The sequence below is a fragment of the Hemicordylus capensis genome, chromosome 4 (genome assembly GCF_027244095.1).
Source record: "Hemicordylus capensis ecotype Gifberg chromosome 4, rHemCap1.1.pri, whole genome shotgun sequence".
Taxonomy (NCBI): domain Eukaryota; kingdom Metazoa; phylum Chordata; class Lepidosauria; order Squamata; family Cordylidae; genus Hemicordylus; species Hemicordylus capensis.
In genome coordinates, this window is record NC_069660.1 from 299,598,455 (window position 1) to 299,812,849 (window position 214,395).

Below are 214,395 nucleotides of genomic sequence, written 5' to 3' on the forward strand. Positions count from 1 at the left end.
CCACCCACTCGACTGCTGGCTCCATCATGGAGCCAGCGGGGGCTGTGGGGATCAGGGGCCACATGGCCCCCGGAAGTTCCAGGATGCCCCACATGAGCACGTGGGGCATTCTGGAGAGACCCCCAGGGCCAGGAGGCTTGTTTCAGCCTCCTGGTGGGGATCTCCTCATGTGTTGCCATGCCACGGAGCTGCGCTGCGGCAACACACGATCAGAAAGGCGGTGTTAGAGCACTCGCTCTGCTAACCTCGTCTAAGGGGAGGGCTAGTTAGGAAGGTTACCCATTTTGAGGACACCAGGCTCACCTGCGAGCCCAGTGGTTCTCACGTTCTCTAAAAAGTGGGCTAGGCTCCCTTCGCCGGCTTTTTGGTGATCGTGAGAATTGCCTCACTTTATATAGTACTGCAAGATACTGTTAGTTATGTTTTGTACTGTGATTAATATATATTTTCTTTTCTCGTTCGACTTGTAAGGTGTTCTTTGCTGGTCTGTGACTGTATCAATCTTCTTAGGGTTCTCTTCTCCGTGCTTAAGGGCCAAACTGCATGTTACAGTCAGCAATGTTTGGCCCCTGTGTGCTTGAATCGTTCCCTCTAAATAGCAGCCATGGGAGGGGAGAATACAGACTGGGAGTGCAGCATGGAAGGAGGATGACCAATTCTGGCTACCCATGTTGACCCACAAGAATTGCTCCCTCCACATGAACCGTGCCAGTCCTCCGACTGGCATGGTTGCCATACAATCTATTATCAGGAGCATGCAGAGCTCCTGAATCTTAGCTGCAAGCTCCCCCATGGACTTCCAGTTGTGAGAACCAACCCATTCTCATGTTTATATCTGTTTTGTGTTAGTGAATTTCAGATTGAAAAGTCATCCAAACCTGTATGCTCAGTTGTATACCAAGGAGTAAATAAAGCATTTTCTGGGAAGGGAGATATGCCTGGGCATGCTATATTTAGGGGGCATTTAAAGAAGCAAGAAAACAAACAGCAACATAATTCTGCATATGTCCAATAAACACAGCTTGATTTTGATACTTAGAAAGGTACATTAACCCTGGAAAGACACAGAAAGCAGCATGAATTGCAACTTGCCTAAGTCTTCTCTCCCTGAAAAGTAGGTAAGTCTTAAAAATAGTGCATCTATCTAGCTATATATATATGTCAGCCTGCCTATATTTAGGAAGCCTTAGCTCATGAGGACTAGACACTGCTGTGATAATAGTAGAAGTGGGTGTGGAACAGGAAATCCATTTTCCCCCCATGGACGGAAGACTGGTCCCCACAGATGCTAAAAATGCAGAACAACTAAGGAAAGTGCCCTTCTGAACTCCACCTGAACTTTGGTTTGTCTGTTTCATAAAAACTAGGGCTTAAAAATAATCGGATGAATTATCTGCACATCATTCTGAGACAAGTAGACAGAGACTGTCAGGTGGCCTAATCCTTTTCTCAAACAAGTTGCACTGAAATAAGTCCGTATTGCTGGATGGCAACCCAGAGGACAGGCATGAGAATCCCCTGATGTAGGGGGGCAAAAGGCAACCATGGCATCTCCTAGAGATGCTTGTTTTCCAGTCCCATGGCCTGCTGCTCTCCCCGCCTGTTGCGTCAAGCAAGACTGATGACAAGACTGGGGGAAGAACAAGCAAGTGGAGCTGTGACTGCTTCATCAAACATTGCATTGGGGAGCTTAAGGATTGGGGAAGGAGTTCTCAACCTTGGGTCCCCAGATGTTGTTGGACTACAACTCCCAAGATCACCTTTGGCCCTTCTGGTTGGGGATAATGATGGGAGTTGTAGTTCAACAACAGCTGGGGACCCGAAGTTGGGAATCCCTGAATTAGAGGCACCTTCAGGGGCAGCCCTTCCATGAGGCAAGGCGAGGGAGTCACCTTGGGCAGCAGGCAATGGGGACACCAACAGGTTGGCAAGGTGCCCCCATCACTGCCATTTGGGCAGCTCTTTGGGACCAAGCTGAGCCGCGTAAACTTTGCAAGGAGTGCCTCTCCCCACACTCCTTGCAAAGCTTGCGAGAAGCACAAAGAGAGGAGACTACTGGCAGCCGCTCTTCCTCCCCACCCCCCACTCTTTCAAAGCTTGCAAGGGTTGGTTCTGAAAGGGGGCTGGCCCCCCACCAGGCGCATGGGGCAAGGCAGCATTTTGCACCTTGCCTCAGGCACCACAATACCTTGGTTCACCCCAGGCACATCTCCCCGGCTGCCACCTAGCAATCCTAATGGAAAGTTGCCTTCTATTATTTATTTATTTATTTATTTATTTATTTATTTATTTATTTATTTAGCTAGCACATTTTTATACCGCTCTAGCCCAAGGTCTCAGGGCGGTTCACAACAAACAAATACTAAAAACAATTTAAAACAAATAATAAACAATCAAAAGTTTAAAAAATTAAAAGTTAAAAAGCTAAAAAGTTAAAAGTTAAAAAGCTAAAAAGCTTGGGTAAAAAGATAAGTCTTTAGACCCCTTTTAAAAGCCACTAGAGATGGGGAGACTCTTATTCCCACGGGAAGTGCGTTCCAAAGTCTATTGAGTCATTGCAGGACCTGGGGTATTAAGGCAGATTCATTTCAAGAAATTGAATGTTTGTATATACTACAGTGGCTGCCAAGCTAGCCAAGACAAGACTCCTGCAAGGTATTCTTGCAAGATTCTAAGAAGCGTGGGTTGGGAAATCTAGAGCCCTTTATCATGATCAGAAGAAAGGGCTCAAAAGGGGTGAGGTGAGGAAGCCTCGAAATGCTTACCTCCCCCGTAGACGATCTCCCTGCTGTTGCTTGGCAGCGGATCACCCGCCCACACGACTGCCGGCTGCTTCCAGCAATATGGAGGTTTGGGGGCTGCAAGGCCCCCATAATTCCCATAATGCACCATGTGAGTGTGCGGTGCATTGTGGGGAGCCTCACGACCCAGGCCAGGAGGCTACTTGTGTGTAGGTGCTGCACAGCTCTGACATGTGATCATTTAGCCAAGGGTTAGAGTGCACTCACGCCCGTAACCATGGCTAACAGCCGGGCCTGCATGGCAGCAACCCCTGTAGAGAGCCCCAGCTGTTAGCCATGGTTACAGGTGCAGCAAAGACTGGGCTTAGGCAGCCAAGCCCGATCTTCGCTGTGCATGTGGACAGACTCACAAACCATTTCAGAATATTTGGGATCTGTTGAAAAAACGACCCAGCACAATCCTTCTTCCTATTCATAGACATTGAGAGGGAATTCCTATAGGACACTAATGTGCCCTCACATTCTGCCCCATAGCTGTGAGTGTGGAGTGCTACCTGCAGTACGATGCTCTTTCCATCATGAGATCGAGTGGCCTGCTTCTGCTCAGGGCTATATGTCCAAGCTGTTCCCATCAGGGAGATGATGCATTGTGGCCCAAGTACCCCAAGGCACATGGGACAGTCTAATTCCACTGAATATATAGTGCCTCCTAAGTCTCAGTACCATGTTCTCTACACAAAGATGCCCGTAACTCAGTGTGAGACATACTTTGTGTGCAAAATGCCCAGTCTTTGGCCTCTTGTCTTAAATAAATAAATAAATAAATCTCAGATAGCTGTGCTAAAAAAGACCTCTTTCTGATGCATTGGAGAAGTACCACCAGTCAGAATAGAAAGCATTAAGTAAAATAGAGCAAAGGAATGATAGTATAAGGAATGATAGTATAAGGTTCATGGATCTCTGTAAGTACTGATGGCTGACATGTTGAACAGTCCTATGCTGGCATCTCCAATTGGCAGGTGCAGCTGCAGTCATCTAAGGAAATGCCGGTGGTCTTGCACAAGAGTACAGGTGCATAATGTTAATTATGTGCACACTTGCACTCTTGTACAGGACTGCTGGCACTTCCTTTGGCACTTCCTTAGACATCAGCAGCATGGGCCCATCGGAAATGCCAGCATTAGACTGTGAACCATGTTGGCAATCATTTTGTGATACTGATAGTTCATGACTACTAGACTGGTGCATTGTCCTTTATGATCTGTCATTTAAATTTGATGTACACCAAGTAGAAATATATATATTAGGCAGTTTACAAATATGATAGATAGATAGATAGATAGATAGATAGATAGATAGATAGATAGATAGATAGATAGATAGATATTCTTCATGTAAAGTCTTCAGGTTAAGATACCTTTGTTATAATTCCTTATGGTAGGAGAGCTACTTGAGAAGGTTCAGCTCTAATGTGAGACAGAATGTGTGCCATGAAATAATGATGATGATGATGATGATGATGATGATGATGATGATGCAACTTTACTGGGAACAGCCTATATTCTGCGACAATATCTATAATAACAGCAACAACATTGATAATAAAATTCAGCTATCCCAAGTCCTTGGGAAGGACTCGATGTCTGGATAAAGCAAACCAGTCAATAACACCTGTCTGACTGTTGTTGTTATTGTTGTTGTTATTATTATTATTCAATTTCTATACCGCCTTTCCAAAAATGACTCAGGGCAGTTTATACAGAGAAATAATAAATAAATATGAAGATTAATGAAATGACAGGACATTGCCAGTTACTGAATTTATTCTTATCATTGGGCATTCCATTTGGATGTTCCAATAACCAAAATATCTTGGGATGGTCATAAAGCCATGTGAAACTGCCTTGCATTGAGCCAGGCCACAAGTCCATCTTGCCCAGTATTGCCTATTCTGACTGGCATCAACTCTTGAAGGTCTCAGGTGGGGGGTCTTTCCTACTACCTGAGATTCTGGGGATTGAACCTAAGACCCCTTGCATGCAAGGCCCATGCTCTACCATGGAGCTCTGATCTCTCCTCTGTTGTGAGCAAAACATCTTGTTCATCTCCTCTTCCTACTATGTGGGAGGAGCCATAACTCAATGGCAGAGCATATGCTTTGCATGCAGAATGTCCCAGGCTGATACTCTACTTAAAAGGAGTAGGTGACGAGAAAGACCCACTTAGGAACATGGGAAACTGCCCCATGCTGAGTCAGACCGTTGGTCCATCTAGCTCAATATTGTCTACCCCAACTTGGGGCAGCTTTGCCAAGTTTCAAGCAGAAGTCCTTCTCGGCCACAACTGGAGACATCAGGGACTGACCATCTGCATGCAAAACAGATGTTCTACCGCTGCTCTACAGTCCCATTCCCAAAGGTGGTCCCCCATCCAGGCATTGACCACACCAAGCTCTGCTTAGCATCAGCAAGGTGGATGATTCATGTGCCCTTAGACCATGCTCTGAGACCCACTTGAGACCCTAGAGAAGCAGTGCCTGTCAGAGCAGACAATACTAGTCTAGATGGCCCAAAAATCTGACTGGGTAGAAGGCAGTTTCACTGGTGATATCTGCAGTCTGTGTGCTACCTTCCCCACCCCATCCCCATGAAACTCTATATGCCGTTCCAGGCATTTCAAAGAGAAGACAATGAAACATACCTGTCCTTTTTTTCAACTCCTTTCCCCCTCCTAAGACTCGGCCCCCACAACATTGCTTTTCACACATCTTCAATAAATGTCACTTCTGACTAAAGACATCCATCCTTTTGCTAGAAAGTGTTTAAAAACTCCCCGAAGATTATACAGTGCAGTTTAGGGAGAAAGCAAGTTTAATGTCTTGTGACAATGAATCAATATAGGTTTTATTAAAGCTTCCAGAAAGACATCTTGAGACATCTATAATGTGTGATGCATTCAGGGTTAAGCCGGACACAGATGGCTTTTTATATCTTTTGCTCCTGCAGCCTCACTTGGTCTAAATATTTGTTTGAGATGACAGCCATGGATCCAGGACTGCCTTGGAAACCCTGAAATCAGCACTTTAAGAAAGAAATGCACCATGTGGAACAATAATTCAGAAAACCCAAAATAATGCCTGGATATTGATGTATCCCAGATTCCTTGAAATGGCATAGGGTGGCAATTCCTTTGGCTTTACACTTATGTTTTCTGAGGAGCTGGAGATATACAGAATTTGTCATTGGGTTTTTTTACACCTTTTTGTGGAACTTTACTTTTACTACTGACATGCATTCCTGCCTTGTAATTCTTGATGCTTCAATGCATGTGTAAGTTTACCATTAGCTTAATGTAAGAACATAAGAAGAGACTTGCTGGATCAGACCCAAGGCCTAGCAAGTCCAGCATCCTGCTTCACACAGTGGCCCACCAGATGCCTCTAGGAAACCCACAAGCAGGAGATGAAGGCATGCCCCCCTTTCCTGATGTTGCTCCCCTGCAACTGGTATTCAGAGGTATCCTACTAGAATACCTCTAGAAGCCACTGATAGCTCTGTCCTCCATGAATTTGTCTAAGTCCCCTTTAAAGCCATCCACACTGGTGGCTATCACCACATTCTTGGGCAGAGAATTTCATACATTTGTACTTGTAAAAAAAAGTACTACCTTTTGTTGGCCCTAAATTTCTTGGCAATCAGTTTCACAGGATGACCCTTGGTTCTAGAATTGTGAAAGTGGGGAAAAAACACCAGTCTTCTTTTAGGTGCTTTCTTTGATATGATTTCTTGCTAAGCTAGTCCCCTTGGGGCAGGCGGGGGTAGTTTTCTGTATAGATCAAGCACAAATCTACTCTGCTGATTATGTATTTACCCAGCACTACAGGACCAGGGACATGATGGCAGTTAAGTTTCTCATTCCAGCTCATACCGAGTAAGATTTTCTTTACCCACCAAGATATCTTCTGACGCAAAAGCCTTAAAGTGATCCAGGCTCCAGGGTCCTGGTGAGGCTGAGCTCATGGAAGGGTTTGTAGGAAGCAGGCCTGGCAGCAGCATGGAACAGTCAGGAGCAGAAAGCAAGTGCAGGAAACTAATAGGCAGGAGCTGCTGCATATCCATGCCAAGGTGGACAACTTGGAACCAGAAAACAAGAGTGGTCAACGTCTGGTCCTTCAGAACCCCAATGCGGTCCCAGAATCCAGATGTTTCCCACCAGCAAGTATATACAGGAGGCCCTCTTTATTCATGGGGGTTCCATTCCTGCCTATTTCCACAGATAACAAAACAAAATAAAGAGACCTTAACCCTATGGAGATTGAGGGGTTAGGTTCCTGTGTGTGCTGAAGTCTGCAAGAAAGGGGGGGAGGGTTGAGCAGAAATAAGCACAGTAACTTGCTCTCCAGCCCCAGCCCCCCCAAAACCTCCCAAATCCTCCGGTTTTTGTTCTTGTTTTTCAGGAAAGAGACACAAAATGGCTCTGCACTATAAAATGGCGGAATGAATGATGCCAGAAGTTATTTCCAGCCACTCAGGAACTGCAGATAGGTGAAAATAGCCTTATTTTCACCAGCAAATAAAGAAACTGGGTCCCTATGAACTGACCTCAGATGTGGGAATCCGTGAATGGAGAACTCGTGAGTTACGAGGGTCTCTTGTATTTGGTATTAACGGAACTCTTATATACTCCCTTGGCCCAAGTTCCCCCTCTGCCCCCTTGCTGAGGAGTGGTAAAGGTAAAGTTGTGCTGTCGAGTCGGTGGCGACCACACAGCCATGAGGTAGAATACAGGAGTGCTTTACCATTGCCATCTCTCATGCAGTATGAGATGATGCCTTTCAGTATCTTCATATATTGCTGCTGGTGTTTCCCATAGTCTGGGAAACATACCAGCGGGGATACCAGCTGGTGTTTCCCATAGTCTGGGAAACATACCAGTGGGGATTCAAACCAGCAACCTCTGGCTTGCTAGTCATTTTCCCACTGCGCCATTAGGAGTGGAGCAGCCCTCTGTCTAGGAGCCCAGCCTAACCTCTGTGCTATCTTTTGCTAGTAATGTTGCCTAACTGGTACCTGAGATCTGTGATGTGTGAGGCCCGTTAGGGTGAGGATGCTGGCCCCTTGGGGGCAGCTGACTTGGGTCTTGACATCTCTAGGGTTATCACCTTGCAGCCTGGTGGATTCAGGCTCATTGTCCGACTCCCAGGGCCATGGCTGTCTGCACCACTGGCCTTCTGACTTAATTAGCCCCTCTCCCTCTGCATTATTTCCCAGTCTGTTGCCTGTCATGGAGGTCATGATAATCAGCTTTAACTAGCAGTAATGAACTATGGTTTCCTTCATCAGGTGCATTATGTTAGCTTTGTGCATTCCAAATGGCAGTGACTAAAGAAACAAACCACAGAGTTAAATGAAAAAAATGTAATGGCTTTATAAAACATAGTCAAAATCCAGTCTGAAAACCAATCTTTTAAATATGGTACATTCACGTTCTAACACAATACATAATCTACAGCTCATTAATACATACGTCCATGAAGTAACTTTTTTTAAAAAAAGGCTGAATTAGGAAATTACTTCCAGAAAATACCACAACCTATACAGACGGACCTCAGAAATAATCTTTAAACATCCACAGAAGAATGAAGGAAGGCCTTATTGGAAATGTCACGTGTGCGTGGCTTATAAATACACCTCCTCACTCCTTTTAGCTTGAAAATAGACAGTGTAACACCACTCCTTGTTCTGCATATGAGGATAGCAACAGACAACCACTTGGCTGTTCCCCACATGGTTTTTCTAACTACATAAAGAGCTGGTAGGCTTTAGACCACCATTCAACATGCAGTATTACATGCTGCCAGGGTACCATTTCAGATTTGGGTAGAAGAGACAAAGGTTTCAGTAGTGAGAGGGCAATGTTCACAGCACAACTGAAATACCTACTCTTGGAGATAATCAAGATTAAAAATGCAATTCTATGCATGTTTACTCAGAAGGAAGTCCAACAGCTGACACCCAGATGGACATTACGTTTTGTCCAAACAGTGGGGGAGAGGCAATTTTCACCAATCCCCCTTCCTTCTGCAGCCCTCAATGTCTCCTGAAAACATGGCCCTGAGGTTCCCATAACCCTTGGGGACATATTTGGGGGAGGCACAGTGGGCTGCAGAGGGAAGGAGAGATTGGGAAACATCACCCATCTCTTGTTGCACACACAATGTTTTTCAGTGTGTGCAGCATTTGCCTGGATGTCAGCCACAGTATCCTACTGGACTTACTCCTACATATGTGTGCATAAGACTGTGATTTAGGCTGCATTCTTATATATGCTTACTGAAGAGCAAGCATCACTGAGCTCACTAGAACTTACTCCTAAGTAAACATACGGAGGATTGCACTGTAAATGCCATACAAAAGGGAGTGTATTTCAAGAACACGAGCTTATTTTCAAAATATCTCATAATAAGAAATACAAGTACTCTTATGGTCTGGAACATGTGGGGGTGTGGGCAGGAATGCAGCTGCTCTCATCTCTCTCTAAATAGCGCTTCGTCTCCTCACATGGTTAGATTTGCCATATGGGATTTTTTTTTTAAAATTGCCAGCATTTGGTAAGTGGCTATCCATTTCTACCCTGAATCTCAAACTGTTTCCATTTAAGTTAATAAATATATACAATACTCTAGTTTCAGTGAATATAAATAGCAAATATGAGCGTAAACCTGTTCCAGTATTTCTTTGCGCACCCACTGGGAGTCTTGGATGTATAAAGATTCCAGATCAGGACTTTAGTGTTATAAAAACAATTTTTAAAAAAATCTAAGATAGTTCTGAACTATCCCAGTTAGACATATAAATATAAATAAGCATAATATAGGAAAACATTTCCCCCCAGATTGAATCATTACTGCTAGCAGCAAGTGGAGAATGAAGGATAAGACAGTTGAAACTACACACGTCTCACTTTTACCAAGTGGATTTGGTTTCCTAGCATTTCTAAGAAAAGCTTCTGGTATAATTTGTACATTGTGAGGCTGTGGATAAACTTGACCACCTTCCTGAGGCCTTGAATTGTCGTCTTGGGAAAATGGTACGTTTTCAAATGCTTCAGACCATAAGTCAGGCCTTTGATGGTATCTTGGTCTCTGTTTTTTATTCTCCACATATTGAGAAGCTTCAGAACCTGTTGCGGGGATTTGCACATCTTCAAAATACGTTCAATTTCTTCTTTCCCCACCTTTTTCCCTGGGAAATTTTCCATCAAAATGTTGAGCTGCTCGAAGGTGAGGTTGAGATGGCCAATGTGCTTTAAGACACTGTTTTCACAAAGATCAATACCTACAAACCAAAGAAGTCCAGTTATTTTATTTCCAATTATCAGAGCTAAAAACCTCAAAAATTAAGAACACAAGAAAAGCCCTGCTGGATCAGGCCCAAGCCTATCTAGTCCAGCATCATATTTCACATAGTGGCCTCTGAGGCTGGTGGTGGCCTATAGCCACCAGACTAGTAGCCATTGATAGACATCCTCCATGAATTTGTCCAAGCCCCTTTTAAAGCCATCCAAGCTAGTGGCCATCAACACATCCCATGGCAGAGCATTCCATAGGTTAAGTATGTGTTGTGTGGAAAAGTACTTCCTTTTGTTGGTCCTAAATTTCCTGGCCTTCTGTTTCATGGGATGACCTCTGGTTCTAGTGCTGTGAGAGAGGGAGAACAATTTCTCTCTGTCCACTCTCTCCACACCATGCATAATTTTATACACCTCTATCATGTCTCCCCATAGTCACCTCTTTTACAAACTAAAGAGCCCAGATGCTGTAGTCTTGCCTCATAAGGAAGGTGCTGTAGGCCCCAGATCATCTTGGTTGCCCTCTTCTGCACCTTTTCCAGTTCTACAATGTCTTTTTTAAGATATAGTGACCAGAACTGTATGCACTACTCCAAATTTGGTCGCACCATAGTTTTGTATAAGGGCATTATAATATTGGCATTTTTATTTTCAATTCCCTCCCTAATGATCCCTAGCATGGAATTAGCCTTTTTCACAGCTGCCGCACACTGAGTCGACACTTTCAATTTGCTATCCACCATGGCCCCAAGATCTCTCTCCTGGTGAGTCACCGACAGCTCAGACCACATCAGTGTATATGTGAAGTTGGGGTTTTTTTGTCCCAATATGCATCACTTTACACTCGCTTACATTGAACCACATTTGCCATTGGGTTATCCCCTTCCCTAGTTTGGAGAGATCCTTTTGGAGCTCCTCACAATCTGTTTGGATTTCACTACCCTAAATAGTTTAATGTAATCTGCAGATTTGGCCACTTTGCTGCTTACTCCAACTTCTAGATCATTTATGGGTAAGTTAAAGAGCACTGGTCCCAGTACAGATCCCTAGGGGGCCCCACTTATTATTTTGCTCCACTGTGAAAACTGTCCATTTATTCTTACTTCCTGTCCTTCAACCAGTTACCATCCACACTTAAATCTGTCCCCTTATCCCATGACTGCTAAGTTTACTCAAGAGCCTTTGGAGCGGAACTCTGTCAAAAGCTTTTTGGAAGTCCAACTATACTATGTCAACTGGATCACTGTTATCCACATGCCTATTTACATGTGATTCCATCCCCCAGATTCTTTTAGACTCTTCCTTAAGCTTGTCACTTCTTGTAATGAAGAACAAATCTATACACAAACATAAATCAGTGAAAAGAACCCTGGGAACTATCAAAGAGTTATAGCACTAACAATTCCATGATAACAATCTTTTGCTCCCACACAGCACTACATCCCAGGATTCCTCGGAAGAAGCCACAACAGTCAAGTTAGATTTGCAGTGCAGGCACGTTCATAGCAGCACTGATACTAATGTGTGTCTGCAGTCCTGACCTCTATCCTGTCCAGCCTTCAAGGGCAGGCCTTCCATGAGGTGAGGTGGTCTCGTCAAACGCCAAACTACAAGGGTGCTTGCAGGGTGGCAAGATGCCCTCCACTGCCACCTCACCTGCCTCCCTCTGCCACTTGAGTAGCTCTTCCCTATCCTTAGCAAAGAGCTGCCTCTTTCCTCCTGACCTCCTCCTCTTCCTGCTTGCTGTGTCTGGCTTCTCCTGTGACTCAGGGCTGTTAATGAGAAGAGGAAAGAAGGGGAAGAGGAAGTGTAGACTATAGAGTAGAGTCCACAGTACACCAATGCTCTATTCAAAGGATATTGCACATGCTCTGTAGAATGTCTACAGTACTATATGCCCTTTCCTCATCTCCTCTTCTAGTTCCTGCTCTTCTCATCAGCCCTATAATAAGGGAGGAGGTGGAGGAGGGTGTGTGTAATGTGCAGCCTCTATTGTCACAACAAAGGAAGAGAAAGCAGGAGAGGTGAATGAGTGTGTCTGCATTATGCACATGAAATCAAGCAGCACTGGCTTTTCACCCCTGCTGCTGCTTGAAAGGAGGGAGGGAGGTTGCATTTGGTGTCTTGTCTCAGTCTTCGGCCACCTCCACTGCTGGCCTTAGCTACGCCGATCTCTTACCTTAATCCCTCACCACTCACACACATCCTTCCAATAAACACATGCAGGATTTTGCATCCTTTAATATAATTTCAGAAGGCTCTGCTCAATGCCTAGGCCACCTGAGACTTGGTTGGCAGCCATAGCTGCATCTGGGCTGTGGGATCTCATCCCCACCTGGCATCCCCTCACCCCTGAAGCTCAATCTGGCATTTTGACAGGTAGCAAAAATATTTCCCTTTTGGTTTTTTCTTTGGCTTGGCCTGACTGGGTGGTTACTATTGGCTTTATTCTCTGCTGTTGATTGCTTTTTTGTACTACTGTATATTTAACTGGTGCTTTTAGTTAGAGGGGGTTCTCCAGCTCAGGAGTTTTGAGCATGAGTTCAGAGAAGTTTGCTCCTGCCCCACCAACCCTCCCTGCCAACCCTTCATATCCCCCAGATGTGCTCTTTACCTACCTCCGCAGCAGAGCGGGGTGTGGAAGGGGGCTCCTTCCTTTCCCCACATTGCCCAAAATTCTAAGACTAAAGTGTGGGAGGTATAGCGAGGTTTCCCCTTCTTCTCTTTCCTCCAGATATCCCTCTGTTCCTGGACAGCACAGCAGAGCAAGGATGCAAGGAGGGAGGAGAACAGGGGAAAAAGTGCCCACACTTGACTGTCATATGCCAGAGGGAAAGAGGGAACTGCCACTGGGGCAAGAAAACCCTTTGGGGGACAAAGGGTTGGAGGACTGGCAGGCAGCAGGAGAACATTTGTTCATCCTCTTATTGGTTTTTAAAAAATGATTCAACTTCTTGCCTCCCCTGCCCCCCGCTGCCCAAGAAGTTGTTGAATGGTCAGTATGAGGTGAGTTGCAATGGATTTGCCCATCACTAGTTTTATTGTATGCTCTTGTTTTAAATTGTTAACTTTGCAAGTTGTTTGGGGGGCTATTATCCTGAAAGGTGATTGGGGGAAATGAATGAATGAATGAATGAATGCCCCTCTGCATGCTGGTTCACATTCCTGAAGCTCTTAGATGTGCTGGATACAGATAATCAAACTCATGTTTGCACATTCTCACAATGAGTGGGGTGATAGGAGACATGGGGTGGAATACAATGGTGCACAATGTTTCATATATATTCGGGTCAAAATCTTAGAGCTACAATGACCAACTCTACTATTCTGGGCATCACAAAAATCTCATGAGTAATTCCACAGCTAGGGGCAAACATCTCATGTGAAGAATACGTGTATAGCTACACCTGTACATGTTTCCTGTGATGTGTAATGGTACCTTGTATAATGTTCTTGACCATATTGTGGTTTTTGTTCTGCTGCTTCCATAATTTCAGGAGATGGAAGGTCTGTTCCTGACGGCCATGCCTTTGTTTAATCCTCTCTATGATATCCTCATCGACTCTTTCACCAGGCAAGCTCTCCATGAGCATGTTCAGCCAGTTGGGTGTGAGTTTTGTAGGGACGGCAAATCTGAAGAATGCTTCTTCGCATAAGGTTACATCTAAAAAAGACAATATTGAGTTTCAAGAATTGATTAGTCTTGACCACTCATTAAAAAGTGTGACATTCCCAGCATTATTTCACTGACATAGTTGGCTTATGTAGGACAGTGAGCCACATATGAAGCTGCCTTCTACTGATGCAAACCATTGGTCCATCTAGCTCAATACTGTCTACCCTGAATGGCAGTAGCACTCCAAAATTTCCGACAGGGATCTTTCCCCATTCTACCTAGAGATGCCAGGCCTTCTGCATGCAATGCAGGTACTCTACTACTGAACCACACAGTCTCCCCACATAATGTGGTGTGATGATATTGCAACGTAAGCAAAATGTCATGTTTAAAATGGATGAGAGACAGATCTAAGGCTTGTTCCCATGATGAAAAGTTGGGTAGCAGGAGTGACTAGCCAGGGTAGGAAAGCCATGTGTGCTCCCAATCAGCAGCCTTGTGTTTGCAAAGATCAAATTAGGAGGAGGGGAGAGAAATCTTGTGGGAGGCAGGAGTTGGGTATGATGGCCATGGCCAACCCACATTCTGTCCCCACCATCTGACCAAGCATGGTCGAAAGCTGTCCTACCCAGCTCCCATATGATCACTCTTCCCTCCCCCTCCTTGTTCTTTGCAAACACACTGCTATTTGCTGCTAAGTGAGCAAAGAGGCACCTTTTTAAAGTGGTTATTCTCTTATATTTAGCAACTGGCCCTATCCATCTCAAGCACAGCATCCTTCCATTGGCTGTTGCTGGTGTCTCTATCTTATGTTTCTTTTTTAGCTTGTGGGCCCTTTAGGGACAGGAAGCCATCTAATCTATCTATCTATCTATCTATCTATCTATCTATCTATCTATCTATCTATCTATCCTGCTTTGGGAGCTTTTGTTGAAAAACGGTATATAAATATTTGTCGTATTTACATGACTGCAAATTGAGAGAACACATGGCTCTCCTACCCTAGCTGGGTGCTTCTCCTATGCAGCTTTTTCTCATCAGAAAAGCCTTTTGCATAGCAGGACCTCCACATTAGGCTGTGGACATCTTGCTGTGGTACATAGTCACAGACACACAAAATATACACACAGCCCAGATTGCTTTCTGAGCACTACTCATCAAAGCTCTTGATAAATGATATGTATTAATGTTTTATTAATAGTATGTTGTCTTTCCATATCATTAACATCGTAGGACCTCCAACTAAGTGTTGGACAAAAAGAATGCGGAAACAAAAACAAAACAAACCGCAGGCCCTGCAAACAGGCTCATATTCTAACTATAAAACAGAGAAATAAGGAAGAAGAAGAAACAAGAGGGAAGGGTGGAGCTGGAGGGAAGGTGAACTAGACCTTCAGAAACAAGGTTCATTTTAAAGCACTTCGTAAATACAGGACATGGTTGTATTATTCATGAGAAAGAGAGCACAAAAGAATTCCAAAGAAAAGGAACTGAAAAAGAAAAGGAGGGAATAATGGAAACAGATGAAGAAACAATGAATTATATGTCCAATGAAGGGATAAGTATGTAAGAAATTCATTGCTGGGTCAGATGAAGGCCCATCTAATTGAATACTTTGTTTCCAGTGATCTCAGCAAGATGCCTCTGAAGCCCCACAAGCAGAGTGATGGCCTTTCCTGGTTTTGTCTAGCACAGGGCTGCACAATCTCAGCCCTCCAGGTGTTTTTGGACTACAAGTCCCAACATCCTCAGCCAGAGCAGTCAATACCAAGGGATGAGGGGAGTTGTAGGCCAACATTTTCAGGAAGTCCGAAGATGTGCAACCCTGATCTAGCATCTGATAATCAGAAATGTCTTGTGCATGGAGGTTCCATTTATCTATAATTGTTAATAGCTATTGTTCAATTTCTTATCCATAAATAGGGCTAAAACCTTCTTAGAATTAGTGCTAATCACTTAATCATTTCCAATTCTGGGTCCCTTGGATTACAACTCCCATCATCCTCAGCCACAGTGAGGGATAAATAGAGATGTAGTCCAACAATATCAGGGGATCCAAGCCTGGGAATCCTGGCTTAATTTAAGCTCATCATCACCATCATCTCTTATGGTACTGAATTTCGTAGGTTGCTTCTGTATTGTATGAAGAGGTTTTGCCAATCAACTTCAAGCCATACCAACTCTGAAGTACAAACTCACCAGCAGAAGCTAATATTCCCTCTTCTAAATGTGTACATACCGATTTCACATTGTTGATCCGATTTGTCGGTTTTTTCTCCTTGGCACACATTGTCACATGTGGCATCTCCTTTCCTCACCATTTTGAAACCTAGTGCACTGCAGTTGGTATGTTTTTGGCAGGCTGCTGTGTTTGAGGTTTCATTTGAGAAATAGCCTTCTGGGCACCTCTCACAAACAGTATCACTTTCAGGGGTACCTTGGGGGAAATGAAGGAAATGTTAAAAACACGAAGCAATAACTTCATTTAGGCCACAAAGCATTTCCTGTATTGTGGAAGACAACATTAAAGACTGAACTGAAAAGCATTCCAATATTCATGCTTACATTTATATATTTCCAAAACTTTTAATGGGTAATACTTGTGTTTTACTAATGTTTTAAAATCGTTACCTTGTTTGTTTTGTAATGGAACTATACATTCAGATTTGAATTCTCTTCCGGGCTTAAAAAAAAATCTTGCACACAAAAAACTAGCAGCAAAGGCTAGCTGCAAAGGATTTCACTAAACTTTATGTGCAGTAGAGAGTACAAACATGCAGTCTGCCCAAGCTCATATAGTATGGATGATTAAGCTGCAAAATGAGAGTCAAAGAGGAAGATCTAAGGAGATTTAAGGTGAGGAGAGCTGGTTTTGTGGTAGCAAGAACGATTTGTCCCCTTAGCTAAGCAGGGTCTACCCTGGTTGCATCTGAATGGGAGACTTGATGCATGAGCACTGTAAGATATTCCCCTCAGGGGATGGAGCCGCTGTGGGAAGAGCAGAAGGTTTCAAGTTCCCTCCTTGGCTTCTCCAAGATAGGGCTGAGAGAGTTCTGCCTGCAACCTTGGAGAAGCCGCTGCCAGTTTGTGTAGACAATACTGAGCTAGATAGACCAATGGTCTGACTCGGTATATGGCAGCTTCCTATGTTCCTAAGATCTAGAGCTGATTTTAAATAAAATTGCATAGATTGCCTTAAACCATGTCAGACCACTGATCCACTTAGCACAATATTGTATACACTGATTGGCAGCAGCTTTTCGAGGTTTCTGGCAGGTATTTCACAGCTATACCTGGAGATGTTGCCATGGATTGAACCTAGGACCTTCTGCATCCAAAGCAGATGCTCTTTTGCTGAGCTACAATCTTCCCCAGTTATCTAAAAATCCAAGTGATTCTAAGGTCCACTCTCTGCTCAGACCATTACAATAAGCTGTCTGACTACTAGCTTTTATCCCTACAGTTGTTTGTACAGAAACAAGTTTCTCACACTCTTAAAAAGTTCTTCCCAACTAGCCGACCCCGCACAGAGCATCTGTGAGCTCTTTGGGGCCGGCAGTTACCTCTCCCCCCCCCCACCTTCTGCCCCAGTCTCCGCTTCCGGGCCCAGCCACCTCTCCTCCCCTCCGCCACTTCTGCCCCCGCTTTCTTTCCCCCATCCTGGGCCTTGCCTCCGCGGCTGGGCCGGGCCTGTGGCCGCCTCTGACCTCCACTGCTGGGCCCGCTGCTGCCGCGGCAACCAATCCTCCTGGGTGTGCTTCAGCCAATCAGACGTGTCCGCCGCCCAGCCAATCAGCTGGGCGGTGTGACGCACATTCCAAGGCACACCCCGGAGAATTAATAATATAGATTCTTTCCCCATTCCATAGTCAAATCCATCAAATCAGTTGTTTGGATTAATCAACAAAACGATATCTTTTCCTTCAATCAGGTTTGTGAAGTTTACATCCCATGTGCTCTATGTGGCAGGCAACCTTGAGTTATAGCTTGTTCGGTGCTTAATAAACTGTTTTTTGTAACCCATCTGGAGTCACAAAAAGAGTGGTTTCCCAAGGACCTGGTGGTCTGTAATTCATTGGCTGGTCTGCCATGGAGGGCTTGGAGGCTGCACGTTGGACAGGCCTGCTTTATGTCCCTTCTGAGCAGTTTCCTCCTTCTATAAGGAAAGAATAATCAAATGCAAACCTACTTTGTATAATTCCCCTTTTCAGTTAATTTAGTATTTTGTACATTTTTGTCTTTCATTTGTAAATAACACCCTTGCTTGCATGCAACTGATATAGATTTAAGTAAAGTATGAAATCAGGGGCCTATATAGAAATGATGCGGCTGGATGCACTAAATGAGTTTCCAAAGATTTCAAAGGCAAGCAGTTGCTCAGTAATGTAGCAGTGTGAATATTAAATATTGATCCTAGGGTGTTGTTTTTTTTTACTAGTTAGATTATTGCATAATTCCTCAAAATACAATGCTCAGGTAAAACCAAACTAATTATGTAGGGTATGTATTTGCTGACACTGAAATTCACATGGCAGATGCTGCATACAGATGATACATTTTCAGGCACTTGGGCAGAAAGGCAATTGTTGGTCTTCTTGTTTGTTTTGTTTTAGTAAATGATTGACAATGAAGAATTAAACTTTGAATGCAGAGTCATGAACAAATGACTATTATGGCCATTAATGTACAAAGCTTATCATGTACAGATCCCCAAACACAAGCAAGCATTGTTACTAGATTTTCTGCATTGTACTGGGTGCTGGTTACCTTCCTAATGGCTATAGTTATACTGAGAGATCATTCCAACAAATACAATTTAAATTAAAAATAAATTATCTTGCACGAAAAAAACCTAAAAAAAACCTATTGGCTGCATTCAAACAATTCACCAAAACATGAAATCCTGGTTTGGAAAAGCTGATTCAAACCATAGTTTGCCTGTTTGGACACAAGGACAAACTAGGGTTTGATCAAACCAAGAGGTAATGTATGAAGACACGTGATGCAGAGAGGTAGAACGAGGCAGGAGGAGGTGGAATGGTGCTAGCACAGGGCTCTCCAGACCCATATCTAGCAAGGCTTAAAAAAGGCAGTCAATGCACATTTGTTCACTCAGGCTTTTAATTAGATACTGAGTCGGGTCTCACAATCAGTGAGACCCGGTCTGTGCAACAAAGTGGGGAGAGCAGGCTAAGCCCGCTCTCCCTGCACACGAGCAGGGCGGGAGCCGGCAGGGGTTGGGGGGAGCGGGGGCCGATTGGCCCCTGGAAGCTCCAACATGCCCTGCGCGAGTGTGCAGGGCATGCTGGCGAGACCCCAGGAGCCAGAAGGCAGCTTTTTGCCTCCCCTCCAGGGGTCTCCTCGTGAGTAGCTGCGGCCCAGAGCCGCGCCTACTCACGATTAAAAAACCGGGTTTGCAGAGCGCTCGCTCTACAAACCCAGTTTTAGGGGAGGGGTACTTAGGCGGCTTAACCGCCTGGGAGCCACCGGGCTCACCTGCGAGCCCAGTGGCTCACATGGTCAGCCAAAATCAGGCTAGGCACCCCTAGCCCGATTTCGGCTGATCATCAGAATAGCCTCACTGTTTTATAGTTGGTTTTTAACAGTTTTAACGTTGTTTTAGTTTTACATTGTTATAATGTTTTAACCTTTTTACTTGTATTTATTGTTTTGTTGTAAACCGCCCAGAGACTTGCGTTTTGGGCGGTATACAAATATGTTAAATAAATAAATAAATAGATAGATAATAAGGCAGCAACCAGAGGCAAGAGTTCTTGAATGAGCAAAAGCTGCCCACAAATGGAGGGGTTACGTAGGGGTCTGGCCAGGAGCTCCATTCCTTCCTGGAGCTTAGGCTAGCCCTGATCCAAAACAGGCCCATTGAGCTGCCAGGTGAGCACTTTGCCTCTAGTGTTGGAGTTTGGCCCTGGCATGATCTTGCCTCGGCTCCTGGGGCCAATAGAGGGGGCTTGGGGGACTGGACAGGAGCCTCTCTGGAAGACACCAGGTCCTCAAGCTCCAGGGATTCTCTGAGGGGCTGGACTCAACAAGCTCTGGCTGCTCAGGATCTGTTGGAGCCAGGGGGCTTTCATCAGGCTGGGGATCTCAGCTGGGGAATGCTCCTCCTCCTCCTGGTCTCCTCTGGGTCAGAGTCCAGGCTAGGTCCTGACAAGGGCTTATTCCCAGTCCTCCAAACCATGGTTGGAAGAATGTCCGAATGAAGCCAAAACAAATAAATGGATTTAGTAGTCATTTTGGAAATGCATTATGGAGGGATGTAAATATATCTTTAGTTCTTGTTTGGAATGTTGTTCAGGGGAAGTATTTTATTTCATATCTGCAATGTAGCTTACTGCGCATTTTTTTAAAAAAATTCGAATTAGAAAAATTCTCACACCTCTGGCAAGATTGGATGTCACTTTGTATGCAAGCTAATATTTTTGCAATATTAGGATAGATGAAAAATTAATGCCTTGCAACAGTACATCAAGAGGCTGTGTAACTACGTAGACCCCTGGTTTGCAATTCTCCTCTCAATCTGGCTAAATGAGAAAGCCAGTATGGGCTTGATTATTTGCAAGATGATATGTATGTTATCCCTTTCTAGATGATTTTTTAATTTTTTAAAATATGTATTTTTCAGTGATAGAATGGGGTTTGTGTGGGTTTTTTGTTTGTTTAAAAAGATTGCTACAGTCTTTATCCCGAACAGAAACATAACACATTACCAGTTTGTCTGCCAAGGTAATAGATAACTGCTTTTGTTGTTGTTGTGTCTTTAATATATTAATAATGGCTTTTTCTACAAGCATCCATTTATGACACAGGTAATTAATTACTGCCACACATTTTGCAACAACTCTGCTGCTACACTAATATTGTTATAATTACTCTCAGGGTGCTGTATCAGTTAACACTTCTGCTGTTTGTCAAGACACACAGAGGTTTGAAACAGCATTCTTCCCAATGAAAAATGTTATTAGTTATAAACCATAAATACTGCATCCCAAATAATGTCCCTGTAAAAGAGGCCAATCCATCATGTTTCTCATTAGAATGCAATTTGCTGCTGCCATTAAATTGCCCGTTACAGTAAGAGCAGAACATTTCACCACTGTGAGCAACATTACTTTTGGCAAGAGTCCAGGGAGATGATAGGAAGATGACGGTTGTTTTTCACAAGCTTGGTAATAAATTTACTATCCATCAATTTCAGCTGGGCACGTCTTGTTTTGCAAACTTTAAGCTTCATGCTTGTTTTTTGTTCTGGGTTTTAGTTTAGTTTTGTTGGTTTGCAGTCACAGGTCGGCAGCTTTATCTGCTACCCTGAGATACGGCCTTTTTGCCAATGTTCAATGATATACAGGCCTTTCTGCAGAGGCGTAACTATAGGGGGGCAGGGGGGGCACGTGCCCCGGGTGCCATCTTTTCTGGTCACATGGGGGGCGCCGCCATGACCAATTTTTTTAAAAAAAATTTAAATTTTTGTTAATACAAATGTTTCCTGCTCAGTGCAGCAGTGCTGCAGCAGTCAAGGGAGCGTGTCGGTGCCCCCTTCCCCACAAGTGGTCCCTTCCGCGCCGCCTGCGCGCCCCCCCCCATTGCTTTGCTGGCGCCTGGCGGCCAGTCAGTGGCCTGGCTTGGCGGCGGCGGCGGGCGCTTGTGAGGAAAAACCTAAGTATAATGTAGTATGTTGGGGGGCGATGGGGGGCGGCACCATTTCAGTGCTTGCCCCGGGTGCCGTTTTCCCTAGTTACACCTCTGCCTTTCTGCCAGTTTGGGAATGAATGAAATCAAATGGTGATAGACAATGGAGAGGGCCTCCTTGCCTTACCTCTCTTTCTGAAGCAACCCGCCGGAATAGTTCCCGACTGAGGCAGATTTGTAAACTGTTAAATCTAGGGCTGAGCCTGAGCCAAAATAGCCCCTGCTTTCGCCACCATCATCTCAGGCAGCATAAATGGGGGCCATTTTGGCAATTGTGGGAGGAGGGCAAACGCTTTATGGCAGTGGTGCTCTTTCTGGCAGCCGCCATTTATTCTTCCCATCGGCCCACTGGTAACAATGCTACACCGTCACAGAATGTTAATGTTTTAATGGTTTTTATATTGTGACCCACCCAGGGACTTATTTGTATATAGGGCAGTATATAAATGTACTAAATAAATAAGTAAATGAATGAATTTCCTAGGGGACTTCAGTTACCCCTGCTAACTTGGCAAAGAGGCACCTTTTAATGTGGTGATTCTCTTTATTTATCAGGGAGAGAGTAACTGGCCCTATCGACCCCCAGCACAGTACCTCCCGTGACTGTTGCTGGTGTCTATCTTATGTTTCTTTTTAGATTATGAGCCCTTTGGGGACAGGGATCCATCTTCTTTGTTTATTATTTCTCTGTGTAAACCGCCCTGAGCCAGTTTTGGAAGGGCGGTATAGAAATCGAATGAATGAATGAATGAATGAATGGGAAATAAAATTAAAATGGCAATCTCCTACCGCCCAGAAGAATGCTGCTGTTGTGAAAGTCGCAGCGACATTTTTAAAAGGTGAGCTGGAGGGGGAAGTTTCACCTCCCTTTTCATCCCCTTGATATTACCCCCTCCCCCGCCCCTGCAATTCAAGATGAAAGTTCTCAAGTGATAAATTTTGGCTCAGCCCTAGTTATACCAGCTTTGCAGGGAAGTCTGCAAACTAGGTTTTACTATTCTATTATTTATTACATTTTGGATCCCAACCTTCCCTTCCTCTTAGGGCAACATTCAGGGATTCCCTCTAATTTTATCCTCACAGCAACCCTGTGAGGTAGGCTAGTCTGACGGATAGTGACTGGCCCAATGTCTCCCAGGGAGCATGGTAGATTTCAGGTCCAGGTTTACCTGCTCGAAAGCCTTGCTGGCTCCAAGGCCAGCCTGTTCATGAGGCGGAATCAGGCAGTCACCTCAGGTGGATTAGTGGGAGGGGCAGACATCTGCCACCATCTGTTTCTGCCCACCTCTGCCACCCACCCCTGCTGCTCTTTCTCCTCCTCCTGCTCTCCTTGGATTTTAAAAAGGAAGAGGAAGTGTAAAGGAGAGGAGTGATGGGCTAGAGCACCTTCCAGGATACACTCTAGCCCAACAATCTTCTCTGTCATACTTCCTTCCATTCCATTCTTCAGTTCTTTTTTAAATCCAAGGAGTGTGAGGGGAGGAAGAGGAGGAGGAGGTGGAGCAACAGTGGCCACTGTTGCCACCACCAGGTACGAGGTTGGCATGAGCTGCAGCAAGACAGCACTCACTTGCCAGGCAGGGGCTATGGCATGGTGCCCTGCCTGAGGCATGGGCAGGGGTATAGCATCCATGGGCCAAGGGGGTGTGAATGTTCCTGGGCCTGGACAGGTCAGGGGGCCCACAAGGGCCCCCGTCGGTGCCCGCTGCTACCCGTTGCCCATCACTGCCCTCCGCGCCCACCGCTGTCCCACTGCAGACCCACCGCTCATACTGCCCATAATCTTCACTGCTGTGGGGAGCAGGCCACCCCACATGGCAGCTAAGGCTGTGGGCAGGCTTCTCCCCCCACTCCTGGCCGCTGCACGGCTTGTCTCAGGCCTGTGTGCCTGCACACTCCGATGATGGATAGTGTCACGTGTCATCATGTCACAAAGTTCCGTTGTCCCAGGGCCATCGGACAGCTTGCTACGTGCCTGGTCATGGGCCTATCTTGGCCTGGCTGAATCAGACCAAAGTTCCATCTAGTTCAGCAGTCTGCTTCCTGTAGTGGCCAAACACCTCTAGTAAGCCCACAGCAGATCAGGAAAGCAGGTTACTTTCCCAGGCTACTGTTTGCCAGCATCTGGTATTCAGTAGAATACTGCCTTTGAATTTGGAGGTCCAAAGTGTTACCGCCTTTCACCACAGAGGGGGTCCAGTTACAGTTGCCACTGGCGGCTCGTTTGGTGACGGCCCAGGACCAGGCCTCCTCTGTGGCTGCCCTGGGGCTTTGGAATATGCTCCCTGACAAAATAAGAGCTTCTCCATCTCTGGTTACTCTTAAAAAGGCCCTCAAGATACACCTGTTTCCTCAGGCTTTTAATTAAAATTAATTTTAAAGTGTAACTGTTTTTATTCTGTGAAACTGTTTTAACTATTTTTATTCTGTTTTTATATTTGTTGCATTTTACATTATGTACACTGTCTAGGGATACATATCTCAGGTGGCATATAAATATGATAAATAAATATTATATATTTATTTATCATATTCATGTGCCGCCTGATATGTGTATCCCCCCTGTTCTCTATATTCATTATAGTCAAATTAGTCTATACATTCGTCATTTGTGGCACATTAATGGCCTGAGGGTGGGGGACACACAGACATTTCCCCAATGTCCTTTCTCCTCAACCCCACCATTGCTTGGTCACCGGGAAATGACTTTTCCTCACTATAGGCGAACAGGCAAGTAGCCTTTTATGGCCACAGTGAACCAAACCTTGTCTTATAAGTGGACACACACCTCGTTGAGCAACTCCAAATCCTGGAGGGCATTCCGTGTGCTTCAAGCAGAATTCTAGTTCAAGGTGGCGTCCTTCAATGCACTCACAGACACGGTTGTGGGTGCTGCTGCACTCTTCTTTCTCAAACTGCAGCTCCTTGCACACCACATTGCAATACTGACACTCTTCATTGCTGTTCCAGTCATCTGCATAGTATTCATCTGAACAGGGGGCACATTCAGTCTGTGAAGAAGCTGTACAGTGTTGCTTGACATAGGTTCCAGGAGGGCACTGAGCACACATCAGCTGACGAGAGGTTGTAGGGTCGTAATGGAGGTACTTTGGGGGGGAAGTCTCTTGGAAAGTCCATTTCACAGATAGGTCCAACAACTAATGGAAGAGATACAAAATGTGTTGTAAGTTTCATTTTTGAGGCATATACAGTAGGTATCTTTTTGAGGGCAGATTTAGGGCCACTTCACACACCAGACAGACATTTGATTGTGGGGCAGTTTTTGCGCAAGTCACCTTGAGATCCCATATGGTGGCTAAAGGTTGGGGTGTACATATTAAAATAAATCAAATAAAAAAGTTTTCTGCATGGAAAATATTGGAATTCATGTTGGAATTAATATGCAGCCTGCATGTAGTCACAATGCATAAAGATCGCATGTGCACACACACACACACACACACGCACGCACACACAAACACACACACACACACAGGCATAGACACACACGCACACATTGTTTCTTCTCAGATCATGTACCCTTGTCATATACAAGTATGTCATCACATGGCAATCTAGACATAGGTTGCACATGCAACCTATGCAGTTGTCTGTCTGGAATGGCAATTGGTCCATGAGCAAGAAAGATCCAACCTTTGGAATAATATACCGGCCCACAACATTTTAATTAAGAAGTGCTCTTTTAAAAATTGCTCATAGTTTCACTTATAAGGAAAAGAAGTGTTACCCCACCAGCATTTCAAATATATTTTAATCAATCAATATTTATTCCAGTTCACTGATCATAAGATAAAACCAACACAAAATCAGAAGTGAATTTCAAATATACTATGCACATTCTGGAAAGGCAAAGGTGGCCCTTTGGGTCAAAAGGTAGTCTATCCATTTTAATATTAACAACAAATTAATAAAGCATGCTAGTTTTTGTATGCCGTATTTACCTGAAGCCAAGACTACTCCCCCGACCCTGACCCCACCCCAAGTTATTTGCTTTAGAAATCAGGGGGTTGTCTAAAATTCAGAGTCATTTTCCTTTTGAGTAAATTCAGGCATGACCTCATATCTGCCAACATGTCTCTATTTTCCCATTCAGGTGAATGGGAAAATAGGGACATTTTGGCAGCTATATTACCTGTATTTGACCTCTATTTTTCAAGAGGGTCGTCTTAAATTCAGAGTTGTCTTCTTTTTGGGTGAAAACGGTATATACCATGTCTCATCTTTCTCCTACCATGTGAAGCCCTAGGAAAATATTTTGAAGGTTCTGGGGTATACTGTCAAGAAGCACTCCTGGGAAGGCCAAGAAAGCCTGGCATCTTGGGTGTTCCTGTACACTGTACCCCTCCAATTTACAAAGTACAGGAGTTCCTCGTCAGACAAATCGGTATACAAAGACTTCAAAAAGTTTGAAAAACATTACTGCACAACAAACCAAGCACTTCTAACTTTGACAGATTTGAAATGACCTTCTTGCAACCTTTAGCAATGCTATTGTTATTTACTGCCACTTTAAGAGGCAAACCAGAAGTCCATGTGAAAAAAATGAGGAAGAGATTTCGTTTTGCAGAAGAAGCCTGTATGAGAGTGGTTGGATCTGTAGGATCTCTTTAGGGGCTTGAAGAGTTTTAGACCTAGATGAATTAGGAAACAGAAACAGTCCACAGGTAAGTTGTGTTTTCTTTTTGCCCCACCAATTTTTCCCCTCCTTTTTAATTCCCCCATAAATATCACCAAGTGCATGTACAGCTCTTTTCTGGTGAGTTGTTGGCAATACATAGTTGAGTTATCGGGAGAGGTTTGCTGTGTGCAGCTGTTCTCACAAATGCAGAAATTACTTGGCCTGTAAAACACTGATGTGCTAATATGAAATAGTGTTGTAGAGTTTCTGTTAAAAAACTACAGATGGAAATGTTTACACATAGTCTTAAGTTCTCATGCTTTTCAAAAATATCTCTGAATCAAAAGGACGTTTGTTTGGTCTCTCTCTTTTCTTTCCAAGAGAGGATTTTGAAAAGGAAGTAAAATTATATTAATTTCCCTCAGAACTTGGACACATTCTCCCAGCTGATCTTCAAATGGAAGGCAAAGAGCCCATTGTGTTCCCCCATGAAATAAAAGTGAGTTGGATGACAATGCAAATACAGCTCTGATTCCGTCAAGCATCCTTTCCTTCAATCACAGCCTTGTAAAAGTAAAGAAACTAGTTTTTCAGCATATAAAAATATTATTATATGTCTGGGCTTTGGGGTTTCACATAGACCACAGAAGAATGTTTGAATTTACTGCAGCAGATAAAGTAGCCTCTGTTTTGAATTCCAAACACATGCAGCTGTATAGTTTTTCCTTTGAAGACCACTGCCAAGGTCTGGATGGGATCCAAAGTTGAATCTCTAAATTCTAGCGTTTGCTTTTCTGCATAACGTAAGAACATAATAATTGCTTCCAAACCAAGGTCCATCTGGCCCAGCATTCTATTTGCAGCAATGCCCAGAGAGTGGGAGCTCAAAAGCAGGTCTTGAAAGTAATAACCTTGATGTTTTAAAAACCTTGAAAGTAATAACGCTTGATGTTTGTCCCCAGCATCTGCTATTCAGAGATATACTGCTTCTGAATCTGGAGGTTCCATTTAGCTGATATAGCTAATACTCAGTACTAGACTCCATGCATTTGTTTACTCCTTTTAAAAAAAAATTTACACCAATGGCCAGGGTTCCTGAATGCAAAAAGAACTGTCCATACATACAGCTGTACACGCAGGCAGCGTTCCCTCTAACAAGGCTTCCTAGATGTTGTTGACTACAATTCCCAGAATCCCCAAGCAAAAGCCATGAGAGCTGGGAATTCTGGGAGTAGTAGTTAACAACATCTGGGAAGCCCTGTTAGAAGGAACACTGCGCACAGGGGGTCTTTTCAGACGGTGCAATGAACAGTACATCAGGGATGCCACTCATGCATTTGTTGCATGCATGTTAAAGATACCTGGAAAAAACTTCTGACATCCTACAGTATCCGTAGTCGCCAGTTAGCTTCTGCAAACAATTCAAGGCACTATAATAGTTATTACTTTCAATGCCATATACAATCAGGACCCAAAGTTTTATCACGCAAACTTGATGTGGAAGGAAATGTCGAAATTTTGCTCTCCGCGACTGTTTACCCTCTTCTCAGGGCAGCGCCAGCGTGGGCTCTGGTGCCAGGGAGCGTAGCCGGTGGCGCCAGAGCTCAAGCTGGCCCCATCTTCTCTGGCGCCAGCCAAACCTCTCATACTGATGCCAGTGTCAAAGGCTGGGCCAGTCCACTTCCTTCCCCCAGATGCTTTTGTATCCTTCACCCGCCTTCCTCGGCTCCTCTTGGCTTGCAGCCAGTTCACTGACTCTTTCCTGAGAGAGAAAGCAAGTTATCCAGCTGGATGAGGGGGCCCAGAGAGTGGTGGTGGTGGTGGTGAGCAGGGGAGTGGCGGCAGCAGGCAAGTGAGGCGATACCTAAGGTGGGCGGCTTCCCCACATCTTCCGCCTTAGGACGCAGGCGCCGCCTGAGGTCATCACCTTACCTTGCCTCAGACAGGGTGTCGCAGCTCAGTGGCTGAACATAAGCCAGTGTGGTGTAGTGGTTAGAGTGCTGGACTAGGACCAGGGAGACCCGGGTTCAAATCCCCATTCAGCCATGAGACTTGCTGGGTGACTGGGCCAGTCACTTCTCTCGCAGCCTAACCTACTTCACAGGGTTGTTGTGAAAGAGAAACTTAAGTATGTAGTACACTGCTCTGGGCTCCTTGGAGGAAGAGCGGGATATAAAATGTAAAAAACCCCACACAAAAATATGGTTGCCTTGTTACATATGTATAAGGTCTTGGGTTCAGACTAGGAATTGGCAGCGCCATATTGTGGAACAAACATGCGACACAATTTACCAAACTCAGTGATAGACTGTGGTGATGGACTGTGGACTGGCAGAGTAAAGTTGACTGTACAGTGGGGATTTGCTGGTCAATGACCAAATAAACTTATCTATCTATCTATACAGTGGGGAGAGTGACAGTTAGTGGCAGTTGGTGTGACAGGTAGAAAGTCAAAGCGGATGATAAGACTGGGAAGGCCTGACTACCTGAGAGAAGACCTATAAAGATGAGGAAATAGTCAGATAAGATAGGGAAAACAATATGAGTTAGAACAGCGGTTCCCAACCTGTGGAATTTCTAGATGTTGCTGAAATACAATTCCCATCCTCCGCAGCTACAATTTATTGTGGCTGGGAATGATGGGAGTTGTAGTTCAGCAACATCTGGAGTACCACAGGGTTGGGAACCCCCTGAGTTAGAACATTAGATCTGGATGCTTTTCTCTCTTGCCTTTTCTTTTTGTTAAGAAGCCTGACTGCCATTGCTTATTAGATTTCGGCATAGTAAACAGGATTAGAATACATTTGTATACAGTTATGAGAAATGAACCATTTATGGTATTAGCAACACAGTAAAATCTGGTTATTTGTTTTAAATTAGGGTGGAGTTCCGGATTGTAAACCCCTGCGCCTAAAGCCACACCACACTGCCAAAAAGATCACCTGCCGTAAGCAGGGGCAGAAAGATACAAGGAGAGGACGGAGTAATAATTAGAGGCATAGTAGCCAAAGTGAAGCTGCATGTGAACTTAAACACACACACACACACGATGTTGGGCTGGCACAGATGATACAGAGCCTGGCACTTATGATTATGAAGGGGATGCGCTGAGAGCATGCTCATTAGGATGTCCTCCACAGATATCCCAATGCTCTTCCTATGTGTGTTTTTATCACGTGGGGGGGGGGGCTATTAATCTCCAATACTTGTTTAAACACCTGCAGTATATGTATTTTTTCCTTTGAAGATCACTCACTGCCAAAGGCTGGATGGGATGCAAGTTAAATCTCTACATTCTGGTATTGTAGAATGAAGAGAGCAGCAGTGCATTCTCCACAGGTGTACATTACCTTTGTGCCGCTCTTCTGTCTTTCCAAACAGGTGTGGTTTTGATGTGATCTTTTGGGTAACTGAGCCCTAGCACTGCACCTCTTTGCTTCTGTATCTAAGCATGCACGCTCATCCTTTCACCAGTCCCCTTCCAGTAACCATCGCAAAGCAAGAAAATAGGTGGAAAACAAGTGAGCAGCCTGTAGGAGTAAACGGAGGCTGAGATACCCTGGTATACAAATATGACAAATATTTATATACCGCTTTTCAACCAAAGTTCCCAAAGCGGTTCACATTGATATTAAATAAATAAAATAAAATAAAATAAAATAAAATAAATAGCTTCCTGCCCCCAAAGGGCTTACACTCTAAAAAGAACGAAACATAAGAGAGACTCCAGCAACGGCCACTGGAGGGATGCGCAGTGCTGGGGATGGGTAGGGCCAGTTGCTCTCCCCCTGCTCAATAAAGAGAATCACCACTTTTAAAAGGTGCCTCTTTGCTCAGTTAGCAGGGGTGGTATGAAGGTAAGCAGCTTGGTGAGGGCCAAACTGCTATTTGACTGAGAGCTATACCTGAGCACTAAGACAGAAAAAGCAGTGTGGTGTAGAGAACAGCATATTGAACTCGTTCAGGGGAGGTCTTGGTTCTAACTTCTGTTTAGCTATCAAGTGTCCTTGGCAGTGTTCCCTCTAACAGGGATCCCCAGACGTTGTTGACTACAAACTCCCAGAATCTCCCACTGCAATAGCTTTAGCTTGGGGATTCTGGGAGTTGTAGTCAACAACATCTGGTCCTTGGGCCAGATAGCTTCTCTTGACTTTACTTATCTCAAAGGGGAATGTATGGATGATTCATTCCCTGACAATGCAATTAAAAAGGGGACTGTGGTGTTTTTGGTTAATCCATTCCTTGATCCAGGCCAACTTTTGAATCGGGCTTTAATTGCTTGTAATAGTGAATGGGGCTTAGTCCTGGAGTAGAGGCGGGGCTTACTAACAGCCAGCAGCAAGAGCACTGAAAATCAGTCTGCATTTGCCTCTCTGTACATAATATCTATTTCATTATACTACTAATATTCCTGAGTCTACTTCACTGCCTGGTCTTTGTGTGCCACTACTCCATCTTCTGGATTCTACAGGGACATTCTGAGAGCAAACCTATCATGACATCTTCCACGGACATTGGTGCCATCCCTGTGTATGCCTTTATCATGGGGGTGGAGGTGGGGGCTGTTCATCTGAATAAATGAACACCCTGCACGTGATAAAACTATGCACTGGGTGAGCGACAGGATTGTCCACCAAAAATGTTACAGTGGCTGTGCACTCAGTGTGTCCCTTTTCTAATCACACGGGCAGGGAATGTATTGTGCATACCAGGCGAAAGTGTTGTTACAATGATATAATGGGATAACCTCAAATACACCACCCCCAGCTTCTTGGCTGAAATGAGGCCAAGAGACACTGACAGACCAATGCAGCAAGTAAGTAAAATACAATTTATTATTATATTTTAAAGAGCAAGAGTGCTGTGTGAAGAACTGTAGTGCATCATTGGTTCCAGCTGGGTCAACTGACAGATTGCTGACTCAGCACCACTCAGTTTGGATGTGGCAAGCTGACTTACTTGTGTCTGCAGTACTGCTCTTGGCCAGCCTACATGGTGGCACTCAAGAGCAGCCGTCAGTTTCCTTGCTGACTTGATTGCTTTTCTAGTTAGCTGTATTCTAGTTATTTGTTAGTTAGTGGTGAAGAAGATAATTTCCTGAGGGGTCACAGAGGTATGTTGGCTAAAGCCCTCAGGGTATGCTAGCTATACATCTTTGCTAATGCCTGCAGCTTCCTGTGCCCTGGTTGTGTTGATAAAGCATCTCAAATAGACAACAGTATCTAAAAAGGGTTTGCATAGATTTTCTCTCCCTCCTGCCAATTTTTCTGCCCTTCCGGGACCAGTGCTTCTGAATTCCTGGAGTGGTGAGTGTGATAACTGGAAATAAGTCCCACTAATAAGTCCCCATAGTAGGACTTATTGCTATAGAAACATCCCTAAGATCAAGCTGCAAATCTCAATATTCTGTTGTACCTCCTTTGTAGATGAAGAAGTTAAATATTTATACTGCCCTGCAGATTGTAACTGATTCCTCATTCACCTAATAATCCCTTTAAGCTTTTCATCCACTAGATGTTGCTGTGGGTCCTAGGGATTCATCATACATTTTGCAAAATACCTTCCACTTCAGCTTTTTCCTTGTTGCCTCTTTAGTTATAGTGTATGGAGGCCCAAAGTTGGTTAGTCCTTGTTCTAGTCTGTCCCCCCCACCCCAGTGTGACAGTTCACTTGCACACCAGAGAAAATGTTGAAATGTAGGGCATTTCCAGGGCAAAAGCCAAAGCAGTTGGTTAGCAGGCTTTCTAAGAACAGAAACCATGATGGATCAGACTAAAGACCCATTAAATATGGCACCTCTGCTTCCCACAATGGCCAATCAGATGCTTCTGAGAATTCCACAAGCAGGACATAAAGGCAATAGTTCTTGGGGCTGTTGGTCCCCAGCCATTGATCCACAGAGGCACCTTGCCTCTGAATCGAAGGATTCCATATAGCCATCATGGCCAATAGCCATTGATAGATGGATCCTCCATGAATGTGTCTATTCCCTCTTTGAAGCCACGTAAACTGGTGACTAATGAAATCCAAAGTTTTTGCTCTGTGAATGGAAGAAGCTTCTGTTCTTCTAAGACAGAAGCTTCAGCTCAAAGAAGAGATCTTTCTGCCAGCACACCTCTCCTTCAGTTTCCATTCATGAAGCAAACACTTTGAATATGCCATATCTACAAAAACGTAAGAAGAACCCTGCTTATGTTGATTAGATGTGCAGTAGATTTCCTTCGATAACTAATGTTATTAAAGGCAGAAGCTCTGTTCTGAATCTTGGAGGTTTGTTGGCTAACTGTGACGATGAGGGGCAAACACAACTGCACATGCTCAGAAGTGTTCTCATCATCCAAGGTGGAGACTTGACCCATATAAGTAACTCATATTAGTAACTCAGTCAGTTTTATTTATTGATTTGATTTGATTTGATTTTTATACCATCCCTTCCAAAATGGCTCAGGGCGGTAACCCAAGTACAGTAACTCACATTTTAAAAAGTTTGTCATCTGTGCCAGATACTGTTAATTTAATATACTTGGGGGGAATTTTTCTAAGGCTGCCTTGTGGCTCCAGAAAGCCTCCTTCACAGTGTGCTGAAGGGATGGTGCAGCTGAGTTGAGGAAATCCCATGCACAACAATCCACCCACTCTTCAAACAAGGAAAATGACACCACAGGGAGACCTGATTCACTTTCAGGAGCTGGCTAGGTTTCCGGTACTGTTTGTACATTTTGAAGGGAATCGTATCTATTTTTACAGTTATGCACCTTGCCCTACAATTGATGTATCACACATGACTTTGTGTGCCTGGGCAACTGTGCCTGAGAATGAAATGCTAGAGTGAGAAGCTGTTCTTGGACCCAGTTATCTCTGGCAAGTATCTTTCTAGTTACTTGAGTATTTTCTTTCCTTTGCAAACACCACAAAATAAACTCAACAATTTTCTAAGTCCAAGGACAGTAAATTAGGGACAATTCTTATGTTAACGCCCATCATGTTGAAGAAGCTAGAAACATAGAAAAAAAAAGATTCACAAGGTGACGACCCCATGCAGTGACCCTAAGGTGTCAGAGCTCCTGGTTGAGCTCCCATTCATGTCATGGTTTGCACAGAAGGTCCTAGATGACTGAACCCCTCACTGTTCCAAATAGTCATGAAAAATCACAGACACAATCCAGCCAGAATTGAGCACTGTAATTACGGAAGCAAATGCTTAATTCTTCCATTGAAGCCAATGGCACTTCACATGCTTGTAACTTTGGCTGGACCTCTCTCTCTCTCTCTCTCTCTCTCTCTCTCTCTCTCTCTCTCTCTCTCTCTCTCTCTCACACACACACACACACACACACACACACACACACACACACACACATGTTTAAATGTGTTTATTCCATTAACATGAACCATCAGTCTTTAGGGATTCTAAAACAGGGATAGGCAACCTTGGCTCTCCAGCTGTTGTTGAACTCCAACTGCCATCCACAATAAATTGTGGCTGGGAGTGATGGGTGTTGTAGTTCAACAACCGCTGGAGAGTCGAGGTTGCCTCCCCTGCCCTGTTCTAGAATCATGCTAATAATGGGTTCAACTTTCAGTGTATGCAGTTCACCAGGAAACTGGGCTGTTGAGATAAAGGATATCTTGTGTTCAAATAGGCTATGTTGTTGAAGGTGGTTATAAAATGGGCCAAAATTCACTGAGAAGTTCTCCTGCAGAGCCCCATTGCCATGGATGCTTCAAGGGGGCTTGTTCAGGAAAGCTTCCCAGTTGATTAAAACAAAAAGACCAACAGTATAGCATAAATGAAAACAGAACAGAAAATTGGTCCCAATATTTTCTATAGGAATAACATCACTAATTAACCAAATGAGTGCCCCATCAAATATTCCAAAGGAGCAAAGGTGACAGACAAAAGGAAGTATTCAGAACAATTGGACCAGCCCTTTCTCCCTCTTTCTTCAAGATGGAAGATACTGGATGAGTAGCATCTACAGTTTCCTTACTCCAGAGCACGGACTCCTTACTCTGGAGTAAGACTCCTTGTTCCAGGGTAAGGGGACATACGAATCTGCCTTATATGGAGTCAAACCATTGGTCCATCTCTCTTCAAGGTTTCAAGCAGGGGTCTTTCCCAGCCCTACCTGGAGATGTCAGGGATTGAACCTGGGACCTTCTGTGTGCACAGCAGATGCTCTACTACTGTCACCCATCCCAAATGTGGATGCTACCCATTACTAGTAATGAAAAGTAACAATGTGGTGTCATCAAACCTTACACCAAGATGAAGATATATGAATCACACCCCCTGTTATGGATTGCCAATTTCAAAATGTATTTGTAAAATTTATTTTTAACCTGCCCGATCTCCAGGATAGCACATGAATGAAAGAAGTAGCTCCTTATTCCCCAAAGATTCCCAATAGAAATCAGACAGACACAGACTAAAGAAACAGAGAAAAGAGCAAGGAATTATTTAAAAACCAAGCTTGTAGCAATCCAGTGACTCTGGTGCATATAAGGGAATGTTGAATGCTTAGTGAAGATCCATGTGGCTAAGAGTTATCTTATTCTCTTCAATACCTTCTTCAGTGGCAATGAGCATGTGGACATGGAGCACAGAAATGTCTGCACTTGAGCATAGGAGATACACGAAGATTTGGTATCTTGCCATTTGTATAGGGAAGAGCAGAAGGTTCTAGGTTCATCTCCCATTAAAAAGACTGCAGGTAGCAGGGCTGGAGAAAACCTCTGCCTGAGATCCTGAGGATCCACTGGCACAATTATTTGCATCTGTTTGAGAAAGAATTATATCATGCACATAGATAGAAAACTAAACCCATTCCAGTCCCACAGATTTAACTCAATCCAGTCCCGCAGATTTGTTCCATCCTGTACCTTATTAGCCCTCCTCTCCACACAGCCCTGACAACATCAAGCAGATGATAACATTGCCGTAGCATTAGTACATCATATGGAGGTCAGAATTATGCAACTTAGGCGGCACTGCTGCTCAGCAGTAGGTCACTTGCTTTGCCAGTAGAAGATCCCAGATTCAATCTCCAGTTAAAAGGAGGTTTTCAGATGCTGGGAAAAGAGCCTCTTCCTTGGAGAGCTGCAGCCAGTCAGAGGAGACAGCACTAAGCTAGACAGACCAATCGCCTGATTAGACAGGAGACAGCCCCATATGTTCCATATATGCCTTGAAAATGTGGCATGCTAATCCCTGTCCTTCCCGAAACTGGGAATGCTTCATTTCTTGTCATAAGGTTGCTACAGAAAGCCTATCAAGATTTCCAGAAATAATACACACACACAAAAACCCAACAAAAAACCCTAGCAAGCTTAATAAAGGCTGGGAGAGGAAAACACAGCAAGTGGAGAATAGAGAGAATGGTCCTATCAACAATCTGATCGTCTCTGTTCCAAAGAAATCATCTGTCTCTGGGCAAGGACTCACCACAAGCGTGCAGCACAGGAACTTGTTCATTGTGGTTGCTCTCAAAACCTCAGGGATCTGGGAAGGCAGTCAGGCAGTTAAGGAGACAGCTCCAGTCTCTTTGCAGCTAGCAGACACTGCCCCAGCCCATTAAAAAGCTGCTTTTTATATATCTGGAGCCCTGTGCAACAGGAAACCTTGGCTCAGCTTTGAATATTCACTCAGTCCCTGCCCACGATCAATTTCTCTCTGATTTTTTTTTTTTTTAAAAGGAACCTGTAGAAGTTGATGATTTCATACAACTGCTTTCAGTGCTTTTTAACCACAGCCTGGGGGTAGGAGAAGCAAAGAGGGTGTGTCAGGGTGGACACATGGAACTAATTACTGTCTGCCAGCTACTGCCTCTGCTATGTTGCTGCCCACCCCTTTTCTGAGCAAAGAGGGGGAGTCCAAAGCCGACGCACCTCCAGGACAATCAGAGGTGGGTTATTTGCAGCCGTCATAGAAGTGAAGGCATAAAAATAACTTGCCAAGTCTTCAAGGTGCCTGTCCTTTGCTTCTAAACTGGACCTGAAATGAAGAGTGCTGTTCACCTTTGTAATGCATAATTTCCTGATCCAATATAAATTGCACATAAGCTTTATCATTTAGGATGATGATGATGATGATACTTGGCATCCGTATAGTGCTTTTGGAGTGCACAAAACACTTCACATGTATTAACATTCACATGTATTCACATGTATGATAAGGAATTAAGCTTTTGAATTGTTAACTATTAACTATTTAAACTTTTAAACAGAGATATATTTCTGTTTAATATCTGTACTTTTTGTGCATTGTGTATTGTTTTAATTATATTGTAAACCGCATTGGGATTATTTTAATGAAAAGTGGTATAGAAATTGAACAATGAAAAAATAAACAAACGATAAATAATTATTATCCACCTATGATAGCTGTGGACTGAGATAAAATGGCTTGCCTAACTGTACCTAGTGAGTTCATGAGAACAGATGCAAACCAAGGAAGTCTTGATTTGCAGCTCAGTCTCCTAGCCACTACTACATCACAAAAGCCCTTAACTTGCAGAGTTGTCAGACTTTTTATTGATATGTTCAGCACACTTCTCTGTTGTGTTCATCCCCACCAGAGCTCTCTAAGGTAGGCCACTATAGTTTTCAGCTTGCAGATGGAGAACTGTGTCTAAGACACCATAAGGATAAAGATAGAGGGAATATTTTGAGAGTGATGGAGACACTTTGATAGTGCTGTTGCAGTTCTCCAGACAAACCTACAATTATCTGTCCTACAGTGTGCTCCGAGGAAATGGTGTCACAGTTCTTCAGTATTGTTTTGCCTGAACCAGAGAAAAGCTGGCTGTGTTAGGTACCTATTGGATGGATGGATTAAGTGCCGTCAAGTCGGTGTTGACTCTTAGTGACCACATAGATAGATTCTCTCCAGGATGATCTGTCTTCAACTTGGCCTTTAAGGCCTCTCAGTGGTGCATTCATTGCTGTCATAATCGAGTCCATCCACCTTGCTGCTGGTTGACCTCTTCTCTTTACTTCAACCTTTCCCAGCATTATGGACTTCTCAAGGTTGCTGGGTCTTCACATAATATGTTTGAAGTATGATAGTTTGAGCCTGGTCATTTGTGCCTCAAGTGAAAATTCTGGTTTGATTTGTTCTGTGATCCATTTGTTTGTTTTCCTGGCTGGAAAGATATCCTCAAAAGTCTTCTCCAGCACCAAAGTTCAAAATCGTCAATGCTTTTTCTATTTGATTCTTCAAAGTCCAGCTTTTGCATCCATAGAGTGTCATGGGAAAAACCATTGTCCGAACAATTCTGATCTTTGTACGTATAGACATGTCACGGCATCTAAATATCCTTTCCAAGGCCTTCACTGCAACCCTGCCAAGTGTTAGTCTGAGGCATATTTCTTGACTGCTGGATCCTTTGCTGTTTACGGTCGATCCTAAGAGGCAGAAGCTATCCACCACTTCAATGTCTTCATTATCAATTCTGACGCTGGTTGCTATACCCGTTGTCATCAGCATAGTCTTCTTTACATTTAGTTGTAGTCCCATTTTTTTCACTGTGCCCCTTGACTTTCATTACTAGAGCTTGCAGATCATCTGCAGTCTCAGCTATCAGAGTGGTGTCATCAGCGTAGCACAGGTTATTGATGTTTATTCTTCCAGCTTTAAAACCACGTTCATCTTCCAATCCAGGTTCTCTCAGTAGTCATGTGCACGGACCGGTTCGGAGGCCATTCTAAAGGCCTCCAGACCGGTCCGGTCATGGGGTGGTTTTGGTTCGGGTGGGGGGTTACACTCAAAACAGGGGGGGCTTTACTCACCCCTTCCAGTTAAAAAGCGTATTTCTTGTAGTAATTGGGCGGCAGGGTGCCGCCCGCTTCAATCTCCGAGTCTGGCCGCGGGCTCCTCCTTGGTAGGCATAATCGGGCGGCAGGATCGCTCCAAGTCCCTGCCGCCCGCCCTCTTCATACTAAGCAAGCCCCCCCCGTCGGCTGGCGGCCGCCCCCTGTGCATAATAGGGGGTTCCCCCCTCCCCTCCGCCCCCTTCTTGCCAAATATCCCCCCCCCTCCATTACAGGAGGACGGCAGGAGAACTCCCTGCCGTCCCCCTTCTCCTTTGCCGGCTGGGCTGCAAATGGTTCCTAGGAAGCCTTTCGCGCGCGTGCGCGAAAGGCTTCCTAGGAGCCATTTGCAGCCCAGCCGGCAGGGCAAGCGGACGGCAGGGAGTTCTCCCGCCGCCCGCTCGCTAACGTTAACTTTAGCGAGCGGGCGGCGGGAGAACTCCCTGCCGTCCGCTTGCCCTGCCGGCTGGGCTGCAAATGGCTCCTAGGAAGCCTTTCGCGCACGCGCGCGAAAGGCTTCCTAGGAACCATTTGCAGCCCAGCCGGCAAAGGAGAAGGGGGACGGCAGGGAGTTCTCCTGCCGTCCTCCTGTAATGGAGGGGGGGGATATTTGGCAAGAAGGGGGCGGAGGGGAGGGGGGAACCCCCTAATATGCACAGGGGGCGGCCGCCAGCCGACGGGGGGGGGGGCTTGCTTAGTATGAAGAGGGCGGGCGGCAGGGACTTGGAGCGATCCTGCCGCCCGATTATGCCTACCAAGGAGGAGCCCGCGGCCAGACTCGGAGATTGAAGCGGGCGGCACCCTGCCGCCCAATTACTACAAGAAATACGCTTTTTAACTGGAAGGGGTGAGTAAAGCCCCCCCTTTTTAAATTGGAACCCCCCACCCCAGTGCCGGACCAGTTCCGTGCACACCCCTATCTCTCAGTATATGTTCAGCATATTAGTTGAATAAATAAGAAGAATGTATACAGCCTTCTTACTCTTTTGCCAATTTGGAACCAGTCTGTTTCACCATGTTCCGTCTGGACTGTGGCTTCCTGTTTTGTGTATAGGTTTCTCATGAGAACAATGAAGTGTTCTGGGACACCCATTTTCCTAAGGGTATTCCACAACTTGACATGGTTGACACAATCAAAGTTTTTTCTGTAGTCAATAAAGCACATCTTGACTTCTTTCTGTTTGGCTTTCTCAATTATCCAGCGTGCATCAACAATGATGTCTCTTGTTCCTCGGCCTTTTCTGAAACCAGCTTGAACAGCCGGCATTTCCCTTTCCACGTAGGGCTCTAATCTGCATTGGATGATCCTGATCATTATTTTGCTAGCATGTTAAATTAAGGATATTGTGCGATGGTTTGCGCAATCTGTTAAGTCTCCTTTCTTTGATATGGGTATGTAGACCGACCTCTTCCAATCTGTTTGGCATGGGAAGCAACTTACTTATCCAGTTTCCATCTTGGTTGTATGGTTGTAACACATTACAAAACCCAGTTGATGCTGTCAGTGAAGATAACTGCCAGTGTTTGCTTTTAGGGTACTACCTGTCTTCATCCTTATTTGCTCAATACGAATATGACTAATATTTATATACAATGAATATTTATATACAGCTTTTCAACAAAAGTTCCCAAATTGGTTTGCATAGATATAAATAAATAAAATGGCTCCCTGTCCTCAAAGTGCTCACAATCTAAAAAAGAAACATAAGATAGACACCAGCAACAACAGCTATTGGAGGGATGCTATGCTGGGGCTGGATAGGGTCAGTTGCTCTCCCCCTGCTAAATAAAGAGAATCGCCACTTTTAAAAGGTGCCTCTTTGCTCAGTTAGTAGGGGACAAGGCCACAGAGCGAATCTGGTAGTAACCATAGCATATGGAGGCAGGCTTTCCCCAGAAAAATCTCCACTCTGAAGATTTACTACCACTCAGAAATTTGATTTAGCTGACTCAGGTGGCCATCCACAAAAGAGAGGGTTGATTCATGCGGCCATAATTTGTATTCAGCCTTGCAAATATGGGTCAAGCAGCATATTATGTGTAGCTCTGTGATTCTTTTGAGCTCATCTAATTCTGAGGCTGCAATTTGAAGGGGGAGACTGGCATACTGGAGGGGGGTGTGGAGAGTAGCTTCTTAAACCTTTCCCTTGTGTTGTTTTCTTGCCAAAATTTCCCCGCTTTGTTGCTTTGTTATCCCTGCAAAGGAAAATATGCAGGTACATTTTCTCCCAGTGGGAGATTGCTTGAGGAAAGATTTTCAGTAGGAAAATGACCCAAGGGAAAGTGTTCAGAAGCCTTGCCTTTCAAGCTGCAATTTCAGGGGCTGCATTTTCTTAAAATAAAAATTTAAAAAATCCTTGAAAGAATACTAGAACTACATGTTGCATGTAATTCCTCCCTTTGTCCACAAGTTACCAAGCCCTCAAACATCTTTAATAGCTCACCTGACCACACAGACCTATACTAGTTATTTGTAGTGAATGGATAAAAGAAAAAAGAAAGATACTCTCTTTCCATTTACAGAAGAGTCTTTCCTGGTTGCCCAGAGGCAGATATTATTTGTCATGAGCAACCTCCTGAGTTTATAAGCCTGGAGGCTTTACACACAGGGCTTCTACCCCGAATCTACTTCAGAGGAGAGTGTGTACGTTCACACCAGCCAAACTTACCCCGAAGTCTCTTCGAGATTCTTTGACCCACTCCACACACAAATCAGGCTTTGTGATGTGATTTCTAGCTTATCTTGACGTATTTCCAGATTTTTAAAATTCTGGTTTTAAGCTACTTTTTCTGAAAACACCGGAGCAAATAGGGAGAGGCACTGACATAGAATCATTAGCATTTTAAGAGGGATATTCTCTTTAGAAATTCAGATATCGCTCTTAAGGAAGCTCTCACTCTCTCCCCTGCCATTGGCTAGAAGGAAAACACGGAGCATGCCATGTGAACTTGTTTCAAAACAAAATCCGAGAGCAGAGGGGAGGGGCTGCTTCCCTCAATGCCTCGAGTGTAATTCGAAGTGGCTTCACTCAACATTTACCCCAAAGCATGAAGCCATGTGCGAATAACTTCCTGGTGATGCATTTCTTTATTAAATTGTAAACCGTCCTGAGATTTTCCATAGGGTGGTATATAAATTTGTTAAATAAATAAATAGGTCATAGATCTGGAGGAGTCTTGAAGGCCATCTAGTCCAGTCCCCTGCTTGATGTAGGAAATCCAGAGACAGAGCATCCCCAAGCGATTATTATCCATCCTCTGCCAGAAGACCTTCAGAAGACCTCAAATCACACCTGAATATTCATTTCCTTGGAAGATTACTGTTGCTCACATCTAGCAGAAATGCCCCCCCGCCCTTTGCTCCAGGTAATGCTGACTTGATTTGAATTTGCTTTAACTTTGATTCATTCACTTCCATGAACATCAAAGCAGACATTTTCCACTGCTGTGGTACACATGGTAAACAGCTGGCCAGCCACAGGTTCCGTAAACAAGTTGCATAAAATTCTGGATTCACAAACACCAATTCCTAAATAATGAAGTTACAGACATTTCTGCAAATTGGAGGTATGGCAAGGAACTATGCACACCAAGCTCACCGCACAGTAGCGAGTGGGAGTGTGAGCCTGAGGAGAAAAAGAGGTAAGGCTGATTCAGGGAAGGCACCAGATGTGTTTGCGGCTATCCCGGATGACTCATAGGTAGCCACTGTGGATCAGGGTATGAATGTATAGGGTGTTCTATTTTTAATTGCTTTGCCCAGCTCAAGGAGGGTCAAAAGGCTAAGATGACATACTTGGCATTGTTTCCAGATTCAGTGTATGCAGGGTGCCTGTGTTGCAGGAATGTCTGAGTTTTTTGTTTTCTTAGAGATGCTGTGGGAGAAGAGGTCACCTGTTGTGATTCTGCCTTCCGTTGCACAACTGGGGAAAAGATGAAGACAGCCCTTCCAAGTGTGGTGAATGTGACATGAACAAGATGCTAGAAGATGTGCTGACAGCCACTGTCTTAGATGGCTTTAATACATAGATTGGACAAACTCATAGAAGATAGGGCTATCAATGTTAGTCACTCATGTGGTCTGTAAGGAACTTCCCTTGTCCAGAGGCAGCCTGCCCCTGAATACCAGTTGCTGGTCAGCAACAGCAGCAGAGGACTGTGGGCTTCATGCCCCACTTGTGGGCTTCCAAGGGGCATTTGGTTCCTATAGGGGCATCTTCCCCTGTAGGAAGCAGGATGCTGGACTGGATGCACTTTTGGTCTAATCCAGTAGGTTCTTCATACATTCCAAGGAACGGAATTTCACTGCTACAGGATGTGGTGATGGCCACTAGCTTAGACAGCTTTAGGGGATTAGAAGAATTCAGAGAAGGGTCTATTAGTGGCTATTAGTCATGATGTGGCTCTTAGCCACAGTGGCATTCGGGTGTAATGGGAGGTATAGTCCAACCACCACTGGGGACCCAAGGTTATATGGAACAAGGCTATATGTTTAGATTGTAAACCACACTGAGATTTTATATAGGGTGATATATAAATATGTTCAATTGAATAAATAGGCAAACAAGCAAACATCCATATTCAGGGGATGTATTTCCCTGAATACCAAATTCTGGAGAGTAACAATAAGAGAGGGTTGTTAGCTTCAAGCCCAGTTTATGGGCTTCCTGAAAGCATCTGGTTGGCCACTATGTGGGAACAGGATGCTGGACCTTTGATCTGATTCAGGAGGGTCTTCATATATATTTGCAAGTTCTCTGCACTAAAAAAAAGACTGTTAAAAAAACCACTTCAGTCATACTTAGAATGTATGTCACAGGAGTTGTCTTCTACATGGAATCTGGTATCCTAACCTGAAGTTGAGTGGGGGAGGAAACCTAGATTTCTTAGGGATAGAGGTGAATGTGGGGTTCTAACCTAGTTAACATGAGCATTTGACTATCTTGTGTGTACACGCACTCTCTCTCTCTCTCTCTCTCTCTCTCTCTCTCTCTCTCTCTCTCTCTCTCTTTTCACCCTATGTTGGTATTTTACTCCTCCCCACTTATTCAGTCCACCCCACAGATGATGTCAACTACAGTGCTAGCACAAATAATGCAGCCTGCAGAGATAAGGTATCTGTTTTATCCTCTTCTTGCTCTTCCAGTTGGTGCTTATGATGTGCCTTTAGCATTAGGACATGAAACAGCTGCAAAAAGCTCTCCAATGCTCACTCCATAACAGGACCTTATGACTTTAGAACCAGGAAAGGAGATCCAGGTGTGCACACAGTGGAGATACTGAACTGACTAGGATGAGATTCCCTGGCAGATGTTCGCAATGTGGTGCTGATGTGCTCAGGGAAAGCACTCTTTCCCTGAGTTATCTTTCATCTGGGAACACAGATGTGATGCAAAATGTGAACAGATCTACATCAGCCAATTACAAAAAGCAACTTTACTGGGAACAGCCTATATTCTGCGACAATATCTATAACAACAGCAACAACATTGACAATAAAATTCAACCATCCCAGGTCCTTGGGAAGGACTCGATGTCTGGGTAAAACAAATGAGTCAATAACACCTGTCTGACTGTGTAAATAAATAATAATAATAATCGAAACACCAAATAAAGAAAAAACAGTGCAATTCTGGGGGAAATTATAGGACAATCCAATAGATTATAATTAAAAAAGCAGGCTGGGTGAAAGAAGTCAAAAAATGTAACCAACAAATGCAAGATCTAATAATAACACCAGAATTAATAAGTGAAAGAGCAAAGAAAATGAAAAATTGGACTGCACCAGGCGACGATGAACTGCATGGCTTTTGGCTTAAACACCTAACAAGCCTTCATAAAAAACTATCAAAACAGTTCAATCACATTTTGCAAGGAGGTGATATTGAACAATGAACAATGGCTAACAACTGGGAAAACTCATCTCATCATGAAAGACCCAGCAAAAGGTGCAGTTCCAAGTAATTATAGACCGATAACCTGCCTGCCAAACATGTTCAAATTATTAACTGGAATAATAGCAGATGAAGTGATGCAACACTTATTAACTAACAAACAGCTTCCAGTTGAACAGAAAGGAAATTGCCCGAACACCAGAGGCACAAAAGACCAGCTGCTGATTGACAAAATGAATTTAGAAAATTGTAAGAGAAGAAAAATAAATCTAAGTGTTGCATGGATTGACTACAAGAAAGCCTTTGACTCATTGCCTCACACATGGATACTAAAATGTTTAGAAACAACTGGTGTCAGCAAAAACATTCAGATATTTATTTTAAAAAAGCAATGAGCATGTGGAGTGCACAGTTAACAATCAATGTGGTGAGACACTTGGACAGGTTAGCATTAGCAGAGGTATTTTCCAAGGGGACTCACTATCCTCTCTGTTGTTTGTAATTGCCATGACCCCATTTTCACAAATACTAAACAAACCAGGCCTCGGATACCAAACATCTAAAACATCAAGTAAAATAAACCATCTGCTGTACATGGACGATCTGAAGTTGTATGGAACGTCCCAGTCAGAAATCGAATCACTGCTAAACACTCTCTGTATATTCAGTAGCGATATAGCAATGGGGTTTGGACTAGACAAATGTGCTGCATTAATAATGAACAGAGGAAAAATAACAAAAACAAAAGGAATAGAACTGCTCAATGGAAGCAACATCAAGAACCTGGAAGAGAAAGAACATTACTCATAATGTTGGGGACAATATGCTAAATCATTGTAAACCGCTTAGAGAGCTCCGGCTATAGAGCGGTATATAAATGTAAGTGCTATTGCTATTGCTATTGCTATTGCTATTACTATTACAAATACTTGGGCATTCTCCAGACTGATAACATTGCACACACTGAAGTTAAAAGAAAAATTGGAAGTGAATACATCAGGAGAGTTAGAAAAATCCTAAAGTCCAAACTCAATGGCGGGAACACCATACAAGCCATAAACACCTGGGCTATACCTGTTATCAGATACACTGCAGGAATAATAGACTGGACCCAGGCAGAGCTAGAGACGCTAGATCATAAGACCAGGAAAATCATGACCATTAATCATGCTCTGCACCCCCGCAGTGATGTAGATAGGCTATACCTCCCTTGCAGCTCAGGTGGAAGAGGAATGCTGCAAGTCCATCAAACAGTAGAGGAGGAGAAAAGAGGCCTTGAAGAATATATCAAGGACAGTGAAGAAGATGCACTTAAAATGATCAAGAACGAGAAACTATTCAACACCAATGAAACAAAGCAGGCCTACAAGAAAGAACAAGTCAAGAACCGAGCCGAAAAATGGAAAAAGAAGCCACTGCATGGTCAATATTTGAAAATATAAGTGGGAAATCAGACATCACCAAGACCTGGCAATGGCTTAAGAAGGGCAACTTGAAGAAAGATACAGAGGGTTTAATACTGGCTGCACAAGAACAGGCACTAAGAACAAATGCAATAAGAGCAGAAGTCAAAAAATCAACAACAAACAGCAAGTGCCGCCTTTGTAAAGAAGCAGATGAAACAGTGGACCACCTAATCAGCTGTCGTAAAAAGATCGCACAGACTGACTACAAACAAAGGCATGACAAGGTAGCAGGGATGATACACTGGAACATCTGCAAAAAATACAAGCTACCTGTAGCCAAAAATTGGTGGGACCATAAAACTGAAAGTTGTAGAAAATGAAGATGCAAAAATATTATGGGACCTCCAACTACAAACAGACAAACATCTGCCACACAATACACCAGATATAACTGTAGTCGAGAAGAAAGAAAAACAAGTCAAAATAATCGACATAGCAATATCAGGGGATAGCAGAATAGAAGGAAAAGAAATAGAAAAATCACCAAATACAAAGATCTAGAAATTGAAATTGAAAGGCTGTGGCAGAAAAAGACCAAAATAATCCCAGTGGTAATTGGCACCCTAGGTGCAATTCCAAAACAACTTGAAGACCACCTCAACACCATAGGGGCCACAGAAATCACCATCAGCCAATTACAAAAAGCAGCTTTACTGGGAACAGCCTATATTCTGCAACAATATCTATAATAATAACAGCAACAACACTGATAATAAAATTCAGCCATCCCAGGTCCTTGGGAAGGATAAAACAAACCAGTCAACAACACCTGTCTGACTGTGAAAATAAATAAATAATAATATTGAGAATATTCATAGAATACATAGAGTATTCTATTTGCAGCTGTAAGGGGTTTGGGGCACCTCTATCTGACTGAGACCCACAGACGTAAAAGTGACATTCATGATGGAGTGGAGGGCCAAGCAGAGAGAGAAAGCACAGGGAGGCAGCAGTGGATGACTTTCTGCTACAGCCATTCAAAAACATTCCCGTAGGGATGGGTGATTGTCCTTGGTTCACTACCAAAGTGCTTGGAAGTTTCAAAGGATTCCAGTTGTAGTCAAATGATTCCACATGTGAATAGGCGTGTCTGCTGCTGCTTCCTCCAAGCCTTTCCTCCTTCCCCAAGTTAAATTTCACTTTTGTCTTGGGGAGGGGGACTGGTAGGGACTGTGTGAGTGGAACTGAGACGTGGGGCCTGCTTAAGGTGGGACGGGCCAGCCTCAATTTTGCTCTCAGTCACTTGAGAAGGAGTGCTTAAGCATCCCTGTTTTGAGTGCTTGCCCTGTGCCTAGATTCCTTTCAGACAGAGCAGTGGTTCTCAACCTGGATTCCTCCAGATGTTGCTGAACTACAACTCCCAGCTTCCCCAACTACAATTTATTGTGGCTGGGGATGCTGGGAGTTGTAGTTCAGCAACATCTGAAGGAACCCAGGTTGGGAACCGCTGGGCTAGAGTAAGGCTTACTTGTGAGTGAGACAAGGGAGCTAGGAAATGAATATGATTGGAGAGCCACATGTAAAAGGTGGAAGGAAGTGGTGGTTTTCGAGGAAGAAGCTTTGCACTTCTTTATAGTCAAAAAGGGAGCCAGAAAGAAAAGGAATGGGGTGAAACTAATCCTTTCCCCTCCAGCTGAGGTGAAAGAGACTTGAGATTCTTCCCGTCCCTCATTCTGTACAATGGCAAGTACTTTAGCTCAGTGTTTAGCTGCCAAACTATAGATATCAGGAAATGAGCAAGCAAAGCAGCAGTTCAAAAATGGATTCCAGATGTGGCCTTGTGTGGAATCTTACTAATAATTTTGCTTTTTGTTGCTCTTCTGAATTGGAGTTTAAGTTTATTTCCTCCACCGCTGAGCTACTTGCTGCAAAGACCATCTGCTGGGATGTCTGGGCTCTAATAATGCAATAGAGTTAGTGCTTGCTACTGGCAGGTAGAGAAGTCTTCTCAGGGAGGAAGGAACCAAGGCTCCTGAAAACTCAATTTTTTTTCTTGGAAGTGTAAGTGTGCCAAGTTATTTTCCATTTTGGTAGATCAGATGGGTTGCTATGGGAGTCACCGGATGGCACCAGCATATATCAAGACACGTTTTGCTTTTTGGCAATGTGGATGGTGCCCATTCTCCAAAGAAGAGTTGCTGATATTAATCTGCCATGAGCGCTGTCAGAACCACTAAGGATTATGGATGGTTCCTGTCACTGCAAAAAGCAATTGCCTCCTATTTGACGGTGTACTGCATTTATCTTTAGTGCCCCAGCAATTTGGCATTCATGTTGGATGCTCCAGCAAGTATTTAGGCTATGGATTGCACTAATAACATTTGTCATTCTGCTTATCAGAATTGGGGGGCACTTTTTTCTTTCTTTAAAGAGGCACATATCTTCAGAAGTGAATTGCGTAATTGAAGAAGAAGGCAGAGTTCAATCCTGGTATCTATCTATACAGTGTAGATTTAACATTTAGGTAGTTCTTTTTTCATTGTTCAGTCATCTTTGCAATGATCCTGTAGGATTGGTCAGTTGTCCCCATGTTATCATAGAGGACAGATTGATTTATATCCTCAAGGAAATATGTATATCTGAGAATAATTTATGATGGTAATTATTGGGAATATGTGTGTAGTGTTTTTCTATGTTGGGAAATGATAGATAAATCTGATCTGTGGTTCTAATACTTCCAAATTTGGCACAGGGTCAACGACACATTATTTATTTGATTTAAATACTGCCCTTCCAAAAATGGCTCCTTTACCTTGGGGAGGAGGGGCTCGGAGGAAGCAGCAGCAGACACTCCTATTGACATGCGGAATCATTTGACTACAACTGGAATCTTTTGAAAGCTCCAAGCACTTTGGTAGTGAGCCAAGGACAATCACCCATCCCTAAGGGAATGTTTTTGAACGGCTGTAGCCAGAAGTCATCAACTGCTGCTTCCCTGTGCGTTCTCTCTCTGCTTGTCCCTTCACTCCATCATGAATGTCCCTTTTGTGTCTGTAGGCCTCAGCAAGATGGTGATATTTAAAATGTGATTAAATTCAGGGGTTCCCAACCTGCAGTACTCCAGATACTACAACTCCCATCATCCCCAGCTACAGTTTATGCTGACTGGGGATGATGGAGTTGCAACATCTGGAGTACTACAGGTTGGTGACCCCTGGCTTAGTTCTTTAATTAATAGCAGTCAGATTGACTCCCATGGAATGAGACCACAGTGGGCGAGGGGGCTTTGACTTCCCCTGCCATAGTCCCAGTCCAAAAGAGGTGGTCCTCAGGAGCCTGATCCAGCTGCTGTTTCTCCAGGGTGGGGGGGGGACTCCAGTTGACACTGGCAGACCATGGACAACCTGGCTACCGAAGGGTGCACATAAATGGAACTTCCGAGCATGCAGCAGGCTTTCCCTTGCGGCTCTGTCAGTGCCCTCATGCACACAGTTTTGTGCAATGGAGCCCATGGGCGCTTCTCCTGGAGCACTCTCATGTGCCCCCACAGCTCTCTGTCACAGCAGAAACATGTCGCTGCCCTCAGTTTTGGGAGCTCAGGAGAAGTGCCTGCTGGGCTCCATTGTGCAAAAATGCATGCATAAAGCAATGGATGGGAGCAGTCCCATTGTGTGCTCAGAGGTGCTCTTTATGCACATGCTTTGGTGGTCAGGATGTCAGCCACCAATAGGAGCTTTTTTTCCTGGAGTATGTAGCAGCTGGATTGGGGACGCCGCAGAACAGTACTAAAAGGGGTCTGTAGGGCCTTCTTCCCAATCTATGGGGCCCGATCTATGGTCCTGATCAATGTTCCCTCTAAGGCATGCATGTGTGCATGCACTCACATGGTTTTTGATGTCCGCTCAGATAATTTTAGATCCTGCTCAGGTTGAATCAGGAAGGCCCCACTTTGAATGCACATGCACACATACTGCCTTGATGCTGCTGCCCAGAACAAAACTCATTCCTCACTGGTCCCAATCTATGGGGACTTTGATCCATCTGCTATTGACTATTGAGAAAAACAAAGCCCTTCAGGGCGAATGCTTTAAATGTCACGTGTTGTTTGGCAAACCGTTTACAGATTACCAGGAAGTATGGTGGAATTCGATCAAGAACTATGCTTATGTGTCTGATTTGTTTCTTTGATTCTTTCTGTCCTGCATTTCACTTTTCCTGAATTTTGGCTTAGCTAGGTGGATTTTTCTAAAATTAACATAAACAATGGAGCCTGTGTAGTTTGACATTCAGTTCCTTCAGTTCCTTGGTAATTCCCCACACCAATGCACATTATGTGTGTTGACAATGTTGGAATCTATATATATAATTCTCTCGTGCGTGGCAGCTCTTGCGAGAGTCCATGAGCGAGCTGCCAGGAGTGGGAGAGGGAAATGACAGCAGCGGTGGGGAATAAAAGATGAACAGGCAGGCGAGCAGGTGGGTGGAGCGGGAGAGAAAGTTGCGGCCGGGGGGGAGAGAAAGTAGTTATTGGTAGGGGCGGAGAAAGTGGTGGACGACCAGAAAAAAAGGTGAGTGGGTGGGCGGGTGGCAGGGGAGAGAGGAAGTGGCGGGCTGTGGCTGGCCAGGTGGCCGGCTGAAGAGAAAAGAAACGGCAAACGGGAGGAGAATAAGTGGCGGCCAGGCGGGAGGGAGGTCCGGTGGAAGCGCACACCACCTCCAACCTGCGGCCTCCACTGCGAGCCAGCGGGAGAGTGTACATGGCCTCCCACCAGCCTAATTGCGAGGACAGCCAAGCAGGCATGGGAGAGGGTAGTGAAACCTCCTTCTTTGGGCCCACCTGCCGCCCAAATGACTGGTTAGGCTGTACTTGGCCCATTTTGGGCCTCTCTGCGCCTGTGCATAGAGCCCCAAAATGGGCCGAGAACAAGGGGGGAAGAGCTGAGGAGGAGAGGGGAGGGGAGATGAGGGGGGAGTGCTGAGAATGGGGGGGGAGTCAAGAGGGAAGGGGAGGGCCAAGAATGAGGGGTGGAAGGAGGGGGGAGAAAAAAGAGAGAACTGGAGGCGCAGATGATCTGCGCCCAAGCCAGCTAGTCTGTAATTAATTTTTCAAAGCACCAACAAAGGAAGCTGCCCACTCCATTTACAGAGTAGTTGTTGCTGCAGTTATCCAAAGAACATGCATGGAGATTGTTGTACAATCTAAACTAAATAGGTTTATAGGTGAAGTACATTTTGCATAGGAAAGACCTAGCCCCGTCTAAAGGCTACATAATGGATAGGTGGAGAGAGAGAGAGAGAGAGAGAGAGAGAGAGAGAGAGAGAGAGATGTCTCCAACTACTCTCCAAGAAGAAAGGAGGTGGACTGACTCCCCACAGGAAATACATAAGTTGTCAAGGCAGGGGTCATAGAGCAGAGGTAAAGCAGGGACAGGTAAGGAGGCCCTCACTAATTACCTCTACTCCCAATGCCCCAGTGGTCATTAGGATAGTTGGTGCAAAAGGTTGATGCACTGGAAGTCCATCTCCAACAGACAAAACACAGCCAAAAAAGTAATCTTGTTGTGATTAATCAAGATTCTATTTGTGTGCTCCTTTACCAATGCTTTACATGTACTTCTCCTGCACACTGATAAACATCACACAAAACTCTCAATATGCTGCACAAAAAGAATCTTGATATGCTATCTGTATCATCACATCTCAATTGCTTTTTTGCAGTGTTTTATCCATGCACATTGATGAGGTAGAGTTAGAAGATGACACAAATGAATAGTGGTGCATTGTCCATGCACAGTGCTTTATGCAAAATTCATAAATACAACAATAGAACAATGGAGTGCAGCCATACCACTTTATTTATTTACCAAATTTTTATACCTCCCAAAACTTATATCTCTGGGCGGAACTCTTTGGAACTCTAGAATCTGAGAAAACTTCAGAATGGGGAGAATTTCAGGGGCACAGCTCCCTAGCTTGAACCCTGGCAGAGTGGAACCTGCAGCTCAGTGGACAGCTTTACTGGTTTTATGGGCAAGCCTGTAACTGTTTCCTGGGAGATGTGTGCTATTGTTTTAGCAGAGATTTCTACAAATGAAATGGCTTATTTGGGATTGTACAACCATCTTATTGCAATTGCAGCATCTCAGACTTTTCTGTTGCTCACTGAAAACTGTCTTCTGAAAACTGCAAGCATTTGCTTTTGCCAATATTTCATTAAATGTGAATCAGGCATTGTTGGTTACACCCTGGAACACCCCATGCACAGTTTCGGGGTGTGGGGAACTAGAATTAACAATGCAGCTGGTTTGTATACAACTATTGGGAAGTTTGAAAATGGGAACATATGTCTCCAACCTAATCTAGCAATGATTATTTACAAATGTGGGGAAGGTGCTGGAACTGAAAGGATTCTTAACTTGTTCACTACCAGAGACTGAAATGCTGCGTTTAAAACATCATGTTGTAACCTTCGACGATAGCTCTTTACTCACTGTGGTTGGAACCACATGCGTGGCAGAAAGACTGCCACTTGAATTGCTCTAAATCTGCAAAGGCGGCAGTATGAAATGGCAAAACAGCTGAGAGTGTATGTGTATGTAGGGGGCAGTAATCCTTGCCCACTGTTCCTCCTTGAAATCCTCTCCCTCCAAACTATTCTGCTGCATTATATAGCAAATACATATCTAGAATCCCAGATAGTGGGAAAGTAGCTGCATTGAGAGAGCTGCAGGACCAAAGCAGTAGGCAGGGGAAGAGTTAAACACCCTCACCTGCCATTCCTTATCTCTATCATGGCCAAGAGGCACCTGTTAAAGGGATGCTTTTTCTTATATTAGGCAGGGGGGAGAGCATCAAGTCCTGATTAACCTAGGATAGCATCTGACTTGCTGGTCTACATGTTCTGCAGCCTAACCTGGGTGGTACAAATCTGCCCATGCTGCTGCAGGCTCTCAGAGGACCCGCCCACTCTGCTCCGAGCTCCTATCAAAGTGCCGGTATATTAACTTTTGCGCAAGAGCACCAATACTTCAAGTAGCACACCCATGCTCTGTAAGTGCTACATAGATTGGAAACTAGTTGCTTGACCCTCAGCAGTGTGTTTGCTATCTTTGTTGTGCTTCCGGAGTGAAATATTGCTGCTTTCACACAAAAGTGCAACAAATAGTCTCCATCCCTATTCAGACATTACGTTGTACCTGCGTTCAGATGTCTGTACACATGTATATTAGGGATGTGCACGGAGCCAGTTCCACGCACTCCCGAGAGGGCAGGGGGGTTGCTTTAAGGGGCAGGGAAGGCACTGCCTACATTCCAGCCCCCACCCGCTGGCATTCTTCCAAAAAGCAGGCACGAAGGGCTACAGAGTGCCTCCTTGCAGCCGGGATCAGCGTCATCACGCAAATGGCCGACGCGCATGAGCATTGCTCACATGCGCACATGCACCATTTGCATGTTGATCCCAGCTGTAAGGAGACACTCTGCAGCTCCATTCGCCCGCTTTTTGGTAGAGTGCTAGTGGGCGGGGGGAGGCTGGCAGATAGGCAGAGCATTCCCTGTCCCTTAAAGTGATCCCCTCCCCCTCCCAACCGGTTCGAATGCCGGTTGATGGAACCAGTTCAGCGCTCCTAGAATGGAGCGCCAAACACTTCCATGCACATCCCATTCATGTTTTTGCATGAATGACTGTATTGATATTAAACGGGAACCTGGGTACAGGTCCCTAAAATGCAGGATACAGACAAGAGGAGTATTGTTGTACCTGCATTCAATATAGCAGGAACCCAATTCAAGGCTGGGCACTGTCCAATCTACTCTGCTGTTGGGTCACATATTTTAGAAGCCATGAGAGGGAATGTTGAAGTTGGAGGTGGTGCACTGCAACAAAAATTTCTGCCCCCTTTCACACACCTCTGCAAAGATTTCTCCCAGGAGAAAAAGTTCAATCTTTTAAGTTGTGTGAACACCCTCACACTTTCTCATTGGAGAGGGCCTAGACTTTCCCCTGAAGAGGTCTGTTGTTAATTTATTTGGTGTGCCATCTGTAACATGAAAAGGTACCTTTGGAACAAGGATATCTCCCTCATGTCAGTCAGCACATGCAACTAAGAAACATAGGAAACTGCCTCCTTCTGAGTCAGATCATTGGTCCACCTAGACCCCTGCTGAGCAGAGAAACACAAGTGGTGATTCTCTTATATTTAGCAGGGGGAGAACAACTGGCCTTATCCAACCCCAGCACAGCATCTCTCCAGTGGCTGTTGCTGGTATGCCTAGTGTTTCTTTTTAGAAACATTTTTTGTGCTCTTTGCGGACAGGGGACCATCTTATTGATGTATTTCTTTTTCTGTGTAAACTGCTTTGAGAACCTTGGTTGAAGAGCGGTATATAAATATCCATAGTAGTAGTAATAATAGTAGCATCAGCTTAGTATTGTCTACAGACTGGCAGCAGCTTCTCCAACGTTGCAGGCAGGAGTCTCTCTAAGGCCTATCTGGAGATGCCAGGGAGGGAACTTGGAACCTTCTGCATGCAAGCATACAGATGCTCTTCCCAGAGTGGCTCCATCCCCTAAGGGGAATATCTTACAGTGTTCACATGTAGTCTCCCATTCACATGCAAACCAGGGTGGACCCTGCTTAGCAAAGGGGACAATTCATGCTTACTACCAGCTCTCCTCCCATAGACCAGCTCTCCTCCTTGTTCTGTATGTGCGTATGGCATAGGAACAGATGCCTCTAAGCATGACTTCTGTATAAAACATTTTTTTATCTTGAGTTTTACAGAAACAATGGAATTGTGGAAGTTGACATTTTCTCATATATGTTTCTCTGAAGTATTTCATGCAGAAGAAGCTGTTTATTGATTTAGTACCATCTATGTTCCCAGTAGCCTCTATTTGTTTTCCCATCTTATTTTCAGTATTTGCTTTCCTGTCTGGCCTGTTATGATTGTTATAAATCTATTTTCCATCTAGCTCATCATTATAATAACTGAATCTATAAATGGATCTACGCTTTAATCCTGCTTTCGATCTGAATAAAGCACATGGAAGTCAAGAATAGTGACTCAGTGCGCAGCAGGTGACTCTTATATAAGAGAGGCAACTCAACATTTCAGAAGAATGTTTGTGCAGTTTTATCAGCAAACAGCAGTAAGACATAAGCTTTCCTGACTCCAACCGTATCCTTAAAAATAATCTAGTGAGCCAGGAACAGATGCTTTGAAGCTCAACATGGCATTTAGTTGTGGCAGGACTATTCCTGTCTTGTGTTAGGCTGATATAAGATCCCAGCTATGTTAGGCTGACATCAGGTCACTGAGACTGGGAACTGGCCCAACTAGAGTACAGGATTGCCCAGCTAATGTGATACTTATATTAGAGCCCCTACTTCTCTTACAAGAAAAGCAGGCCCCTGCATTTCCCCTGCGAGTCAATCACACATTTTGAAGTCATTCACACAATCGAAAACTGTGTTCTACCCAGGTTTGGGTTTTTGGTTGTGTGGAAGCAAGGTAAGAGGAAAACCAGGGTAGAAATGATTGTGTGAAAGCAAGATAGGACGAAAAGCTGTCCAGGTTTTCCTCCTACCTTGCTTCCACAAAATCAGTTCTACCCAGGTTTCTCTCTTACCTTGCTTCCACACAACCAAAAATTGGGAGTACACACAGCTCCCAAACCTGGGTAGAACCCAGTTTTTAATTGTGTGAATGACCTCTTTCTGTGTCATTTGAAAGGCACTTGTTGGTCTGACAACAGGCAGTGAGGCTCTACACACGATTGGTGTATAGAGCCTTCAGGGCTACTGCGGGGAAAGTAGGCTTGACCCGCTCTCCTCACAGACAAGCATCCAGCCGCCCCTGGGTGGCCAGATTGGCTGTCCACATGACTATCAGCTCCATCACAGTGGGGAGTGAGTACACAGGGCATTCTGGGGAGATCCCTGAGGCCAGGAGGCTTGTTGAAGCCTCTCAACTGGGGGTCTCTTCATGAGTTACTGTTACGTGGAGCTGCACTACGGCATCTCACGATCAGAAGAAAGGGGTTAGCGGAGAGCTCGCTCCACTAACCTCATTTAGGGGGAGCCGGAGGGGTACTTAGTGTGGTTCACTTCAGGGAGCTGCATGGCTCCTGCTGCAGCACTCGACTGCAGGAAAGCAGGCTAGGCTCCATTAGCCCACTTTCCTGCAGTCATGAGAATAGCCTCAGTAAATTAAGGTGAAAACATGGGGAACCATCTGTTGCTAGAATACATGGTGGTCCTTTCAGGTTTTGTGAGGAGTACAAGATTATACTCACAATGCACAGTAGCATTTATTAAACCTAAACATACATTCACTTACCACTTTTGTGCTAATTTTATTATTTAATTTCTTAAATGTGTACATCTGTTTTCCCCCACTGGTGGTGTGTATATATAACCGTTACTAATTTGGGTAAGATATATTATTATTGTTAGGGCAGCAGAGGCGACTCTAGAACAACTAGTCTGAAGGAGCAAAGGGGCTAGAAAAGGACATTGTGAGGGGAGTGAGGATTTTGCTATACATTACAGACTTACAGAGGCAAGGTAATTAATGTTGTTAGTTGATTTACTTTTCTTGATAAAGCTTGCTTGACATTATTCAGAAATGCTCCAGTTTTCTCAGAAAAAGCTGTCTTTTTAGATGAGTAAACCTTCCAGTCTACTCTCCAGGTTGTTTTTCTCTTCTTGTCTATACGCACCCGGACCGCCACTGCAAATACACAATCTCACCTGGCCCAGTTCCTGGCCAGGAAGGTATCTAAGGCGTTGGCCAATCAGTGCACTTTCTAGATAACAGACTACAACAGTGTCACTACGTGTCCATTAAGTATGCTTCCGTACTGCCTGTGTTTCGACAGTGCAGTCCCTGCGCCGTCAGCAAGGTGCCGTTCACATTTCCGATGCCTTCTTTCGGATTTTATCCTTGCGTTTTAGTCCTACAACGTTGCACGTGTGAGGGGCGTAGCTGGGGGAAAGGGGGCCTGTGTTCATCCCTCTCTCTGGTGGCCCCCCAGAGTGAGGGAGATAATGAAGAAAATAGGGAGGGGTGGAGCCTGGGGGCCCCTCAGGAGCTGGGGGCCCGTGTTCTTTGAACCCTTTTGCTCAATTATAGCTACGCCCCTGCGTGTCACACACAAACACACACACACCTGTATTTTCCCATTGTAGGCGTGCAATCTATTTATGTTTTCAAAATGATACTGCTAAGCTAAAGCATTTTACTGCTGAACAGTGTGTAATCTGGAAAGCGCCCAGATGGCCTGAGGATGCTTAATACCCCAGCAGGTGTATTGTCCTTCCATGCTATTGTCCCTCCAGCAACTGGTATTCCATGGAATTCTAGGCATATTCAGATGTTCTCAGTGCCAGTGGCGCTCATGCTTACAACTCAGAAAGCAGGGAAGAAGTCCTGTCTCGCCACTGTCACTCTCTGCCTTGAGCCAGCCGCTCACAATTACGGCTCCATTTGTCTGAAAGAGGAAGTGCCGTAACCATGATGGCTGGCACTTCCGTGAGCAGCAACTTTGGGCGATCCAAGTTGCCGCTCACAGATGCACTGGCCATCACAGTTATGCCATTTCCTCTTCCAGACAAACAGAGCCATAAGCATGAGCAGCCAGCTCAAGGCCGTGAGTGACAGTGGCTGGGGTGGGACTTCCTCTCTGCTTTCTGATTTGTAAGCCTGAGCACTGCTGGCACTCATAACATCTTAAGAGGGCTTCTGTCTTTGAACTTGGAGGTTCCTCTTAGCCATCATGGCTGCTAACCATGGATAGACGACTCCTCCATTAATTTGTCAATTTCCTGATCTTCACCAGATCTTTTGGCAATGAATTCTATTAGTTAACTGGATTGTATGAAAGAAGTGCTTCCTTTCCCCGGTTTTCAATCTATTGCTGATCAGTTTCATTGGTGATCCTGATTCTCCCTATCTATTTCTTATATACCACACATGAGTTTATAAACTGCAATCTATTCTCCTATTTGTTGTCCTTTTTTCTGAACTAAAAAAAGTCACCTTTTTAGATTTGCCAGTAACCTTTCCACATAGGGATGCCCCCATGGGTCTACATTCCAGTTCAGCATGCCATTGCAAACAGCCCTCATAGTGAAACACGTAGCTATTTCACTGATTCTGCCTTCCATTAGGGCTCTCCAAAAAGAGTCACTTTGGATGGAAAACAAGCCCTTCAAATGGCCAATGGAACAGAATTATGTATGGCATTGTTCTTTTCAGCCCTTGGAATCCAAAGTGGGTCTATGTAGGCTCAAGCTGGAAGAAAGAGAAATGGTGTCGGCGTAATCTTAAACCCTTGCCTGGGAGTGGACATTTCATTCCAAACTCCATTTCACCATTGAATACAAGACCCGGAGGCTATATGCATGGCAGCCATGAACTCTCATCCTTCAGAAGCAAATAGTTGCTCAGATGTTCCTCACTCAAGGACTCAACTGATGTGGTTGACCTTGCTTTACCGCTGGAGGCGGAATTGACCTTTGCAGAGTGCCCCTAGAGAAAAGAGCCTTCTTCTAGAACATTCTTTTCCAATCTACACATCTGAGAAGTGAAAGAGTACATTGGCCTTGGTGACATGGCACAAGTATCCGAGAAACCAATTCCCAGAGAGAAGATAATTATGTTTGCTCTGTGCCCTCTTGATCTTCTCAGCCTGGGTTTTGCATCCTAATGAGCGCTATTGAAGTGGGCAAGAGTCTCCCAGAAGTATGATTCAAAGAGTCTCCATCCATCCAGACAACTTTAATTGCTTGTGCAAATATTCCATTTAAAACCTCAGCATAAATGAACGTATCTGATAAGCAAGAATTGGCTGGTTCCAGTATCAACATCTCCTCCAGTTACAGGCCATTGTTCCAAAAGAAGCAGCAAAGTGCTATCTTTCCCCCACTAAAGCTGTCACAAGTTACGGACACTGGAAATGGTACAAGATAAGCTTTAACAAGTACGTTTTTATAACTGGCGGGGTGGTGGTGGTTCTTTTTTCTCCTTTCATCTTTGGCTAATTTTTGGTTATGATGTTGCAATTTAACCGGTGGCGGGAAAGTTCTGTTATTTCAAGAACAAATCTGTCCATAATCTCCCTCTTTACGGGCATTGGATCAGCGCTGCCAAGATGGCATGAGGAGCTCATTAAAAGTTATATTATAGGGACCAAACCTGCCCCAGAGCACTCTCTCAACACAAAATGAAGTAATCCGGGATCGGTTTTGTGATCTGAAGTATTCATTAACCACATCACAACTGTGGCTACTATGGTATTTATGTATTGTGTCAGCAGTGGGGTATCATGAAAGTCTGAAGGTGGCAGATATAAAAACCTATGTGGGAACAAATGTCGTTTGTTCATTCAACACATGCAATTTCAGCTCTGGTGGCGTAGCAGTGCCATCACTCACTATAACGAGTCAGACCATTGGTCTGTTTAGCTCACTGTTGTCTACACTGACATGCGGCAGCTATCTTTCCCAGCCCTACCTGGGAGATGCCAGTGAGGGAAACTGGGACCTTCAGCATGGAAGTACGCACATGCTCTTCTGTTGAGCAATGGCCCCATTCCTTAAGGCGAATATTTTACAACGCTCACATGTAATCTCCCATCCAAATGCAAACCAAGGTAGATCCTGTTTAGCAAAGTGGACAATTCATGCCTGCTACCACAAGACTAGCTCCCTCCCTCAATAAGTGTTCTTATATGTGCAAAACAAGACATTATTCTGTACAAGTGTACAGAAGTCTGTACAATCGTACACGTGTTTGTATGAGCAACTGTACCTGTGTTCAGATTAAACGTGAACCTGGATACAGGCCATTCAAATGCATGGTACAGATAGGAAGTGTATTTCTGTACCTGCGTTCAGCATAATTTGTGAATGACTGTACCTTTGAACAAATCTATATACCTGTGTTGAACAAAACGTGTGAATGGGCCTAAGATGTATTACAAAAGACCAATATGGTATGTTGTAAAAGCAAGTTTACAATATTATGATGCTGAGAATAGTACAACAATTGTATAAAATTAATAATGCAGTCTATCACATATTAAATCCACAAACCTTATTTCCAGAAATTGGCACAGTATGAATCCTGGAACATAAGAGCAGAATCAGAAACAGACCAATAGAGGCATCCTTGATTCAGCATTTTATAGAAAAACAGCATTCAGTAAATTATTTAAATTAGGAGTTTTCAAACTTGGGTCCCCAGATGATGTTGGACTACAGTTCCCATCATCTCCGGCCACAATGACCTATGGAGTTGTAGACCATTAACATCTAGGGCCCATGTCTGAGAACCCCTGATTAAAAATTTCTGCTTTAAAGATAGTCTAGAATCATATAATGGTGCAGTGGGGAAATGACTTGACTAGCAAGCCAGAGGTTGCTGGTTCAAATCCCCGCTGGTATGTTTCCCAGAATATGGGAAACACCTATATTGGGCAGCAGCGATATAGGAAGATGCTGAAAGACATCATGGTAAACCCCTCCTGTATTCTACCAAAGCCAACCACAGGGCTCTGTAGTTGCCAGGAGTTGACGGCACCAACTTGACGGCACAGCTTTACCTAGAATCATAAGTACAATTGTATTGACTGGATCAGACTTTTTGCAGTGGGAAGAAAACCCTTTAGATTTTGGGACATGATTGGTGAGAGTAAAGGGCCAAGTTGTTTTTAGAAAGGGCTCTTAAATGTTGCAGTAGTACTTGTAGTCTATGAGTAGAAGTTAGAACAAAAAATAACAGGGATTCCAAATTAATAACCAAACCAGGACTGCAGTCTCTATTCATATTTTCATGGGAAGATGCCCCATTGAACTCAATGAAACTTACCTTTAAGTATAAATACCTAGGACTGAGCAGTATGAAAGAAAATTGTTATGGCACTCATTGTTTTTATGAATAAGTTGACAACTAAGGGGGGAAAGGGTGTGTGGAGAGAGGAGTCAGAGTTGACTTGAGAGTATCTCTGGAAAAGATAAAAGATATTCTTCATGGAGCTGACACCAACGTTTCAAAATTCCAGAATTTAAGGTTAAACTGGAGGTTTCTTCATAGACAAAGCCTCTGTAAGAACATTGAGGAAGCTTATTAAGATTTACTAGGATTCTGTTTAGAATCCATAATCGTAAATTTTGGGTGATATACAAATGTATTGAGTAAAATAAATAAATAGACTCTTCAATCTAAATGGAAGGAGAGCTCTCTGCCTCCTGCTTAGGCAAGAGTAAGGGAAACCACATACAGGCTGCTTTAAAGATATGTTTCATGTCCTTTGCTTTTGCAGGGAGGGGGCAGTGATAGTTCATTTTTTGCTTTTCCTGCAGGGGTCACATAAGAAATGGCCTTATACCGAATCAGACCATTGATCCATCTAGCTCAGTATTGTCTACACAGACTGGCAGTGGCTTCTCCAAGGTTACAGGCAGGAGTCTCTCTCAGCCCTATCTTGGAGATTAGAGATGTGCAAATTGATTCAAGTCAAATTGATTCAAGCTCAGATTGGGCCAGCAGAGTGATTCAAACCCGAATCAAATTGCCCTTAGAATAAAGGGCCTGATTCAAGTTGGAATCGAACTGATCCTGATTCAAACGTGAATTGATTCGAGCTCCATTCTGGCAGGCTTTCCCCCCTTGCTGATTGGTTTTCTAGTACTGGCTTCCGATTGAGATATCCTTGCTGCTTTGTTGGCTTGTTATCAAGTGTTGTCATGGGCAACTGTGCCCCCATTGGCTGGGTGGAGAAAGGAGGAACTAAAAAGGAGGGAATTTCCAAATGTATTCAAAGAGCCTGGGGAGGGGAGGGAGAGAGAGCCCTTGAAGAGGATACATCAGGAGAGGAGGAAGGAATTAAGGAAGCTATGGTTTTGTGGTTTTCTTTTCACAGCACTGAGTATAATATGCTGTGCTATTGCTACTATATCATTAACTATCTGGTTTTACTGGCCCTCAGATTGACAACGGCAGAACTTGGGTACCTTCCTTCCTTCTTTGAGTTGTAATTTGGTCTGTTTGTGAGATGGTGTTGTGGTGGGAAATGGACAGTGACAGTTCGGCTGTGAGTGTGTGTGTGTAATATTTCATGGTGATGGCTAGCTTGTGCTTCAATCACTGCTCTGCAATCTGCATTGCAAGGTGTACTTAGTCAAAATGTGGCTGAAGATGTTCTAGTTGAGCTTATGGCTATGCTTACTGGCTGCTAAGGGTACTGCTGTGGCAGCTGTTGCAATGCTGAAGTAAGGAGTCATAATTGTGTATGAGACAGAGAGCAATTTGTGCCAGTTTGTACTGCAGTGCAGGCATTGTGGCTGGCAGTGGATTCTGGGTCAGTGATTCTTTTTTGGACATTTCTAGACTGTGTTCAGCAACATGTGGTGTTCTGTGTTGGGAGGGACTGTGTGCTTCATGTTCTTCAAGGCAGGGTTGCAAAATAGGTGTACTCCACTTGTTTCGGCCATAGGGAACAATGGGGAACTCGAAGCACCCCATTGTTCTCCATGAGTAGGTCCTAGGGACACCAAAGTGAGTTGGGTGGTATGGTGTGATGCATGCTACCTACCACCCAATCCACAAAACAAATGGCAAGCAGGCAATTTTATTTTTTTCATTGTTAAACTTTCCCCCAAACCCCCATAAGATCCTATGGGTTTTTGGGGTTTTTTTGAAAGCGTAAAAAAGAACCCACCCACTTGCCCATTTTTTTTGGTGCATTGATTGGTAGGTAGCACCCATCATGCCCTACCATTTAGCACATGTTGGTGTCCCTAGGACCTACCCATGGAGAAATAATTGGGTGAACATAGGAAGCTGCCTCATATCAAGTCAGACCATTGGTCCATCTGTGTACTACACAGACTGGCAGCGGCTTCTCCAAGGTTACAGGCAGGAGTCTCTCTCAGCCCTATCTTGGAGATGCCAAGGAGGGAACTTGGAACATTCTGTATGCAAGCATGCAGATGCTCTTCCTAGAGCATCCCCATCCCCTGAGGGGGATATCTTACAGTGCTCACAAAGGAAGTCTCCCATTCAAATGCAAATTAGGGCAGACTCTGCTTAGCAAAGTAGACAATTCATGTTTGCTACAAGACAATTTGAGTTGATTCATTGACACAGCCTGCAATGGCCACTGTTTCAACAAATTGTTTTGTATATGTTGTGGTTCAATCAGAGATTGAATTGCAAAATCCAGTTCATGAGAATCTTTTGGAGATGCCAGGGAAGAAACTTGGAAACTTCTGCATGCAAGCATGCAGATGCTTTGCCCAGAGCGGTCCCATTCCCTAAGGGGAATATCTAGCAGCAAGAACATGGGAAACTTTTATTTGGAATGCTTACAACATAATACACCACCTAGAGGTATACATATCAGGCAGTATATAGATATGATAAATAACAGGGAAGTGTCATGGTCCCCTCATTGAATATGCAGTCACTTAGAATTTCTTGCAGTCTTCCAGAATTCCTTGTAATTTTCCTTGAACATTTCTAGGCTACATACTACAACTTTAAAAGTACGTTACTGCTTATTCCCTCAAAGCAATATCTTTTTTAGTTATGAAAGTGCACAATTATTCTTACCATTGTTCACTGCACATCCACTTAAGAACTGACTTTTAAAAAATGTATTTGTGAAAGTTTAGAACTCCACATATGGGAGGGCCATTCCAGTCACTTTATTGCTAGAAACCATAGAACCATGTTTGTTTTAAAGCTGATTAGGTTGGCTTTCACTTGTCTCTTAGTGGGCATGTATGTCGGTCCCTCTTACTGCATGTTTTTGTGTCCTGTGGTATCCTACATATTCTTTGTGTGGTTCTGTGGTTTTGCAGCAGAACAGCAGGAATTCTTTTCATTTGTAAGAATTATGGGGTGTTTCCCTCATGAATCTGCATGTGTGTTTGAGTATAATCTTTTTTAGACTATTTTAATAGTTTCTGGAGAAACTGGGTGGAATTCTGCTGCTGGATTCCTTGGAATATGGGAGGAAAGTTGCAGTTTGGTTAATAGGTAAGAGGAATTCCCTACAAAATTTCTCAGAAGTGTTTTGTACTACGATGATTTCTCTCTCTCTCACACACACACACACTCCTCCACTCTTCATTTCTTTCCTCCTCTCCTATAAAAAGGCAATGGAAGTACAGGACCAGGAATTAAATCGGTATCAACCACAATACTGGACGGTTTTGCTTTGCATGCTGACATTGAGGGAAGTTCGATTGTTGTGCATGTGCGACAGGACCTTCTTTGTTGTTGCCCCCTGGCTTTGGCATATTCTCCTTGTGGGTATTTAACATAAGAACAACCCTGCTGGATCAGGTGACATCTGTTTCAAAGTAGATCTTTCTGAAGTGGAAGTGGACAATGACCGGGTCACCTTCATGTGGACTTATTAGTTTATGCATCACATCATTATGAACTTTATCATTCCTCTCATGCCATACAATTGTTTCATTGATAGCTGTTCCTGTCTTTGTCTTGTCTTAGATTGAATATAATTTCTACTATAGATCTATTGGACAAAGTTGTGCTTGGTTTTTCCCCCCACATGGTTAGTGGACAGTTTGGTGGGGGATCTCTTTGTTCCTTGTTGGTTTGATATCATAGATCCCAGTGCGCTTTATTTATTTTCTTGATTCAGGGCTCACAGGAGTCTTTCCCAGCCCTCCCTGGAGATGCCAGGGACTGAAGCAGGGACCTTCTGCATGCAAAATCTGTGTTCCACTACAGCACCTTGCCTTTCAACCACTGGACAGCTCATAAAGAAAAGCTGCTGTCAGTAGAAAGCAATGAATGTCTCTGGGTGCCTCTAGTGCAGATTATCTGGAGAGCAGTGGCGTAACGGGGGGAAATGGCGCCCAGGGCAAGCTCTGCCCCTGAAATTGTGGTCCCCCCGCCCCCCACATACCTGCGCTGGCGCCCCCTGGAGTGAGCGCGGCGGTGGCGGCGGATCGCCGGCCGAGTGTGGCGGTGGCGGATCGCCGGCCGAGTGCAGCGGCGGTGGCAGCGGATTGCCCACTGAGTGCGGTGGTGGCTGGTGGCGGCAATGGCGGGTGGCGGTGGATCAATTCACCCGCCGAATGCAGAGCGACGCCGAGGCCTGCCATCTGGCCTGGCGTCGCTTCCCAACTGCGAGGCACGCCTGCGCAGTTCATTCTATGAACTGCGCAGGCGCGCCTGTGCAGTTGGGAAGCGACGCCAGGCCAGACGGCAGGCCTCGGCGTCGCTCTGCTGCACACGGCGGGCAAATCGATCCGCCGCCGCCCGCCACCACCAAATCGCCGCCAGCCACCACCGCACTCGGTGGGCGATCTGCCGCCACCGCCACCGCATTCAGCGATCCAGGGGGGGTCGGGGGCATGCCACTTTTTGGTGCCCCCCCCACGTGACCCACCGGGGTGGCGCCCAGGGCATGTGCCCTGCCTGCCCCCCTATCGTTATGCCCCTGCTGGAGAGGACCCTCTGTAGATGCCACCAGCTCTTCCAGACCTTCTCCGTTACCACCCCGAGACTCTGGAATGTGCTCCCTACTGAAATAAGAGCCTCCCCCTCTCTGAGAACTTTTAAAAAGTCTTCAGAGACATTTATTTTCCCAAGCTTTTTAATCTGGCTTGTGGTTTTAAATTGTTTTAAGGTCTTAATATATTTTTAAAATTGTTTTATGTTGCTGTAAACTGCCCAGAGACAATGGTTGGTGGTGGTGTATAAATATAATAAATAAATAAATAATGGTGTCAAGGAAAAAGCCCTCAGACAAGGCTTGATCATTATGCATTGTTGGCCTTGGCCAGAAACAAAGAGTGATTTCGAGAACTGAGGAAGTCTGGTTTGTAGATCTGGCGGGTTTCACCTAATGTGCAAGTTGTTGCAGAAACCCGGCGGTGCCCAGCCTGGAAGATCCATATACACACGCTTCACAAGATTTCTGCTGCCAGACATTTCTGGCCAAACTACACATTTCATGCAAATACTGTAACTGTAGCCTGAAGGTCCTGTTTTGTTTCTTTGAAAAAGCCATGTCAGGAAGGGGCAGCTGAGTGTTGGGAAACGAAAGAGGGGAGAGGATGTTTAACCCTTTCCCTGACTGTCTACTTCAAATTGCCCCCCTCCAGTGTTTTTTCCCACTGCAGATTTGAAACCCCGCAGAAGCAAAAGCCACTTGGGAGGGTCATTTTTGAACAGAGATGGCAGTCAGTGGAAAGGACTACACACCCTCTCACTTCTTTAGCCTTAGCTTCTCCGTGCTCAGTAGCCCAGTGATCTTCATTATTTTCCAAGCAGCAGTAGTGACCACTTTGGCAAAAAAACTTCCATATGAGAGCTGTTGGAGAAATCTCCAGTTCTTTGTAATGAGCAGAGGCCACACCATCCGTCAGGTTCAAGGTTCATTATCATGACATGCCAGGTGCCTGCACACCCAGTAGACTTTGCAAGAGTGCTTTATACAGTTACAGACCTTAATACAAACATAGACCCACCAATTAGGGGCTTACAGCACACTGTCTGAACCAATCACAATAGAACAAAGTTTCAGTCTTATGGAGAGTTAGGATTGTAAAGTTCCCCCCAATCAGGAGCGTATAACATAACCAGTTACCCAATTACAGTAAAGGTCAAACATCAGACCATATAGCTAGTAACATTGAGAGTATGCACCAATCACCATTTGTCAGCAGTTCTTAACATTTCAGTTTATATGTTGTCCCAATTCCTTCCATTCCCTCCAAATGGCATATTGATACATTATGTTACCATAACAACCCTTGCAGCAGTACTGAAGTTCATAACTCACCGGCCTAGCGTAGATATTTGACTAGACCAAACCAGACCCAAATAAAGTTTTTCTTCATCAGAGCCATTCCCCACTGTGCTGATTTCCGCACAGTAATCCGTTTTTCTCAGTGCAGGGGGCGGGGGCTTTTAAGAGAGACAGATCCCTCTCTTAAGAGCTCTAGGAGGAAAGGACTGGGAAGGGCTACACTTCTTAGGACTCTGTGGGCACCTTCCAAGATGGTGCAGGGGCTCAAACGGGCTCTTTCCCTTAAAGGAGCTGCACACTGGGCAAGGCACAGCACTACACGGTGAGAATGGTCACCTCCACATGGTGCCAGTGGGACAGTGCAGAGTATTCAGCTTTGACTGAAATGTCACACTGGCCCAAAAAAATAATTAGTCAGGGCGCCATACTTAGGACTGGTGAGGGCCATCACTGGTCCTGGGCCTTGCAATGAAGCACACTGCAAAAGCCCCTTCCTGGAATGACATTTTGGAGGGATGGAAGTCCATTGGGCTACAGTTACACACATTTGCATGAAATGTACAGTTTGGCCCTCAGATTTCTGCTTTATGTGGCTGTCCAAATATTTGTGCAGACTTATTTTTGGAGACTTATGATTCAATCCTATTTTGACACAACCAATGAGTTTTTGCTAGTAACCTCTTCTTGAAAGGGGTCAAAATGTTTTACTACTAGCAAAGTGTTTTGGCAAAATATGTAAATATTTTGATGCTCCCTGTCAAGAAATAGACCAGCCCCTTGACTTACACCCTCTGCCAGTAACTATTGTTTCTTTTCTTTCTGATATGCCAGATACACTCATACCGTAGTCAGGAGCAGGACTTGTGTAGAGAGGAGTGGATTCCTCCAATTTTGTTCTTTTATTGTTCTCTGAGTTTGCTCTGCTCTGTGCCCTGCTCCTCCTGAATTCCAGTGTTATTAAGATAATTTCTAAAACTCTAGAACTGGAATATGCACAATTTGCAACGGCCTTCAGTCCATTTGTATCCTTTCCCCTCCATGTCACCAATGCACAGGTGTGCACATGGATGAAACACCGCAAAAAAGCCACCTTAATGTGATCCTATGTCTGACTATATCAAGATCCTTTTTGTGTGATGTTTTACCAGTGTTCACATGCACTCCTGCGCACTAGTAGAACGCCACATTTTTAAAAACCTTAATGCATGGTTTGTACAGTTGCATCCAGATTTTACTTTTTGGAGTGTTTTATCCTGAACCCATGTGCATCAGCAATATGAGAAGCGGGGAGGAGACATGAATCAGCCAAAGTGGATGGATAAAACGTGGCCAAATACTGCTTCAAGGATGCTCATGGGCACTAGTCACTTCATGGTTATTTACACTCATCTTTCAGCAGCTTCACAGGCTCTCAGTATGCTTCTGGGCTAGATTCTAAGTGCTAGTCTTGATCTTGAAAAATCCCTACATGGCTTTGGACCAGACTGCCTGTTGGACCACATTCACCCATACGGACTTGTCAGGGCCTCTGTTCAGCATCTAGCGATTTTGCAGTTGTAGCTCGTCGGCTTTGGAACACACCCCGTCCCCAGAAGTAGGGATGTGCAAGCCGGCTTGAGGTCAAGCTGGCTCACGCTCAAACTGGCCCGGCTCGAAGGCTCACCTTCGAGCCAGACTGGGCTCAGTTCAGCTTGAGGTTGAGCTGAACCCCCCAGACCATTTCAGGGTTTTGTTTTGATTTTTAAATAATAAATGGTGGATTTAGAGATAGAGCAGTGGAAGATTTCTAATGCATCAGTTCTATTTCAGAAACATGGCCAGGTAATTTGGAACTCAGCATTTCAAATGAGAAGAATTTTGGAAGCTTCCCTATTAAGATGCACACGGTAGAGTAGTATTGAGGTATTGATTTTAAAAAAATTATATTTCACCTACCACCACCCACCCACCCACCCACCCATTGCAGTGTTTCCCAAGCATCTGATAGCTTTGGCACCATTTCCCCCCCTAAATTAATACTGGAAATTAAGCCATTCATGCAACCCTAATGTGTGAAAGAACCCTGCCCAGAAAGCTCACACAGTTCTCGCTTTTTAAAATTGTATGTGTTATATGCAGATGGTGTTAACCTGCATAGTAATGCACTAAAGAATTTGATGGTGCCTCTGGCAGTGATTGGCTGAGAACCCTGACTGTCTCAAAGGGCAGAATAGTCTCTGGCTGCTACTGGTTGAACTGCTCTGATCTAAGAGTGGTACAGGGCAGTCAGAAGGACCAGGGGAGAAGCGGAAAAGAGGCACAGGAAAAAGAGAAGGCAGGAAAGCATGGTGGTGGGACCAGGCTCAGAAAAGGGGTTGAAAAGAAAATGCTTCCGATCAATAGGCAGAAGGGAAACACAGGAGGAAGAGCTTAAGAAGAGAAGTCAAACAGGAGAGGTGGTGCCCATGACCAGATACTGCAGAGGTAAGGAACCAAATATTAATTTGAAATCACTAGCTAAATCTCTGGTGGCAAATCTGCTGTTGATTTAAATGCCCATCATTTGTTGCCAGCACTGAGTCTTCAAAGACACAAATAGGCAGCACAAATCCAGATATTCCTGAGGCAGGATACAAATTTAGATAGATGGGGAAACAACAATTTACAAACCAAAAAAGGACAAGAAGCAAGAAATTGCTGATGCCTGCATAGAGTTACATTAGTCATGTGCTAATCATCTCCAGTGTATCCCAGCATGTGTGGTCTTTGTAATGCAATGTTTGTAATGAAGCTAATATGGCTCAGGTCAATTTACTTTCCTCGGATGCTGCCAGAGCCTATTACCACAGCTTCTTTGGTACTGTGGCAGTCTGTAGCACTCGGTGGCCCCAATAGGTTTTGCCACTGCCAGGAACAAACAAACAAACAGTATTAATTGTGCTCTGCGTCAGTAGCTTCTCAGAATGGTTGTGTGACTGCAGTGGGTGAATCTGTAATAAGCAAAGGCCATGCCACAGAGGAGAGAGACACAGCAAGGAAATGATCTGCTTCTAAAAGCTGGAAAAGCACATGGTGCAGCCTCTCGCTCTGGCTAGGTACACTGGTGCTGCATCAAGGGTAACAGAGAGGAGGCCAGCAGTTCTCTACTCTGCTATGGTAGTACACAGAGTAAGTTGCCTGGGTCTAGGAGCCAGAATTCCTGGGCCAAGCATTAGCCAGTCTTTCCCCCAAACATTTTTATCCAAAGAACTGAGGCAGACTCAGATTTATGGTCAAGAAATGGTTAAAGAAAGTCTGCATAAACCAAGCGGCTCTAATTGCAACTTGCTAACAGCATAATAACTCTTGTCCACTTGTTGGTATGTAGACAGGAGGCCCCCTTGCTATCTGTAGATAACAAACTGCTGGCCAGCACTCGCTCAAGGCCACATCTGTAGGGAGTGAAAATAGTTTTAGCAATATGCAGAGAGAAGGAGGGGGAAGACGCATAGTTATAGTTAGTAGGGGAAATTGTCTGATTGGTAATAATTGTAAGATGACGATGCTTACTAATGAGAATTGTATCCACTGTATGTAAATTGTTATGTGTATAAAAGGCGAGCCCGCAGTGTAATCAGGGTCTCAGCCTTTGGAAATTATTCCGCTGGGATCATTTGCTGGCAAATAAACAAATCTGTTTTCTCTCACCCTTGGTGTCAATCTCTGTCACAGAACCCGGGGAATTTCTGCTACAGAACTATGAGGCCAAAGAAGGCATGGAAGGCAACTCCCCCACCTCTCCCTCCCTGCAGCAGCCCCCGAAAAGCCGCTCCAGAAGGTCAAGGGACTCGCCGGATGGGGGTGGGACTGAGGCGTTGGCAGCTGCAAGGGGTGAATGGAATTTCTGAATATAAGGTGAAGATTCACAAAAGATGACTGATCAATATTTTAAGTAAATAAAGTCCAAAGTGGTATGAATCAGTCCAGGGAGGACTGTACCACATGCTAGCCATGCTACAATCATGGGATACCCCGCAGGACGAAGCTGGCCCTCTTTGCCGACCTTCCGATAGAAACTTCTCTTTTAATCAGGACTTTGGCTTATCATGTTTGACCCTGCTAGTGGTGTGCTTACCTAATTGTATCTGCATTGCCTGCCTTGTCAGGGGAGAAGCAGGCTCTGTCTAGGTCACACTTAAAATGTTGTCAGGCGGCAGTTCAGCTGCCTCATCCTTATCATATAAGTGAATCAGCAATGGAGTGGACAGCAAACTTTTGCAGAGTGCCCCCTTCTCTTGCAGCTGTAGGAAGTGACCTTCCATGCAGTACAGTGAACAAAACTGGCTTTGTGGGCAGCCTCTCCACATTGGTAGCATTGGTATCTTCTTCTTTTTTGTGCTGCCACTTTCTGGAGCAGTGGCGTATGAGAAGATGGGGTTTGGAAGGATTTAGAATGAACAGCCTGGATTTCAGGAGGTGGGTTTTTGGGTACCAAATAGAGTGATCTGGCACAGTGAAGAGCATTTTGCACCCTCCTAGCAGTTTTTTGTGCCGTTTGGAGCAGTTTTCATAACAATCTGATCCCTGATGGTTTCATCAGTAAAGCTGGCAAACTCAGAGGTTACGCTTAAGGCATGCAATGCTGTGATATATACTGATCGATAGATTCACTAAGCAGCTGGCTTCTAGAATAGAACTTGTAACGTTCAGTAATCACATCCAAGGTAGGGCTGAAATGATCATCTAGGGGAAGAGCAGCTTCATAAGAATTGGCATCCCCTGCCAATTGGACGAAAAGGGCAAATGATTATATATTCTCTGGCCTTTATGGCTCAGGCAGTGAGGCAATAGAGCCTTCTACTTTCCTGGAGTAGAATCATTGGTCTGAACGATGAGGAGGTAATTGCAGAAATAAGACCTCCATTGTTTCCAGGGAAGAGCAGGTTCTCATCACAGGGTGGACAAGAAAAAACGGTGGCGGCGGGATCTGAGCCAGGCTACAGTGGGCATCCAGTGAACAACAGAGTGCAGGACTGATAAGGAAAAGGTACATTCAGGGGTTGTGCAAGCCAGGAAGCTGGAGAAACAATCGGCAGCAGTGATAGTAGAAAGCAGTGCAGGAATGTAGCCCCAATGATGAAATGAAATGAAGTTGCAGGGACATTCACAAGCTTTGAAGGCTCACACACTTAGCTGGTTCAAAATCTCTTCTCCCAATGTTTTATAGCTGCTTCCCTTATAAACACAAAGAAGTCTTATGTAGATTTAACTAAAGGTTTATGCAGAAACAACTCCATTTTATCCTTCGTTCCCTCCCATTTTCTTTCTGACTCCTCTCCCACACTCTACAGGATTCCCCACGGGACAAATGGCTACACAAACAAACTGCAAAAGATTACTGAATAACATACAACACATGCCTAATTATACACATGTCCTGAGTTGTTGGCCGAGTATTTCTCCTTTGGCAAACTCCTTCTGCTGTGTGAGGAGATGGCTCTAATGAAAATCAAGAAAGCAGCTTGGAGACCTCTGATCTGTTGTCAATTCATCAATGAGGTAATTGCACAAATTAATTCATGCTTTCCATTTGACTATAATGATGCTTTAGGATCTTTAATGAACTTCATTGTCTTGTTCGGAAAATTTTGTCTGTGGTCCTATTCACATATTATATTCACCTCATGACCAATCTGTGTACTGTGTATGCACGTACAGTTATTAACACATATTGTTTAATGCCCATACAGCAGACCACTTCTTATCTATACCCTGCATTTGTGGGGGCCTGTATCCAGGTTCACGTTTAAAATGAACTCATATACAATCATTCTCACACAAAAATGTATACATGAACACACACATACAAAATAGTGTTTTGTGTGTGTGTGAGAGAGAGAGAGAGAGCGAAAGAGCACGCATAATAGTTCCTTTGAAGAGATCCCCTGGGGCCCAGTTTCTCATCCCCCCCCCACTGTTTTTGTAGTCATTTCCCCTTTCCTCATATTTCTTGGGAAAATCTTATTGGCTTGAATTGCATATACTTTTGCTTTCCGTATATGAAAAAGTAGATGTTTCTCTGTTCCTTTAGAATTTATTCCAGGTGCCATAAGAACAGCCCTGCTGGATCAGGCCCAAGGCCCATCTAGTCCAGCATCCTGTTTCACACAGTGGCCCACCAGAGGCCTCTGGGGAGCCCACAGGCAAGAGGTATGTGCATGCCTTCTCTCCGGCTGTTGCTCCCCTGCAACTGGTATTGAGAGGCATCGTGCCTCTGAGGCTGGAGATGGCCCACAGCCAACAGACTAGTAGCCACTGATAGACCTGTCCACCATGAATCTGTCTAAGCCCCTTTTAAAGCCCCCTTTTAAACCACATCCCATGGCAAGGAATTCCATAGCTTAATTATGCTCGGTGTGGAAAAGTACTTCTGCTTGTCGGTCCTAAATTTCCCAACTTTCAGTTTCATGGGGTTCTAGTGTTGTGAGAGAGGGAGGAAAGTGTCAGGACTTAACGCAAGTTAATCACACATACAGTTTCTTCCTTTTGCGAATATTGAGGGTGGCATTTGTAGAACAAGTAAAATCCAAACTCTTGACATTTTGAACAGTTCAGGTTCTGTTTTGGGGTGGGTGGAGTAGTTATGTACCCGTGTTTTCCAACTTCAGAGAGTCAGCCCACAGTGAGTTACATCTGTGCTAAATATGAGCCTCTTTCAGATGTTATGACAGGAAGCTGTACTCGAGTACAGCATGTCCATCACAGGTTCAGCTTTTGTCTGGCGCTGGAGCCTCCCCATCACAGAAGTGCCTATAGTTTATCATGTAAGTGCCTGTAAGTTTATCATGCTTATCAGGCAGAAGTGCCTGTACGTTTATCATGCTTACAGCTTGCACCTCTTCAGATGAAGGCTGTAAGCATGCCAGACCCACCCAGCAAGGGAGAGTGATTGACATGTCAGGAGGGACTTCAACCTCATTTTCAGAAGCTCCTGTCATAACCTCTGAAGGAGGCTATAGTGATCAGAGATGCTTCTCTGCTCACTGAAAGCATAGAGCTCCAGATAAATATGGACTGCCTGTTCATCTGGGCACATATTTTGGAACAGCGTATTCAAATTGTGTCCTGATTAACGCTCCTAATTCAAGAGGTGTTTTTCATGTTTTATATGGACATGGCATACCTGTGGCTGCAGTTAGATGTGCTAGGATGCAGTCCAAACTGGCAGGTATGCCTGGGAAAGGGCAGGGGTTTTTTTGCCCCAGAGATTGTTGTGCCAATACTGGAAAGCCAGCCGTACTGACTGGAAGGCCTGCAATCATCTTCTCTTGACATGTATTTGTTGTCTAGTTAACCTTACCTTTATTATTAGTGCAGCTTCTACACAGGTATGGTAATGTAACCAGTTTATTAAGCAGGGATATATTCAGCTCTGGCCTGCAGCAGGGTGTCTCCTAGGCCAAGGGGAGGAAGGGGTGTGTGTCTAGGTTATGCTTATTAAAGAGATAGTGGACACTTCTCTCTGGTGCTTGAATTCAGCACAATGTAGACAGGGCAGGAACTAGTGTGAATTCCATGCCCATTTTGGACTATGAAGATGAAATGTGCTCCATGAACAATCCCCTAAGCAAGCCAGACATTCTATACTTCTCATTTCCTTTGACCAACAGAGTAACAAAAAGTCCCTTTCCTGGCAAACATAATGTGCATGCTAGACTACAATTAAAGCCAAAATACAGGTGCATTCTGAGAAAGAAAAAAAACGGGACTTGAGAAAAACTTCAGTCTTCACTCTGCCTTTTTTTACATTTCCCACCTGGCCACATGTATCTTGGCAACAAGAGGTTCCGCCTTAGCACAGTACAATTTGCATTCATGTGTTGGTTCCGTAGCTGGCATCCAGGGACGCCGGAGAGACATCATTATGGGATTTTCCAAGATGGTCTTGGCTATATTTAGTGATTGTGTGTAGTGAGTCAAAGAGTCCACCTGTATCCTCCACAGACACTTTATAAATAGCAGTGACTGAAGTGACTAAATCCCAGCTTCTGTTCTCCAGTTTTAGCATGAATTCAAATAGTGTCTTGGTTCCAAGAACTGTAGGCTGTAAACTCTGGGTAAGGGGGTGTGGAATACTGGAAACCTCACTGTGACTCTTGCTACCGGCTCTGCTAGTGGAGAAAAGGCTGGAAAAAGCAGACTTGGCTACATAATATTGTGAAAACCCTCCCTTGCCTTTATTGTATTTGCTTTCGCTGCTCACGCAACTTTGTTTATTGCTCACTCGTTGCCACAAAAGGCCACCATATTTATAACATAATAGAATGAGCCTTCAACTCAGCCTCATCCTTCTTGTCAGGCATGGTTATGTGGTTGCCTCAAACGGTGGATTTAGGGGGTGGCAAAGATACTGCTGTGCCATCATGTGCAGCACCCCAGCTGCTTGAATCCCACTGCCTGCCAGCTGCCATTACTTCAGTGGGTCTTCCATCTCCACACTCTCTCTCCCTCTGTCTAGGAGGAGGATTGTGGAGTCGGCCACTGCAGCAGTGGTGACGGCAGAGGGAAGACTGTCATCAGCCCCTTCTCTCCCCCCGCTGCACCCTTTTCAGTGGTGGCTTACAGGGATCTGGTTTGACATTTCCATAGATGGATAGATATTTGTATCTGAATCAGATATTTTTGACTTGCTTTGGGATGTTTACAACGTAATGCTCCGAGCTCACAGATATACCTTTTAAAGCAATCACCTGTGTGCCTCCACACAGAAATGTGACCTAGTTATTAGTTGTCCAATTTTTGCAACTTTTCTGGAGTTGCATCTGGAAACTGACAGAAATCAAGGGACTGGTAAAAGATGCAGCTGCTAGGTAACATTTCCATGTGGAAGAGTCCATGTGATGGCTTATTGTCACTGAACTGCAACGCCTATTTGAAACTCCCAGCAAGGCCTTTTCCCAGCACAAACTGAGATGGTTCTTGCTTCGGAAAGCCCACTTGTTTGAAAAATCAGGGCGCCCATAAATCGCTTCACCAACTACTAAACTTCAGCCAGCAACCTTTGGGCTCAAACAGAGCCAGGCTGCTTTAGAAACACAGCAGCTATTATAATGGTGCCAGCAATACCACACAAATGGATGGGAAGAAAATAAAAAAGAGTGAGCTTTGGCCAATTCAAGCAACAAAAGAAAATGGAGGTGATTTTTCCATAGAGTAATGCAGCCAAGAGACAAGGGTGGAGACATCTATTCTTCCGCCTTGTGTTGTCTGATCTCCTGTGACTTGAAGTGGTTTTGGGGTCAGGAAGGATGTCACTTCTTAAAATTCACCTGAAAGATGCCACACACATGAAATGAAGGAAGATGTCATTTCACTACTGACTCATAGGGCTAAGTTCTGAATCACCAGCCTTGCCTCCTCTAACACTATTTTTGAATCCTTAGAGCGATTCTCAGTCTTGGGACTACAACTCCTTTTATCCTGAGCCAAAGGCCATTGTCACTGGGGATGATGGGATTTGTAGTCCTGCCACACCTAGGGGCCCTTGGAGAGTATATCAACATGAATGAGTGTGGCTCAATGCATCAGGGAAGGAGCTGGGAGGCCTTGGTTCATACCATAACATGAGTTTATCTAAGGCCTCAGATGCACCATTGTAGCTAGTCTTGACTAACCGTATGCAATAAGGAGAAGAGATGACAATGTGGGCCTCCTTTGCTCTTAAACACACCTGCTAGGGAATAAATATCATTTTGCTAGTTGGGGACTTGTTTCTGCTTTGGATTGTACTGCTGGAGAATGGGTTGTATCCAAAGATGCCTTATGCAAGTGAAAGACCCCTTCCTAATTACCACTGTACCCCCACACTCCATCTAGATTGTTCTGAATCCCTGCCCCCCAACACCCAAGAACAGATTTTCAGGTGGCACAGGGGGCAGGAGAGTGGAGGAGAGGACAGAAAACCTTCCAGTTCCTTTGGATATGACCTATATTGTGTTGGAGTTTGTAATTATTTTTCAATGTTCTTGTTAACCGCCCAGAGATGAAAGTTTGGGGTGGTGTACAAATTTGACAAATAAATAAATAAATAAATAAATGTGCCAACAAAGGAAGCTACCAACTCCAGTTATAGAGTGCAGAGTTTTTGTTGCTGCACTCATCTAAAGAACACGTATGGAGATTGTAGTACAATCCAAACTACATAGGTTTATTGGTGAAATACATTCTGGATAAGAAAGACCTATCCCTGTCTAAAAGCTACATAATAGATAGGTGGGGAGAGAGAGATGCTTCTATCTACTCTCCAAGAAGAAAGGAAGTAGACTGACTCCCCACAGGAAGTACCTAAGGAATCAAGGCAGGGATCATAGAGTAGAGGTAAAGCAGGGACAGGTAAGGAAGCCCTCACTAATTACCTCTACTCCCAATGCCCCTAGTGGTCAGTAGGATAGTTGGTGCAAAAGGCTATGTAAACCACTTTGGGAACTTTTGTCGAAAAGCAGTATATAAATGTATGTTTGTTTGTTAACAGAAGTGCTGTTTAAGTGTTGATTGGTGATATTGTTAAATAGCTCATGTCAGTGAGTGAATGAATGAATAGCTTTATTGCGACCATTGATTAGACATACATACAAACAAAAAATACTACATTCAGCATGTCATGGCCTGCAGAACCTTGTCACACAGGTATCCTAATATCCCATCAGATTCCACTACTGCTTTTCCCAAGCTCCACACGCCATTGAAGATGTAGCGTAAAGTAATTTTGTTTGACATAAAATGTGGTCAGTTCATTCAGACTGGAGATCCAAGAGGAGAGCTGCATATAAATCTGTTACATAATTAATAATAATAATAATAATAATAATAATAATAATAATAATAATATACGCCAGATATAACTGTAGTCGAGAAGAAAGAAAAACAAGTTAAAATAATCAACATAGCAATATCAAGGGATAGCAGAATAGAAGAAAAAGAAATAGAAAAAATCACCAAATACAAAGATCTACAAATTGAAATTGAAAGGCTGTGGCAGAAAAAGACCAAAATAATCCCAGTGGTAATTGGCGCCCTGGGTGCAGTTCCAAAAGACCTTGAAGAGAACCTCAACACCATAGGGGCCACAGAAATCACCATCAGCCAATTACAAAAAGCAACTTTACTGGGAACGGCCTATATTCTGCGAAGATATCTATAACAACAGCAACAACATTGACAATAAAATTCAGCCATCCCAGGTCCTTGGGAAGGACTTGATGTCTGGATAAAACAAACCAGTCAATAACACCTGTCTGACTGTGCAAATAAATAAATAAATAATAATAAAAAATATGGGTTTGCATTACTGCAGAACCAGCCTTTTACATCCCCACAAAAGTGAGGATATTCTCTTAAACATTTTTAATAATAGCACTTCAATTGTTCAATAGTGTCTTCCTCTCCTGAATCATATCCACCACAGTTTTGAGGAATGCTGACATTGGAAATTAATAGATTCAGAATCAATCTTTTGGTACTTGACACTGTAGACTCAAGGGGGCATGATGGTTGTTGCAAACAGTGTACTCCGAGCAACAGCTGGAATTATTCCTCCATTATTAGTTTAAGTCATTTTTGCAGTAGCAGTTTTTTGTTCTGTCCCATCTGGTTTCTCAAAGGCTGTAGACATTTTTCTACAGAGGACAAAATAAAGAGCTTTCTTTTATAGAAGGTTTCAGGGTGAAAGGGACTAAGGAGTTGTCTGGCTGAAATTTGTTTGATGCAGTTCATTTTTTGTACTTTGTACTTTGGGGAAATAGTGCTTTATGTTCATACATTTGGGAAAGCTATACATCATGATGCTAACCATGTTTACTCAGAAGCAAGCCTATTGCATTTAATTACAAATATGCTTAACTCTCTTTCTAATGGTACTTTTGCAGTAATGTCATGCCAATCTCCATCATATTTATTCAAACACTGGGCAGGATCTAGATGCAATTAAGCAGCACTGAAGTCAATGAGACGAGCAAGTCATGACTAACCTAAGCCCCATTAATTTCAATGGCTAACTTAGTCTGGATCCTGCCCATTCATTCTTCCAGAGAGATACAGGGACACCCACATGGGCTTTCCTTCTTCTTGGAGGGGAGGGTCAACCCATCTTGTGGCCCTGAGGGAAGCATGCAAGGTGACTGTTCCAGACACTTCCTGCTTTCTAGATTCAAGATATTGGAACTGCAACAAACCTTTTGTGTAGCCTGATATGTGCCCCCCCCATCTGTCTAGGGCCTTTTGTGTTGCCCTATAAGGCAGGGATTCCCAACCTTGGGTCCCTTGATGATGTTAGACCACAACAACTCCCATCATCCCCAGCCACAATGGCCAAAGGCTAAGTGCTCAGTAACCAAGTCAGCAGATCCCTCCTAAAGGGCAATCCTTGTCCATCAGGCCGTATCAAGTTGAGGAGCAATCAATGGTTGCTCCTCAATCTGAGCAACTTGTCTCAGAGAAAATTTCCCCTGCGCTGCTGCCTTAGGGTTTGGACAACATAACCAGCATGGTGCAGTGGTCAGAGTGTTGGACTAGGATCGGGGAGATCCAAGTTCAAATCTTCATTCAGCCATGGAGAGATACAGCCATACTCATGCCATGGCCCAGCCTGACCCCTTCCAGTAGCGACTCCCCTTCCAGTAGCGACTCAGAATTGGAGACTGAGGGGGTGGAACTTGTGCCTGCCCCCACCCTGGATCCAGCCAGCATAGCAGGGAGTAGGGAGGCTGCTGTTCTGGACCACACCACTGAGCCGAAAATTGCGGAAGCCCTGGGGAAGGAAAACCCTGAGGAAGCCCCTTCAGGATCAGAGGCCCCTGAGGCAGCACCTGTGGAACCCAAACCTGCCACAGAGCTAGCCTCTCCCCACATCCCCTAACATCAGCACACCAGTGCTGCCAACAATCTAGGGGAGAACAGCTGGAATGGAGGAGTGCACACTGCGGTCAATGGCTCCTTTAAGCTCTGGACACTCCGAGTATGGAGGCAGAGCCTGGGAGGAGAGCTCTAAGCCCAAGAGTACTTAAGAGCTCAATTTGCCTGCAGGCACTGGGAGTCAACATGTTCCCTGGGGCCTCTCCAGGGTACTCCACCTAGCCTCTGTGTAATTCCACACTCGCATTGCTTTGCCTCAACCTTGCCTCTGTGTGACCTTGCCCAGCTTTCCCTCAGCCTTTGCTACAGCCAGATCCCAACCTCGCCTTACCTCACCTCAAGCCTCGTGGTCACTCAGGTCAGGACAGGAATAGGTGACTCGGCCAGTCACTTATCTCTCTGCCTAACCTACTTCGTAAGGTTGTTGCAAGGATAAACACAGCTCTGGGCTTCTTGGAAGAAGAATAGGGTATAAATACAAAAATAAATAAATAACCTGCCTTTGATCTATTTGACACTGCTTCTGGATCTTGACCTCTTGCTCCTTTCCCTGGCCCTTTGAATATTTGGCTGCTGTATTTGCATATTCATCTTCTGACCATCTTTGACTATATTACCTTCTTCTGGCCCCTTTGATGGCTGTCATCATCTGGGGTTGGAACTGAAATTTCTCCAAAGTGAAATTTGAAAGAGAATTTCTGGGTTCTTCCAAGGAGAATCTGAAATCCACAGAGAACTTTCTCAGATTATTTCTCCATGTCATGCTCTGGATCTTGTTACTTACCTCTGCTAGCTTTTTAAAAGGAAAATTCAAAACTTCACAATGGCATTTGAGTATAATTTGTGCACATAGAGTGCACCATTACAACACAAACCTGTGCATTTCCCTTGTCTATGCACACATACTTTGTTGCCTAGAGTCACATTATATGACATTTAGAAGCCTACTTCGAGTGGGAGAAAATCCTCAGAACTAGGAATTTCACTGGGAACTATTGCACTTTATTATTCACTATATATTCATGGCAAAAATGAGTACACTTGGTCTGGGTCTGGATTCTAGAAATGGCTGGATTATACTTTTACTTTTCTCATTTTTATCAGTTACTTTTGACATCTTTATAATGGAACTTGCAAGATGTGAATCTGCACAAATGTTCCTTTGGAACTGCTCTTTGTGGGGATGGGAGAGCAAACTGCCGTTTTGTGTCTAGTTGCACCTTTTAAAAAAGCCCTATACCTCTAATTCCCTGGATGGACTAACAGTATACCTGCGGACCCAGAAATCTGCGTACCCAGAAACAGTATACCTGTGGATTCTGAGCCCTGCCTGCCATTGAGTTTAATAAACTTGTTCATGCTAATTGGGACTGCCAAACTTAAACAGTACTGCAGACTAGAAATCAAACAGAAATATTCTAGATGAGCCAAACTTTATTACCTTGTGAAAAGCAAAGGGAGAGAAAACATGAATAGCAGGCATCTCAAGGGATAATTAATGGTACTTTCACAGTTTTCTGTATGGTGACACTTCCCTTTCTGAATGCTGTCAATTTTATCGTTGTCATTGTCATGTAAATCCCCACTTATTTGCTATCCGTCTCAAAGATCTTATCACATACTGGAATTACCCTTCCAAGCCAGTTCAGTATTTTGCTTTTTCAAGTGGATTGAATGGAAAACAGTCAATGTGCCCATTAGATGTTCTCTCAGACTCATGGGAGCCACTCAACCGTGAGTAGCTCCCATGTAGCTGGGAGAATGTTGAAATGACCCCACGCTATATCGGTCTGATCACATATTTTCAAGGGGATTGGTGCCATCCCAGCGGGAACCCTGCAGATTGTGAGGAGCTGAAAAAGATCTCTCCAAACTCTCCAAAGTGGCAAATGTGGTTCATTGTAAGCAAGTGTGAAGTGATACATACTGGGGCAACCCCTCCCCCAAACTTCAATATACACTGATGGGATCTGAGCTGTCGCTGACTGACCAGGAGAGAGATCTTGGGGCCATGGTGGACAGCTCATTGAAAGTGTCATCTCAGTGTGTGGCAGCTATGGTAAAGGTTAATTCCATGCTAGGAGTCATTAGGAAGGGGATTGAAAATAAAAATGCCAATATACTAATGCCCGTATACAAATCTATGGTGCGGCCACTTCTGGAGTACTGCGTACCGCTTTGGTCACCGTATCTTAAGAAGGATATTGTAGATCTGGAAAAGCTGCAGACGAGGGCAACCAAGATGATCAGAGGCCTGGAGCACCTTCCTTATGAGGCTAGGCTACAGTGTCTGGGGCTCTTTACCTTGGAAAAGTGGCAACTAAGGGGAGACATGATCGAGGTGTATAAAATTATGCATGGAGTGGAGAGAGTAGACAGAGAGAAATTTTTCACCCTCTCTCACAACACTAGAACCAGGGGTCACCCCATGAAACTGAAGGCCAGGGAATTTAGGACCAACAAGAGGAAGTACTTTTTCACACAGCGTATAATTAATCTATGGAATTATTTGCTATGGGATGTGGTGGCCACCAGCTTGGGTGGCTTTAAAAGGGGCTTAGACAAATTCACGGAGGACAGGTCTATCAGTGGCTACTAGTCTGGTGGCTGTGGGCCACCTCCAACCTCAGAGGCAAGACGTCTCTCAATACCAGTTGCAGGGGAACAACAGCAGGAAAGAGGACATGCACATACCTCTTGCCTGTGGGCTCCCCAGAGGCATCTGGTGGGCTAATCTGTGAACAGGATGCTGGACTAGATAGGCCTTGGGCCTGATCCAGCAGGGCTGTTCTTATGTACTGATGCCTTTTAAATGTTCTCCAAATTGTGAAACCCACATGAGCATCTCTCATATGGCTAAGAAACTGTCTAAATGTCTTCTAAGGAAAGCTCTGAATGCTCAAGCTTGCTTAGAATTGAACATGTATAATTTCTGTGCTGTGTTTTGATCTTGTGGGCTGGTGGCTTTTAAATGAAAACAGGTTTTAGTTATTACTGTAGAAACGTTACATAACTTGGCACCAGAGCCTGGAGAGGAATAAGGAAAATGTAACAAGTAGCTGTTCCTTGAATATAACACCCCCCCACCCCACCCCAGTGACTTAAATTAATTGGATCAAACTGGTTTCTCTGAGTTTAGATTGTATTTACTAGGACAGCAAGTTCCAGTTCTGTGATTTGTGCAATTAAGTAAGGCAGCAGTCCAATACAGAGTTAAGCATGCTCGACTACATTAGTTTCAACTGGCTTAAGTGCACTTAATTCTGTGCTGGATTGTGGCCTAGTGTCAATTGCAGATTGAGTTTTTTAATTGGTGTCCTGCTAATTAGCAAACAACTCAAGGAGTTTTTTTTTAATCTTGAATTTCTGAAGGATCTTTTACTATGCAAATGGTATGGATGCTGGTTGGATCTTTATTGAAGCTGAGTTCTGTATTTATATTTTATGCCTTTCTAGATTTTTTATTTTTATGTAAACCACATGGGGCAAGGAAAGCAATATATAAGTGACAACTAAGTAAAGTTAATAAACTCACAGATCACTTACCCTTCAGTATGAAAGTACCATGACTTTCCTTCTAATTAAAGCTGATTACACTCAGTTGAAGAGTGTCAATTTGGACCTTCCACAGATGGATCTTGACCTTTTGTTGTTTTTGAAGCTGTTTGACTCTGGTGTGATACTGTAGTAGGAAATATTCTGTACTCTATTCACAAATACCTTATTATACTGATACTAAAATGTTACACTGGCTGCCAATAAATACATTTCCTGGCAAAATACTGGTAATTTACCTTTCAAGCCCTACGTGGCTTAGGCCTGGGTTATGTAAGAGGGCACATCCTTATGTATTAGGACCCACTGCTTATTAAGAATATCCGAAGAGGTCCGTCTACAGATGCTGCCAACTCGGTTGGGGGTTACTCCATCAGGCCGTTACAATATCTGCTCAGAGATTCAGGGGTTTACTTCTTTATCTGCATTTAGGAGAGCCCTGAAGACACATTTGTTTATCCAAGCATATGGCTGTATGTAATTGTTAAGTTTTAATTATGTTTTAAAATTGTTAATTTTGTTTTTTAAAAATATTTTTTAAATTTTACTGTAACTTTTGTTTTGTATACTGCCTAGAGCCAAACATTTAGACAGTATAGGAATGTAATAATAAATGTGATGTACAAGAAAATATTACAGCCAGGATTGTAAAGATCTTTTATCCTTATAATCGTTTCTTGAGATTCTTGAGTCATCTGAAATATGAAGTGATATAATATAAATGACATCTCAGAAACTTAAAACAACCACCAGCCCACAACCAGCAGCTTGAAGCAGACTTTCTCCAAAATAGACTCTCTCAAAAACTTGGTGGAACCAAAAGGTTTTACCTACTCCTCAAAATTACGCAGTCACGCCATTGAAAATGAACAGACCTTACTAAGAAATCTATTTGCGGTGCTTCAACAAAAGGTCCCTTGGATGAAGATAAAAGTCTGCTGATGCATAACCCTGAACAGGGCTGTTTCAGAAGACCATAATAAGTCATCCCGTAAGTTCTTATGGGACCAGACATTTCCCAGACTATGCTGAGCCCCACCTATTTGGGGCTAGAACATTACCAATTTAACATTTGATCAAAATTCACCATGGCGAAAGTAAATTTTGTACTATATAATTTCTAGAAAAAACAAAAAAGAAAGTGAACGTTACATCAGATTCCATGAAAAGGAGCTTTGATGTCTGGCGAGACAGTTCTTACTTGGCAAATGTTTAGGGATTGCCCAGATCTTCATCAGAGGAACACCAAATTTAGACAAAAGAGGAAGGGATCTTCTGCATGACTTCCACAAATTATTTGGATTTTCCAAAATGTAACTGCCAAGGACATTTTCTTTTTCCAGTTAGTTGGTAATGCAGAAATAATAGCAGGGAAGAAAGAGTATGTCAACCATCCCCAGAACATGCAGCTCTTGTTGAGAAAGCTACCTTTTGGTAAGAAGATTGATTGACAGTGCTCTCCTTGTCCATAGTTTATGGAATCTTTCGTTGGCTCAAAAACTTGAAATCCCATCAGTGATGACACTCATGACATTTTTAGCCCTTAGAAATATATCTAGTTGCAGTTGACAGCCCAGAGCTGGCATTATCTGAATACTTCATGCAGTGGCGACGCCAGGGGGAAAAGTATGGAAGAGCACAGAAGGCAAGTACATTTGCAGGGGTGAGGTGCTCGCTTGGATCTACATCTCAGATTTCTGCAGGGCACTTTCCAGATTAACTCTTTCCACAGTGTCAATACGGATCTGCAAAGTGTGTTTCCGTATTGCATGTGTATTGACATTGTGCTGTCAGCAAGGTGCCATTCACATTTCCAATGCCTTCTTTCGAATTTTATTCTTGCATTTTAGTCCAACAATGTTGTTTAAAAAAATAGCTGTATTTTTCCATTTTAGGGAGTTTTGGGCAAACTAGAAAAGACTGCTCCCCATGCTGGTGGATTTGCGCAACACCCTTTAATTACATTGTCAATTTGATCCCGCCAAGCTGGAGCATTTTACTGCAGTTGTAGCTGTAATCTGGAAAGCACCCAGGAGAAAGAACAGGATATTTCACGTTAACACTCCCATCTGAAATTTTCTTTGTGTGAAGCAACTCCAATTGGAGTTAAACACTTTCTTCCCCATCCTTGTTCCATGTCCGGCGAGCTCTAAGATAGGCCCATTCTAACAATGTGGGAGCAAGTTACTTATCTGTGAAGCACCTGCCCCTTCAGCACCACCTATGACTTCATGGCGTACAGAATTTTGCACTAAATAGATGGATCTTTCAATAGTCGGGTTATGTTGATATTGAAGAATGCAAATCACATTGTTACATGCTGTGCTGGTTTTCTGTTTGTGAGGAATGTAGGAGAGCAGAGATACAACAGGCCCATCTTAGATCCAAATGCAGAGCAATATTGCTCTTAAGAACATAGGAAGCTGCCATATACTGAGTCAGACCCTTAGTCTATCTAGCTTAGTATTGTCTACACAGACCAGCAGCGGCTTCTCCAAGCTTGCAGGCAGGAATCTCCCTCAGCCCTATCTTGGAGATGCTGCCAGGGAGGGGACTTGGAACCTAGATGCTCTTCCCAGAGCAGCTCCATCCCCTAAGGGGGATATCTTACAGTGCTCACACTTCTAGTCTCCCATTCCTATGCAACCAGGGTGGACCCTGCTTAGCTAAGGGGACAAGTCATGCTTGCTACCACAAGACCAGCTTTCCTCTCTTCTTGCAGACATGTTCTATCTAAAGCAGTTCTGAGGGCCAAACTAGATGTACTAGGATTAGCCAAACTAGACGTAGTAGGATTAGTCAAGGAGCACAGTGAAAAAATGAGACTACAATGAAATGTAAAGAAGGCAAAACTAATGACAACAGGTACAGCAACCAGCGTCAGAATTGACAATGAAGACACTGAAGTGATGGATAGCTTCTGCCCTTTTGGATCGACTGACAACAGTAAAGGATCCAGAAGTTAGGAAATATGCCACAGACTGGCACTTGGTGGGGTTGCAATGAAGGCCTTGGAAAGGATATTTAGATGCCGTGATGTGTCTATACCTACAAAGATTAGAATTGTTTGGACAATGGTTGTTCCCATGACACTCTATGGATGTGAAAGCTGGACTTTGAAGAAGCAAGACAGAAAAGGCATTGAAGCTTTTGAACGTTGATGCTGGAGAAGACTTTTGAGGATACCATGGACAGCCAGGAAAACTAACAAATGGATCATAGAACAAATCAATCCAGAATTTTCACTCGAGGCACAAATGACCAGGCTCAAACTATCAAACTTGGGACACATTATGCAAAGACGCAGCTCCCTTGAGAAGTCCATAATGCTGGGAAAAGTTGAAGGAAAGAGAAGAAGAGGATGACCAGCAGATGGACCAGATGGGCTCGATTATGACAGCAATGAATGCACCACTGAGAGACCTTAAAGGCCATGTTGAAGATGGATTATCCTGGAGAGAATCTATCTATGTGGTCTCTAAGAGTCGACACTGACTTAACAGCACTTAATCAATCAATCAATCAATCAATCAATCAATCAATCAATCAAGATTAGCCACATTTGCTGCTAGAGTGGGAGGAATCTACTTCCCACCCCGAAGCAGCACATGGATGAATAAAGCTGAACCTCACTCTGCTTTATTGCCCTGTGTTGTCTTGAGTCAAGCACTTTCCTTCTCAGCCTCACTGACCTTTGATATCAAAACTGGGAGAAACGAATCTGAAGCACCAGAGTGCAGGGAGTGATGTGGACTGAATAGCTTCACCCCAGTGGGTGGCTGTGCCAGGCCATGCCCACATGACGCTCAGGGCTTCCTCGGTGTGCTATCCATATGAGAGAGATGGAGGTGGCTAAGCTACTGGAAAGAGTGGGACTCCTTGTGCCTCAGTTGCCAAGACGATGGTTCCACCCTTAGGCAGTCTTGCTGGAAGAGAGTTCCTCTTCTCAGGAAACATGTGTCCGCTCTAAATAGAGCTGTTGGGCTCTATTTAGGAAGGGGGGTGATGATCAGAGCAGGACTAACAGCATAAACGTCTGGCAAGGCGCTGCTTCTGTTAACCCACTGGAGATCCTAGAGGTGATATGACCTCACAGGGGTGACAAGGGATAAGGTGTCTGAACTTCCCCTTTTTTGCTATGCTGAGGGTGAAAAGGGTGAGAAATGTACAGAAAGGGCAAGAGGGAAGTTCCACAAGTGGAAAGGTGGAGGAAGGTTCAGTTCCTCTCAGCCTTGTGCCTCAACTATAGTTGGCACTGAAATGCCCAAAGAGTGAAATTTGATGTGAATTCCTCAGGCTTCCTTTCAAGGACAGACTTCTGAACATTTTCAAAGGAAGCCAGATGAGTTTCTATTTCTCAGGGGGTTTCAGTGCATCACTAGTAAAATGTTAGGCATCCACCATCCCTGCTTCATACATAAACAGGGAAAACGTGCAAATAAATAAACATGGCCATGCTCATCGCATCTGGTTTGACTCGACACTATATTTTACCAGGCCAGTCATTTCTTCCTTCATCCAGAGGCTCTCTACTTTCTTGTATATTATGCAGCAAAGTGCTCAGTTACTTCAGGTTTACAGTCATGTCACACATTCTGCCCCCATCTCCTTCACCTTTACCTCAGAAAATCCTTCATTCCTATGGGAACAATGGTAGCCTTATTTCAGTACTGATGTGCAAAACTGGGGTGGGAAGGAAGAGCTTCCAGATGTAATCTTTAGTCATCCTTTGGTTAAGACTTCCTAAATCAGGTGGCCAACTTTTGCTGGTCTCCTGTGACTTCTGATGCACAGATGAACAATTCTCCCCACTCCCATTACTACAGAACACTGCTTGTTTGCTCTCTCCTTTGGGATAACAACATTTTTCATAGCAACTGACCTTTGCAACATCTTGCCTGAAAATTGGCTATGTTTCTGCATTTTCCATTGGCCCCCAGAGTTTCTGACCTAACTTAATCAAAGAGGCAGGAGCTGTGTCAATAAGGAGGCCATAAACACACAGAGGAATTTTGTTGTTTGGTGCTTTCTGCTAGCTGCGTTTCATCCCAATGATTCTCAAAGGCTTCAGTGTCCTGTTTGCTCTGTTTGGAACCAACTTTCTGTTACTGGAAAGCAAAAAACAAAAAGTTATGGCAGGGCCAGACCTAGATGTTATGCAACAAACTCAAGATTCCCAGCCTTGTATTCGCTGCCTTGTGTGAAAGGGGGCAGTTGGGGGAGGAGGCATTTGTATGGAAGAAATTGTGGGCAGGAGAGGGTGCGTAATCTTCCCGTCAACTGCTTTTCTTCCACAGTCCCTACTCTGGACTGTCTTTCTCCTCACTTGGCTTCTTTCTAGTATTGGAGTCCATCTGGGTGGGAAATGAGGGGGAAAGCAGTACTGATGGCATCTTACTCCCCAAATGCAGCCTCCTCTAGTAATTTCATGGCGATGTTAGCAGCATGGTATGAAGATTTAGCTTGTCAGACACCATAACCCAAAGATCAAAGTGTTTATGTTTCTTTTTAGAACATTTATTTATTTATTTCCAGCACCACTTCTGGAATCTACCTCCAGGAAGGCTGGAACCATTGGGAAACAGTACCTTTTAGTCCCATCTCAGTCAAGTGATCCAGAAGGATACCATGGTTGATAGTATCAAAAACCATATGTCCAGTAAAGCCAACTGGATTGAAAGTAAAGTAAAGCCTCAGTTAAGCCTCTTGGTAAACCAGTGGTAAAGCCTGCTGCCTGAAAAGCCTTCTGTCGTCAGCAATCAGCCAGTTCCATAGAGAATTCATTTCATCCAGAAAAAAATCTGTTAATAATAATAATAATAATAATGTATGGTCTAAAAGTCTCTGTTTTTTTCTGCATTAAATATAAGGGAATCTACTTATAAGGTCATGTCTAGATGGCACAGAACACTGGCATAGCTCGCTCATAGCATTCAAATAAATGTTGGAGACTTTGAGGTCGAGTGGGATCACATCTTCATATGTGGTCATTTTGCCCACCTCTTAAATTATTGTGGCATAGAGTAATTTAATACGTTAGGGGAAATTCCATCTTTGTTGTTGCCATGGAAACCTGAAATAATTTTTCTAAACACTTTTTGAGGAACCACTAGTGACTACTTTGTGCAGGGAATTGATTATGCTTTTATTATTGGCAGCAAAACTTTTCCATGGAAAAGGAGGAACCCTAAAAAAATTAAATGTTGGTTTGATAAAGTTTTGCAGTTACTGGTGCAGGACAAGCTCTCTTCTCAGTTAGAATCCTCTGCTCATCCCAATTATGTTTCTTTTTAGAACATTTATTTATTTATTTATCATATTTTTATACTGTGTACATCTCTAGTCAATGTACAAAACTTAAGATATTAAAAATCAGATTAAAATACATGAAACAATAAAAACAATAGTATAAAACAAATTAAAATTGTAAAAATTAATTCTAATTAAAAGCTTGCGAGAACAGGAGAGTCTTGAGTGTCTTCCTGAAAACAGAGGAGATGCTCTTATTTCAGCAGGGAGCATATTCCAAAGCTCTCCTAACATTTATACAACATTTAAATGTTATTGATGCAAAAAGACAACAACAAAAATAAACATTGGTATACTTACCGTGAAGGGTTCTTTTTCAGGTATGGGGAGGGCATCTTCAACATGACGGGTATTACGTTTACGTTCTGCATGCTCCGAGACAGGACCAATAGAAAACAAGCACGTCCATCAGGTACTTGGTAACACCCTCTATAGCCCCAGTTCTGTACTGTAGAGCGAAGGCGGGACCCCTATAACAATTTCTACTGAGTCAATACTGTAATTAATCTTCAATGCTTTTATATATAATAACCAACTCTTGCCAAGGAGGGAAAGGAAAATTTAAGAATCAAGACCCATCAAACAGAATCCGTCAAATTTTTTGCAGGTAAGATAGAAAGACTTTAAGAAGTCAAGGAAAAGGTAAGCTAAGACACCCTGGGAGTCGCCCCTCCAACCAGAAAAAACCTCCCTGTATTATCCGCGGGAGGGCTGGATGCCCTCTCCATACCTGAAAAAGAACCCTTCACGGTAAGTCTACCGATGTTTCTTTTTCCAGGGTATGGGGAGGGCATACTCAACGTGATGGGACGTATCCAAGCTACCATATGGGCGGGAAGCAGATGAGTTAGACCACTTTCTGTAAAATTGTCCTACCCACAGCTGCTTGAGTGTCAGAAAAGGATGGAATTTTGTAATGTTTAATAAATGGCAAAGTGGATGACCATGTGGCTGCCTTACAAATCGCCTCTAACGGCGCCCTGGCCAAAAAGGTAGATGCACTGCAGTGGTAGATGCACTGTGGGTAGAATGAGCCATGATACCCTGAGGTACTGGTAATTTGGCAACCTCATATGTCAAAGAAACCACCTCCCTGATCCAATGAGCCAAAATGACCCCAGAAGCCTTAACCCCTAAGGAAGATGGTTGGAAAGACACAAAAAGGGAATCAGACTTCCGAAAAACTTTGGTACACTTAATATAGATCTTCAGGGTCCTCCGAACATCCAGAGTATGCCAAGCTTGTTCCTTTGGATGCTTTGGATTTGGACAAAACGAAGGAAGCACAACATCCTGACTCCTATGAAAAACAGAGTTGACTTTAGGAATAAAAGTAGGGTTCAACTTAAGCACCACGGCTTCCTTCTGAAAAACACAAAGCTCATCCCTAATAGATAATGCCGCTAACTCCGACGTCCGTCTAGTGGATGTGATAGCTACTAAAAACAGAACCTTAAAAGATAATAATTTTAATGAAACTAGACGCAATGGTTCGAAAGGAGCTTTAGTGAGTGCATTTAAAACCTTATTAAGATCCCAATTGGGAAACCTATGAATTAGAGAAGGGGCTAAGTTGGAGGGGCCCCTCAGAAAGCATCAAATGTGGGGATGAAGACTGGCTGTACCTGGAGATGAAATATCCCAAACTGAAGCCAGCACAGAGGTTTGTCTTTGTAATGTAGAAGAACGCAGGCCTTTTTCCAGCCCCGTCTGAAAAAAACCCAGGATGTCAGCGACCCCTGCAGATACGGGGGAAATCTTGTGTACCTTCCCCCAGTCACAAAAAGCCCTCCAAGTAAACTGGTAAATGCGTTTGGTAGATTCCCTTCTTGCTGCCAGAATGGTATTTTGTACGGTATCAGGGAATAACCCCTGATTGCTAGCGCCCTCCGCTCAACCTCCAAGTGTGAAGATGGAACCACGCCGGATCTAGGTGAAAGATCGGACCTTGCGATAGTAGATCGTTTTGTGCTGGTAGAGACCAAGGAGGTTGGATCGACAGAGACACCAGGTCCGAAAACCAAGGTCTCTGTGGCCAATATGGAGCCACTAGTATTACCTCGGCCTCCTCGGCTATCAATCTGCGAATCACTGTGCCCAGGATCACTGTAGGAGAAAATGCGTAGAGAAGTCCTAGTGGCCATCTCGAAGTTAGGGTATCCACTTGTTCCGCATTTTGGCATTAGTGTCTGGGGAAAAATCGAGGAACCTTGTTGTTCTTTTGTGTGGCAAAAAGGTCCACCAGAGGACACCCCGATTCCTTGACAATCAGTTTGAACACATCTGTGTTCAATGACCACTCTGTTGGGTCCACCCACTGACAGCTCAACCAGTCTGCCTGAACATTTGCCATCCCAGATAGGTGCTCCACTGAAATTGACTTTAGATGTACTTCTGCCGACTGAAATAGGAGATTTGTCTCCTTCATGAGGGACCTTGATCTCGTGCCGCATTGATGATTGATGTGAGCCTTGGTACTTACATTGTCCGTCTGGACAAGTACGTGTTTTCCTTTCACCGTGTCCTGAAAACTGAGAAGGGCTAGAGGCACCACTTTGAGTTCAAGCCAATTGATGTTGAATCTCAGATCTCTCTGCTCCCATAACCCTTGCGCATATTGAGCAAAACAGTGAGCTCTCCAGCCTGAGAGGCTGGCATCTGTGGTAATGATGACCTTCTGGGACACTTCCAGTGGCAATCCCCGTTCCATTACTGGTGACAGCCACCAACAAAGGGAATTCCTGACCTTCTGAGGTAACTTGACTGTTCTGTGTAGCTTGTTCATGATGCTCTGTTGGAGTGGTAACAGAAACCACGGTAGAGGTCTAGAGTGCCACCTGGCCCAAGGGGTGCACTCCGGACATGCTATCATTAGTCTTAGAATTTGTGCCAACGATAGGACTGACCCTTTTCTCTTGTGGAGCCAGGGTCTGATGGCGGACGCAATCTTCTCTTGCCAGTTCTTTGGTAGTGAAACTAACCCCACCTCTGTGTTGAACAAGACCCCTAGATGTTGAAGGAGTCGCGAAGGCTGGAGGTGACTCTTGGCTTGATTGATAACAAACCCGTGGCTTTCCATGATATGTGCCGTCCGTAGTACATCTCTAGTCGCTGCTCTGAAATTGACCGATCAAATGAGTACGTCGTCCAGATACAGATACGTATGAATGCCTTCCTGACGAATGCAAGCAATAACTGCTACCATGAGTTTCATAAGAACCCGAGGAGCCGATGAAAGGCCGAAAGGCAAGGCCTTGTATTGAAACAGATTTTGATTGTAAGAGAACCGAAGATAACGGCGAGAAGCAAGGTGTATCGGTACATGAAGATAGGCTTCGGATAAGTTGATGGATGCTAGCCAGTTCATTCGATGTACTGCCGATTTGATGGTCCACAGTGATTCCATCCGGAACGTGCATTTTCTCACAAAACTGTTCAACCTTTTTAGATCTAACACTGTGCACCATGCCTCGTCCTTCTTTGGGACCAAAAAGAGTAGAACGTATACGCCCGCATATCTCTCTTCCTGTGGCACCACTTCTGTCACCTGAATTTCCAGCAGGTGGGCAATAGCTTGATCCATCAAGTCCTTTTTTGCTTGAATTTTGGATACCGGGGTCTTGTAAAAGAAATCTGGAGGTTGTGAAATGAGATCTATTTGGTACCCCTGAGTCACCATTTTGATGACCCATCTGTCTGAGGTACTTTCCCCCAAAACTTGGGCAAACTCCTGCAGCCTGCCCCCCACCGGAATCGAGTCACTGCTTACGGTTTTGCTGCTCCGCAGATCCTGCGAAGGATCCAGGTCTATTCCTGGAATTTCCTTGAGATTTGTTGTTCCATGACCGACACCAGGGTTGCTTGAATGCGCTTCCCTGCTGGTTTCTATCTCAGAAGTTATTTCTGAATCCTGTGTTAGAGGAACGATGGAAACCCCTAAAGGAACGAAAGGAATTCTGGTTATAGGTATTCCCTTGAAAGGGTCTGCGTGATTCTCCTTGCCCTACAGGCATGGGCTTCTTTTTATCGCTTGTTTCCACTAAGACCTGATCAAGTGAATCTCCCAACATCTTTCCACCCCTAAAAGGTGTTGCAGCCAGAGCCAACTTGGAGTCCATCCTCCAGTGCTTTAGCCAAAGATCCCTACGGAGAGCCACTCCCGCCGCCATGGACCTAGATGCGTGCTGAATACAGTCGACGCTTGAGTTGGCCATCAAAGCACAAGCCCTGGCTATTTTGTTTGAAACTTGTCGTAACTTGATGTTTTCTGGGGACACCAACTTGGCTAGTTCCTTAGACCATAATATGGATGCTCTAGCAAAAATGGAATTGGTCGTTGCCACCCTGATGACTGTAGCCGATGCTTCATGGTTTTTTCTTAACAAATGATCAGCCTTCTTCTCCTCAGGCGCCTTGAGGAACTCGTCCCCCTCTTTATTCACCAGAGTGCCGGTCACCAGTTGTGCCACGACGGCATCCGCCACGGGTACAACTAGGATAGACATAACATCGGAGGGTAATGTGTAGAGTTTCTTAGGAAATGATAAAGCAGATTTATTAGCAATTGGAACCCCCCACTCAGCTAGCATAACATCTCTTAATAGAGAGGGAAAGGGAACCGTGGCCGAAGAGGTAGGAGTGGCAGGAAAAACCTCTTGATCCAACCCTCTGCCCACTGGGGTGGGCATTAGGAGACACGTCTTTAATAGCTCTCGTTGCTTTGGTAAGGAGTATCTCAAATTCTGCAGCCGAGAATAACCTAACAGTGCTGGGCTTCTTGGTTGGAGCCTGTTCGTCTGAAAGCTCCCCTTCCTCTCTCTCATCCTCTGAAGAGGAAGAATCAGGGTTTGGAGGTACATGTCTAGAGATTAGATGCTGAGAACCAGCAGGCAACACCATCATGGGAATATTTAGGCCGGCCTGATTATCTCCTAGAATAGGATTAGCAGAGGTATGGACAGCCGGTAGCTTAGGTACTTGTATTCCCTCATCAGCGGAATACTGGGGATAGTGATCCCTGCCGCGGTGCCTTTTTCTGTAGGGTCTATGAAACCTTGTTCTCTCTCCCAATGGAATAGCCCACCTAACAGGACTGGAGTCCAGAGAAGATGAAAAGGAGGGACGTCTGGGTCTGCGCGATCGTGCCTGAATAGGAATAGCTGGCATAGCTGACCCAGAGACCAGTTCCCCCTGCCTGTCTGAAGGATTGGAGATTATATTAGAGCCAGTGGGTAAAGCCTGTCTGATGAGAGGAGGTACCAAGGCTAGGCATTGTTTTTGCACAAATTCCCCCAGCCAATGTAGTTCTTTAGAACTTAGCTGTTCATTGTTAGGACCCAGTGTCACATCCCCTTCGTTAACATTAGTTCTGGAATTAGGTAACAGATTAAGAGCCATTTCACCACAAGGCTGAGCCCGTTGTCCCACTGGAGCCACGCTGCTTTGCTCTCTTTCGTTTGCCGCCTCCAAGATATTTTGTGCGGTCGCGGTAGGACCCGGAATGGCGGCCACCATTTCGGTGGGAACAACAGTTGATTCCTTTGCTTTTTGCTGTTCCCTCACGCTCTCTGAGAGGGGTACCCTGCTTCTTTTTCTTTCGCCTCGCACCATCCTTAATCTTAAGGTGCTTGGTCTTTTTCTCTGCCTTTTTAGGCTGAGGCTCTGACAAACGGGGCGGTAGGACAGGCACGGACAGGTCTGTTGTGCTGCTCCCCTCAGGCACTGCCAAATGACCGCTACCCGTAGCCACGGGATTGTGCGGTGTTTCAGACAGTGGGCCCTCTGAAAGGGAGCCTCTAAGCATATCGCCCGTATGGGCTAACTCCATAATCGGAGATTGAAAAAGAGGATGGTGGGGGGGGATTTCTCTTTGAAAAGAAGGGTAGGGACGGAAGATCAGGAGCGGTAAAACTACGGGAATACACACAAAGGGCAAAGGCGAAGGATGAGTGGAGACAACAAAGGCAAACTGGAGCAGTTCGATGACTCCCTTCGCCCCCTCGCACACAGAAGAACGATAAAGAACTGGCAAGTTCTGGCGACTAAGTAAGGACAAAAAGATCTGTCTACGGAGCAAGACAGGACAGAACTGGGGCTATAGAGGGTGTTACCGAGGACCCGATGGACGTGCTTGTTTTCTATTGACACTGTCTCGGAGCATGCAGGACGTAAACATAATACCCGTCACACTGAGGATGCCCTCCCCATACCCTGGGGGGGAAAACCCTGCATATGCAAGACTTGAAAAGTTTAAAATGTTTTTTATTTTATAATTGTATTCAAAAATATTCCAAATGAATTAAATGAATAAATGATTTTTTAATAAAGCTCTATATTTGTTTTTTTCCTGAGATTTTTCTGTTGTTGTTTTTTTGTTATTTGTGCATTTCTGTAACAATTAAAAATAAGAAGTATAGAACAAAATAATAAAAAGCAGAAAGAAAAGAGCGCTGAGTTTACTGAGGACAGGCAACCTCTTGGCAGTCTTACCACATTAAAGACTCGGTGGAAAACTGAAAGCCACCAATGCAAATAGCTTTGGAACAACTCAAAAGGAGAAGTTGCTCTCATAAGCAAAAATGGCTGGACCTCAGACCTCCTAACCAAAAGATAAAGCCAAAGTAAAACAGGACTGCAGAGTGTAACGAGCATGTCTTTCTCCATCATAATGTGTTTTAGCGGTTTCCATGAGGCAATTTAAAGAAATGCTTCTATGAGAGAGTTGGGCTTGAATGATGATGTTATTGCTGGACCCTGAAGCCTACCGAGCCCTCTGTCAGTTGGCATGTGATGCAGACAAATCACAAGCAGACAGCAGCGAGCTTCAAAAGGCTCTCTTCAGAGTGAGCAACAGAATAGCCGATGAGATTTGCATGTGTTCCAACTGTCCCCATTTATAAGGTTCGTTCCTCCTATTTTATCTTTAGGGAGATGTTGAGGATGCTTTTCTAAAACACTACCAGTGTCTCTTGATTTCAGTGTACATGCAGAGATATGCGTGTGTGCACGCTCACACAACCACTGGACTTTTCCCATTCCACTGCCCACCATCACAGCCCATCCAGAGAGTAAATATTGCTGAAATGTATTTTGAATTTCAGCTATTCTGTAGCAATGTGTGTGCTTTCATAACAGCTGTTTACTCTGGGTGAATTGCCATGCTTTGCTCACTCACTTTTTACAGGGCATCTACATGATGTCATGAAATCATTTTTTCTCCTCCAGTTCCCCCAGAAAATCCAGCTTTTAAAAAAGAGAAAGGTACTGCAATCTCCACACATATATCATTCTAGCTCTATCTAGCACTACATTTTAGCACTCCCATGCTAAAATTACCTTTCTTTAATACTGTTGACATTCCTAAATAAAGGAATGTCTCTAAATAATAAAACAGATCACTGCCATGACTATGGAGCATGTGTGCCTCTAAATACCAGTTGCAGAGAAATAATGGCAAGAGGAGGGGTCTGTCAATCTCTTGAGCCTTTGAGTTTGTCATAGGCATCTAGTCAGCAATTGTGGGGAACAGAACTCTGGAACAGATAGGCCTTGGCCTAACCTAGCAGGGCCCTTCTTATGTAAAAAACATTAAATATATCTTCAATATTTAAAAAAAACATTAAAACAGGAACATAATTAAAACAATTTAAAATATGATAAAAAACGAAACTTTAAAACTATAAACTAAAAGCCTGACTAAACAGGTATGTTTTTAGTTCCTTATTTAAAACATTCAGAGAAGAGGAAACTCTGACTTCATTAGGAAGCGAGTTCCAGAGTCCTGGGGCAACTCTAGAAAAGTCTCAGTTTCAAGTTGCCACCAACCAAGCTGCTGGCAGCCTCAACCAGACCTCCCCAGATGAACTTGAGAGGCGGTGGGGTTGACAGAGAAGAAGGCATTCTCTTAAATGCCTCAGACCCAAGCCGTTAAGGGCTTTATAGGTAATGACCAGCACTTTGTATTTCTCCCAGAAACTTATTGGCAGCCAGTGTAGTTCTTTCAAAATGGGTGTAACATGAGCTCTTCAGGAAGCCCCAGAGTTCAACCTGGCTGCTGTATTCTGTACTAACTGCAGTTTCAGAACTACGTATAAAGGCAGCCCAACGTAGAGCACATTGCAGTAGTCAAGCCTGGATATTAACAGCATATGCACCACTATTTTAAAGTCGTTTATCTCCAGAAATGGACACAGCTGGCGGATCAGCCGAACCTAATATAAAGCATTCCTGACCACTGCCTCAACCTGAGAAATCAGGGAGAAGTTTGGGATCCAGGAGTACTCCCAGACTACGTACCTGCTCTTTCTGGGGGAGTGTGACCCTGTCCAGAACAGGCAGATCTAAACCACTTCCTAAGTCTTGACCATCCACAATGAGTACCTCCATCTTGGATTCAGCTTCAGTTTGTTTTCCCTTATCCAGCCCATTATCGCCTCTAGGCAGGCATTTGGGGAGTCTCCTAATAAAACTAACTGTATGACATATTTTCTGGAATGTGATTATTCAAAGGCATTTGAGGGAGGGAAAGAGCTGTGAAAATAATCCACGAGTTTATATGAGATCTGTTTGTATATATACTGCAAGGAATATTACTTAGTAATCTGATGAAATCCATAAAGAAGGAAAATCAGGTTATCATGGGACATTTGTTGGAAGCAAAAATGACGGTGCAAAAAAACAGGAAACATTCTAAGAAACTAATTATTTATTATTGGTGTATGAAATAACAATATGATCATGTCCAAATTAACTGTTATGATTAAAGTCATGAAGGATCTTTGATTTTATTTAAGGAACAATAGGATAAATGTGTACAGTACTGAAATAAAATAATCCTAAATTGAACACACAGTCAGTGTCTGAATACTAGTTAACTTGAGATTTCATTTCATCACCACAATTGTTTTGTATATAATGGCTGACATCCTGACTAATGAAGTGGTTGCATAATGAGCAAAGTTGCGCTAGTGCAAAAGATTACCGAGTTGTGCTAAAAATTGGTGATTTGCAGAATTTTGTTATAGCACTCTTGCACAAAAAATATTTGGTCTGTATTCATATAAATGATGATTGATGATCTTTTCTGTATATTAACAAAAACTAGTTGCAATAAACTTTCTTAGCTGCATGGCTCATTTCTTGCTACAGGCTTCCAGATTGGGTTATATGCAAACCAGTAGCAATAACAAGTAGTCATGAGTAAAAGTTTGTTGAAGCGAGGGAACTTCTATTTGGATCAATGTTTGTTTCTCCAAAACCTGATGCAGAGGACTCTTCCATTTGGAAACACAGAAGTTGTTCTCCATGACACACAGTATTTGCTAAACCGTTACGGTACATTGACTCACATTGCTTTATGATGTGCTCCAATTAACACACTATAATTTGGTTGAGCAGTAGCCATTTCAGTGGTTACCTTTCAGTTTGATGGTTTGTTTTGATGCGGCAGTGAAAGTTTACCCAGATTACATGCAGCTGCCCGTGATGCCTAAAGGGATGGCGTCATCTCATCATCTTCTTCTTTGAGTAATGATTCATGCAGCTGACTCACACTAGTGACTGTCTAGGTCAAGGTTTCCTTGTTGTTATTTCTGTTAATAGAATATTTGATAGAAACACAGTAAGCTGCCTTATACTGAATCAGAATATTGGTCCATCTAGCTCGGTATTGTCCACACAGATTGGCAGCGGCTCTCCAAAGTTTCAGGCAGGAGTCTCACCCAGCCCTACCCAGAGATGCTGCCAGGGATTTAACCTGGGACCTTCTGCATGCAAGCAGATGCTCTAACACTGAGCTGCAGCCCTATTCCAAACAATATCTTAGATGCTCATATGTAGTCTCCCATCCAAATGCAAACCAAGGTGGACCCTGCTTAGCAATGAAGCAATGTGCGATGTCTAGCCTTGAATCTTCTTGTACAGGTGGACCTCGGTATCTGCAGGTGTTCGGTTCCCTGGTTCTAGTGCAGATAACGAAACCGTGGATAACAAGGCATTGGGGCAATAGGGAAAGGGAGGTTAAGTTCCCGAAGGTCACAGAAAAGGGGGGAGAAGCTAAAATGGATGTAAAAATGCAGGGGAAAGTTGCCTACCATGCTCCATGGGTCCCCCACATCCCAGCAATGCCCCCCAAGAGTCTTTATTCCACTGTCTTTTGGTGGAAAATCGCAGGGATTTTTCCATATTTTTTTCCTTTTAAAACCATGAAAATGGCCCTAGAAACACAGGGGAAAGTTGCCTACTATGTTCCATGGGCCCCCAGCAATGTTCCAGCAATATCCCCAAGAGTCTCCATTCTGCCATTTTTTGGAAGAAAACCACATGTGTTATGCTGTTTTTTCTTTTAAAATGAGCCCCAAAATGGCTCCTGTGCTCAAAATCACGGCCAGAAATAACCTTGGAGATCATTTCCAGCCACCATGGATACTCAGGTTTAACCCTTCCCCCATCCCCAGCGTATCCTGAGGTTGGGTGCCAATCACCCAACCACGGATACGCGAAACTGCAGATGCTGGATCTGCAAGTAACGGGGTTCTCCGTTATAGGAGGTTAGCATCATGATGGTCCACTGTAGCCACACCCACAAAGCAGGAGTGGTTTTCTGATTTGGAGGATCTGTACCATTTCAGCACAAGTGGGGAAGTAGTCATGTGACTGATCTGCCATTCTCTGCCCTGGGCTGTATGTTTGTATTTTAAACATGTACACCCTGCCTTCCCAATGATTTTATTTACTTACTTACTTATTTTATTTAACACATTTTAATACCGCCCCATACTCAAGTCTCTGGGCGGTTCATAATCTAAAAACACAACAATTAAAACTTAACACAATTAAGACAGTTTAAAATACAGATTAAAAAATCTAAAACCTAATTTTTTAAAACTATAAACTAGCCTCTGAGATTACTTACAAAAATTAATTTAAAACAATCCAGTAAAACGAAGCAAAAAGCAAAAATGGAGCAAAATAAAAAACACCAGGGCCCATGAACAACAAATCAAGTATACATAAAAACTGTCAAAAATTAGAGCAAACACCTTCTCTGTTATGAGCCCTGCCACCTTTTGAAATCATCTGAGGAGGTCTGTCTGCAGCTGCCACCAGGTTTTCTGGTTGGTACTCAGGTATGGGCCTTTTCATTGCCACCCTGAGGCTTTGGAATGAGCTCCCTGTCAAAACAAGAGCCTCCCCAAGTCTGACAGCTTTTAAAAGGGCTGTTAAGATACATTTATTCACCCAGGCTTTTTATTACACTTATAGAATAGGTCATTATTTTAAATTGTGAAAGCTGGACTTCGAAGAAGCAGGACAGAAAAAGTATTGACGCTTTTGTACTTTGGTGCTGGAGAAGATTTTTGAGAATATTATGGACAGCCAGGAAAACAAATTGATCAATCCAGAATTTTCACTTGAGACACAATTGACCAGACACAAACTATCAAACTTTGGACACATTATGAGAAAACCCAGCTCCATTGAGAAGTCCATAATGCAGGGGGAAAGTTGACGGAAAGAGAAGAAGAGGACGACCAGCAGCAAGGTGGATGGACTTGATTACGACAGCAATGAATGCACCACTGAGGGACCTTAAAGGCCAAATTGAAGACAGATCATCCTGAAGAGAATCTATCTATGTGGTCACTAAGAATAGACACTTGATGGCACTTAATCAGTCCAACTTGCACGGGGTCCGGACCAAGTTTGAGAAGCCCTGCTTAACAGGCGTTCCCAGTTTTACCATTGAGCCTGGCCACCCGCAAGGGAGTCAGTTTGTGTGTCAAAATGTCCTTCTGGTCTCTGGATCATCACATGGACCCTTGAGAATAGAGTAGTAGGCCAAGCTTTTAGAGCCTAGGAATGATGGGGTTAGGAATATCTGTAAATTTCAGAAATAGTTTCCAAGTTATTAAATAGTATGTTGTACTAGGTAAAGTGTGCCGTTGAGTTGGTGTCGACTCCTGGCAACCAGAGTCCTGTGGTTGCTTTTGATAGAATACGGGAGGGGTTTACCATGGCCTCCTCCCGCGCAGTATGAGATGATGATGCCTTTCAGCATCTTCCTATATCACTGCTGCCTGATATAGGTGTTTCCCATAGTCTATGGAACATAGTATGTTCCATAGGGAAACATACCAGTGGGGATTTGAACCGGCAACCTCTGGCTTGCTAGTCAGGTCATTTCCCTGCTGTGCCATTAGGTGGCTAGAGGCTGCCTACTGAGTGAATAAAAAATGTTTCAGGTCAGAAAATGGTATGAGAACAGAGCAAGGACTGGAACATGTAATTGATGGATTGGTTAGATTAATCAACTAAATTAATTGGTTAGATTAATCAACTACTGTAAAAAGGCATCCCCAATTAATACACTATGCTGATTTTTAAAAGCTAATTATTTTAAATATAGATCTTTATATAAACTGCAGATAAAAGGCACCATCTTAGACAAGGGGGGGGAGCAGTGTGGAGTGCCAGGAGGAGGTTTGCGGGAAGAGCGGCTTTGACCCGTTCTCCCCGCAGAAGATCGCATAGCCGTCATGGGCGGATGGATTGCCCACCCAGACAAGCAGCGGCTGGACTCTGGAACTCCCGCGCCTCGCCTGGGAGCTCCGGGGGTTGGGTGAAGCCAAGTGCTGATGTGAGGCGCCCCGCCCCCAGAGTCGCAGTAATGCACCACACAAGTGCACTGTGCATTCCTGGGATACCCCTCCCTGCCTCCCCTCCAAGTGTTATACTCTTATTTACCTAAAAGGAAGAGGACTTTGAATTTAAGATAACCCACTGATTTATAACTTCAAAGAACTTGGGGAAAAACCTAGTCTTGGATCCTGGTAAACAGAGTACCAAGAAGAAAAGCACGGGGAACCACACTAAGAAGGAAAAGGTTGTGTGATAGTCTTAGTGCCATCTTCTGGCAATCTGCCAATCTATGCAACAACAGTGAAAGAGTTGCCTTTTTCTCAAGTTAGGATAAAAGGAGCATGAAAAATATATAGCTCTTTCACTGTTGTTTCATGGATTGGTGCAGATTGCCAGCAGATAGTGCTAAGAATATAACGCAACCTAGAATCACAGGGTAGGTTCACACATAATGCGGAGCCTACTTACAGAGTTGGCAACTGATTTGTCTGTGACTGTCTTCTGAACCCACACCAAGATGGGAGCCTCATCTTCATCTGGGCCCACAAACTGACTTCTGAAACCAAGATTTGAAGATGGCTTGACAAAGTAGGTATGGCTCCACTTTAGGTACATGTTATATCTGAACTTATGCTCGTAATGAACTTCTGGTGTACTGCCCCATCCCCTTTGCCATTGGGACCAATAGCTGTGAGGCAGCACAAGGCAGGCTGAGATAGCATCCAGGATCTCACTAGGAGACTTGGCCAAGGGGAGTGGATCTGGTTCAACTCTGCTACTTCTAACAAACTGAGATATGTGAACACCTGCAGGGCCAGACTCAGGTTCCCTCCATATCTTAGGCTGGGGGAACCTCATCTGCATTATATGTGAACCTAGCCAAAGGGAAGGGACCCTCCAAAAAGTTGGAAGTGACCTTGTAGACCTTCTGATCCAAAACCTTGCACAGTGCAAGAAACTGTTACAGCAGCTTTCTTTAATGTGGTTATCCATATTTTTCTCTTTGGTAATTTGCACTGATGTTGGGATAGATAAGTGTCTGGACAGACCCTTAATTCTTTCTAGACACTGATATATTCCTATTTATGCAGATTTAATCCACTGCACTTAAGTCATTTGACTTGGATGCCAGCCCTACACAAAACATATCATGAGGGTCCTTTCCGTAAAACATGTGTGCACCACTAGCTAAAGACTCTACGAAATAAAAAGCTTGCTTTCTCAATCCAGACGGTATAAATCTCCAATCCCATGTATTGCTACATCACCTTGGAAGGCTACCACAAAGGAGGATAAAGAAACACTTTGTCAGAATGCCCACTCCATATGAACGAAGTCCACATTCATGATGCTAGACGCAGAGGGAGCCAAGTGCTGTGCTGTGGTGGGTATCCCATCGCCCACACATGATGGGGAAAGACTCTGTGGGTTACTGACTCATGCTTGTGCAGTTGATACTCCTTAGAGGAGAACACACACAGATACACATACTGGGGGAAATTCTTTCTGGTGCTGACAAACATTCCGAGGCTATGCTCACTTATGAAGAATGCAGGAGGTTAGAGGATGCCTGGTTGCTGAGCCACAATTGGCCGCAGCTGCAGGTTGCCAATCAAAATCCATCTCTGGTTGATATCTACACCCTGCAGGAACTGGTTTACCACGCTCGCGAGAAGGCTTCATACCATCTTACCCGCAAGCCTTGGAGTGAGCCGTTCTCTTGCCATAAGCGGACATTGCCTACAGACAACTGGGCAAGAGTTCCAAACCCAGAAATGTGGATGACTTGCATGACTTGTGCCACTGCACATATGGTGATTAATTGGATACGCTCAGAAGCACCACTATAGCTAGATAGATACATAACAAAGCTCAGAGAAATGGGCTTTTAAAAGGCCGTATCTACACCATACTACTTCTACTACAAACGTGTGTATATACCACTTTTCAACAAAAGTGCTCAAAGTAGGTTGCATAGAAAAATAAATAATAAATACTGTATTTACCTGAATCCAAGACTAGGGTTTTTTCCCCCAAGTCCTTCGATGTTAGAAATCAGGGAAAGTCTTAAATTCAGGCTCCTATTCCTCTTCGGCAAATACGGGTAAAACCTGTGTAATATTTTGGGTAAATGTACAAGTATAACCTGTATTTTACCTCTATTTTTAAAGGGGGGTCGTTTGTCAAGCATGTGGGACAGAGCCTTCCTGGTTATTGTTCCCAGGTTGTGGGACTCGTTCTCAGTGAGATTCACATGGCTCCCTCACTCCCAGTCTTTCAGAAACAACTGAAGATTCCCCTTTCCACTCAGGCCTTTTCCCTGTGAATAGTTGCGCTCTGACTTCTTTTCACTGATTTTGTAGCTGTAGCTGTTGGGCTTTTAAAAGTTATACTTTTGATGACATTTTAAATTATTGTTTTAATTAGTTTGAGGTGTATTAATTTGTTGTTCACCGCTCTGATCCCAGAGTGAAGAACGTAAATAATAATAAATAAAATATGTAATAAATAATACTACAATTCCCAGAATTATTTGAGAGAAGCCATGACTGTTTTGCAGCGTAGCTATGCTCCTAGCGCGTGAGGGACAGCACTGTATCCATCAGCATATCCAATCAGGGATAGTCTTAAATTCAGACTCCTGTCCCTCTTCGGTAAATACAGGTACAACCTGTATGCTTAGAAGTGGAGTGCTGTAGAAGAGGCAATTTTCCCAGAAGAGGCATGCAATTTCCCCCACAAGAAAACTCTGGTCAGGAAGCCACTTAACACAGACAGTCTGCAGTCATCCGACTGTTCATTTAATCATGTGACCAGGCGTAGGCCAGAAACCAGCAGGGATTTTCTATGCTGGAAAAAGGCTCATCACCACCTGAAGTGTGAGGCAAAAATTCACATTGCTTGCACATCCCATTGTTCACCCCCCGCCTGACCATTCCCATCATTCACCCCCACTCCATCTTCTTTTGCTACTGCACCTATACCCATAATCCTCCAGACCCCTGCAGCAAACTCTCTGCCTCCTCACTTCTCCCTAGGGATATTCCCAAATTCCTCTCTTACCAAAAGGCATGATGGAATGCATGGTTATGGTCCCTCCAGATTTTAGAAGATGCAGAGACGTCTGTGAAGATGTCTGTGAAGATGCAGAGACGTCTGTGAATTCTCTGCATTCCATCTGTTTGCATTAAAATGCATATTTAAATGAAACCTATTTATTGAAAAAACACTTATTTAAATCTGTATTTAAATGCAGATTTAAGTGTTGCAGTGGTGTGTGTGTGTGCTCTCCAGAGGTTTTTAGCAGAAGAAAGTGGAATGGAAATCAAAGGGAACATTGCAAAATTTTAACAAAACAGAAACAGAGAGCCCTTTCAGACATAGTGTGAAACTGCTGGTTGACAAACCTGAGATTAATGGGGGGAATCACCCCATAGACGATCACTGAGCTGCATTCCAGCAACCTCTGGTTTCTGGGCAGAAGAGCCCCTCCCTCCTCCTGGTCCACCGAGCTTGCATCCCAGCATGCTTCATAGCACTCATGTCACCAGACTATGGACAAGGCATCAGCACGTCAGTAGTGATTGGCCACGATTTTCAAGGGGGTGTACTGAGCGTGATTGTGCCTCTTCAGCATCAGCCGGCCACCCTCTGGAGGGAAAGGGCATTTACCTTCATCAAACCACTTGCACCACAGCCCTTGCAAGGGCCTGGCAGCCCTATGCAGTCTCTCACACAAGCAAAACTACTGGTATACAGAGGGGGCACTAGTTTTCTGTTACTCTGGGAAGGGATAGTGATGACGATCCAGGAGGGAATATGTTTATGAGGACAGGCAAAGAATCCTGGGGTTTGGTCCTTTGATGAAAAAGGATACTCATAGACCCAGGCCAAGCAATCCAGGAAGCCCCAACACACTCCTGCCCCCATGTTGGCTTGCCAGCCAGAGATTAGCCCTCATGAGAGGGCCAGTCCACTGAGGAGGACCAGAGGCTCCATGAGCTTTGGGTCTCTGTTGGACTGCACTCTCATGAGGCAGAGCATCCAACTCTAGGGGCTCCCACTGATGTGCCCACTCAGTATCTCTTTTTAACAACAGAACTCATACTCCACACCTTCCCCTCTCTACTCAACCCTTACAGGCTCCTAAGGATGTGTGATCTTTGTTAGGGAATAACCGAGCTGCCCAGTTCCTGGTGTCACCGGGACTCCATGTGCTTGTGCAAAAACTTCAGAAGGCCTTGCTTTGTGGAGACCTCTCCCACTGTGCTTGTCTTGTCATCCCATCCCTTTTTTGTGCAGATGGGAATGGGGGAACATAAGCCATAGTGGAAAGCCGGCCTCCCCCTATGTGTGTCTGTCCCTTTATATGCATTGAAGCGTGGGACGTGGCAATGCGGTGTCTCTGTTGTCAAGCAACAGCGGGAGGAGTGTGGAGACTCCAGATTTTGAGGCAACTCATCTGAGAGGTGACCAATGAGAAGCGTGGCAGGCATAGAGCTGACACATTTCTGGGCTTGTGTGAGCTGCCATCTCTATTGTTGTGGGAACAACACAAAACCCAAGTCATGGCAGTGGCAGAATTCAGATAGCCACCTTCAAACTTGAGGTTCAAGGAGCAAAACTCAGTACAAACAGAAGGTTCAGATTATGGGTTGGGGTTGGGGTTGGATTGAGGTTGGATTGGGGTTGCAAACCTTGGGTCGGTTTTGTGACAAAACCACTGTTTTATGCATTCGGACGACCACCAAATTGAACCTCTGGCTCGTTTGCCTCCGGTTTGGCATTATGTGTGAAGGTGGCTCAAGAGACCCATCCATCCCTACATCACCCCTTCCTTTGCTAGTTGGGAAGAGTAGCTAAGATGATGCCAACATCTAGGAAGGATAACATCTAGGAAGGGTTCTCAAGGGTGATGCCATCTTGGAGACTTTCTAGACTTGAGGAGAATATGACCCCCATATTATCTGAAAATTCTCAGGGGGTAGAATATGAGGGAGGAAATTCTGATGAATTTCTACTGAACTCTAGCATTTCCCCCCCAAATTCTCATGAGGGTATTTTTTTTCAGCCCAGCAGCTGCCTTTGTGGGAATGATTCCCCCCACGCCCGAATGATCTGCATCTAGGAGAAGAAAATGAAGGGGGGGGGGAGAACAGCCGTCAGCCAACATTGAAGGGGACATAAATAATTGAAATTTCTTGCTTGCTGCCTATAAAAGGGCAAGAGAATCACTCCACAAACACCTGATAGAATCTATTTAATTTTATAAATAAGTTTATGAACAAAGTCACATTTTTCGAAGATCAGAGAAACAAAGCCTCTCATTGTCCAGACAAATGTTCCTTTCTGTAATCTAGAGACACAAAACATTGTTTCCTTAATTGTTTGTTTGTTATATTTGTACACCATCCCAAACATACATCTCTGGGTGGTTTACAGCAACATGAACTAATTAAAACAGAAATTACAACCTTAAAACAATTTAAAATCTCAAGTCTAGCGAAAAAGCTTAGGTGAATAAATGTGTCTTTAGAGACTTTTAAAAAGTTGCCAGAGATGGAGAGGCTGTTATTTCGGCAGGAAGCACATTCCAGAGTCGCGGGGCGGCAACAGAGAAGGCCCATCCCTGAGTAGCCACCAAACGAACTGGTGGCAACTGTAGATGAACCTCTCCAGATGTTCTCAATGGGCAATGGGGCTCGTAGTGGAGACATTCTTTGGATTTCCAGAATGTTGCTCCAAGCATCTAAACACGGGTTTTAAAAAACGGCGATTCTGTTCATGAACTTGATGATAAAATAAACTAGGTCTTATCAGCCACATGTGCAGCCTTTACATAAAAATAAAACAGGAGTCTCCATTCATTCATTCATCCCCCCCCCGCCCCCACAACGCCTCCCTGGGTATGCTACATAAGGGATCCCGGAGGTCTGTTTCCTCTATTGACATGCCCCCAAGGAGTCATCTATGGATATATGATTATTCCTGTGTGTGAAAATTCAAGAGGTGAGATAAATTCTGAATGGGAGATAAATTACCCTGAGTATTCTCCCCGCCTCCAACAAATAATATCTAGCAGGGAAAGGGACTGGAGAATATTCTCGTCCGTGTCTACTTCCCTATTGTAAAGAATGGAAGCAAAGAGGCAGTGAACAGCCAAGGGTGACAGGGACAGGAATCTGCAACTCTTCAGATTCTTGCCTGAAGCAGGGGATTTCACACTGGTTGGTAGCTTGTCCAGCACTGGGGGCCTGCCTGTGTCTATTGTGGTGACTGGATGCACACAAACAGCACATCCGGTGTAGTGGTGAGCAAACTCCTCTTGACTTGCTTCTGAATTGGCTCAGTAATTGTGAGCTTTTTCTGGGAGTGTTCAGAAAAAAAAACTGTTTTCTGAGCGTTCTCTTCCATCCTGTAATGCTGGTGCATGTGCGTAGATGGTGCCGTGACCCCAGGACTTGCCATTCTGCTTTGCATTGCCCCCTGGGAACTGTAGTTCTCAGCACCAGCCATGGCAGACAGTTGTCTGGAAACTTGGCCACCACTCCCAGCCTTCCCAAAGCAAGCATACCCAGCAATGAGAGAGTATCAGGAAGAACTTTAATATCAGGGGCAATCCTTCCACGAGGCTAGGTGAGGAGGTTGCATCAAGTAGCCATTTGGGGGAGCACCAGTACTGATTGATTGGCTGGAAATATTTATAACCTGCCCCTCCTCCAGTACACTACTGCTTGGGGTGACTCGCAACATTAATAAAATAGATACAATATAAGTTAAAAATTAATAAAATTAAAAGACCAAGCTAAACTACATCTAATGTTACAAATTTTAAAAGTTTCAAATTAAAAGTTTTCAGTAAAAAGCTAAGAACTAAAAGTAAGGTAGCATGAAACCACCACCACCCCGCCGTCTGCCTCCCAATGCCAAAAGCCACCCAGGAACGGTCCTCTGCTACCTCCTCTTCCTGCCAAGGGTGCATCCTTCTACTTTCGTGCAGGAAGGGATGCAAGGGTGGGAGGTGGCCTTGCTTCCGGCACAACAAGGTCTGGGGCCACCACTGTTTAATATTAAAAGGCCTGAGCATACCCCGAGACAGCAGCCGCCTGGCCATGCATGCACAGAATCTCACAAAATCTCAATTCTAAGGAAAAGAACATTTGGGGGGCAAGACCCTCAATTTGTAAAAGAGTTGAGCATTACAGGCCAGATCAATTAATATTTCAAACCAGGTAGTTGTGTGTGCTGGTTACCATGACGCACATTATGATGTGTGCTGGGGCGGCTTGCTGCGGGAGTGGGGAAGAGAAGTGTTTCACACTAAACCAGGGCTGCTCAACTTTGGCCCTCCTGCAGATGTTGGCCTACAACTCCCATAATTCCTGGCTATTGTCCACTGTGACTGGGGATTATGGGAGTTGTAGTCCAAAAACAGCTGGGGGGGGCCTAAGTTGAGCAGGCCTGCACTAAGCAGATTCTGTGCTCAAATCAGACGAAGGGGATTTTCAGAAGGAAAACAGCCTGGAAGTAAAGAGTTTAGCACCCTTCCCTCCACTGTCCTGATCAGACTGGAACCCCGCATGACTGTGAGTTTAGAGTAAAAACAATCCCCTCATTGGATGCTGTTGCCTTTAATATCATGTCTCCCTTTTTATTTGGGACACAGGCCTGTCATTATTTTCCATTGGAAGATAAAATTTTGTCCCCATGGGAGCTCTTGGCTTGTGAAAATATGATGCTTCACTGGGAAAGTGTTTTGGCTCTAGGCTCCTCCTGTGCTTCATCTCATATTTATTTGATCCCTGCTGAAACAGTTTGGGACTACATCTGCTTTAGCAGTGTTTCTCAAATGCGGTGCTATGATGGAATTCATCAGTGGAATCTACTCTTTCCTCAAGGCTCACCTCCTTTCTCTTTGATCTGGCCCATGAGAATAGAAGCATTGCCTTGCAGGACCAGACTAGTTAGTCCACTATTCTGGTCTTGGCAGCAGCCAGCCAGAGGCCTCTCAAGCTCAGTAGCAAGGTATGAAAAGGATAATCACCCTTTATAGCAGGGGTGGGCATCAGGTAGCTCAGGAGCAGAGGCGTATCTAGGGAAAATAGCGCCTAGGGCAAACACTGAAATTGCGCCCCCTGTCCAAGCATCTGACACCCATCTTTGAGATAACTTTACCATAATATCAGCTGAAAAATACAAGTCAGGCTCGTTAATCTTTTAATATTTCAAAAACTATTTAGCAGTGGACTTAGCCAGACCAAAAAATGCTGGAAAACTACAAATTTCAGTATGCTGGGGCTCATGAAATACCCAAATACTATGTGGAGGTGTACTTGGAAAACTAAACAGAAGTGCCTGTCTAATTCTCTACTATGCATTGTAGCATCACCATTACATAAGTTTTAAAAATAAATGGAGAATTTGACTTTCCCCAGATACTCTGTAAATAATTAAAGGATTTGCAGAGTAAACTGTGTCACTGCTTGGAATATATTCTAGTCTTTCAGAAAGACAGTTAAAATGAGAGAGAGAGCAAGAAACTCCCAGTGGGCCTTAATATTAAGGATTTCACACTGATTCAAAGACAAACTCACCATTAATAGCCATATTAGCAAGACATCACATTTAACTCACTTATTACAAGAAGCAAAGTAAGAGCAAATGAATACAATCCTAGCTCATAAGCGTCAGCTCATTATTCACAAGCCCTGATTCTCTGTACATAGTGCCAATCTGAATATGTGTACAGTGACATATATATATCTAGATATAGATATAGATATAGACACACACACACACACACCTGTAGCCCCTTTGGGGGGCTTCCTAAAGCCTGGGGTGTTTTTTTTTTCAAAGGTTCCTCCTCCCCCCACTGGCCTCTAGGGCCTCGCAGTGACCATTTGAGCATGTGCGGTGGCCATTTTTAAAAATAATCTTTTTTTTTAAAGGCCACTGAAAACAAAATGGCCACCGCGCATGCTCAAATGGCCTCTGCAAGGCTTGTCATGACCTAGGGCCTCACAGAGGCCCTTTGAGCATGCACAGTGGCCATTTTGTTTTTGGCAGCCATTTTTTTTAAAATTAATTTTACAAAATGGCGCCCCCCTTCAAGTGCTGCCCGGGACACGTGCCCTGCCTGCCCTACCCTAGATACGCCCCTGCTCAGGAGCCGCTGGTTAATCCCAGGCTTTTCTGAAACAGCTGTCCAGGCATTTGGGCCGGCTTTTCCCTCCCTTCCCTTCCAGCCAGTAATGGAGATCTAATTGGCTGGCTGAGCAGAGGCATGGCCACACCCCTTTTACTCTCTCTCTCTCTCTCTCTCTCTCTCTCTCTCCAGGTGATCAAGGTTGCTTTGGCTTTCCAAGTAGGGCAGTTCACACGATCAACAGTAGGGTAGGAGAAGCTTCCTGACCTAATTCAGGAGCTGTGCTGGTTCCTGTTTTCTGATCACGTGTCTGTTAAAAACAAGGTTGGAGGCTGGGAGTGGGCCCGTGCCTCCCGATTGTGGAAGCGCCCACAGTCACAGATGCAGCGTTCGCTTATTCTGACCAACATCGCTCTCACAATGAGCAGGGCACTGACAGGGATGGGTGGCGGGACTTCTGTTCCCATTTTAGACACTCTACTCATCTAGAGCACCTTTTGTATAACATCTGAAGAAGGCTTTTGCAGCCATGGAATGCTTGAACAAAGGCTACAGAAGGAAGTTCTTCTCCTATCAATCAATAGGACACAGCCAATAAGTGGACATTTGGGGAGGAGGAGGGTGAAAGAGAAAACTGGGAGAAATGGGGAGGAAGGGAGCAAGGAAAACCATTGACAGTGGATCCATTGACAGAACAATTACTCAAGACACAGATCAAACATACACACAAACACCTACAAACAAAAAGAAACAAACCCTAGCAAAAGGAAGCGGTGGGGGTGGGGGGGGACACATGAAAATATACTATACCAAACCAAAAGAGAACAAAGCAAAAATACTCTACCAAACAAGAAAACACAGAACCCCGTTAGGACAAGACTGTCCCAACCCTACCTTCCACCTTCCCGTTGTCCAGCAATGCTCCATCCTGTCCTTTCCTCAGCAATATCACACATGGAGTTTTCAGATCTGATACCATATTCTTGTTGCAGGTTCCATTTGTGTTATTATTATTATTTTACATTTATATCCCGCTCTTCCTCCAAGGAGCCCAGAGCAGTGTACTACATACTTGTGTTTCTCCTCACAACAACCCTGTGAAGTAGGTTAGGTTGAGAGAGAAGTGACTGGCCCAGAGTCACCCAGCTAGTATCATGGCTGAATTGGGATTCGAACTCGGGTCTCCCCGGTCCTCGTCCAGCACTCTAACCACTACACCACGCTGGCAGTGTAGTTGTGTAGTTGAAACATCCTAGACTTACTCTGGATTTAGGTTTTTGCTGTTTCATGTTGACTTTACAGTGCTGGGTCCCCTCCCCCATTTTATAAATAATTTGATATTGTCTGTTGGTTTTCAAGGTGGTGTTTTAATATGTGTTTTATCTTTGTTTCTATTTCTTGTATTGTTAGCTACCTCCCTTGTTCTCTCAAGGGAACAAAAACTAAACACGAATAAATAAATATACCTCTGGTTGTCATTTTCGGCCTCCCCACCAAATAATGAGACACAGGCTTGCTCAAGGTGGTATTAGCACTTGCCCCTAAGACTTTCCAATCTCAGCAAACCATTTCAAATCTAAATAGTTAACTTTGTGACAGGAAGGCGTGTGTTCCACTTTCTCAAGGCAACATGCTCTCCAGAAGGAACTGCATAAATATTTATTAAAATGAAGCAGGAAATATTTTCCCAGGGCAGCCTTCTCTTCAGCACCCTGTCAGGTCATGAAAGTCAGCATTTGTTGTAAACCAGAAGTGAGTGGCTTTCCTCTCATTGGCAAGGTTCCTTTGATATGGGAAGGCGCTGCCCTTGAACACACTTGACCGGGATGTGTTTATATGATTTATGCTACCGTTGGAAGATGGGAGGCTGGATAAAGAGCAGAGATAAGCCTGATTCTTCAGACATGAGTCTGTACGAGTGTACAGAAGACTGTACGCTCGTACATGTGTTTGTGTGAATGGCTGTACCTGTGTCCATTTTAAAAGTGAAGCTGGGTACAGGCCCTTCAAATGTACGGTACAGATAGGAAGTGTACTTTTCTTGATGCTTTATTTTTGGAGAGGAGAGCTGGTCTTGTGGGAGCAAGCATGACTTGTCCCCTTAGCTAAGCAGGGTCTGCCCTGGTTGCATATGAATGGGAGACTTGATGTGTGAGCACTGCAAGATATTCCCCTCAGGGGATGGAGCTGCTCTGGGAAGAGCAGAAGGTTGCAAGTTCCCTCTCTGGCTTCTCCAAGATAGGGCTGAGAGAGATTCCTGCCTGCAACCTTGGAGAAGCCGCTGCCAGTCTGTGTAGACAATACTGAGCTAGATGGACCAATGGTCTGACTCAGTATATGGCAGCTTCCTATGTTCCTATGTTACCTGCGTTCAACATAATATGGGAATGACTGTGCCTGTGTACAGATCTGTGTACATTGCACACTTGTTGTATGAGTATTGAACATATCATGTGAATGGGCTTGTTGGCTATCCTTACTTCCTCTCAAGCCCTCTTCACTAATTTTCTGCCTGCGTTCATTGAACACAGAGAGTGGGTGAGCAGGAGTGGTCTGGCTAGCCGCTCCCAATAAAATGAAAAAGACCTATGTCTAGGTTAATTCACAATCTACTACTACTACGAATATTTATGAAGTGCTTAAAGTTCTCAAAGTGGTTTACATCGAAAAATAAATAATACATAAATAAGATGGTCCCCTGTCCCCAAAGGGCTCACAATCTAAAAGGAAACATACAGATACCAGCAACAGCCACTGGAGGGTTGCTGTGCTGGGGTTGGATAAAGCTAGTAGCTCTCCCCCTGCTAAATATAAGAGAATCACCACTTTAAAAGGTGGGGTTTTTTTGCTGTTAGCAGGGTCAAAATAAAGTCCAAAATAACCCAGATTTATATAATTACAAATTTATATTAATATGAATTTTTAAAATTTAAATAATTAAATTTAAAGCAGTCAATAACTCATTCATGTACAGTCATAAAAATTAATATTCCAACTCACTGCAACAAACTCTATTTACAGCAATGGATTCATATCCAAACAATTACAATAATTCAGAAGTCTTAATATAAACCACACAAGGAATAAAATTCATTGTTGATTCCCAAACAGAACACTAATCAAGAAATCTTATATCCAGGGAGGGACTCTCAAATTACCAGCTCTGTTGTGTAGTTCTCTCAACCTAATCACAGCACCAACCCCGCTCTGGAGTGCATAGATACATGTGTTACAGCTACAATACATTTTCATTAATTCAGTCCACCAACTCTAGTCAGTAGGGACTAGTTCTGAATTCAAGCAGTTTTATCTGATGTGGGTGCTCACATAAGTAGTCCCTACAGACTAGAGTTGGTGGACTGAATTAATGAAAATGTACTGGTGTTTGTAATACATTTTGGGTTTGTTTTTATTGAAGATGTCGTATTGGTTATGAAGTTCTCTTTGAACTTCTGCTCTGCTAGCACCCTGGTGGATATTGTGAATGAATCTCCAATATGGTTTTTATTCTGGACTGATGCCACTGAAGAAGGCTGGAATAGGCTGAAACGCATCTGGCAATCAAGTACCGTGGTGATACAGAAAATGTAGAAGAACTATGATGATCAAGCCCTGTGGCAATTAATACAGGATTTACTTGAAGGGCTTTTATTTGTGTTAGTCCCTGCAGAATGTGTCAGGAGGTACTATGTGGGAATCAACCAAAAAACTCTGTTCTACCCAGGTTTAGGAGCTGTGTGTGCTGCCAATTTTCAGTTGTGTGAAACCTGGGCGATTGTGTTGAAGCAAGTTAGGAGGATTACTTGGGTAGCTTTTCCTCCGGCCTTGCTTCCACACAATCACTTCTACCCAGGTTTTCCTCCTACCTTGCTTCCACACAACCAAAAATTTGGTGCACACACAGCTACCAAACACAGGTAGAACACAGCTTTTGACTGTGTGTGTTTTATATTAAGACTTCTGAATTACGGGGTGTTTTATATGAACTCATTGCTGAGAATAGAGTTTGTTGCAGTTAGTGGGCATATTAATTTTATGACTGTACATGAATGGGTTATTGACTGCTTTTATTGGGTTTTTTAAAAAATTCATATTAATATAAATTTGTAATTATATAAATCTGGGTTCTTTTGGACTTTGTTTTAGCTGATCCAACCGCCAGCATGAACCTTGGCCATACCTCCAAGGAGCTATCCCCCCAGCCCTATTCAGACAGTAAGGAAGTTCACAGGATCGGTACTTAGATAGGAGACACATCCTACCCAAGTTCATGAGCTGTGTGTGCTCCCGTTTACTGATTGTGTGTGAGTAATAGGAGAGGGGTTTTCTCTGTGCAGTTTAGAACCTTGGCAGCCCAGGGGGGAACTCCCCCTGCGTTCATTTGTGGCCTCTGTGGACAAGTCTGGGGACGTGGCCAGAGGCCACTCCGCACCCAGGTAGTGGCTCGTTGATGTGCTTGGGCTCTGCCTCGCTTTCTCCCTGCATTCAGTAAACACAAAGAGAACAAGTGAAGAGGGCTTCCGTTTATGTCCATTTTGCTATGATGACCTAGAACTATAATATATGTTCATATTACCCTCATCATGAAAATAATACCCAACACACTTTGCATCAATTACTCAACAATCTTTGAATATATGAGGCTACTTTATACCAAGTCAGATCATTGGTGGACCAAGCTCAGTGTCTGCTCTGACTGGCAGCAGATCTCTAAGGTTTCAGATCGGGTCCTTCCCAGCTGTCCTTGGAGACAGCAGTGACTGAAGCCAGGACTTGGAGCCTGAGACCTTCTACAGGCCCAGCATCTTCTCTGCCACTGAATTGTGGCCCCACTTGTCGGTTTCATCCTCATGGGAACCCTGCAAGGGAGGCAATTTTTCTGTTCCCAGGAAGGAGTACCATATCAGAGCACTGAAGTGGAGGGACATTCTAAGCAGTTAGAGGCTCCCTCTTTGATGTGTTCAGGATTAAAGTTGCAAAAGGAAAGGGCAGGGGCAGGGAAGACCGGCATGTTAAGAGCACTTGTTGTTTGGGGACCACAACACAGAAGGGAGAGGGGTTTGGTCTCTGGTCCCCACCTCACTCAACCACTATTAGCCACAGAAGAGAAAACTTAGGGAAAAGGCAGAAACACAGTGTTCCCTTTAAGGCATGCGCATGTGTGCATGTGCTCACATGTATTTTGATGTCCGCTCAGTTAATCTTAGATCCCACTCAGGTTGAATCAGGAAGGTTCCACTCTGACTGCACGTGCGCACACACTGCCTTGATACTGCTGCCCAGAACAAAACTCATTCCGCACAGATGGAAAAAAATTAGAGAGAACCCTAATCAGAGTCACTATCCAAATTGGCAGTAGTCTTGGGGAACTTGTTCTCTCTCTCATGTAACATATTTAAGAGAATTTAAGAGTATTCTATTTATTTAAGGGTATTTAAGAGAACGTCTTCTTTGACATGAGCCCCACCGCCTGTTAAGACCATCTGGAGAGATTCGTCTATGGTTGCCGCTGACTAGGGATGGGCCTTCTCCATTGCTGCCCCTGGACTTTGGAATGCGCTCCCTGTTGAATTAAGAGCCTCCCCATCTCTGGCAACTTTTTAGAAGGCACTGAAGACACATTCACTGAAGACACATTCACCAAGGCTTTTAATTAGATTTATAGTTTTAATACTTTTAATGTTGAGTTTGAAACAATTTTAATGTTTAAATGTTTTTAATTGTTTTAATTGATTAATTGATTTTAATGTTTAAATTATTTTAATTGTAAACCACCTAGAGACACACATTTTGGGTGGTATAGAAATATGTTAAATAAAACAAATAATAAAATAAATAAAATATTTATATACCACCTCTAACCAGAGGTCTCAAGGCAGTTCACAGCCAATTAACATACCCATATTTAAAATGGTTTTTGAAGTACCTGGACACCATGGCCATCGTGGACATCAACCCCTGGACACCATGGCCAAAGACCAGGGGTGATGGGAACTGTAGTTTAAAAAATAATAAATTACCAGTTGGGGTACCCCACAGCTGGTTTTTGAGAAAGGAAAAAAATGTGGGGAGTTCAGATCACAGCATCGTCATGTCTTGTGTAGTTGGGCTTCACAGGCTGATGACTCACAATGTTTCATTTGATTGTGAGTTACTATTGTTATAAACAATTAAATTGGCCTGTTCACTAGGTGTAGATATCAGATACTAATCTCTTTCCTGAGAAAAGGGGGCGATTATTTTAGCGATTATGTGATGTTCCAGTGTGGGAATTCCCACATCAAGTCTCATTTGATCTTGACTAGCTGGATTGTGTCTAACGCAGGAGTTCTTAAACTTGAGTCCCAAGATGTTGTTGGACTACATCTCCCATCGTCCTCAGCCACAGTGGCCTTTGACTGGGGATGATGGGCTTGGTAGTAACCCACTTCTGAGAATCCCTGGTCTGAGGAGTCTCCCATTTTATGTTTTGACCTGTGATAGCAAGTAATGTTGCAGGAAAAGTGAGCTTGGCACTCTTTTTATTATTGGGTTTATAAAGGCATTTTCTTATGTTTCACGTATGGAACAAGGAACTCTTAATGCTTTTTCTATTCGATTTTCCCAGTGAAAGCAAATTGCAAAACACACAAGCAACTGGGCCCCTGCCTTTGCCTAACACAAAACAGAGACAGACTGATGTGATTGAGAGATCTCCTCTGGCCAGAGAACTTAATTACTTCACAGCCAACCGATAAACTTTAATAAACAACTGTCACTGCTGTATAAATATACTGCGGAATGTATGATCTGTACTAACTTTAAAAACATGTACTCCACTAGGCCCTCTTCAGGGTTTTTCTTTATTTAGCTCTAATCAAGCAAGATCTTCCGTTTAGCTGGTTCTCTGGAGTTATATGGGAAATCTTATTTTAGCGATTATTAAGGCTGAAACAACGAAGGGCATTTCCTGTGCAGCTGAAGAGCGGGCAGCATGAAGAAGCTACGCTGGAGACATGAAAGCTTTTTACTGCTTTTTCTTTTCCAAGGTCAGATTTTTAGTTTAGAAGATGACAACCGGCCAGCGACAGAGATCTGCTCGACACACACCATTTTGCCTGGACCCAAAGGTGAGTGTTCTGTGTTATTGTGGAAGTAAATGTCTTTGCAGCAGTCAGAGACATGTAATGTAATTCAAGGGAAATCCTTGTGTCCATGATTTGTTATTTTTCCAACTGGGCTTGCATCATGGAAGAGACAAAGTAGGGTTGCCAGCTATGAAACCACCCCTGCTCCTTTGGCAGCATGTTTACCTTCACACTCTGAAAAGCTTCACCTGCCATTTTTGTGCATCGAGGTGCTGTCAAGGCATAAGAGCAGGCCAGACCAGGTTTTTCTAATCAGTTGGCAACCATACGGGGAAAACTGATTTGCATTCAATGCCAAGAAATAATGGCATTCAAAGATAAATAATACAAATGTCTATTGCGTGAACTGCTACTATTTTAGCACATTTTATGATTTGTGCATTTAAGCTATCTGCCTGCAGTGATCACAGATAAACGGAAAGTACAAGTAAGTGTGCCGTTGAATCGGTGTCAACTCCTGGCACCCACAGAGCCCGGTGATTGTCTTTGGTAGAATACAGGAGGGGTTTACCATTGCCTCCTCCAGCGCAGTATGAGATGATGGCTTTCAGCATCTTCCTATATCGCTGTTGCCCGATATATGTGTTTCCCCTAGTCTGGGAAACATACCAGAGGGGATTCGAACCGGCAGCCTCTGGCTTGCTAGTCACGTCATTTCCCCACTGCGCCATTAGGTGGCCTTCAGTGGGGTTTAAAGGTAAAATTGCGCCGTCGAATTGGTGTCGACTCCTGGCGCCCAGAGAGCCCTGTATTTTTTCTTTGGTAGATTACAGGAAGGGTTTACCATTGCCATCTCCCACGCAGTATGAGATAGTGCCTTTCAGCACCTTCCTACATCGCTGCTGCCCGATATAGGTGTTTCCCTTAGTCTGGGAAACATATCAGCGGGGTTTGGAACCGGCAGCCTCTCCAAACGATAGTCCAACATCTGCGGGAGAGATGAAGTTGCGCAGACAATACTGAGCTAGGTGGACCAATGGTCTGACTCGGTATAAGGCAGCTTCCTCTGTTCCTAGACTGTGTACTGCAGTCCTGAATGCAAGAGCAGAGAACTATAAGTCCCTCGCTCAAATCCCAACCCGGCCATGGTCTCAGTGGGTGACCTTTGATAAGCCACCATCTCTCAGCCATAGCCACCCCCACCTTGTGGAATATGAGAACACTAACATTAATCTACCTTACAGGGCTGTTGTACAGATGTCTGAAATACCACCAGGGAAGTGTTTTAAAGTGTTTATGGGAAGTGCAATGTGAATACTAAGTGAGGCTATTTTATGTGATGATTACTGAGCTAGGTAGTGGACCATGGCAGCCTCCTGTCTAAGCTATTTAACTGCCCAGCTCCCCGCAAACAGTAAGATGTTCCGGAGTTAGTGCTACCATGTCCTGGGTTTCCTTTGAAGCAGAGAACAATGGAAGTTTATGGCATTTAAGTAATATCTGCTTTATTTACAGATATGGAGGTAGAGCAAGAATTGAGCAAAGCCAATGCCCTACTGTGGAGCCATGATCACTCTCACATGGAGTCAGTACATCTTGCATATGAAGTAACACCCCACCCACAGAGAGCAGTTTCGCCCCACCTTCCTGCGGCAAGGTAGTAAGCTGGGTAGGTTTGGGTAAAATGTCAGGAGCCGAGAGCACAACCCTCTTGCAGGCGTGATCTCTGAATCTGCCCCAGTCTGGTTCCCCTGCTGGATTCCTGAGATTCAGCCGACATTCTGCAACCACTTGTGCCATCTCCATTTATAGCTGGGTGGAGAATCTCAGGAGAATGTCAGCTGAATCTTGGGAATCCAGCATGGGAAACTGGACTGGGACAGATTCAGTCCTCACACCTGCCCATAGGGCATGCTCTCCATTTCTGACATTCTACCAACATGTTCCCAGCTTACTGTCTGGCAGCAGGTTGGATGAACCTGCCCATACTTTCCTGTGAGTCTGATGTAGAGCAGTACGAGTGGTCCCTACATGGGACTTTTGGACTATATGCACATCCGTACACAGATACAGTAATATCTCAATCTTAGATTGTCAGCTGCTTGGATCAGAGACCTACCTTTTGCTTATGTCAGGGGTTTCCAACCATGGGTCCCCCAAAGTTGTTGGACTACAACTCCCCTCATCCATAGCCCAGCTGGGGATGATGGGAGTTGTAGTCCAACAACATCAAGGAACCCAAGCTTGGAGACTCCTGGCTTCTGTTATCCTGAAAAGCACCAGACACTTTGATGGTGCTAGGCAGCTGAATAAATCCATGCAAAACCCAGCATTTACATTGCACACTGGTTATACACTTCATCACTTCTGGGTCTGAAGTGTCCCAAGTCTTATGTGTTCAGCCAGGAGTTATGGCTGCGATAAAGAAGTCACTGACTGAAGTTATGTGGCATGGATTACCTAGGCCAGATCTGATGATCTCAATGGCCCAAGGCAGCCTTAAAAGTCAATACTTGATGAGAGTTGTATGAGTTAGAACACAATAAAAAGGACTGACAGCAGTGCTTGCTAATAGGTATTCAAGTCTGCCCCCTGGTGGCCATAAGTGATACCATTTATACTGCAGAGCTTAATGCAAGCAGTACACAGTGAGTACATGCATGTATCAACGTGGTGTGTTCACTTTGAGACACAAGACTTTCAATTTCTTGTGGTGATTATCAGGTTCAAACTGAGTATGGTTCAGAAAGAAATGGAATGACTGGAAACCTTTCTAATAAGGCAAGTTCCTGTGGTTTGATATTTCTTTCGCCCAGTACTCATAAAGTATTGGAGATGAAATTCCAGCAGCCTCGACTCTTAGCAGCCTTTATCCTAGTGACCACTAGGGGCATTAGGAGTAGTGTCAGTAAGGAAGGATTGTCTTCTTTATTTTCCCTCTTGTTGTCTCTCTCTCTGATCTGGCTTTCTCTGATTGGTAGACTGATATTCTCAGGGCCTATTGCTCCGCCTTTCTTGCTCCCAGACTGCCTCTGCTCTCCTGCAGACTCGGTTAGCCATGTGACTTCTTTCTCTCTCGCTCTACACTATATTATGAAGACAAGGAGCTCAGGCATACAGGCTTTCTATCCAAGAAGGTCACGTCCCCAATAAAACTTACTTGCTTTGGAAGCTGCCTTCTACCAAGTCAGCCCATTGGTCCATCTAGCTCAGTATTGTCTACACCAGGCCTGCACAACATAAGGTCCGGGGGCCGGATTCGGCCCATAGGGACTATTTTACTGGCCCCCAGGTATCCTTCAGTAACACAGGAGCTGGGGACTGCCTTATAGCGCCATACTGTGCATGCTTTCTCAGAAATATGCTCCATGGTGTGCCCAGTGAGGCTTACTCCCATGTAAGCATGCCTAGCATTGCAGCCTGAAAGCAACAACAATTTAGGGAGAGGAGAGGACTTGGCATTTGTTTGGGGCTGGCATGCACTCTAGGGGCCCCACTGATTGAGCAGGGACAGAACCGATTCTCTGGCCACTGTCCTTGGTTGAAACGATGGGTCCATTGACAGGGGGAATAGATCCACAAGTAACAAATAATCTTTTTAGTGTTAATGTAATAATGTGCTAAAAGTTGACACAGCCCCTGCACACCAATTTGTGGATGGTTCCAGCCCACCGGGGCATTAGAATTGTGTGGCCCTGGTCTACACAGAGTGGCAGCGGCTTCTCCCGTTGCAAGCAGGAGTCTCTCAGTCCTATCTGGAGGTGCTAGGGAGGGAACTTGGAACCTTCTGCATGCAAGCATTCGGGTGAAAGCATTCAGGTGGACCCTGCTTAGCAAAGGGAAGGATTCGTGCTTGCTACCACAAGACCAGTTCTCCTCTCCTAAACTAGCTCTCCCCTTCAACATAAAGGAGGTTCAGATTAATTTCAAACCCACCCCCACCCCGCTTACATTCTGCCATCATGGGACATCAGACAGCATATATGGGGTACCGAGATGGTCTCCCATCCAAGCGAGCCTTTTGGCCAAGTACTTTTAAGGTCAAGCTGTGGAAAAAGCAACGTGGCTTTCTGCTAATGGTGCTTGTCCCCTGCAGTGAATAGTGAGACATTTCCTCCTACTGAAAACGTAAGCAGTATTGAGACCTAATGCTTCAGTGTAGCTAAGATACAAGGCTGTCAGCTGATTAAAGAAAACTTAAATCAATTCAACATAAAACACTCTCTCCCAGTCTTTAAGAAGCCCTTAAAGACCTATTTATTTCACTGGCCTTTGGAGTGTGATTGATAGGGCTTCTGCTACATTTGATTTGTTGCTGTGGATTGCTGCTGTTGTTGTCGGCGTTTAGCAGTGCGCTCTGTATCTAATGCTATTGCAATTTATTAATGTGTTTTTGGTTTGTTTTTAGTTGCCTTGAGGCCAGTGGTGGAAGGCGGGATTTCAACCAATAAATAAATAAATAAAATATGAACTTTAATCAATAAACCTCTCCAGCTGTTGTTGGACTACAACTCCCATCATCCCTGGCTGCAACTGCAGCTGGGGATGGTGGGAGTTGTAGTCCAGCAACAGCTGGAGAGCCTCAGGTTGGGCAACACCACAATAAATGAATGAGTTAAATCTGCGCATAAATATATATATATATATATATATATATATATATATATATATATATATAGCATATGAACAAAAGAAAGTCTGAAGAGGGCTTAGGTTCAATGTGGGTTACCGACATTAGTTTGATTGTGGGAACCTGCACCATCTTGGGCCATAAACCATCTTGGCATGGGTTCACACAACCATACCAATGTTGGTAACCACATTAAACCTAGGTTGTTATTAATTTTTATTATTATTATTTAATACATTTCTATACTTCCCAAAACGCAAGATCTCTGGGCAGTTTACAAAACAATAAAAACAGCCAATAAAAGATTAAAACATTTTCAACAATTAAAATTAAAAAGTTAAAACTATTAAAACACAATTAAAACAGTATCTAATTAAAAGCCTGGGTGAACAAATGTGTCTTGACTGCCCTTTTAAAAGTTGTAAGAGATGGGGAGGCTCTTATTTCAGCAGGAACTGTGTTCCAAAGCCTAGGGGAAGCAATGGAGAAGGCCTGTCCCCGAGTAGCCACCAGATGAGCCAGTGGCAACTGCAGGCGAACCTCTCCAGATGATCTCAATGGGCGGTGTGGTTCAAAGCAAAGAAGACGTTCTCTTAAATACTCAGGGCCCAAGCTGTTTAGGGCTTTATAGGTTATAACCAAAACCTTGTACTCTGCCCAGAAACGTACCGGCAGCCAGTGTAGATGTTTTAAGATAGGAGTGATATGGTCTTTTCGAGATGACCCAGAGATCAATCTGGCCGCCGTATTCTGGACTAACTGCAGTTTCCGGACTGCGTACAAAGGCAGCCCCACACAGAGCGCATTGCAGTAGTCAAGTCTGGAGGTGACCCGCAGATGTACTGCTGTTCTGAGGTCATTTATCTCAAGAAATGGACGCAGCTGGTGTATCAGCCGAAGCTGATAAAAGACACTTCTGGCCACTGCCTCAACCTGGGTCATCAGGGAGAGTTTTGTGTCCAGAAGCACCCCCAGACTGCGTACCTGTTCCTTCTGGGGAAGTGTGACCCCATCCAGAACAGGCAGATTAAAATGATTGTGTGAAGAACCAGGCATCTGTGTAATTGATCAGAAGTTTTAAAACTGCTTAATCAAACTGCTTAATTGATTAGATGTTGAGATCCTGCTCTGAACGAGTGAATGGAGTAAGTCTGCTGCAAGGAGCAATCCTGGGCAGTGACCAGGTATACTTGTGGCAGTGACCAGGTGTAGTGTTCCTATCTGATACACCGGCTGCACCCTCTCCTGGCAGATAAGGATACTACTATACTACTACTACTATTTATATGCCACTCTTCAACCAAAGTTCTCAAAGTGGTTTACATAGAAAAGTAAACAATGCATAAATAAGATGGTCTCCTGTCCCCAAAGGGTTCACGATCTAAAAAGGAACATAGGCAGATACAAGCAACAGCTACTGGGGGGATGCTGTGCTGGGGTTGGATAGGTCCAGTTGCTCTCCCCCTGTTAAACGTAAGAGAATCGCCACTTTAAAAGGTGCCTCTTGGCTCAGTTAGCAGGGGTATTATTTATATACTGCTTTTCAACCACAAAAATGTTCTCGAAGCTGCTTACATAGGAAGAGGAGAAGGTGATTCCCTGTCCCTCAAAGGGCTCACAGTCAAAAAAGAAACACAAAGTAGACACCAGCAACAGCCACTGGAGGGGTGCTGTGCTGCAACTGAATATGGCCAGTTGATCTTACAACCAGGATCTTAAAACCATTGTTTATATCTTAATAGTATCAAGTCTTGATTACTGTAATTGCCTGTATATGAGGCTACCCTAGAAGACTGTTTGAAGTATCAGACCACACAAACTACAGCCTCATACCTCCTTTCTAGGTTCCATTCCAATGAACATCGGTTGTCAGTGGACTTTGCCATAGGGCAATTTTTATAAATGATTTAGATGACAGGGGAGAGGAGATGCTTACCGAATCTGCAGATGGCACAAAGTCTGAGGGAATAGCTACCCCCTTAGAAGACAGAATTGAGATTCAGAATGGTCTGGACAGGCTCAAACAAGGGACCAAACCCAACAAATATTAAATCCAACAGACACAAACATCAAGTCCTGCATTTGGGTAAGAAAAGCTAAATGCACAAGTATAGGATGGGGTTGGATGTGGTACTTGTGAAAAGGACCTTGTTGGCTTTCACCAACTTTAAACATGAGCCAGAGCTGTGAAGCAGCTACTTAAAAAGCAAATGCAGTCTTGGGCTGCTTTCACAGAAGCATAGTGTCCCAGATCATGAGATGTAACTATAATTCCACTATATTTCTGTAGCAGTCAGACCTCATTGGGGATAGTGTGTCCAGTTCTGGGCCATTGCCAGGGGTGTCCCTAGGGCAGGGCAAGCAGGGCAACTGCCCCAGGCCCTGCTCTCTTAACCCCCATGAAAATTAACTGGTAGGGGGGCCCACATTGGCTGATTTACCCCAGGCCCTGCTCCTTGCCAGGGCTCTCTAAGGACATCTCTGGCCACTGCATTGTAAGGAGGACAATGATCAACAGTTTTTATGAAAACCACCTGGAGATTTACATAATAGGCAGTGCAGAAATGAGAGGAACAAACAAACAAACTGAAACAGGTTTAGGGAGGTTTGTTGAATTCTACCCCAGTGTCTTTTATGTTTTGTTGTTTAGAAGTTTGTCCCAGTGGGGATACTGTAGAGCAGGCCTGCTTAACTTAGGCCCCCTCCCAGCTGTTTATGGACTACAACTCCCATAATCCCCAGCCACAGTGGCCAATAGCCAGGGATTATGGGAATTGTAGGCCAACATCTGCAGGAAGACCCAAGTTGAGTAGCCCTGCTGTAGAGAGTGTGGGGGGTAGAGTCAGAAAGGAAAAGGAAGGGAAAGAAGGAGGAGAAAATGGAGTTGATGCTGAACGGACTCTTCATTAAATCTGCATAAGATTTGTGAGGGAAGCAGCTATAAAAGAGGGCAGCAAAGATAGTGAAGGATCTGGAAACCAAGTCCAATGAAGACTGGCTAGGGCAGCTGGATACATTTAGTCTGGAGAAGAGAAAACTTAAGGGAAGATGTTATTTATTTATTTATATCTCTGTAAACCACTTTGGAAACTTTTGTTGAAAATCAGTATATAAATTTTTGTCGTGTTCGTATAGTCGTATTCGTATGTTATCGCTGTTTTTAAATATTTGAAGGGCTGTGGCACAGGAGAAGGAACAGACTTGGTCTCTATAGGTCCCGAGGGCAGGACTAGATCCAATGGACTGAAATTAAAAGGGAGCAGATTCAGGCTAGAATTTCCTGTAAGAAGAGCTGTAAGAGCTGTTTGACCATGGAACAGTCTGCCTCACACAGTGAGGCAGGGAAGCTCCCCTTCCCTGGAGGTTTCCAAACAGAGGCTGGGCAGCTATCTGTGAGGGATGCTATACCAGTTTCCTGCACTGAGCAACGGGTTGGACTAGATGACCTCTCAGATCCCTTTCAATACACACACACACACACACACATATATGAGAGACTCTATTAACATCAATTAAGGTGGCTTTAAAAGAAGATTAGATAAATCAGTGAAAGTTGGTGATGGCTATTAGCCATGACTACACAGAAGCTCTGTCCACAGTCCAACAGAGTTAACTACCTGCACACTCATTTATCCCAACAGAGTGAAGTGTACAGAACTGTGTGTTGGATGGTAGCCTCCACCTTCAGAGGAAGCATACCTCAAAAGCACCAGATGATGCTGGGGAGGGGAGGGCTGTTGCCTGCAAGTCTGGTTGTGCGCTCCCAGGGGGTCATCGAGCTGGCCATAAATGGGAATAAGATGTTGGCTCAAACGTCTGGTCTAACAGAGCTCCTATGTTCTTTGGTTATTCTGACCAGATGCAATTTAGAACAGGGTTTCTGTACCTTTAATAGTCCAGGACTGATGCTTACTCTGTTGTGTGTCCTAATGTGGTTATGATTACTGATTTATTATGGACTTTAAAAAGTGTTGTGTAAAGTCACATCTGTAACTTTACTGTTCTACTCTATGGATTCATTCTTAGCCGTTTTTTCTATATGAATATAGAAAAGGAAGGAAGGAAGAATTCCCTGCGTCTTATCTGATTTGGGCCTAAGATGCAGTAAAGTCAACATAAGCTGAAGAAAAAAGACAAAGAAGCTCATGGCCTCATTTTAATATACTTTCAGTTTATTGCAACATCTGCTTCCATAACCACAGGACACTTTGTCAGGTGCATGACACCCAGGAAAATCTTATGCCACAACCAATCGGCCAGTCTTTAACTTACCCCAAGACAGGTTGTTTCTGCTGCCACAAACTAACATGCCTTCCTGCCTGTTGAACAAGATGGAACTCCCCCCACAGCACATACACACACATACTCAAACAATATCCGGAATTGCAACTTACTGTGTCCTTACTGAAAGCCCCTGCGGATGTAGGGAGGTGCAGCATCCAAGACATATTGAAGCAATTGCATGATCGGGTCATTACGTCAGAAACTGGCAAAAGAAATAAAAAAGTAGAAGTCCAAGGTCAATGGAATTCTTGCTGAGAACTTCAAAGGGCTTTGAATTGAGCCCTATGTGTTGAGTATGGGATGGGAAGTAATTTGAAAGCAAATAAGGGGAGTTTCGCCCTAGCAATGTGGTCTGTCCTGAATGCTTCCTTTTCATTATTGCGACAACTGTCAATTATAGAGTCCTTGACATCAGTCAGGGCCTCCAAGCTCTGTTTCTTGCGGTCACCAGTGCTGTTGTCCATCTTCCAGACCTAATAATGGTACTTGCACAATATTCTCCTTCTGGAAACTATCAAATTCAGTCAGAAGACACGACTGCCAGATTCTGAGCTCCCTGCTGGAACTGCATAAGGGCCTCACCACATCCCAGAGGCTAACCTAACCATTGTTCCTGAGAACTTGGTAATCATTTCCTTCCCGTTGGGGCTGCGTGTTCTCTGTGCTAAAAAGGTAGGTGTAGGGCAGGGTCCAACATTCCATGCTAAGTTAGTCAAAAATCTGCAGTTCTGCAACCTGTATGTATGCAAATTTGCATATTGGCTCCTGTTTTGCAAAGTTGGTTTTGGTTTTGCAAGTTGTGCGGTGAGGAAGGAGCTATACAGAGGGCTGCTCCTGACAACTGGAAATCTTATTCATCGGCAACTCTGGTTCCTGAGATTTCATCATGCAGTGCCCAAGCCCACACCCTTTCAAACGTATCTTCACAACAATGAGAACTAGAAACATTTTTTTAAAGAAGGCTGTTTCCCCCACACCCGCCCCCCGCCCCCCTGAATACCTTGGTGAATGTTTATGCTGGGCTCTGCCCACTGGTACAATTGAAAATGCTGGGCTCTGCCCTTACGCCAGCAAATAAATTTTAAAAATGGATTCTTGTCCTGGACCAACGAAACTCCACAGGACTCTGCCACAGTCCCCACCCCCAGAACTCCTCTGGGCTCAGAGGGCTCCACCCTTCACACCAGAATGCTTAATTTCAAGAGTTAGAAAACTTTAGCAGAACTCACACCAATATAGAGAAGGCGAAGCAGAAAGAATAAGGAGCCGCTTTAGAGCGCAGGATACATAACTGAGCATGCTTCATAGGCTCCAACTGTCCCAATTCATCAGAGGCATTTCCTTGAATTCAACAATTCAGGTTGTCCCTGTTTTTGCCTTTTGGGGTGTCTTAAAAATTGTGTCTATGTGTGTTGGATGCCTCTTGTCTCACGATCTTTGGATTCCTGAACTGGGGCACCAAATGTGGAACCCATCCCAGCACACCCCTGCCTGCCACGGCCAGACCTCTCCCCTTCGTCTGCATCACCCCACTTGCTTTAATTCTTCCCTGGGTGGCAGTGCGCGAGGAGTTCCTCTTACTCCTTCTCCTGCATATAAAAAACAATCCACCTTGGGATTGTTTTTAATGAAAGGCGGTATATAAATTTAACAGTTATATATATATATATACATACACACACACACACACACACACACACACACAATGCAGTGCAGAGCAAACAGCAATTTGAGGAAGGGCTGTAACTTGCAGCTAGAGCATCTGCTTTGCATGCAGAAGGTCCCAAGTTCAATCCTTGGTATCGCCAGAGAGGGCTGGGAAAGTCTCCTGCCTGAAATCTTGGAAAGCCTCTGCCAGTCAGTGTAGATCATACTAACCTGGATGGCCTGACTCCATGTAAGGCAGCTGGAGTGATCAGGCTCTTCCTCCAAATGTAAGTTTTGGGCGGTATAAAAATATGTTAAATAAATAAATAGATAAGTGTGGCACCAGATGGGAGATGTGAGACAAAAATGTGAGACGTGAGTTTTGGGCGATATAAAAATATGTTAAATAAATAAATAAATAAGAATGTGTGACACCAGACATGAGAAAAGGGCCATTGATATTGAATTAAATGCCGGTATAAAACTGGAGAAAGAAGAATATTTGTCCTGGTTGATCATAACTAATAGGGGAGCACACCTAGCCTGTGTTTGGACTGTGAGCAACCTTCCTGAAAGCTATTGTGATGCCAAGTCAGAGGTTCAGTACTCGAGATGGTTCAGTAGGCCCATTCACACATGTTCAACACTCATACGAGTATACAGTGCACAGAGATACAGATCTGTACACAGGTACAGTCATTCACATGTTATGCTGAATTCTATGCAGGCACAGAAGTATACTGTCTGTCTGTTCCGTGCATTTGAAAGGCCTCTATCCATGTCCACTTTTAAAATGAACAAAGGTACAGTCATTCACACAAACACCTGTACAAAAGTACAGACATCTGTATGCTTGTACAGCATAATGACCTGAATCAGCTCCTGTTGCAGTAGAACAACAGGGATGTACCGCTCAAATGCCCTGGTGGGCCAGAACTGACCATGTTGCAAAATACTTTCTCAAACCACAATCTTCAACTCCCGATCAGAATTAACCACACCCCAATCTTACTAAATGTGTCTTTAGAACTTGCATTTTGGCCCATTTCACATGGGCACATAGTCAACACCATTAATGGCTGGAGATTTAAATTTTAAGAAACAGCTGATGTACCTGTTTAATCAGGCCTTTAGTTAATTTTTTTAAAAGGTTTTACGTGGTTAGTTACTTTTTTAAACTGTTTACATTATTTTAATGTTTGAATTGTTGTTTGGCTGTGCTTTTAAATTTTGGTATATATTATGTAAACTCCCAGAGATGCATATGTTGGGTGGTATAGAAATATGCAAAACAACACAACAATGTACCAAACAACCCCAAGGAGCTTTCCCAGACAGCAGGCTTTACCATAGGTTTTCTGCAAAGCTTTACCGCGAGTTTGAAGTTACCCCCCAAAAAACGAGGCAAAAAGTGGATTTTTAAACCCTAGATATAAATCAGGCTACACTCTAACACGCAATAAAAAAAAATTTCAAATTGTGTGTGAAAAGCTCCCTGATAGCTCACAGGGACTTCGGGGTAAATGTGGACGATATGTGAACGGACACTTCCATTCCAGAGGAGATGCGAACTAAAGGCTGGGTATGAAGAACTTCAAGCTTATCAGAAATGATATACTTTTAATCTGTTGGAACGCAGGCCACGACAAGAGGGCAGCAAGACTCCGTACATCCTCAGACTATGTGCTTCTGCCACAGGGGTGACCCTTCAGGGGGGGAGAGGGTGAGGCAGTTGCCTCAGATGTGGGCATTAGAAAGGGGCAGGGGGGGCAAGTGCAGGCCTCCCAGCACCATGGGCACCACCCCACAGGCCTCCCTGCCACTTGCTTCCACTGCCCTTCCTCACCCCACTGGGGCAAACTGTTCACTTCCCCTTCCCCATCCCACTGGGGTGCGCCAGGAAGACCTGCCACCGCCACCTGACTTGCACGATCTGATTCCGTTTGCTGGTCGCTACTGCCCCAGCAGCATGGCCTGAGAATGCTGAGCACTCACCCACCAAGGAGGGGGGCGCCCTCTGCCCCTGACGGGCCAAAATTGAGAAACAAAGAAACTGGCCATATAAACCCAGCTTGTCTCCATGCCAGGAAAGGCTCCAGCGGCTTAAGGAGCCATCATTCAGCATCATGAGCTTAGCATGCAGAGAGTCCCAGATTCAATCTCTGGCATCTGTAGCTGAAAGAATACCAGGTAGCAAGTCTGGGAAAGGGGTCTTCGTACCTGAGGCCCTGAAGAACTCTTCTCTAGGCCCATTCACACGCTATGTTCAATGCTCATACGAGTGTACAGTGTACACAGGCACAGATCTGTACCCAGGTACAATCATTCACATGCAGTGGCAGAGCCAGGGAATGGAGACCCGGGTTCTGCCCTATCCCCGACGGCCCTGCCCTGCACACACTACACACGCCAGTGACACCCCTTGCGTGTGATGTCATGCGCACATGGGCATGGCTCAATTGCTGGAGCGCCCACACAAGCCCCCTGCAGCTCATTCCCAGCCATTGTTTGCTGGCTGGGGTGCATTTATTTCCCTTCCTCTCCCTCCAGTGAGGGAGAGAAGGGGAAATAAATGAGTGTCTTCCCACCAGGAATGAACTCCGGAGGGCTCGCGCGGCCCTCCCGTGGCTGCCTTCTTTGAACCTGTCCACACAATGGTGACTCTGCCCCAGTGCACATGTTATGCTGACCATGGGCACAGAAGTACACTTCCTATCTGTCCCATGCATTTGAGGGCCTCTATCCAGGTCCACTTTTTAAATGAACACAGTTACAGTCATTCACACAAATCCGTGTACAGGAGTACAGATATCTGTACACCCGTACAGCATAATGTCCGAATCAGGCTACTGTTGGAATAGAACAGGAATGTATAACTCAAATGCCCCAGTGGCCAGAACCAACCATGATCTCTCCATGAGAGGAGAGCTGGTCTTGTGGTAGCAAGCATGACTTGTCCCCATAGCTAAGCAGGGTCTGCCCTGGTTGCATCTGAATGGGAGACTTGATGTGTGAGCACTGCAAGATATTCCCCTTAGGGGATGGAGCTGCTCTGGGAAGAGCAGAAGGTTGCAAGTTCCCTCCCTGGCTTCTCCAAGATAGGGCTGAGAGAGATTCCTGCCTGCAGCCTTGGAGAAGCCGCTGCCAGTCTGTGAAGACAATACTGAGCTAGATAGACCAATGGTCTGACTCAGTATATGGCAGTTTCCTATGTTCCTATGACTTGGTGTGCAGAGCAATTTCCAGCAAATCATTACATTAAAACTAATTATTTAAAAGGAGTCAGGGGGAAGGTGAGGGGAAAGAGGGATGCTGCCAGTAAACTACAATCCAGGGGCACGACATCTGGTTTCAAGTGGCCAATTGCATCGAGCTGCTGTTGCTTGGCAACAGGACAGGCCAAGAACTCTTCATGGCTCCTTTTGTCATTGCAGGATATTCCTACCTGGAGGCCAGCAAAAAAAGTCCAGATCTGGCTCCTGGGCCTTATACTCTGCAGGCCTAGAGTAGAAGCATGCCATGAGATTGAGACAAGCCTCTAGCTCAAAAATGGACATCTATATATGTTCAGTTTTGGTGGCTTAAAGTGTGCTGCCGAGTCGGTGTTGACTCCTGGCGCCCACAGAGCCCTGTGGTTGTCTTTGGTAGAACACAGGAGGGGTTTACCATTGCCTCCTCCCACGCAGTATGAGATGATGCCTTTCAGCACCGTTCCTATATTGCTGTTGCCCAATATAGGTGTTTCCCATAGTCTGGGAAACATACCAGCAGGGATTTGAACCGGCAACCCTTGGCTTGCTAGTCAAGTCATTTCCCCACTGTTCCATTAGGGTGCTGTTAAAGAAAGAGGGCTGGAAACAAATGCTGGCAGTCATCATGGCAAGATACCAGGGTATTGTTTTTCTCCTTTCATCCCCACCTGAAACAGGCTTTTGGGACAGACAGTTAGCTTCCTTGCTTTAGAAGCTGCTTGAGGCTTGGCTCATGCAGAGTAAATGAACAGCAGGTGGAGAGAAACCTTCAGGGATACCTAATTATTAGAGCGGGGGATTTGGTCCAGCAATGCTTGGCAAGAAAAAAAGGGGTGGTAATAAATACACAAAAGGGTTCCCTTTGTTCTCTGTGAAATGTTGACAGCTGTGCTATTGCAGGAAGATCTGGTCCTTTCCACCTTCCAAAAATCAGGCCAAACTATATTGCTAACTTGTGTTGCTCTTGATGACTTGTGTGTGTTTTGCTTTTGAAGGAGATGATGGCGAGAAGGGAGACCAAGGAGAAATGGGGAAACAAGGAAAAGTTGGCCCTGCAGGACCCCAAGGTAGGGCTACACATTGTTCTTTCTTGAGCTGTAAATGCAGAGTGGGCAACCCCTCCTCCACAGTTTATAGCTTCAGGAATTGTTTTATATATATATATATATATATATATATATATATATATATATATATATATATATATATAGGTTTACCATTGTCTCCTCCTGCACAGTATGAGATGATGCCTTTCAGCATCTTCCTATATCGCTGCTGCCCGATAAAGGTACCAGCCCGATAAAGGTACCAGTGAGGATTCGAACCAGCAACTTCATGCTTGCTAGGCAAGTCATTTCTGGCTTTTCTCTATCCCTACCCCCAAATAGTTAGGATAAAATTGCATTTTTGCCATGTTAGTCAGAGGGTGGGGTGAGGGTTAGGGTAATAATGAACAAACTGTTGTACTCTCTTCATGAAGTAATCTTTGGAGAACAGTCTTGCCCATTTTCATTTTCATTCCTCTGACAACTCTGATTAAAAAATCCATAGTAATTTTTGTGTTTTTAAAATTTTTAAAAGCTTTTAAACACCATTGAAAATTTGGCTGATGCAGACCTGATGGTCAGGATAATGAAGGCATGATAACACATTCAGGGGTGCACCAAGGTAAGTTGGGTGCCCAGCTGCAAACCCACCCACCCCCACCGTGTAAGCCCTCCCAAACCTCCTTTGGGGGGCCTGCCACACCAAAGCTCTGCTAAAAAAAAAACCCTCTTACCTTGGCCAAGGGGTGGCTGCAGCGGGGGGGGGGGAGCGGAGCAGTCCTTCACTCCCTCCCCCGGCAGCAGTGGGGGGAGCAGGAGTGACGCTGTGCCCATCTGTTTGGCTATTTGGAGGCTTCCCTGGACCTTGGAGGACCGGACCGGGTCCCCAAGGTCTGGGGGTTAGTGCACCTCTGAACACATTGAAAGCTACAATTATTGCAATGCTATCACCTGCTTTTCATCTCTAGGACTGTAGCCCTTGTCAAAAACCACAATGAGCAAATGTACTAATACAATAAAGAAACATCCATAAAGTATCTTACACTCTAAAGGTGGAAAGGAAAGGACATACTTGTCTTAAAAGAGAGAGTGAGAGAGAAGATATGTGGTATTAGTTAAAATGGGGCAAAGAGTCCCAAGGGTAGAAGGGGGTTAAAAAGGCCTTTACAAAGGTATTTTATGTATGATCCCAAAGCCGCCTCTGCAGACGGGCTGTGGATGCCAGAGCAAAATTTCACAGCAAAATGCTCCATCCTTCAGATAGCTAGTTGTGTGCAAATAATGGCTGTATAAATTCAGTCCACACGTTTCCAATGGCCTAAATGCTTTGAGATTTGGATCAATACGGTTTTACGACTGAAAAATGCATTCAATACACAGCTATAATAAAAACACTCTGATACAACATTCCTTCATATTACAAAAAACATGGTTTGAAACTGATGAGAAAAAAATGGATTATCTGCCACATACATTTATTGGCTCTTTAAAGGACACAAAGGGAAAGCTACAAAATTAGGACTGCTGATCAGTTTAGCCCGCTGGTTTGCGGCATTAAAGGATGCCGAAACACCATCCATGCATTAAGAAATTACTTGGAGCAGGGCTAAATGCAACAAAAGGCACAGCAGAGGGCTGGATAATTAATTGGGCACAAGAGGTACAGTCTTAGGACCTATGAAGGTCCTAAGGGCCTACAAAACAGTTTTAAGGTAAAGGTAAAGTGTCCCCTCATGTCAGTGTCGACTCCTGGCTACCACAGAGCCCTGTGGTTTTTCTTTGGTAGACTACAGGAGGCTTTTACCGTTTCCATCTCCCACGCAGTATGAGATGATGCCTTTCAGCAGCTTCCTACATCGCTGCTGCCCGATATAGGTGCTTCCCATAGTCTGGGAAACATACCAGCAGGAATTCGAACTGGCAACCTCGTGCTTGCTAGGCAAATCATTTTAGGCCCCCCAATAATGAATAATACAGCCCTGCAGATGCCAATTCGGACACATTAGACATACTATTGGACATATTAGGGGACCTATATCTTGTAAAGAGTGCAAATGTTCATAAGGGGGGCCTACGATTGTGAGAGTGCTTTTGGCCTACAAATACTTTAATCCGGCCTGGAGCTGCCCCTGAAATGGAATCCTTGTGTCCAGGGCCAGCTCCAGATTTGAGGGGCCCTTGGCAAAATGGCGACTGGTGGGCTCCCTTCCCTTTACCATACTGAGAGATGTGGGTTGCATTCATTCTAGGCAGGCCACAACAACACCCTAGCCCAGGGGTTTCGACTACAGTACAACTCTCTTCAGCCGTTGTGGCTGGAAATGGCTGGAGCTGTTGGTCAACAGCTTATCCATGCATCTTATTTATTTATTCTTTCTCTGTGTAAACCGCCCTGAGCCATTTTTGGAAGGGCGGTATAGAAATTGAATGAATGAATGAATGAACATCATCTGGGGACTGAAGGTTTTGGGAACCCCTGTTCTACTACTAGAAATATTTACAGGGCCGTAACTATAATAAGGCAAGGGGAGACAGTTGTCTGGGGGCCCACTGCCTTGGGGGGCCCCCCAGAGGCAAGTCACATGACTGACTCCCCCAGCCATGCACCCACCCGGGCTTCCTTCAGTTGTATTCATCCTTCGAAACTGATGTGAGTGTTAAGACCTGGAGCTACCAGAACAGCATGTCTTTCTTTAGTACCATTAAATGACTTACATCATCCACAATTTACAAAACCTTAAAAAAAATTATTTAGGATGATGTTCTATTGTGGCACAGAGAGAGAGAGAGAGAGAGAGAGAGAGAGAGAGAGAGAGAGAGAGAGAGAGAGTGTATGTTTTTTGTTACCAATATTGAGCCTCATTTAAGATTTCTTTACTTCATGAGCTGAGCTTCAGTGGGGGGGGCATTTTAAAGTCTTGTCTCTGGGCCCACTCCAACATTGCTATACCCCTGAATATTTATGTACTGTTTTTTAACCAAGCTTACATAGAGAAATTAAAAATAATAATAAGATAGCTCTCTGACCCCAAAGGGCTCATCATCTAAAAAGAAATATAACATAGACACCGGCAACAGCCACTGGAGGGATACTGTGGAGGGATGGGTAGGGCCAGTTGCTCTCCCCCTGCTAAATAAAAAGCACCACCACTTTTTAAAGGTGCCTCTTTGCCCAGTTAGCAATTGTTCTAGACAACAATTGCTGCCTCCCAGGTCCCCCACCCCACTCACCATGAAATAATTGCTATGTAGAATACAGTATTACTGCTGCTAGCCTACAAAGAATGAAAGAAACTTTCATCACCACCAAAGTAAGGTGAAGTCCAAAGTACATTCACTCAACTTTGCATATACCAGTGCTTCCGACAGAAGCACTCTGGCATAAGGACGGGCATTTTTCTGGTCATCAACGAGGGTGCTGTAGAGGGTGTTGTAGATTAAGTCTATCACATACTTATTTCTGAATCATCCTCCCCAAAACTGCTGTTGGAAAGAAAAATATGATTCCTCGGGGCACCTCAATTGGGGCTTTTTAGCTAGACAGACAAGCTTTGAAATTTCACACTGTTTCTTCAGCAACAGTGGTGGGCCCAGGCCATCTGCTCCCAGTCAGCACAGAAGCTCCAGTGGCAGCAAATCAAAGCCAGTCACTCTTCAAAGTGAATCCAATCTGTTTGACTGGGCTGTCAAAGCATATGTGAAGCCCGACTGCCACTAGGCTGAAAAAGGGGAAAAGGGAAAGGGAAAGCACGCACCTTTACAGCTTGAGCTACACAGATGGCCACAGCCTCAGGACTAGGAGATATGACTGCTGGGAACGAAACCCTTGTGGGACCCTTTGTGTGTTTTTAATAAGTTGTTTTTCAAAAACAGATATACAAATGCAAACCCTTGCTAACTGAGCAAAGAGGCACCTTTTGAAAGTGGTGATTTTCTTTATTGAGCAGGGGGAGATCAAGCGGCTCTATCCCTCCCCAGCACAGCATCCCTCCAGTGGCTGTTGCTGGTGTCTGTCTTATGTTTCTTTTTAGATTGTGAGCCCTTGGGGGACAGGGAGCCATCTATATTTATTTATTTTTATTTCTCTATGTAAACTGCTTGGGGGACTTTTGGTGAAAGGCAGAATATAAAAATTTGTAACTGTAATTAAAATAAAAAAAGGATCTGTTATAGATAATTTCACAAATCAACAAATTTACACATGCTACAAAAGCAATAAGATAATTTTAGACTACACACGCATATACAACTTTATGTAATTTCTCTTTATCCCAAGAACCAATTTGATTCATAGACAAAACCAGATTTTTAATAGTATTGCAAAACAGAAATAGCCTACAGTATTCTGATCCCTTATAGTTAATCCTACTTCAGGGAATAAAATTTAAAACTGGTAACCATGTTACTAGAAAATAGGAATATGAATAGGATTTAAGGTTACCTTGATACGTTCTGACTATAGGAGATCCTCTTTATTTGCAGGGATTCCATTTTCACCTATAGGCGCAAATATGGAAACTGTGAATAAAGAAATCTTACCCCTAGGGAAATCCAGGGTTAGGTTCCTCACACCAAAAAAAGGACCAGATATTTGCAGAGATTCCTCCTCCTCCTCCCTCCTCCTCCTCCTCTTCTTCTTCGTCTTCCTTTTACAAAAGAGAGTAGGGATGTGCATTTTGGAATTTTCTTGTTTTGATTTGTATCTGAATCGAAATACCCCTGTTTTGTTTTGTACCCAAATTTTCTGAATCCGAATCACCCATTTTGTTTTGTAGACGAATTTTCAGAATCCGAATCCGAATCGATTTGGATTTTAAAAAAGGGTTCCAGGGCAAAAAGAGTGGGTGGTGGTCGTAGTGTCCAATGGGTTGAAGCTACCACCCAAATTTCAAAGGAATTGGGCAAAGGGCTGATTTTTTGTGAATGTTTTAAGATTACACGTCTTTAAGAATTTTCCCATAGGGAATAATGGGGATTCCAGCAAATGTATTGCTTCACATTGAGGGGAAAGGGGTGGCCCAGAGCAGTGTGTGGTGGGTGGTAGTGCCCAATGGGGGCAAGGAAGCTACTAGAATTATTTCAAAGGAATTGGGCAAAGGGCTGATTTTTTGTGATTTGTTGAATTTTATGTGTCTTTACGATTTCTCCCATAGGGAATAATGGAGGTTTCAGCAGCCCCATAATTCCACTTGGGTGGGTACTGGGGTTGCCCGAGGGGTTGTGTAGTGCACATAGGGTACCAACCACGCCCATACCCACAAGCCCATGGGGTACTGGGTTTTGTTGTTTCTGAGGTGTTCAGTGTAGACTCTCTGGTAGCATATGGGATTTTCAGTGAAAAACAAGAATCCACTCTCATATGCTACCAGAGAGAATAGAAACAACAGAACCCAGCACCCCATGGGTTAGCAACCCTTCCCCTGGCCAATGTAGGGTCAGTAAAGAGTGGCAAGAAGCAAAAGAGTCATGGGGAACAAGGAGGGAATTGTCAGCAGGTCAGCCCATGCTTTAGGTCACCAATCGGAAGGCTGGAAGGGCAGGAAATTCAAAGAGATGTCAAACACAAAATGGAGACTCACTCAGAGATCACCACAAAATGGAGGTCCGAAACAACAAAACGTTTTGTAGCCGAAACAGGGACGTTTTGTTTTGTATACAAAACTTTTGAATTTGGAAAATGGGTGTTTTGTTCTGTCTACAAAACACCCAAAATGGGCTGTTTTGGGTACAAAACGTTTTGTATCCAAAACATTTCGCACATCCATAAAAGAGAACCACAAAATGGCTCTGCATTCAAAAAAGGGTGGCCAAAAATGACACTGGAAGTCATTTCCAGCCTCTCAGGAATTGTGGATAGGTGAAAATAGCCTATTTTTTTGTACTGCGGGTAAAGAAATTGTATCTCTAAGACACATCTGTGGATACAGGAAACTGCGCTCCATGAAACTGGATAACAAGGGCCTCCTATATTTGTATTTCACTAAAAGATTCCATTTCATTTGGGGCCTGTTCAAATTAAGACATCCCCCTATGTGCGATCATGTTGGGGCTACACTAAGAACACACCCACCCCAACGTCCTCAAAGGACATTATGGTGTTTTCTCAGAGGGGTGATAATCGAAATCACTCCTTTACACGCACTGCAAAACCATCATGTACTCTACTTTTTCAATGTACCCTACATTTTCAAAATGTCTAGTCCCCATGTTGACTTTTGAAATGAATGAACATACAGTCATTCATATGAAAATACGTAATGCACAAGGAACCTGTTCGTGCATCCAGCTTATAAATAACTCTCTTGTTCAAAGCACAGCAAGAGATGTCTCCCTGCTTTGGTTGATCATGTATAGTTCCTTCCCTGTTATGAATCATGTTTTCTGATTCATATAAATTGCAGAGAACTGTTGCTCTCTGTACCCCAGCCCCAAATTACCATGTGCTAAATTTGGGTTCTTGATGATCAGCTTTATTCTATTTTTGTTTAACTCAAGAAAGCATTGACATCATCAAATAGTGTTCGGAGAATGAATGAAAGTGGTATTTTTCACTGTGTTTCCTTTCAGGAGACAAAGGAGCAGCAGGAGATATTGGTGACCAAGGAATGATGGGTAAAATTGGACCAATTGGTAGAAAAGGTGAGTTTTCTTTTAATCCTTGGTCAACCCTTTGAATGTGCTTACAAGGTGTGGGATAAAACTGAAAATGTCTGCTGCTTGTGCTTCCCAAAGAAAACAGAAGGCTTTCATTTCCAAATGAAAAGTGCTTTCTTGTATCTTCACTTTCAGTGGTGACGAAGCAAGCAGCATCTTCTGCAGCTTGAATTTTAAAATGCTCTCCCCCACTTTAATACCTGTAAAGTCCTGGGAATGGTGCAGGAGCTCAGGAGGTGTAGTCCTTTCTGAACCTGCAGCAATGGCTGCAGCCTGAGACAAGACAATTCCCAGGATTCCACAGTGGGACCAAAACACTATGAAATGCAAGTGGTACTGTCTATGACAGAGGTTCCCAACAGGGGGTGCTAGTACCCCTAGGGGTACTTGTTGAAGGACTCCCAGGGGGTACCCAAAGCCCTCCTGCCACCAAATAGCCACACTATTTGTTCCCCACTGAGGATCACTGGCTTGAAGCCGACACATCCTCGGCTATGCGTCTGCAGCAGTAAGGGAGGGAGGAGCTGTTCCGCCTCCTCTGTTCCTGATTGGCTGGCTGCGTGCTGAAGCCCAGCATACCCCTCCCCTCAGACTGACTGACAGGCTTCAGAAAATTAGCACTGCATACTCCCACTGAAATTCATGGGACAAGTAAACTTGTCCCATAAATTTCAGCAAGACTGCTTGTGAATAACTTGGTGTGGATGTGAGTCAGTGAATGCAGTCGCCTATCTCCCTACCTGTAACACTCAAATTTGTGTTTTAATGTATATATGTGTGTATATACACACACATTTAAATGTTACCATTTTGAGACGGACTGCTCCAGTCACTGGCTTACATCCAGATTAAATTACTCATAAGTAGTCTTGCTGAAATTAGTGTGGCAATTTTACTTGTCGTATTAATTTCAAAGGGATTACGCATGAGTAACTTAATTTGGATGTAAGCCAATGACTGGAATAGCTTGTCTCATAACTGTAACATTTAAGTGTGTGTGTATACACACACACAGGTGCACGCACACAGACACACACGCGCACACACTGGTCTATGACATATGAGTTTTACGTTAATATTTTAAATGGTTTGTTTTATTATTTAAAATGGTTTTATTTTAGATTGTGAACCATTCTGAGCTATTTTTGGATGGGCAGTACATAAATTAAATAAATAAATAAACTGACGCTCAAGAGAAGTACATCAGCAGTAACTGGCAATAACACAACGGCTTGCATCCATAGTTTTCACACCACTCATGGAAAGCTCACTCGCTCTCCCCCCCGCAGCTCCCTCACTCGCTCTCCCCCCCACAGCTCCCTCGCTCGCTCTCCCCCCGCAGCTCCCTCGCTCGCTCTCCCCCCCGCAGCTCGCTCGCTCGCTCTCCCCCCGCAGCTTGCTCGCTCGCTCTCCCCCCGCAGCTTGCTCGCTCGCTCTCCCCCCCGCAGCTTGCTCGCTCGCTCTCCCCCCCGCAGCTCGCTCGCTCGCTCTCCCCCCCGCAGCTCGCTCGCTCGCTCTCCCCCCCCGCAGCTCGCTCGCTCGCTCTCCCCCCCCCCCACAGCTCTCCCCATTGGGCAGGCCAGGGCCAGGCCATCCCACCACCGCCTCCCACCTTCTCCTCCCGGCTGGTAGGACTTTGCCCACCGTCTGCCCACCTCCTCACCACCACCATCATTTCTCCCCGCCACCGCCTCCTCTTCCTGGCTGGCAGGGCTTTGCCCGCCGTCCACCCAGCTCTTCTGGCCGGAGGGACTTTGCCTGCCAGCCCTCCAACCCTGCATCCTGACTGCTGCCATTATTTCTCTCCGCTTCAATGCTGGAACTCTTGCATGCTCTCTAGAGCATCTGCGCGTTAGTACTTGATTGCTCCCCTCACCTCAGAGATCTCCCCACCCTCACCTGGTCTGCACTCCTGCTCCTCCTCCATCCCGTTGCTTCCATCCTCCTCACCCTTCTTGGTCGTGGCTGCAGCTTTGCTGCTGCCTATTGGCCAAACTGCAGCCCCCTATCCCCAGAGACCTCCCCACCCTCACCCGAGCCCCGCTCCTGCTCCTCCCTTCAGGAGCAGCAGCAGTGGTTGACTGGACCATTCCTCGCTGCTGCCACCACCATGGCCACTCGTTCCCCTCAGGCCGCTGACAGGCCCAGGCCCATCCCTTGCCTGCCTGCCTCCCTCTTACAATGGCCTCAGTTGCCCCAAATAGTAGCAGTGGTTGCCTGGGCCCTTCCTTGCTGCCAGTGCCGCCATGGCCACTCATTCTCCTCAGGCTGCTGACAGGCTCAGGCCCGTCCCTTGCCCTTCCTTCTGTCTCTCTTCCTCCTCCCTTCTTTTTCTCTCTCCCTCCCCTCCAATCGCTCTTCTCCACTCTTTCTTCCCCCTCCCTTCATGTTTTTTCTTCCTCCCTCCCTGAGTTAACAGATTTTGTTCATTTACACAACGGCATCCTCCTTCTCCTGAAGGGGCTCTTTCCTCCCTCATGACCTGTCTTTTTGCAGACCCCTGCCTGCTATCCTTTTATATCCAGAACATCTTCGACCAGTAATGGCTGCATTCCAACTGACCTTAACCATCACAGGCCCCTCCTCCTTATCTGGCCCTCTCCATTCCCAGCACAGTACTTCAAGTGACTGTTGCTGGTGTGTATCTTATGTTTCTTTTAAATTGTGAGCCCTTCGGGGACAGGGATCCATGTTATTTATTTATTATTTCTCTGTGTAAACTGCCCTGAGCCATTTTTGGAAGGGCGGTATAGAAATTGAATTATTATTATTATTATTATTATTATTATTATTGAATCCCCACTGCCCAATCACCATGGTGCTTCTGCTCTCACTGGCTCCTTCTCCCTATCTGCATATGGAATCCCCACTGCCCAATCAGGTGCTTCTGCTTGCAAACTCTGCATATGGAATCCCCACTGCCCAATCAAGTGCTTCTGCTTGCAAACTCAGACAATCGCCTCCTTCCTACCCAGGGGCGTATCTAGGGTAAGGCAGGCAGGGCACATGCCCTGGGTGCCACTTGAAGGGGGCGCAAATTCTTAAAAAAAACCTTTTTTAAAAAATGGCCACCAAAAACAAAATGGCCACTTCACATGCTCAAATGGCCTCTGTGAGGCCCTAGGATATGCCAGGCCTCACAGAGGCCATTTAAGCATGTGTGGTGGCCATTTTGTTTTCAGTGGCCATTAAAAAAACCACAATTATTTTTTTAAAATGGCCACTGAACATGCTCAAATGGTCTCTGCAAGGCCCTAGAGGCCAGAAGTGGGAGGGGTAACCTTTGCAGACCCCCTCCCACAGCCTATAGGAAGCACCCCGAAGGGGCTACAGGTAAAAATAATAATAATTTAATATAATATAAGTCACTTTACACATATTCAGCTTGGCACTATGTACAGAGAATCAGGGCTTGTGAATACTGAGCTGAAGCTTATGAGCTACGACTGTATTCATTTGCTCTTACTTTGCTTCTTATGATAAGTGAGTTAAATGTGGTGTCTTAATTATTAATGGTGAGTTTGTCTTTGAATCAGTGTGAAATCCTTAGTATTAAGGCCCACTGGGAGTTTCTTGCTCTCTTTCTCTCATTTTAACTGTCTTTCTGAAACACTAGAATATATTCCAAGCAGTGACACAGTTTACTCTGCATATCCTTTAATTATTTCCAGAGTATCTGGGAAAAGCCAAATTCTCCATTTATTTTTAAAACTTATGTAATAGTGATGCTAGTAGATGCATAGTTGAGAATTAGAAAGGCACTTCTGTTTAGTTTTCCAAGTACACCTCCACATAGTATTTGGGTATTTCATGAGCCCCAGCATACGGAAATTTGTAGTTTTCCAGCATTTTTTGGTCTGGCTACATCTACTGCTAAATAGTTTTTGAAATTTTAAAAGATTAATGAGCTTGACTTATATTTTTCAGCTGATATTATAGTAAAGTTATCTGAAAGATGGGTGTCAGATGTTTGGACAAGGGGCGCAATTTCAGTGCTTGCCCTAGGCACTATTTTCCCTAGATATGCCTCTGTTCCTACCACGTCGCCACGCATGGTCCGTCTACTAGAAATAAGTATATAGATGGTTTTCTGAAGTGCAGTGCTCCCATCTTACCACAAGGTGGGGAGAGTGTTCATCATTCAATTCACACAAAAGCCCTTTGGTAGGTTGGAGATAAATGATTCCTCCCACCCCGGGGAATAGAAAGTAGAATGGTAGAGGTTTGCTCCCACAGAAAGGCCTTTTAGCAGTCCCAAGAGATTGCTTTTCCTCAATCAGACAGAAGTAGAATTAAAAGTATGGCTCCAAAATTCATTCATTAATTAATATAGTGCTATCTTCTCCCCAGCAATGCCTTGCCTCACTAATCTTTTGGAGTTCTTTGAGAGTGGCAACAGGCATGTGGATAAAGGTGATCCAATTGATATAGTATACTTGGACTTCCAAAAAGCTTTTGACAAAGTTCCCCACCAAAGGCTCTTGAGTAAACTTAGGAGTCATGTGCTAAGGGGACAGGTTCATGTGTGGATGGTAACTGGCTGAAGGACAGGAAACAGACAGTAGGAATAAACAGACAGTTTTCACAATGGAGGGACATAAAAAGTGGGGTCCCCCAGGGATCTGTATTGGGACCAGTGCTCTTTAACTTATTCATAAATGATCTAGAAGTAGGGGTAACCAGCATCGAGTATAGTGGCAAATTTGCAGATGACACTAAACTATTTAGGATAGTGAAATCCTAAACAGATTGTGAGGAACTCCAAAAAGATCTTTCCAAACTGGGTGAGTAGGAGACAGTGCTGGACTCGGGGCACTGAGAGGGCCGTGGAATGTATGTGGGGAGGGCGCCGGGTTTTGAGCAGAATGGGTCATTAAGGGTAGGAGTCGTGGCGCACCAGGAATATGCCCTGTTGCCCTGTGGGCCAGTCCAAGCCTGGCAGGAGACAAAATGGCAAATGTGGTTTAGTGTAAGCAAGTGTAAAGTGATGCATATTGGGACAAAAAATCCCCACTTCACATAAACACTGATGGAGTCTGAGCTGTCAGTGACTGACTAGGAGAGAGATCTTGGGGTCATGGTGGACAGCTCGTTGAAAGTGTCAACTCAGTGCATGGCAGTTGTGAAAAAGGCAAATCCCATGCTAGGGATAATTAGGAAGGGGGTTGAAAATAAAAATGCTAATCTTTTAATGCCTTTATACAAACCTATGGTAAGGCCACATTTGGAGTACTGTGTACGGTTCTGGTCAATGTCTCTTACAAGGATATTTTAAAAGTGGAAAATATACAGAGGACAACCAAGATAATCAGGGGCCTGGAGCACCTTCCTTATGAGGCAAGGCTACAGCATCTGGGGCTCTTTAGTTTGGAAAAGAGGTGACTACTTGGGGACATGATAGAAATGTATAAATTTATGCATGCAGAGTGGACAAAGAGAAAGTCTTCTCACATACACACAACACTAGAACCAGGGGTCATCCCATGAAACTGAAGGTCGGGAAATTTAGGACCAACAAAAGGAAGTACTCTTTCACACAATGCATAAGTAATCTATGGAATTTTCTGCCACAGGATGTGGTGATGGCCAGGCCACCAGCTTGGATGGCTTTAAAAGAGGCTTAGACAAATTAATGGAGGACAGATCTATCAATGGCTACTAGTCTGGTGGCTATAGGCCACCTCTAGTTTCATAAGAACATAAGAACAGACCTGCTGGACCAGGCCCAAAGTCCATCTAGTCCAGCATCCTGTTTCACACAGTGGCCCGCAAGATACCACACCCCATGAGGGCCCCCAAATTCTCTTTAGTCTGTCCTGGGTGGTGTGGTTCCATGCCGCTGGCCTGCGCTGCACCGAGAAATGTTTCTGCTAATGCATATTTGCATAAATATACCATTTTATATCCTTACATTCTTGTGAGTCCAGTTGCTGTTTGTGCCCTCAAGAATCCACATGTTAAAAATACTGTGTGTGTCACCGTGTGTGTGTGTGTGTGTGTGTGTGTGTGTGTGTGTGTGTGTGTGTGTAGGGGGGTGATGCTTAACTTGAAGGTGGGGCACTCCAAAGGCCTTTACGTCCAGCCTCCAAAATGCACCTGGAAAATGCACCGCTGATTACATAGCTGTGTTTTAGACTGCAGCAGAGCTGTTGGCACTACTGCCAATAAGCTTTGCCCCCTATCTTGTGCCACCACTCCTGAAAATTGCAAAATACTGGCCCATTTTGCCACCTGCAAACGAGGCAGCAAAATGGCGGAGGGCATTTCAGCTCCTCAGTCGTCCCAACTCAGTCCGGTTCAGCCCATGTCCCCGCTAACAAAGGGTAACAGGGCAATTCTCGGACAGGAGGGTATCTGAAGTATCTCCGAAGAGAAACCTGGAAGATAAAAGGGCCGTTCACAGGACCATAAACTGGGCACAGATCAGGCCTACCCAGTTTCCAGAGCTCAGCTCACTCCCGTCTTGCCATCGTGTGTGAGATAAAAACAAGGCCGGAGGCGGGGAGCTTCATGGTCTGTCCAGCTCCAGCTGGGTAGGATGGTTTTTCTGCCTACCTCGTTCAGAAGCTGGGCATGGAATCTGGGTAGGGTGCACCTGACCTACCTGGCTGGGGCTTGACGGATGATCAAGCTACCCGCCTCACCGCCAATCTTGTTTTTAGATAACACACAATCTCAGAACAGGAACGCACCCAGTTCCTGAAACTGGGTAGCACTTGCCATGTGAACTGGCCTAAGCTGAAACACTGAACATGTTCTCCAACAGCTTCTCCGCATACTTGCAGAAGCAACCCTAGACATCACTGCCCGTGGCCTACATGCACACCTTTGCACACCTTTTTTTAATGAGCCCCTATCCCGAGTGCTTAAAAAACCTCCAAAAACTCCTTGACCAGAGAAGTTGGGGAGCAAAAAAGAAATGGGTGCATCTTTCACAAGCAACAATATTTGCATATGGCTTCACCTCCAGTTTTCATAAAAAACAAAACTCTATCTCCAGTGTTTACTACTCATCTGTGCAAGAAACCAGTACCAGGTGCCCTCCAGCCACAAACTAGAACATTTTAATGGGTCAGCTATTCATGTTTGTCCCACTGTTCACCAAAAGGAAAGCTGAAGTGTTTGATTTGGCACATCTGCTCGTACAACCCTGTCCATCTCGCAGAATCCATTCTAGGAATGTTGCTCAATACAGCAAATATGTTTGCCTGTGTGTATCTACTGGCTGATGGAGGAAAATGTATTTTTTTTGACATATAGGTGACAAAGGATGGAAGGGTTCGTCTGGTGTATCAGGAGGAAAGGGCAAAGCAGGTACCCCTTGGGCTTTCCTTTACTCTTGCTTAGTAATTGCTGTCTTTTACAGGTAGATCAGGGATGGTCAATGTCTGTTTTCCTGGGGACCACTTTATTCTCTGGACTTTATTCTCTGGACTTGGGACCACTTTTTTCTCTGGACGGTGATGCCTAGGCAAGGGGAGGGGAAGAATATGTTTTACTATGCAAATCAGCCCCTTTCACAAGCCCTATTCACATCTTATCTTCAATGCACGTATGGCCTGTGTTTGAATGCAGGAACAGATCTGTGTGCACTTACAGGTATCTACATATTAAGTTCAATGCATGTACCATCTGTGCAGTGTGTACACACATACAGATCTGCATGCACATACATTTATTCATGTATTGTGTCCAACTTGCATAGAGTAGGGCACTTCATTATCTGCATCATGCATTTGAGAGGCCTGTACTCAGGTTCACTTTTGAAGTAAATTCATGTACAGCCGTCCATAGAGAAACATGTACATGTGTACACACATACAGAATAAGGTCTGAATAGGGCTGCATGCACTGAACACTATGCATATAAAATAGTACATTTCTTATCTGTATGCTGCATTTGAGGGTGCCTGTACCCTTTTAAATGAATTCATGGATTCATTTAACCTAAAATAAAAGTAAATGTATATAGATACATAATGTATATAGTTACATTAAAACATGCACATAGAGAGAGATACCTGTATGGGTGTACAATAAACTGTTTGCAAAGGGCAGAGGTTCAGGCTCCCTAATAATGTTGGCACCATCTAGCAGCAAGGGCTCCCCACTTCCACATAGGTTGCATAGGAAACTGCCTCCTATCAAGTAAGACCATTGGTCCATCTACACTAGGGCTGGGTGAACCTGGCCCTCCAGCTGTTCAACTACAATTCTCATCATCCCCGGTCACAATTTATTATGGCTAGGCATGATGGGCATTATAGTTCAACAACAGTTGGATGGCCAAGTTTGCCCACTGACTACCCTGATTGGCAGTGACCTTCCGGGATTTCAGATGGATATTTCCCAGCCCTACCAGGAAATTTAGGACCAACAAAAGGAAGTACTTTTTCGTGTATGGAATTCTTTGTCAGGGGAGGTGTTGATGGCTACTAGCTTAGATGGCTTTAATCGGAACTTAGACAAATTCATGGAGGACAGGTCTACTAGTCTTGAAGGCTATAGGCTACCTCCAGGTTCAGAGGCAGGATGCCTCCAAATACCAGTTGAAGGAGAGCAACAGCGAGAGTGGGGGTTCAGAGATTCCAGGGACGTTCAATCTTTTTAAAAGGCGGACTTACCACCACCGAGGGCTTCTGTGGCCTCGGGGTGTGCTGCTGTGGCCGCAGGGGGGTCTCCATCCTCCTGCCTGCCTCCCTCTGATCATCCAAAAGTAGTTCTGGGGCTGTTTCAGTCCTCTCTGAGTCGCACTGAGCATGTTGGAGGCTGCCACACATGTGCACAGGCTATTACATGTGCGGGGGCCTCCAAAATGGCCACTGAGAGCTCAGAGAGGACCAAAACGACCCCAGATGGTCCAAAACAGCATTTGAGAGACCAGGGAGAGGCTGGTGGGGGGGAGGGGAATTGCTCGAGACACACACCCCACTACTGCAGCAGCACCCCTGAGGCCACGGAAGCCCTCAGCAGTGGTAAGTCCGCCTTCCCCCCCAAAAAAAGAAAACAAACCTGGAACTGGCCCCTAACTGATCCCAGTCCTGGGGGGGTTCAGCTCGAGCTCAAGCCAAACTGGGCCTGGTCCTGCTTGAGGGTAAGCCCCTGAACCAGACCAGTTCGAATGCGAGCTGGCTGAACCTCAAAACAGCTCACATATCCCTACTGGCAGGCCACTGTGTGAAATAGGGTACTGGTCCTAGATAACCCTTGGGCCTGATCCAGCAAGGCTTTTCTTATGTTCTTAGGAGATGCCAGGCATTGAACCTGGAATCTTCTGTTTGCAAAGATGTCCTTCCATTGAGCCATGGGCACTTCTGTTGAGCTACTTTTACTGTAAAAAAGCAGCCATATGGGGGTCTAGTTCAGATCAAGTGCATGGCACAGAGGTCAAGGGTGTTTAACCTTGACCTCCATGCTGTTTTCTTGCTGAAACGACACCTCCCGAAGCTGCTATAGACATAGGCAGAGCTAGAGGGAGACAAGCGGGCAAGTGGCCCCCAGACACATTACACACACCCCTGCCAGCTCCTCATTGCTGGATCCCTGGTTAACTTGAAGGAAAAGCACTTTTCACATATTCAGAATGTGTTTGTTTATTACCATCAATCAGTATATATTGTTGCACATGTTCCCCTCTTCCCCGAGCAGTGGGAAGTTCCAGAATCCACTTCTCAGATCCTGGCATGCTCTGGAGGAGAGATCCGTGCAGGCTTACTGTGTCTTTGTAATATTTGGCTTGCTTACAAGTACACAAGGCGAGCTTTAGATGGAGTTGATGTAAGAGAGCACTCCTTCAAGCAGCAGCAGCAGCAAGTTACACCAGATCCCCAGAGAGGAAACTCTGCTCCCTAAGGTGCTCAGCTCCCTGCCCAGGTTCTTCATTCCATCGTCTCCAAAACTCAGCCTCTTTCTGTCTCACACCCAGCCTGTCACAAGCGGCTTCCTTTGTTCTTCCTTTACACTGGGGATGTGGGGGGGATGAGTCACCTGATACTCTCACATCAGCCCCTCCCATCAGATGGGTACTTGCCATGTTCCAAGAGTTTATGACTTCCTCATCAGAATACTCCACAGTAGGGTTGCCATTTTCTGACTCCTCAAATCTGAGCACGCTAATTTGCATATTGTGCCAACTGGCTTGCAAATAATTTGCATATTATGGAGATTAGAATGTGCATTTCCAGTTGACTTTTATTTGCTCTGGACATCTACTAACAATAGTTGGGGGAAATATATTTGCCTGACCATTTTCCTTGACATATTAACAGCAGCAATAGAACAACAACAACAAAATGCACAGCCTTTCTGCTAAGGCTGCAATTCTGTACACACTTACTTGAGAGAAGATCTGATTGAATCCAGTAGTGCTTGCTTCTAAGTAGGCATTCACAGAATGTCAAGCTGAAGTCCTTAAACATTACAATGCATAGCCTGGTAGGCAGTGATTTACATAAAAAAAACAAGCTATCCTCTCAACTGCCCGATAGAGATCCCCTGGTGATTAAAAAAACAAAGGCAACATTCCTCAGGAGATTATTGTACTTGCGAACCTTGCTTTACCTGCCTTAATCCAAGCCCAGAGGTTCAGCAGACTAGTGATGGCACATTTTGCTCCATAACTCAACTTCTACAAGGGCTGGAGCTTAGCTAAAAAAAAAAAAAAAAAAAAGCTGACATCTGGGGGAATCTGGATGGGCCAAGCAATCTGGGTGACATGCCTAAAATCTGGTTACTACCAGGAAAATCAGGAGAGATGGCAACTCTACTCCATGGCCATTCGTTCTCCCACTCAAAGACATCCACTCGCCTTGTGGACTAGCCGTCAGCATTCTGCCAAACAAAGAGGTGGCCAAGGAGCCATTACTTAATCTGTAACACAATATACTTTAAAGCATCGATATATATCAAGACCAATTCCTGCCAAGGCCCACCCAGACTCTGACACGGAGCAGACTCTCTTGCAAGAGGATGAGCAGGCCCTACCCAAGACCTCTGTCCTCTATGAAAGCCTCCTAGATCCACCAGTTTCTGAGCAGCCCAAGATTCTTGTCCCTCCTGCAGTGTCCCCCTTGGAGGAGCCCTGAAGCTCTAGAGACCCATTGCCGCCCAGCAAGGCCCCTATCGTATCCCCAGAACCCCCTCCATCATCCCCAGGTCCCCAGGAGAAGAATGCTAGGCTAGGGTCAAACTCCAACACCAGAGGTGAAGTGCTCACCTGAGTCCGCTGAGCCTCCTTCCCAATTGGTCTGTTTGGGAGGAAAGGAAGGCCAGCTCAGGTGCTGCTTTGGATTGGGGCCAGCCTGAGCTCCAGAAGGGGGTGGAGCTCCTGGCTCCAACATGACCCCAGGGCAGAGCTATAATAGGGGAGACGGATTCAAAGAACCCAAGATGCCCTGCGTCCAGGAGCCGCCGAGCATCCAGGAGGAGCTGCCAATCTCCCCCCTCCCCCTGGCTGGGGCTCCTGCCACTGCCACCGGTGGCCACCTGCTGCTGCTGCCAGCCACCTCCTATGGCCATTCGGCTGGGTCCCAGGCCCATCCTCCTTCCATCAGCCGGGCTCCTGGCCAATGAAGGGAGGGCACTCATGTGCTCCTGATGGGCTTATGGGAGGACAGTGGGCTTGGGAGCAGGTGGCAAGAAGCGGAGGCAGCTGGTGGCAGCAATGATGGTGGGGGCACCAGACAGACAGGCAGGCAGCCAGCGGCAGAGGGGAGGCAAACATGGGGAGGAGTGAGAGGGGGTGCATGTATGCTGCTGCCATGAGTGGGCACCACCCTGAGTGGGGAGGCTGGCCTTGTTCACGATGTGAATGCAGGTCCAATCTCCCCTTGCTATGCCTCTACAATGACCCCTCAATTTGCAGCCGGCCTTTGCTGGTCCAACAGCTCTTTCATCAAGCTCCTGTCTTCAGTTGCTGCATTGCATAAAAATATGTTCATGTGCGTATATTCCCTACATGTGGCTTTCAAAATAAAGAGCTGTGGTATAACACGTCTCCATTTTTTTACAGCTTGAAAACATGTTTCTTTTTCTTATGAATGAAACTGTGGACTTATTTATTTTTTATCAACAAAAAACAAAACAAAAAACTACGCCTTGATTGAAATTTGTTGGAACTACCATGGCTCTGTGGTCGCCAGAAGTCGAAACCGACTTGACAGCACACTTTACCTTTACCATGGCTAACAAACATTTTGGGCAGATCCCTAAGATTCGGCATCAACTGAGGGCTTCAACCCTCAGTTAAAGATTTGGCATCAACTAAGGGCATCAGCTTTAGGGAGGTAGAGAAGAGAGTGCTTCTGAGCATACACAAAGGCTCCGTTAATGTAGATGAAGCCAATTATATGTTCAGTGTGAGTCTTGATATTGAAAGTAAGTTACCAAGTTAAAACGTGGCATAAATGCAATCTAGTTTCTGTTTTCTTAATATGCTGAATATGTGAAAAACAATACGCCTTTTTTGACACGTAATCAACCCATCTAATGCCAGTGTTTTCTTAAGGGCATTCACGTTTATTCTTTAAATACCTGTTAACATTTTCACTAAAGAGGAGTAAGTATTGCGCAAACAAAGACTCTTGCATAACTCTAGCCCCTTCCTTCCAATAGGGGAGTAGAAAGTGAGCAGTAATAATAAGCATAGATTTTGCCAGAGCACAACAGAACTCAGGTCCAGCTCAAAAGGCTGCAAACTGCAGTCACTTCTTATTGGTCCTGCTTGATTGTGCACACAGGAAAGTGGACCTGAGAGTTGGTCCCCAGCAGTCTCCAATAAGCATAAATTGCCATCATGTGGCCATGATGTACTGTGGAGGCCCAAACGACAGCAGAAAAAAAGTCAGGGCCAATCAGAGGGGGACCCAGGAGGGCCATTTGGCCTGGGACTCAAACTCAAAGGGGGCCTCAGATTTAGACACTAGTCAATTTTGGGGCATTTGATAAGTTCCGCAACTTGCTTTTATGTGCTTCACTATCAGGAGTCTTGTTCTGTTCAACAATGGGACAGGAGCATTTGAAGGGCTTGCCACGCTTAATATCAACTGTGACACTGCACAAAAAACTAGATTTCCCCTCAATGATTAGTGCATTTACACACAAAAAAGGCTTGAAAAGCATTTGTTAAATAAAAAACAATTATTCAAATTATGTCTCACTATTTTTTTGGTGCCTCATTTGTTTCCATGTGCCATTTTAAACTTTCATTATAGCTAGGGGCCTCAAAAGTTGGAAGTTGCCCAGACTTCTCTTATCTGGAATACTGAGAGGGCCAGTGGCAAAGTAGAAACCACCACCACGACCAAAACAGTAACAAGAGAGGGGTTTTTTTAATTTAAAAAACTATCTATTTTCCATTTTGTCATTTAAAACACTCCAAACAATAACATAAACAATGCATCATAAAACTACCAAACAAAACCCAAAATCCAGCACTACTGATATCAAAAAGGGCACAGAATATACCCATATAATTTTAAACTTAAAATGTTTCCCAAAATAAATATATTTAATTGCTTTGGCCTAGTATAAGGGGACTTAGAATTGTCAATAAAGTTAATAATATAAATCCACCTTTTCTTTTAAAAAAATTCTGTAACTCACACTCAAAGATGCTTTAATCTGTAAGGATAATTTATCCTGTATTAAGATTCCCCATATTTTTCCAAACCATTCTCTTTTTCCTGGTGGTCTTCTCTCCCCTCCCCCCCCACCAATTAGAGGCAATTTAAAATGTGCTGATATTAATAACAAATATTCTGCAAACCTAGGTCCTTCTGCAAATCTGAGGCTTTGATTCCTCTTAAGTCATTCAGTAAAAGAGAGTTTTATTTTGAAAATCTTCCAACCCTTCAAAATCCCAGTGGGGGTTAGGACCATAGTTCAATGAAAGAACGCCTGCTTTGCATGCAGAAGGACAAGGTTCAGCCCACCACCCCCCCCGGCATTTCCAGCACAGCTAAGAAAGACCGCTGTCTGGAGAGTTGTGACCAGTCACAGTGGCTCAGTGGACTGACTCAGTAGAAGGCAGCTTCATATGTTCATATTTGTTGTGTCGGGGAGTAAATATTGCATGTGGTAGGCTAGGCAGACAAAGTATTGTCTGAACTCGCCAGAAACCCGTACTTGTGTACAGATGCCTGTATGCATGTACAACGTAATGTCTGACTAGGGCTACCATTGTGCAGTAATTGTTGACTCACAATTTGGTTCCGTGAATCAATGCTGCTCTTACCCTCTAGAGGTTTGCAAGTTTAAAACTCCAAACAATCTGAAATAAAAAATTGTTATAAAAGATATACGGCACTATACATCTAAATAACTGATGCAAACTGCATGGTATAAGAGGATCCAGTAGATTTGGGAAGATGTTCCCAAAGGCCATTGTGACTGGGATGATGGGAGTTGTAATCCAATGATATCTGGGGACCCGAGACAAGGAACTCTTTCTCCAGAGAAAAAAGCTTCTTCCAAAAGAAGTCTCTTTAGCATACAACCCTATCTCTTCTGTAATTGTTTTTATACATATTGTTTGAGTTTTCCAAAACACACCTCTGAGGCCTGGTTTAAACATGATGCCACCCAGCTGTTAACCAAAACATCTTACCCACGTGAGGTTCCACGCAACCTGGTTTAGAAGCAATGCCAGCTGCATGGATTCTCACAGGATTTTTTACATGCCCAGAGTCACCTTTAAACCAGCCTCAAATGAAGAGCTGGCCCTTGTACTTGAGGTGGGAAAGTTTACACAACCAGGCAGCCAGAAGAATCTGCAGCCTAGTTCTCACTGAAGTGGCAAACATATGCAGGTATGCCCACACCACTGGGCAGCAGAGGGAACTCACATGAAGGAATTATTTCCCATAACAGAAGATTCCTATGTATAGGTTCTAGCCCAACTTAGTCTAGCCTAGTTTTCTTTCTCCCTGATAACTGGTTTTCTGTGTGGAGTGATTTTGGTTGGTTGATTGATTTTATGGAAGAATTTTCAGTCATATGAGTCTCCAGTGCAGTCTGAAGCAGTATATAGTCACAATCGATATACTGCTTATAATTCATATAATATAGTCTGTTTATAGTCACAAATTGTGGTTATGTGATTTAATCCTCGACCTTCAACCATTTTAGTTTATTAATGCTTCTAACAACCTGATGAATCAGAGGTGTGAAAGAGCCAGAGGTTTTTAAAAGCCATTAAAATGTTAACCTGCCATTCCAGAGTATAGAACACTGGAAAACATTTGATGCAAGCTAGGGTTGCCATATTCAAGCTTTCCAAATCCAGGTGGCCTAATTTGCATATTATGCAGCAACTAATTTGCCATTTATTTATTTATTTATTTATTTGACAGATTTGTATATTTTCCCCTCCTTCACTGTCCTCCCATGTGATCGGATCCAGAGTAAAATCCGGGCAATCCGGGCAGCATGTTTGAAATCCGTGTAAATCCGGGTGGAATTTAACAGCCGGGTGGAGGAGCCAAATTCTGGGGGCTACCCAAAATTCCAGGGGACATGGCAACCCTCATGCAAGCAGAGTTAAGATTAGGGAGAATGGAGGAACAATATTCTGCTCATTTCCTTGGTCTCAATGAGTCAACAATTTTGGCCCTTTCAGCAGTAGTTAATTTCGGAAACTGATTTCTAAGCTTTGTATGCTGGAAACTGTCGCTGTGATTCTGAGTCATGCTAGGCATTTGACCATCCTAATTTATCTTGACTTAAAAATGCATGAATTTAAATGGGCTATATATGCTTACCCACCATGGTGCTTTGACAGTCAATATGTTTTTACCTGTATTGAGTTAGGTGCTGTCTGTGACTGTGGGAAGTATCGTAAAGTTGTTGGACAACTGGATATTAATGTTGCTCGACTCAAGTCTTCCATTACGTTTGTAAAAAATGGTATGTTTCGCCTCTTTCTACATTGTCTTCCATTTCTAGTGTGCTTGATATATGTCCCAACATGTAATATAATATAATGGTAAGTTGTAGGCCTCATTTTTGAGTATCAGCATCCCTATGGTCTGGGCAGTAAGGGCATTTGCCTCAGATGATTGTCAGGATCTTACCAGGAGCAATGGTACTTTCCTCAGAGTATTGGCAGGATCTCACCACAGTAATATGTCCTGTTCTGAGCACCATAGTTCAAAAAAGTTTAGGAAGAAAGATTCATAAAAAGCCTTGAGGTGACAGGAATGGGTAATTGCTAGAGGAAAAGCTGGATGTATTTAGCTAGGAGAAAACAGAAGTAAAAGAGAATGGGTATGTTAACAGTGTCCAGATATCTGAGAAATATATTACAATACATGTTGTACATGGGAGCAAACATCTGAAAACAAAACACAGATGGACCAATCTTATATTTGCTGTTCTTGTGTATTTAAAAGGAAAAAGTGGAAGCTTATACACATATTCATGACTGACAGAAAACATGCACATTTTGTACTCCACTATCTGAAACCGAGTACAAAATTAATTATAAAACTTTAAAAGGAAGTTGGAAAGAAAAGGACAAATGATTTCTCCATCTTGCCACTGAAGGAAGGATAAGAGGCAAAGGGCCTAAACTACAGGAAGGTAGATGTGGGTTAAACATTAGGTAGAATTCCTATGGGTAAGAGTAGTACATCAATGGAAAAAGATAAATTAGAGAGTGAAAGCTTGCCTTCTTTCTTTGCTGGAAAAAAATAGCCAAGAGATTTGAGGGGATTTTTGCCAAGGTGTGGTAGAATTCAGGGGTCAAGATCACCAGCACAGATTGCCAGTTGGTCTTGGCTCATTCCTAGTTATTTATAACTAGTATTTATGAGGTGACCCTTCTAAGCTCTAGCTATGCTGTTTGCTAGACCATTACAAGTTGGTTTCTTGAATTAAAGATAATACTATGGACATCCCAAAAGGACTAGTAATTTTTTAAAAAACAACTTTCCCCCCACTCTTTCCCAAGTGTTAGCAGGAATCAGGGAAACAGAAGAAAAATATTATTATATTGTGCAGGAAGAAAAGAGCTACCGGGAAGCTCTCACTCACTGCAGGATTCGAGACGGAATTCTCGCGATGCCAAAGGATGACGCTGCCAACGCAGTGATCTCTGACTATGTCTCCAAGAGTGGCCTCTTCCGAGTCTTTATTGGGATAAGCGACATGGAGAAGGAAGGCCAATTCGTATATGCTGACCGTACACCTTTGCAGAACTACAGCAACTGGAAGGAAGGGGAGCCACAGGACACCAATGGGCAGGAAGACTGTGTGGAAATGCTCAGCACTGGGAAATGGAATGATGCAGAATGTCATGTTGCTATGTTCTTTGTCTGCGAATTCCCAAAGAAGAGAAAGTAGGTGCCAGCTGGCACCCTTGGGGCATTCTCTTTTGATCAGCTATAGAGAAAAGTCCAGAAGAAGAACTTGGTTCCAGTGTAAGGACATTGCTCTAACATTACTGTATTTACCTGAATCCAAGACTAGGTTTTTTCCCCAAGTTTTTTCAATAACTTTTTATTCGATTTTTCCACAACTTAAGACACACACACGCACACACAAAAAGAGAAAAAGAAAGAAAGAAAAAGAAAGAAAGAAAAAGAAAGAAAGAGGACTTCCATTTCATCATTAGAACAAGTATCAGTTACAATACCCAAGTCTTGCCTGCCAAGTTTTTTGATATTATCAGGAGGTCATCTTACATTCAGAGTCCTGTTCCTTTTGTGTAAATGAAAGTATAAGTGTATTTGACCTCTGCTTTTTAAGGGGATTGTCTTAAATTCAGTCATCTTTGTTTCAGGTGAATACAGGTATAATTCAATGCTACCATCTTAAACTACAGAACCCCCAACTGGTTTAAGAGTACAGTTTAAGGCAGAGATTTGCTCCTTCTGCTACTGTAAGTCCCTATGTTGGGTGGGTCTGTCTGCACCATCTTCTTCAAGCTTCAAGTCCTCACTGTTATCTCTTCCTTTTGCATCTCTCCTCCCATCTCTTGGCTTCCTCCACTTTGCACAAGCTCATCTAGCTGTGTGCAGGCCTGGTGATAGGCAGCCCATTGGCAAATGTGAAGGGAGCCATGAGAGTCAGAATCACACGTGAATCGAGAGAGGGCTCCTGCAGTGTGGACGTGACTTTATATGTCAGCAACCTTTACAATATTAATTTTTTGACAGCCCAGTCCTCCTAACCAGGTTTACTTGGAGGTTTGCCCTCTGAGTCCGATGGAGCCTGGACCTCGTATACCAGGCATGCACAACATAAGGCCCATGGGCTGGATTCGGCCCACAAGGACTATTTTACTGGTCCCCAGGTATCCTGCAGCAACACAGGAGCTGGAAATTGCTTCATAGAGCCATCCTGTGCATGCTGTCTCAGAATTATGCTCCATGGTGTGCCCAGTGGTGGCGCAGTGGTAAAACTGCCGCCCTGTAACCAGAAGGTTACAAGTTCGATCCTGACCAGGGGCTCAAGGTTGACTCAGCCTTCCATCCTTCCGAGGTCGGTAAAATGAGTACCCAGAATGTTGGGGGCAATATGCTAAATCATTGTAAACCGCTTAGAGAGCTTCGGCTATAGAGCGGTATATAAATGTAAGTGCTATTGCTATTGCAGTGAGGCTTACTCCCATGTAAGCATGCCTAGCATTGCAGCCTGAAAGCAACAACAAATTTACAACTCATGCAAAAGAATCTGGGAGTCAAATGTTGAAGCAGAAGAATAGACTGGTCCATGTGGAGGTAACATTTTTGAACATCTGCCTATATGAAAAAGAAATGCAAAAAGAAACCAGCAAAGCATGTAAAGGTCTATGCTAGAACACTTTTTATCTCATGTGCTAGTATTCTACATGCATGGAAGTTTAAAAACCAAACCAAACATGGGACAGCATTCAGAAGTTATATCCTTCACCTGCAGCCTGAAGTAGTACAGTCCCTTCTACCAGCTCGTGGGGGTGGGGGTGGGGGCTTCTGCAAAGCCAGCCTTGCTTCCTAGGAGGCATGTTTGGGGACACAGCCTTACTCTGGTGGTCTGATGTCAGTGTGATCATTTCTATGGCTTCAGCCTGCGTACCATATGCTATCTAATGTCCTGCATCACAGGATTATTGTGTGGGCAAAACAGAGGCTATGAAGCACATTGCAAAATAAAAGGTTGCATCAGGGCATATCAAGGTTGTAGTGAGCTCTGGAGGTTAAAAGTGAAGATGCTTACCCCCCTACTCACCCCACACCACACCACTGCCTTCAGAGAGCCACGAGTGGTGGTGGGGGAGCAAAAGCAAGCTGCCACCCAGTTGGTGGGTCCCCCCCCCGGGGCTCATAGACATCCCCCACCCCCGGTTCAATTGTGGCTACACCCCTGACTTGCCTTATATACGACAAGCAACACTAGTAACAATATTGGATAAGATGGCTCTTCTCTACAACCAGCTGGAGATAGCAAAAAACTCCACCCCTTTCTGTTTTAACTGGGGGTGGGTGGGTTGTGGCCCTGCTTTCCTCCTTAGCACCCTGCACCAGGAGGTATTTAATTTACCACAATGGGGTGTAGTAAATGAATAGAGGAAGTTGAATCACAAGTTGGACTGGGAGTCACTGATTGAGTCACCAGCTTCCTGGGATGGGTGCTGAGTACTTGGCATCATTTGGACAAATTGGCACTGTTGGCAGAGGTGTTGAAAGAGAGGAGAGGAGTGCCCCCCACTCCCCGCGGCTTACAATTAGCAGCAACAACAGCATAATAAAAGCCAATTGTTTTCCAAGTCTAACTGGGCTTTTCTCAGAAAGATCCCACTGCAGGCAACACAAAAACAAAAAAGAGAGAAGAAAAATGAAGGCGTCACCTGTTGGGTGCTGGGTTAGTTGTACACATTGCTTGTAATTGGATCGGGTATGTGCTTACTCAGCCGTAAGTCCCACTGAGTTCAATAGGGCTTAGAGTACTCTCCTAGGTAACACAACTAAAAGTAATTCAGCCAAAGATGAGGCAACGAAGAGCCTCTGAGCACACCTAACCCAGCTGCTTTCTTGTCCAAATTTACCAGTCATGAAATCTGAGTTGTATGGCCTGGCCTGATCCTTACCTCTGTACTCATAGCTTTTGGGTAATGGTGGCAGAATGGCAGTCTCTGGAGGACAGTGTGCCAAGGACTTCTGAAACCTGGAGCCAGATTGGGGTCTTGCACTTTGGGTACTCCTTCTCCATCAGCTTCACTGTGGAAATCTAGCCTTGAACTGCAGAACAACTGGACTGTTTCAGAGGGGCAGTTGTGTGCGTCTGGGCCCCTGGGGTACATATACAAGGTCTTGTGGCCCCTTAAAGGCCAACATGTTGATTGCAATGAAGCCATAGACCATCTGAATTAATCTTCCTTTCTACTAACACCTGAAATCAGGCCTGGATCAGTGATATGTTCCCTTGGTGTGGTTTAAGAACAAGAAGGGAAGAATGTCAACAGGGAAGGAGAAAAACTCATAAAAGGCTAGGGAAAATTCTTACTATTCCCAAACAGTGGCTGACATGAAGCACAGTGTTATAGTGATGCTGTGTACTGTGTTGGGGCAAAGCTACTTCAGTCTTATCTCTTAAGGGCTGACCCACCATTCAAACCAGTTATTACTGAATTTGAAAGAAACTTGAAATACCTTTAACAGAACACCAGGTAGCCAAAATACTTATTTTCTCCTGTAGTACTCACAGACTTAAGCCCTGTTCACATGTTCTGTTCAATGCACATACAGTCTGTGTGCAATATACACATATTCAGCTCCATACACATTTATTAACACATTCTGTTCAATGCACGTAAAGCTATACACTTCCTATCTGTATTCTGCATTTGAAGGAGCCTGTAGCTAGGTTTGTTTTTTAAACACAGTGCAGCCATTCCCACAAAAGTATGGGTTACAATAATAAATAAAGCCCTATTCAGACATTACATTGCACATGGATACAGGTATATCCACATGTATACCTGGATATCTGTATCCATGTGCAATGTAATGTCTGAATAGGGCTTTATTATTGTAACCCAACTTCATATGATAGACAACATTTTCACAAGTGAATCTTGTGAATTACCTTTGCTATGTTAAATTACCTCCCTAGTGCCATTTGTATTGATATCTGCTCATTCTTGATGGGCATGAAGCAGGCATATGTAATACAATTAAATATTTTAGCCAATGTAGGTTTCTCCTTTTGCATTAGAAACTAATTGGAAGTAAGAGTGATTTACAAAACCAAAACCACACATATAGAGAACTCCCATGTTGAAATACCCATGCTACAAATTTATTATTAGTTTTAACCACTTTAATGGGCACACTTTCCCAAAAGAATCCCAGAAATTGCAGTCTGAAGTGCTGAAAATCCTATTACAGATCACTGGCTTCCTCCCCACCCTGGACTACAACTCCCAGGGTTTCTTGGAAAGAAGGTACCTCCATTAAACCAGTTGATGTCTGCAGTAAAGACCTGCTCCTTACTATCCAAATGTCTTAGCTATCTCCCAGCCAATTCAGCAAGGCAAGGTCATACAGTGCATTGTGTTCATAAATGTGTTTGGGCTTCCTCTTTCCTCAAACATTTCAGCTGCTAATCTTGTCCAAAGAGCAATGTCCCCCAGTTCCTTGCACTTCTTTGGTTCCAGTTAGCCATCTGCCTCCTGTACACATTCCTGTTCCTGCAGCCAAAAGTGGTGAAATACCTTCACAAACTGTTTTTACAATAATTCTGTACAGGCAATTGTATGGTTTCCCAGTAGCAAAACAAGATAATAGATGTACAGTGCATGTATACTCATACCTGTCTATGCCTTTGCAATATAATATAGAAAGAAAGAAAATGATTTTTGCATTACAGTTTATTCAGTATGTTGTTGTTGTTGTTGTTGTTGTTGTATTTAGGATATACTTCTTTAAAAATAAAAGTTCTCAAGTCATTTACATAGCAAAAGGAATGAGAGGATGGTTCCCTGTTCCAAAGGGGCTCACAATCTAAAAATAAAAAAAGGAAGATATCAGCAAAACGCCACTGGGGAAAACACTAGCCCTGTTCAGATATTAAGCTGCATGAGTGTCCTATACTTGCACTCAGTTTATGGGTGCAGGACCCCAAATGCATGGTACAAATAGGAAACGCACTACTGTACCTGAGATCAACATAACATGCGAATAACTGTAACTGTGTACAGATCTGTACCTATGTACACTATATACTTGTACACGTGCTGAACATAATGTGTGAATAGGGTTACTGTGCTGGGATGAGTAGGGACAGTTGTTCTCCCCTGCTCAATACAGCTCCCAAGTTAAAAATTGTTCCTTTGTCCAGTTAGCAAGTGTTAATTATACAGTCAGATTCAAAACTGCATTAGTAATTTCTTTGGCTTTTTTCCTTGGTATCAAGCAGAGTCACCCTTGTTGACAGAGAAATAAGAACAGCCAGGCCCAAGGCCCATCCAGTCCAGCATCCTGTTTCGCACAGTGGCCCACCAGATGCCCCTGGGAAGCCCCCAGGCAAGAGGTGAGGGCATGCCCTCTCTCCTGCTGGTGCTCCCTGCAACAGCAAGAGAGAGGGCATGCCTCTGAGGCTGCGGTGCCTTTGAGGCTGGGATGGTCAAAGGCAGGAGACAATTGATCTGTATTGATAAGAGGTTTGTGTGGAATGTGAGAAAACTACAGGCTGTAGTGCAAGCATATTTTTCAGATCTCATTGCCTGCCTACTTCTCTGCTCATCTGCCCCACCCTATATATTCCCCAAAACATATCTCCATGTTCAAGTTTTGTCATGCAGTTCTGGAGCCAACATTTCACTCTCTGATTTTCATTTAAAAGGGTGGAGTACTTAAGAACTTGCACAGTCTTGTTTTGCAGAGAATAATATACCAGGAAGTTTTTCACTCCTGGCTTTTACTTCGCATCTCCTTTGGAATGGAGGGGGTGCGTTCACATATCAACCAAATTTACCCTGAAGTCCCTGCGAGTTATCGGGGAGAATTTCACACCCAATTCTTGGTTTTTGTTGCATGTTAGATTGCATGTTTATTGCATTTTATATCCAGGGTAAAAATTGCATGTTTATTGCGTGTTTATTACGATTTATATCCGAGGGAAAAAATCCACTATTTGTATCGGTTTTGGGGTGCAACTTCAAACTTGCAGTAAAGCATCTTGGTAAAATGTCTGGGAAAGCTCCAGGAAGGAATAGTAAAGTGAACTAGAGAGAAATTATTGACAAATATTACAGTGGGAATACAGGTGTGTGGAAAGGCATATATCCATTCTTAAGACATGAGTCAGTAGTGGATTTAAGCCTCTGTTTCATTTTCAGTATGTCCTTGGCATCTTGAAGCCAAAAACTACAGAGAGTCTGCAGACAAGTTGTGCTTGGTTTGTTCCCCACTTTTATAGCTGCTTCCCTCAAAAACACAAAGTAATCTTACAGTCTTATCTGAGCGGTTATTCAGAAACAACTCCCATTTTCTCCTCGTTTCCCTCCCTTTTCCTTTCTGATTCCACAAAGTTTTTCACACCCAGCTTTTAGTTTGCATCTCCTCCAGAATGGAGGGTGTGTGTTCACATATCAGCCAAATTTACCCCCAAAGTCCCTTCAAGCTATTGGGGCAGGAGCGTATCTAGGGTAGGGCAGGCAGGGCACGTGCCCCGGGCGCCGCTTGAAGGGGGGGTGCAATTTTTTTAAATGAAAAAGATCAAAATGGCCACCAAAAACAAAATGGCTACCACGCATGCTCAAATGGCCTCTGAAAGGCCCTAGTATCTGGGGAAAGTCAAATTCTCAATTTATTTTTAAAACTTATCTAATAGTGATGCTACAGTGCATAGTAAAGAATTAGACAGGCATTTCTGTTCAGTTTTCCAAGTACACTTCCACATAGTATTTGGTTATTTCATGAGCCCCAGCATACTGAAATTTGTAGTTTTCAAGCATTTTTGGGTCTGGCTACATCCACTGCTAAATAGTTTTTGAAATATTAAAAGATTAATGAGCTTGACTAGTATTTTTGAGCTGATATTATGGCAAAGTTATCTGAAAGACGGGTGTCAAGATGTTTGGACAGGGGCGCAATTTCAGTGCTTGCCCTAGGCGCTATTTGCCCTAGATACACCTCTGTATTGGGGACCACTTCACACACAATTCGGGTTTTTCAGTGTGCATTAGAGTGTAGAGTGTATATCCGGGGTAAAAAAAAATCTACTTTTTTCATCAATGTTTTGGGGCAACTTTGAACTTGCAGCAAGTAAACCCGCAGTAAAGCCTGCTGTCTGGGAAAGCTGCACCAACCCCCACCCACCCGCTCTACAGGATCCCCAATGGGACAAACTTATAAATAACAAAACATAAAAGAGACTCGATAGAATACAACACCCACCAATCTAAGTTCTAAGCACTGAGTTTTTCTAATGATTCGGTAACAAGCAAGAAAGAAAGAAAGAAAGAAAGAAGCTGTTATTAGTTGTCTGCTGTGTGCTGATCACACATAATACAGTCATATGTGTTTCACTCTTATCTTAAAATTATGCATAAAAGTTAACAAGTTACAGCTCCTTGCACATGATGCATAACTTCTACTCCCCCGTGAGAGGGAGACAAGCTAACTAGAAGAATGCAGACTAACTGGCTTCTCCTTTGACAAAAGAACATGAGAAATCAAACCGGTTTGCTTCCTTTGGGATTAAAACATGCTTGATCAAATGCTTACCAGCTCCATTGATACCAGAGTCTACATTTCATAAGCTGGCTGGGACTGGACCCATGTTCTGCAGCCTTGTAGCAGTACTATTGATGATATGAATGTGGAAGCAATTTTATAAAGTTTCAGGTTTCCTTGTTTAGATAGCTGAGTAAATAAAATACTGAGGCTTAGATCCAAAGATCCCTTTGCTCTTTGCAGGGGAAACTCCTTCTGTCAGAGAAAGAGAGCCTTGGGATCCAATCCTGAAAATATAAAATACTCACATATACCATATATACCTGAACAGAAGAAGACAACCCTGCATTTAAGACAACTCTCAAAAATTCAGGTTGAATACAGGAAGAGGACTGAATTTAAGACAACCCTGATTTCTCACATCAAAGAACTTGGGGAAAACCTAGTCTTGGGTTCAGATAAATAGCTCATCAGCAGCATTACCTTTCCAGAGCAGAAGTAATTCCTTCCTTTCCTCCCTCCCTCCTTCCTTCCGGTGGGACACCATGCTCCTACAGACAGTCTGCTGACAAGAAATCATCGCCAGAAACTGACATCAAGAGCAACCTAAATGCAAAAAAAAAAAAAGAACCTACACTGATTGATGATTAAGTGCCATCAAGTCGGTGTCGTCTCTTAGGGACCACATAGATTCTCTCCAGGATGATCTGTCTTCAACATGGCCTTTAAGGTCTCTCAGTGGTGCATTCATTGCTGTCGTAATCAAGTCTGTCCACCTTGCAACTGGTCTTCCTCTTCTTCTCTTTCCTTCAACTTTCCCCAGCATTATGGACTTCTCAAGGGAGCTGGGTCTTCGCATAATGTGTCCGAAGCATGATAATTTGAGCCTGGTCATTTGTGCCTCAAGTGAAAATTCTGGATTGATTTGTTCTATGATCCATTTGTTTGTTTTCCTAGCTGTCCATGGTATCCTCAAAAGTCTTCTCTAGCACCAGAGTTCAAAAGCGTCAATGCTTGTTCTGTCTTGCTTCTTCAAAGTCCAGCTTTCACATCCACAGAGATCCATTTTTGCTCTTTAAAGTGTTATTAAGTATTTATATACCACTTTTCTACAAAAAAGAAGTTCTCAAAGTAGATCGGATAGCAGGAACCATTCATAGTTGAAAAGCAGAATAATGGTAGAACAAATAAATGATATGTCTTTATCTACTGCTATTTAATTAATTGCATTTAATTTTTTTTTACTGGTAGTTTTAATGTATATTATACCCTGTATTGTATTTTTAACTGTAATCCACTTCAAGAGCTTAGGCATTTGAGCTGAAGCATTAAAAAATAAAATATAATAAAATTCACATTTGTATTCCACCTTTGCTACGATGAACTCAGCATTCATGGGGCTATCCCATGTTATCCTCACAACAACCCTATGAGGTAGGTAGGTATGAATGCACAGAGGATGGCACAATGTGGTTAGCTTGCCAACAAACTCACATTTACTACACTCACTCTAAGGGTCTATCACATGCCCATTTGGGTGCATGGCAGTGAGCAAACTTTGACCATGCTCTTTTCCAGCCATATCAACCTGTGGTGAGGCTCTTGTGATAGGAACATAGGAAGCTGCCTTATTTATTTTTATTTATTTTATTTAGCGAATTTGTATACCACCCACTACTGAAGTCCCTAGGTGGTTTACAGAAACCAAACCAAGAAATTCTAACAATTAAAACATAAAAATATCCAATTTAAAAACCCCAGAAAACTACCAAATAGCTAAAAAGCTTGGCTGAAGAGATGTGTCTTTAGCTGTTTCCTAAAAGCCAACAGGGATGGAGCAGCTCTAATCTCAGCAGGAAGTGTGTTCCACAGCTCTGGGGCAACTACAGAGAAGGCTTTCCTTTGAGTCATCACCAGAGGAACTGGCAGCACCCAGACGAACCGCCCCCTAAGATCTTAATAAGCTGTGGGGTTCATAACAAAGAAGGAGTTCTGTCAAATAACGTGAGCCCAAGCCATTAAGGGCTTTATAGGTAATAACCAGCACTTTGTATTTTGCCCGGAAACCTATTGGTAGCCTTATACCAAATCAGACCATTGATCCATCTAGCTCAGTATTGTCGACACTGATGGGCAGCAGATGGCAGGCAGCACACAGTAAGCAGATGGTCATGTGTATTGTCTACACTGACGGGCAGCAGACACAGACAGTCATGCCCAACCACAGGTTTTTCAAGCAGGAGTCTCTCCCAGCCCTACCTGGAGATACCAGGGAGTGAGCTTGGGACCTTCTGCAGGCAAGCATGCAGATACTCTTCCACTGAGCAACTGGCCCCATCCCCTAAGAGGATTATCTTGCAGCAGTCACATACTGTATAGTCACCCATCCAAATGCAAACCAAGGTGGACCCTGCTTAGCAAAAGGGACCAGCCATGCTCGATACCACAAGACCAGCTCTCCACCCCAGTATACGCAAGGCCACCATTTAGGGGTGTTGGGGGAGTGACCCCACTTCCTGTTGAGGACAACATGTGATTATTCCTCAGGATCACCTACATCCTGATATAGCCTGATCAGAGTTGCAAATAAATAAATAGACCTATGTATGTACTTGGAATGCATGCCAAAGGTACACATTCTTTGACTTAAACAGGAGGAGAGTGTCTGCTGACCGGCAACATTAAACCTTTGAGATGCTGCTATTAATACTCGTCAGAGGTTAGTTAATAAGGAATCTACTTTGTCTTAACTTTCCCAGTTTTAGATATAATTGTATTTTAAATTTTTATCTAATGTACTGTTTATATTGTGCTGGTCGGTGACCTCAACAATAAAGACTATGGACTATACTTTATGCCTTTTTAAAAAAAGCTTAGCTAGCATGCTGCACTCAGCTTGGTGCATCACAAATTGCACACACGCACCTATCCTGTACCTAGGACAGGGGACCCAGAAGAGCAAGTTTGGTCATGGCAGACCAGAAGGATGAGGGAAACGGTTGTCAAATCTGACTGAAGGTGTTCCTGGAGCTTTCCCAGGCAGCAAGCTTTACTGCCGAGTTTCTGTGAGGCTTCGGAGTAAGTTTGGCTGATATGTGAACACACACTTCCATCCCGGAGGAGATGCGAGCTAAAAGCCAGATGTGAAAAATTTCCTGGAGATTTCACCCACCCACCTATTTTCATTATGTATATTTATCATATTTCTATACTGCCTGATATAGACATCTCTAGACATGCAAAAATTAAGCTATAAGAATCTCCAGGATTTCTTTTAATAGTCTCCTGGAAGTTCATGCTGATTCCTGTCGAGACCAGGCCAGGGCCAGCTCTCCCTTGAGGCCAGGTGAGATGGTTGCCTCAGGCAGCAGTGTGGGGAAGACCACAAGGGTGGCAAAGGCTGAGCCTCCCACCACAGGCAGCATCCTACCATTACCCTGCTGGGTGCCTGCCATTCATGTCCCCCTCCTTGCCCTGGTGAGGACACTTCTTTCTCCTCTGACCTGACTGCCCCTGGCACCACGGTCTCGCTTCATGACAGCATCTGAGAGTCTGCGTATCACCATGCTGCCTTGGCATCATGCACTGAGAATGCTCAGGACCCACCCTCAGGTAGCGTGGGAGGAAGCTGTCTTATACCAAGTCCGATCCTTGGTCCATCCAGCTCAGCACGATCTACGCTGACTGGCAGCAGCTCTCCGAGGCTTCAGGCAGCCCTGAAACCAGCTCTTCCAGCCCTAGGAACATAGGAAGCTGCCACATACTGAGTCAGACCATAGGTCTATCTAGCTCAGTATTGTCTTCACAGACTGGCAGTGGCTTCTCCAAAGTTGCAGGCAGGAACCTCTCTCAGCTCTATCTCGGAGAAGCCAGGGAGGGAACTTGAAACCTTCTGCTCTTCCCAGAGCGGCTCCATCCCCTGAGGGGAATATCTCACAGTGCTCACACTTTGAGTCTCCCATTAATATGCAACCAGGGAGGACCCCTGCTTAGCTAAGGGGAAAAGTCATGCTTACTACCACAAGACCAGCTTTCCTCCAGTTCTCCCCTACCTGGAGATGCTGCCAGGGATCGAACCTGGGACCTTTTGCATGCAAAGCAGATGCTTTCCTGCTGAGTTATGGCCCCATCCTCTAAATGGCAGCAAAATGTATTGGGCCGCCCCTGCTCCAGGCCATTTCTAGAGGGATGGCAACCTTAATGAGGGAGTGCTGCTGAGGTGCATCCCACAAGGGCTCAGACCTGGTCCAGGGGTGAGCCCAAGCAAGAGAAGAAAGAAATAGGTCACTTATTTCTGTCTCTTCCTAACTGGGCTCTCCTCTGTGCCCGGGCTGAGCTTCTTTGGGTTCCACCTCAGCTGCACGCCCCCGTTCACCAATATAACGCCTCACCAGTCACTGAGGCTGATTCCCCAATCCAAAGGCTCCACAATTGCTGTTCTTAGCACGGCAAGCCAAGTACCAAGTGGGGATCAGGGTGTAGCTCAGTGGTACAGCATCTGCTTTGCATGCAGAAAGGCCCAGCTTCAGTTCTTGGCACCTCCTGATAAACAGAACAGCCCAGCTAGATCAGGCCCAAGGCCCATCTAGGAACATAGGAAGTTGCCTTCTACTGAGTCAGACCGCTGGTCCCTCTAGCTCAGTATGGTCTACACCAGGGCTGCTCTCAACTTTGGCCCGCCAGCCGTTTTTGGACTACAACTCCCATAATCCCCAGGCACAGTGGCCTGTAGCCAGGGATTATGGGAGTTGTAGGCCAACATCTGCAGGAAGACCAATGTTGAGCAGCCCTGGTCTACACAGACTGGCAGCAGCTTCTCCAAGGCTACAGGCAGGAGTCTCTCTCAGCCTATCTTGGAGATGCCAGGGAGGGAATTTGGAACCTTCTGCATGCAAGCAGGCAGGAGCTCTTCCCAGAGCAGCACCCATCCCCTGAGGGGAATATCTTACAATGCTTACACATGAAGTCTCCCATTGAAATGCAAACAAGGGCAGATCCTGCTTAGCAAAGGGGGCAATTCATGCTTTCTACTACAAGACCAGCTCTGTTCCCATCTAGCTGGGCATCCTGTTTCACACAGTAGCCCACCAGATGCCTCTGGGAAGCCCACAGGCAACTGCTGAGGGCATGCCATCTCTCCTGCTGTTGATCCCTTGCAGCAACTGGAATTTAGAGGCATCTTGCCTCTTAGACTGAAGATGGTCTATAGCCTTCAGCCAAATATCCATTGATAGACTTGTCCTCAAAATTCTTGGCAATCAATTTCATGGGATGACTGACCCCTGGTTCTAGTATTATGAGAGAGGAAGAAACAATTATCTATGCCCACTCTCTACTCCATGCATTATTTTATAGACCTCTATCATGTCTCCCCTCAGTCATCTCTTTTTCCAAAGTAAAAAAACCCCAGGTGTTGTAGCCTTGCCTCACAGGGAAAGTGCTTTAGGCCCCTGATCATCTTGGTTGCCCTCTTCTACACCTTATCCTGTTCTATAATGTCCTTTTTGACGTATGGTGACCAGAACTGTAGACAGTATTTCAAATGTGGCCACATCATAGAATTATATAAGGGAATTATGATCAGAGGCGTAACTAGGGAAAATGGCGCCCGGGGCAAGCACTGAAATGGCGCCCCCCGCGCCACAACATACTACATTATACTTAGGTTTTTCCTCACAAGTGCCCGCCGCCGCCACTAAGCCAGGCCACTGACTGGCCGCCAGGCGCCAGCAAAGCAATGGGGGGGGCGCGGGAGGGACCGCTCGTGGGGGATGGGCTGCCTACGCACTCCCTTGACTGCTGCAGCGCTGCTGCACTGAGCAGGAAACATTTGTATTAACAAAAAATTTAAAAAAAATTAAAAAGAATTTTTGTCATGTCGGCGCCCCCCATGTGACCAGAAAAGATGGCGCCCGGGGCACGTGCCCCCCCTGCCCCCCCTATAGTTACGCCTCTGATTATGATATTAGCAGTTTTCTTTCCAGGCCCTTCCTAATGATTCCAAGCACAGAATTGGCCTTTTTCACAGCTGCCACACACTGAATTGACACTTTCAATGAGCTGTCCACCACAACCCCAAGATCCCTCTCCTGGTCATTCACCAAAAGCTCACACCCCATCAGAGTATATGTGAAGTTGGGCTACACTTGCTAACATGGAATCACATTTGCCATTTTGTCGTACAAGCCCCCGCCCCCCCCCCCCCCCGGTTTGGAGATATACTTTTAGAGCGCCTCACAATCTGCTTTGGATTTCACTACCCTAAATAGTTTAGTGTCATCTGCAAATTTGACCACTTCGCTGTTTACCCCAACTTCTAGATCATTTATGAACAAGTTAAAGAGCACTGTTTCCAGTACAGATCCCTGGGCGACCCGACTTCTTCCCTCCATTGTGAAAACTGCCCATTTATTCCTACCATCTGTTTCCTGTCCTTCAACCAGTTACCAATTCATACATGACTCTGTCCCCTTAGCCCATGACTGCTATGTTTTCTCAAGAGTCTTTGACGAGGGACTTTGTTGAAAGCTTTTTGAAAGTCCAAGTATACTACATTGACTGGATCACCCTTTTCCACACGCCTGTTGATAGGGCTGGGAGAGACTCCAGCTTGAAAGCACACACAGCTCCCAAACCTGGATAGAACACAGTTTTTGATTGTGTGAATGACCTCCTTGCTGATCTATGTGTTTTTAACCACTGTATCATAACCTTGTTGGCTTATTTTGCTGGGCTTCTGTTTGTAAACTGTACCGGTCTGTGACTGTAATAAAGTATTGAATGAATGAAACCCTCACAGTTATCTGCCTGCAGTATTTAAGGCATCATGCCCTCCCAAGAAACTAATCTGTCTACAACTTTTGTCCAATTATTTAAAAAAAACATTATTAGGAGAAATCTCAAAGTGTAAGAATTGCTTTTACAAAAGCCACTCCATTTATCTGCCTGACATTTGGATGTCCTCAGAAGATGCTGCCATATTTGCAAGTTTCATCCTATCCTGTGGAAAAGTAAAAAAGTGATAGGCATTTTAGTAATTTCTTATTGTACTATAGAAAATTGTTTAAAGGTAGTCTGGAGAATCATTTGAGCAGAAAATTGTTTTACTGCTGTTATGATCTTGTGCTATATTGTTCATTCCCCAGTAATCGAAAGAGCACAAGAGCAGCAATTTAACTATACCACAGTGGCTCTCAAGATGTAATTTTTACAAGATCAAGTGCAGAACTGCTATATTGATTAGCAGGAGCAAAAAGGTAGACCCACATTAATCCAGGGACTTTTACATACAGCAGGCTTTACCGCAAGTTTACTGGGAGGCTTTATTGCAAATTCAAAGTTGTCCCAAAATACCATCGCAAATAGTGGATTTTTTTACCCCGGATATAAATCGGGCTGCACTCTAATGCACAGTAAAAAACCCGAATGCTGTGTGAGCTGCTCTCCGGTAACTCACAGGGACTTTGGGGGTAAATCTGGCTTATACGTGAACGCACTCCCTCAATTCCAGAGGAGATGTGAGTTAAAGGGCTTAAAGCCCTGTGTGAAAAACTTCCAGGTGACAGGAAAAGTGGTTTGTGGGAGTAAAAATATTTAATTAGGCCTGTCATCCAACTGAAAAGAAATCTTAACCGATTAACATGAGAGTTAGTCAATTATCAGTTAAATCTGTGTACAAAAGAATAAAAAACAAGAGTACTGAAGAAAAAAGTAGACATCCTTTGTTTGAAACACCTCCCATAGCTGGTCTCATCTTAAAGAACATGCCACCCAGCATGAGAGACGTGGAAATCTCTTCTAGAATGGCACTTACACACCCATGGCTTTTGCAAGTCCTTGTATTAAAAAATATCTCTTTTAAAAGTATTTAATATCAATCTGATACCCGGTTAATTGACAGCACCTTTTTAATCTATCAGCATGTTTTGAATCAGTTAATCTAACCAATCCATGATTCAGACCTTATTTTCATAACAGATACCAAGTTCTCATGCATAAAACATACCCATCCCTTACCCATCAGGAGATAATTCAAAACTAATTTTGACATCGAGTAAAATGCAGGCTTTTTCTGCTCAATGCTATAGGGTGACATCCCACCTGAGCAAAAATCAAGATAGTGGCATGGGACCTGTTTGTCCCAGCAGTTAGAAATTACCTTCTGGCTAAAGATGAGCAACCCTGCTCCATCATGCATGTATGTGCATATATCTTGAGGTGTGATTAAATAATACAGTATGTTCCATATGGTGGCAGAGAGAAGTTACAGTCACAAGGGTCTTCTTTGGTGTTTACAAAATCTCAGCAATGATGTTTGGTTAACACGAAGGTTTGCTATGTAATGAGTTGGAAGTCCTGGCCAAAATAAAAAGCCAGTAAAGACTGATTCATGACTGTGTGACTCAAGTGTTATGTTACCCCAGCTCAGTTGAATTTCAGGGCATATTAAAACTGAAACCAAGCAGCAGTGAATCAAAACACATGCATACCAGATTCTCTGGGGCGTACCTGAGACATGGGACTACTGTCCTAATGCCCCAAATAGGTGCATTATTGGCTAAACTGCTCAGTTAAAATAGATTTACAGCCACTGTGTGCAACCAGAATGCCACAGAACAGCTGCCACCTACAAAGGAAACCTGTCCAACAACATTCCTCCTTCGCCTTTCTTCATCAGAAGCTTTGGACCTGATCCAGCAGGTATTATTGCTGATCATGTGTGGAGATGAATTTCAATTCCATTGGATCATTGTTGTTGTTGTTTTGTTTTCAATAAACTGGAACGGGCTGAACCAACAGACCCAACCAACCAAAAGTATGATCAAAACAGCTGTTGTGCAGGAGAACACTCCAGTGAGTTGTGCCCAGTGAAAAAGATCTGTCTGCCTCCCAAGACCTCTTCCGACGTGATCACAATGGGTGTGATGTATGTGGGTAGAGAATAACGGAAGCATGACACCTCAGTGTCAGTGTTCTCGATGCAGGAGTTCCTAACCTTGCGTCCTGAGATGTTATTGGACTACAACTCCCAGCACCCGCACAATAGGCAAAGGGGATGATAGAAGTTGTAGTCCAGCAACATCCAGCACCCCACAGTTGGGAACCCCTGATGTAGGCCAGGCCTAACCTTTCTTTCACAACTGACCCCCAGTACCCCTCATTTTACCACCTTAAGTGGCGCAGCAGGGAAATGCTTGACTAACAAGCAGAAGGTTGCCGGTTCAAATCCCCACTGGCACTATATCAGGCAGCAGCGATATAGGAAGATGCTGAAAGGCATAATCTCATACTGCACAGGAGGAGGCAATGGAAAACCCTTCCTGTATTATACCAAAGAAAACCACAGGGCTCTGTGGGCACCTGAAGTCAAAATTGACTTGACAGCGAACTTTACCTTTACCTTACCCCTTATTTTAGAAATTGAGTGCAAACTGCAGTTACCAGCAAAGGTGACCATGAAGTACAAGTTCCTTGCCATTAAAAGCCCAAACAACATATTTTCTCCTAGAGAGCGATACCCTCCAGGCCCTCTGAACTGGAGTAAGCTCCTTTAGGCAAAACACTTACATTAATTTCATGGGTAAGCATGCAAACCTCCCTCCTACACTAGAAACCAGAGTTTCTATTTCAGGACAATTCAAAGGCCAGTTTGGGATCAGAGCCATGTTATACCATTCTATTACCAAATGCTTCTTTCAAGTCCGTATATTGCAAAATTAGGCTGGCCTGCCTTACTTTGCGGACACAAATATGCAGTTGAACCAGAATGTGCTGTGACGCTTTGGCACAATAAGAGTAGGATGAACACATTATTATTTTTATTTTTTAGGGATCTTGAAACCTGATATGCAGTTGCTAGATGCTCACTATAGCCACACTTACTAGGGTGTGCCTGCCAGGTAAAAAAACAGAATCACTGTGGAAGATCCCTGAAACCTAGTACAGAGCTCCACAGAGAATATGAGATTGTGCATCTGGTCTGCTAGTAACATGTATATTTCCATTTAAGAATATGAGAGAGAGAGAGAGAGAGAGAGAGAGAGAGAGAGAGAGAGAGATGGGGTGGAGTCTTGCAAATTAATCATACATTCTGCTTCATCTTGTTAAGAGTGCTTCGACTGAAACTGAAAGGCTCTGTATTTCAAGGTAAAGGAAATTAAAAAGCTCCGGCAACAGAGCCCCCATTTCAGCTCCAGTCCTGAATGCGTTGAATGCAGCAACTGGTGGCCCCCGGATAAGGGATGCATATTTCCATCTGCATCAAAAGAGGGACCCAATAATGCATCTTTTTTTAGTGATCCTGTTTAATAAGATTAAAATCTGTTGTTTTTCTTTTTGTGATTTTCATGCTTGTGATTTCAGCCAAGGTTTTTTTTGGCACAATAGCAGTAACAAAATTAATAAAACAAAAAGAATCAGTCATGGAATAGGAACATAACTACAGTCAGCACAGATCACAGGTAACAACAGAGATGCAATTTGTAGGCAAGATAGACTACATCAAGGGTCCCCGTCCTTGGGTCCCCAGCTGTTGTTGGACTATAACTCCCATCATTTGGCTTTTGGACATTGTAGCTGAGGATGTTGAGGCGAGTTGAGGGCCACAACAGCTGGGACCCAAGGCTGGAAACTGTTTTACTAGATATCAGAGTTGAGCCAAACAGTTCCATTCATCTAGCACTACAGGTTCATCAGCTACTAAAACATTGAATTAAACATCCAGATGCACACCTTTATCTGCAGCGTGCCATTAGGCATGGACCTGGGGCCCCAAGTCCGTATGCCCACTCTCCTAGACGGCACCATGATCTTCCCCAAGAAAAAGAGAGCTCCTTTTAGATTTTTGGAATGGCCCGGCTTAGAGTTCTGAAACTGGGCACAGATGTAGAACAGATTTGCAGGACTCTGTTTATTGATTGTGAAGCAGATTGGTCAAGCCATTGATTTTTAATGATTTTTAGAATTTTAAAAAGTAAACAAGTCATATAAGTAGCTTGTTTAAAGGCAGAAAATTACAAAAACTTCTGAAACTGAAGCCCCCACACCACACCATCATTCCCAGCCCCCACTGTGGAGGAATCTGCCCATTGTCTGCATAAAAAAGGGTAAACATCGCTCCCTTTTATATTTCCAGAATGCCTTGGCCTAGAGTTCTGAAATTAGGCACAGCTTATCTATCTATCTATCTATCTATCTATCTATCTATCTATCTATCTATCTACAGTATCTATCCATCTATCTAATTTGTATACCGCCCCAAACTTTCATCTCTGGGAGGTTTACAATAACATAAAACCAGTTAAAAACATATATAAAAACTTAAAAATAATTTAACAATTTAAAAATAACCAGAAATTAAAACCCAAAAATATTAGGAAGCTGAGAAAGCTTGGGCTTTGGAAAAGATGGGTTTTCAGGTGTTTTTTGAAAATTGCCAGAGATGGGGAGGATCGTATCTCAGCAGGGAGCGCATTCCACAATCTCAGGGCAGCGACCGAGAAGGACTCTATTTATTGATTCTGAAGTAGACCTGCCAATCTGTTGATTTTTAATGATATTATTATTATTATTATTATTATTATTATTATTATTATTATTATTACTTCCAAAAAAAGTCTTATAAATGGCTTGTTTCATGGCAGAAAATCACAAAAACATCTGGAACTGAAGCCCCCACCTTGGACCATTGTTCCACCCCCATGTGAAGGATTCTGCTCTTTGCCTTCATAAAGAGTGCAACACACACACACCCCTTTTGCCAAACCTTTAACTTTTCCCGAACGGCTGGGCTTAGAGTTCTGAAACTGGGCACCCAAGATAGCACGACTCTGTGGGACTATTCACATGACCATGCACGCATGTGGTCAGGCAGGTGGGGGGTGGGGGTGGGGAGTCAGGATTCAACCTACCTTCGCCCAGACGACCACTCTGAGCCTCTGCGGTGCGCAAGCCATGCACCCAAATGACCAGCACCGCTAGGAGCAGTGCAGATAAAGACTATCTGTGTTGTTCCCTGCAGCACAGATAAACAGAGGCTGGGACTCACTGTCCCAGCCTTTTTGAAACCCACAGTGCATCACACTCAGTGCACTGGGATATGCTCAAAGGAGCAGCTTTCCCAGACAACAGGCTTTACCGTGGGTTTTCTGGGAGGTTTTACTGTGAGTTAGAAGTTGCCCCAAAAAACTGATGCAAAAAGTGGATGTTTTAAACCTCAGATATAAACCGGGCTACACTCTTAACGTGCGGTGAAAACCCCCAATCGTGTGTGAAATGCTCCCCGATTGCTCGCAGGGACTTGGGGGTAAATTTGGCTGATATGTGAACTCACACCCTCCCTTCCAGAGGAGATGCAAACTAAAAGTTGGGTGTGGAAAATTGCCAGGGGTTGGAGGCTCTAGGCACCTGTTTCTGTGTCAGATATATGATCCTGGGAACTGGGTTAAGGACACATTTGTGCCCTTAACCTCTGCTAAGAGCTGGGCTTTGGCACTGCCACTTTAGTGCCAAAGCGCTGGCAGGATCTGTGCAGTTCCCAGCAGTTCACACAGGCAGCCAAGCCCAGGCTTGGCTGCTTAAACCTGGGCTTGCTTGCTTGTGAAAAATGCCTCTGTGAATTTTTATTTCAAGGAAATTGGTCAATTTGATGATTTTTAATTATTTCCCCCCGTACTGCAGTCAAGCTGCCAGAAAGAGTTGTCACTATCCATAGAGTACTCCACAGCTAGTGAAAGTGGAACTAACGGATACATCTGAATAAACAAATAACTTTTTTAAACAAATGCACTATGCTCAAGTTGGTTTGTGATCCAAAAGGTTTGCATGAGAACTCTGAAGCAAGGGGCATGTGTTGTGCTTTTAATCCCACCACCACCACAAATGCACTATATGTCGAAGTTAGTTTTGTGTGAACTGTGGAGCAAGGGACATGTGTTATGTCCCAGTTAGTTTGTGAATGATCAAGAAGCTATGTGAATCTCCTCCTCCTCCTCCTCCAGCCCAGTTGTAATTAAATGTATATATATGGAGAGGATGCTTATTTTACAGGAGGGGCCCCATAAACTCATTAGAACCAGAGACCAAAACTACATAGCCACACCCCTATCTGCACAGGCTGTACACATTGTTTCTGCACAGGAACATTACTTTCTAGATCAAGGTGAGTGAGCTCTAAACATTGTCAACGCATATTGCAGAATCTGCGACCTGAAATGGAATTTGAGTGCCAATCTAGATGTTAAAGACACATTGTAGAAGCCTTTTCCATTCTTCTAAGACATATTTACAGGTGGAGTTCAGGGACTCTATTCTGCTGAACCCAGAATATAGTACTTCTATATATTTAATTCACATACCCATGCCAAGACATACCCATGGCTAATCTCATGCGTGGCAGCTCTCGTGAGATTTCGCGAGCGAAGGGAAGGGGAGAGGGAGGCAAGCAGCCACTGGCCAGTGAAAAGAAGCGGTGGCCAGGCTGGCCACTGGGAAAGCACCGCCTGGAGAGAGGAAGTGGCTGCTAGGGCCAGCCGGCCAGCAGCCAAGAGGAAGTGGCAGCTGGGGCTGAAGGGAGGGGAAGGGAATGAACATAGGAACATAGTAAGCTGCCATATATGGAGTCAGGCCATTGTGCATCTAGCTCAGTATTGTCTACACTGACTGGCAACAGTTCCAAGGCTTTAGGCAGCAGTCTCTCTCAGCCCTACCCAAAGGGTCTTTGAGTGAATCTACGACCCTTTTGTATGCAAAACAGATGCTATTCCATTGAGCTATGTCCTTAACCCCTAAGGGGACTATCTTACAGTGCTCACATGTAGCCTCCCATCCAAATGTAAATCAAGGTAGACCCTGCTTAGCAAAAGGGACAATTCATGCCCGCTACCACAAGACCAGCTCTCCTTCGTGAGGCAACAAAGTTTGTTTATAAACACATATTAGGGTACTTAAAGGATATTAAAGAACTAACTGATCTGATTTATGTTCTCATGATTATGCACACTTAAAATGGCTTATTTATTTATTTATTGTTAAATTTCTATATCGCCTTTCATTAAAGCAATCTAAAGGTGGTTCACACAAGTTAAAACAAGACTACAAAGATTACAGAGTTAAAATATCAGATAGAATATAAAAATTCAGATCTGATTAAAAGATTAAAAAACAAGCACAATATAACATAACAGATATCAGAACAGTTATCATTTACACCTATTAACCAGCTTTATATACTCAGCTGGAATAGTTAATAATGACTTTTCCCCACCACTGATCTGGCCCAATTGTTACATATCCAAGGCAGTGTATGTTAGCTGCCAAAAATTCAGAACTGCCACAACATTTCAGTTGTGCCACAACATCTAGTTGTGTTAATATTTAACCCATGGTTTAGACTGTACATGCAACAGAATGAGGTGACCGAATCCTCAGGTGGTAGATTGTAGTGTAGCACTTCAGGATTCAGGCAGTTTTTTAAAATGTGCCTCCCCATATTGACAGAACAATCTTTTGCATTTTAATAGCTGCTTGCTTTTTACATAGGGTAACATTTAAAAATGTGACTCCCATCCCTGCCCCTGAAGTGGTACAGTCTGTTCTACCATGACCGGGCTCACAATGAGTAGGTTTTTCCTCCGACAGTAGCATCATTCCCTAGTCTGATGCTTACATGAGAGATTCCACATGATTCAAATGATTCAGAGCTTGATGTTACCAAGACAACGTAAGTCCGAATGGAAGTGAGAACTACCAGGTGTGAGAACTGAAGTTTCTAGGAGCAATGGGAATTCTGTCAATATAGAAATAATGGTGCTAGTTATTCTGGATTTGTGTGGAATAAATGCGTACCATCTTGTATATGCACAAATCCTCAAAAGCTCTGTGTGCCCTCTCTGGGACATGCAATGGAGATGCCCATTTGATGCTAAAATGACAGTAAGCATCAGAACTAGTAGGATTGACATTTAATTTCATTTATTTATTTATTTATTTATTTATTTATTTATTTATTTGATTTTTATACTGCCCTTCCAAAATGGCTCAGGGCAGTTTACAATTAAAACAAACCATTAAAACAGTAAAGAGCTAAAACAAAAATTAAAAAACAATATAACAATTAACAATTTAAAAACATTTTAAAACAACAATAAACAATCACAGTAACTAAAAACCCTGAATTAATTAATTTATTATACATTTATATTCCACTCTTCCTCCGAGGAGCTCAGAGCTCAGTGCACACACACTGAGCTCAGTGCGCGCACACACACACACCCCAGCAGCAACTGAGAATAACACTTCATTCATCTGAAGTGGCTCCAGTCCACAATAAATTAGCTAGTGTAAGATGCCCGAGATCCCTTGATCGTATTGTTCTCACACAGCTATATAGAGCAGGGGTTCTCAACCTTGGGTCCCCAGGTGTTGGATTACAACTTCCATCATTCCCAGCCACTGTGACCAGGGGTGGTGGGATTTGTCTTCCAACAACATCTGAATCACGCTTCTTCTAGAACTAGGGGGTCGTTGCATGGAATCCAGCCAGCCTTTCACCCAGGGCTCAGCCCCCTGAACCTACTTTTCAGTGCCAAGGTTCAGGCCTGGAATGTGAAGAAGTTAATACAGACAGGAATGCTTCTGAGCACGTGAAGAGTGTTTTTCTCCCCTCACACAGTGAGCAACCACACAACACACAAAAGGGAGATCTGGGTTGGAGGCGGGCAGGCCCCCGAGCTATGGTGGCCAACCCTCCACGACTGGCCTGAAGTCTCCAGGAATCTCCCCATCGTCTCCAGAAGAAAATAAACCCGTAGATTTTAATGCCTTGATTTTATTATTTATTTGTTGGTTGGTTGGTTCGATTTTTAGACCGCCCTTACAAAATAGCTCAGGGGAGTTCACAAACATCAAAGACCCTTTAACAATTTAAGAGCACTGGAAGGCCAGGCCGAACAGGTAGATCTTTAGGGCTCTCCTAAACTCCAATAAAGAATTCAAATTACGGATGTCTGCAGGGAGCGCATTCCACAGTCCAGGAGAGGCTACAGAGAAGGCCCGCCTCTGAGTCGCCACCAGACGAGCTGGTGGCAACTGGAGCCGGACCTCCTCAGATGATCTTAGCATGCGGTGGGGATCAGACCGAAGAAGGCGCTCTCTAAGGTAATCTGGACCTAAGCTGTTCAGGGCTTTAAAGGTAATAACCAGCACTTTGTATTTTGCTCTGAAACATATCAGCAGCCAGTGCAGCTGTTTCAAAACAGGCATAATTTGGTCTCTCTGGGTTGCCCCGGAGACCAGCCTTGCTGCTGCATTTTGAACTAACTGAAGTTTCCGAACTACGTACAAAGGCAGCCCCACGTAGAGTGCATTACAGTAGTCAAACCTGGAGGTTACCAGCTGGTGCACCACTGTTCTGAGGTCATCTTCCTCTAGGAATTGACACAGCTGTCGAATCAGCCTAAGCTGATAAAAAGCACTCCTGGCTACAGCCTGAGATACCAGAGTGAGGTCTGGATCCAGGAGTACCCCCAAGCTGCGTACCTGCTCCTCCCGGGGGAGTGTAACCCCATCCAACACAGGGAAGTCTAATTCATCCCTCAGATTCTAAGCCCCTACAATGAGCACCTCCGTCTTGCTTGGATTCAGCTTCAATTGCCATCCATCATCCAGCCCATTACTGCCTGTAGGCAGGTATTTGGGGAATGAACGCCATTTCCTGATGAAGCAGATGAAAGAGAGAAGCGGATTTGGGTGTCATCAGCATACTGATAACAACCAGCAAGAAATCTCCTGATGACCTCACCAGCAGTTTGATGTAAATATTGAAAAGCATTGGTGGCATTTTGTGGAAAATGGGGCGCGGGGGCTCGCCACGATGAACTCCGGTCAAAGTTGGCACCCGAGCCCAAGCGCCGGGTGCCAACTGATCGCAGCTCTTGGGAAGCCCTCTGAGCAGCCGGTGGTGGTCCTCCCCGGAGAGCGCCGAGCGAGCACACTCTGCCCTCGTCGTCGCAAGAAATCGCACACAACGCGTGGCCACCAAGACGAAGCCCCCGCGCGCCCGGCGGAGCTGCAAAAGCGCGCAGCTGCTGCTGGCGGCGACTGCTGCTGCTGCGAGGGCGCGAAGCGGGAAGGAGGCGGCGGCCGCCTGGCGGGGCGGCGTCTAACCAGCCCACGCTCCCTGCTCGCCACCTGCGGCTCTTCCCGTCCCTGCCCTGCCAGCAGCGCCCCTCCTTCCGTCTTCCTTCCTTCCCTACCTGGCCGCGGCCACGTCAGGGGGCTGAGCGACGCCGCCGCTGCAACGCTCGCTTGCTCCGATCCCTCCGCAGGCAGCCGGCAGGCACCATGATCTCCGGCCGAGGGGGCTCCATGCCGCCGCCCCCCAACGCCACCGCCTATTTCCCTCCGCCTCGCATCACCCTGCCGTCCGGCTTGGAGATCCTGCGCACCTACTCGGGGGCTTTCATCTGCCTAGAGATCGTAAGTGCTGGGAGGGACGGAGGGAGGGAGAAGCAACAAGTGAGGAGCGATCTTCCCACTTGGCACCCACTTTTTCATCTTATTTCATTCAGAGGAAGGAGGGTCCCGCCGTTTGCAGTCTTTTGTTAATAGGGGTGCTTGCTTTATTAATATCTGTCTGTCTGTCTCACCCAGTATGTCTTCTGTTTCTAAGCTTACTGTTTCCTCTCTTTCTCCCTCCCTGACAAGTCTCCCGTGTCTTCAACTGGCAGACGTTCAACCGATGACTTTTCCCTCTTCCCCACTTCCCACTCCAGTCACTGTATCTCTGTGCTGGGGAGGAAGGTGCACCTGTTGGATTTCTGTATGCTGCACAGCTGTTAGGCACACAAGGTGGGCTGGAAAGAAAGATGGCCACCTGGGCCAACAACCCCAACTTCTTAAAATTTATTTCCTGTGCCCTGAGCAACGCTCTCAGGCTAGCATCCCACACCCAGGGGGCAATGAGCATCCTCAGGGCCCTCTCCAACTTCTGAACACCTTGTTTTCTCTTGCATTTGTAGCTCCTTTCATGACTGAGAATGACGGTCTGCACTGCACACACGCTCCATCCCTGTTGTATAGACAGTAAATTTGTACACATGGATCTGCAAATCTGTGTTTATTAGTCTCATACATAAGCAAATGAAATCAAAGGTTTCCCTTTTTAATTTCAAAAAACAGCTGAAATAGGTGGGCCCCAGGCATCTTCTGAATCATCCACCTCTAAACCTGTCCCTGGTTTCTCCTAGCTGCTGCTTCTTCCCTGTTTGAGATGCATATTTTTAATCGTATTCTGTGCTTCATGTTGGTCTTGTTTTTCAAATGGAGGGTATAGTTTCCAAGGGGTGAGGCAGCTTTTGGATTTAAATAACATGTCTTGACATCATTAGTAAAGAAGCCTTCCCTATCTACTCCTCCAGCAGCTGGAAGAGGTATGGGTTGGACACCTTGCTATGCTGGTTTTCTGCACAGAGGAAGATCCAAAACCTGATCCCCCAACCTGTAGCCTGGAGTGGTACAATCTGTTCTACCACCTCTGAACTGCACTGTCATCCCCACTGCATGTGGAATGACCAGCCCTAAGAAGCTCTGAATCAAATGGGTTCAGAATGATCATGTTAATAGGAAGCTGCCATATACTGAGTCAGACCATTGGTCCATCTAGCTCAGTATTGTCTACACCAGTGTTTCTCAAACTTTTTGGAGTCAAGGACCGCTAAATTCTTCGTGCAGCGTTTCAAGGACCGCTACATTCTTCATGCGCAGTTTCCCGGACCAGGAGTTAGTAAAGGGGTTTCAAGTCTGTCTGTCTGTCTGTCTGTCAGACTTCTATACTGCCCAAAACTTGCATCTCTGGGCAGTTTAGAATGAAAATAATATAAGCATTAAAATAATAAAATTTGGAATCTTTTGCAAACATTGAATATTAGGGGTTCTTAACCTTGGGTCCCTCAGTTAAACTCCCATAACCCCCAACAACAATGGCATTTGGCCATTATGGCTGGGAATTATGGGAGTAGAAGTCCACCAACGTCTGGGTACCCAAGGTTGAGAACCCCTGAATCTAAAAGCCTGGGTGAACAAATTTGTCTCCAGTATGTCTGGAGTGGAGGTGCTTGTGATTACTCAATGGAGAGGGGATGTTGGGCCATTAGAAAAATTCAAAAGCTACATGGGGCCAATGAAAACAACATACAAGCAAGCCCCACTGATGCAAGAGGGAAACAGTGTTCCCTCTCAAGGCGCCTCGACCACAACAGGCAGCTGGGTTTCAATCAACCAACCTTTGGCTGCAAACAATGAGCATGCAAGAACCAGCAGCCCTTCAAGTGGCGCCCACTGCCATACTTTTTCCTCCATGCCCCCGCATCGCATACAGTTTGAAGCTGTAAAGATAGGGAATAAGATAGCTGTAGGAAGATCTCAGCAGCACGTGGAGGCAAGGCACAAGAAGGGTCCCATGCCTCCGTGATACTCTTCCTCTTCCGTGCCATGTGCAAAATTGAGGAAGTGAGTGCCTTGATTTCAGTTGGGGGTGGGTTGACTCCCAGTCAGGGACCGGCACTCAACCCTTCGGGGACCGGCAGCGGTCCAGGGACCGGTGGTTGAGAAACACTGGTCTACACAAACTGGCAGCAGCTTCTCCAAGGTTGCAGGCAGGAATCTCTCTCAGCCTAATCTTGGAGATGCTACCAGGGAGGGAACCTGGAGCCTAGATGCTCTTCCCAGAGTGGCTCCATCCCCTAAGGGGAATATCTTACAGTGCTCACACATCAAGTCTCCCATTTATATGCAACCAGGGTGGACCCTGCATAGCTAATGGGACGTCATGCTTGCTACCACAAGACCAGCTCTCCTCTGTCCGTTCCATGGTTAGGGCAAGGGTTCATAACCGTGAGAACCTTGATGTTTTGGACTACAGCTCCTATAATCCTTTGGCCATTGTGGCAGGGGATGATGAGATCTGTAGTCCAGCAACATCTGGGGGAACCAAGGTTGGGGAACCCCTGATGTAGAAAGCCAGTACAGCAAGGAGTCCAACCCATGCCTGTTGTACTTCTCAGCCCTACAAGTGCTATTTTGACCCCCCCACCCCTTAATTCAAAGCTTCTGCCCATTTGCTCATTATGAACTGCCTTCCTTCATCAATATGCATATATGGACCATTGGCCCATCTCACTCATTTCTGCCTACCGTCTCCAGGATCACAGATAGAGATCCTTCCTGGCCCTGCTATCTGAGATCCTTGGAGAAGTGAAAGGCCTGAATCGGGAACCTTTTTTTATGCAAGGCGTGTGCTATACTTCTGAGCTTCGAACCTCCCCATAACTAACATTTAGCATTCTTATCCAGCACACACACCCTTCATCCCCACAGCTGACCGATTCAATCCACTCAAAGTTAACCAGTTTGTTTTCAGGCCTGGTTCAAAAAGTGCTTTTCCCGACGTTAGATCTTGGGAGTGATGTTTTGCAAGTAGAGATCACAATTTTTTATGCCACCAAATCTATATAATTAATTCCTGTAGGCGGTCCAGGGGGATGCATGGGGATGTGGCAAGCTCTGCCCCCGCTGCAGCCATGACCAATGGCGGGCCCAGAGGGGGAGACACGTGCAAGGGTGGGAGGGAGGAGCACACGCCAAGAGGTGCGAACGGTTGAGCGGCAGAGGAGGAGGATGGAGGGCCAAGGAGGAGGATGGGTTAGGGTTAAGGCCAGGATGGGCAGGCAGCGGGCAAAGCCCCACCACCCAGAGGAACAGGAAGGGTGCTGGGCAACAGTAATGGATGGCGGGGGAGGAGGACAGGCAGCGGCCAAAGCCCCACCACCCTCAGGAGGATGACAGGTGGTGGAGGGGGAGAAAAAGCAGTGGCAGGCAAAATAAAGTGGTGGGTGGGGTGGGGAGAGAGAAACCGGCAGCTCGGGGTGGGGGGAGAAAGCTGTGGGCCCCGAGAAAAAGTCCGAATGGAAGCCTCGCCAGTCTTTGGAGCCGGGCGGGGGCCGCCCAAAAAAGCTGGCCTGCCCCAAATACCACACAGATGCCCTGTGCCGGGTCGGCTAGTATGCTTTTAAAGCAGGATAAGTTGCCATTTCTTCCCCCTTCCCATGGTAGGGCTCCCATAACAGCTGTGTGACATGCAGAAATCTGAGAGCTGGCATTTTCCCCAGCAAGAAGATGCAGTGACTAGAAAGTCATCACCTGCTGGATTTCTGCCTGGTGCTCAGGGGACCATAGGCTGTTGTAGTGCATGTGGGTGGTATGCGTAAGGCACCAGGTTCAGTCTCTGGTACCTCCCATTTAAAAGATCACAGGCCTGGTTTACTCATGCAGCACAATGAGTGGGAGGATCCTGAGATGGTAAGTGAACTGTTCCACTTCAGATCCCAGGTGGGAGATACCATTTCCCAACACTTCCCCATGTTAAACAGAGAGAGAGAGAGAGAGAGAGAGAGAGAGAGAACGAACCTCCCTGCAAGTAAAAAACTAACACCTCCGTGAGAAAGGCCTTTTCCTTGCTTTGCTAGTTTTCTGTTTACAGAACTTTTTATCCCTTTAGGGGAGCTTTCAGAATTGTAATAATCCACCAGCCCTCTGAAGTGGTAGAGGCCACTCACCACCTCAGGACTCTACCACCTCATTTGGCCACATGTGCAGACCCCACTTAAAATCGCAAGGCTGGAAGACTCGAGAAAGCCACTGCTGGCCAGAGTTGTCAATAATGGGGTAGGCGGACCAATGGTCTGATTCAATAGAAGGCGGTTTCACATGCAACCCTGAAGATCACAGCTGGAGACAAAGTTGGCATCTTGATTTCCCTTTACCTTCAGCCTCTGTGGATGAGTCCCTTCTCCTACCCCTTTGCCTGAAACTTTTCTCCCTGTGCGCCCTTTCTCACAATCTAGTGAGTGGGCTTGAGGGTGGGCAGCGGGGAATGCAGAAGAAGCTTGCCTTCCCCGCAGACAATCCTCCGGGAGTAGAAGTTTGCCTTCCCCGCAGACGATCCAGATGGCCCGCAGCTGTCACAGGCAGTGCGGAAATGCGGGCGTCAGGACACGTCCCAGCACCTGGAAATCCCACAATGCACCTTGCACTTGCATTGGGACGATCTGGAACTATTGTGGAGATCTCCCCAGCGATGGCCCAGAACCCGCTCAGGGCTGACACACGAGCAGTACGCCTAGGATAAGAGTGGACTCGTACCCTTAACCTTGGCTAACTGGTGGGCGCCCTAGGTGGGTTTGCTGCTGGGAGCCTCACAGCTACCAGCGGTTCTCATGGGCAACCAAGCCCGGGCTTAGCTGCCCTAGCCTGGTCTTGGCTGCTCGTGAGAACAGCCTCTATGTGTGATTACTTCCTCTTGCCTCTATCCTGCACCATCACCTGGTACTCCCCCCTGAACTTCATGTTCCCTTACACCCTGGGCTGGCTGGGGACTCAGGGCTGGGAACCCATGCAGGATGCACTCCTCCAAGACAGCTGCAGTGTGTGCTTCTGCATCTTTCCCTTCATACCCCTGCATGCACCCAAGACAAGCACTGGAAAAGCTGAATGGGGTGAGTTTCCCAGCAGCATGTGAAGGGACGTAGTCTAAACAGCATAATGAAACTGTGGCTGGCCAGCATGCCAAGAAGCTCCACCCCGGGCCTGTGTGTCACCCTGCCCACACCATAGGCCCATCACAGGTTTTTCCTGTTATTCAAATCTGGTATTTCATTGCAGAGTGGATTCATTTGGATCCAATTAAAACGTCCTTAAAGATGTATCGGTTCACCCCGACTTTTAATTAAAACTATTCGAACAGTTTTAATTAAGTTTAAACATTGTTTTGAAGATTTAAATTGTTGTAATGTTTTAAATGTTTGTGTTGTCATTTGTATTGTTTTATTGTGAACCACCCAGAACCGTGCGTTTTGGGCAGTATAAAAATATGGTGGTGGTTGTTGTAGTTTAAATTGCCACTGGAAAAGGGGGGGGGGATTTAAATAATTGATTTAAACCAAGTGTTCCAATTTTTAGAAATCCACACATTCTCATACGTTTTCTGGACAAGTTTGTGTGTTAATTGGTCGCTATAGCAATTAAAGCATATCGCTATAGCAATATTGGTTTGCAACACAGTAGAGCCTTTATGCTGCTTAGAAGCAATCTAAACATTGACTGTGCTGTCACGTGGCTTGTGCACCGCAGGACTGTATCTGCTTGGAGAGAGAAGGCCTGGGCAGGGCGGGTGGAGAATGGAAGACTGAGTAGCTTCTGTTTGGCTCTTTGTGCAGGGATATGAAGCAAGAGCCCCTGCTTGAAGACCAAAGCTGTAATCCTATGCAAATTACCCGGGAGTAAACCCTTTTGAAAACAGGAGGATGTTTACTCAAGTGAACATGCATTGGATTATGCCAGGGGTTTTCAGGCACAGGTCCCCAGATGTTGAACTACAACTCTCATAATCTCCAGCCTCAATGGCACAAATGCCGTTGTGGCTGGGGATGATGGGAATTGTAGTCCAAACCCATCTGGGGACCCAAGTTTGAGAACTTTTGGATTACACTGTGTCTAGAACTGTTCAGAATGGGCTGGTAGGTGCTGAGCAGAAAATCCTTGCTCTGTGAGTAACTTCCTTGTTGCTTGATTAGTTAGATTGTACAGAAGCTGATAACGGAACACATTGCAACACTCAGGGAGTTAAAGGGCATATAATATAAGGATAATGAAGGTAGGGTGAGAAACAAAATGGTGGGCCAGTTCAAACAATACCGGCCCGATTATTTGTGTGTGATGAAGGAAGGGGCATGCCAAGAGTGCGCCTGTTGGGACGTCCTCAACAGGTATCCCACCCCTTCCAGTTCATCCCTGGATCATGTGTCAGAGCTGTTCATCCAGATGGCCCCTAATTTGGATGAACAGTGCCCACATGTGTTCTAGGGATACAATGGAAGGGTGTTTGGACATCTGTGGAGGAAGGAGGGGGTGATACCTTTTTGGTATTTTTGGTATGTTTGGTATATTTCCTTTACATGTGCTGGGGCTAATAAAGTTTGAACCAGCTTGGTGTCTCCTATATCCTAATATGGGGTTCTCAAACTTTGATCCAGTGTCCCCCTCTAACAGGGATTCCCAGATGCTGTTGACTACAACTCCCAGAATCCCCAAGCAAAAGCCATTATAGCTGGGGATTCTGGGAGCTGTAGTCAACAACATGTGGGTATCCCTGTTAGAGGGGACACTGTTTGGATCCCTACATGTTGTTGGAGTACAGCTCCCATCATCCCCAGTCCCAAGCAACAATGGGCAACGTTCCAACCACATTGGATTGCCAACATTCCAAACGTGTTTTATCATCCTTTCCTAAAAGTAAATTTTCCAGAACTATTTTACTTTCAATACTTACTGTCAGACCAGAATGGTTTAATTTCTTTAAACCTTGCAAAATTTTGTTTTATCGCTTGTGAAATTCATCAAACACTTGGTTCATTTGCCTTAGTTATTGTTTCAGTTTAATGGCTTGTGATCTAACCATTTTGTTTTCCTTAATGTTTGTTGTGCTCTGCTGGTCAGTACTCCAAAAACATCTGGGGACCCAAGTTTGAGAGAATCCCTGACCTAGTGCTTGTGATCACTTGACCTCTCACATGACTTGGGAGAGCTGGGAGAACTGGTCTTGTGGTAGCAAGCATAACTTGTCCCCTTAGCTAAGCAGGGTCTGTCCTGGCTGCATATGAATGGGAGACTTGATGTGTGAGCACTGTCAGATATTTCCCTTAGGGGATGGAGCCACTCTGGGAAGAGCAGAAGGTTCCAAGTTCCCTCCCTGGAAGCATCTCCAAGATAGGCCTGAGAGAGATTCTTGCCTGAAACCTTGGAGAAGCTGCTGCCAGTCTGTGTAGACAATACAGAGCTATTGGTCCTATGGTCTGACGGACCTATGGTCTGACTCAGTACATGGCAGCTTCCTGTGTTCCTATGATTTCGTATGAAGTCAGACTATTGGCCCTTCTCGTCTAATGTACTCTGACTGGTAGCAGCTGTCCCAAGCAGGTGTTTTTCCTAGCCCTGCTGTCTGTGATTCACTTACTGAAGTGTTGAATCTCTGAATACTGGGATTCGGAAGCAACAGACACCAAAGCTAGAAGCTTTCAAAGGCCAAACACTGGACACTTCTAACATCTCCCGCTCTGTAGAAAGCAGTGGGATTTACTGCCCCTGGTGGTGCAGTGGTAAAACTGCTGTCCTGTAACCAGAAGGTTACAAGTTCGATCCTGACCAGGGGCTCAAGGTTGACTCAGCCTTCCATCCTTCCGAGGTCGGTAAAATGAGTACCCAGAATGTTGGGGGCAATATGCTAAGTCATTGTAAACCGCTTAGAGAGCTTCCAGCTATAGAGCGGTATATAAATGTCAGTGCTATTGCTAAGTGCTAAGTGCTATTTACTTCCAAGTGAACACACAGAGGATTGTGCTGCTGATCTCTCCAGATTGCACCAGAAGACCAGCTCTGGGCTCCTGCCAAGATGCTTCATCACGTGATGCTGGACTGGTGCGCGTGCGCCATTCCTGGTCATGCCGGAGCAAGTCATGTGACTCTAGACTGGCATTTATGACCCACAGCTGCCTCGTCTTATCTTTAGCAATGCGGTTTTCTGTGTTTCTTGTTGAAACAGTTGGGCCAGGGTGGGTTATGTTTCTGTGTTTTTGGACAGCATGCCTCAAAGCAGGAAGCAAGGCCTTTCAAAAGACGCACAAACATTTCCCCAGGCAGGTGCTACTTGTCGGGTGACCTCCATCCTAATTGTCATTGAAAAGGGCTGTTAATCTGTGGTCTGTGTGCTGCTGGTTTCTCCCTCTGGTAGCCACCTCTTATTATGAAGCCTGCTCCTGTGCTTTCAATAGCCTAATGTGAAGAAATTGAGCAGGGGAAGGGTTTGTCTGGCATGGGGATAAGATGACGGGGAAGTGTAACCTCCTTAATTTCTACATGGAAGATTTAAGGCACAGGGGAATAAATTGTTAAGAAAAAATAGGGTCCCTTACCTATTAAAGTTGTTGGGTTTTCCCCTGACAGGACTCCTGTGTCTTTAACTGTTTTAAAAGCTGTGTGACACATGGAAACTCATCAAGATTCCTCCTTTTCTGGGATTACAGATACAGTGATTGGAAAACCTTTAGCTACTTTATTATTTATGTAATATTTATTTAATATTATTTATGTATTTAAAATATTTATGACCCGCCCCCTCCAGTACATTACTGCTCAGGATGGCTCACAGCATCAACAAAACAAATAGAATGTAAAGTAAAAGATGAATAAAGTTAAATAGTCAAAGGCTTAAAACCCCATTTGAAAATTGCAGATTTTTAAAGTTTCCAATTAAAAGTGTATTAATAAAAAGCTAAAGACTGATTTCTTCCAGTCATGCAGATACTAATAGCACAGGAACCCTGCAGGGGGAAAAAAGTGGGCCATGCTACTAATCCTCAATGCTGTCCTGGTTTCCTGCACTGAGTGGGGGGGTTGGAGAATAAGACCCTCAAGGCCCCGCCCCACTGCACCTCTGCTATCATCGCCACCAAGCTGGAGAGTCTGCTGCTGCCACCGTGAGAGGGCTGCCCGTGAGAACACAGGCTTCCCATGGCCTCTCTACGTCCCTTGGTTGTGTGAGGGGGATGTTCATGTAAATTGTCTCTCTAAAGCTGCTCAAAAACCCTGCTTAAAGAGGGATTTGGAGCAATTTATGTGAATGACCCCCTCACACGATTAAGAGAGCACAGTGGGATGTCTTCCAGTGATGTCAGAGGGGGTGTTCTCTTGGCACAGCCGTGACCTTGTCGCATGTGCCACCTGGACGTCATCCGAACCGGCCCTGTGTGTGCGTTCATTTTAAATGTGAACCTGGGTACAGACCCTCTCAAATGCAGGGAATAGATAGGGAGTGTACTGTTCTACTTGGGTTCAACCTAGCGTGTGAATAACTGTGTGTACAGATCTGTACCTGTGTATACTAAACACAGGTTGTATGTGCATTGAACATAATGTGTGAGTAGGGCTTTTGAGAGAGTCTGCACTTCAGGTCTGTATTCAATTTTAAGATGAATGCATGTACAGTCATTCACATAAGAACATCTGCATGTGTACAAACACATGAATGCATGTACAACGTGATGTCTGAGTAGGATTATGGAACACTTATCTTTGGGAAATGCAGGTCTAGTGAGTTTGTGATTTGTGATTACCATGCTTCCCCATCCCCACCTAAAAACAAATACTTATAATGTAGTGTTAGTATTTTATTCTTAAGCTTGTTTTGTTTTTTGTTTTGTACTGTTACAGCTGTTGGGAGCACTCGTCTGGATTTTAGTATCTGCTACCAAGATCCCTTTGCCACTGCTGCAGGGTTGGGTGATGTTCGTGTCTGTGACGGCTTGTTTCACATCCATCTCCTTCCTCTGTGTGTTTCTCTTCAGCTATAGAGAGAGGATCGCTATTGACTGGAACCGTCTGGTAAGCATTTTACAAAGTGCTGAGTTAATTGCTGTTTCCAGTTTTTAAGTGTGTAAATACTTTGTAGCGCACGCATGGCTGAGGTGGAATTTGAACACTGGTCTCCCTACTCCTTGTCTGGTATTCTAACCACTATACAACACTGCCTCACAAAATTGGGAATCGGAGGGGTTTGTTCTTATTGAAACCAAAAAGAAATATTAACAAGTTGTTCTAGTAAGAACTAATCTGTCTACTTTCCTTTTACCATCCCTACACCTGGACACAATTTGGTCCAAAATCGATTAGGCAGTTCACAAGTTAGCCTACTTGTGCCTCAAACATTCATGCAAGGGCCATCTTGAATTGGAGTGGATGATGTCATCACAAGCTATGCATTTTAGGTATCCCTATGTGTCTCTAAAACTGTGCCAGATTTGATCCAAATTGGTTCCCAGTTGCACCTCAAATGTTCATGTGTCTGCCATCTTGAATCAGGGTGGATGGCATCATTACAAACTACTCTCTGGAGCCATCCCTATGTGTCCCTACACCTGTAGCAAATTTGGTTCAAATTGGTTAGGCAGTTCACAAGTTAGCCCAATTGCACCTCAAATGTTCACATGTCTTCCATCTTGAATTGGGGTGGAAGACATCATCACAAACCATGCCATTGAGGTGTCCATGTGTGTTACTCACTACAGCTGTAGCAAATTTGGTTCAAATTGGTTAGGCGATTCACAGGTTAGCCCACTTGCGCCTCAAACATTTACATGTCCACCATCTTGAATTGGGGTGGATGACATCATCACAAACCATGCCGTTGAGGTGTCCCTATGTGTCCCTACAACTATACCCGATTTGTTTCATATTGGTTCAGGCATTGTGAAGTTGATAGCGGGACACACACGGAATGCTGGGTGATGTCATAAGCCTACTGGAAAGTAGGCTAAAACAGGGGTGAGGAAGGGTTCCCTGCTCTAAAGCTAAAAGAAGCTAAAAGGAAACAGAAAGAAGACACCAGCAACTGGGAAGGATGTTGTGCTGGGCTAAACAGGTTCAATTCTTAACCTCTGTATAATAGGGAAGAAGAAACCTTTTTAAGTGGTGGCTCACTCATATCTTGCAGAGGGAGAGTAAGTGTCCCTCTTCTACCCAGCATAGTAGGCCCATTCGCATGTTCAACACTCATACAGTGACTGTACAGTGTCCACAGGTACAGATCTGTGCACAGGTACAGTCACTCACACAAACACATGCACGAGTGGATAGACATCTGTACTTGTACCGTGTAACGTCTGAATCAGGCTGGTGTCTTTCCAGGGATTGTTGCTGGTGTTTGGGGTGTTTGTATTTTATAGATTGTGAGCCCTTTGGGGACAGGAAACCATTTTTCTTTTGTGATGTAAACCTTTTGGACAACCAACTTCTGTTGTTAATTGGTGTGTATGTGTGTGTTCCTGCTAAAAATAAAAGAGCCACCGCATTGTCTCTTTGCCTGGTTAGCAAGGGTTCATCATAATGGCTTTTCACATGACGCCTCTGTGGTGTATGTCTGGACGGTCTCAATAGAGAAAGTGTTGTGTTTGAGTTGACCTTGAGTGACATGACCGTTCTCTCTATAGCAGGGTTTCTCAACGTGTGGGTCCCCAGATGTTATTGAACTTCAACTCCCATGATCCCCAGCCTCAGTGGCCTTTGGTTGGGAATTATGGGAGTTGAAGTCCAATTACATCTGGGGACCCACACGTTGAGAATCACTGCTCTATAGTGATTGATCTGCACTGACTCGTTGACACCACGTGCAGGTCATCCCTTGGTGTCACCACCAGTGGGTGATGAGGATGCTGTATGAATCGGCCCTTAGCTGTCCAGTGAGTGACAGGGAGGTCTTGAAGGCTATGACCCTGAGCAGACTGTAGTCTCTTGTATGGGAAGGAGGCATTCCATAATGGTCCAAACAAGACATGTCTAGTGGGCCAGATGCAAAACTTGAAAATTAAACCCACAGCATTTGCACAACTTTGTTTTTAAGGGTGGGGAAGCCACTTGCAGCACTGAGAACATGAAGCTTAGGAACATAAGAAGCTGCCTTATGCTGAGTCAGACCCTTGGTCCATCTGACTCCGTACTGTCTGCACTAAATGGCAGCAGCTCTCCAGGGTTTCGCATGGGTTTTTCCTACCCTGCCTGCACCTTATGCAGGCAGTGTGCATGCTCTACCACTGAGCTATACCCCCCTATGTATGCATCCTTAGCCAGTTGGCCTGTCCTAGCTCTAAGAGGAAACTGTCCCCAGGCTGTGAGGGGTATTGGGAAGGGAAGCCTTTACAAACATCCGAGGGAAGGTGAGGCAGCTTTGGAAAACACTATGCTCTAGGGTCACTTGAGAGCTAGCTGTGTGTACAGAGCAAGTCTCAAGCACCGAACAGTGTTACAACTCCAGCCGGCAATTTCATCACTGTAATGGGAACACATTTCAGCAGCAGGTAAGAACATAAGAGCAGCCTTGCTGGATCAGGCCTAAGACCTATCTAGTCCAGCATCCTCTTTCCCATCGTGGCCAACCAGAGGTGCCTAGGAAGCCCCCAAGCAAGAGATGACGGTTAGTCCCCACTCCTGCTCTTGCTCCCCTGCATCGGATATTCAGGGGCATCCTATCTCTGAACCTAGAGGTAGCCTGAAGCCATCAAGACTAGTAGCCATTGACAGACCTGTCCTCCATTAATTTGTCTAAACTCCTTTGAAAGCCATCCAGGCTGGTGACCATCACCACATCCTGTGGCAGGGAGTTCCATAGATTAATTGTGTGCTATGTGAAAAAGTACTTCCTTTCGCCAGTCCTAAATTTCCTGGTAATCAGTTTCATAGGATAAACTTAACATCCTGATCCCAAATGTTTGTGCTGGTAGATCTCATTACCTTTAAATCCCTGACTTAGGACCCAAACCCAAATGTATCTCCTTGCCCATGAATCTGCCTGCTATTTAGGATCAGCCATGGAGGGCCTCTGGCACATCCTTCCTATGCACCCCCTTTTAAGGCTTATTTGGTGGAAATGTGTAAAGGGACCTTTTCTGTGGTGGTCCCTAAGCTGTGGAACTCCTTGCCCCAGGAGATTTACATGGTTCCCAGTTTGCCCACCTTTTGACATTTATTGAAGATTTGGCTTTTTCAACAACTTCAGTCAATTATTTTTGAGAGGGAAGTTCTTTCTGCTGGCTCTCCTGTTTTACGATTGGTTTTCTGCTCCATTTAAACTTTTATTTTGTTTTTAATTTTTGTTATTTGATCTACTGTTGTCTTAACATTCTGCAAACAACAAACCGCTTTCTTTGATTGGATATAAATTTCCCATACGATATTAAATAAATTAAATGAAATCTGTCTAAAAAGATGGAGTGTCCTCATGGTGTGCTGGTGCTCTTTCGATGTTGTCAGAGGGTGTTTTTCTTTGTTCGCCCTTTTTTGTGGCTCACAAGCATTGTACAAAGACCAGACCTCTTGATCTGGAAAGCTCCAGACGCCCTTGAGATGAGCTGGTAATGTTCTCTCCTTTGCTTGTACACAAACAAGGTGGGGGTCGCAGCTCTGTGGTAGAGCTTTTGCTTTGCATGCAGAATGCCCCAGGTTCAGCGCTTGGGGTCATTGAGAGTTAGAGAAATGTCACCTGCTAAATTACAGGAATTGTGCCTCATCCTCTGTATCCAAATGGGCCAAACTCCTTCCATTTCTAAGGGGCAAAGTTGCATGTAGCTACCATATGTTGGCCTTTGTTTCACTATTCTGTACCATCTAAGCAAGCCCAAATGACCCATTCTGTAGTGGCTAGAACTTGCCCTGCGGTATGATATATTGTAAATTGTTCTGAGAATTTTAGGCAGCTTTTAAAGCTTTAAAGTTTTAATTGATTTTAATGTTTTATTTATTTGTATTGTTTTATTATTGTGAACTGCCCCGAGACTTTGGTTTGGGGCGGTATAAAAATCCATTAAATAAATGTCCTATATTAGGTATCTGTCCCTAGATCAGGTTATGCCTTTGCATTAATTTCACAGCCAAGGTTTCTATAACTAGTTAGCCGTTGGGTCCTGACCGACAGCAAGAACTAAGCACGCCCAAGACCGCCCATGTTATCTATCTATCTATCTATCTATCTGATTTCCTTTCCAAAAATGGCTCAGGGCAGTTTACATTAAAAACAGTGCTAAAATCAATTAACTGTTAAAATTGAAAACTGCAAGAACAACATAAAACCATTATTAAAACAATTAAAAAAGTTTTTAAAACCCTGGAAAACCAGGCCAAACCTTTCTGGTTTAAAAAGAGTTTTAAAACCCTGGAAGACCAGGCCAAACAGATAGGTCTTAAAGGCTCTCCGGAAGGCCAGTAATGAACTCAGATTACGGATTTCTGCCAAGAGCACATTCCACAGCCCAGGAGCAGCTACTGAGAAGGCCCGCCACCAGACATGTTGGTGGCAGCTGAAGACAGACCTCCTCAGATCACCTTAATGTGCAGTGGGGATTGTACCGAAAAGGCGCTCTCTAAGATAAACGGTTAACACCATTTATCATTTTATAGCATCTTTTACAGTCTTAGTTTTAACTCCGTAATATGTTATAATTCTATAGTTCTCCCAGACTGAGTAGATTTTAACCACTTAAAGCTTTCATAGTTCTTAACCTCATAGATTGATTGCTTTTATAATCTCTATAGTTTTTTATCAATTTGCATTAATTTTAAATGTCAATTCTAAAGCTACCTGTCATTTTAAGATAGCTTACTTCAGCCTAACAGTAGTTGTATAGCAGTGTATAGCTTTTTAGGTTTTATACACTTCTACCACCTACTCATCAGCTACTGTCTTCACAATTCCAGGCATAGCCTGTTTCCGTGCTGCTTTAATGTTGTTTTAATGTACTCTACTCTATGCTGGTCAAATACGTTTCAAAAACCTGTGCTGCGACATTAAAAGAAATGACACCAGGACACCATAAGGTCCTCCCAGAAATTTTGAAAATGACAAGCAGAAAGTTTAAAGACACACGTCTCAAGAGACATCACTGGTTTGTGACCTTGCTGCTGAGTTCCCTTATTAAAAAGACTGATTGATTCATATAACTGCTCGGCCAAATCTTTTGCTAGGGGTACCGCTGGCTGGAGTTAGCAGAAGCAATGCACCTTGGATCCCAGGTGTCATTTTCTCCTGGGAGGGCAGAGAGGAACTTTGATTTCTGACTCCAAACCACCCCCTTTTGCTATAGATCTTCTGTAGCCAAGTCACATGGAGGAGGGGAAGGGAGGGGACTTAGCTCAGTGGCAGAGTATGTGCTTTGCATGCAGAAGGCCCCAGGTCCAATCCCTGGTATCTCCAGGTAGGGCTGGGAAAGATTCCTGCCTGAACCTTTGGAGAGCTGCTGCCAGTCAGTGCAGACAATACTGATGGACCAATGGTCTGACTCAGTATACTTCCAATGTTCCTATGTACCTGCCTGCTTATTTACTATGGTAATGACTCTCTAAAAATTTCCAGAATCATCACACTTGGCATCCCTAGTTAATATATAACATATTTCAAGGGGTTGCACATATTAGCTCTGTGATCTTTACAACAGCTCTCACTTCCAGGAAGAGAAGTTCTGTTTCTACAAGGTGGAAGGACTGATTTTCAGCACTCCCTGCTTTCCTCTGCAGCCTTCTGGAAATCTGCAGCTGAAGGTCCCCCAGTATGAGGGCCCCCCGGGAGCACAGGGGCCTGCAGAGAGAAGGGAAGATGGACAAAAATCTCAGCAACCTCATTTTCATTTGCAAGTTGTGGTACCATTTCGGGGGCTAGCTCAGTGGAAGAGCATCTGTTTTGCATGCAGAAGGTCCCAGGTTCGATCCCTGGCATCAGAGCCAGCGTGGTGTAGTGGTCAGAGTGCTGGACTAGGACTGGGGAGACCTGAGTTCAAATCCCCATTCAGCCATGGGGCTTGCTGGGAGAAATCATAACTCATTCTGGCCTATACTGCAAGGTGTAGTGGTTAGAGTGCTGGACTAGGACCGGGAGACCCGAGTTCAAATCCCTGTTCAGCCATGAGACTAGCTGGGTGACTCTGGGCCAGGCACTCCTCTCTCAGCCTAACTTACTTCACAGGGTGGTTGTGAGAAAAAACTTGAGTATGTAGTACACTGCTCTGGGCTCCTTGGAGGAAGAGTGGGATATAAAATGTAAAAATAATAAAATAAAAAATAATAATCTTCAGGTAGGGCTGGGAAATACTCATGTCTAAAACCTTGGAGAACTGCTGCCAGTCAGTGTAGACAATACTGAGTTACTTGAACCAAGGGTCTGACTCAGTACGTCAGCTTCCTGCATTTCTAAAAATCACCCCTCCCCAGTTAGGGAGCAACAGCATGAGAGAGGGTATGCCCTCATATCTTGCCTGTGGGCTACTCAGAGGCATCTGGTGGGCCACTGTGTGAAACGGTCTGCTAGATTAGATAGGCCTTGGCCGCAGGGTTTCATCTAACAGGGATTCTCAGATGTTGTTGACTACAACTTCCATAACCCCCAAGGAAAAGCCCATGCAGCTGGGGATTCTGGGAGTTGTAGTCAACAACATCTGGGAATCCTTGTTAGAGGAACACTGCTTGGCCCTGATCCGGCAGCGCTGTTCTTATGTTGCACCAATGGGACCCTTTCCATTCACAGAAGTAGTAGTTGGGATCCAGTCCATTATCTCCACATTGTAGGTGGGGAATTGGGTGTGAGTCCTTTTGGAATGGATGACTGCTAAGTCTAGTATTCTCAGTTAGCAAATGTTTTGAAATAGTTGCTTCATTTTTCTTTCTTTCATATGACCTTAAACTTTGTGAAGAGCTTTGCACAAAAACTTCACAAATCTATTCTGACCATGTGCTGGTTTTGCTCAGATTTAAATGGCCATGCAAGTTATAAGGCAGTAATGAATTGGGATCCTAATGTCCTGTTTAAACCTCACATGCCTCTTGACAATGTGGGGTGTTTTTTTGGGGTGACAAGAAGCCTGGCTTTTACTTCTGCTGGTAACAGAGAACTTTATTGTAACTGTTGCCAGGAAGTTCCAGGGCAGGGCAGCAAGCAGAGGAAATGAAGTGATCCTCCTCCTGAAAATACTCCTAAGTCCTGCACACACTACCCTATTCATATGGGTGTGTGTGCCCCCTTCATCAGCCAAGGTGCCAGAAATTTGAGCAGAGGGAGTGTATAATAGACATCTGGCAGTCTAGAACAGGAATGGTGGTTCTTGGTCCATGGGAATTGCAAACTCTTTATTGGACTGTATGTTTTTTTATGCAGGGCTTTCTGCAAATATCTTGGATCTACTGTATAAGCTGATGGGCAGGGACAGTGTTTTGTTTTTAAATTACTGTAAAAGTGTGTGTGTGTGTGTGTGAGAGAGAGAGAGAGAGAGAGAGAGAGAGAGAGAGTCTGCAAGGATCCTGGAGGCAGTGTTCCCTCTAACAGGCAATCCCAGGTGTTGTTGACTACAACTACAATTTTAAATAAATAATAATAAACAAACAAACTCCCAGCATCCCCAGCTGCAATTGGCTAGGGGTACCGAGTTCCCTGTTACAAGGAACACTTTCTGGAGGAGGCTACAGTGCACCTCTGTGTGATCTCTGCAAAAGGCCCTTCATACACTGCCACTCCTCAGTGGAGGCCAGGCTGAAAAGCCGGGTCCCCCCTCATTACAACACTGTCCCCAAACACACTTTCCTTTTCCTCATCGGGGTAAAGGCACCCATTCACTTATATGGGAGAAACTAAAGGGGCGTACTTGAGACTTAACTAGATAGCCGGGGGGGAGGGGAATGAGTGGCCGCTGCCCACTCAGATGTGCCCCACACAAACCCCCAATAATATCTAGCAAAGGATACTTGCGATGTGATATCATCAGGTTCAGAATTTCCCTGCATCCTCTCTAGTCTGTCACCTGCCCCTTCAAGGGAGCAGTGTGGGTGTAGTGGTTAGACTGTTGGACTAAGAGCGGGGAGACCCGAGTTCAAATCCCCATTCAGCCATGAAACTCACTGGCTAACTCTAGGCCAGTCTCTTATCTCTCAGCCTAACCTACCTCACAGGGCTGTTGTGGGGATAAACATAACCATGTACACCGATCTGGGCTCCCTGGAGGATGAGTGGGATATAAATGTAGCAAGTAAATAAAATAAAATAAATGAGGTGTGGAAAACACTGAGCATGGCAGAAACCACCTACATGTTTCTTTAACGGAATGTTGCCGGGATGGGAGATATGTGGGGCTCACCCAGGTCAGCAGCAGACACATGTCCATTGTAACAACGAGTTTCTAACACCCCTTTCATTTGCAATCCACTTTGCTGGTGTTTAATAAAAACCTGATGGTGGGTAGAAGCAAATTTCTCTCCACTCAGATCAACCATGGGTGTCTGGAGTGGGGGACAAGGGGGGAAGTACATGCCGCCGCCCCCCCGATTGATCCAGCCCCTTTGAATTCAGTGGGGCTTACTCCCAGGTAAGTGGGTATAGGATTAAAGCCCTTCCCTCCCGCCATTGGAAAAATTCCTGCATCCACCCATGAGACCAACTCTCCCCCCCCCTTTTCCTTTGCAGGATTTTCTTTACCATGCAGCAGTTTTTGTCTTCTATTTTGGGAGCTTTCTCCTGCAAGCGGCAACAACCTCTTTGCACGGTCACCCACTTAAATTCAGCTTCGACCTCGCCACCAACAGCACCCTCTACGCACCACTTCTAAATGAGCATGAACATAACTTGAGCATAGCAGCCACCGTAAGTATTATATAGGCATCTTCCATAATAAGGTGGTCTCTTAGAGGCACCCTGGGCTTACTGAGCTTTCCATGGGGCCAGATGCAGTAGTTCAGCCTCTGCTTTGCATGCAGAAGATCCCAGGCAGCAAACATGCATTCTCCCCTTTGCTAAGCAGGGTCCACCTTGGTTTGCATTTGGATGTGTGACTACATGTGAGCATTGTACAATATTCCTTTTAAGGGGATGGGGCCACAACTCAGTGGAAGATCATCTGCATGCCTGCACGCAGAAGGTCCCAAGTTCACTCCCTGGCATCTCCAGGAGGCTTTACACACATGGCTTTTGGTTCGAATCTCCTTCGGGATGGAGCGTGTGAGTCCATATATCAGCTGCCTTTACTTTGAAGTCCCTTCGAGCTATCAGGGACCAGTACAGATAGGACTCTGTTTCCTCCCGAATCAACGCTGCACATTCTGGCTTAGCCCAATTTATGTCCACCTTAAAATAATCCTCCATTTCCAGCTGTGTGAGGTGGCGTTTTTCAAAATTCAATGAAGGGGAGTTTGACAGCTGTTGGGTATGGTCTGCTCTGAGTATTTGCAATTGCAAGCGGTGGGGCGGGGGAGGGTTTTTAGCAGATTGGTGGAATTCTGTGGAGGGAGTCCAGGGGAGGGAGAAATTCCTGAGTTAAATGCAAGCACAAACTGCAAAATGTGGGTCTTAACATAGGCTTTAGTAGGGATGTGCAAAAAATTTCAGACACAGAATGATCTGTGCCCGAAACGAGCCATTTCGGGTGATTCGGGGCCAAACCGAATAACCCCCGATGTCCCCCGATATTTTTCTGGCCCGAGCCGAATCACCCGAATTTCGGGCCTGAAAAATTCGGGTGATTCGGTTAATGGTTGATTTTGGGGGATTTTTTGATGTTTTAGTGACTTTGGGGCAGTTCGGGGGCATAGCATGGGATCTGGGCAAAAAGAGTGGCGTGGGGTGGTAGTGCCTAAATTGAAAAAAATCTCAATTAAACAACTCTCATGACCCCACTTTCACTTTTTCACACTCTCAATTACTATGAATATGAGGAAGTAATCAATTTAGCACACTTCACCTTATGAAGACAAACCTCAGAAATTCACCAAAATTCACCCCTCTGCCCAATCACTCTGAAATTGGGGACGGGTGGTAGCCTCCACCCATTAGGCACTATCTACCAGCCCACCCCACTCCTTTGGGGCAGGTCCACATTCTGCCCCCAATCTGCCCCAAAGACACCAACACTTCAAATATTCCCAAAAAAATCAGCCCTCTGCCCAGTTCCCCTGAAATTGGGGTGGTAGCCTCCACCCATTAGGCACTACCACCCCACCCCACTCTTTTGTGGCAGATCCACTTTCTGCCCCCAAACTGCTCCAAAGCCACTAAAACTTCAAAAATTCTCAAAAAATCAGCCCTTTGTCCAATCCCCCTGAAATTGGGGTGGTAGCCTCCACCCATTAGGCACTACCACCCCACCCCACTATTCTGCCCTAGGCCCCACTTTCTGCCCCAATCTGCCCCAAAGACATGAAAACTTCAGAAATTTCCCAAAAATCAGCCCTTTGCCCAATCCCCCTGAAATTGGGGTGGTACCCTGCACCCATTAGGCACTACCACCCCACCCCACTCCTTTTGCCCAGATCCCATGCTATGCCCCCGAACTGCCCCAAAGTAACTAAAACTTCAAAAATTCCCCAAAAATCAGCCCTTTGCCCAATTCCCCTGAAATTGGGGTGGTAGACTCCACCCATTGGGCACTACCACCCCACCCCAAAATTTTGCCCCTGGGCCCCTTTCCCCCCCAAATCGATTCGGATTCGGATTAAATCCGAATCCGAACCGAATCAAGGGTGATTCGGGTGGCCCATATTCGGGCACAAAACAGAACAGGGGTGATTCTGTTCGGGTCCCGAACCGAATCACCGAATACCCGAATTGCACACCCCTAGGCTTTAGATATGCAAGATGGAGACTACTGCCTGCTGTAACCTGAGCCCCCCACTTTTTTTGAGCTGATTTGCCTGCATTTTTCTTCCTGACAGAGAATGCAATGATTTCTACTTTAAACTTCCCTGCCTCTGGGCTCTTGGCGGGGCAGGGGGGTCATGAGGTGATGAAGGCATTCATTCACATAGGCAAGTTCATTCTAAAAATCAGCAAAGATTTGGGTCAGATTCGGCAGGCTCGGGTTAGGCATTCTGCTGTTTGATCCCTTGGCAACCCATCATTCTGTTATTCCTCAAGGCTGTCAAACTAACAGCACAAAACAAAAGGTCTCTCACCTCCTCCTCTGCGAGGATTGGTTGGAGGAAAAACCCAGAACCAGCTTATGCAGATGCACAGGAAAAAGATCCGCCACGGATTGCGGAGAGGAACCAACACTATGTGAACTGCCTGTTTAATGACCCGAATTAAACATCTTGCGAATCTGCTGCAAAGTAGATTCACTCTTCAAATAACCCGAGGCATAAAGCCATGTGTGAATAACCTCCAGGTAGGGCTGGGAGAGACTCCTGCTTGAAAGCTTGGCAAGCCACTGCCCTCTAGAGGGACCAATTGTCTGACTTGGTTTTAAGACAGTTTGCTATGTTCCTATGAGGCAAAGGGAGGAAGTCACCTCAGTCAGCAGATTATTGAAGCAGCAAGATGCCTCCTGCTGTTACCATTGGAGCAGCTGATTGCTTCCAATTTGGGCCTTGCAAACTCCCTGAAAGTCACCTTAAGTGGTGCAGCGGGGAAATGCTTGACTAACAAGCAGAAGGTTGCTGGTTCAAATCCCCGCTGGTACTATTTCGAGCAGCAGCGATATAGGAAGATGCTGGAAGGCATCGTCTCAGACTGCGTGGGAGGAGGCAATGGTAAACCCCTCCTGTATTCTACCAAAGACAACCACAGAGCTCTGTGGGCACCAGGAGCCGAAATCGACTTGATGGCACACTTTACCTTTAAACTCCCTGGAAGGTTTGCAAGAAGCATGAGGAGAAAAGAGGCTGCTGGCATCCTCCCTCCCTCCTCCTCATGCACTTCCAAAGCTTCCAAGGGTTGGTTTTGATAGAGGGCTGGCCCCACCAGGGGAATGAAGATATGAATATGACAGATATTTATATGCCACTTTTCAACAAAAGCTCCCAAAGTGGGAGGGATGGATGGATGGATGGATGGATAGATCCCTGCCCTCAAAGGGCTCACAATCTAAAAAAGGAACATAAGACAGACACCAGCAACAGCCACTGGAGGAATGCTGTGCTGGGGATGGATAGGGCCAGTTGCTCTCCCCCTGCTCAGTAAAGAGAATCACCATTTTTAAAAAGTGCCTCTCTGCTCAGTTAGCAGGGGAATGATGTGGGGCAAGGTAGCCTTTTGCACCTTGCCTCGGGTGCCACAATACTTTGAGCTGCCCAAGCCACAGCCAAAATCCAATAGAAGATTCACTTTGTGTCCCCCCCTTAATCTCCCACAGATTTTTGCCTTTGCAACAACTGTATGTTATGGGTGCAGCACAACCCTTGCTTTAAGAAGATGGAAGCTATAGCACCGGATGAAACAAGACTGCTCAAATTCCCATCTGATTTGTGTAACTCTGCAGATGATAAATGGTATCCCACTTGCTCATCAGATAAGAGTGGTGTTCCAATTGTGCGTTTGGAATAGGTTTATATTTTTCTAAATTGTTGGTGCACAAATAAGACCATGTTATAATTATATTTTTCGATGGGGAGGGGGTGGACTTGTTATTTATTTCTCGGGTTTTGACTTGCCTAGGTTTATTGACTTTCTAGCAGCAGCATCCTCTGCAGCGGATAGTATTATAATCACCTTGAGCAAGTCGTGGGGTTATCATTAGCAGACAAATGAATGTTTGGTGCTAAACAACTTCTTGGAGGAGAAATGAACTGCTCGGCAGAAATGTTGTGCATGTGCACGTGCAGAGAGGCAGCTATAAGACAATGAACTGCAGTGCTTTTGTTGACAGTTAACTGCAATCCACCGCGCAAACTCCTTTAATTTCAGTGGGTTTTTGCAGGACTCTTGTGTGAGCAAGACTACTCCAGAGAGGGGCATGAGGGGCAAGCACCCCCTCAATAAGTGGCTTTCCCCCCATTTCTGTTGCAGAAAATCAGATATGTGAGATACAGCTTGCCCACCCCTGAATACATTTTGCCCTTCTGTGTGCTCCCTCAATATTCTTTTCCTGCTGCGAGCAAGCTTGAATGAATGGAGATTGCTCAGTAGCAGTGCTTGGTGAATTGTCCCTTCTACTTCCACTCTTGCACTTATTTTGATGCAGGCAGGGACATGGGCAGGGGTGAAGAAATCTTGTCTCAGCTTATCAGCCAGACAAAATATTTTACTCGTCAAGCTATGTTGGTACATTACTCGACCAGGACCTTTTTTCACTCATCAGGCATCATTTTTTCACTCGTCACAGACTGGTAGACTAGTGGATTTCTGCAGCCCTGGTCATTGGGTTCTACACTAATCTAAATGGACTCTGTTAGAAACATTGGCCCACACCCTGATGAATCCAGTGCTTGCACAACAAACAAAGTTGTACTAGTGTGATTGCATAGCTGCATTGCATCAAGAGAATTTTTGGAATGGTACTCTTGTGCAAAAGTTCCCTGCAGAGCATATGAGGCAGGCCGTAGTTCATGCCCCTTGTTTGCGCTAGTGTGACACTAGTCTGGAATGCAAGCTTTAGACTTTGTGCAACAGCCTTGCCTTAGTGCAAGAATGTACCACTTCAGCCCTCCAGCTGTTTTTGGTCTATAACCCCCTTCACCATAGTGAGGGATGATGGGCATCATCTCTCCTGCATATGTCTCCAACATCTGCAGGAGAGACAAAGTTGTGCAGCCTTGAACAAGCAGTGTCCTTATGCAAGCATAGTGTTAGTCAGGATGTTTGCTGCTGCCTTCCCATTTTTAAAAAGGGATGTATCAAAATGGGGGCAGGGGCATTGTTTTAATATTTATCCCATACATATACTGTAGATATCTAGATCTGGTTTTAAAACTGCACTTTTTATCTGTAAACCTCAAAGCATTTTATGGAAGAAGTAATTATTATACCTCCAGGAAAGGGAAGCAGATAAGTAACATGCCCCAGGCTATAATTGTGTTAGTGGCAGAAAATGGAAATGTATCTCCACAGGAGATTTTCTTTTCACTTTTTTTAGAAAGAAGAGCTGGGAATCAATCTGTTAAAGCTGCAATAACTCCGTCATGACAATTGGTTTATTCATGCATCACATGAGGTTTTATCAAATTTTTAACTGAATCAGTTCCCTGGAAAAAATTTGTCCAGAGCTGACAGCATTTTTATAAAACTTCTGTATATCTGTAGATTCATATGATGTATTTAAAGTCATTGTTAAAATGGCTTGGCTGTGCTTATTTTAGAGAATCTGATATATTTGGTAATCGTTCTTACATATATATATTAGCTAGTGCTACTGCCTATATGGTAAATTTATAAAATTGATGGACAGCCCAAATACTAGAAGATTGGGATGATATATCGGTCCTCTGTGAGTCCAGCATTACAGTGGATTTTCCTCCTTACCCTTCCTAGCCATATACATCCTAATGCAGAACTGTGGATTAGTCCCATTCCAAGTTTTGCAAGCAAGATTCAGGAAGAAAAATATAATCTTCCTGTGCCAATATGTTAATCTAAACTCGTCTTTCTAATTTATGTTGTAGCTTCCTGCACTTACCAGAAACAGCTTGATACTGTGCTGATAGGTCCTTTCTCTGACGAATTTTGTTTTGGCAAACTTATTTATATTGCAGAGCACTTCTAATGCATTTGTGTTTTGAGTGTAAACATGTATATTTGTGATTAACTGTTGTGCAGATGTCTTTGCCTTGCATATAAACGTTTGCACTGTTTCATCTCATTTGAGGATGCAAGTTCTTAAACCAACTGCTCACAGGTCAGTGTTGTGTTTATACTTCCTACTAATGCAGGTTTAAGAAAATCATGTAAATGGAACAACTAGATATGTATCTTGAATGGAATAAACAAGATAGAATATAACATGGTGTGTCTGACCTGATTTTGTGTAATGCCTTATTGTGCTGCATTGTAAGTCCCACCTCAAATCAAAGGTATGCCCAGGACTAGGGTTGCCAACATTGTGTTGGCTGAAATCGGGGCACGGGGGGGGGAGCACCTAGGGGCGGGGTTTTGTCTTGGCCTCGGGTAGCAGCCACTGCTGGGTGCATTTACTTGGTGGTGGTCGCTCACCAGCACCACCAGGGTGAGTGGCTGGATGCTGCTGCACAGCGGTGGAGCAAGACAGCGGCTAGAGCTATCCCGCCTCCCAATCAGGCTCGGACTGGCCCACAGGGCAACAGGGCATATTCCCAGTGCACCCCAACCGCGGGGCGCTCCTGTGCCCCAACTCCCACCCTTAATTACCCATTCTGCTCAAAACCTGGCGCCCTCCCCACATACATTTCACCGCCCTCTCAGTGCCCCCAGTCCGGCCCTGCTCCCAATTAAACTATGTTAAGTCTGTTGGCAGCTGGGCACACGTGCTGGTGACAGGCAAAACTAGAGAGAAGGTGGTGCTGGTGAAAGACTCCCTTACCCGACCCGCCTTCCTCCCCAGTGAAGCCGCTCCAGGTGATTTCAGGCCTCTGCGCATGCGCACGGATCAGCTTCATTTGGGAGGAAGGCGGATCGGGTAAGGATAAGAGTCTTTTGCCGGCAGCGCCTTCTCTCTAGTTTTGCCTGTCACCAGCACATTTGCCTAGCCCCCGACAGACTTAACATAGTTTAATTGGGAGGTGGGAGCTCTCTCCACTGCTGCTGCACAGCAGCAGCTTTTTACTTTTTTTTTTATTTTTAAGGTGAACAGAAGTCAAAAAGTGGGATAAAATGAGTCCTTATCAGGATGAGCATTTCCCCTCAAAAAGTCAGGACATCCCACACAGGACAGGACAGTCAGTTGGCAACCCTACGGCCAGGACAGAAACCTGTTTTTGGCTCTTGAGTTCAGGAACAGTAGCCCATATAGGCAATTCATAGTGGTTTGTTACTTTGCTGGGTCCAGGCCTGGTTGGACAAGATGCAAGCCAGAAATTAAGGTTGGAGTGAGAGACAAGGGAACAGATTCCTCTGGTCCAGAGAGAGCAGACCTAACCAGCAATAAATACCTGGTCTTCTGACTTCACAGCTTATTGGTGACCCTTCAGTTCTCTTTGGCCACCTTCCAAAACCCCAGAGGCTTTGGAAAACGCTCCCTGATGAAATAAGAGCCTCCCCATCTCTGACAACGTTTAGAAAGGCAGTTAAGACACGCTTGTTCACCCAGGCCTTTAATTAGAAACTGTTTTAATCATTTCTAACACTGTTTTAAATTATTGTTAACGTTTCAACCTTTTAATTTTATTTTGCTTGTATTATTTTATTGTAAACCACCCAGAGACGTAAGCTTTGGTGGCATACAAATGTGTCAAATAAATAAATAAAATAATAAATAAAGGGGAGGAACCCATAAAGTAACCTAAATGTAATGCAGAGCAATACCTCTGCAGCTAAAATTGTGTACTGAATGGTACAGTTTCAAAGCTTTGGATACTTTGCTTACCATTTGAATTTCAGCTGGAAGGTTGTGCCTGAACAGAACTGTGAAATAAGTAGTATTGAGAAACGGGAGGGGGTTGTGAGCGCCTAAGAGCCCCCCACATCCCCACCATTTACTCCCTTCCCCTGGTTTGCTGCCACCACCTCCTTCTAGCATGCAACACTATTAAGAGGACTTGTAAAAGTAAAAGTAAAGTCAGAGTGTGCCGTCGAGTTGGTGTCGACTCCTGGCGACCACAGAGCCCTGTGGTTGTCTTTGGTAGAATACAGGAGGGGTTTATCATTGCCTCCTCCCGCGCATAGTCTGGGAAACACACCAGCGGGGATTTTGTGTCACCTGTAAATTCAAGCCTCCCCTGACTGATCCCATCCTTGTGTGTCTGGAGGATAATGTGTTCAAGTGATAGGCAAGTGGGAGAGAGTTTTTCCTCCAGATGCTTAGACGGCACCAGCACACTCCAGTTTAACAATTAAAACCTCCTCATTTATTGGGCACTTAACAGGATCAGGGAATTCAAGGGTTAAGGGGGGAAATGACAGGCAAATAATTTAAAAATAAAACAGTTACTTCTACTAGCTCTTAATACTGACTCTAAGCTAGGGCTCTCTGTCACATAACCTTTCTTCACCACCTCAGACTTGGTACTTCCACAAAGAAGATAGTGTTCTCCACCCTGCTTCAGTCAGGCCTCACTCAACCAAAAGGGAGTGATGATCTTCTAATTGCTCCTCCCTCTGGGTGCTTGTTAGGTGTCTGTTAACTCTTCCCCCAGACAGAGGAGCTTGCTGCCTCGGCCATCCCTGACAGATTTGGAGGGAACACATTAACATTTTAATGGGCAATCAGAAGCCTGGTCTTCACAAGCAGGCTTCCTTCTTTTTTTTAGCCCTTTGCACCTGCAGATGCCTGTATAAATATAGGTATCTTTTCAGCAGTGTTCACAAAATGTATCTGACTTTTTCTCAAATGCATTATAAGATGCATTTCATAAGATGCAAGATCAAATCCATTTTACAATGCAACCCTGTGCTTCTACACACACACACACAACAAAAAACTTAGTTCTTCCCTTTCTTGCCCAAGCAATAACTATTCCACAGGTGATGGGAAAGGATTTTTCAAAGCTGCTCAAATCTTTGCATATGGTATCAAAAGCTCTTGTACCTATTGATTCTTGATTTGTCATGTTTTTAAAAAGTGAAAAATGTTTTATTTCCCACCCATATGTAAGGTTGCAAATCCCAATGCCCAGTTGTGACAGCTGACCTAAAACTTGGGATTGGGGTGTAAACTAGGTTACTGAAGAAGACAGAAGGATGGTTTGGCCGTCTTCCCTGTTGCTGGAAAAAAAGGGAAGAGAGACCAAAAGGCCTATTCAAACCAGCAGGGCCTAATTATGACATGCTGAGGCCCTTAGCTATGTCAAGCTTAAAAGGCCCCATTGCACTGCCAAATAATTTTTTAAAAATATTCTGCCAAAAAGGACAATGAAAATAGAAATAATAAAGCTTTATTTTTACTTGGCAAAGATACAATGAAAAACTAATAATCTTACCAAAAAAAATACAGTGAAAAACTAATAATACAAAAACAATAATCTTGCAATATTTGCATTAGAAATACCTTTAACTGAAAATACATTATGTAAAACTTGAAATTACTCATTGAGGTCATTCACTGGAGTGGGGGAGGCTGGTGGAACTCACCTTCCCCCCAGATGAGCGCTGGTCTGTTGCTGGGAGCGGAGGCCGCACTCCCAGACTATCCATGCTGCGTGCCACAGCGCAGAGCCCCAGAGGCCGGGATGATGCGTCCTAGCCTCCAGATATCCCACAATGCATTGCACGACATGCACAATGCATTGGGATTCCCCCAGGAAACGGGCACTCTAGGCGTCTGTCTCTGTGTGCACTAGAGCAGAACATGGCCCCAGCAAACACATGATGCTGGAGCCTGGGTTAAGGGCTTGCTCGAGCCCTTAATCCTGGCTAAGAGCTGGCTTTAAAAGCAGGGCTAGGTGGTCCTGCCCTGCCAGGATCACGCCCAATCCAGGTGGTTCTCACACACACCTCAACCCAGTCTGGGCTTCCCTAGCCTGGGTTAAGGTGCGCATGAGAATAGCCTCATTGTCCTTTTATTCAGAGGTCCCAAATAAAAATGAGGCCCTAAGCTGTAACTTCACTGGTGCCTATATCTGGCACTGCAAACCAGCATCAGTCCTCTCCATCTAAGCTAGTTCCCAAGTTTGGCAAACATTTTTGCATCCCTGCCCATGCTTTAAATTTGAGGTGGCATGTGGGGGGGGGGGTGGGGGGGTGAGAGAGCCGTTATAGATGTAATCACACAGCAAGCAATGGATTTGCACCTAAATTGGATTGGCCTTGATTGGGAATTAGCAAAACACTTAGTATTTAGTTAAGATGAGCAGCTAAAATCTCTACTTGAAACGCTACTGGAGTTTTTAAAGGCAAGAAGCAGAGCTTCCTGGCTTTGCCCCAATCGCCAAACCACCCGTGCTCTGCTCCTACAATACCACCATGGAACGATGCTGCCTGGCTGTTTCTTTTCCTGGTCTGTATATTTATTTAATACTTGGCACACCCAGACTGCAGTTTTTAAAATAAAGCTCCTCTCCAGCATGACATCGTGGAAATCTAAGCCTTGATTATGCTTTGCTTTTGTATAAAAGTGACATTAAATTGTATGCTTCCCATTACAAACATGTGCCCTAAAGAACATTAAAGTGACCAAAATGCATTTGACGGCTGAATTTATTACATACTTTATGTCCATTATCAAAAGTGGGGTGTATAAACAAAGCAAAAAATAAAATAAAAAATCTTCATCTGGACAGAAGTTGGAATTACTTCTGCTGGGGGGGGTGGTGGTGGTTAGGGCCAGTTGATATTAGAGAATGAAAAGAGTGAGTAGTACTAAAGCTGTTAATTCAGTTGTGGTCTGATTTTCATTTTGTATATTTTACTCTGTTCTGTGATCCACAAATTGTTTTACAAATGTACATCTTGACACGATCTCTTAGCAGTAAGTAATTGGCATTAAATGATGCTGAATATGAACTCTTAACTGTATGAGACCAAGATCTGTTTAGTACAGGACTGATTTCAACCACAGGCTTAGATTGGATTGGATTGGGAAATAAGCCAATGTACTTCCAAAAAACCAAAAGAAAACCTGGTAATAGCTTTGCCTATTTTCTAAACCAGTCAAATTTCATAAATTACCTAGCCCCTCCTACCCATCCCACATCCCCCTCAAGAAAAGCTACATCACCCAAATGCCATAGAAGGGCATCCAAGAGAGATAGGGAGAAAAAGACTCTTCCCACTTTCTGCCAGTGCTCCCAACAGCCTACTAACTGTGCATTAAAGGGAAGTGGGGAGGTGTTTTGAGATTGGGGAAAGAGTGGGAAGAATGCTGGAAAGTCTTCTCAGATTTTAATCTGAGACAGAGAAGAATTCAAGGGGCTTAAATGCTTGGCTCTTCTTTGAGATGTGCATTATGAGTCCCTAACAGTGTTCCCTCTAAGGTGTGCGAGTGTGAACATTTTTTAAATGTTCACATGAGTTAATTTTAGATCCTGCTCAGGTTGAAACAGGAAGTTCCCATTCTGAATGCACATGCGTGCACACTGCCTTGATACTGACATCCAGAACAAAACTAATTCTGCACAAAGATTTTAAAAAATTAGAGAGCACACTGGTCCCCAACGCTCATATCCAGGCCAGAGCCTAGTGAAAGGTTTTGCCAGGATCTCTCAAGACAACAGCTATAAATTCAATCCCCAATTCTGTTCTATCTTGTGTATGAATGACCAGGGTATCACTCAGGCCTTGTTGGAGGAGAGATTGTGATTGATCCTAGGGCACACCAGCTAACCGCACTATACTGGATGAAAAACCTTATACCGCCTGGCAGTCACACTCTCTCATGTCAGGCAGGGGAACCAAAATCTCTGCTTTATAGTCAGGAGGGAGGTGCAGACAGCAAAAGGTCTTTGATGGTGACTTGTCCATTTCTCTCTCCTTGTCATGGGCAATCAGCACTGCCCAATTTTGACTTTTGTCTGCTGCAACGTCAATCACATGTAATGGGGTGGGGGGTGGGGACATGTTAAATAAATAAATAATGGCTCTCAGACCATCCCGGTTTTCATAAACCAGCTAACAGCAGCCAAACATGAACAAACAGCCAAACTAGAAACCCTGGGTGGGTTGACTAGGTTTAGTGCAAAAAAGAAGAACCCTAAGTGAAAACTCTCAATTAAAATATATAGATAGATTAGATCATGGGATACCACAATTTAATCAAATGTAGGTGTAAAATAATAAAGTTGGTAAAGTGCCATCAAGTTGGTGTCGACTCCTGGCGACCACAGAGCCATGTGGGTTTTTTTGGTAGAATACAGGAGGGGTTTACCATTGCCATTTCCCGCTCAGTATGAGATGATGCCTTTCAGCATCTTCCTGTATCACTGCTGCCTGATATAGGTGTTTCCCATAATCTGGGAAACATACCAGCAGGGATTCGAACCAGCAACCTGGTCTGGAGAGGAGAGCTGGTCTTGTGGTAGCAAGCATGACTTGTCCCCATAGCTAAGCAGGGTCTGCCCTGGTTGCATATGAATGGGAGACTTGATGTGTGAGCACAGCAAGATATTTTCCTCAGGGGATGAAGCCGCTCTGGGAAAAGCAGAAGGTTTCAAGTTCGCTCTCTGGCGTCTCCAAGATAGGGCTGAGAGAGATTCCTGCCTGCAACCTTGGAGAAGCCGCTGCCAGTCTGTGAAGACAATACTGAGCTAGATAGACCAATGGTCTGACTCAGTATATGGCAGTTTCCTATGTTAACTTCTTGCTCGCTAGGCAAATTACTTCCCCGCTGTGCCATTTCATTAATATCAATATATTGATCCTAACTACTAAAAGTACTATCAAATATTTACACGTTAAAAACATACATCAGAAGGTGCATAGATACATAAACAAAGTTTCTAAAAAAAAAGTCCAAAGTTTATATTTTTGGGTGTGCCCCAATCCATGTAATTGAAATCCACAAGTGGACTTTACTCAAGTTCCATAAACACATCTAACGCTTCCATTAGAAAATACTACGGAATGCTGGGAGGTATTTCCAATGATATAATGGGGCAAAGTCCATACGAAAGCAACAGCTGTTCTGGAGAGATGTATCCAATAGTTCTTAGAACTGTGCCAGATGCGTTTCGGCTACTCAGCCTTCCTCAGTGGCGTTATTTAAAAAGTTCTTCGATGCAGTCTATACAATTAAAAAAAGTTCTTTCAAGAATATACCTCTACCATGGTGTAGTTCTCAGTATGGTCCAGACATAATGCTGCTATAGGTAGCTGCATGGCTATATCCTTTACATTACATTACATTACATTGGAATGAGTAGCCGAAATGTGCCTCGGCTTTCTAATGGAAGCGCTAGATATGTTTATGGAATATATCTTGTCTCTGTGAACCGCCCAAAGGGTTTTCATTTCCTTGGGTAGCCTAGGGACAACGAAGCCTGTGCAGATGGACAAAATGTCATTGGGGCTCTTGCTATGGAAGCTGCAGTTACTGGTCCTCCGTGCTACTCTGGACAACAACAATCCCATGCCACAGGAAAAGTGCTGTAACAATTTTGATTCTGGGACTTGATTTTTTCTCTCTCATTGTGAGGATGTTCAAACCCTACTTGTGTGAGAGAGCTGCTCCACCACTATGTTTCTTCCAGGCTTGAAACAGTCCCTTTATTTAAAGGGCGTTTTGTTTTGAGCTCAAAACATTCAAAAATGGCCCATTTTGAGTTGGAATTTTTTGCACGTCCCTCGTCATAGTCGCTGAGTGGTAGAGCGTCTGCCAGCATTCAGACAGTCCCAAGTTCAGTCTCTGGCATCTCCAGGTAAGGGAAAGACTCCTGCCTGACACCTTGGAGAGCCACTGCCAGTCAGTGTAAGCAATACTGAGTTAGATGGACCAATGGTCTGACTCAGTATAAGGCAGCTTTGTATGTTTCATCATTACATTTACAATCAACTACTTTCCCCTTGGGAGCCACATAATGGCACAGCAGGGAAGTAACTTGCCTAGGGAGCATGAGGTTGCTGGTTCGAATCCCTGCTGGTATGTTTCCCAGACTATGGGAAACACCTATATCGGGCATCAGCGATATAGGAAGATGCTGAAAGCCATAATCTCATACTGCGCAGGAAATGGAAATGGCAAACCCCTCCTATACTCTACCAAAGACAACCACAGGGTTCTGTGGGCGCCAGGAGTCAACACCGACTTGACGGTACAAACTTACCTTTACTTTTCCCTTCCATCCTTCCTCCAATGAGCACAGAAGATCAAACAGAGTTCTCGCCCCACAAATTTGGCCTCACAACAACCCTGAGAGGCCGGCTAGGCCAAGAAATAGTTACTGTCCCAGGTCACTGGCTTGGTGAGCTTCATGGCTGAGTGCAGATTTGAACCCAGCACTCCTCAAATCCAGTTCAACATCTAACCGTGACACCATACTTGGGTTGTCTGTGTTTTGTAGTCTCCCTGCTGCTCTGCTGAGTTGAAAACTGGGAGCTTTTGTGTAAAATCAGCTACATCCTCTTTCCATTTGACAACAGAAGATGGAGCTCTAACCTTGCATGACACTTTGTGTTCACCTTATATGTAGTTTGAAGAACACTGACAAAAATGTGAAGATTCTGAAGAGGTCTTTTGGGTCAGGGAGCCAGATAAGGTATGACAGGGGTGGCCATCGTGAGGCTCACC

The 214,395-nt window shown here is 44.5% G+C and overlaps 3 protein-coding genes and 3 long non-coding RNA genes across 11 annotated transcripts; 4 read left to right on the top strand and 2 right to left on the bottom strand.

The window, feature by feature from the left end:
• Nucleotides 1-8,143: 8,143 nt before the first annotated feature.
• TNFRSF11B (TNF receptor superfamily member 11b) lies at nt 8,144-181,097 on the bottom strand. 4 transcript variants are annotated; one of them, XM_053242717.1, is made up of 6 exons: nt 180,964-181,097; nt 126,568-126,659; nt 24,203-24,572; nt 15,947-16,144; nt 13,531-13,755; nt 8,144-10,078 (listed from the first exon to the last, which is right to left on the bottom strand). In XM_053242717.1, exons 2-6 carry the CDS (start codon nt 126,646-126,648, stop codon nt 9,690-9,692), a joined length of 1,263 nt encoding a protein of 420 aa, XP_053098692.1. In that variant the 5' UTR covers nt 126,649-126,659; nt 180,964-181,097; the 3' UTR covers nt 8,144-9,689. The 4 variants fall into 4 exon arrangements, with proteins under 4 accessions (XP_053098692.1, XP_053098694.1, XP_053098693.1 ...); XM_053242719.1 differs by lacking the exons at nt 126,568-126,659; nt 180,964-181,097 and adding an exon at nt 35,499-35,652; XM_053242718.1 differs by lacking the exons at nt 126,568-126,659; nt 180,964-181,097 and adding an exon at nt 28,620-28,679.
• On the top strand, nt 22,894-26,717 carry LOC128322039 (uncharacterized). The gene is made up of 3 exons (XR_008305489.1): nt 22,894-22,945; nt 25,890-26,099; nt 26,479-26,717. It is a non-coding gene; the product is annotated as an uncharacterized LOC128322039 (long non-coding RNA).
• Nucleotides 67,595-117,128, top strand: LOC128322036 (uncharacterized). Of its 3 annotated transcripts, XR_008305484.1 has the most exons (5): nt 67,595-67,863; nt 68,344-68,424; nt 69,652-69,834; nt 71,271-71,478; nt 115,906-117,128. It is a non-coding gene; the product is annotated as an uncharacterized LOC128322036 (long non-coding RNA). The 3 variants fall into 3 exon arrangements; XR_008305482.1 differs by having other exon boundaries at nt 67,598-68,424; XR_008305483.1 differs by lacking the exon at nt 115,906-117,128 and adding an exon at nt 87,919-88,507 and having other exon boundaries at nt 67,598-68,424.
• LOC128322038 (uncharacterized) lies at nt 76,505-80,703 on the bottom strand. The gene is made up of 2 exons (XR_008305488.1): nt 79,446-80,703; nt 76,505-77,594 (listed from the first exon to the last, which is right to left on the bottom strand). It is a non-coding gene; the product is annotated as an uncharacterized LOC128322038 (long non-coding RNA).
• COLEC10 (collectin subfamily member 10) lies at nt 117,343-165,079 on the top strand. The gene is made up of 6 exons (XM_053242724.1): nt 117,343-117,585; nt 132,351-132,422; nt 138,969-139,040; nt 146,316-146,369; nt 154,863-154,958; nt 156,004-165,079. Exons 1-6 carry the CDS (start codon nt 117,450-117,452, stop codon nt 156,393-156,395), a joined length of 822 nt encoding a protein of 273 aa, XP_053098699.1. The 5' UTR covers nt 117,343-117,449; the 3' UTR covers nt 156,396-165,079.
• On the top strand, nt 181,052-206,045 carry MAL2 (mal, T cell differentiation protein 2). The gene is made up of 4 exons (XM_053242725.1): nt 181,052-181,186; nt 191,030-191,200; nt 199,806-199,982; nt 203,464-206,045. Exons 1-4 carry the CDS (start codon nt 181,052-181,054, stop codon nt 203,533-203,535), a joined length of 555 nt encoding a protein of 184 aa, XP_053098700.1. The 3' UTR covers nt 203,536-206,045.
• Nucleotides 206,046-214,395: the final 8,350 nt, after the last annotated feature.

Bases quoted from the DNA above. Each gene is read 5' to 3' on its own strand.
- COLEC10 (XM_053242724.1), top strand. From the start codon at position 117,450: ATGAAGAAGCTACGCTGGAGACATGAAAGCTTTTTACTGCTTTTTCTT. The intron at 139,041-146,315 runs GTGAGTTTTCTT...TTTGACATATAG, and splicing joins TGGACCAATTGGTAGAAAAG to GTGACAAAGGATGGAAGGGT. The intron at 146,370-154,862 runs GTACCCCTTGGG...GTATTGAGTTAG, and splicing joins AGGAGGAAAGGGCAAAGCAG to GTGCTGTCTGTGACTGTGGG.
- TNFRSF11B (XM_053242717.1), bottom strand. From the start codon at position 126,648: ATGACCCGATCATGCAATTGCTTCAATATGTCTTGGATGCTGCACCTC. The intron at 24,573-126,567 runs GTAAGTTGCAAT...CTCTTCCATTAG, and splicing joins GGGCTTTCAGTAAGGACACA to TTGTTGGACCTATCTGTGAA. The intron at 10,079-13,530 runs GTACCATTACAC...TTTGGTTTGTAG, and splicing joins GGTCAAGAACATTATACAAG to GTATTGATCTTTGTGAAAAC.
- MAL2 (XM_053242725.1), top strand. From the start codon at position 181,052: ATGATCTCCGGCCGAGGGGGCTCCATGCCGCCGCCCCCCAACGCCACC. The intron at 181,187-191,029 runs GTAAGTGCTGGG...GTACTGTTACAG, and splicing joins CTTTCATCTGCCTAGAGATC to CTGTTGGGAGCACTCGTCTG. The intron at 191,201-199,805 runs GTAAGCATTTTA...TTTCCTTTGCAG, and splicing joins CTATTGACTGGAACCGTCTG to GATTTTCTTTACCATGCAGC.